Raw genomic sequence first — 288,358 nt, 5'->3', positions numbered from 1 at the left:
GCCGCTCCTTGGGCTGCACGGCCGGTCCTGAGCTCCTGGGGAACCGTCAGTGCTTCCCCGTTCCTCTATTCGGAGGTGCTGAACATCCCGCTGGTGCTTGCAATGATGTTTGCCCCCATTTCAGATTTGTAGACTCTTAGGCAGAATGATCTGAATATGGTGACAAGGCTCCCCACACATTATCTTTTTTTGGTGGATTTTAAGTGTCATCCGTCAATTTTTTTTGACCGATGTTTCCACTAACAAGAAATCCCTTATCACATTTTTGCCTCGTGGGGTAAGGGGTGTGTGTTTGTATCTTTGAAAGGAATAGTTGCCCTCTATGGTTCTCTCCCAAGTCTTCAAAGTGAAAGAACCTTTCCTACAAGAAACTGTAAACCAGGCAGAAATAGGTACCAAACTACCCAGTAGCACAATGGCACACACAAAATAGACTATAAAAGCCTTTTCACTGGCAGGCATTTGTTCCCAAGTCTTCCTCTGCAACAGAATACATTGCAAAGAACCGAAGACTCAAGGAAAGTAAGAAAATTAGAGGAGACAGAAAATATGAAATACTCTTCTCACAACCAGTAAATGTGGAGGAGTACTGCTTTGATATTAAAGACTAGTGCCATTCTTCAGGTTTGAGAGTTCAGATTTATGAAAGAAATTCATAGCAGTTCCCAGAGGAGGGGAGGAAAGCTAAACCACTCAAAATGTAACGAATCTGGACACAAAATTATATGTTCACATAAAAATGTTATGTGGAAAAAACAGAACAGTGGAGTGCTAAAAAGTATTGTCTGCACGTTCAGGAATTAAATTGTAAGCTAACATTTGAAAATCGAATCGCGGTTAAGCTTAAAAATCAGAGGGATTAAGGAATCTGCTGTATCTCACATTGTAATCTGTGCCAGAAGAAAGTACAGAATTTGGATGTCTTCTGGTTTTAATGACACACACAATTTCCTCTTCCCACAGATAACCCTACTGATGTGGTCGTCTTGCAAGGAGAGGGTGAATTAAAAAATAGCACCTATTCAAATATTTAGAACATGCCCACAGTGGAATTCGTGTTACCTAACTTCAGCAGTATGAAAGTTGGAAATGGGATTCATCTGCCCAAATTTAGATTCCTACAGCACACACGTCAACAGCTGAGCTAGTCACACTGACTCCTTTATAGGCAATGAAGAGAAACAGGCACTTGTGATGCGTAAGCACATCTCATCCTGAAAAATATGCCCAAAAGAGTTCCATCGAATCACATGTAGAAGCGGCTTTTTCTCCATCAACTGTGAAGAGAGTCCACACTCTTGTCATTATGACACAGGCTTTTAAAGTTCAGCAAGATGAATCTCTCTCTGGGTGTCTAAACTGGTCGTTCTCTTTCCCTTATTGTGTTAACAGAGAGAAACAGTCACTTCCAGAGGTCTTGGTCATCTTAGTCTTGTCCCTCAGCTACAAACACCCAAGACAGCTGGTGTGAGCTGCCCTCCAGAGGTATTTGCTGCTGGAGGGTGGAAGGAAGCCTCTGGGATTGCTGAGGAGTGTCAGCTGAGAGGAACCAAAATTATTTGAGCCATTCCTCATTCCCACACATCTATTTTTGTGGGTTTAAAATGTTGCGTCTGGAGATATGGAAGGCTCAGGAGGAGGGGGCCAGGAGAGAAGGAGAGGACGCCACAGGCGAGTGAAATCTGAATACATCATTCTTATTTACGTATTGTTTAAGCCGCTGCCTTCCCTGAAATTCTTCCTTTCCTCTGTCAGTAGCTACCACTGTTGTTGGTGGTGAGGAAGGGCTTTTTTTTCTTCAGAGATGCCATGCTGTGCACACAAGGTTTGGAGGCCTGTCCCAAAGCCAGCTGGCCTTCCTCCCCCGAAGTCAGAGCACTGCTTGCCCGCCAGCACACTCTGTTCTGGGGAGAAAAATACAAAAAAAAAAGGCAGGGAGGCATAGGAAGGCAGCAGTGAATGGGATATTAAGGATAATGAAACTGGAAATGGCTTCTCTTTTTTTCCTCCATTTGTCCTGTGTAGTGAGATAATCCCTCAATTCGCAGTTATTTCATCCCTCTCTGGTTCACGCAGCGATCCCTGGAGTATGCAAATGGTGGGCTGCAGGATTTTCTGGTCACTGCGCTGCCTTTCGCTGCTCCGTGCCAAGCGAGGCGTGAGGTGTCCTGCAGAGCCTGGGGCTGCACACACATGCACATACACACACAGCACCATCACGGGGAAGGTGTGGGTTGCAAAGGGGCTCATTTTTCATCCTTCCAGGTACTGACTGAAACACTTGACAAAACATATGCCTTTGTCTTTGTTTCACACTGTCCCTTCAGAAAGCTTTATTCAGAGCCTCACACCTCTTTTTTCCTGTTTAAGCGTCCTTTAATTACCTGCTACATGCAAAATGAATCCTCATTAAATAGAATTTATCCTAAAACAGTCCTGATTAAGCAGTAGTAATTATTGCTCTCTGCCATTAGGCTTAGTCAGTCCCCAGGGAAACTTCCTGAGAGCTGGAAGAAGATGGTGCAGGCACTCTGGTTTGGTTCTGTGTGCACGGCCCTGAGCCTGGGGACCAGGCAGCATTACACTTTGGGGTTACAGATGGGCAGGGTTTTCTTGCTTTTTCTGCGCTCCTGCAGCAGATTTTTTGGGGTACCTACTGTGATTTCAGCTTGAGGAGGTGGTGAGGCCAGACTCCCTGCCATGGACACCAGGCGGCCAGCAGCACCTTCAGGCTGGCAGGCGAGCTCGTAAGCCACAGGGGAGCCTCACACCTCTGCCTCCCTGCCCTGCTTCTGCATGCAAGCCACAGCGGCACTGCACATGGGACTCGGTGCTCCTGGGCCATGCTAGCCCTCCTTGGAGCCGGGGACAGGGAGATCTTCACCTCCCGCTCCCCAGCTCCCGCAGGCATGGCTGCCTGCTGTCTGGGCAGCAGCTGAGGAGGCAGCAGCAGCTGTAAGGCTTGCTGGGGGGGAGGGGATAGTTCTTTAATTTCTCCAGGTCCTTTTGGTTATCTCTGTTTGTGGCACACTTGCCAGGCTGTGCTCCTACGGGGCTAAATTGTACCTCTGGATTAAGCAGCAGCTGAGGCAAGAGCTATGTTCCCTGCCAGTCCGCTAAGGGGACAAGAGTGAGCGTCTAGAGGATATCTAGGGACCACTCAGGACCAAACTTATATCCGAACTCAGGACCACACTTAGAATCAAGCCTGCCAGTGCAGGGTAGAGGATTTCTGAATCCTTCACTTGGTCTTATGTTTTCCAAAGTTCTTTTCCAGGTAGGGAAGTAACCTTATTCAGCGTCACCCCAAATCGTCCTGCCGAAGGCCAGTTTCTCAGCAGTGGCACATGCAGACTGAAGATGGATGGGCAGCGTGCGAAGAGGTGGCCCTGGGTTAGGTCCAGCTCTGCCAGCCTGCGATGCGAGTCTAGAGCATCAGAGGAGCTGCTTCGAAGCATGTGGGAGCAGCGATCCACAAAGACCCAGCAGAATCACTCTCCCTGCCTCGCCATCCTTACCCATTCTCACTCTGACACACTACGGGGGTGAACGCCAGGGCTCATCCTGCAGAAGGTCTGTTATGAATTCAAAACAGGGAAGACACAGAGGGTTCCCTCCATGGACAAAGTTTTCCAGGCTCCAGGAAGCTGTGCTTTATCCACTTCCACAGCAGATTGTACCTGGATCATCTCGTATTAAATGTGACGGCTGGAAAAACACACTCGCACAGTGAGCGCTGGACCCACTGCCTGGGCGTTTCAGGGGAAACGTCAGTCCTGTGTTATAAGCAACAGTGAATAATGATTCTCTGTTCACTGCTGCCCATGCACCTATTCTGATTTCTTAGGTGTGACTCCCCAGGTGTAAAAAAAGCCAGCTCTGCGACACCCCAAGGCATTTCTGTTTTTGCAAGGCTGCTCTCTGCAGATCTAAAAGTCAAACCACTTAAGCTAAAGCTCAAACCTTGCTGTTACTCTGTGCCTCTGCCCAGTCGATATGTATCTCTTTGTCAGGGCAGCTTCTATGTGTGCAGAAAGAGCATCTCCTTTTCCCAGTCCCTCTCATTTCTGTCCTTCCTGACTTTTCAAATTCAGTATCCATAGGTTACAGAGCTGGCTGCTCACTTGTTCTGCTCCTCTGCTTGCAGGACACCTAATAATAGCACTTACCTGGAACATTTAGTTCTCCAGCAACTGCACAAACCTTGATCACCACACTGGGCTCATGAGGAGTTGAATATTCAGCATCAATTTATCGGAAGGACTGGGAAGGCTGACAGCTCCCCCTTCTGCTCTGCCCCCCAGCTCCTGCTTTACGTTCCCATGATTTTAGGACTGTGTGTGTTACCCAGGAGCAGGGACTTTTCTGGCTAAAAGTCTGATGCTGTGGTCCTGCATCCAGCCCTTAGCATGGTACACAGAGCCATGGCACACTTAGGAGTAGTTTTTGTCATATGGTCACAGCATATATTCCCAGTATCATCAAGCTTATCCCCACAGCACAGCCATGATGTTCTAAATGTTATTAAGAGTAGTTTTATGGAAAAGTGAAAGGAAAGCTAGGTGACTGGGTAATGGCCATGCAGGGTCAGAGGCAGCGGTAAAGCTGTCCTCAGGACCTTCAGAGGATTGCCAAGTGATGCATATCCTTCTGGGACAGAATGCAGATATATCAAACTGAGCAGCAGATGCTAGTCCCACCTGGGACAAAGACTCACACAGGACATCACAGTGAGGCACATCTTACACAGAATATCTGTACACAGGTAGATTCCTCCTTCTCCCCCTAGATCATCCTGCCTCCCATCTCAGCCTTAGCAAGTGGGATTCGTGCAATTTGGAAACAGATTGAGTAGTGAAAAATAAATAAAACTGTACTGCGTGTCAGCAACGTTTCCTGCTATTCCCAGAAGGTAGGTACCAAGCACTACATAATACTGCTGGCATTAATAATTGCTGCATTCTCCTCTATTCCGTCAGTGCCATGAGTCTTGCTAAGTCTCACATGAAAAGATCTGAATGTGATGGACTGTGCTGAGTTTGCCCAGAATTCTCGATATTCAGCTGAAAATAAACTAGAGACCTGATGCCAAATCTTCAGTGCTGATGACTTTGCTTCCATCTCAAGCAGAAAAAAAGACAGATTTCTCTTTTTCTGCTGGAAGTCAGTCATATAATCCTGTAATCACTAGAGTGCTGGCCTATCATTTGCAAATCAGAATAGATGTCAAGAGAGAAAATATAAAAACTGAACATTCATTGCTCATCCACCATAATCACCATAAATATATCCTTGCATCTGAGAGCAGAAGTGCCAGGTTAGTTTTGTTTGCAGAAGTCTCTTTGCGTTACTTCTTTTAAACCTGGTATAATGTCTCCCAGCCATTTCATCTGCTACCAGACTATTAGCCTGTGGGTAGATCTGACTCTTCCCTCCCCCATCACACATCCAACATATTTATTTTTCTGTGGTTGGTCAGATTTTCAATCTTTCTGTCCAAAGTCAGGTGACAGACACTTCCAGCCACTTCTGGCTCTATAGCATCTCCGACTATCCATCCCAGGTTCCATAACACCGTCTCTTATATTCTCCAGCCTCTCTGCCATATAACCTGTCATCCAAAATCCTTATGACAAAATGCGTTTCCTAGACCTTCACCTCGATCTGCACCCTTCTCTTATCCTGTTTCTGCTGGTTTCTCTCACTCTGTTTTAGTCTTCCTGCAGTTTCCCAGGCAAAAAAATCTTTCCAAATACAGCAGTAACCATATCTCTTTTTCCAACTTTTTCTCCAATTCCTACAGACTTCTCAAAGTGCCTCTTGCCCCTTTCATTTCCTTTCCTTGTACCTCTATTGGGGCAGTGTGTGGTACAGGGAAGGACTTGACCCCCACACACTTCATCTGTCACCAGTGACATCTTCCCCCAGATTTCATCTCCTGCCTTGATACCTGCCATAGTTGAAAGATGAATAAATGAAAGAAATGGCAACATAGAAGAGTCTTATCTGGGTTTCCATGTCTGCTCTGTCTGTACTTTTTCTATCTCCTGAAGTATCTAGAAAGGTCTGAGACTGCCTCCAGATCTTGGTCTGCATCCACAGAATCACAGAATCACAGAATGTCAGGGATTGGAAGGGACCTCGAAAGATCATCTAGTCCAATCCCCCTGCCAGGGCAGGAACACCTAGGTGAGGTTACACAGGAAGGCGTCCAGGCGGGTTTTGAATGTCTCCAGAGAAGGAGACTCCACAACCTCCCTGGGCAGCCTGTTCCAGTGTTCCGTCACCCTCACTGAGAAGAAGTTTCTTCTCAAATTTAAGTGGAACCTCTTGTGTTCCAGCTTGAACCCATTACCCCTTGTCCTATCATTGGTTGTCACCGAGAAGAGCCTGGCTCCATCCTCGTAGACACCCACCCTTTATATATTTATAAACATTGATGAGGTCACCCCTCAGTCTCCTCTTCTCCAAGCTAAAGAGACCCAGCTCCCTCAGCCTTTCCTTGTAAGGGAGATGCTCCACTCCCTTAATCATCTTTGTGGCCCTGCGCTGGACTCTCTCCAGCAGTTCCCTGTCCTTCTTGAACTGAGGGGCCCAGAACTGGACACAATATTCCAGATGAGGTCTCACCAGGGCAGAGTAGAGGGGAAGGAGAACCTTTCTCGACCTGCTAACCACCCCCCTTCTAATACACCCCAGGATGCCATTGGCCTTCTTGGCCACAAGGGCACAGTGCTGGCCCATGGTCATCCTGCTGTCCACCAGGACCCCCAGGTCCCTTTCCCCTACACTGCTCTCTAATAGGTCATTCCCCAACCTACACTGGAACCTGGGGTTGTTCCTGCCCAGATGTAAGACTCTACATTTTCCCTTGTTATATTTCATTAAATTTTTCCCTGCCCAACTCTCCAGCCTGTCTAGGTCTTGCTGTATGGCAGCACAGCCCTCTGGCGTGTCAGCCACTCCTCCCAGCTTGGTGAGGAGTCTATTGATCCTGGGTAACAATGAATGGGGAAGACTCTGAGCCACCAGGTGCACTTTCAGAAGGGTCTTTGGATCCCTGTCTGTGGGATATTCCACAAATATCGGTCTAGCCTTGGAGGTGCAACCATGTCCTGCCAGAGGAATGGGGAGCAGGGGCAAACCCCTCGACAGGCAAAGTAACAGGGCAGTCACATAATAACTGACCACTAGTACTAGATGACCTCCAGTGACCATGTGTTACCAGACAGGAGAGCCCCGCCAGACGGAAAGTCCCTGAGGGAGCTGGGGGAGAGAAGAGGTGGCAACACTGAGCCCTCAGCCACCCACCCCAGCTCTCTTTCTTGCCTTTGCCTTCCCTTCCCCGCGAGGGCTCCCTGTCCACCATACACCTCTGGCTCCTCTTTGACTCACATCCCTCCCAGTAACATGAAATTATAATGCTGTCAGGGTCGGGATTATCGCCGAGTGTTCGCGGTAGCACTGCCGGTGCGTTAGCAAGGGCAGCAGATTTCACACATCTTCCAGCCATTGTTTCAGGCTGCCAGGAGCGGCAGGAAGCCTGCACAGCATCAGTTACGCTCTGCTCACATCTGGGGGTTAATTTCTAATCAAAAAGGCTGGAAACTGTTTGGAGTTTTTTTCAAATTGTTTTTTAATGACAGTTCAGATTCTGCAGAAGCAGAGGATTTGCAAGGGAGAGAAAGGTATGCTGTTTGCTCACACCAGCCACTGTGTCTAGTACTGCTGAGGTAAAACCCTGGTGAAGCCAAGACAATCTGTAGCTTTCATGCCTGTTTACGTGTCAAAATTAACAGAATGGGGAAGGAGAAAATTATATCTTACCCTAGTGGCTTGTTTTAATTCTGCCAACTGTCTTGATAGCCTCAGCTACAGCTGATACATATCAGGAGTACAATCTTTTTCCTTCGTGAAGATAAGGCAAATTTATAAAGGCACATAAACCACTTTCACACAGTGAGCCAACAGGGCAGGTGTTTGGCACTTCTGTCCTGGAGAGACAGAGATTGTAGGGAATGAGGGTCTCTCGGCTTCGTTTATTCAGGGGCCCTTTGTCTGTCCCAGCTCCTGGCACATTGGACCGAGTTTCTCAGAAGCCCTACCCAGAGGCCTCCAGCTGAAACAGCTGCTGGGGTTCCCCCGTTTCCACAGCCAAGTCAGGAGTGGGAGCAGGGAAAATGAAATACAGCTGTCCCAGGTAGGAAAGCAACTTCTCCTCAGAGAGAGATGGAGGAACAGGGTTACATGAGCCCTAGCAAGCCTATGGGAATAGCACCTGGATGAAGAATGGCTTTGGTTTAAGATGCTAGGAGCAAAAGACAGTGTTGGTTGGAGAGGCGCGGCTGGATTTCCACTGCTGTGGGGTGGCCATGGCTCCTTCCAGGATGGCTGCAGGCTCCTGCACATCCAGTGTTACAGTCACTGGTACTAGACAGACACAACTGGGACCAGCAAATGAGAGCAAATTCCACAGCAGAGACCCCAAATGGATTTTAAAATAGGTTTTGCCTAAGGGTGAATAAAGAAGCAAGGTGATATTTTTAATTTGGGCATTGGCCCATCCTTGCCAGACTGTATCTCAGGCAAACAGCCACTGGAAGGACCTAGGCAGGGGCTGGGGTGGAAAGTGTCTGGAGACATGGCATGAGCTGATTTCTGTCAAACCTGACTTATCAGTAATTGTAACCACCTAGTGCTGTTGCAAAAAACACAGTCAAAGCAATTCAGAGGCCAGGTATTTTGCACAAGAGAAGGGGAAAGATCCATGCTGGTGTAGAAGGCAGCAGTAAGACTTCAATCTGTCCATGCCAACCTGGTATCCCACATCCACAAGAGACAAAATCAACTGGAATAGACCCAGGGATGTACCACAGGAAACAGGCAGCTTCACTTAGAAGAAGGAGGAGGAGCTCGCCTTGTTAAAGCAAGCAAAACAAAGGATCTGATTGCTGCCTATAAACATATTGGGGGTATACACCAGGGAAGAAAACAGCTGTTATGCTGAAGGACAGCACTTGCACAAGAACAAAAGGGTATGAACAGGCCACGAATACATTTGTGAATATGATTATGGGACATGGTGCCTACAATAGCAAAGGACTTGCCTTGGTGACCAGGATGCCCCGTTGGTTTTAAGTTGTGCAACGAAGTCCCTGGCTGTTGTTCCTGATTAATTTTTCTGCTATTAGCTTTATGCTCCTTGCCAGCTAGTCATTTTTAATTCCTCAGGGTGTAACATCCCAGTGTATTTGTCATAGGAAAGACATATGTAGAGCAAGAACAACTAACCCACCCCCCTGCCCGCATCCCAAGAGAAAGCCAGGGAGATAAAAGAGAAGGGAGTCCCTAAATCACACCTCACGGTAAAGGCTACATGAACATTAAAAACTGGGGCAGTTGTTGAAACTTACTTACCTGCAGGAGCAGAGGTCCAGATTAACAAGATCCCTAAAGATGAAAACCAGAAACTCTCAGATGAGGACAAATGTGGAAAGTTTTTGCGCTTGGGATAGCTGTGACCAAGGTTTCTGGTTTTTAATATTGCACTAGGCAGACTGGGGACTGTTTCTGGCTCCATCAGGTTAGGAGGTATTTTCCTGACTTGCTGCTTCCCGGAGACAGGGGTAGTGGGGGCAGGGGGACTCTGTTGCCCGCTTCATTGGAGATGATTCTACGATTCTCCCCACTGCTCATGTATGCAAGAGGGTCAATTTTTAAGCTCAGGGCTCTGGGAAGGCAATGTGTTACTTACTGTGGTTCTGGGCTCATTTTCTGGGCAAAGAATCCTCCATCAGTGACAGATCATTTTTAGCTATTTTGAGAAGAAAAGAATGTGCTTTTTATGTGGGTTTCTTTGGGCTCCAGAAACTATAAATGTCTTCATTTTTAAGTGTCAGCCTTGACACGCACAGCTGATTTAGACCTCGGTGATAAATATATCTGCTCTGCTATGTATCATTTTTTGGGAGTAATAATTGAATTAAAATTGTGTACTACGTGGGCAGGCTGTGATAGGTAATTAAGTTTATTGATTATGCCACAGCTCAGTTTGTCAGACGTACAGCGCACCCTGCACTATAATTGCTATTACATATACTGGACAGAGCTCATCTCAGATGGTACAAACTGGCATGAGGCCATTGCTTCAGCAACAGCTTTCACCAGTTCGGGACTTTGTGTTACTGCTGAAGCTGTGTAAGAGGTTCGTAGGCAAAACAGACTAATCTCGTTTTGCTTGGAAATGTAAAATTATACATGTAGCTATCTCAGCAGCCAAGTGGACTGAATGGTCTGTAAAGCTCCTCTCTAAGCCTCTGGTGGTTTATGGATTCACATGGATTCACTATACTGAATTTTCACTTTCCAGTAAGGAGCAGAAATTGCCTTTGACTGAGGACCACACTGAGCCCTGTCAGATTTTTATTACAAGCCCTAAACTCAACACAGAATTGGTTGGGTTGCCAATGAGGAAAAACAAAATATTTGCAGAGCATTTCTTTTCAGGCGGAGCAAACAACCGATTTTACCCAAACCAGTCATAACTTTTCACAGATCAAGAAAAATGTGGTTTGATGATAGCACTAAAATGGAACAGGGAAGACTAAGAATACTGTGAAAGGGGATGGAGAACCTGTAGGAGAGTCAGTGGGCTCTGGGTGTTGATGCCTGCAGCAAAGAGAGGGTCAGAGAGGTTGCAGGGAAGGGAAAAGCACATGTTTGCAAGGTCTTGCAAGGTATTTCAGGGGGACTGTTGTGGTGGAGAGATGCTGAAAGGAATTTGAGGTTGAGCTGGGAGTGGAGAAAGGCACTGCTTTTCCTATCTCCCCCAACCTTTGATGGCATCAGTGCCATTTCCTCCTAGGGACTGGCAGGCCAGGCTGTGTGGCAGAGGAAGGAGGAGAAGTCAGGCTGGGACAGGGGCTAGAGGGGAACCCCTACAGCAGGGCTCCCTGCTGCTGCTCCAGGGGATTGGGCTGGCGGTGGGTATTGCCCCACGGGCTGATGCCTCCTCCGCTCGCCCTGCCCAGCTCTGCCCGTGGTGGCAGGAGAAGTTTGCAGGGCAGGCGGCAAGTCAGGTGCACAGCCCAGGGCAGCCCCTTTCCGTGTTTCCAAGCAGAGACAGGTGAGGTTGTCACATTCTCCATGTCGCACTCTCCCTCCAGCACCTAGCCAGCTCTGGTCACACCACCTAGGAAATGTGCAGCATACAGGACAACACCACTGTCTTGTACCCCACCAGCCCTGCAGACTTGGACAAACGCCCGAAAATCCTAGAATCTCTTTTTTTTTTGGTAAGAACACTGTATTTTTGCAGCTAAAAGTTAGTTCATTATTGCACATGTGCAGAACAACCCACAGTCGGAAATGTCTGGTGAGTCCATGTAGTGCTGATGACTTTGAGAACATCATGTTCCTCCATTACAGGTCTGGCCAGGTACTGATTACCCATGTCTCCGCTTGAAAAGGGAGCAATTCACAATTTTCAGGAACATGTGGTGGCATCGAAGTCTGCAGCTCAGTAAACGTGTGAAGACCTTAATCCAGCAAATCACAGAAGTCACTGATGAAGCCTGTGGGAGTTCAGCTGACATCAATGGGACCGCTCATATTCTTAAAGCCAGGTTTTGCCAGAGGGGGTCTTTTGAGTTGAGACTTCGAGGGACTGAGAAGCTTTTGAAAATCAGATACTTGGCATCCAGTTTTAGTTAGGAATACTTCTTTCTCTCCCATTTAACACATCTGAGCTTCAGGACCCAGAGAAAAAGACAAATTAACTTATATCTCCTGTAGCATTGCTTCCAAGACTTTACCTTGAAGTTGAGGCATATTTCCTAGCCAGAAGACTGAAAAGTTCTATGAAAAATGGGTCTGAAAATGTTATTTCTGAAGTGTGATAATCCAGTTTCAAGGAGAAGAAAGCAGTAAGCCTATTTTCAATTATACTAAAAGATTATTTTTTTTTGTGATTGGTCTCTTTCTCTCTATCCAGATCCTTGAGCCTGTTTATTGCTTTCTCCTCATGACTGAAATGCTCCATTGCTGAACAGTTGCTTCTGCTTGGCTCTGACTGCTGCTCAGCACTTCAGTTTTAAAATGCTAACAAAGAGAATGTGCCATTAGGGAAGGAGGTGCTGTTGGAAGGAAAGTCAAGGTTGAGGCTATCTCCTCTGAATATAAGACATGATACTAAACATGCATTTTTATTTTCACGTATAACAAAACGCTTTTAAATCTCTTGTAAACTCCAAAGCTGTTTTCATAGACTATGTTCAAATAGTCTATGGAAAAATAAATGAAAATTCACAATTTCATGCTATTCCATATATTTCTGGACAAAGCTGTTAAAGTTTATCACTTTTTTAAAACAGAAACTGCATCTCTAACCTTTTACCCCCTTGTACGCTACACCACCTTGGTCCTGTGCAACACACGTGCCTATGGCTGGTCACATCCACAGAACTACTATGGCTTGATTTGCTGAAAAAAATTTAGTTGTCCTTATAGGCTTTTATGGAGTGATTTATGGTACTAAAGTAAGCCTACCCTTATAAATAGTGAGAAGTTTACATTAAAAAAAAAAAAGAGAGCCAGATCTGAGAAGCTTCACTGAGGTCAACGGATGCCATTGAGGATCTCTCCCACTGCATATGCTTTTCATTGTAGGGAATAGGTTATTTAGGTCTGCTTTGTTGTCTTCTCCAAATGCTGGGGTTGGGGGGGAGAGGGGGAGGTTGGTACCTCCTACCCCTGTGGGACTGTTTCCTGCCCATAGGGAGGGCAATTGCTGTGGGCTAACTCCTGCTTACCGTGCTGAGACTCCTCTGAGGGACCTCACAGGGTTACTGGAGGAGTCTCTCCTGGGGCAAGCACCAGGAAACCTGCAGTTTCTATCTCCCTGACAAGTGCTGATGTTGAGAAGAAACCGCTAAGCCGACACAGCTGAGCTTATGGGCTGGATCTGCCTGTAATGATAAGAGGATGGGAAAGTGATCTCAGGCAAGGAGGGGTGAATTTCTCATCAGTCTGTTTTAGCACTGACAGAGAGGATATTCCTGGAGTGTACTCTGCTTCTCCTTAGGGTGATGAGATTTTTAAAGTGAATAAACGCAGACGTGCCAGGCAGCGAGAGCCAGAGCACAGGCTGGAAGCAGTCCACTGGCAGGGACCAGGATGGTGGGATCTCTTCTCTGGTGCTGTATAAATGGGTTGTCAGGTGTCTTGGGAACAGACAGAACTGCTCCTCCGTCTTCTTTTCCTCAACCACACAACCCTCCTGCCTTTTTTGCTCCCTGTCAGGTTGTATGTCATGTTAATATATAGGAGCAAAGATGGAAAGAGAAAAAAAAATCAACCTATATCTGCATTGCTTTGACTTGTTGCCCTTCACCCCGCTTTTTAAAACTGCAAACCAGGTCTTTCTTTTCTTTGCATCTTGTTGCACTAATTGGTCTTGGAGGTGCAGTCATATTTGAGATGCTTGGCAGCCATGGGGCGGGAGAGAGGAAAGCTGACTGTACAAACCACCAAGAGCTGTCACTCTTCCAGGCTACACGCAGCATTGTGAAAACACATTTCAGGCATAAAAAGCAATTGTTGCTGTTTGAGACTGGACAGGCACAGGAAAATTGGAGCCTGATGAATATTCACCTGAGCAGACGTGACATCTCGGCAAAGCCACTGCAAAATGTATCTGTGTGGATGGCATTGAAAGATATATTAGTTGTTCAGGGAGAAAGAAATTCTGCTATGGAAATGCAGTCTTCAACCTGCTGATAAAGCTATGGCTGAATGCTTGGGGCAGTCATATTTTTCCCTTGCAATGTCAAGGATAGATTTAAAAGTTCTTGAAAGTCATCTGACAGCAAATGGCCTCCGAGATTGGGGCAGGACTCTCTGCAGGTTGGGAAAATGACTTTGCTTTCAACTGTTCTTCAGTCTGTTGGGTACATCACTGGCAATTCCATTGTGTTTAAAAATGAGCCCCTTACTACAGAAACTGGAGTTTTCAATTATTTTATAATAGACCATGTTTCCAGAACACAACTGCCACAAACTGATTTTTCTAGAAGAAGCATAGGCGCAGTTCCCCAATTCTTTCTGCAGGTTTTTATGCAATTCATTTAAATGAATTTCTTGGAGAAAAATAACATCTGCTACCATTTCATGCAATTCGATCTATTTCTCTCTTAAAGGGAGACTTCATGCCCTTTTTATTTACAGATAATAGTGTTAATATGGAAATTAAATTAAGCTTGGATATAAAGCATACATCAATTTCAGGAAGGTAAACGGGTCACTAAATGTATTTTAAAGGTTCATTGAGTCGGTAATCCCATTCAGCACACTTGCAATAAAGAGGTACAGGTTCTTTTATGTAAGTTTCTATTTTTTAATAGCACTTTAATAAAGGATTGAGAGAGAAATGCAAAAACAGAGCACTGAACGATGACTGCTTTTAAAAATTTTTCATAAAGTACAGTGAGCTTCATGCTGAACTATAGAAAATGTAAGCCTTAAACTAAAACAAACACCACAACTTGTTAACATAACAAACATAAGAGCTTTAATATCTTGTTATTGGAATATCAAAGCAAGTTGGAGTCAAACCTCCAGGTATACCATCTCCTGCAAATGAGAATAAAATATTGTTCCCACACATTGGCTAGCTGGCTGCACAGAAAACACAAACAAAAGCACCCGTTGGAGGGAAATAATAACTCCCAGGGCGAGATGCTTCAGAGCAGGTTGGAAACAGCCAGCCCCCCTGCAGCCTTGCCCCTGGCAAAGAGCAGAGATGCTCCTCTCCCCCAACCTGCCGCCTGAAAGTAGGGGAAGCCGTACCCCTGTGAGCCAGCACGCACAGTACGGGGCCCTCACGTGTTCCCCAGGATCTGGCCATTACCACCCCATCATCGCTCTTCAGCCACCGCTGTGCCACCTGTGCCACCCTGTGCCACCCTGTCTCTCCCACAGACTTCCTCGGGCAGGATCCGGGTGCTTTACTCGGGTTATTAACTGGAGAGAAATCGATTTGTATCTTCCAGCCCTTCAAACCATCCTCATCTCCTGTTAATCCTCCAGCCCACCCTTCGAGTAAACCATGGGTTGGTCTCTCTCAGCATGCTGCTGGGAATGTCCTTCAGGTCGAATTGTCTTCTCCTGAGACCAAATGAATCCCTGGCTGCTGCGAAAAACCCTCACATCAGCCTGCGCATGTCTCGCTCCTAACCTCTGCAGGCAACTCTGTACTAGGTTGGTTTTTAAAGTCTTTTCTGGCTACATCCTCCTGAAGGATAAAAAACAAACAAACAAAAGCATCATTTACATTTGCAAGATACCATTTTCCAGAAGTGGAAAGACATCCTTGGGGGACCTTCCTCGTTTTCCTCCAGGTGGGAAGGAGGAAACAAGTAATTGCCTATTCATGAGGCAGCATTGGTTTTCCACGGAATGCAACACTCTGAAGGAGGGTACACAGAGAATAGTGGTGATTAGGAAAATACTAGCTCTGATAATTCAGGCTCCTGGAATGAGCGCATGCATAAAAAGTTAAATCTCCATTTTTACAATCTACTGGTGAAATGCATCTCATTTTCTTTCTTGAATTCTCTCTCATCATGCTCGTAGCTGGCTTACAGATAAATCCAATCAGCTGAAATATATCTGGAAAATAAGACCCTCCCAGCCTTCATCTACTGAGGAAGGCACATTTCTCCTCCTGACGTGCAATAATGACTCCTAAGATCCTGTAACAAAGCAGGAGTAAAAGTGCTCTCTGCAATTTGGCTGTTAAGGAGTCCCAAGACCCAACCTAACCATGGCGTTTTATTAAAATGAACACAGCTGTCCCTGAGTACGCCAGGACTGCGTTTGGCCCTCTGTTTGGAGGCCAGGCACAACTTGGCATTTTAAACGCTAAAGCCAGGCTGCCAGCCCTCATAGGGCAGAGGAGACAGAAAGTGATCATACTTTGCAGAAAGGGCTGTTGAGCATCAGGGCTACTTTGAGCTGCTGTGAAGTGTCGTACCATGCACAGCACCTGGGGATGCAACGCTGCTGGAAGGCTTTGGGAAATGTGGGATTTAGGTGTTTGAGTCCTTCCTTGCACCTCTTTCTCTGCTCACAGAGATTTCCTGTCCCCATTGCCACCCTGGAGGACGGAAAACATCTCTCTCAAGCCTGGATGTAATTTTTAGTCATTACTTTGGTAATCTTTGCCCAGAATACATTTGTCTTGGGGCAGAAACATGTGAGATGTTCTAGGCTCCCTTCCCAGTTATACTTTCTCCAGCAATATGCATAGATTTTAATGTGTTCCTGCCAGTTTACAATGCCTGAAAATGAACTATTTGTGGATAGTCTTAAATCCTGCCTGTGCATTGCTATTTATGTTTGTTTATCCATTAAGAGCCTAAACTGCCTTTATGGCATATATTAGGCCACAGGGATATTTTAAGAACCAGACAATAAAGGCTATTGCACAGGTAGTAAAGCGGTCTATTTCTTTCTCATTCCTTCCCCAGTCGGTGTCTGCTCTGATGTGTCCACCAAATGGAAGGGGAGGTCAGTTGGAGACTGAACCTGGCCATGGCACTGCCAACAGCTGGCTTCTAGAGGTAACTGGAAGGGGATGGGAAAGGCAGGAATTGTGCCTTCTGACACTTTTTTCTTTTATGTATCTTGAGGACCTAAAAGCTTTATTTTGTCCCATTAGTTACTGTTCATTTTTAATGTGGAAATATCAGGAATGCTTAGCCTTACCTTCTTTGTTGTGCTGGAGGCTTTTCTTCCACAAGGCAGGAGCCATCCCAGGGACAAGAGCCCTTTAAACAGCAGAGACCACCAAGCAGCTGCATTGTCAGGCATTAACAAAACCACAAAGTACTCCTATGCACACAGCCGTGCCTCAAACCCAAATACTTTGGTCAGAATTACTTCCCACTGAATTTATTGCCTCATGTTTTGGTGTGTGTAGCACCATGAGCCTTGCAGACCTCCACATGGCTGGGAGGCAGGAGGATAGAGGCAGTACTCTCAGGTATGGGGATGGTGCACAGATTTTTTTTTTTCTGGAGGAACATTTCGTGTGTGTGGTCCTCACCTAGCCCGAAGGAAGTCCCAGCATGGGAAACCTGGTGCCAACAAAGACCAGTACCATGCAGCACAGGGTGCAACTGGAAAGCAGCCCTCTTGATAGCCCACGCCAACACAAGTGGCCCTTACATTTGCAGCTAAACCTTGCTAGGTTTGGATTCTGTTCCACAACTAGCACTATGGAAGAAAACTGGGAAATAAAGTATCTGAGGGACTTGCCAGATTTCATGTTCCCAGAGAAGCAGCATGTTGGCCTGAGAGTATTCTGGCCCTGCACTGCATCAGTTTTGAGGGGTATGTGGTGAAATGGGAGTGTTGAGAAGTAGCAGCGGCCAAAGCAAATCCTTCTCTCTGCTAGCAACTGTAGCAAAAAACCAAGAAGAAATATGACTAAAATATAGCAATGTGTCCTTATGTCCCAGGCAATCTCTGTTGGAAAACTTAAACTAGAAATTAGGCCATAAAATAAGTTCCATTGCACTGTTACACCTCCGGTTTGGCGGAGGACCTTGGTGCTAATAATCTGCTATGCTGTTTCCACCCATTTAGTTTTATGGATCTCTCAAAAACGCAGTTGCAGATCAGATCTGCTGTTATGCTCAGACACCAAAACAAACCCTTTCTTACCTCCTCATTTTAAATCCCACAGCTCAGATAACCTGCTTGGCAGCCTCTGACATGAGGAAGTCAACACTTGCAAATGTAGCAGAACAGCTCTTCCAGAATAATGACGTTGCTATCAAATGCTGTGTGGGCATTTTGATTCCAGAAGAAGAGCTGCTACCCCAAGTCTTCTTCCAGAATAACTGTTTTGGTAAATTTCCAACTGCAGGCAAGCCCTAAGCTTTTCAGTCACGACTGGAATGAATCATTCATTGCTTTAGGAGAATGCAACAATCCTGCATATAGAGCCTCTAAATCTTTTTGGCTCAAAAAGCTACACGGTCCAGAGTTGAAATTTGAGCAATTGCAGCAAATTATAAGTAAACTCTTCTTCACTTGGCTGGTTCTTACTTTTGCAAAAGGTTTCACTGAAGTTAAGGCAATTGCTCAAAGGCTTAAGTGCATCTGAAGCCTATGAAATGGACACCAGCAAATTAACTGCATCTGGGAGTGGCATCTCCATGACAGAGGAGACAGGCAGGGAGGTGAGTTATCTGCTTCTCAAGAGAGCAAAACTGTGGTTAGAAAACTACATGGTGGCAGATCTGCTAAGAAGCAGGTGGCAGAGATTTTGTCCTCCCTCTTCCTCCCACAGCATCACCTTGAGCCAGTATGGTACATGCTTTGAGACATGTGTCCAGGGTGACACTTGGCCTCTGCACGCTGCCCATCACTGTGGCACTTCTCTCTGGCCTTGGTCCTCACACAGGAGCTGTGTTTCAGCATCTGACATCTCACTGTGCAGTGATACAGCTCTGCCAGCTCCAGCATCATCTCCATGTTACGGATGGGACCCCAGAAGTGGAGATGATGCCCTCAGTGTGTGTGGCTGCTGCGGCACAGTACGCACTGCGTTGCCCAGCTGGTACCATGCAGGCTGGTTGGGTCACGTTGATGGGGTCTCAGGTGCTTTGAGGAAACGGAGTGAAACCACACTGAGCACCATCAGGCATGTGCCACATCACAAGACTTGTCCCATCACTTCTCAGACTTCAACAGAACAGATTGTGCTCCAGGTCCACGGGGGCATCCTTGGGGGACAAAGGTGGCTCCCACCTCTACTGTATTTGCAGAGGGAGAGTGGATCCCAACACAGATTATCCTGTCTTCCTTGTCTGGGTTTTCCTCCCCTTGGGCACTACTCCAGTGCAAAGCTGCTGTGCAAGCTGACAGTGTGGGCGACTGGGAGATCAGGAGTCCAGTGCAAAATAGAAAACACAGCTTGGTGACACTGACACACTGAAAGAGATTTAGGGTCACATCTTAAAATGCAGTTTTTGGTCTACAAGCAAATCCTGGTAGCAACTGGCATGCGTTTTAGTGATTGCTGGAAGTCTATAGCAGAGGAGGGAACACAATCTCCTTCTCCTAAGCCCCATGCTGATGCTGAAGCATCCCCTCTGTCCATTCCTTTTTTAGGCAGCAGGGTTTAGGACACTGACTTTTTTTTTTCTTTTTTTCACTTTTTAAGAAGTAAAAATCCCTTTGCTAATGTGGATGCACAACTTGAGAAAAAGAGGCACCAAACTCATTTGGGCACTAGGAAGAAACACCCAGTGCTGGCACTTCACCAAACACCAGAGAACTGGGTGTCTCCACCTTGTCACACTCCTGCAACCAGTCTGCTCTCAGGAAGTCACAGCCTGGATTGTCACTGCTGGCAGATCATGCCCTGGGCTTCTGTAGCTCATCAAAAAATAAGCTACAAAAATTACTACCCTTGTGATAGTAACTGGCAATTGCTGGAGAGGTAATCAGCTTGCAGCATTCATTCAGCAAGAAGACTTTCTGGCTGCCACGCAGCATGACATCAGCAGTGTCACCTGCACCTGAGCCACCTCAGAGGCGTTGGGAGAGCCAGGGCCCAGATTGGGAACTGTCCCCCAAAACACCCCCGTTGAAAGAGGACTAAGAGCACTCACAACCTGACTTTCCTTCAGGCTCGAAAAGCTTTGCAGTGCCTCACCCAAAGGGTTTGTGCCACAGTGTGCTTGCCCATCCTGGTTTGAACCTGCAGTGGGGCTGAGCTCTGGCAGGCAAAGCCTGCCCCCGGTGCAGCTCCTCCAGGAGAGGTCCAGCGCTATGCCCTGGAATGTTATGGGACAAATACTGCATCCTGGGCTGCAGTGACGCAGGACTGGGAAGGATGCCGCTGAACAGGTGAGGTGGTAACTGAGAACCCCTGCATAAGCGGCTTCCTCACTGAGCTTAGCACAGGGACCACATGGTCCCAGCAAGAAAACTCCAGGATGTCCACAAGGTAAATGAACTCCCAAAGGGAGCTGTGTGATGGGTCAGGGGTGTTTTTCAGCTTGGTTTTAACTTCTTTGAGTGCTCCCTCTTACTCTATTTAGGCTTGAGGACAGCTAAACAAGAGCTCTCCTGTGTCTCTTCACTCCTTTCTTTTCTCTCGTTGTTATGTCTGCTCTGCGCCAGACGGTTTTGATGTTTTCAGTCTCTTTGGAAATCTGCGCATGCCCCTTCTTTTCCACCAGCCTTCTTGAGCTCTCTTCTGTTTTCTGCTACATTTCCAAAGTATGATGAACACCTAGATATGCAGCACATAAAGGCTGATCGTACCACTTATTTACATCATTGTATCAGCATTACCCAATAAACCTTTCCCTCTACAGTTTAGCATGTCTCCAACGACTTTTCAGACCACCACTGACCATCCGCTTTCGATTCTCTTCTCTTGATGATACCATTATATTCTTTCCTCGGAGTGACTACAGTTGATTATTTGTTCCATTCTGCATTGCCTCCTGGAGTTTTCACACTCCATTTCATTTGCCATAATGTTGCCAGGTTATCTTGCTGTGTCAAGACCCTTCTGATACTCCTTGCAGTTCTCCCTAGTTTTGACATGCTGCAGTAATCGTATTTTAAAATATGGCATTTTCCACTATTCTCTTACACTTCATCTACACTATATCAGAACATGATCAGGCCTGGATGCAAGGGAGGACCTAAAAAGGGGAAGAAACGCCTACTGCACAGAGCTGTGAGCCCCTTTGATAGGAGCTCCCAGGCTTTTTATTTTTGGAAAAAACTAGGAAATTATATTCTGAGGTCCATGTGGTATTGCCTCTTGTTATCAGTGCCGAGTTTCTTCCCCAGTGGGTGTCCTTTCACATCACTTCTGATCTAATCGTCAGAGGTTTTGTCTGAGAGCCATTTCTGCTTTTATCTCGTTGCTATAATTAAATTGCTTATCTTTTACAGGGACTGCTGGTTTAGAACATCCTGGTTTAGGAAAAAAACATATATTGTAGTAAAGGATCCTGGACAGGAGCTTACTCAGAGTAGCTTGTGGGCATTTTTTCATCTGTACAGCTTTGGTCTGTCCCAGTAATGCAGGGCAAACACAGAGGAAACTGTGAGTAAGACTTGTGCGACTCATTTTCACACTTCTCTCAGTCATCCTCGAGAAGCAGCCTGGTCTTAGGGGATTTAAAAACAAAAACAAAAGGGGGATGAAAGAAATTTGGAGGAGAGACTGGGTAAAGGAAAAAGAAAAATTATAGGCAAAACGGCAAAGAGGATGGGGAAATGGTGTTCTGCAATAAATTGCTAAAAAAATTACAATCCCAACGTAATATTATTAGTATGTGGAAAATCTTCTGACACACTTTTCACTGAAAACAGCCAAAATATGTTTAGATGGATACCTAAATAAATAAAATCTTACCATTCTTCTTTAATCTCAGATTGTCTTATTAAGAGCTCAGATTCACAAAGAAGAAAATCCTATTAAGCTACATGTACATCCTAGCAGTAATGTTTGCTTTTAAAGATCTCTCTCTCCTACGCACTCCCAAATCACTTAAGAGGCTTTTATTAAATTTCAGAGTTAGATAGCTTTCCTTTGCAGGCAGCCCAGGAGTAGGAAATGCTGGCTAGTTAAGAGCAAGGGATGGCAGGCAGTATTGAATCAGGAAATAAAATGAAAAAAAAAAAAGGAAGAAAAGAAAAACATGGTAGAGTTCTCTCTTCTGAACCAGCTGACAATATATTTCAAAATGATTCAAGGTTCCTGTTTCATATGACCCTGTTACAAGACGGCAGTGCGTGAAAGAGTGGAAAGCAACACCACAAAACCAAACATCACTGTAGGAAATTAGCTGGCTTTAATCACCCAGCGATTTACAGTGGCACAGACAAGAGGACTGAGCCATGAGAATGGTCATGCCGTTCCAATGATGTGTATTTACTGAGCAGAGGTGGGCAGCTTTTGCTGCTCTAATACTGAGGATATAAGGACTAGTTCATGATCATCAGGGGTTTTTTTGTTTTCTGGGAGACAAATAGAAAAAGATACTGCTTTGTTATATTGGGGGAAATCCCCCGTAACTCCATCGACCTTATTAATTCCTGGGTGGGCTCAATTAATTTGTTATGTTATTTTCCTCATTAATGGCTTATTAAGGCAGGCTACAAGAGCAAATGGCAGCATATGGGTTTCTTGCAGGCGGGTATCATCTCCCAGACAGCAAGGTTGAAGCGGCGGCCGCCACGCTGCCCGGGCTGCGCTCCAGCCGCGCCAAGGGGCTCTGCACAGCATCCTCCTTTCCTTGTCGATTCAGACGGAGCAGGGCTGGAAAACAAGTCCCTGAGGAACCCGCTCCAACGTATCTCGTGGCGTATGAGGCGTTGCAGTGAGGCAGATGATGTAATATCGATTGTCTCTTAGTGAGAGAGGAGGGGAATGTCAGCCAAAGAAATTACGCCTGTGAATAGCAGATGAGGAGGAAATAATGAGAGAATTGGTGGAGTAAATGAAGACATAAAAGCATGTAATACAAAGAAAGAAGCATTTGCACTGACCCCCCTGACCTGCTGTGGTATTAGTGTACAGTTTTAGCGGTGTAATGATCATTAAGGCTCTGATCTCTATTATTAGGGAGCATGGAGATTCCTCTCCCTTGTACAAGACTGTGCGTTTCAGTCTGGTATTAATAAAAATTGGTTTCACATATCATTACATTTCCCTGGCTTAATCATCTTCGAGCGCATTGTGTGTTCAAATGTTGCCATTTCGGGCAGAGGAGTGAGCCAGTCATCTTAAGTTGTTTTTTCCAGCATCTCAGTACAATCCCGTTCACTGTAAATGAGTGTTGTCACCGTGGCCTGTCTCGGCAGACGAAGAGTGAGGCTCAGAGCTTTGACACAACCATGTGATGGTTTGCATTGATGGCGTTTTTTTTCCCTCCCTCCAGATAAGTCATACTCTTTTATTAAAGTAGCAAATTTGCGTAACACACAAATTTATCAAGAAAGGCTTGTGAGGAATTTTCCAGCAAAACAAACTTTTCTCAAAATGTGAGAGGGAGATAAAACTGAAGTTGGGCTGCAGAAGCAGGTTGTTTGTGGCAGGGTTGGCTCCCCGCCGGCTCGAGGAGATGCTTCCACGAGGATGGTGCCTCCCAGCCCCAGCTGGGGCTCAGCTCTGCTGCGGGAAGCACAAAGCCACGGGAGCCCCAGCGCAGGCAGCAGCTCACTGGGATTTGAGGCTGCTCAGCTTGTGGCTGGGGGGATCCTCAGGAGACAGAGACAGCTCTTCCTCTGTTCTGCACCGGAGTTAAAAATAAAGAATAGGAATGGTTTGATTTTTCCAAGCAATTCTTTTTCCCTTTTCCTCCCTCCCCCCAAGATTTTCCTTTTTTGGGGGGATATGACTCATTTTTCTGCTGAACCAAACTTTTGCAAATGTCAGGAATTCTTGTGGAATAGAAGTTCTGTGTTTCAGCTGGCTCTCAGCAGAGACATTTCAAATCAAGGCATCTGCAGCGTGTTTAGTTTCCCTAGTTACATGCCATATGCATCCAGGTAGAAAGGGCAAGGGTCTGACACAGATAATACAGCTTTTTAAGGTATCCGAGTCCTTCCTTGGCTTTTAGAGAAGTGAAGAGTGTATGTCTACAGCCAGGAAGACAGCAACAAGAGTACCTCCGACCTTGCTTCTCCTCCACCCCTCTGATCATATCAGCACGTTTCCAGTTTCTGCTTTCCATTGTTTGGAGAATAACAGTGCTGCAAGGAAGGGGATGATTTACAATGTACTTCAGTAATTCAGGCTGTACACACAAGGTTAAGAGCATATATCCCTTTCCCCAAATCTGAATAGGGGCTGCCTAACTTTGATTTCCTCACTCTGAACAGTCAGGCTGACCTTCTGGTTAAGCTAGAAAGTCCTTCCCTGCTTCCAGGTCAGCAAAGTCCTGGACAATAATCCAAATGCAATGAGGAGTCTCCTTCCTGGGATACCACATTTTCTTGAAGTTTTTCTCTGCCTTGTGATGTTTAGGACTAAGTCACTGAAGACTGAGTTTCCTTCTCTGGAGAGTGGCTACACGTTTCCCTCAAACCTGGTGGTATTAGTCATTTCTAAACCCATGGGATAAAACCACATCTGTTCTAGCTGGGCTCAGACGCAGCCAGTGATTTTGAACACCTCTGAAGATGCTACCTTGCTCCTAGAGGCTAATTTTTCAAAGATGCCTCCCATCTATATGAGATCAGGTCAAATCATGAAGCACAGACCTAGTGATACAAGGATGCTTGCCTGGAGCTGCAGTCTGAAGGTTTTCAGCAACTTTCTGTACTTCTGTGGCACACGGACAAAGTTTAATTTTGATGCTGTAAGTGAAGAGACACCAGCTGTGGCAGGTGATGCATCTGTTGCAATGCATATATCTGCACTTGACTGCGTGTGTTGCGTTCTATGCTGAAAGGGGTGGCTGGGTGGCAGAGCAGAAAGCTGCTTGTTTTGTTCTTCTGGTGGCTGTAGTTGGGATCAGGAGGTGGGAAATGGACTTTTCTGTGAGCAGGTCAACTGGGGGAACTCCTGGAGGGAAAGGTGAGGCAAGGAATGTGGCAGAGAGTTGGCAGCAGAGGCTGCCAGTGACACCAGGGACCAAGTCCTGAGAAGGGTGGAGAGCACAAGTGGGCTCCAGAGGGGGTGGAGATAAATAGACAAAGCCTTCACCTGTAGATGACAGATGCAGCAGGTCAGCCTAGAAGGGTCCTGGAAGTTGCCAGCCTCACAGCAGGCCTGCGGGGAAAGGCAGGTTGACCAGGAAGGTGGGTGATTCATTTCCACCACTTTTTATTTTGCCCTCTCCAGGGCTCTGAGCCTCCCTGGTTTGGGAGTTCCCATATTCTTATTTGGAGATCCATCCCCTCTGTTGGGGTGCTAGGTGCTCACTTCAGAGAAAGGGAAGCGGATAACCCCAAAGCTCATGTGCTTGTCACCCCAGTGGGATTGCTCTCCCTGGTGCCAGGTGGGATGCTGGGTGTCAGCAGGCAGGACCAGGCTGGCTGCCCAGCAGCTTGTCCCAGAGCTCAGCCCACCGAGCCACTCTTTCCCTGGCTCCTGGGAAAAAACATGTCCTCTCTATGAGGAGAAATCCCTGCACAAATCCCTGTTTGCAAAGGCATCCTGGCCCTTCCTTGCCCCCACAGGCTGCAGCCCCTTCTGTACAGAGGAGGAAGGGGGTCCACACATCCTCCCCTCCCTTCCTCCTTGGGCACAGCTTCATATCCCAAATGCTCAAAACCTGTTTGTATTTAGGAAAGAGAAACAGCAACAGGAGGGCTGATGCTGCGACACAGAGGGTGTCCTTAAAGGACTAACAGACTTTCTTTATATCTGCAGGTACAAATGATCAGTCACTGGAAAGAGGGAGACAACAGATGAAACAAATAGTGGAGAAAAACAAAGAGAAATAATTATATACACAGTATGCCTGTGGAGTGCATCTTAAAAAGAGTTATTTGGGACAGGCTGTACTGATGCTGGATTATAAAAAGGACTGGATAATTTTATAAGCAATATAATGCTTCTGTAGTGTGTGAATTTATCTCAGGCTTCAGAAAATAAGGTACTTGGCTTACAAAAATAAAATCTCCCACTTGTATCATATGCTTATACAACTTGCTGGATCAATTACAGTCCATATTTTTTTAATTTTGCATTTCCTCAGGCCTTGGGTACCACCCAGCACTGGCAGTTGAATGTGAACTATTAATGGAGCAGTGCTGAGCACCCTAATGGAAAAGATCACATTACCAAAAAAAAACCCCAAGCCTAACAGCATTGATTTGTTGTGTGTTCATCAATTTATCCCCTTCCCTGGCAGAAATGAGGCATGCTGTGATCCCACTGCTTATCTTTCGCCTGTCCATCAATCCTTCCCCCCTCACACACCTTGGGCTGCAGCAGCCCCGGGAGCTGCCGGGGGCCACCTCCTCCATGAGGTTTGCTGTTTGGACTGAGGGGAAGGGCCATCAGCCAGCCACACCAGCCTCTCTCTCTCTCCTGTTGATGATGAAATACCTCAGGGTCGCTGGTGGCATTCAGGGGGCTGCAAAGGAGTGAGGAGTCCTATGGCAGAGGCAAAGAAAAGATGGGGAAGGGCTGTGTGTACAGTGACAGGTTTAGGAGACATGAGTAGAAAGCGACATTTAGTTGGGGGAGGCTTGGAGGAGACTAAAATTGGGGTATAGAAGCACAAGGGATAATTGCAGGAAAGGAAGGACAAACATCTCAGGTATCCAACCATGCAAAAAACAAATGTATTGTTTCATGAATTTGCCTCTTTTTGCTTGGCTGCAATGTTTTCTGGGGTGTTCAGACAACCATACCCCATTTCTACAAATAGCCCTGTGGAAGGGTTATTGCTGCTGCTCCAGTGAAGCTGGCAGCCCCTCTTTTTAAGAGCAGAACTGCAACTACCTTCACTTCAAAGACTAAAAAATGGAAAGATGGGGAAAAATCCTTAGTGAGGAAGAGAAAGCTGGGGAGGAATGACAGACAGCCCAGAGGCAGTGTGATGACTTCCTTCAAGCTCCCTCCAAATGGGACTGTTTTGGGGCATGGCCAAGGAGAAGAAAGTGGGGCCAAAACTGCCTCTGAGCACCACAGCCCTCCCAGCTCCCTCTCCAGATCACCTCTCCCGGCACCTTTGTTAGTAGTCACAATCACCTCACGAGTGTTATCATTTGGGTGACTGCAAAGGGCTTTGGCATGAGTGGCAGGCACCGTTTGGGTATTTCTGCAAATAAACAGCGAGGATGCTTGCAAAGCTGCTGGAGAGGGATGGGACGGCAATTGGGGGTGAGAGAAACGCAGGGATTTTCATCTGCGAAGTGTGGCTTGTCCAGCCAGTCTCCCTCACACACCTAAAACCACTTTTTGACCAGCTCCGGACTGGCAAATACAGTTTTCCTTGGTTGTTTTAAATCTGTGGATATCTTACTGAAACATCAAAGTAGGACCTAGCCCCCCACAGCTGCTTATTTCCCAAGGCAGGTGGTATTAAAGGCTCCCCATGAACGGTGGGACTGGATAGCACAAACAGAAAAAGAAACACTGCCTGCACAAAAGGGTTTTAATCAAGGAAAGCAAAAAGTGCAGCAGCAAAATGTGTTCAGATTAGGATCAGTCTTAAACACACATCAGGAGTCTGGTCCAAAGCTCTGTGAAGTCAAAGAGTTTTTCTGTCAAATACAGTGAGTTTTTCGGATTAGGTTCCAAGCACAACTTGTCTCCTTTTTTTTCCTTGGTTGTCGTTGGTCTTTTTTCTTTCTCTTTTTTTTTTTTTTTCCTTTAAATAATGAGTAAAGCCACATCAGTTATAATGGATTGCTTCTCCTCTCTCTGCTTTCAGGAGCAAGGAAGAGAATCATTGAGCCATATTCTCCTGCTTCTCTGCAGAAAGCAAATGGCTATCCTTGGATATCAATCACTGGGGTAAAAGCTAAGAAATGTTACCAAGGAAACGTTGTCAGGCCCATTGGCAGTCTCCTTTGTTTAGGAAGTTTACCCATGAGCAGCATTGTATTGTTTTGAAATCAAGAAATGTTAAAATAAAATAAATACGACATCTTCAATGGACTGACCTGCTAGGCATCCTCCCTGGTGTAACCAACACTCAAAGTATATTGTTCTACTTTGATCCATCAAGTTGTTAATTTATTCACCAGCTTTGGATTCATAATATAAACTGGCCTTGTGAATAACTATGAAGTATATATACCACTAGGTAAAAAGTGTTATTTCTCCAAGCAGGTAAACCTTAAAAGTACTTGTAATCCAAAGCAAGAAAAGTGAAGGACTGCAATGTGTCACATGTTGATCCAGCTGTGGAGCATGAATAATAGTAAAGTGGATGCAAAAGAGATGGAGCTGACTTTGAACAGCAAGATGTTACTTTTACATTGTGTGGGTGTGTTTAGTATTCATGAAAGCAGGGGGACTAATAGCATCGATTTCAGCCAGACCTCGTGACACAGGTGCTATGCCACACTTCCATCATCCAGCACTTACGGTGTCCCCCAGCATCACCCGGCTCTGCCCCTGTTGCCCCAGCCCAGCTGTCCCAGTGCCATGCTACCCACCACTCAGCATCTCCCAGGAGCTGGCAAGTGCCCTCAACTGCGAGTCACTTCAGTGCAAGCTGAGGGCAGCCCGAGCCTCATAGGAGGCATTCATGCTTTGGCAAAAATTTGCTTTTTACATAGGAGGCTGTGCTGCGTGTTTCGTGATACACACAAATAGAAATTCTGGTGTCACCATCATCTCCTTCTGCAGTCCTAGAGCTGTAGATCTCAGTCTTCAAAGGTGGAGGGCTAGTGCTATGTAAATGGGGATGCTGCCCAGCTCAGATGAGCTGTTGAAGGTGCACACAAAGTCCCTCAGACTTCTTACCAGTTCACCTAAAATGATGCCCATTCCTGGGCCCCAGGACTTTTGGAGAGCACCTTTTCCTGAGGCCACATTCACCATCCCTGTGTTCCCCTTGAAAACGGGAGTGAGGAGACATTCAAACACGTAGGAAAAGCAAGGCCATGTGATCATGGTGCAAGTGAAGAGAGGACCCCATTTCATTTGAGCACCACAGCCAGGCCAGCCATCTTCTCCCACAAACCCAGCTGTGAGGTGCTGGCAGCCCGGGGCTGGCACTGGGTGGGAATGCGTCCTCTGGGAGCCCTAAGCAATGTTGTGCTAAAGCATACTCTGAAAAGTCATCAATAAAACCCATTTTTCTTATCCAGGTTCTTCCAAGCATTATAAACTTTCCCTCAGACAGAAAGGGCACAGTCAATGCCATAATTATTGCAAAATAAAAAGATTAAAATTGACTAATGTATTCAGGCACCAGCATCAAGTCACACATCTATCTAGTTTTATCGGCACTTTCTTGGGCAGTGCAGAGGAAGGCGAAGCGGGCAGTCCTGCTCATTAACTGCAATATTCTCTGACTTATTATTTCTGCTTATTTTTTTCATTTTGTCATTAAGGACAGAGTGTCCTGGACTGCACGATCTCGTGTGAATAACAAAATTGGGAAGGGGAGGACTCTATTATCCTGGAAGGAATAAAGAAAAAAAAAAAAAAGACGACAAGAAGTAATGATCTTTTCTTCTCCTGCTGACTCAAGATCAGCCAGCATGATCAACCCTGCAGCCACGGGCAGGCTGTGGGGAAGGAGTCAATTGGAGGGGATGCTCAGCTGAGCAGCGACATCCCAGCGCTGGAGCAACTCTCCGAAATCACGCTGCCCTCTGCTAGCCCAGGAGGAGTCAGCAGCTCACGATCCTACTTGAGACTGGAGCGACTGTCACTTCTGGGATGCTGTGCCTGGGATTTCATTAGGCTTCGCTCGTGTGCCTCCTGCAGTCTGCCGGAGCCAGCTGGCGTTTTGGGTGCTGTTCAGAGGAGAGAGTTTACAACCATGCTAGATGCTGAGGCAACCTTTACAGATAAGGACGTGTGTAAATGTCTGCCTGGTCAGGGCCCAGGCTTCACTTTCTCCTTCCTTGTTTTGCTGCCATTTGTTAGTTGAAATCTGTCTTGATGCTTCCTGATCTCGATCCAGTTGAAGTGACTTTTCTTCATAAGAAGTGAGGGCATTAACTTGAGACACAGTCCCCAGTGCCTGTTCCACCATGGGCTTCCTCAGCAACGGGTGACAGTCAATCTTTGCCTCATCTTCCCATCTGCAGGACAGGGAAGACAGCACCTCTGTGCCTCTGATGGATCTACAGAGCAGATGCCCTCCGAGCCGTTTTCCCAGGCATGAGAGATATTCCTCTCACAGCAGGAGTGCTGTTCTTCTATCAGGGCTCACATATTAGGCCATTGCTCTGGAAGGGCAGCCATCTCCCAGTAACCTGGACCCTTCCCAGGCATCCCTTTGAGAGGCAGCCACAGCATCAGCCTATTGCTCCATGTAGACTCCTGAAAGTTACAGAGCACCACCCCTTCATGGAGCTCAGACTGGTCACAGGCAGTGGGGGCTTCAGCTCCTTGGAGGAATGATCTCCCTTTTACAGAGGGACAACAAGTAGTGGAGGCAGGAAAGGAACATCCCACAGCTGGGCAGGACACCCTAGCCACGGTTTGCTGGGGGATGGAAAGCTACAGAGGACTGTCCACCTCCATTTTCCTCCTTTCCTCCAGGCTTGATGAAAAACAATTCCTTTAGCTGGCAGGTGAGAGCCAGCGTGCTTCCAGGTTGTCATCGCCCTGCTCTGCTTGCCCACTTCTCTTTTCCCCTGCACACCCAAGTCCACTTCTAGCCCCTGCAACCACTGTAGGCAGGGGACAGCTACTGCCTGCCAGTGACTTCATGGTCAGTGGTGAGTGATGAACAACTGGTACCTGAGAGCAAATATACCTAATGATCGCACCTCACGTGAAGGAGGGAGGGTGAGCGATTCAGCATGGCTAATACACAAGCAAACACAGCCCCAGCCTGGCTGATAACTCCATTTCTCTGCTTTTTGCCACTTGTGAGTTGCTTGTGCTGATGCCTGAACACCATGAAAGCATGTCAGTGGCTCCCATATTACAAATATGGGCGCTCTTAGAGATGCTAAAGAGCGTTCATAGTGATGATGCTGCACTTAGAACAAATGCTTATCTGAATTAGTTGAAAACAGTATCATTTTTCTTAGTGCTGTTCCCCCCATTTCGTTTCCCAACTCCAGTATCAGATAAATGAAACATACTTAAAGCGAGCTTCTTGTTCATTTGTATTGACAGTTGGTAAGAGGAGATAAAAATGTGCCTCAAGACACTCATCACAGCCAGGAGTCTCTCCTATTCTCTGTTTCTCTGAGGCCTTACCCTACCAGGGAATGAGAACCTCCTCCGAGCGGCTCTCCCTTGCAATATTCACAGGCCCAGCTGCACGAGGTTGTGAGAGCTTGCTTTCCTTCAGGGAGAATTGTGAGCAAGGAGCAAAACTGAGATAGAAACATTACAAATATTTTCTTAATCACATTAAACAATCAGAGCGAAAGGAGTCCATGAAATGCAGAAAGGGCTAAAGATGAAGCAGGGACAAACCAGACCAGGGGAGGAAATTGTGAGGGGTCTGGAGGGTGCTGAGATAAGGTCTTTCTGGCTCCTGACTCCTGCTGAAACCCCCCTCCTGGCTTTAGCAGGCTTGTGGGGTTAACTGCTGGCAAGCCAGCTGTCCTTGCTTAGCCCCCATGGGCGAACGTAACAGCCTGGGAGAGGCTGTCCCTACAGGGAACAAAAACACTGAGCAGCAGAGCTGAGCGGGGCTGCGCCCAGGGACCCACAACCCTCCTGCCACATCAGCACCCAGGGCTCTGCACAACCACAGTAACTGCAGCCACGACACGACCAGTGCCCAGCTGAGTCAGGTGCAAACAAGAGAAACTCCTGACAGGTGCCAGCATGGTATTTAAGCACCAGGAATGATTTTGGGAAGCTGTCTGCCAAGAGGCTTTGCAATCACTGTCACCCCTGTGGTCCCTTGTTCGTGCCCTGCATGGGGAAGGCAAGGCTGCGTCGTGATTTTTCATTAGCTGATTGCTTTTACAGCCCCTGAACTTTACTCCACGATACTTGATCATCTGGACTTTTATTTGTTAAAGGAGGCATGACATATAACCACTTTCCTAATCTATGCTGGGTTGGTTTCACCTGCTCTTGCGCTGGTCCAAAGAGAGGCCACGTAATTACCTATATATATTTCTGCCTTGTTTTTTTTCCACGGATCCTGCTCTTTTATGTATGTAAGTGTTCATACGCCACCCAGTGGCTCCCGAGGCGTTGGGTACTGGTCTTACCAGTGACAGTCCCTCTAGGTGCCCAAACCCACATCCCTGCTCGAGCATCTCCCCAGCAGCAAGGGCACGCCAGCCTGGAGCCCTGCTCCCCAGGGGCCCCGGGCAGCAACGTCCTCTGAAGCTCCTTCCAGACCTTGACACACGTAACCACATCACTTGCTTGCTCACGTAACCACATCGCTCACTCACCGTGTTCCGCAGCCTCAGGATGCAGCGTTGCTCTAAGTTAGCACAAGCTGGCAGAGGCCTGCATGTACACCATTTTCAGTTGCTCATGTCCTTAATGCACATGCGAATGCTTTCTGCCAGCTCACCTGGGCCATGTTCTTAGTTTTCAGCCAGCCTTTAATCAAATCAAAACAAATAGAGAAAAACCAGTCACCTCTAGCTGTGAGTCCTTTGGTCAGCATAAAAATACTCATAAAAATACCCCTGGCCCCTCAGCGGGTCTCCCTGTCCATGCTGCCCCATGCCACTGCTCCTGGGCTGAGTGGGCAGCTACAAGGGAAAGCCGAGTGAAAAAAGAGAAATACCAACATACAGCTGCAGCCAGCTTCATCACCACTCCCAGCCCCCTCTCTCCTTCTCCATGACAAACCTCCCCTTTCCTCATCCCCAGCCCCCAGAGCAGAGGCCCAGACACAAAGAGCCTTGGGTGGGACTTCAGCTTTGCCTGAGCTGCCATTCCTGTCTTTCTGTTGATTTTCCTCCTTCATTATTTGCCTATAAAGCAAAGTCTTAGACTCATTACCTACCCCTTCAAAAGCCAACAGCAACCACAAAGAGCTCTCCAGCAAGATTTACATACCATGCCATCCCGTGCAACAATAAATTTCCCAGCTGACTCTCTGCTTCTTGCATTCCCCAGCCCCTGCTAACTTCATGCTTTAAGAGTATGCTCTTTGATTCGACATGTGGTTATTGGACATTACAAATTCATCTCATTCACTTCGCCATTCCCTGCGGGCATGTTCCTCACCATTTATTGGCATAATGCTCGAGGGCAAGAAGTAATTTTTCTTATTTAGCCTCTGCTTTATTATTTTGCCCTGCTGCTTGCTGTCAGATGCCAGAGATGAGATGCCCCTTTGGGCAGAGCAGGCACACCCAACCGTATTTGCAAAGCAAACTGTTTCCTTAATCACCCTGAGCAAGACAGCGGCAGCGGCTGAATTGGGAGGGAAAACCTGACCTTTATAAAGCAATACCCTAATGATAGACCAGGGACTGATCCTTAGATGCACAGATCCCCTCCACCAAGGGACTGATCCTTACATGCACAGATCCCCTCCGCCAGAGAGGAGGATCCTGGAGGTCTCAGAAAGCCCAAAACATAGAGTTTCAATGGAGCTAGTTGCTTAAGCTGTGCCCCAGCTGTGTCCTACCCTATATGCAGGGCCAGGCAAGAGAGATCCTTATCTTTACAAGTGCCTGGAATCAGGGTTTTGTCCCAGGACACCTTTTTGCTGGTTAGCACAGCTGAGCAGGGGCTCAAACGAGTGCGGGGAGTTGGGCAGCACCCCTTCCCTGCAGCTGCCTGGGGTGCCTTGGCCCCGTTGGGATCCTTCAGGGGAGATGGGGAGATAATGAGATGGACAATAACTTTTCAGCTGCTGAAAGAGCGCATGTGAGTGCAGGCAGGTCCCTTCCAGGATGCCCTTTGTCAGAGACCGGACTAGCCAAGCATACCGTTTTGCTTTTTATTACCCAAAACCAGGCAACATCACTGCTCCATAGCACTTGACCAACACTGACCCCAAGCAGATTAGACACAGATGAGTGCCTTGTGCTCTGCTGGGGCTTGTGCCGGCTGTGACCGTTTGCACGCTTCCTGGTGCTGATGTCGTCGTGGGACCAAAACACCGATTCATGGATTTCAGCCTTGCAGCACCAGCTTCTATAACCCCTTGTGCCACACCTGAAGTGCAAGGATGGCTCTCATCTAGAGGGGAACACATGGCAGCGCTTCATGTGAAATCCAGGCCGATTTCAGACCACTCTTTTGCATAGGTACCACATTCCCTTCCCAAGTGTTTCTGAAACACTACGCCCATCTGCAAACATTAAACATAATAAAAGGCCATTGCAAGATCCATGCAAGCCTGGATATATTATAATTAAATATATTTACTGATCAGTTGAGTATAGTTATACCTCTCCATCTGGTCTCAGCAGAGGACCACTGACATTTAGTTCATATACCCTCATTTTTTCATCTCTTTCAGAACGAGATTTGCATCATAGCTTTTTAGTGAGCTAACAGTTAAAATAGCCCCCTATAATTACACTAGAATAATCCAGCATTATTTTGTCTTAATTATAGGGGGATATCTTAACTATACATCATTTGCAGTTCTCAGTCACTCTAATGCACAGATGTCTGAAGAAATGACATGAAACACTAGCAAGTTATAAAATATCTAGAGTGGTGCTCATTGCGTCTGTGGAAAATGATCACATCTATTTTCCGTACCTCTGCTATGCAGTCTCACTGCTCAGATTATTTCCTGCCAACCAAGAGATAATATTAAAGCAATGGAAATAAAATACTTCACTATCTCATGTCATGCTCCGATATTGTTGACTCTTTCATTTTCATATCTCCTTGCTCCTCTCATAAATCTTCACATCAACATACTACAGTTAATTTCTCCAAACCTTTAGCAGCTCTGGAAGCAAACCAACTCCTAAACCTACTGCCTTCAGAGCTGTGGCCACACTATGGGACTGCCTTTAACTTTGTTGCGCGTTTTGTTTATCTGCACCAAATGACCCAGAAGAATTGCCCCAGGAGCACATAGCGTTGCTATTCATGGTTAATCTCCTCTGCCTGCTCGATGACCACCACATCCCGACAGGACACAGCGGCATTGTTGGAAACACAGCAGCATTGTTGGAAACATCAGCTCGTGCTCTGGGTAATGTCTCTGCTGCACCACATGGCTCTTCCCTCTGGGGTACCTCCCACTGTGGGATGAGAGATGCCTGGTAGAAGACAGGCGAGGACTCCCTGGGAAGCAGCTGTTGTTTGGGGAGGTGTAGCTGTCACCTCTGTCCCCTCACACTCAGCACCCTGCCATGTATTGCCACCCTTGGGCTCACCTGATGCTGTTATCGGTAGCTTGGCTGCATCCCTTCTTTCCAAGCCCACCTGCAGGGATCTCAGCCCCCAGGGCTCCTTGCAGCTGTCACTCCTCTCGCCTGACTCAAATGTCATCTCTTCTCATCTTACAAGTCAATTCAAACTGTGAAAAACTCTTAGGGGGCACAAAAAAATACAGGCAGCTGCCCTGGTCTTCATGGTCAGTGCTACCAACAGGCAGAGTAAATATTTCCATTCACAGTTTGAGAGGATGTGGCAGGGGGTGAATGTGGCAGAGGGGTCTGAAAGCAGGCAGCCATGTGGGCAGGAGCTTGCCTCACAGTCCTTTCGCCGTCACTGCAGTGCTTGGCCAGCCAGCCCTGACCACAGGCACAGGAAAATGCAGCAGCTCCTGAGTGCCCAGCAGAGAAGGACCACTGCCTGAGAGGTCTGTGCAGCATTGGCCCCTGGGCTGTGGAGCTGTCTGGGTTGGAGGTACATCCCCATCCCCACCAGCAGCTCACTGCAGGCTGCCCGCCCCACTGAGCAAGCTCCTGTGGCAATGAGTGTTCTGCCTCGGGTCAGAAAGCGGGAGGATGATGAGGTGATGCCTGAGGAACCTGCGGGGTTGGGTGACAAGCCCAGGCACTGAGCCAGAAACACCAACGAGGAAAAATCTTTCTGGAGCCTGGAAAGTCAGGGTGGCTTTCTGCAATGGGAAGGGAATATTTTGGCCTACGACCACTATGGGCACTGGTAGCCTTTCTTCCACTCCTTCTGAGTAACCAGCTTACTCTCTGCTTCTTCCACTCCTAGGGCCTTGGACTGGACACTTACACAGAAGACAACACCTTTTCCACCATTCCCTGAGTAGGGGTAGAATAAAGACGGGGTGTTGAGATGCAGATAAGGATTCTATGGGCTTCCCAAGGGTCTTAAGACATTTTCAAACAACATGGCATATTCAATACACTTTCAATTTAAAAAGAAGGAATAAGTTAAAATTTTGGAATACTAAATATTTTTCTTGGAGAAAACACAGCATGCTCTACAATTAGAAACCTATGCAAGGAATGCAGGGGGAAACTGTATGTGTCCTCAAGTGTATACTTTCATATTCACAGGTTTGCATATTCCAGAGAAGGAAAGATTCATGGTAACATTCCCCAAAGTCTGAATACTTTATTAAGAGGAAAAATCCAGAGATATTCTCAGTCAACATCATTCCTCATGTTGCTTTGTAGAGCAGAATTAGAAGGAAAAGCCTCATTCCTTGGAATAGGTGAAGTAAAAGGAATAGTGGTAAAGCTCATGGCCGTAGCCCATGAAGACAGTAACAGCTACATGCACACATACATGCATACATACATGCACGTTTTTGACAGCACCTGTTGCTACAGGACAAGGGGTAATGGTTTTAAACTAATGGAGGGGAGATTCAGGCTAGACAGGAGGAAGAAAATTTTTACAAGGAGGGTGGTGAAACACTGGCACAAGTTGCCCAGAGAGGTGGTAGATGCCCCATCCCTGGAGACATTCAAGGTCAGGCTGGACGGGGCTCTGAGCAACCTGATCTAGTTGCAGATGTCCCTGCTCATTGCAGGGGGGTTGGACCAGATGACCTTTGAAGGTCCCTTCCAACCCAAACTGTTCTATGATTCTGTCATTCTGTGGTTCTATGATACTCAGGCAATGTCCAGTAGTGAAGAGATGATGGAAGGAGAGCTAACAAGGATGGGCTGTGGTTTACTTGTGTGTCTCTGGCGAGGCATGGAGAGGGCCATTAGAGACAGGCTGCAACCACATGCGAACCTCAGCAAGGCTGCTCTGACTTCAGAGGATGTTACTCTGAAATAGGCATAGCAGTAAGGGACAGTTCGTTTTATTGAGCAGGCTGGGGAGATGGGCAGCACTGCTGCTTCCCGGGAGGTGTTGAGCACCATGAGAGAGCACCAGAGAGGACTGCTGGCTCCAAGGGAGGTGCAGGCAGAGCTGCGTTTCTGTGCAGCATGTGAACTGTTTACTCTTTTTAGCTTCACTTCTCTCTTTTAACGCCTGCGGATCAGCCTACCAGGCAGAGAGATAGCATATAATAAATGTCATAACCTCCTTGGAAAATACCTCATGCCTTTTGAACTAATCCCTTCATACTATGAGAGGACTGCTGTGTGACATTGATTAAACCTTGGGGGTCGGTTGTGCTGAGGTAACACTAGTGCTTGTAGGATGCTGTTCCCTTTGCAGGCTGGTCTTTGCCTCTGCTCCTTGGTGCAATAGGGGCTCCAGAGCCCCTCCAGACCATGATCCTGATGTCGATTCTCTGAGCCTGCACCAGAGATGTCCTTCCTTGAGGCACTAACTCTTCTTGCCTTCAAAGTGGTAATGGATGTTACAGAAGCTTTGCCCTCACCCACCAGTCTTACAAGCCCACCAGCATGCCCTTTCCCCTGTGGAGATCCTAGCCTCCCCGGAGTGCCACCTCTCCTTAATTTGTTCTCCCTATTAATTTGATGGCAGACCTGCTCACCACTGTGTCTCTTTTTCAAATGCCCCTGGACACTTTGTTCTGCTTGGTAGCTGACAGAGTCAAGGACCCATGCAGAAATATGAGACAAGTTTGGTTTACATTTGATTTGGAGCTTTCTGATGATCTGTTTGGTATTTTTATTTTTGATTAAAAAGGTTTTTTTTAATTACTTTTCGATCTCACAAGGTGGAGAACTGCACTTGAGTGCATATAGATGCTTACCAAGAAGATGTTGGCTGGTCAAGATGAGCCCAAAGCAACAGAGGCTGTACAGGCAAATGAACACATTGACCCATGTAACAAGAAAAATACTGCGAGGCATCACAAAGAGGATCAACAATTAACGAGTAGTTTTAGGATAGGAAATGCACACACTCATCCCACATATTAGCGGGTTGTTTTCCAATGTATGGCAAGAGCCTGAAATAAAATACCAGAAGATTCACAGCTGGAATTTGTGTGTGCGTCTGCATGCCTGCAAAAAATCTCAGCTTGCCCTCACGGCAGGCATGAACGAGCCCTGGGTCCCTCCAGTCCTGTCTGTACCGTGAGATGGAGAGTGACCTTAACGGTGGTTTGAGCACACAGAGCATATGTAGTGGAGCTCAAAGAGACCTTATTACAGCCTTCCAGTACTTAAAAGGGGCCTATAAGAAAGATAAGGACAGACTGTTTAGCAGGGCCTGTTATGATAGGACAAGGGGTGATGGCTTTGAACTAAAGGAGGGCAGATTCAGGCTAGACAGGAGGAAGAAAATTTTACAAGGAGGGTGGTGAAACACTGGCACAGGTTGCCCAGCGAGGTGGTAGATGCCCCATCCCTGGAGACATTCAAGGCCAGGCTGGACGGGGTTCTGAGCAACCTGATCCAGTTGCAGATGTCCCTGCTCATTGCAGGGGGGTTGGACTAGATGACCTTTGAAGGTCCCTTCCAACACAAACTATTCTATTATTGTATCATTCTTTGATTCTGTGAAAGTCCATGTGTGCCCAGATGTGGGGTAAGTGCCTGTGGTCTGGCCCCCACACTCCGGGCGGTGACTCTAGGGTGAGGAGCAGCAAGTCCTCCTCCAGGGCTCTTTGAGATGACGCCACGAGCTTGGGGAAAACAAACAAACAAACAAACAAAACCAACCACAGACCTGGAAATGGGCGTGCTGAACCATTCTGTCTAGCTGGGAGTTGCTGTTGACAGCACTGCCTGGGGATGCAGGAGTTTGCTCATGTATCGCTTACCCCAGCTCAGTGTGTGAAGAGTGTTTTGGGGTCATCTCTGGCACATAGGCTTATGGTGATGAGCAGAAGGCTGTAAAAGTTTTAATTATTATATTTAATCCTTTAGGGTTCTGTGAGGAAAGAGCTAAAGGCCAAGTTGTGCTACGCGGTATGTCACACGGAGCAAAGAGAGAGAGATTTTGATTGTCTAATGAAGGCTCCCTGATGGACTTTCACTGGATCTTGTGTTTGTTCATTAATGCCACTTTGCTTCACATAACTGGTCCAAATACTAAGCCAATAAAACAAATTACCTCAGCCCTGTGACTTGCCTAGTAATGCATAATTGTGCTAATTAGGTCTTCACCTAATTTAAATCCTTAAGTAAATCCTTAATTTAAGGTGAGCCTTTGAAGGTGCACTGAACAAATAAAAGTGCCGAGTCTATTGAAGAAGAGTCAGGCTTCTCATGCTCAATCAATTGACCTCAGAAGCTCATCAAGCCCAAAGGCCACAAGCGAGCTCCAGGGCTCCTGCATGGTTCCTGAAGCACTGTGTGCTGTAGAACAAGATGCTGGCTGGGACGGACTGCTGCGACCCCCAGGCCCAGGTGGGACACACCAAATAGGGTCTGCTAGGGAAGAAGGACCAACCAGCCCTACCCAGGAGGGAAGAAAAGGATATTGGGTCTATTAATTTTCTCGGTGCCGACTGAGAAGTCAGACATAGTTAAAACGTGTGTTCAGTTTAAAACCCCACCAAGGCCAGATGCTCACTAAGCGGATACACTTCAGCAAGTGTCTGTGCATTAAAATACAAACTAAAAGGGGAAAAGCTAGTGTAACTGACAGGACATGCGTGAGCACACACAAATTAACACGTTTACAGCGCAGGATGTGCAGAGCTCTCATTTGCATTCAGTGACATCTAATTGTTCAGACATTGCAAACACACAGTCCCTTTCACCTGCCTAGCCATGGTGTGTGGCAAATAGCTCCATAAATAGGGGCAAATAGCTACATAAACAGCCAGCTCACCTGACAGCACATGCTCGCATCTGGGAGTGTAGCAGCTCCCGCTCTGCCACAGCTGCAGGACATCACCTCCTGGCAGCATCCAGCTGGTTGTCTGAGCCATCTGTCCATGCTGCATCCTGGCTGCAGCCCCTGGACATCCCCAGGAGCTACAGCATCCCCTGAACACTGCCTGTGAAACACTAGCACTGCCCTGGTGCTTGTGGATGCATTTCTCTGGCTGACATATCCTGCTCTCCTGCAAATGGGGAGGGTAAACCACACACAATTCTTTTAAACACAGTAATTCAGCATTTACATTGCAGCTGTCAGACCAGAAAGCTGCAGCAGATGTTACAGCAGGACTCCAAGTCTGCTGGTCCAAAAAGTGATGCAGTATCTGATCAGCTCTCACTCCAACCATGCACAAAAGCAGACGCTAACATCTACATCTCCCACTAGCTTATGAGGCAGAAACTCCATCATGATTCTAAGCAAGTCAGCAAGATGGTCCATGAGGTCCCATAATGGTTAATGCTCCCTTACCATGAAGAGTTTTTCAGTAGACTCAGTCCATACAATGTGTCATTACCCCCTCGGTTTTGATCATCGATCTGAAGAGCATATCGCCTTGGAGATTCGCAAAGAAATTCTGGCTGCAAAGCTGCTGAAAAGGCCACTTTAGTTGATTTTTTTTCATATTGCTTTGTGTTCCTGCTTCACAGAACAGAAGGGCAATAAAAATTAATTTCATGATGTAATAAAATGTTTGCCTCAGAGGTTTCTGGAAGCTGAAGCACTGGTATTTTATTTGCATGCAAAAATTCATTATGGATATAAAAGCGTGAAGACATGGTGTGTTGTTAAACCCTAGGATATTGCAGGCTTAGAACCAAATGAAACAGCATTTTAAAACAAACAAGGTTACGAACATTATCATTAAAAATGGTGATGAATAAGTGCACTGTTTCCAATCCATAATTGTTTTAGTCTTCATAGAGTAGGAGCACAAAAGCATCATTAACTGGCCTCAAATGCCTCAGGATTTGGTTCTTAACTTGGAAGGTCTGCCTTTCCTGACGATACCAAATGTTCAGAAAGAGTTTTGTGTCATTATAGGTTATCTTTGCTTCCCAAGGTTGTGTTTCCTTTTCTCCCAAATTACTCATGCTCAGTCAAAAAACTCATCTTGTTCCCTTTCTTGCTGCCCAGCTTTATAAAGAGATGGAACAGCAACTTCAGAAATGAGAAAAGTAGCACATCTGGATGACCCTCCTCTGAGGGTCAGAGGACTTAGCTGGGAGACGGAAAGGGAAAATAGAGTGATTATTTAGTGTTACTCATTTTTTCTTCATTTTCCCAGATGCCACGTTCCTGTGCTTAGGTCGGGTTTGGTGTGTGCAGGGCAAGGCTGTGACACAAGTCACTTTGTGTTCTTAGTGAGTTAGAAAGACTCAAACAAAGTGATTTTTCTGAAAGGTTGCTTTCACTGGCAAGGAAGGATGCTAGAGCACAAAGCATTACATTGATGGCAGACACTATGTGGTGTTTACTAAAGAAACTGCAGAAAATAAACAACCCACTGCAAATGCTCTGGTGTGTGAGCAGCCACCTCCTCATAGCCTTCCCTCCCAAATACACAGAACCAAGGTCTACATTTGTTATCAGAAAGGCAGTAAAAATGAAACATGAAGCAAAGATATTGCTTTGCTAGCGGCTGGGTACAGCCCTGTTAAGCAGATGGGTGCAAGAGCCACGCTTCATTTGGGTGTTTTGCAGAGGCTGAAATCTTCCTCTATGAGCTGAAATAGCTGAAACTGTGGAAGTCCTGTTTGAAACACCCAGCACAGCAAAGCTGGGGCCTGGCAGTGCAGGCAAAAGGGTCTCCGTATGGCCAAATGCAAACACCCAGCCACAGGGTCTTTGCTAGAGCAAAGGAGGAAGGTCCAGGAGTCTGTTTCTGCACCAAGGCACGGAAAGCAGATGGAGGAGGCAAGACAAAGCTGAGAAGATGCAGAGGATGGTTTGCAGTGTGGTCCCTGGGCGCCTTACCTAGGCAGAGGCCATTCTGCCCATCATCTTCAAGCAAACCCAGTCCCACCAGACCAGAAGAGGACAGACATACATAAGAAGGGCGGGAAATGTCACTGAAGCAGTCAGAGAAAGGCAAGAAACCACCACAGAAGAGTTTACAGAGTCACCATGACCAAGAAGTTTTGGGGATGAGGAGAGGATAAATGCCGGGAGCTGACAGCAAAGAAACACTCTTCCCACCTTCACCCCTCCCAGCAGCATTCAGAGTAACAGGGCTTTGTGCACATTTTGTAAATAATCAGCCTAGGTCCAAAGCAGCGACAACATTTTGTGTTTGACCTTCCCAGCAGCCAAGCTAAAAATTCGGGGAGCTCTCAGTGCAAAGTTAAGGTCTAATTGTACCTATATTAACCTTGTTCCTGCATCCTAGATCTGTCTGCACAGCGAAGGCTCATCAAGTCTGAAATGCATTAGTATTTTGTAATAAGCAGGCTTTTTATACCACATCTAGTTAAGGGCCTCTTTAAAGTGTGACTGTAAGTAGTGATTTTATAGCAATACCACTTGTTTTCCCAGTGCTGAAGACAGCAGCGAGGCCACAGCATGAGTTCCAGAAAAGCCATTTGCAAGCCATGGTGAGCCTATGGTTTGTTGATACCGCAAGATCTCGCGTCCCAGAGGACCTCCAGTGACTCACTGGCATCACCGCATATTTTGTGAAGGGTTAATCAAGTTGGGTTTTTTCTTCCTTTTCTAAATGCCCCTCATAATCAGGATGGAGGCACAGACTCCATGACCAGCAACCACCAAAAAACATCCCTGCTCTCCTGTTTCAGCCATGAGCACCCTGTGCAGCCCTTTGTTTTGAGCATTTGGTCCATGAACACCCATGAACTTTAAGGCTTAGTGTTTTGGAGGGCAGCATAGCTGTCCAGCACTGCCTTTGCCATAGTGCCTAACACTGCACTTTTATAGCCAGACCTTGGTCACACTAACAGTCGTGGGTCTTTAGGGTTAAACATTCCTTTTCCAGGGAGCTGGATGGTGTTTGGGAGGCACGTATGGAAAGGCAAAAGCTCCTGTTCTGGGACCATTCAGCACTCTAAGTCTACAGAACAATTGTCTGAAACTGTTAAGGATTGAACTCAGTGACCCACACGGTCCTTTCCAGTCCATGTTCTCCACTAATCAAGAGGAACAGGGTCACAGGCAGGATGCAATTACACAGGGAGGTTCCGTTATGCATAATAAAAACATCTCACCAGAAGGAGCAGTCCGTGAAGCGGTAGCAATACCAAGAGACCAAGCAGTGACAATGCTCAGGGGATGTTAACCTACAATGTAGTTTAGAGACAAATAAAGATTAATACCATTTGGGGCTTCTTCAGCAGGGACATTATGTAGGAAGACAGGGTATTTTCTCTCTTTCACAGTAATGGGCTCACTCTCATAACGACCTCTCCACGCAGAAAATTACCATGTGCAATTGCGCTGGCGGAGCAATGCTCTTAATGCAACCACTCTTTAGCTAAGATCACTCTTCAGAAAAATAAAAGATTTTGATAAATAGTCAGGAGTTCAAAGAAGAGCTATGAAATCAGTGAGAAATCCAACAAAACCAGGCCAATTTTGTTACTTGCCGAGCTTATGTATGGTTATGACAGCCAGTGCATAGCACATACTGACTCCTGTGAGAAGAGTAGTAAAGTTATAATATTTAGGCAGTTGCTAGATAACAAAGACTAAAGAGGAATAAAGTATGCAATAGATATTACCTAGGAAAGAGACATAACTGTCAAGTACTTTATGCAGAGAAAGAGTGGACCACCACAGCTTATGGAGTAATTTTTTCCCCCAGAGGAATATGTTGGAAACATCATCATGAAAAACTATGGAATTGACCCTGGAGAAAATACTAATAAATAGATAGTCCTGTAGCAGCAGAAAGATGGACAGAACTATATAAAGAGGTCTCTCTTTTTTATAAACCTGAGAAGCAGGAGTGATGCTAGCTATTTTTGCTTTCATTTGAAAGACTTGCCTAAGTAAGATTTTTTCAAAGGAATTTCTCCTGTCAGTGTGCTGAAAATGAAGACTCTTCTTTGATAGCAGCAAAGTGCATGAATGATTCACTGGAGAGAGAGGGGGAAAAAAATCAGAGCCAGGGTGACAAACAACTAAGCAAATGTCAAATTGAAGAGGCATTTTAGGGAGCTGGTAAACAAACCTCCACCCCTGGTACAAGCCAGCTTGCGGACTGGGACCTTGGGGCCTGACTTTCAAGTGAGGTTTAATCAGGTCTCCATTTCTGCAAGTGCTGATGAGAAACTGTGCCAGCATTATTGCATCACAAATAAGTTTTGAGTGGAAATGTCAGTAGCAAGATACCTGAACTTCAAGTCTATGGAGAGGTACTATGATTAAGTAAAGGTAAAAAGTGATCACTGAGTAGCTAGAGACTTTCTCTTCTAATTAAACTGGCTCTGGATTCTGAAACAGATGGCAAAGAAACCTGTCTGGTTTCAGGCTGGAGTCTGACATCACTTAAGGAATGTAGTTGCTTGTGATTGCAAATTACTGGATTTGATAGTCTATGAAGTCACTTTCTGTCCTATGATTGTATGTCCCTCATTCTATTCTGTTGGAAGACAGTCAAAATGGTTCATTGACTTCCAAGGGGGCATGACAGCATAAGGAGGTGAAGTCTCTAAGGACGATATGGCACCTGCCTCCATGTTCTGTACCTCTTAGGGCACAACAACAGCATGTGGGAAACATTAATATTGACAGAATGGGTTGGATGGAGCTTTGAGCAATGTGGTCTAGTGGAAGGTGTCCCTGCCTATGGCAGGGGGTGCAGAACTAGACAATACTTAAGGTCTCTTCCAATCCAAACTCTTCTATGATTCTGTGATACATCTCTGTGCCTGTTCCACACATGGTCCCACAGGCAGGCAAAGCAGCAGACCTCAGGAGGCAATGAGTTCTCATGAACCCCTGGCTAAGAGTGAAGGAGGCAGGAACTGCTAACATAAGCCCAGCCACTGGCCATCAGTTTGTAGCTGTCCCATTTCCCATTACATTCACACCAAAAGGCATTCCATTTACTTTTTGAATTTTCAGAGAGGGGAAGAAGAGGTAGAGCTCACAGTGGTTCTCCTTCCATGGGCAGGATACAATTGGCTGGGTTTGGAGGCAGTGAATGAAGATGATTAATTATCACTCACTTTTTCACTCTGACAGATTAACAAGGGACATGCCTGTCACGCCGACCGTCTCTCTGCTCAACCCCATGTGTACACAGCTTGAGTGGTGTGATTCATTCTCACACACCATCTTCTGAAGGGAAGAGACAGAGCCATGAGTCAGTAGGACATGGCTCCAAGTGTCCTTAATGCAGTAGTGTCAGCCTTATCAAGCAGCACTGAAATATTTATTAAACACAAACGCAGAAGCTATTGTGCCTTCCTAATTTGGCAGTGCTATCTGAAGAGTCAGAAGGCACAGCACAGACCAGCTTAATTAAAACGTTTCATTTCAGAAGCTAATGATCCTCATCTGGCTACAAGGAACTCAATGAAGAAAACAGAAAAAAAATGAATGAACTATGACATTATAATGAACTGTGGGACATAATAATAAGAGAGAATTTCCTCTTGTGATGCCCTGTTCCCCTTTGTGTACGTACCAGCCATGTGTCAGATAAAAGAGATGATAGCTACACCAAGGAAATCTGGGACCCTTAACTGTGCTAATGGCCCAGCAAATGTTAAAGCCCTATTAGTAACTACAATGGAGGTGAATAATGACTGTAATAAACAATGAACACTTGGCCCTTAGATAAGATGTATTATATTTCCCATTGTATATGCCAGTAGTTAAGAGTATTTATAAGCTACGGTCACAAATGACTGGCTTGTGCTAAATGTAGCTTGGAGTAGGCAGATAGAATTTTCTTGGAAGTCTCTGGGCCAAATTCAGCAGCGACGTCAGCGATACTTTCAGCAGTATCATTTGTCCCCCATTTTTTGGGAGCAATGTGCAATTTAGTGCTTAGGGTATTTGAAGGAAATGGCTACAAATGTGGTTATAAAGTTTTGCTCAGTGTCCCTGCTCTTTGGACAGTGGGATGCCTTGGGGCAGTCTGTAGGAAACCAGGAGGGGAACCAGGAGAGGTCTTGAGGAGGAAGTCTTTCCCGAAATCTGAACAGCCACAGCTTCCTTGGGTGAGGAAGAGTCAGGCACCCAGGGCAGGAATCAGAGGGCTGATGTTCTTTTTCCTTGGGCAGCCTAAATGTGAAGGTGTTTTCCCACTCTGCACGCAGTGGTCCTCCTGCCTGCCCACCCCAGGGAATGTGTGACCACTGCTGGCGTGTAGGAGAAGCCACCCTAGGGAGGACTGCTGTGGGCAGTGCTGGGCAGGAATCACTCGTATTTACTCCCCCAGGTGCTCAAGGGTTTGAGCTGACCAACTCTGTAGTCACACTTAAATCACTGGTCATTCAGTGGCACCTCAGGACTCATAAATTCAGAATAAACCAGACCAAGTGGTTCCTTAAACCAGCCAGTCAGTGACATCCCATCCAGCAAAGGGAGCGAGTCGGGCAGCGCTGCCGGCCCTTGGAAACTGCTTAGTTCTTCTGTTTCCCCTTGACAGAGTCCAAAATGACTTGGTGGATTTCGTTTTCCCTGCTCCCAGGGTTCATTTTTCACCCATGCACAAAGGATGAAATATGTTACTAATATAACAGAAAGCTGGAAACATTAAAAGATAAAAAGTGGCAGGGAGGAGGGTCTGTCAGCTAGCTGCAGGGGAGTGGATTTCAACCTGTGGTTTTATTCATCGCAGACCCCTATATCATTTTCAGGAAGGTGTAAAAGCCCAGAAGATCACAGAATCACAGAATGGTTGGGGTTGGAAGGAACCTCTGGAGATCATTTAGTCCAACCCACCTGCTAAAGCAGGGTCACCCTGAGCAAATCACACAGGGATGTGTCCAGGGGGGTTGTGAATGTCTCCAGAGAAGGAGACTCCACAACATCTCTGGGCAGCCTGTTTCAGTGCTCTGTCACCCTCAAAGTAAAGAAGTTTCTCCTCATATTCAGATGGAACCTTCTATGTTGCAGTCTATGCCCATTGCCCCTCACCCTATCGTTGGGCACCACTGAAAAGAATCTGGTCCAACCCTCTCGATGCCCATCCTTGAGATATTTATAAAAAACAGCCCCGCCAGGGATCTCTGACCATGGGCTAAAAAGTACTGCTCTAGCACCATAGCTATAAGAAGGGAGACAATCTCACTTGAGTGGCCCTTTCACAGCCACTGAAACCCTCATGCTTCAGAGGCACGGGAAGGGGTGACACAGCGATGATCTGGTTTTCATCGCTTAGGGACAGCGAGGCCGCCTGGTACCACCGCGCTACACTGCTGAAGAGCTGGATGCTCGACTAGTACAAATCAGTGCGTATTGACAAGAGAATTTGTACCTTACTGTGCATTTACTTAGCCATTAAAGGCACTGCTGGTGCTTTCCATAAGCAGAATCTTTTCACACATAATTGGAGGCTTTCAGCAGACAGCAGTGCAGTTCCTGTGAGGACAACACCTATGAAAAAATGCTCTTGGTAAATGGGAAAAAGGAGAAAACCTTGTTTGAGCAAGCTGCAACAACATCCATTTGTAGCAAAGCCTAGATGAGGTGCTCCTCCATCCCAGGCAACATTTGCTCTGTTGGCACAACCTATTGTAAACCTCGTACAGTGAAAAAAATGTGAACAGAGACCTATTAAAATGTCAAGCTGCAAAGCCCACAAAGCAACAGGGGAATGTAATTACCTGGAAGAAGTGCAGGGCTTTCTTGAAAGTCAGTTTCTTTTCTTTTTGCCCCTTTTTTCCTCACAGTTATGCATGCTCTATCTACCAAAAATACATGGCCATCACACTCAACAGGAGAGACAGAGAAGTGGATGAGTTATAAGCAGAGCTGGACAAAACATGAAGATAAACAGAAGTAAGAGGTTCTGAAAGCTCAATAATTTTTTTTAAATGCCAACCAAGTGTATGAAGGAAGGCAGGCATATTTCTTATGAACAACTGTTAGAGGGAGAAGAGCAACCTGAGATGTAATATGAAAGAGTCTGAAGATAACAACACCTAAAGGCATCATGACATTTCTTTAGGCTCCCAAAATCATTCAAAAGGTGAAACTGAATTTCTTTCGTTAGACATTATACTAAGTGGAATCTCTACAAGCAAAATCACATCACTGTATGACTGACCTTTCTTCTGATAAGGACTTAAAATATGTATTTTAAATCAGTCAGAAGGCATTATGTTTATGAAAGAAAAATCAGCTTTTGAGATAAAATGATTTACATGAGCAATATGGATGATGGCAGGCCAGAGCCATCAGAAAGTGTACTTTCCACTGCTTAAATTCAGCAAAATACACAGGCACGGCTTTTTTTAATATTTTTTCAGAACAATTCTTTTTTCTAAAGGAAAAGAAAAGCAGTTAAAATATAATCAATTTATCTTTGTATTCTCATTAATGTCTTTGGTTCTTTCCCTAATAAAAGAAGATACACATCAAGGATCCCTTTCTTCAAAAGAAGTAATTTTCTAAGACAAAAGAGTTGTGAGTGTATAAAAGCATCCCCAAGAAATCAAAACCTGCCAAACTCTGTTTTATTTTGTATTTCTAAGTCAAAAATGTCTGCAGTGAATATTATCAAATTCAGTCTCTGTGAGAGATCCTCTGAGACGGGTTTCAACTCAGAAGAAATTGTTTCTCCTGTGAGGACAGTGAGGGAGTCAGTAAAAACAGGGCATGATAATGGCCCAGTCTCCTAAACTTTAGATATAATATTTCCAGTAGGTACCACTGTAATGCACTTTATTGAGGGATTCAGTGGACACATTGGTAACCATGAGAACAAAGCTCAGGGGTTTTGTGTGGAAACTTGAGGTGTAGCAACCCTAACATGAAATATACATTAGCCATGAAACTCAGTCATTATACAGCATATCTCTGAAGGCTTTTCATGAAAATTCATGGCCATTTTGCAGAAGCCTGGATTTCAGAAGGGCAGAGCTGGGGTATGCCAGCAACCCCAGCTGGAAATTCAGTGGCAAAGTGCTGGGTGCCACGTTTCCTCACAGACTGGCCTGGCCCCAGGGAGGATGGGGATGCAGAGCAGTCCTACCCACCAGCACTGCAGACACTGGGGAGAAGCCCCGGACAGGTGAGCAATGGTTTTCCAGCCTCCAGCTGCTGCTCATCTGCCCTTGTCCCGCAGGGACATAGGACAGATGGCAGCACAAAAATATTGCTGCAATGGACTTCACAACAAGGGGCACCCTGGGGACTGACCAGATCTCCCTGGCACGCCAGTAAGCTTTTTATAACTGTACGAGATGCACAGGGCCTTACTTTTAAAAATGCAACTGCATTAGAGGTCATGCATCCTCTTGTTCTCCATCTCTTGACTGCAGGATTTCTCCACCAGACCAATTTTTCTCAAAATAAAGCATGGGTGAGACTCAGTTTCAAGCAAGCAAATGTTTTTTCTGTGAGTGCTCTGTACAAATTACTCTGTCAAGAAAATGTTCCAATTCAAGACTGAAACTCTCCATATCTGGTGTTGCCAAAATTGTAGCTAATACACACCAAAAAAAAAATCTAATGTTCTCCGAAATGCATCTGTTCCTAGCTCCGGAGTGGCACCATTCACTTGCAAGCTAAATGCAAGTGGACATAAAGTTTTGAAAAGTGAAAGGAAGAAAAAAGAACAGAATATTTACGTAGTGTGAAAACAGTCTGTAGCCTGAAGGTAAAACTTGGACAAATCCCCCTGCCTCTGTTTTAAGATTTGCTACAAGAGTGGTCATTTTCTAGCCTGTTTGCATGTTTTTTTGGCACAGGGATAAGCCCCAAGAACTCTGTGGGGTCAGGACAGATGGGATGGACCTTTTCTAGTTGATGGATGGCCTTGTAGGTCAGACAGCCCCCCTCGTCCCACAGTTTTCTTGTGCAGGGTATGACCCAGGTCATTTCATGACAGCACTGAAAAAGCAGTCCGGTTCCTAAAGCCTCCCTACAGCTCACATAATTTTTTGGATCCAGAACACCTCCCAAAGTCCAAACAGAGACTCATATACCTTGGAATGTATCAAGATACCTGTCTCAAGGAGCTGGTGGTTTTCAGAGGCTCATGGTTGTTAACTGCTTTGGCAATCGAATGGATTTAAGCACATAGCTGCCATTGGCAAAGATTTGCTCAACATATGAAAACTTTAGCCCTGGTCTTCTGAGCTGAGCTTACCCAGCAGTGAAAGGAGCCAATCGTCCATCCATCCCAGGGATGCTGGTAAATCTACCCACATTCAAAGAGTATATGGGGTGGGAGTTGAAGAGCAGTTGTCCTCCAGGGGAAGGTACAGCTAAAATCTTTCATCATGGAGTTACCAAACCATGCCTTGTGTGGATTAACCAAATCATGCCTTGCTTGCCACTTCTCAGGGCTGTCTCTGGACAATGCAGGTCTCAGGGCTGCTGTCTGGACACAGCAGAAGCTGGATCCAGACAGCAGCAGGAACTGAAACAGCATGAGGAGTGGTGCAAGCCCAGAGCTGTGCACGGGCAGGGAGGCAAGTGAGGCATGTTGTGCTGAGACCATGGCCAAGCAAAGCAGAAGCAGTGGGCTTCGAGGTAAACCACAGAGAGACAGAGAGGTGGTGGCGGGTATTTGGGCTCTTGTTTGGGGGTCTGCATGGAGGAGAGAGAGATTGAAGTGAAAAGATTAGCTTTGCCAGGGCTGCTGTGGTGGATGGACGGTGGTGAGCCCAGTCAGGGCTGTGAGGTGAGGCTGGTTAGGGCCAAGACACTTGGCCGTGCACAGCAGGCTCACAAACAGCAGGATGAGTGCATGTATGAGTCTGCATGTATGTCCCATGTGCATAGACATAGTGCTGTTGTCACTCAGCCCACGGCATGACTAGCAGAGCCTTTAAAAAGAAACCACACACGCACAAATATTTTATGTGCATGCCTTATACATAAGGCATGGGCCAAACGATTTGCCCACACAGTTCTGAAATGTACCCTTTTAATCCCTTTGGTGCCAAGGAAATGTTATTGACTACAAATGGTGACAGAGAGAATTGCACAATCCAGTCCATACGTACAAAAACCAGCAGGCTGAGCATAAACGTCTATTTGAAGGAATACAGATGAATCAGTAATGATATTAGAGTGATTTGCCAACTGCCTTAATTGATATGTACAAAACCATATGTGCTTATAAGCTTACAAATGCTAACTCACGCTTATCACCATCTGCACAGAAAAGCCACAGTAAATTTCCTTTTCCTAAATGCAGATTTGTCATTTTAAAAGAGATGGGCTGGGAAGGGTAGTGAAAGGCTGTGTCATGAAATGTCCATCACCACTAGCACGTGGGTCTCTTTCAGACCAGATTTGTTCAGTGACTATAATAGAGGTTGGTTGTTGTCCAGGTCTGTGCAAACACATGAGAGAAATGTAATAACCAGCTTTTCAAGCAGAAAAATAAAAGCAAGGCCCTAACACAGGGGTTTTTGTGACAAATTATGAGGAAGGCCAGTTGTATGTTGGCTCCCCTTCCTCTGCAGCTTTCTCCTGGCTCTTTCCTAGAGTTCTACATGAACCCACAGGAGAAGGCTAAAGAAGAGCAATCCAGAAGTACCTAAAAGACTTACAAGTCCACAGGCAGGTCACTGGTCACCAAAACTTCTGCTGGAAAAGCAAAGATCACAGAAAATTTTCAAGTGTATTTTTTGCTCATAGTTATCGTGAGAGCCTTTGGCTGTGGGTACAAGTCCTTACCACCACAGCCAAGGTGGTATGGGGTCCTGCTGTATTGCTGCAGAAAAGTTCATGACCGTGGTCCCTCATCAACTCCAGCCAAAATCAGCTGTATCTGTTTAAAACCAGGTGTGATGGTAGCTAAGCAAACTGAAAGAGGTAACCTAGAATAACAGTCGCATTGGGGTGCTCTTGTGTCTGTAAGCCAGTGCTGCCAGCTCTGCTGTGAGACCGTCATGCCAGGAGAAGAGCAGCAAACAAGTTTAAGAAATGACCTCTTCAGTCATCAGCAGTATTTGCTAGATGAGTTCAGGGCTAAGGATGCCTCTCACCTGCGTTTGCTAGCAGTGATGTAGATGTTACCCTGTGAGTTTGGTTCCTTCCTAGTTGCTGGAGAGCAGGCTCTTCTGAACTCTAAATCCACTTTAGTTTTTACTTTAGGGTGAGATGAGTCACAGTGGAGACTCCATCAGCTACACCAACCAGATCCCATCTAACTACAGAGGGATCCCAAAGGGGCCGATTCTGATGCACTTAGTGTGTCCCACATGGGACGTTTTCACTGCCAGAAGTTATTATGCTCTCTGAAGCAGTTTAAGCAACACTAGCAAAAGAAAATCTAGCTTATCTCCACTGGCCATAGGAGAAACTTAAACATATGTTTATAACGGTAAAGAGTTTTATGTGTTAGCAAGGTCTATGTCCTATTTAAAAAGTGGTGGGAGCTTAAAGTTGAGGTGCTATACTCATTCATGCCAAATGTGTGTGTGTTTTCCCATCCCTTGGCAGTACAAATATGCTCCAGATCACTCATGGTCAAGGGCAATCCATCATATTTCTGCTAATGTAGCCAGAGCACACAATTGCAGTGTTGACACCAGTTCCATGGCTGGCCCTGGGGAGACAGCTGACATCCAACCTGGCATAAAGCTCTCAACATCATTTGGTCCCTCTGATTCAGCAGACTGAGTTTTGCATCATGTATTGGTTTTGTCAAGTGTCAGGTGCCCTGTAAGGTTATGAGACAAATACATGAAGATATTTGGGAGCTAAAATTCTGCTTAAAATCAGGAGATAAAGGAAATAAGTGCTTATACATCCCCATGGCCTGTAGGCTAAGTCACTTGCTTGAGCACCACAGGTGAAAGTTTTATCGTGGCTGTCTCCACAGAAAGATCCATCAGGCTTTCCTGTCCTGGAGCCTGTCGTTTTTGGCTTGAGCTTCATGGCAGGAGACTATTAAGAGAGAAAAATTGATAAGGATTCTCCTGACACTTCTGAAACACGGAGGACATGCATGCGTGACACAGACAGGTGAGTTACTCTCATTTTAAAAATCCTGACAGCACTGTGCATTAATAGTGCCATAAATATTGTATCTGTGCTGCACAGGAAGCTGAGAAGTTGTTATAATTCAGTTGTCACCGTTGTGCTGGCACTGTGTTGTGTCTAGGTGACCTGCAGGCTCAGAATAATAATGAGGGCAATTCATCACACCCCACCAGTGACAAAGTGGGGAGGGAGTAGGCGATGGGTAAAGGCTTTGATCATATTAGACAACACCAGATGAAGGAAGGATTGGATGGAAAGGTGCATGAGAAAAGTACAATTTTTAGACAGGTCTCAGTAGCTCTCGAATGACAGGGAATCCCTGGGTGCCAGCAATAAGTGTCAGTCACTGCCAATTTAACAGGCACGCCTGAAACAACTCAACTGAGGAGCTGACAAAAATGGCAGGGGAACAAATAAGTAAGAAACTGATCCAGGGGCCTCCAAGATGCCCCCATCCCACCTGATGCTTCGTGTTATTGCACCTCAGAAGCAGCAATGGCTGGTCAGGCACAGCCAGTATAGGAGCAAACTCCAGGCCACCATCTTGTATGGGGCCAAACTACGATGTGGGACTCCAGGTCATGTTTGGTGGGCACCAGCACCTTGTTCACAGGTCCAGAGCAATGCAGCTTTAGTCCTTCCTGAGCCGGGCATTTGCAGAGCAAACAAGTCCCTTGAGAAACAGCTGCTCTAGAATGCCCAAGAAGCCATCTCAGGTCTGAAACTTTCTGTGTGTTCTTCAGCTGGGGTATCCCACTTTCCCCACCTCTCTGTGCCCTGCTGCCTCCAGTTATGGATATCTGTACTCAGGATTTCATCAGGCCGAGAATAAGGTAGCAGGAGCAAGTCAGATGCGATTGCCACTTTGAGAAAGAAGCACAATCACAGGTGTCAAAGAGAAGCAAACTTGACCTTTGTCCCATAAAATCCACATATCAGAGAGTTTGTCCTGGAAATATAACATAAATCAAGAAAAAAAAAAACAAACCCAAACCTAGAGGACCTAATCCAAAGTAGTTCAAGTACTGCTTCTACTCAAGGTGTTTAGAGGTACAGGCATACACTAGCATTTTCCTCAGTAGAAGCTTAGGATCAGTGCTAGAGCACGAAAAAAATGAAATGTATAAATCTAAAGTGTGCTGGCAGTGCTCCAAGACAGTGGTATCAAAACCAAAGGACTTACTGTATTTTCAGCCAACCATGGCATGCGGTGTAGAGTCAACACACATGTAAGTCAGTGTAGCACACATTAAATGTACTGATGGATTTGAAAATCATTAATAAATATAAAGCCAGAATCCAATGGCAATTTCAAAAGATAGTTAGCAGAGCTTGTCTGTGATTCCAAAACTCAGTTTTACGGCAATTACAGCAAAATAGATCAACAACAGTTGTGCTGTAGCCAAAGAGGACCAGAAGGAACTGGAAACTCACATTTTCTTTAAAGTGCAGCATCCAAAACCAAGCTTAGAGCAGCAGTGGCAGCCCTTCCAGTGCTGATTAGAGCAGGAGGAATTCATTATGTTGCAGGCTAAAGAGCTGCCTACATTCTCCACTGTAACATTTACCTCTTTTTTTTCATCATATAGACAAAGTTGACTCATGTAGAACCTGCAATCCATTGAAAACTCTAGACTTTTCTGCAGACTTGCCGAAAATCAAGTATTCACCATTAAATATTTCTGTAGATGGGTATTTCTACCTAAGTGTGGTACCTTGCACTTTTCCTTCTTGAAACTGACCCTCTTTATTTTCAGACCATGTCTCCCATTTGGGAAGACTGTTCTGAATTTCCAGTCCTTTCTTTCAGCATATTAGCAGCCCCTCATAGGTTCATATCAGCTACACAAGCATACATATTCTAGTTCATCATCCAAGTCATCAGTGGGAACACAGAACAGAGTTATGGCATCATTATAGCATCTCGTTATACCATAAAACAGTAGTCAGTATTTTCATCTAGAGCCATGACCAGTAACATTTACAAGTCGTAAAAAAAGTGATACACTAAATAATGACAAGTCGACTATACAAAGAGATCTAGATCATTCTGTAAAATGGATTCATCTGAGAAGCATTAATTTTAATATGCCAAAATGCAAATCACAAGCATCTTTGGAAATGAAGAATGCAGGTCACATCTGTGGGATGAGGAAGTGCGTTTTGGAAATTGTGACACTCGGACCTAACCCACTGAAAAGGGATCTTGAAGCAAAACAGCAGCAGGGCATAAAAACAACCCTTGTATAAGTAAGCAGCAAATCATGAAGCAGAAAAAAACAACCAAGGAAAAGATGTTTTAAAGAGTCAAAATGTCTCCTACATAGATATTTCCCAAGTTAAAATTAAATTGACAATTCACTTTTTTAAGAGGCCAACAATGCACTTCTTTCAGATACCTTTCCACCTGCAAGATATCATATGATATCACATGCACATCAGCACTTATGATCTGCAGTGTTTATGTGATTGCTTACTCAATGAAAGGAGTGGAGATGTTCACACTCTTGTGAAACGTGAGGGCAGAATTTACATTTGTGTATTCAAGGCACCAGGCAGATGTGTGGGACTAGGAACAAAATGCTGCAGTCCCCAGAGGAGTGTGTAATAATCCATTTCAAACTTTCAAAGTCCAAGCCTGTAAGTGCAGAAGCTGCACAAGCCAGTGGTTTCCACTTCTCAAAGTTCTAAACAAAGAAGTCTTCTTAGGTAGTTTGGCTTGCCTATCTGATTACAAATAATGCTTATGAATTAAGGACTAGTATGGCTTTACAGCTGCAGAGCTGAGGCTGGGAGCTCTGTTCTGCAATCATTAATATTGCACAGTAGAATAGAGAACACTGGGATGGAGTCATTTGCCCAGAGACAGGTGACAACTGAAGAACTGAGTGAATTTCTTCAGTGCCTGAACCCAGAAGATTTGGGCTGAATCTTTAACACAGGCTGCTGGAGCAGCAGGAAAAACCACCAACAGAACATATCTTCTAAGGGTTCGCCAAAGAGAAAAACTCTTTTATTAATTCCTTGCTAACAGCTTTCCATGAGCAGGAAGGAATATTGTAGGGAAGAGGTGCAATATCAGACCCCATATGGCAGCATTCTCAACCAAAAAAATGGAAGTGCAGCAGGAGTCTGGATTCTACTGTCACCTAGTAGACAGGCAATGTCAGACCCTCACTGGACCTGAGGTGCCACCCATCTCATCCAGCCCATTAGCTCCAAGAGTGGCTGTCTCAGATACTTCGGAAGCTGGTGTGAAACCCTTCCTACACCGATGGCCACAATTATACAGAGTTATGCAAAGTTGTGCTTGCGAACACCGCCTATTTTGAAGACAGCATCATAGAGAAGACCACATATCTAAAGCCCACAAGGAGCTTCATCCAAGCAGGCCTCAGGATCCAGTGCACTGGAGCACCTTGGAGAATTTCAGATAGCTGGGAGAAGACTTTTTTTTGCTGCTCTGCAGTACAGAGAAGGAACTACTGAGCTAGTTTTCCCTAGACAAAGTGCAGTTCTGAAATCTCCTTTATTTCCACCTTTGTAATGTTTAACTGCCTGAACTGGTCCCATATATTACAGTACAGCTCTAACTACTTTCTAATGCATTTAAATGTATGCAACAAAAGTGTGGCTACAGTGCAATTAAAGTGCCATTTCTGTTCATTTTAAATGTCAGTGTAATTAAAGTTCACGGATAATAATATTCATAAATCTGTAGAATTTCCTATGGATTTTTTCAGGCTCCTCATTTAATATTTCTGACGATTTCCATATGTGAAAACTTCGGCTTCTGTTATCGCTAGTGCTTGGTTAGTTCCGGTGCTTCTCTACTCACAGAAGTACTATCTTTGACTCAAGGCTTGCCTGCGCTGTATATATTTTGCAGGCTGATATGTGGTCTGTCATGTTAGACTTATTTGTTCATCATTTTTTATCAAAAATCACCTACCATTTTACAGTTCTTTAATCTGCAAACAACTTTATTGAGATACAGGGACAGTGGAAACAGATGAATATCCTTGAGAAACAGCTGCCACACCTGCAGCAGTCTCCTGCTTTCATGTGGGACTATGCCAATGACAGGCATCACACAGCCTGATTTTCAGTGTGCTATGTTGTTCTGGGGGGTTTCTGGTTGCGCTGTACCCTCCCTCCGCCATGGCTAGAGCAGAGCGAGCCCTTTGCCATGGCTGCTGCCTGAGAAGCCCCAGGAACTCCTGTCTTCTTGCTTGCTTCCCTGGTGAAAGCCAGAAGACTCTTCCCCTCTGGAGAGAGCAAAATTTTTTACATGTAGAAATTTTCAGGATTCCCTGGAATCCTAGCCACATTACAAGTGGGTGTCTTGGAAAAGGAAAGACAAAGTTCACATTTGCCGGGCCAACCCACTGAAGCAGTAAGATGTTCTGGTTGGGTTGTAAGGAGATTATCACAGCTTTCTCGTGACCATCCTATGACCTACAAGCAAACCTGCCTGCCTCTGCTACTGCTGCAAGCTTTGGACAAATTCTTCGTAAAGAAAATCAAAAGCCAGGCTTCTTATAGACTATGCATGCCATTGGGGAATAAATCTCCCCAAAAAAAGAGGAAATCACATTAACTCAGCTAACAGCATACATCAGGCAAGTGTAGAGCCAATTCCACCCCAGGATTGAGAGAGGTCTTGAAGAAGACAGGCACAGCAGGTTTCTGTGCAAGCACAAACTTCCCTACACTACCTTAAAGAGCTTTTTTAGCTTCGCCTAGTTTGGGCATTGTCAAATATTTTTACTTCTCACATATTTTAACTTTGTGTATTTAGTTCTACATTTCAAAAAATAACTGATGTTGACTTTGTAGTTCTGCTCATCAATTAAGGATGATTAATTAAACCTACCACAATCTCCCACAAAGTATGAAGTGAGCTTTATGCTACTGCAGTTATACCCTACTTTATGGGAAGTTATGATGATACTTGTCTAACATAAAACCAGCCGAGCACCAAGCTGACATATGGCTTCTGACTAGGGACACAGTGCTCTTTAGACCTGGAACTGTTTCCTAAAGACATTTTTTTCCACCATATGCCTTCTCTGTGCTTTGGCAAAGGACCCTCACTCCTTGCTTTTAGATTGTAAAACATGAAGGAAGCTGCTGTATTAGGCTGACGACTCTCATCAGCCTCCATTCACCTTTCCTTCTTCTGGTCATTTTCCAGATACTCAGTGTGGTGAAAGAGATCTGTATTCCCTCTCCAAATAGCCACTAGAAAGCTTCAATTAATTAGAAGAGTAACGAGGTTCTTCAAAATGAACAGAGCAATGGGAAAGCACCGAAGTAATAGAATCATAGAACGTCCTGAGTTGGAAGGGACCCACAAGGATCATTGAGTACAACTCCATGTCTGTGAATACAGAAGTCATATTGCCCATTTCAGAAAGCAGCTGATATCCCACTGCCTGTGATTTTTCAGTAACGTTCACATCAGTTAATTCACCCCAACAGTCATGCAGATCACCTTGCAGCACCATTGTTAAAGACTTTTTTTATTTGAGAAAGTTCAAAACCTCCCAGGGGACACAAAGAAGGGGCAGCCAGGTCTCTCCCAGTAAGAGGCTACAACCCAGCTGCTCAAACCTAAGCTTTCCACAACGGTGACTTCTGCATGATTTTTTTGTAGCTAGTCCCAGCTCTGCTGGGACACTGACAACACAGGCGGCAGTAAAGCTGCAGTATTGTGTCTCACACATCAGGACCCAAACCCGGTCCCTAGAAGGGATGCTGCAGAAACAAGGCTGGGAGAAGTATCTGCTTGTTTTAGTCTCACCCTCCTCAGGAGGGTGGCTCTGAGTCGCTGAGCGAATACCAATGTGCCTGCAGGGAGCTGATGAGGTTCAGCATCAGTGTATTTCCTCACTGAAAGCACCTGGGGAACGGCTGTCACTGACTTGCAAAATAAAAACAGGGGGAAATGGGATAAAACAAAGAGAATGATGCAGATTATTTAACCGGACCACAAATTCCTTAATCCTTTTGCTTCCTAGTGCATAAAAGTCCCAGAAATGTGAAGGTTTTATTACAAAATTGCAGGATGGTTGACATGAAAGTAGCTTCATCACCATGGCAGGATTCATTTCTCCTAAGTGTGGCTGTCTAAAACTCATGTGTCTCACTGTCTCTGGCCCCTGTGCAAACAGCAGACAGCTAGGTACTTCAGTGCGGTTGTGACGGGGTGAGGGGCTTGAGCCTGGTGGTTTGGATCCTCCTCTGCCTACCTCCACTGCCAACCCAATAGCTCATTTTGGGGCAGCAAAAGTGAGTTATGTGAGGTAAACCCCACCCAGCTTGAATGCACTGCCCCAGGTTTTTCACATTGCCCTGACATCACTTCTCAGGCAGGAACACGCCAGAGCCAAAAAACTTTGAGTGGAACCTTCTCCTGTCTGTGCACCAACATTCCCACCGCAACACCAGTGCGTCGTTGCTGTGTCAGGGTTATGCCAGCAGGCAGGTGGCTTCGCTGCTTGTTCCATCACCTGCCATCCCAACAGATGGATCATCCATCAGAGGGCTGGAACACCTCTCCTCTGAGGACAGGCTGAGACAGTCGGGGTTGTTCAGCCTGGAGAAGAGAAGGCTCCATGGAGACCTCATTGCAGCCTTTCAGTAATTAAAAGGGGCCTGTAAGAAAGACAAGGACAGACCTTTTAGCAGGTCCTGTTGCAACAGGACAAGGGGTAATGGTTTCAAATTAAAGGAGGGGAGATTCGGGCTAGACATGAGGAAGAAATATTTTTACAAGGAGGGTGGTGAAACACAGGAACGGGTTGCCCAGAGAGGTGGTAGATGCCCCATCCCTGGAGACATTCAAGGCCAGGCTGGACTGGGCTCTGAGCAACCTGATCTAGTGGCAGATGTCCCTGCTCATTGCAGGGGGGTTGGACTAGATGAGCTTTGAAGGTCCCTTCCAACCTAAACTATTCTATGATCCCCCTGAGATCCTGCTATCTATTGCAGATTGATCATGTCGCAATAGCATCTCTCTGAGCTCCAGTGTCTGGAAAACATTACAGAGATCAGAAAATAAATTTAGGAAGCTAGACCAACACCACAAGGAAGGAAATGTTAGATTTTATGGACTAGAGAGAAATCTTTCAGGGACATAACCCTTTGCATCACAAATAATGAATATACATCCTGCTACCAAAGCAGACACCTATGGAACAACTTATACAGCCTTATAAAATGAAATACTTTTGTTAGCCTGCTTTGCCTTATTTTAATGCCAAAGGAAAAGGAAACTTGTAGACAGACAAAATGACTTTAACACATTTTCCCTGAAGTCTGCTGGATCCCAAGAGAAATTTTCTTTCTAATTGAGTAAAGAAAGTCTGAATTAATAAACAGCTCCTTGAAATGAAATTTCTCCTTTGCTGAACTTGCATTCAGCCTTTCTACCTATGTCTCTGATCTTGGCTTAGGATGACAGTTAATTCAGATCTGTCCAAAAAGAGATATCTCTGTAATTGCTTATGCAAAGAAAACCTTATCTGTTTCAAGCATAAAGTCTGATGGAAGAGAAAACTTACAGTTACAGAGGGTACAATATATTTTGTCTTTATTTGGGCTGGTTTAAGCTTTAGGGAGTGAAACACAAAGAGGTTGGTTGTTTGTTTGTTTTGCTCTGGGAATGCAATGCTTAAAAAATTAGTCATCTTGGAGGAATTAAACAGAAGAAGCAAATACATCTGTGAAAAAGATATTATTCATGCCCACATTAAACAAAACATTATTTTTCTTAAAAAAAAAAAAAAAAAGAAGGAGCTGTTATTTGATTTGAAAGCTTATTTGGGCTATGAAATGCAAACAAGTCAGGGCTTTTCAGCGCTCATGTGCCCTTCATGACAGGGAAGGACAGTACACACGCCCGGTCAGAAAATCTGCCCGCTCCATGTGGAAGTAATGCAGCCAGAAAATGGAATATTTGCAGTAGAAAATGTCTCTGCCATGGCACTGAAACAGCGCTGCATTTCAGTGTATTCATCATGAATTACAAGCAGCATACTTGCACAGCTGGCAGTATTAATATTCTGACCTTAACACTCACATTAACATTCTAAAGCGACCCAGCCAAAGTGAGTTTATAGCTTAGGCTAACCTCCCCTCTAAGCCCTCCCCTGCTCTCTTTCAACACAAAATCAGAGTGCTGGCAACGCTGACCAAGGTGGGGATCCCTCAGTGACAACCAGGCCAGGTGGAAGAAGGACAGCCGTGCTGGGACAGCCCTGTGACATGCTGGGATCTGCCCCGGGACAGGCTGTGCCCCTTTCAGGTGCAGTTCTTGCCTTCCCTGGGACAGAGCCATGGGGGCACAGGCTGGCCCTGCAGCAGGACCAGGAGAAGCACGAACATGCAACGTGCGTGCAACATGCAGATCTTTGCTGACTCAGAGCTCCAAGTGCACCCTAAAAATGTATCTGTGCCTTGCACACAGCATTTGGTGTGTGTTAGTACCAGCTTGGGCTACCAGGAGGTTGGGTGGGCTACCAGGATCACTGAGGTTGCAAAATTCATCTCTGACATGGCACTGACCCAAGCACAAGCCTGGGGTCACTCCCCTGTACACCTCACAAGTCTGTTCTTCAGGTGATGAAGCAGAAAATCAGGTCTGGAGACGAGGGAGAGGGAGATGCCTTTGCTGTTTCCAACACGTTCAGGAGCACAAAGGAGGCACAAGAGCTGGGGGTGGCCAAGCGCCATCTCCTCTCCCTGTATACGTATGAGGCAAGTGGCAAGGCCAGGGCCTGCTGGAGTCTGCCAGGGAGTACAGGTCCCCCTGTTCATCAAATGGGGACCCCTCAGTTCCTGTCCAACACAGAAAGGATGGACTTTGGGCTGACCGAACAGCCTCCTCTTTACCGCTTGTGAAGCCATCAGGAAAACTCCCAGCAAACTCCACCCAAGGAGGACACCAGGCACTGCTGAAAGTCTCCATGCACAGATGGAAACCACAAGAAATGTCACTGTTTTCTTAGGTATTTACGTTTTCCAGAGTTATTTAGGAGTAGTATTGAAAAAGCACCAGTCAGGAACAAGGAAAAGTGTGACAGAGAGGAACAAGTCCCCGTTGTGTTAGAGGCTGTACAAACCCAAAGCAGACACAGCCACTATGCTAAAAGCAGGGGTTATAAAACATTAATGGCCTCTCTTTGGATTCCTTGCTAGTGATCTTTTGGTCCGTGGTGGCCCATGAATCCTCATTAAATGCTATGTGTGTCAAGCAGAGCTCATAATCAAAAGGATGCTACTAAATCACACACAGGCAGTAACCACTGCTGCAGAAAACACCAGTTGTTCCCCCTTCACATCATCTGACGCTGCAGGCATGCTTGGGGAAGCCCTGGCCTGCCTGGCAGGCAGCAGCTTCTCTCATTTTGTAAGTTGAATATTACAGAACTTTCCCCTGAAAAGAAATGCCCGGCTACTTTTGGTCATTTTTAACTTCAGCAATTCAGCTCTGTGTTTTTCTTAATGTTCTGTTAAAACCTTTACAATTCTTGCTTTGGATGGCAAAGAGAAAATGTCTGTCTCTGAGAAAAAGGCAACAAGCTCAACCTTTTCCTGCTGCATTTGAAGCTTCCAGGTGAAAAAAGGAAAACTCTTGCCCTGTGACAAGGGATTCTTCAGGAGATGGCAACTTGCCTCATCTGTGTTTTTGCTGCTCCTAGCAACCCTTTGACAAGACTATTTATGTCTGAGATGCACACTACAGAAATATCTGAGATGCTGTTAAATAAAGCAGCTGGGGACAGACAATGCAATGCAACTCATTTTTATAACAGCCCTTTTCACCTGCAGTGGTCCCTGGTGCCCAACAGCCAGGCATCACAAGCCAGTATGAGGCTCTTGGAGCACCAGCCTTGAAGATGTGGGGTTACATTTCCCTGCAAGCACACTACAGAGAATGCTGCCTCCTTCCCCCGCTGTACGGCTGCTGGGGGTCAGCAGCAGAGCACAAGATCGTGCCTTGGATCATGAGGGCAAATTAACACCAGTCATGATCTGCCATTTCTTAGAGACACGTTCAACAATGGCAGTGGACAATCTGCATGAGTAATGGTCAGTAAAAAATAACTGATAGCTGCAAAACCTGGCCTCTTCTAATGAACAGAAATAAATGTTGTAGAGTGTGATTCGGAGAGCTTAACAGGTCCTGTGGCTTCAGAAAAGGGGTGTCGGGGTCAAAAGAGCTACAAATTGAGATGCTCTGATCTCCAGGCACAGCTGGAGACCAGAGTCAATTAGAAGTTGGACCAATGTCTGGAGGTCCAAGGGAACAGCAGTGACTGGAGACACAGCAAGAGGATGGTGGGGCTATTGATGAAAAACAGTTCATTTCTCCAGAAACTAAACATATGGCATGTCCTGTGCTACCCGCTGCTGTTTATGACTGAGTGCCAGGTTGAAAAGAAGAGGACCAAGAGCCTGGAAAGCCTGAGCTGGCTCTGGGGTGCTGCTGGCAGCACGCAGGGCTCACAAGGGGACCCCAGGGACAAGCTTGAGAAGCTCTGAAAATCTAGCTCTGTTCTGCAAAAGAAGCAAACCTGCCTGAAAGCATGCTTCTTGCAAAACTCAGCCTAGTAACTCCAACGCATCGTGTCTGTCCCTGATGGTAGCCCATGTTTCACATGCAGATAAAAATAACCATGGCTGATCCTGGAGGGAAAAGTTTTTCTTGGCCCCCTGTGGTGATGATTTTAGAAGCAAAACCCTAAGATTTGAATGCCTTATTTTAGCAAGCGAGACGAGGAGTATGTGATGGCCCACTCCAGCAGCCTATTTTCCAGTCCAGCCTGATTTGGTGTCATTTCACTGGTTTGATGACAATCTGTGCCTCTGCTGCCTTGAGGAGGGTTGTCGTTTGCATTAGCGAGAGATTAGAGTCAGGTCTCCGGTAGTCACTGGCAAACATTGAGACTGGAGGGATAATTTTCATCTTTAATCAAGGCTACAGAATAGCAGGCAAGCAGTTACGAGGCAGTTTCATCTGGGGTCTAAAGGCACTTGAATTGCAAATGTTGTTTGTTCTGTTCTCCTTCAGCAGCCCCTCGGTGCACATGCACATCTGCGCCTGGGAGCAGAAGAAGGAACCACATGTTTTATCAAAGATGACTGACTTCAGTATTCATTTTAAAACATTAAAACTTCAGATGGCTTCCCAGGGGTGGCCTTTATATGGCACAATTACACTGTTACTGAATCTTCCTTTTTTACTCTTGCATGACTTTCAGTGGGGAAAATCACGCTGAAAGCAACAGCTATTTTACAAATATTATAGTCCTGGCTCTATTTCCCAAGACTTTCCATTGAGTGCAGGCTATATTGAGTAAAAATACTGTATCAAGGCCAATACACACCAGGTAGAGTTTCATTAAACATCTTGGCTTTTATTGCCCTGTTTGGCCAAAACCAAATAATATTACCTCTCCTTATCAGAAGATTTAACTTACATGCAAGGCTTTGATTTTTCTTGCTGTTCCTTTTAGGAATATCAGAGTAAATTATCAAGCTATTTGTAGGCATAAGCACCAGCAGAAGGACCAGCAAGGTGTGCAGGCTGCCTTGCACACTGACAGCCTGATGGGAGAAGCAGCAGATAAAAAGCAGCTCAGCTGTGGTTGAACCCAGGACACCCACAGGCATGGATGGAAAGGTGCTAAGCCTTTGGGACAGTTATAGAGGTCATTTCCCCACCCACCCGCCCCGCTACTTTCACTCCTAGTTCTCTATCTTTTGACTGTTTAATTTTTTCAGTGAAACTCTTCGATGATGATCCCCTCACCCTGTGCACATCATGTCTTACAGGGACAGAAGCGCCACCTCTATGTGACTTATTGTTAATACATGAGGTCCAGGTCACACAGTAAGGAAAGTGTGCCCTGCTAAGGTTGCCAGGACATTTTTAATGGTCACATTTGGATGTGAAAGCCCAGAAGCATGCTACCAAACCATTTTTCCCATTCCCACGCAGCTGAAAAATAGGCACAAGGCAACCATGAGGGTGAGGAAGGAGGAGAGGAGGAAGGCTTGGCTTGAGATGTCCTTGTGCCTGCTCTCCTGCTATCACAGCAATGGCACCCCCATGTCCCTTTCAGAAATGCCACCATCTCCTGACTGGTGCTCCACCTTACCTTACGCAGCTGCACCTAGAGGACCGGCACTATATGTTTAAGTTACGGGAAAGTTATGTCAGCTCGAACATGCAGGTCCCACTTCTGCAAACGTCAGCCAGTGAGCATTGTAGCCGCTTTTGGGCAGCCACAAGAGGGCAATAGGACCAAACCTAGCTTCTCCTGGCTGAGCTGTCCCTTTCAGCAGAAAGCAGGTCTGCCCAGAGCTCATCCCTGCAAGATGCTGGGCGCTCGGTGAAGGACACATGTGCAGAGCTGCCTGGTGTCAGGGAGATGCAGCCCTGGACCAGGAGCATCGATTTGGTCCTGCAGCCCCCAGCCAGGCTGGCCTCACTCAGGAGCCATGAGCAGGTCACAGGCAGAGAACCCACACTGATCTGCTCCCCTGGCCACGTATGGGGCCCGGCAAGGAGGGGACACCACCAGTTCTGGTGCAGGAAGCTCAGTGCTTGCCCACCTTGCTTAGAGTTTCGTCACTGCTTTCAGGAGATAACACCTTCCAGCTCTGCAACCTACAGCCAGCAGGCATGTGGAATGATAAATGCTGTCAACATAATAAAATGATTGTGTCCTGTGCCCATATTAAAAGCTGAAGTGGTGTACTCTCACCATAACAAACCACAGTGGGAACTGGTTAAGTGTTCCAGTTGTGAAAGTACACGTTGTAGCAGGGTTCAGCAATTAGCTGCATCAGAATAACGAAGGAACCTGCTATTTCCAAAGAACATCACTGTATTTTACTTCTGTGACCTCTATTTAGCAACCTTCAAACAATTTTTAAGGAGACAAGTAGAGGCAAGGACAAGAGGGAAATCTGTATGTTTACATGCTAAACACAGTGTGCCTTGAAGATAGCAAAAAAAAATCATATGACTGTTGAATCCAGGTCAGCTCTGTGTGAACGATCCTGCTAATAGGCCTCATTACCACAGGGAAAATTAGTTCTTGCTGTTGGAATTGTTACAAACGAGGGTTGTTAAAAGCCTAGTTTATTACTGTGAAGCTGGACTGTTTTAAAAATGTTATTGAAGATTTTCCAGTCGCCTAATAATTTTATTAGGAACCACTTAAAAGATCAGCTGAAAATGTGGTAATTTCGGCGTAATACAAGCAAGACTTATTCTTTAGCATGCAAAGCTACTGTGGTTTTATATTTTAGGTTTATGTAAAGCAGCCATGGAGGGTAAGGATGCTGGCGACCTGCACGTGAGAACTGACTTACTAACAGAGCTCAGCCCCACCCATCCACCAACAAGTTTTGAAAAGTCCCCCCCAAAAAGCCTGTGGTGTGAACGTCAACATCCAACAGATTAAAGGTCATGGCCACAAGCCCTCGCCCACAGCCTCAGCAGAAGCTGGAGGTGAAGCGTGCACCTCAGCTGACCAGGGTTGAGCTCCCCATGGAGCAGACACTGCTGATGGTCTCAGATGTTGCATCAACAGAGGAGAGGGTCCAGCTTTCCAGCTCAGAAGTCAATGACTTCTGGGCATATTTAATACAGGTTTTAAAGTCAAATCACAGGGTGAAAGGCATATCATCACTGCAGGGTTAACTGGATTTGCCCCAGCAAGCCATAGCCCCAGCTCAAAGACTGCAAACCTTGCAGAACCCTCTCCTCTGAGGTGGTCTGTGAAGACGCACAGGCTGGAGCTCGTGCTAGGACAGTATTTTGGCTGTGGTGACTCAGGTAAGGGAATGGAGATGATCACCACATCATGGCTGTTCATTTCCCCAGAAAGCCCTCCCCAGAGCCAGGAGGCATTCAACACAAGTTTCCCCACTCTTCATGATGTGGGAATTCAGGAAAACCTTCTCATTGCAAAAAGTAGGAGCCAGGGGATGTGCCTTGCACCACTGAGAGCCACGTTGGCATGGGCACAACAGAACCAGGGTCCGTGTGTAGGGTGGACACCAGTCCCACAGACACCAGTCCCATGGACACCAGTCAAGCAGCCGGGGAGTTGCTCAGCACCAACAGCTCAGGTAACTCCACAGCAGCAACGTACCCTGTTGTAAGGGATACGGCAGGGACAGCTGAGGAGGATTTTGTTCCTTCAGCTGCACAGAGGTCAAGGCAGGCCACCAACCTCATCAGCTGATCTCATGGAGGAGAGCCTCTGCGGTGCAGCCCGGCAGACACCAAACTCCCCCCTCCATCTGCCTCCATGATTTCCTGGAGCCTGGAATTATGCAAAAGGTTTTGCTCCATTTCCCTCCATGGCTATCATGTCAGCTCGTGGGTAAATTGCCGTGACAATTAGGGAGAATAATGAGACGATGTGACATATGTTTCTTTTACTTCAGCGCTGTCTGCTGAAAACTGGAGCTAAAAGGTACCAGGCAGCTTCTTCTTTGCCTCTGGAATTTCACAGAGGGTGACTCTGAAGCATTAAATAGGCAGAAATAATTACAATTGCACAGACTAAATTAAAAACAATGAAAGTGCATTATTTTCTTTGTAGCAACCCTTGCTTGCAGCAGTTCTGTATGTTTCAGATAAATAGAGTAGATGCTGCAAAACCTTTTGGAGGCTAATCAAAACCTCTAATATAACAATAAAATTTTCTCACAGCTGGAGCCAGAGAGGAGCATTAATATTTACTAGCCAATGAGTATACTTACATGAAAGAGAGTATTCTAAGAGTATCTTCAAAACACAATTAAGGCATACACATGGGCTGGCAGGAAAATAAAATAAATCTTTTTATTACGTCTATGCTAACATCTCCAGTAATGGGCTAATAATTACAAATGTACATGCAAGGTTCTTGCAATAGGCAAGGTTTTGCTGCCAACTTTAGTCTCATTTAAGCACATCTTGAAGTCAATTGTGGCTTCTAAATTGTAGGGAACAAAAACTAAAGGTTTCATTTGGGATCAACTGCTTTGCCACACAGCTTGTCAACTAAGATTTAGTCTGAGAACTATGGATATATTTCACAAGTGCCTGGGTAACAATAGCACTCGGTTGGTGTTCAAGGCTAGAGAAAAATGATTTGGAGAGCAAAATACATCCCTTCTAACTAGAAAATTCGAGCTTATATTCCTTTGGATCTACCCTTGTCTTTGGTGGGGTAGCCATGCCCAGGCTGGGATGACCAAGAGCTGTGAGCATGTACTTCTCACAGCCCATGATAACAACGGGGCTTGCGAGGTCCACCTGGGCTTGCAACACAGGGCACTGGGGCACACCAGTTACAGCCCTGCCCTTCACAGGTGGCTTATTTCCACTGTGCTGCCTTTTACTGGCACATAGTGACAACCCTGTGTCAAGCCAGAAGAATTAAAAGCCTTTAACATATTAAGCAGGGGGTTTAACAAGCAGGGACAAAAGCATTAACAGAGGAGGAAGAGAAGGGTGGCCCTGTGCTTCTCTCCGTCATAACTCTGTCCACATCATCTGGTCTTACACAAGTGAATGGGCTTGTTTGTACACACAGACTCTACTGATTTACCAGAAGGTCCAAAATTGCAACAAGCTGGGGATATTTTGCACAAGGATACTTCTCCATAAGCTTGAAAACCTAGCTTGCAGATCTTTTCACTCAACCAATGTCAGATCAATTAATGAACGTTTCCATACCAAATGGTTTAATTATAACAGTGCAGTAGTACATGTGGCTTAGGTACCGTAACTCACAGTGAAACGGTCCAGATATTCATGCCCATTTGTACCAAGAAGCACCCAGCTCTTAGGGCTGTTCTGCTGAGAGCTGAGTAAGGCTTTGCTGCATTAGGACCTCAGTTTAATCCTGTCATTCTAGGTATGTTGTTTTTCATTATTATGTATTCATTATTCATTTGAATTTCTGCTACAGAAATATCAATACAATATCCTGTATACCTCAGACCAAAACAGCCAAAAGACGGGAAAAGGAAATATTGTCGGTGCTTAAAGAATGAATGATTGCCTACATCATCTTGCCTTGAAGTGTTGGAACTATAAAAAATTTAAGCATCAATCTCAACAAAAAATATAGTATTGGTTCTATCAGTCATTAGTGATTCCTTCTGCATCTTTCAAGGTTCTGTTCTCAAAATGTTATCAAAAACATATTGCTAGTGAAGGTCTTGGGCTTCATCCCTCAGAAAGGGGCTATCAAAAGGGAAAAGGGAAAGAAATTTAAACATCCGATTTATTTACTTTTTTTGATTGTTTCTCTCAGCTTGGCTAATGGAAACTCACTCGCATCAGTTTCACATTACTGGAATGAGTTTCACTTTCAGGTTGTCAAAGCTGCCATATTGCAGCTGCCAGCACTGCAGGAGGATATTTATTGCTTGAAACACAACGGTTCCCACTGGATTTGGAAAACAATGTAATTGCTGTATTTTATAGGGCATAAGTTTCATAAATGCTGGAGGTGATTGGCCTCTCTCCCTGACCCTCTGGGTCCATTTCCTTCCCCCTCTACTCCCTCCAGGGTAGGTCTGGGACCACTCCAAGCCAGCGGTGTTCTCTGCGTGACAAGCATGCTGACACATTGAAAGGAGAACAGCATTAATTGCCAGCTTAAGCCTAAAACCACACAAGGGAATTGCTAAGCAAGGCTTGGGGTCAGATACAACCAGCCTTACCCTTCTGAAGCTGGGAATGACATCAAATGTCACCAGCCTACCCACACGCAGAGCATCCTGCTGCAGACCCCAGACTGATCTGAGCATGTCAGAAGGCAGTGTCGTGTTGGTTTTCACCTTCCCAAACCAGAGATGCTAATTTTCATTCAGAGGTAAGAAACAAAGGTAAGGCCTTGGAAGAGATTCACAGGTTTGGCAGAAGCACAAATAACTGAGCATTCCCATAACATACAGAGTAAAGAAAGCAAGACTGAGTCTGGTTTTTATTTGTCTCTCTCTTCCTTTCCAGAAAGCCTTTCCAAAGATTCACTGCAAGCCACATTTTCCAGAAAGAAATCAAAGAAGAGAAAAAAAAAAAAGGTAAGAAATTGAAAAGTATAGCACCACAGAGCTGGTTAGAGATAAGGAAATACCTAATTTTAGGCAGAGAGCCAAAGAGAAAAGTTAAGAAAATCAATACATTTCTTGAGTGAAAAGATGGAAGGTGAAAAGAGTTCTTTAGAGTGAACAGAAGCTGAGAGTGAAATCCTGGTCCCTGGCCACAATCCAGGGCTTGGCAGAATATTTTCCATAGGATTTAGGAAGGTATTTCCCTAAATTTTCCATGGGAAATTTTCCATAGGAAGTATTTCCAAACCTGAAAAGACAAGAGAAATACATAGAAGTGCTTTAGCTCTGTGCCTTGAGTACAGAAGCCACAGTTTAGAGTCACCCAGAGAGTCCACAGGAAGATGCATTCTCTGATCACAGTTTTAGCAGCGTGGTCCTTCCCCCACGGTGCCAGCCAAGCATCTCCTTCCCGTCCCCGCACACAGGTTCTCACAGGTGGGAGGCACAAAATGCGGGGGCCAGGGTGGTTCAGCACCAACACACACTGCAGGTATGGACCACGGCATGATAATAGCAATGAAGTCTGTCGCAAAGGGGATACAGAAAATACCAGCAGGTACTCAAAAACAGAGAGAATTTCTGGAAACAAACGCTTACGAAGGGCTTTAGAAAGGTTGTATGGGGAAAGTGGTCCTATCTGGAAGCTGCACAAAGCATATTTAAATGTACCCTAATGAAGCAGGTGATGATTGCTTGAATAGTCCCTATCCAGAAGCCTCTTCTACAGAAAGTTTGAGGTGCTGGTTTTGCTCCTGCTTGCGACCAGTGTTTACAGCCGAAGAGGAGAGACAGTTCTACTTAAGCTGATTACCAGCTTTTGCTTCTGACACAGTTTTAAAAGCTCGATGGCCAGGTAAGAGTGCATGAGAGGTTCGAACGTACTCAAGGCTGAATTTATGCTGACACTAGACTGTGCTGTCATGCACAGAGCAAAGACATGAGCTATGCAGCTGCTGCCAACAAGCCCTGGGAGCTCTTTATTTTGTCCAGTGGCTGTTTTTTATCCAAGCATGCACCAGCTAGGAGCTTCTCTGGTGAAGTGAGCTTGCCCAAAGCCACACTTTGCAAAGGGTTATTAGTTATTTTCAGAAGTAGAGGGTGAGAGGAGACGTCACACCCTCTCTGACCACTGCTCAGCCAGGTCAATATGCAACTCTTTGTGGTGCTCTGAATGCCTATTGGTGTTGAACACTCCAATTCAGTTTATGTCCTCACTTCTCAGGGTTTGTATCTCTGCAATCTCTGTGACCTTACAGTGAAGTCATACATTTCCAAGGCCCTAAAGGCATGGCTCCTTGAGGTCACATCTGTAGCTAAGTTGCATCAAAAAGGGGGATGGTGGAACCCCATTTTCTAAACTGACTCATAAACTCCCCAACACATTGATGTTCCCAAGATAGAAGAGAAAGGATTTTATTACTCGCTGCCTGCATTTGTACAGCACTTGCCCAAGCTATATTTGGTCTCAAGATCAGTGGCCTCACAGTAAGATATAAAATCTTACATTGCAACAGATTGACCTGGTGAGATTTGTCAACCGTGACTTTCATAGCTGCTCTGAGTCCAAAATCCTAAGGTCCCTCTTTGCTGGCAAAACATCTGGCTTGCAGAGTCTGTCACAGCATGCTGTACGGGTACAACTAATTCATTTCATAGCCACTACGTTGTGCCTAATGCAGCATAAAGATAATAAAGCAGTTTCACTATAAAACACTAGCTCCCACGTTGGTACAATGGATTAAACTGATTGAATCTGGGCCACATCACCTCATGGAGCAATTCATAATGTCAATGGGATGTTAAAGAGTAGGACTTTTCTTAGCAGTCAAATCACATACCACCCATCTGCCCATTGGAGTGCCCTTTGGTAAAGGTCCATGTCAGGCCATGGGCTCTAATATCATGCCTATGAGTCACCACAAAAGCCCACTTCATTGAACATTAGGCAACGTGTGTGTATCTACAGCTGGTCCCTTGGCCAGTTCACAAAGAAAGGCAGGGATATAACCCACTGTGTACACAGCACTGTCAACACTAAATATTTCACAAAACCTGCTTTCATTTTCCTGGGAAGAGCTGCTTTTGATCAGGTGCTGATGGGGGTTTCCAGATTTTGACCGAACCAGTATTTGCTTCACTTGTGCTCTGGGCCATTTGGATGTTGTCAGTTCCCTGCTGCTACAGTGCGAGCCCATACCTGGGACTTGTCTGCTGTTAAACCTCATATCTCTTAGGCTGTCCCCACCAGCTCTGAGCTGTCTCTGCCACCACTATCGTGTTAGGAAGCCTCTTTGGGCACCTCAGCACCTCTGCAGGGTTTATTGTGATTAGAATTGGCTCAAAGGGAGCTTGCAGGCAGCCATGACATGAGCCATCTTCTTGTCAAGGACATATAGTTGTAGCACAGCAGTTATAGGGCTCCGCAGAGTGTAGGCCGCAGTCCTTGTAGCCCAGAAGCACATTGTGTGGGCTTTTTCCTGAGGCAATGACATAAGTTAGTAAAATGGCATTGCCCTTTTATTATTGCTTTTAGATTCTTCAATATTATTCCTATCTGCACATGCAACCTTTGCTAACCAAAAGAACACATGAGATGAGCTCTTCTTCCCAACCCACCACATTGAACGGGATTCCTCCTCCCGCCTGTGACCCTGCTGCTCCAGCACAGTTGCATGGGGACATCAGAGCAGCGTACCTCTGATGTGTGAAAGACCAAAAGGCAAAGAAAAGTCCATAGGTGGAGGTTTCTCTCAGGAAAGATTTGACTTCTCCAACCTGTTTTCATCAAAATCTTAGGGGCATTTAAACCACATGGTCTAAGGAGCCCAGCTGCCACAGCGCTACTCCAGAAAAAAGCAGTAGCCCATATTAATGGGCATAATCCTCCCTGTTCGCAGATCTCCTCCTAACTCTTGCACAATTTCATGCACAGCACCGTAGTGCCTATTGCTGTCTCAAGGTCTCCTTTTGAGATGCTCCTCGCACAGCCTGCCAAATGTCAGCATGGACAATTACCTCTGGTGATTGACATGAAGGGAGCTTCAGCAGTCATTACCAGAGGCCTTCACTACAACAAAACACACTCCTCTATTCTTCTCTCTTCCTAAAACACAGCTTGTGAAGAGAGAAAAAGAAAGAGAGAGAGATAGAAAGAGAGAAAAAGAGAAAGAGAGAAAGAGAGAAAGAGAGAATGAGAGAATGAGAGAGAGGGTGAGAAATAAAAGAGATGAAGCAAGAAGTGAGAAAGCAGGAGAGAAGGCGAGAAATAAAGCAAAAAAGTGAGAAAGCGAGAAAGCAAGCAAGCAAGCAAGGAAGAAAGCTTCTTTTCCCTTCTGTAAACTAAAAGCTGTTTTCAATTTTTATGGTTTTTAGCCTGAAGAACTGTACAATTCTTTTTTAAAGAAATATATAAACTGCCATTTGATAAAAAGAAGAAGTTTGCTCTCTAGTGGCTGAATTTAAATAGCTCAAAAAACACAGGCTGCTGAAGACAGGGAGAGTTTCATCCAAAATGTGTCCAGTTCCTAATCTTTATGCCACTAAATATTTGCTCTTTGCCAATATTTGCTATTGAATAACTACTTATGACTGGTGTGACTGTACTAAGGAAAACCAAAGTGCATGGTGTTAAGATCTAATCCTGTGGTGCTTCTAGTTAGAAATTACTTGTCTCTACGTGCTTCCTGATGTAGGAAGGGTCTAGGATGGGGTCTGAAAGGTGAATGGGTATGGGAGAGCATGCTGCACAACCCAGTTGTCACTGGCCATAGAAAGCTTATAGGGAAACCACTGTGATTCCTGCTGGTGGCATGTGGCCTTTGCCCACATCAGAAGCCAACACTGCACTACAGCACTTCCATCCATCATGGTATTTTTGAGCTGGGGCTGGCTTTTGCCACCAGTCAGGATGCCATGGGATGGGAGAGCACAGGACTGGGGGTAGCCAAGGTCAGGAGTGGGCAGCAGCTTTCCCCAGGCCAGAAGCAGGACCACAGACGCTGCCCAGGCTCCTGCACCCATCCCTGACCCCAGGGCACTTTGCATAGCTGCACAGTCCATGTCAGGATACAGAAGAGACTTTCACATTTCTGCACATTTGCATCTCTATCCTTGGTCGTTAGCTTCAGGATTTCAGAGCAAGAAGATCCAGTCTGCTCCTTGCACCCAGGCCCTTGCTCCCCTGTTTCCCATTGCTGAGACCCCCATCGCAACCCCTCAGACCATTTGTAGACCCCAGTGTCTGGGATCAGGACTGTGTTTCTGAAAAGTGCTTTTCCTAGGGCAGTCCCACTGCCTTTAGGAGAAGAAGGTCAGCAGCAGGTTGTCTGTGTGCCACCACTATCTCATTTTTCTGCTGCAGTGCTATGAGATTAGCCTGGCAACAGTAATGAATTAGACATTTCCTATTGAGAACTAAGATGGAAAGGGAAAAAACAAAGAAACAGACTGAAACTACAGCCTCAGTGAAGGCCAACTCCATCTACTTCTTAATTTTTTAGTGCTATTATTTCACAGAAAAGCCTGTGAGACCTTATTTGTCGGCAACCAGATGGAGAAGGGGACGAGGCTGATAAAAGCGACAGCCAGGTCTCAAAGGCCCACCCCCTTGCGAGGCCCATTTTCAGGCAGAGTAATTGCCAATCAGAAGCAAACTACTTTATAATTAAAGCATTGTATGAGCAAGGGGATGTCTGGGGCTTTTGCTTAATTGCTAGATGTGGCAGGGAAGCACAGAAGCACAGTGAGAGGGGCTCAGGCAACACTTTCTGAGATGAGGAAGGGTTTTGCCAGAACTAATCCAGGGCAGGAGCAGAGTTAAGGCTGGCACAGAGGCATTAGCAATCCTCCAGCCAAACCCTGCTCTGTCTTAGCCCAGGAGAGCATCTGCACCACCACCTCCTTCCACACACCTGGGGCAGGCAGGGGCACAGCCAGGCCCTTAGGGATCTCATTCCCAAAAGAGGAGCCCCACGTGTTTTGTCACCGTGGATCGTGCAAGTTGGGGCCATGCCCCATCACTTCTCCTGCTCTTGCTCCTGGCCCGCTGCCCGAGTTGCACGCCGCATTGAGGAGCCCTTTGAGGAGCACAGGCCCTGCAAAGCCCTCCGTTGAGGCATCCTTCTCTTTTATTCCCATCATTCCTTCCCAGAAGACGGGTCTAGGAGTTTAGCCATGATGCTGGACTACCCCTCTTAGCTGCCCTGCTCAGGAAACGCTTTCTTGCAGCTTAAAACCAGAAAGAGAGTGCTGTGGTTATCTGATCTGGTTTCTATAACCTGGTTCATTTGGCCTCCCAGGACCGAGTCCTTCTTGAACAAAGGTATATCTTTAAGAAATGTTTTTTGTGTGAGAAGGAGAAAGAGCTGATAAGGAAAGCCCGTCCCTGAGACCGAGTACTGTGCGTGGGAGCATCTCAGCCCACAGAGCAGAAATTCTGTTATTGGATACGATTGTTGAATTTTGATCTTGAAACAAATAGTACATACTTATTTACAGAACAAAACCATCCACAGCCATATTTCACTATTACAGCACTGCAGTATTTGGGATTTTTTTTTTAATTTGAGGTTAGTAATGGATGGAAAATGCAGAACCAGCTTTAGAAACAATTTCTGAGCTTAATCTGACCCCTGGAGATGAGGAAGTGACTACGTTAGTTTCTAGGGCTGTCTTTGTCTACAGCATCATTTCCTATTATGAGCTAGTCCAGAGTGGCATAACATCAGTGGAAACCAGACCCAGGTTCTGGGGCTCTTTGCAAATCCTTAAGCTCCCCAATAACCACCATCCTCTTCCTCCAGCACCAGCTGTCACGGTGTGCTCTCTGCACACCATCAGCTGGACCACACAAAACTTCTTCAGAGAAAGATGCTATTAATTCATCCCAGAAGGGACCACAAACCGTTCCTCAGATACAAGGCAGCAATAATATTACAGGGCATGGAGTTAAGTTGATGTCGAGACCAAATAAACCAGAGTTATGCCAGTGGGACTAGTAAAACAAGATATTCTCTTGTTTGGGCGTCTTCACTTCAAACAGGCCTGAGGAAAAAGAAAATGCGTATCACCACTCTCCTGCAAATATCAGAGCCCCTTCTTCCCATCAGTCCTTCCAAGAGGCTAAACCTCCCAGCTTGGCCATGGTACTGGACTACCTTCTCCAGCTCCTCTGCTCCTCATGCGATAGAATCTAATACCAGAAAGGTACCACTGTGGCTCTCTTTTCTGATTTTCTGCATAACCTGGCTCTGTGGACTTCCTGTAAGTGATCAAAGGTCCACGTTTCAGAAAAACACCATGAATGTTAAGTTTCCTGTGAGGGAGAAACCACTTCAACCTTGGCTGAAGTCATTGCAGTCCAATGACTATTACGCTCACAATAAGAAAATGCATCTTATTTTCATCTGTTTGCTTACTTTCAGCTTCCACCCACTGTTTTTTCTGTTCATCTGCTAGAACGAAGAGCCTTCTGCCACCAAATATCTGTCCTCATCCAGGCAATGCTAAGAAGTGACTAGCCCTCTTCTCAGTCTTCTTTCCAATTAGCCAAATAGAGGGAGACTCTGGAGACTTTCTAATGTGCTGCCCCTTCTGTTACCAGATCTGTGACTTCACATCTGACACGTGCTGAAGCACATGCTGCTTGATTGCACCCAGCTGAACAACCAACCCTCCTATGACCCGGCCTTAAACATTCTCTCTTATCATCGGCAGATGTCATCAGCAACGGGTCCTCCTTCTGCAGTATCAATAACATGTCCAGTAGAAGCACAACTTTTGGATAATTATTTGTATCTGTGCATATGGATTGATCCCCAGCAGCCATTGAAGACAAATCTAATGCTGTTCAGGCAGATCAGAACCAAGAAAGTAGGTCTTACATACATGATGGAGGATCTTGTCTGGGAAGCAATGATCCCAGAAAGAACATGAGACCATGAAGCAGGTTGAATACCAGGTCTACGGGGTGCCATGGCCTTTGCTAGCCAATCTGATCCTTCTTTAAGGAGGAGAAAGGACAGATCTTGCCTGCCCTGGAGTTAGAAATCTGGCAGGGCTAAGCTGAAACCCTGCTTCCCAAAAAGCTTCCCCTCAGGAACAACCCCTCCTGCCTACAGACCAACCTGGGTGAGGGTGACATGCCCAGTGAGGTCTCCCCTGGCTTCTGAGGCTGGACCCATTGTTCCAGATGGAAGGTGAAGTCATCCAAGTTGCTGAAATGTCTCTCCTGTGTCTTACAGCACATGGGGAGGCTGACAGGAATGGCAAGCAGATCAGGAGGGAGTGGGGGATGTGTTAGTGCAAGGTGGCAGGAGCAGAAATTACACCACATCAAGCATTTATATCTCCCCTGATAACCTCTCAGAAACAGTTTTTCTGATTTCCTTTCCGGCACTGTCACACAACTAGATTAAATTTTGCTTATGGACAATCCAATCCAGGCTTCACCAAAACCTAAGGCTCTCTGAACAGGACACAGTGGAAGTTTGTTAGTGTAAGTTACACTTCAGCAAAGCTGAACGTTGCATAAAGCGGCTTTTTCTTGACCAGCGCTGAATCTGAATGAACTCCTCTTTTGACTCAGCTTTCATCCCTGGAATCTAAGACCTTACATCCCTGTTTTTTAAAGAGAGTTAGTTCCCGTCTCACTGAAAGTGAAATCAGGGCTGATTAATTCTGTTGACTTGGGTGCTGTGCTGTGAACAGAAGATGTCTTTTAACGTAGCTCAAACTTCTTTAAAAAGTGTATCTAAGGAATAAAAGTGAATGATGAGGTTGTTCTTATGTATTCTTAGTGTTGCCAGGGAAACCATTTCCTGCCTGTATTTATCCCAATTCATCTCTGTTTTTTGTCGGGGAGTGGAGGTAAACCTTCCAAAATAAACAGACACCGAAATAAAGGTACTTATTAATGAGAAGGAGTACCCCCCAGGTACGCAGCATGGGATCTGGTACTTTTCCAGTCGAGGTTACTAGTTGAAATACATCCCAAATTAACAGCTTCTGGAAAAGAAAAATAACGAATAGACAGTCTGTATTGCTGGTGGTCTGTGTCTAATCCGTCTTGGATCGGGTTGTATCTGGAGGAAAAAAGAAGAATTAGTCAGTATTGTTGTGTGCAGCTGGCCCTGGTAGTGTATTCCCACCTAGAGCTGGTTCTTCCAGACCAAACTTGACACACATCTGGAAAGCACTGCAGGGACTTGGCACTCCTGTGACTAAGGAGAGGCACTTGTGGTGGGCGCACCACACTTGTGGTGTTCCAGAGCACCTTGCAGAGGATCTGAACCCCATACAGGACCCACAATACAACTGCCTGCCACAGACTGACACAATGTGGCCAGGATCCTCGTCCCTCAGGAGTGAACTGAATATATCCTTAGAAAAATGACAAAGATGGAAAGAAATATGCAGCTGCCGTTGGCTTGGTGGGATTGACTGCACTTGAGTAAGGGTGCTCAATGCCTTCCCTCTTCCCGAGAAGGAGTCCAATGCTGAAAGGGGATGGTTAGACCCATGTTTGTGCCATTAACCTAGAGCTCAGCTTCTCACTTTCATGAGCTCTACAACCTCACCCCATGGGAAGTGTGTAATAGCACTTCTCTGTTTCACTGAGGGGTAAATACGTAAAAGACTGAGACATGGAAATACCATCTTCTTGAGGACTAAAAACATATTTTCAGTGACATATTGCCCCGTGCTATCAAAAATGACAGCACTGTAATTATCCTTCTGCCCTCTGTCCCCAACCGACAATACATCACTCCCATTGCACTTTTTAAGTCCCTAGCAGCAAGCAGCTCTCTCGAATGGGATCCCCCTTTCTGGAGATCCCCCTTATCCTGGAGAAAAAAAATAACCCTGGAGCTCTCAGCTGGCAATTTGCACACAAGCTCTGTTCAGACCCAAAGGGCTGGTGTCCAACACTCAGCATATCACAATGTACAACAAAAAAGCACAAGCATGAGGACTGGGATGCTGCCACACACTTGCCACAGGTATTCCCTTTGGGGCCACCACGGAAGAACTCCGGAAGCCAAAACCCATGGCGATGAGGACAGCAGGAGGGAAAGCAGGGTGAAGAAAAAGGTAACCATGCTTGCCCTCCTCGTTTCTGTTCAGGGGTTCATATCTCCCTGCCATGTTTTCCATTTTGCTGTCTTAAAACATTCCTTGTCATGTCAGAGCAAGAGTTCAGTGGGAAAACCCTCACTGAGAAGGTTATATGCAAATACATTTAAATTGGAGCATATTTCTAGAGATGTATGTTGTGGATCCCATGGGTGTGTTTGGCCTATAGCTTTTCAACTAGAGAGCACTGGTTAGGATGAAACTCTAACCTTGTGAAAACCAAGGGCATTCTTCCAGTGACTCCAGTGGGTTGGGGATGCGGCTCCTCATGTTCAGTGCCTGAGCGTCTCCACTGATGTCTGAAGGAGGTGGCAGGACCCCAGGACAGGAAACGATGAGGGGGATGATGAAATTTTGGGGAGGAACTTGGTGCTCACACAAGCACCCAGAACTTCCTGCCATTTCTTCTCCTTTCCTAAAAGCATGACCCAGTGTGCAACCAGATCCCTCCTGGGAAGACAACTGAAGTGGTGTTTTGAAAGATAGCATCTCAAAATGGTGCAAACTTCTGCAGGGGCCTTTTCTGTTTCTGAGAGGGTTTACTTCATTTACTTCAGCAAACTTAGACTATGTCCCATTAAGCCAAAAGAAGAGTGGCAGCAAAGGATTCAAATTATCAGCTTGTAAACCAACCTAAATGAAAAAGATAAAATGGCTTTATGGAGACAGGCCATCCGTTAGCAGATGTCACAGGCTGGGTTAAATTAGGCAGTCTCACCACACCCCTGCATTTGAGATAGCTCTGAGAGATAGCTAAGCACATATTTAAACCCAAAACAAAAGCAAACATACTAAACTGCTCTAAATCCTGGGCAGAGAAGATAGGCTGAGGGTGGAGTTGCCTACTCATTTTCTGGAGGGTGAGACTCCCTTCCCATGCCCTCGGCTAGTGATGGTCACTTCTGAGGCATCAGCCCTGGGGTTCAGTGTAGGGAATGAGTAGCCAAGGGCGGGGGTGGTGGGGGAATTTCTGGTCCTGGCTTCCTGCCAAAAAGAACACGCAGGGCACTGCACTCTACACATTTCCTTGAGCATGGGGTGTGCATAAGGGGAAAGAGCAGGGAGGCAACACATGGAAGCAGACCTGTTGGATTCAGATCAGAAAATGTAACAGCTGTATAGCTGTGCTGGCTCAGGATGAGAAAAAACATCCTGCTTCCCAGCCCACAGAGCCATCCTGGGCAAACTGGGGTGTGCACACAACAAGTCTATAAGCAGGGACCTTTCATCAGCTTATTTTCAAGGAGCTGCCTCAGCACCGCCTTGCTGGAGCCCAGAGGAGCACCTGCACAGATGCCCGTGGGCTTAGGGGCAGGCTGGGCTCCTGAGCCTGGCCCAGCATCAAGCCAGCATCAGGAGATACACAGGGAGAGAGCGGCAGGTCTCCTGGGGTTGAGTGAAGGGAAGCAAAAAGGAGGCAGGACAAGGGCTGGGGATGGGGCAAGGAGCTGGACCCAGGCATGTATCAAGCATTGCCAGACAGAAAAAAAGCTGAGAATCGTCACATGGGCAACTCCTGGAGAGGAAGTCTGACCCATCTTGAACCCTCGCTGTGTCTTAGGAAAAGCCAAGTATGTTCTTGTAAGTAAACATGATTGACCTAACTTTATCATACTTTGCACCCCTTACCTGCAACAACCTGCACAATGCTGAAGGCTCGTAGATATTTGGATACAAAAAAATTGTTTGGAAGGCTAAGTTTGACCCAGCTATGTCACTGATTTTGGTCCCAACTGTTTATACTAAGGAACTCTGATGCACACAGCTGACGTATTTTGAGTATATAATACTGAACTATTAAAAAGGTTTTTGCTTTGTGTTATTTAGAGTAGTTATTAAATCAAGACCTAGCCTGTCTCTTGACAGCATTATCTCTGCAACTTTCTGCTGTTTGGTCGATGGAAGGATGTAGTATCATTATGGCTTCTTGCCAACATGCTGTATGATGCAGTTAATTAAAGGAACATAAAGTTCATGTGTGATGCTAAAGATCACCTCTGCGCCTCTGAAAGCACACTGGCATTAAATTAGCTGGGTAATGATGGGATAATTTTGTTCACAATTTCAAGCTGAGGCTTATACAGTCCATTATAGGAAGGAAGTGTCATCTTATGATTTAGCTGAAGGTGATGTCAGACTGTACGGTCTAAAATTTAGGCCAAATTTCCAATAATATTTTGACTTGATGACTCTGAAGTATGAACTCGAATTGTCAGACTTATGAGCACCCTTAAGCATAGAGTGCTTAAGTAGCCAGAGATGCCAGGGGAGAAGCTTACATCCTTGCTGTCCCTCTGCTGCCCTGTGCACCTCCTCTGGCTGTCAGAACAGCTCTCCAGGGCGGCATTTGCTGTATTTGCATGGGCAACGCTGAGTGCACATGACGGCCTCACCTGGGCAAGAACTGAGCACCAGATGACAGGAAGCCTGAGAACAGGTGTGTCTGCTGCAAACTGTGGCTTTGAAATGAGCAAAGGTGGTATGGCAGAGTTACCCCTAGTAAACGTACACCTGCATAGAGACAGGTGACTATAGCCAGAGCATCAGAGGTTTTATATAAAATGTTTTAAAAACAAATAAATGTTTGCATTGGGTCAGCACTGCAAATTCAAAGTTCTCTTGGAATAAAAAAAAGACAACAAAACTCTTCAGATTTCACATTCCCCAGGTTGTGTGTAATATTAAAGCAGAGAGAGTAATTATTTTTTTAAAGAATAAAGATACATAAATCCTGCACCAGCCGCAAAGTCTCAAGGGACGGTATGTCACCTGGTCTTAGTCTCCACAGCCTCTGTGTGGAGGCCCATTTTATCAGTGTCCACAACACAACTGGTTTGTGCTGTGAGTCAGTCCATTTCTAGGCCATTAGTCCAGCCCCATCATCCCCAGGGAAACACAGGCCTTGAGACTTTGCCAGGTCAGCAGCCCAGCTCCCAGCAGGTTTAAGCATTTCAGGCTTCATTTCCCATTTACCACTTCTGTTTGCCTTCCGCACCAGCCTTGTATATCCCAACGCTCGAGTCCCTCGGACTGTGAACCCCAAAGTGTGACCAAAACTCTGCAGCAGCGACATGCTTGCACAAGGTTGAAGGAAAAAGAAAAATGAAAACCTGGGCAAGCCAGGCCATGACTGGCTGCTGGACACTGCATTGGAGCACATTGGAGCAAGAATCACCAAAAACAGGAGCGTTTCCATAAAGGGCATCAGCTGCATCATTCATTCCTGACAGAGTTATGCAGCTATTACTTAAGCCAGTCCTTGTCATGCCACAGTTCCCTGATAGTATCAGGAACTTACAGGGACATTTGTCAAAACAGGATGGCATCTAAAGATAGCATTGAACCTAAGGGAAAGGAATTTAAAAGAAAACAAATCACCATGGTTACAGTGTAGGGTGAGAAAAGTGTTCCCTGTGGGTGGAAACCTGACTTGGGTGACCTTTGCTGAGATGGACTCCTGTAGACGGCACTAAGCTGCGCAGAGCCAGCAAAATGAAAGCAGGGGAATCTGAGCAACAAGCAAAGATATTTTAATGTTCAAGGTTGCACAGTGCTGCTGCTGCTGCAAGTCAGTCACCCCTGCAGAGCTCAAGGGCTTGGCCCAGGAGGCTCAGTGACTTGCAGAAACATCAGCTAGAGCCCACATGCTGCTGCAGCGCTGGCAGCAAAGGTGAACATGACAACACTTCCACTGCACAGTCAAGCACCTCTACCAACCCATGCAAACATGCTGGCCAAGCCACAGCTCAGAGCCACAACCTGGCAATGCTCTGAAGCCAGCATTAGGGTGCCTAGTGACAAGCCAAATGCCACAAGGTGCAAAGCTTTGATAAATTAGCTCTGGCTACTCATGCTTGTTTAAAATTGCTGGCAGGTTAACCTTGTACGAGGATACTGGGTGAGACACCACTCGCTCGTGCCGCTCTGCCCCTCTGCTGCATCATGTCCTCCTACAAGCAGTGTAAAGGCAGCACAAAGTCAGCAGCTGATCTGGTAGCGGTGTGGTCATGCGTCTGCTCTTGTCCAACACCTACAGAATTGCAGTGTGGGTTTATAAAAGCACTACGGGCTTCCTGTGGCTTGGTGTGAGAAGCTGAGCAAAGCTGAGCTGAGCAAAGGCCAGAGCTTGCTTACCAGTGCACTTGGCACTCAGAGTAAGTCTGATGAGGAGCAGCTGAGGGAACTGGGGCTGTTTAGCCTGGAGAAAAGGAGGCTGAGGAGAGACCTTATCACTTCCTACAACTATCTGAGAGGAAGTTGTAGCATGGAGGGTGTTGGTCTCTTCTCCCAAGTAAGAAGCAATAGGACAAGAGGAAATGGCCTCAAGTTGCACCAGGGGAGGTTTAGATTGGATATTAGGAAAAATTTCTTCACAGAAAGAGTTGTCCGGCATTGGAACAGGCTGCCCAGGGAAGTGGTTGAGTCAACATCCCTGGGGGTATTTATAAGACGCCTCGATGAGGTTCTAAGGGACATGGTTTAGTGCCAGGGTTAGGTTAATGGTTGGATCCAATGATCTTGAGGGTCTCTGCCAACCAAAATGATTCTATGATTCTATGCCCCTTGAAGCTGCAGCTGGGGTACCATCTCAACTCTTGTCAAACCCCATGTGTTGGCCGGTCTCTATGCATGAGTGCTGAGCCTTTTGCTGCAGCTCCGCAGCAGCTTCTCACTCAGCCCCTGACTCTGGCCGGGAGAGGAGGGAACAGCAGGAGCGTATCACTCCCCTTGCAGTCACTCCATGCCTTCCTGCTGCCCCCAGCACCCCAGTGCTGCTCTGCTTCATGGCTTCTCCGGCCTTTCCATGATCCCAGGTCTGACCTGGAGGAGGGTTCCTGCTGTGTTGCTCAGCCTGAGATGAGACAATGCATCTCGCTACAACCCTTTGACCATGGCAGGTACCACTAGGCAAACAGCCCACATGTAAGGCTTCTGGCACAGACAAAAGCTGGCTGTGCTATTAGTGTAGTAAAAACATTACAGAAACATTTGTCTACCCAGGCAAATCCAACGGAAGTTCTTGGTCTTCCCTGTCTCCTGCATGCCTCTATTTGAAACCTCACAAGCACTCAGGCACCCAGCTATCCATCTTTCACAACCATGTGAAACAACGAGACCCAAATCAGAAGGACATTGATGTGGGAACTACTGGTTCTATATGTTCCTGAAATTCTCCTGAGCAACGTGGCCAAGAAAGTGCTGCTTTGGTGACTTCAAAGAGAAAGTCCACACAAATCCTCTAGCTCCTGAATTTTTCCTTTGATATTTTTGGGTGGTGTGGCCTTCTCTCCCAAGACACTTTGTGGCAAGTTCTGGCTGGATGTAGCTTCCAACACTATTTGCAATGATCTGGAGGGGAAAAATTTGCATAAAAGCGTCACTTTCACGTTGAGCTCAAAATAGTGTCACATAAGGAAACTGCAATGAACTGATGAAAGTTTGTTCTGGTGATGTAATCACAACCATGTTAGGTAACACTGAAGGGTGGCATTGCCATGGACACACAGATTTTGCAGTCCTCCTTTTTCTAGCTTACTCATGCACTTTCAGTTAAATGCAGCTAAATTCGTCCTTTTCTTTTCAGTGAAGTCCATCTTTGAGTTTCTGACTGGTCTCTATCCTCTTACTACTAAACAACAGTATGTCCTTGAAGTATTATTTTTACTGTATGCAGGGAACATACACAAACAACATACAGCAGCAGTCATAAAATTACTATACAGAACAGCAAATTTACAATTGCATGTTGCACTCCAGCCAGTAGTGGATTTCTCTGTGGCGTGAAGGAAGAAAGTAAAGGTGCTTTATCCCCCTAAAAAGTATCTCTGTTAACACCAGCCAGTGCTGTGGCTGCTCTGGTGTCCCACATCCTTTGTTCCAAATGCCAAATCAGCATTTCAGCTATGTAGATATTAATCATTTTTTTAAAAAAAATCAACAGTTCAAAGTATCTGACTAAAATTCTCTTCAACTTTCACTTCCCGCTCTGCTGACATCACCCTTTCAATATCTCTACAGACATCACAGGGTCCAGCCAGAGAGGAAGACTGAAGAAATGCAGAAGCAGACAATGAACTTTCCCAGAATTTCTTAATCTGTTGCAAATAAGTCAGCCAGTAAAATGCAATAGGAAAGGACAAACTCTTTGCTATATTTTAAATTTGCTACACACCTTCAACACAAGTTAAAACTACAAATGGTTATACTGTATAGCAGAACCAAGTGCATGACTGAGGTTACAAATAGATTTTATTGTTTATATGTGACCACCATGTAACCTAATGCACATGACCTTTTATTTCCTCAAACCAGTTACATCAGTACATCAGAACGCACTGGGTATTTTATAGTTGGTTATCATTTGTTTTTTTCAGAACTGTGTTGCAATACAGTTTTTAGCATGGAAATTTATCAAAAGTATTTACAGTTGGTTGAAAGCTCAAAGGGGCAAGATAGGAATTCAGATTAACTGGAAATCTAAGCAAATGTAAGGGAAAATGAGGATCAGATTCCAAAATCCTTCTAGGCTACATTGCAAGCCTAACAAATGTTCTTGATTTGTGTTGGTTGTTAAAGAAGTGTAAATTCCATGATAAATTGATGTAGCTCCTGGGATGAATAAAATCAATAATGTAATAACATTGAGTTAATACCAAGCTGACATTGATTGAGAATGAGTGCATAGAACTGGAGGTCTCCTTCCATGCATAAGGAGATATTAGTAAATCAGAGCCAGATTGCAAATTAAACCTTGTTATTTCAGGGCAGATGAGTTAAAATAATGTAATGTGATGAAGAGAGTAGGCTGAGAGTAAAGCTATTCAGATGGAAACTGAGTGTTCAGAGAGTCTATGATTCCTGAATAGGAGCATGTGAAAAAGTCAATAATGCCCTCAGAAGGCTTGCAGAACCTGATGGCTTGTGATGGCCTTTCCCATCATTATTTCTATACAGGCAAAGCCAGTGGGGATAGTTTCAAAGCAAAAGACCTTTACTCCAAGGAATGGTGCCCCAGTTCACAAATTCATCTTTGCAATTTGTCTCCAATTTAGGCATACATTATTGCATTTCCTTAGCATATGGCAAAGCTGGTTGATGAATGGGCCCAGTTCAGCTCCTAGTTGACCTGTTCCCTCGGCATGGTCAGTGTCCTTGATGCTTATATTTTATTACCCCTGTCAGGGGTGGAGAGTAAATACTGAGTGACCCCTAGCCCTCTCTGGATACCCTGCAGAGAACAGCTGAGGGCAAATGGGAGGAATTTTTGGTTACACAAACTTGTGCTTCAAATCCTGAGTAAGGTTTAGATAGCTAGGAGTTATAAGAAAATTACAAGAAAATGCAAAATAACATGAGCGTGTGCAACAGAATGAGAAAATGAAGCCTGGTTTCTTACGTCTTTGTCCCTTTTTCCCCTTCCCCACTGAGAACCTTTGATATCTGGTAAGACTTCTCTCTCAGCAGAGGTGATATTTGAATTATTTGCTCTCCCAGTCTCCTGGAAATTTAATGTAACGTTGATATCACTGAGGCCTCTACATTTCTGCTGTACTTAGCTGGAGTTGGGCATGAGAGTCAGAAGTCACTGGGAAGGATGAAGAGGCAGACACACATACACAGGGCATGAACCGTAAGCCAAGTTTAAAAAAATGTTCCCTTTATTATGATAAATGAAGTGCATTTGTTTTGAAGCAGGGAAGGGAGAATGATGGCGGAAGCTCAGGGTGCTGTCAGGTCTCAGCAATTGCCTTTTGGAGCAGACATGGGGAGACTGCAGGAGCAGCACGATGACAGGAGTGACTTGCCCGCAGGTATGCAAAGGGCCATCACAGAGCCAGACCTAGAGTTTCTCACTTCCAGCCCTTTGCCTCAAGAAAACACAAACAAAAGTCGCTCTTTCTCTATGGCTGTGAGACTTACACATCAGCTGGATGACTCCTCTGATAAAATAGACATCTGTTCAGACAGATCACAACCTCACCATCTAAAGAAAATCTCTCCCCGGCAAAGACCCCATTGCTGCCTTGATGAGCAATTCCTTGATGCCGGGGGCCTGAGGCAGCCCCAGACTCTCCGGGATGGCTGTGTTGGGATCTGCACTGCAAGTGCCTCTGATGGTGAGTAATTACTCAACCAGTTACCAAACTCTTCAGACTGACTCTTATGTGTATACACTCCAAGATGTATTGGAGAGGAGAATTTCACAGAAGGACCACCTGACCTTGCTTCCACTTGATACCGTGAAAGTTCGGTCACTGGCAATAGTGGAAAGGGGAGATGAACCCTACATGGTCCCCAGGGTTTCCTGTCAGATACTGGTGTCTTCTAATTGCAATTCACTGCTGTGTATAACTATAGAGGCTGATAAGTAATGGGGGAGGGAAGATGTCAGACACTAATGCCCTTGAAATAAGCTACTCTAACTATAGCATGTTGGGATCAGGAGAAGCACATTATCCTCATGTTTGTGTGAATGAACTGGGGCTATTTGGCAGGTCAGTAACTCATTCAGCTTTTTTTCCTCCAAGTAAAACACCAAACTCATACATTATAGTTGGCTTCAGGGCTCTTGGGAGCCACTCTGAAAGCTCTCCATCTTCAGCATGGACAGCTAATCTGGACAAATAATTTCAAACAGTTTAAGAAACAATTTGACCCTCTAGGTAAAATTTCTGAAGGTTAAAGGGACATCTTGGTGTGTATCTGTAGAAAATATAAATTGAGCTGTTTATTCCTTCTCTCTGGAGCCTGTGCAAGGTTCAAATTCAGTTTATAAGCTTATCACCAAAATTCATTTTATAGAGTACCTTAAACATAAACTCCCACTCAGCTCGATCAAAGCTTTTCCAGCATAAAGCAGCTGAGCTACAATCAGTTTCCTTGTTCAGCTAGCCAAGTCAATGTTCTTAATCAGTATAAAAACATTGGAAGTCAAATGGTGGTTTTTAATAAAACAGGTTTGATCAGCTTCCAAGGAGGTGGCAGAGGCCTGTGGAAAGAAACATTCCTGCCTGCTCCTAGAAAATGTGTGTGAGCCCTGTGAAGTGCCAGGCTCCAAGACGACCCAGTGGCTCACTGATGACTGACCTCATTATCCTGGGAGGGGAGGCGCACCCCCTCGCCCTTCACTCTAATCCACCTCCAGCCTGAAATCTTAGAGTTCCCTGCTCCTGAAAACTCATTTATCTCAGCTCCTTCCACTGGATAATAATCAAGCCCCTGGGCTTTGCCAGAGATCAAAGTGTGATTGCTCCAGTTGTCTCCATTTCAAAATCTATTGCTCCTTTAGATGCTCTTGTTGCTTATTCAGACAAAGGGACCTCGTGCTGAACGGAAAGCCCACAGCAGCTGTGGATTAGAGACAGGGTAATGTTTAAGAAGTGATGTACATAGCATCCGTCTGTCTTTCTGAGTGCTCGCTCAGTTGCTTAAGAGAGAGCAGATGCCCAGGAACGTGGCATAGACAGGGCTGCCCCCAGCCACTGCTTGTTGGTAGCTCTGCTACTACTGTCTTCCAAACACAGGCCAGTAGATGACAACCTCTGCTCAGTGGTCATGCCACATACACCCAGACGTGCCCCACAGATCAGCACATCTAGCTGAAAGCTAATGTTCCCTTTTGAACTTATTGAACATCCAGCCAATAGTTCCAGTGGGAGATGAGTTGCTCCCTGAAGCCCACACCCCCACAAAGCACAGACATGGAGAAAAGCCACGTCCAGGGCTGACTAGTCCAGGGCACTGATCACCCTGACCACACTAGGAAATCAGTTACGTTGATTTCTTATACCAAGTCTTCAAGCACTGACTGCCAGAAACCATTTTAGCACCCAAACAATAGCTCAGTTGTGTGCCTCTACATGGCTGAAATAGAGATGAGCATTCAGGGCACAGAGAGAAAGAACCAATGGGGAAAATGAGGCAGTGAGGAAATGAAATTATTCTCTGGACTAGCTCTGGACTTAAAACATTTTGGGACAGAAAGTGAATGTGAATTAAATTCTGATCCATGCAATTAAGCTACAGTAAGAAGGCAGCAGGGCTGTTTTAGATTCATATGCTGGGAAAAAGAAAAAAGAACTAACTCATGAAGAACTAACTTCTGCATTCATGACCTCCGTTCCTCCCTGCAAAAGGCTGTTAACATAAGTAGGCAATAAGACCAATGTAACTGAGATATTTTGAGGAAGATAACTTACTGACAAGACCTATTTCGCACAAGCAAGTCACCACCAAACATTTCAACTAGGAAAACTAAGCAGGAGGAGCCTTTTTTGTCCTTGGAATTATGCTTAAAATGAAGCATCATTGCAGTCATCAGCTTTATTGGATGCATAGCTATCCCAATGAGTTTAACCAGTGAAGCCATAATCTCTCTTTAGGATAATTTGGGCAGATCCTTCTCTGCCCAGGGAGCCATTATGAGGCAGGAGGGATGTGTCCACACACCAGTTGGTGCAGGGAGCTGACTGACAGGAAGGAACCTCCAACCAGGAGGCCAGATTGGGGAGGAAGGAGGCGCTTAACAGGAAATTTTAATTTCCATTTATTTATATTTTGATGGCTTATGCATCTGCAGAGACTGGGTCATTTAAAAAGACTTTAAATAAAAGACAGGAAAAGTACCTGACACATCCTACTACTTTGTTATGCATACTCCGACTCAGGCAAGGAAAACGACACCCACAAAGCCTGAAGCGACTGAGCCCTCCTTCATTCACGAAACAGGAGCAGGAAGAGGTGAGCAGCTGAAGTTGTCAGAGATTCCACACTTTTGAAAATAGGAGCAGTTCCTTTCGTTCCTAAAGACAGACCTGTGACGAAAATTTTTACACCCACTTTTTTGAAAACCTTATTTGATGCCCTTGCAATATGCTGTGAGTAATCCCTAGCTTCAGGAACTACACGGATCATGTATTTTTGTCCTGATGTCACTATTGCTTTCATAAATAGAGCACGGTCTTATTTTTTTCCAAATCTCCAGCAGAGCAGGTGGAGTTGAGGAGATGCACGTGGAAACACACAAATCTCAATAATCTCTCCCCAGGCTGCTGGCTACCTGCTGGCAATCAGTCCCCTCTCCAGCTGTGTCATACAATGTCTGTAAGTCTACAGAAGCTTACGCACAATGTCTACAACGTCGAAGTGCTGCAGCCAGTACTTTCTAATACAAAGTATTCAATCTAAAAGGAAAAGGTAAGTGAATTACTAGTTAAAGAAACGGAAATGAAAAACTGTTATTTCTAAGTGCCCATCAAGCTTACCATCCTCCTTGTGCATCCTCCTCTTATCACCACACAGTGACAGGCAACTCAGATTTTCCCTCTGCAAGCCTGACCACCTTAACCGTATCACTGATCTCACAGCCCTGACCAGGTGTGACCATCCACCTTGGCACCCACATGGCCCATTTCCATCTTGGTGCTTCTGCCCAGCTTCTTCCCGTTTGCTCACACAAGTATGTTTGTGCTCAGTTATAACTGCCATGCTATTGAATCACTGACAGATACAGGACAGGAGTTGAGTCAGGAGATTTCTAGGAACAGTACATCTTTCTTCTGCTGCTGAGCTGTCTCTCTGTGAAATGCTTGTGAATTAGGGTGTGCCTAGTGGCAGGTGTCCCTGCCCCTGGCAGAGGGTTGGAACTAGATGATCTTTAACGTCCCTTCCAATCCAAACCATTCTATGATTCTAGGATCCTATGATGTGAAGAACTCATTTGTTATTGTATTCACCAATCAAGATGCATCCTGATTCCAGGTAATGAGATCTCCTCCTTCAAATTCCTAAAAATGAAGAATAAACATCTTGTTCTTGCAATTATTTGTAATATAATCAGTTACGTACCTGTGCCTGTAAAATATTGCTCACCTATGTTTTCCACCTGTAGTATATGGAAAATCATTATACAGAGTAGTTGTTACGTTGTCATTGAAGAAGGCAGCTGACAACCTGGTTTGGTTCATGTAAAGCCTGCCAAAAAGTCTTAAAGGTTATAATTTTTTATGCACTCTTAACTCTTAGTCACGATATTTATTGCGCTCTGTATGAGATAATGACAGGTTTGATCCTGCACCTTTGAGAACAATACAGGGTTTGTCATATATTTTAGAAGAAACAGGATGGGGGTCATCATTCCATCTTCATTTTTGTTTCAGCTGAGTGAGAGGAATCATGTAGGACATCAGCTGGGATAGTTCAGCAAAAAGCCTTTATCCCTCCCATCTCATGATGGTCACTAGTCATTGACATAGTTAACTAGTAATATAGACATCAGTGGGACAGTCTACATTGAGTCTACACTCAATGTCTACATTGAGTGATTTTATCTTTGTTTTACTACAGCATTTTTTGTGTCTCCTCTAGCAGCCAGTGTTCATCATTGTCTGAAGCAGGATACCAAACTTAATCGGTTTGGCCTTGCACAGCAACCTCCAGCTTCCTATAAATAAGCAGGGTGCATTTCTTCTTCTATCTGCCAGCCTGGATGCAGTGTCTCTGCAAATACTCACCAGACTGCTCCCTCCTTGCCGCCTCCACAAAAGTAATTCCACTTTCCTCACACTTGCAGCACGATGCCACAGTCTGTCTCCTGCTCCGTGACCCCAGGCATCCCGCAGAGCCGACCAGACAGCCTTCAGCTGGCAAAGCCAGCAGATCTGGGAAGGCAAGAGTGGTGGAAAGCCAAAAAGGAGACAAAGAGGTGTCAGGGTTGTCTCACCTACCACAGGCACAGCTGCAGGATGGCTGCCTATCCATTCTCTGTCATCTGGGGGGCTGGGTCTGGTGTCCCTCCCATCCTGCGTGACGAATGAGTTGCCTAATGTGTCACAACCAAAGAAACTTTGGGTGCTTGCGTTTAAATGTGAACAAAGGAGTGTGGGTCACAAAACCTCTGATGAAAAAAACGAAAAGGAAGCAATAGTCTGAAAATATAAGGTTCAGATCCTAAGAAGAGGATCAGGTTGTGTTTACGTAGCTAGATAGGTAGCGCGAAATCTGATTCAGATGTTTTTATGAGTCAGGCCCATTTAACCACCAACTGGATAAAGCTGCCAGATTTCTGTGCAGTTCCATTGTGCTTTAGGGAATTGTCACACCCCTGATGCTGTTGCTGGAGAGGAGGAAGATGACTTCTCCCCTCAGGGGAAACCTAGCTTGTCATGCAACAGCACCCATATTTTCCCAACCAAAGGCTGTACCAGCCACTTTGCCAGGAATGGGAGAGACACACCCCATCTGCAGAAAATAAAGGGGATTGCAATAAACATCCCTTAAAAAAATTAGCAGCTCATAATGGCTGCAGGCCACAGCAGGCCATTTTCTATCCTTCAATTAGTGATCTTCCAGGTGACTCACCAGTGAGCATTGCATAAAGGGACATGCAATCTGCAAGGGTCATATCTAACTATTCATTGACAGGACTGGTAGCACCACTTTTTTGAAGATTGCCCAACTTCTCTTTATAAGGTCCCATTTTCAGTTTGCTTACAGCTCTGCCAACCTTTTATCAGTTCCAGCCCACGTGTTTCAAACTTAGTGCCTGCCTACAGCTCATTGCCTGTTTGTTGGGCTGGAGGGTTGGCTTGGTTGAGCTTGGGGCAGATATCTTACTTTCTGTTTAACCAGTTCAGCTGTTTCCAAGATTTGTCAAAAAAAAAAAAAAAAAAGTTGGTAGCTTTCTTCCTAAAATTGCTCCCTGTGGCAGAGAACTGAAATTTGTCAGGCTGATGGTCCTCAGGTCATGAATCTGCCATGAATGTCCATGCCAAATGGACTCCTGGTAGTAATCAGACTGCAAACAAGCAACTTGTGTTTCAGCCCGCACCATAGGCGAAGCTGGTCCTTCCTCACAGCAGTTACTCCCAGCTGCACCAACAGCATGGAAGTCCTGTCATCTGCCTGCAGCTCAGAAAGCCCAGCAACTAGGCTGGCCAAAAAGAGCCTAATGAGAGAAGGCTGAGGAATCTGAGCCAAGCACTGGAGCAGAAGAGAAGGGCTCGGTCACTCGAAGTTTCACACATAGACAGAGCAGGCTGGGGACCAACAGGGACTGGTCAGTCTCAGCCCCTCTAAACTGATCCCTGTTACCACAAGGCACCTACTGGTTCTTTCTGCAGCACTACAACAGCACCATCATGAACAGTGTTTGACCATCCCAGGAAGGGAGGGCCAAACTGAACGGGGCACAGGCATCAGGTATGGGGAACAGGCTTGCAGGCTGGAACCTACCATCAGTGTGCAGTTTGTGGTCACCGAATGATCCACTTATTCCCTGTAAGGGTGAAATCTAATTGAACCAAACCCAAGAGAATGACCTGTGAGCCTGTTGTTGCTATCTGCTTCTGTCATCAGTTTTCTTTTAATCCAGAGAAATGAACCCTGCCAATTGTTACAAACAATATAGAAGAGGCTCTAACTAATTTCTGGAGGTTAATATGTCCCATATGCTCCGTGCAGATACATGAGGATGATGGGCATGTGGCTACTTCTCGGACTTGGGAGATCGTTACGCCAGAGAGCCACCATCAATCAGTCAATTCGCATTGATTAATTAGAGGGGAGATGAAGGACAGTGAACACACTGTAAAATCTTGTTTTCTGAACAACAGATCTGAGGATGTGTAAGCTCCAAGTGTTCATGAGCCATGGGCCCTGCAATATGAAGTGTCTGGATGGCGATCAGGGACTGTGTGGTGGGAACAGCATCCTAGAGGAAGAGCAGCTGTATCCTGGAGGAGGAAGAAAGGCTTTCTGCAGTGAGACCAGGAAACTATGTGCAGAATAACGTAATAAAAGAGGATGGATAATAGAAGAGGTGAAAGAACTTAGAGGGGTAAAGCCGGAGAACGGGAGGGAGTAAAGCAAGGGAGAGATACTTGGAGGGGAGACTTCAATGTTAAGTGGAGGGAGGACCAGTGACAGCCTGTCCCCACTTCCCACTCTCCCCATTTAAGGACCGAAACAGGACTAGAGAAGCTAGGACTAGCTCTTCCTACCTCCCAGGCCAGTCCCACCTGTGCCATGGCATATTGGAGGGCCCTTGTCACAGCCAGGCTGCAGTGGGGAAAAAGCAGATGCCAGTTCAGGAGTCTCCCGTTGGGGTACAGGCTGGTTCCCACAGCTGCATAAGGGTGTGATGGGATGTATCCTGGACAGGTATTTGCAGCACCAGAGGGCACCAGACAGCAAGGAGCAGGTGTAAACTGGGTCATTGGGGCTACAGAGCTGAGGGAGTAGGAACAAGGGGCTGAGCTGGAAAAGCAGACAGGAAGGGTTATATATGCCATGAGGGTCAGAGTGGCAATGTCAAGAAGCATACCTATTTCTTCATTTGGTCTTTGTAACCGACTTTGAGCAAATCTCAAGATAGACAGCTTCAGGGATTTCTCTCTCTGCCCTGTCCAATCAAGGAAATGAGGCTACAATGTAAATTTAACCTACTTCCTGTACTACCTCTACCTCCTTTGAACTGGGCATGCCCATACCATGGATACCCCAAAAGTGGCTTTGAAGAAAAGGGAACCACCAGGGCTGCTTCACTTCACAAGTGTGGTGAAACTTGTGCTGTTGGTCTGTATGGTCATTTACAGCCCTAGAAGCAATGAGATGCCGGGTAAGCCTTTCAGCCCTTGCACTGTTTCTTGCAGCCCCCTCAGCCTAATGCCAAAGATACCATTTGTACTCCCATGGTGTCTGTCACTGAAGCCATTGGCCTCAGTGTCGTTTTCCTGCCCTCTGTTAACACCCCCCGTGGCAAGAAGGCCCAGAGGTGCTCCCCATGACACAAATCTCTGCACTTATACAATCATTTGAACACTGGAAAAATCAGGCTTCCTTTTTCCCTCTGTTCCCCTGTGCTCTGAAATTAGATTTCCTTAGATGTAGGGTAATTAATATGAGTCCTCCAAAAAAGGCACATTAGGCTACAGACGTAACTCTTCAGCTGCATAACAGAGAGAAGGATTACATCCTTCCCACACAGCCTGCTCAAAACCCAGTCTCAGGGCTCTAATGGACTGTTGAAGAGAAGCAGCTGTGGCCAAAGCAGACTCCCAGCCTGGGAAATATTTGGGGGAAGAGAAAATACCCTACCTGGCATCCTGATTTATGGATGTGTTCAGAGCAAGATTTTCAACCGCTCCCTAGCTCCACAGCCATCTTCCTCTTTCTCCCTTACAAGCTAGATCCTCTAAATCCCCCATTTACCCTCTTTTCCACTAAACATTTTAGTCAGGTCGCTTCATTTTTAGCCTTGGGTTTTGTCACAGTAAGTGCTCAGAGCAACAGAGGCCTCCTTTGCAGAGGTCAGTGCAGGGCCTTTCAGCTAAATTAGCTGCTTTGGCTCTGACAGCCCCTCATTTAAACTCACTTTCTTCCTGCTCTGCTTGAGTTTCACAGCAAGCTGGGCCACCAAGAGGGAAAGGATGTGGTCTCCTAATCACACTGGAGATTACAAACACCTTGTTTTGGAATGAAAACTGAGAAAAACATGAGGATGCAGCTGAATAGGAATAACTATTCATAAAACCTTGATGTGTCATCTTAATCATCTTCCTATTCAAGAACACACTTGAAACCTCTCACAAGGTTATGATAAGGAGTCTCTCACCAGTGTTATAAGAAGACAAAACGTTCTGTTTTTTTCCAAGCAGCATGTTACAACGCGCAAGTGAACGCTGTGTGCAGAACACTTTTCACCTCCATGTTCCCATCCAGAACTCTATTTACTCTTGATAAATGATGAACTATGTACTACAGCTGTGCTACATATTTCAGACTAACAAGGGCAGGAGTAAGGTCATACTGATTCTAGAGCACTGTCTATCAAGACAAAGGCACTCACACTCTGCATATGCTCTGTATTTCATGCAGGTTAGCCTTAGACTATTTCCCAAAGCCCTTGTTTTCCTGGGGACATGGCAATTGTTTATGTACACAGCTCTGGACCTGGCCAGCTTATGTTTTTCCCTTCCTCTACCAAACATTATCTTGTTCCTTTAAACTCTGCTTAACCTTACTTTGGTTCCTGTTTCTTTGCAGGGCCCATACACCAACGAGAGAAGCGAAAGCAGCTAATTCTGTTTCTTTCCACTGCTCTGAACAGCACCTGAATGCCTGAAAGTGAATAAGGGCCAGAGACATGTCCAAGAGGCCGAGCGAACCTCCAGTTCCAGCTCAAAATGAAAGAGATCCTTGAACTAACCTTTTGGTGCAAAATTTCTAGCTGTCATCTACTAATGGGAGTTTGCTGCCAGCAACGCATGGTGAGGCTGCACAGGACCTGAACACCAATGGTGGGATTCATCTTACTGAACGTTAGCTGCCTAAAAAATTCAAATGGTCATCTAGGCTTCCTCAGCACACAATGCAGACAGATTAAAAAAATGGTTCAGCACACCCATTTCATACCTATTTTGGGCTGGAACAAACTGACCCCAGAAGGTGTCTCTTTGTCTCCGTATGGAGTAAAGACTGGTGTGGGCTAGATGCTGAGCTATCAGATTGCTGGGGTTAGGTGAGAGGCATCAAAACCATCGCGAACAACTATGTTTGTCTGGGTCTTTTGCCAGTCTATGCATTTGTATCTAGGTTCTCCCAGCGCTGTTACTTCCAAGGCATCCAGAGGGCTGTTAGGTGGTAGCTCCAGTGACCCCATGTCTCTCTTGCTTTCTGGCTGTTTTTTGTTCTCAGAAAGTTACTTCCCTTCAACCAGGAACAAAATTCTAGAAGTCCAAAGATGACAGGCTACGTGGAAGAAAAAAAAAAAAGTGGAGGATACATCTCCCCAGCTCTTAATGGTGTCTGAAAAATGCCCAAAAGCTGCCCTTAAAAGAATAGTTCTGTGAGCAGTGTAACTGGTGACTCCTGATTTCCTATGACGGATTTCTGTTTATGTTTGAATTATCTGATGCTTAATAATGTACAAATGCCAATTACAGCTTTTCCTGCATGTGGGGAGGTCCTAATGATCCACTCCCACGTAAAGTGTCTGGTATCAGCCATGAGTTCTGCCTTGGCATTTCCTCCAGTGAAGGCATACACAGGGCATGTCTCTTCTAGAAAGCCAGCTACCTTCCTGATTGGAATTGGCCTAGTAGTTCAAAAATCTGTGTGGGATGGCAGAAATAAAGAGTTAGACTTCCAGCAAATACAGCAAGCCTCTTAAAAACAGAAAAATAATCCATTTACGCTGTAAAGAAGTAAACTAAGAGTGGAAATACTTTTTCCTCTGCACAACTTTCAATGAAAGGTTTTCTTCACCTCTGCCTTGTTTCCCCGTTACATCATACCTTTGAAAGCACAGGCCTGGCAGATGGTAAAAAGACAGCAGTTGTTTTTGTTATTATCTAGATATAGAGCACCTTAAAGTATGGCGGTAACTGCTGAGTCGAGTGGAGAAGGCTTCCTGATGGAAAAAGTGCCTCCCTTCCCAAAAAAAAAAAAAAAAAAGGAGGTACTTGGAAAGATAAAGGGCAATTCAGTCCTTTGAATGCTTATATCATAGAACCGAATAAGAAATAATTACCATAAATGAGGCAACAAGTTCCTACACCCTCCGCAACCTGGATGACATCCTTCTGCGTCATCAAAACAAAAGTTACTTGCAGAAAACACACCACCTACTACCTTATCTCAATCACCTGAGCACATACATACAAAAGGAGAGGACCAAAGTCTTCTAAATCATCTCCCTCTGCAAATAAATGAACTACAGAGATTTTAACTCTATTTCCTTCTCCAGAACTACTGGCACTAGGACAGGCATGTGATTTTATCCCTAAACAGGGTGTTCCTTAGGCTCTTTGCCAATTTAATTGGCTTATTCATATCCTTCCCTTCCAGATTACCTCAGGGTGACTTACGTGTTGGAGGCCTATAAACACTAGTGATTCAGTGCATGAAAACCAAAAACATTGTTCAGTGTCTGACAGGGTCCTCACTGGCTTTTGCCCCCAAATTAATTGTTCTTATTGGAACAACCTAACATATAATCAACCTCTGACATCATCTTAATGTTATACAGACAAAAGAACTTCAAAAATACAATGGGACTAATGTCATTTGTTTTTTAGTGGTGTTTCCAGGTGCTCTGTAGGAGCAAGCAACAGGCAAGGTTTTCAAATGGGAAGATACAGATGCTCCCAGACCAGCTTCTTCAGTTTTCTGGCCATTTTGAAAACTATCTCCTGATTTTCCATGAACAAACCACTCAGAATGAGCTCTAAAGAAACTCAAAACCAACTTCCATTTCCTCTCTCTGCAAAACTTTTCTTATAGCAGTTCAACAGCTATTTAATATGGTGTTATTTAGAATAAGTAGGTGGACCTTCAGTGAATTCAGAATAAATTTCTTTCACGTGTTGAACCTGAATTCTGTATCTAGGAAATATTCTGCAGGCCAATTCAGGCCAACTGTACCTCCACCCAATACAGAAATAAGCAAAGATTTGTATCGATGAATAAAGAAAAGGCTGAAAGAGGTTCATTTTGCCTTTTGGTTGACTAAAGTCTTGAACTTGCATGTAGCTCTTTCTTTTTGTAACATGAACAGTTTTGATAAAATGCACCAGAAAACTTTACAGGACATACTTCTCTGCATCTTCAGTAACAATTTGATATATTCTTGTCTCAGTACTCTCACAGAAAGCAGTCACTCAGTCTCCCTTCAGGGGAAGATTACTACACTTCACATTCAGATTATGTTTTCTCCTTGTGTTATATACCCCCGCAGTGTCTTTCCTAAGCAAGCTCCTCATTTCTAGACCAAACCTACTATCAGCTACATGGCCACTCACACAAATCCAGCACTCTTCCGGTAACTTCCCATTTTGCTTTCCAAAAAATTTCTCCATGCTTAACATCTATCTCTCTAGGACCATCAACCAGCACTTTTCAATCCATTTCACATAAAGATTTCCATGATGTCTTTAAAAGCCACAAATTGCTTTGTAAGGCAGTCCTCACCATTCTGGTACTTGTTTTCACAAGGACTTTGGCAAATCAGCTGCTAATAAAGTTTGTATTCTTTAATAACAGAGTTTATGCACTTAAATACCTGCCGGAGGATGAACACATCTCCACCATTACAGCTGAAGTATTTAAAAGTCTAGCATTTTAAATTAGCGCAAATGCCTTAAAACTAGTTTCCCTGTTTGCACTGACAGTTGTGGTTACAGGTGTTATGCACTTGTAAGCTCTGCTTAGATATTAAAACTTGCACACAAATTCACTCATATTTGCATTCACTGAGTGTGTTTATCTACAAAAAATCTGCAATACATTCGTCATGCCCACATCGACTCTATATAACATGTTCATACAGAAGTTCCAAGCAACATCACACAATTATTGCAATCCATATATGTAAATGCAAGTGAGCCACTGCATGAAGCTTTTAATATACAATACAGGAGACCAAACGTAATGAAATGGTGGGAAGAATGAGGAGTGAACTCCCTAGAATTAAAGCGTATACGTATATAATTTTTATAAACGGCAAGAATGTTTCACTCCTGCTGAATACTTTAAAAACACTTACACCACACACAAACCAGTAAATAAGATTCAGATCTCACAAGAATTCCATTATAGTACCTGATCCTTTAGAGTATTAGAGAGGCATTGCCTAACCGAGAGAAATAAACCCAGCCTGCACTGCAGACTCACTGCAGGAAAGTGGAGAGCTGGCAGCCCCAAGAATTCCGCCTCTTTGATCCACAATGAAAAAGGGTAATAAGGGTGTATGTACTCACCCTTGTCTAGTTTTCACGTTCTTCAAGGAAAGGAGTTATGCTGATTCAGGGCTCCGGGAGAATTTTGTTCTAATACTCCCCACACATCAAATCTCTACTTTTTAAAAAGTTCACAAGATTTTCTCTCCCTTTCCTTAATTGAATCCATTCTAGTAACAGACGCTTCTTTGTTGCTTGTCACCAAAGTATTTTAAGCATTTTGAATCATGTCTCTTTTTCTACTTGTTTCTAAAGGAGTCAGTTCTGGCCTTCAGCCCTTTGTTTTCTTTCAAAACCTTACTGAACGAGCGGTGCTCCTCTGCATCATTCATTTCAAGGACACCACGTTTTCTTTTGTCATGATAACTCTCACTCTGAAATTTCTCAAACTGATAATCAAATGCAAAAATAAAACTCTTCCATTTATGCTTCTTAACAGCATCCTGATGGCTGCACGTTTCATAAAACCACTCAAAAGGACACTCTGGGGGCAACAGTGCAGAAAATGATGCTGAATCCTTGCTTGTAGTAGATCACACAAGAAAAGTCATTAGTGCATTTTATTTGGGAACATATAGGTTATGTCTCTATATGCTCTATAATGATTCTATGATTTACAGTTTGTGTTACAACAGGGATTGACAGCTGCAGTAGGTCTGGTCCTCTCACCTGCACTGGGCCCACATTAGCAGTGCTTCTCCTAAAACATTAAAGGTAAGCGAGTGTTGAGCGAGCACAGGTATCATGTAGAAAACCTGCTCCTGCTTCCACCGGAGTCAACAGGGAAACAAAACAACCTAGGAGTCAGAGCTTTCCTTTCTTTACTCTTATTTAAATGTCAACCAGTGTTTTATGTGGTTGTTTATTAAATAATAATAATACAATAATGCCCCAGAGGCTCCAATTAGGACTGGGAAGTCACTGCAGAGGGGTTGCGCAAAGGCAGAGGACGGGAAGGCGGGCTGGAATTGGATGGCTCCCCAGCGGCGAGCAGGGAGCGTGGGCTGGAAGCCGGCTCCTCTGGGCGGGCAGAAAGGGCTGCTCCCCACGCTCCCCACCACCAGCTGAGCCTTTTGTTTGCCCGGGAGTTTGATTTGACTTGGGTTTTTGGTTTTTATTCGTTTGGGGTTTTTTAACATTAAGATATAGAATAAGCAGGAAGACATACAAAGAGTTTTTCTTCAAAGCAGCTGAACTCACAAAGGGGGGAAAGAAAAAAGAGTGCATATAGATGTATATGCTAATTCTTATTAATTAAAACCAGAGTGCTGTGCTGGATCTGTGCGTGGGCTTTATTAGCTAATATTAAAACAAAGGGCTGATTCGCGTTCCACAGAAATTTCACCTTGGCAAAGCTCTGTTGGCTGCAGCCGAGTTACTCCTTGGTTCACACCAATGTGAGCAAAGGATCAGGCCAGGAGCCCTCAGGAGAGACTCAAAAGCCGATAACAGAACAAAAGGACAAACAGGAGGCACATGGGGATGACAATCCCAAGGAGCGGGATAAGAACAAGCATGTTGCTCTTGGCAGAAAGCAACTGGCAAAAATTAATTGCATAGTCATTCTCTTGCTCAGTTCTTTTTGTTATGAAACAAGATTTGTTTTTGTTATACAGGAATGGGATATATTTCAGCAGAGGAATCAAAACTGGATAGGCTTTATGGCAGAAGTACGTTTTATGGGGAGATTTGAATGAAGACTGAGTGGGTTTGGTTCACAAGATGGACACAGTTGTTCCAGGCTTAAACAAAAAGGGCAGCAGGAATGAAAGCCCTGGGAGGAAAGTGGGAGGAGGAAAGGAAGGAAGCGATCAGAGGAAAGCTGGGCTGGATCAGAACGTGTGGGGGCAAAGACACTAATCCCGAATTAAGGTATCAGTAGAACAATGTCAGGCCCCAAAAGTGAGGCCTGAAACTGAAGAGATGGACAACCCAAGAAGGGGCACAGTGGTGGTGAGGAAAAAGGAGGAGGAGGGGAATGAAAACTTCATCTGCTGGAATGGGGAACAGAGAGACTCTGAACTGAGTGGAAAGGAGCAGTTAAAGATTCCCTGGGAGAAACTTCTAGAAAACTGGTAATTTACGACCATCTTCAGGCTAGAGGTGACCTAAGTCTGGGGAAGAATTTTGGGAACAAGGTCTGAAGTGGGGAAACAAGTCATACTTCACAGAAGAACAATGACCTAAAATCAGCATCCATATGAGAGAGAAAAGGGAACAAATGAGCTTGAAGGATTACAGAATGACCCGTGGTGGTGAAGAAAGGATGAGGAAGGGATTTGCCAGCAGAAGATGGTCATCTTCTGTTTTCTGAACAGAAAAGGTGTGCTAAGTGAGAGGTCCTGCATGGGATTGGCAGAGGGTTGCAGAGATGGGGAAGTGGAGGGATGGGTTGATCAGAGGTGGAGAAGAAGGTTAAGCAGTAGGTGTGTATAGATGGTACAGTGAACACACATACCACCTGTGCAACCAGGGAGCATCCCAGAGGTCAGATGCAGAGGGAGAGAGAGGGTTCTGAGAACAAAATGTAGCCAGATGCTATCCGAAAAAAAAGAGAAGGATGGAAAAGACAGGTAAGATGTGACAGAGAAGTTGAACCCTTAGTAAATGATCTGGGAAAATAAGAGTCTTCATTCAAGTCCTCAGTTCTTTGTAGAAAACTGAATTTAATAAAAGCAAAATTTTCAGCTGGCTTCCTCTGAGTTTCCATGCAAAATTTCCAAAGAAGCAACAGATCTGCAACAAAAAGTACGTGCGCCCATTTCTTCAATGTGCACACCAAATTACAGGGCTGTAAGTGAACAGAATGGACGGTGTCTCAAACCTTCTCCTCAACCCAAGGAAATTAGTAGGAAATAGTTAATATGTCTCAGTTGTCACTATGTCCTACACTGGTTTGTTCACTAACACACTGGCATGGAAGAAAAGCCCGACTTTCACCACATTTCAGCCTGACTCAGTTGTGTAAGCTCATGGAGGATCTGGGCCCTGGTCCACCCCAGCAGTTGAGACATTCACGACTCTGTTTGACTTCAATGGCTCTTCATTCACACATTCAGTATTACTCACCTGATTAGTATTTGCCCTGTAATTTTGTTCACCATTCCAGTTCAGTGAATTTTTGGTTGGCTTGATTCTACTCTCCAGTTAATATGTAATACCATACTGCTCTTTTACCCTTCTAATCACTAATGAAAAAATGTCTTACAGAGATGTAATAGAACTTTTTTGAAAAAAAAAATCTTTGTATAAGGAATGTAGTTTTCCTTTCTGCTAAAAAACTGTGGTAGTTTTTTAAGATCAAGAGCAAAGCAGAGTTTAGTTTGGTGCAGTGTTTCTCCAAAAATTCAGGCAGGGGATATTATATATTGTTTTAAAATGTGAATTATTTACTAAAGAAAAAGGAAAGAAGATAATAGATAGGCATTATGTAAATGTTTATGTATTAAAACACTGGACAGTGGAGGGTAAGGGTGTGCAGGACATGGGGAGTTAAGGCATTCTTCCCCTAGGTTTAGGTTTCAGCTACATTTCCAGTACTTCATGACACTGCCCTCCCTATACCCCATTACTTTGGTGAACCTACTCAAGGTTGTGATTGACAACGGATGGAAAAGTGCACTAACCCACACTTCGCTAGTGTTGATGCTTACCTGTAATTGTCGAGGTAATTGCAGTAGTCAGAGCTACAAAATTTTACTGACTGTTCCTAATTATTCTATATCCAGGTCTGTTAGCACAATTCATGCGTATACGCCAGTGATTTTAGTAATTTTCCTTTTATAGCCTTGATGTATTATCCTGAATATAGGTGAACTGACTCAAATGGGTTATAACTGCTTCACCTCTTTGCAAGTAAAAAGTTTAGTTCCACTGTGACTTCATTGTTGCCACCTTATGTTACAGAACAACTGCAGAGACTTCCTGGGCCATTCATGATAGTCTCCTGCCACTGAAAGCAACCACACCATACAATACCTGAGCCTCATCTAAAGATTTGGGGTTGATTCTATTTTCACCCATGCTACTGCTACTGGAAGAGTGCTCTGGAAACTCATTCTACTCACTGGCACTTCTAAATCTTCCTCTTATTTCCAGTTTGGGTGAGGTAACTGCCAGGTCCTGTATCCACACAGTCTGCATCACTAAAATAGATCTTAAATATCTCCTGAACTTATCTCCTTCTTGCGCTTTTAGATAAAAATCATAGACTTAAAGAGTTACTTAGTTGGGCCAAAAACCTTTAACTAACAAGCCTTTGACTTCTTGCAATATGTAAATTTTCCATTTCTGTTTTCCTCATCAGCACAGTCACCTTTTTCTGGACAAGTTCTGGTTTTAATTAATCTTTCCTGAATATGGACGAGCAGAAGTATATACAGCATTTTAGAGGAAATAGGTGTTTTGAATGTCATTTATATTGGCAAATATACTTTTGTACTTCTGCTGGCAATACCTTAGGTCTAAGAAACATGTTTGTCCTATTCAAGGTCACTGTATGTTGCAGGTTCAGATCATAGTTTTTGTTACAGTTTACAAGCATAAGTCAGCACCTAAAGAAGCAGAGCTGACCTTCACTGGTCTCTGGCTTCCACTCCTGTTCCTGTGTACCCTTTCCCTTTTGCCAGCACTGTGTGGCTGTAGAGCAAAGCAGACTAAGAAATCTATTCAATTTTAATTTTGGCTGGTTTTCCCACCTTACAATTCCTGCGCTAATCCCCATTTTTTCAACTAAACCAATCCATCTTTGCTCGGCACCACACTAACACTTCACTGAAGTCCTGACAGATAACCTCCACTGCATTTTTGTCTACAAAATCTGCAACCAAAATGTGTGCCTGATACATTGGTAAGAAACCTTCAGTATGCATGGCCAAATACAAGTGAAATGACACTGCATAAAGTGCCTTTTGCTCACTTGGGGCAAGATGGAAGAAGACCTAGACAACAGTTCAGCTGACCCATAGTCCTGTGTTGGTGAGCACGATCAGTTAATGAGAAATGAGCCACTGTGCGAAGTGGAAGGAATATGGCTAGACAGCATAAAGGATAAGGACTGTGATGTGGATCCTGCATCAAATAAATAGGATGTCTCAAGGAAAAGGAAGAGGAAGCAGAGTCAACATGGTATATAAAGAGAATGAGAGAAAGACAGGGAAAAAAAAAGGAAAAACAATGGGGGAGCAGAGCAATAGAAGGGGAAGAAAAGAGAATGCATAAAGACTAACATTTGGACAACTATGCCATTTCCATTGCAGTCCCAAAGCAATACACTGAAAGGGTTACTTTCCCAACCCATTCAGAGCTGTACAAAGGTCAAAACATTGTCCCCTGTCTGGACTTGTCTTTTTAACAGGTGTCATGCTTGAAGTGCAGATCAAATAAAATTTAGCACAACACCAGTTACAAATCAGGTCTCCCATTCCCAGTATTAATAAAATTTGTGAGTACTACTTATTTTAAAAAATGCTTATAATATATAATTTATAAAGGCACCCCATGTAGCACATAATGGGACACTGCAAATTGGTTATGTAATAAGTAAGTAGAAAAAGAACAATATAAACAGCGGTTTGCAGCCTTGACCCTATGGTGTTTCCTGCCACAATGAAAGTAAAAACACATGTTCCCCGACAACCATCAAGCACTTTGTCACTGCTGTTGGACACTTTGCTGCCTTAGGGCTCGTCTACATGCAAAGCTACATTGGTTTAGCTGGGTTTAATTTGCTGCAAAGGGCCGTGGGAATTCTTATTTTGACTTAAATCAGACTTATTTCAGTTTAGCTCAACAAATTAAAAGTCAGATAAAGCCTGAATAAGTCTGTTGATGAGGACAATCAAGGCTCTAATCAATTGCTTGCAATTACAATGCCGCCTGGGCTGGGAAAAGCTTGCTTTCTAATCGCTTATCTTGATGAAGTTTTGTCAGATTCCTCCGACTATTTTAATTGACTTAAATAGTGCCTGAATGGTCCTTAGGATGCGGTGTCACGTGAGTTAATGTAACCAAATGTTTTCTGCCGCTGAATGCACAGTGTATATCTATATAAAATACTAAGTTCAGTGGGACAAGTATTAAGTTCAGTGGAAAAGTGCTGGTTATTTTAATTTTTTTTTCAATATCGCACCCAAACACAGGCACTTCTCAGCACAGAGATGAAGGCAGAAGTGGCTGTCTCAGTCCTGTGTGGGCAAAGGACATTGCAAACTAAACAAGTGCACCACACATATGCTGAAAAACATGCAAGGTTTCCTTAATTCAAAGCCTGCAAGAACATGCCTCAGTCTTCCTGGGTGAAGTGCTTGGTAAGAATACTTAAGACTGTTGCACTAACACAGGGAAACCTATCTGCTTAGGGAAATGTAATGGAAATGAAGAATTAAATGAATGGAAAAACAGCCACCATTATTCCAAAGAAGAGTATCCACAGAAGGAGTTGTACCGGTATAGTAATAGTAGGAAATTATCACAGTGTAATAACACCAGTAATTTCCTGAACCTTGTTATGGAGAACCAGAATTTTGTCTCAGCCTTTAAAAGGCTTGTCAGCATCCTCCTTACCAAGGAAATCCTCCAAGTACTTCCTCTACAGATGAAAAGGTAACAGCAGAGGAGTCATTTTGCTATTTTCTGTAATTCGTTTTAGGCCAAGGCGAGTCAGGCAAACCTAAGGAGAATTTCACCTAATTGTTCCAACATTGTCATGAGCAATCTGTCACAGAAAGCAAATTATTAATTACTATTTCTATTTTTGTTGGGCAGAAAGCTTTGCTAGGTCACCTCACCACCTGAAACCTGAGTTGCACTAACTGCACAACCATATCACCAGCACAGACATCAGATCTGTGTTTAGACAGACTGGGTGCTGGGATGGTTTAATCAACAATACATGCCACACATGGTATACTTGAAGCAAAAACTTGCTTCTAAATGATAGTAAGGGTTTTGGGTTTGCATGTGGTTTTTTGGTTAGTTTTATATATGTATATAGTTAGAGAAAGGCTAGCTTACATTTCACCAGACAATTAAAAACACCAAAGCATTGAAGTTTTATGAGGGCATATTCCTCATTTTGTCTTCCAAAGACAACCTATCTTCATGTTCACAGTTAAATTAACAGGATTAGATACAGAAAAGCTAGAAGTTGCATATATTTCAGGGCCTGTTGACTCCTTTTGGCTTTTCCACCAGGACAAACTGTGACACAGTTTATTTCCATTAGGAAGCTGAACAGGAAAGAGCCCTCTGCTCTTCCCACAAGCAGCTTTATCTCTTTGAACCTCTTCCCTCACCACACTCCTTAAGCAAGAGAAGCCCTTTACGCAACTGCACAGAAATCAGTTGGTTACACCGAGATATGGCTCCTGGCATCGCGGGGCCTTTTTTGGCTTGTCCTAAGCTGTCACTTCCACCCGCTTCGTACGCCTGACTCCTGCATGCTGCCTGCTCTGCCCTCATCGTGGAGGCCGCTAAACGCGCTTATTTCACACACAGACAAGCGCCCTGCGGACACAAGTCCCTGGCGGACCCACTCGGCGCCTGCGGTAACATGCGGCCCCCGGCCGCAGCCGGCCAGGCCGCGGGGCTCTCGCCCCCTTTGTATCCCTTGGACATGACGAGAGCACCCCCCGCCAGGACAGGGTCGGGGCGCTGAAGGCGCCCGGCAGCCGCCCCCAAGGCCAAGGCTGAGCCCCGCTCTCCGCAAACACCACCACCCCATCCCCACAACTCCATCCCTTAACCCGCACCCCACACCGCAGCCTCTGAGGAGGGATTTAAATCAGAACCCGGAAACCGGGGCGGCCGGCGCGGGGCACGCCGGGATTTGTAGTCCTGCTGCCGCGGAGGCCTCCAGCCGCCAAGCCGCGGGGCCGGGGCCGGGAAACCACGAGTCCCATGAGGCTCTGCGGCCGCCACCGCCCCTGGAACGCAGGCGCAGTGCGGAGGGCTGGTTTTTGAATCCGCGGCGTTGTTATTGACGCCATATTGCTGGTGTGGGAGTCACAGAGGGGAGCGCCGCTGCCGCCGCCGCCCGGGCCCCGCCGCCATCGCTCGTCATCGGCCGCCCCAGACCGGGTAGCCGGGCCCGGCCCCGCGCCCCTCGGCCCAGCTCCTGCCCCGCCACCGGCCGCGGGCGGAATTGGCCCAGCCAGGGTAGGGCGGGCGGCGAGAGCGGGGATCCAGGCGGCCGAGCCGGAGCCGCTGGGGGGGCCGGGGCCGCTCCCCAGAGAGAGGCCGACAGGGAGGCGGCGGAGGCCCTGACGCAGCTGCCCCCTCCTTTCCCCGCCGCCCTCCCTTCCCTCCCCCCCAGCCCGCCCCAGACAGCGGGGAAGGCGCCTCTGGGCAGGGCCGGCTGCTGCCACCACCGCCGCCGTCTCCCCTGGCCTTCGCTCCGAGCCCCCTTCCTCCGCCCCGCCGCCGCCCCGCGCCATGGCTTGCGGCGCCACTTTGAAAAGGACTCTGGATTTCGACCCGCTGCTGAGCCCGGCGTCTCCGAAGCGGAGGCGATGTGCGCCATTGTCAGCCCCGGCCTCGGCTGCCGCCTCCTCCTCCTTCGCCGCCGCCTCCCCGCAGAAATACCTGCGCATGGAGCCCTCGCCCTTCGGAGAGGTGTCGTCCCGGCTCACCACAGGTGAGGGAGGCGGCGGCGGCCGGGGGGCTGGGGGTGGCGGGTGTGGGGGTGCGGGGCGGCGGCGGGGGGACCTCGGCAGGGAGGGGGGCGGCGGGTGCGCAGGGCAGGGGGTCGCCAAGGCGGCCGGGGAGGGGGCGAGGGGGAAGAAGAGAGGAGGGCTGGGTGCGTCTCGCGTCCCCCTCCAGCCATTTTCTGTCGGACTGTGTGGCTGGGCAGCGGCGGGGGCCGGGGCGATCCCTGCTCGGCTTGGCACCGCCGCGGCGGAGACACAATAGAAATGGCCGTTTGCAGCAGGAGAGGGGGAGGAGGGACGGGGAGGAAGGGGGGGGCGGGTTGAGCCGATGCGGGCGGGTGGCCACAGGAGAGGGGTCGGGAGGGGGAGGCTGGAGAATGGAACCCGAGCGGGGGGTGGGGGAGGCTTGATCTGGTGCTGAGGAAAGGGGAAGCCGGCGTTCCTCGCATCGGAGACGGGTATGGGCGATTTTTTTTTTTCCCCCTCTCCCACGGGTGTCTGGATGTGGCAAGGAGAGCCGCAGGGGCGAGCCGAGCTGCGGAAACGCTGGGGGCGGCGACCGCGGAGTCTGCGGGGGGGCTGGGGCTCGCTCCCAGCCTGCGCCCCGAGCCCTTCTCGGTGGGGCCCCCTTCGATCCCTTGCAGCCATTATCGGTGGGTCGAGCGCTGCCCGAGCCGAGGCGGCGGCACCTCCTCCCGTTGCTCAGACATCGGGGTCGGGGTTTGAGGGGCGGGGGGGGGGCGGGAGAAGGGGAGGGCGGGGAACGCGGCCTGTCATCAATCACCCGCAAAACGCCAGTAGGAAAAGGCAAAAGCAGATAAAACAAAGGGGCAATTCCGCTCCCAGTCCCTTAAAACGTGCCGCCGTCTCGGATGACCCATTCTGTGGCATCCTTAAAAGTTTCGTAGGAAAACCGAGCGATGAAAGCGATTGTGTGCAAGGGTGAGAGTTGCCTTTAGGGCAGATAAAATGGAATCGGGCAGTCTCCTCGTCTCGGAGATGTTGGGCGAGAACGAAACCCTTTTACATTCTTAACGTGTGAGAGATGAGTCAACCAGCGGCCCTGAGAGCTCCAGTTCTGCTTGTGTAATTGTCAATTAAAAATCAACCGAGTTCGTTTTACCAGCGAGTAGGGAGAGAAGAAAGGAATGAATCTTGGCCGGGCACGCAGGATTGATTGGCCCTGGCTTCGGTTAGTCTGGTGGGCAGCTTCCAGTAATGCACTTCAGAATGGCTAAGCCCACAGCCGTGAGTGGCTGTGGCGCTGAGGTATGGATCCGTGTCCTTTGTGTGCAGGAAAAAAAGCCCTCTGCATTTGTTGCAGCTGAATTCCTCCTGCTGTTGTGTTCGGTACTCCCCTTTATACAAAAGTTGGCCCCGGATTACTGCTAGTGTTACGGAGCAGTAAGTTTGAATGTATTTTCAAATTGCCATCTCCACGTAGGACAGGGCCATCTTTCAATATTCTTAGTCCCGAAAACTATAGCAGCGTATATTGTTTCACAGGTTTTAATAAAATAAAAAATTGCTAAGGAGGAAATATATAGAGGGCGTACAAAGTACTTAACGCTTGGCATCAGTGCCTCGATGTTTTTTTTGCACCTCTAGGAAAAGATCTTGAATGAGTCAGCGGTCTAGGATGAGGGTTGTGATGGATGGCACTCCCTGGTACAGCGAGGCATTACATATACTTTGAGATGTTTAAAATCACAAATCATTTGATTCTTTTTAGAATATAAGTGGAGCTTCATTGCAAGGTATTATTTTGGCTTGTTTCTTTGGGATTTGGAGATCTTAGGTTACGAATATTTAATACAAATACTGTCTGACCAGTAAATGTGTATTGCTGAAAGGATACAAATCAATAACATTTTCAGCAGAGATAACCTACAGCAGTATTTGAGGTAATACCTAAACTCCTACCTTGAGGATTCTGAAGCTCTTAAAAACTAAAGTGTTACTGAAGGTGAGCAAATACCGGCCTCATCTCTTGAGAAAATCAGAGGTGTAGATTGCAATTCATGTGAAAAGGTGATACTGCACTGACAAGGGTGTGTTTTATGTAAGCTTTTTGTATGATACGAAAAGTGAAGGACAGTAAATCAAAATGTCTCTTACAGCACTTGAATGCTTTTGAGCAAAACTTGAAGCATTTGTAAATTGTGCACATTTACATGGATTTTGCTTAAAAGCTCCCTCTATGGTTTCTGTTACAAGAAAAAAAAATCTTTATACAGTGCTAGTACAAATGTATTAAGCAGCTTTCTTAGTTTTTACTTTCAGTTGAATTTAGGGGTATTATGACATTGTGTATATTTCATTTTGACCATTAGTGAACAAAACAGAGCTTTTAGTTTTAAAGGTGCCACTTGAAAGATGGCATGGGATTCATCTCATCTGATTTTTGTAAATGTACTTCTGACCTAATAATTTGTGGTTTTCTTGATAGTTGGAAGAAACAGATGATTTATTCTAGAGCTCTGACTTAGGGTAAGGAAAAGTATGCTGTAGAAATATGTATCACTTTCCACTGACTGTAAAATGAATTTACATGACCATTACTGATGTAGATGTCTACATGTGGGTCAGTTAAATCTCACTCTCTGTGTGAAAAGAATTCCAGTCTGATTTTAAAAGTGTTCCCAACTGAGTCACCATTTTGTTCAGTTTTTGTATTGAGAAATTTAGTAACAATAGCCAGAATTCAGTTGACTGTGTTAATGTAATGCTTAGATTTCCAGCACTTAAAAAGTGTCTGCATGAATTTTGTTTAATGAAAATTAATGGTCATATGGAATCACAACTCTGGATATAAAACCTGATGCTGATACTTTAAGTTCCCGCTTAAGCATTTTTCTTCTGTCTGATTCTCTGTCCTGGTAGTGTTTAACTTCACCAAATGGATACCAGTACCAGAACTCTTATCACATGGTTAATAATTTCAAAAGTGAATTATCTGGAAGCAGAATACAGATTGATTGAGGGAGGTGCTGAGAGCTAAGAATACAGTGTGGTAGTCAGATGAGAAAGCAGCTGTCTTTATAGAGTGGTCATAGACAAATAAACGATGTCTGTTTGAGAGAGGGTAAGCTTATTCAAAATGAAATTTATCTCTCACAAGAGTGTTTTAATATTTTGTGGTTATTTGAACAGCTGTTAGGTCACTTCCAGTTTCTCAATGCATTTGGCAGCCAAACTGTAATTGTGTTGTGCTTACTGGCTTGAGCATACTCTGGGTATGTTTGCTAATTTTTGGATGCCATGGTTTGCATCTAGAATTATGTTTTTAAAACTATGTTCACTATAAGTGGTGCCGAACATATCTGCCTGGCACAAGACAGGTTCTGTTTTCAAAGAGTGGCTCCTCTAAGAAGTTTTCTACTGCTTGAATACTAGAGATGAGTTTTACTTTCGTAGAAGTTCTAGCTACAAATGAGACTGTTCTATATGATCAGAGTAACTAGACTCAGGTCTGGATGCCTGTGCATAGTGCATTGTACTTGTTTGGTTTCCTCTGAAGTCTGAAGGGTGCTGTCCTGTTTCAAAGCTGTTAAATGAATACAAGAGGGTGAAAGGAGGAAGCGGTGGCAGTATTTTTTTCCTGTTCTCTGCTGGATGTTTTAGAACCATTATTTGGCAGTTTTACCCTGATGAAAGATTATGTTTGCGTGAGGGAGGAAAAAAAACCCCACAACCTACACTCAAACTCTTTTTTAAATTCAAAGCCAGGTCAGTGTTATAAATTATAAAGCCTGCATATCTCAATATTTATAAGACTGAAGCTACAATGGGAAATACAGTCCAAAGAAGTGAAGGCAGGAGAGGAGAGATCGTGTTGACTTTAGGTATTTTATTTAATCTCCTAATTCTTGATAAATGGTGACCGAGAAGACAAACTGAGATCAGTAGCTTTCTTCTGTACTCCTCACCTAAAATCAGAGGTTAACTTGCAGCTAGAACTTTGTAGAATCAAAAATAGTGTATTTAAAAACTTTGTCAAATGGCTAAAAATCCACGAACTTTTCCATCTGCACATGCAGTTTGTCTTCCATCTGAAACACTCATCTGCTTCAAAACTTCCCCAGCAACTAACCCATGTTGCAAACCAAAAAATTGTAGTGGGTGGGGGTTATTGAGAACAGTCCTGCAACGCGGGTGGCTGGTTGAAATCCAAGCAGAGATAATGTCACATTTGACAGAATATAGAAACTATTGAATCAATGCACTGTTTAGTAATAAGTATGCATAATTGGTATTTGCAGCTCTAATGGCAGTTGTATGGCAAACATCTCTAGTTAAAGATGGCAAATTGAGTTGGTTCTAAAAGTCCCTCTCTCATGAAGGACTCTTTACAAACAGAAGGTAGATAAATTTGCCATTCTACCCTTTTCTTTCACAGAATAGTCTGGAAAAAAATGGATCTAATTAACACAAATTTTAGAAGTTAATGCAAGAAAATTACTTTGACCTTTTTGAAGAGCTGTTAAGTCTTCCCTGTAGGCTGTCCTCTTATGACCTTTCAGTTGGCCTCTTGAACAAACTGAACTACTTGTGTCTGAAAATTGGTCTGACAGTGGCCATGTCCAGGTTTGACTTTGAAATGAACAGAGCTGATGGCTTTAGAGTGTGGCATATTAGCGGTGCTGCATCTCTTTCTGCTTAATTTCTGCTTTGTTAACGTTTATCTGCATGTGTATTTATTGCTAAATTAACTTCGTGAGATGCCAAGTTTCTCATTGTGCTCCAGTATTGCAGAAATCATTAGGATTTTTAAAAAATAAAACATTCCCACCCTGAAAGAAAAAAAAAAAGGGCAGAAGAAAAAGCACATCATGGCTGCATCTGGACTTGGTAATTTAATTTATATGAGAAATTTCTATATAGATGCCTGTGGTGACTATAAATGTTAAATACCCTTGGTCGTAAATGTCATAAAATGTTGAAGCAGTTTTTTCTTTCAGTGGCAAGACTGATATATACAATGTGACATTTTTTATGTGAAGAGAAAGAGGTAATTGCTGTGTCTAATACATTTTGCATTGCTTGATTTATTTTTCATTCCTCAACCCCTTGATCAGGAGAACTGAGATTTCCTGAAATCACGTTTGCCGAATGAGCTAATGCTTATGTGAGCAACTGACTTGCTGTGGAAGAACCAGAACCTTCATCAGCCCGAGACCTTGAGTAATTTGATCTCAAGGTGGCCAGCTCTGTGCCACAGAGACCATTGCAAGCTGCTTCTGTCCATTTTGTAGCTACATATGCTGGCGGTCAAGTGTCAGTGTGTTCCTGTTATCAGTGTTCTCTCAGGTGCTTAGAACATGCTCCTCTGAGGTGAGCATGAGTTCCAGAAGTATACGTTCTATTATATTACTGAAGTCTCACAGGCCATGCCTAATTAAGAAACATAACTGGAGTGATTGATGTCTATGACCAAAGCAAGAGAGTAAGAGCAATATCTGGACTATTTTAATTTCCGTCTGTGCCTGTGGATTCCCTGGTTAAGTAAATATAAAAAGTGAATTACAGTGTTGCCCGTTGCTCTGCTGGAATGGCGCCTTTTGAGGAAGTTAGCTTCTTGATGTTGTGTAGTCAGCTAGGGAGACCCAAAACTAGGATGTGGTAGCATCAACTAAATGTTGAATAAGGGTGATAGCCTAATGGAAATGTTATAAATCTGAACGAGGACAGTGAAGCAGTTTTGCTTTAACAGGAGCTGAAAATCCCTGAAGATGTATGCTGTTGACATCAGGATAGTGTTTGATTGATTCACTTAGAAGAAATCTTGGGCATGGTTCAGGTTTGAATGCGTATGTTGAATGGTGACATTGCAAACTGAAACCTGAACTTTAGGTTCCATTTCAGGCCAAGAAAACTGCTACTCTGATTTCAGTCTGTTGAGTCACCTTCCTTCGTGTTTCGCCAGTTTCCTTCAGCTAAATGAGAGAAACCAGGAACTGAGATGAGAGATTGGTAGCTTAAAAATCAAGCCAAAATTAAAAAAAGAAAAAAAAAATCCTTCAGGGGAAACAATCAGCACCCTCATAGTTGATAAGCAGTTATTAAAATGGAGAAAATAATTGTTTGCCTTGTTACCTTTTCAAGTTGAACTGCTGTTTCCCTTCTACATAATTTCTAGGTAATTACAGGTCAGGATGAAGTAATTAGATGACAGAACTTTGAAAAAGAATAACTTTTTATCATGAATTAAAGGAAGTAAGAAGACGATGTCACTCCTTGGGAATGAATATTTGGCTTTGTAATCCATTAGTGTGACAAATCATATTTCAGATATCAAACTTGAATTCTGAATTGCCCCCTTCATGTTTCATCCGTTCTTCACTGGGTGTGAAAGCAGCTGAAATGTGAAAGTTTGGTTTCGCCATATCTGAAATTCTGAAAGACTGGCGTTAATGCTGTCCTTCATCTTAATGCAACGTTTCATTAACATATGTACTCAACTTTATGCTCTTAGTACACAGAGCTCTAGATTAAAAAAAAAAAGTATGCATTTAATTATATTCAGATGTATTTAACTGAATCTCATATACCTTCAGTAGTCATGTTGAAGATAGTAGCCATCTTAATTTGTCATTCTTTGTTTTAGCCTTGAACCTGAAGGAGTAGAAGGGGGCATGTAATACAGTCTCGCATACCTGACCAGGATTCATAGTCATCTTGAATTTGAAATGTCATTTATGAAGTACTAATTCCTTTCAGTGTGTTACTGCGTGGCTTTTTCTTGTAGTACCCCAAATTCATCAGGCCTGATTTTCACTTTCAGCACCTCTGCCTGGTGTTTCCTGTTAGCGAGCCCTTTGCCTTCAGAGGTATCTCTAACCAGTAGGAAACACTGAACACAGGGGATAAAGTGAAATTAAAAATAAACTGAGGATAGGCCACAGTGATGTATGTTCAATTATTGACATTAAAGATATTGTTTGTCATCTTAAAAATGTTATTGCCTGATGTACAATGTCTGATTTGAACTTCAGTACCTATAAGGTGGATGCAAGTCTTTATTTAAAATATCTAGTGAGTTCTAATATATATATGATTCAAGTTCTTCAGTTTATATTATAGTCTTCGAGAAGTTCACTTAGATTAGATTTTCTTTAATGAATGCACTTTCAGATTGTAAATTTTTATGTATAAAATAATTTGTTAGTTAAAACGCATGTCATTGTTGAAAAAGGCAATTTGGGCCTCCACATTGAGGAACACGTGAAAAACCCTGTCCTGTGTTTGACACCAGTTAAACGCGCATTTTAATTCAGTTGTCAACTGCAGAGAGAGCAGTCAGAGCTAATTGGAAGTAAAGGAGGTTAAGAAACTGAACTTGAAAAGACAGGAAGGTTTTCTGGGATCAAAATTAGGTTGGAGAGCAAGATTTACTAACTCAGCCTTGTTTAAGTGGGACAGAGTTTTAAAGAGCTTTACAGTTAGATGTTTACAGTATAGGTGGTGTTGAAAAGTTGTCTGGTTTGCATTGCCTTCATATTTCGTGGCTGCTGTCAAGTGCTGAGATGCTTTAAAAACTGTTTTGAACAGAATATGTTTGTTCATCAGATATTTTTATGGATTTATTAGGAAAAACTGTAAATGCCAGAAGTAACTTGGTGCATTTAGAAAACTTTTCTTACTCTCCTAGATTGTGGTGGGTTTTTGTGTGGGGTTTTTTTGCGGTTGGGTTGTTGTTGTTGGGTTTTTGTGTGTGTGTGTTGTTGCTTTGTGGTTTTGTTTTTTAAAAGACAAAATTATTCAATTTGGCATTCAAATTTTCATTTAAAGTCAGTCATAAATATTTGCAAGATTACATTTCATTTCACAGTGAAGTAGTTTTGTTTAAAGGCATGGATTTTATGCCACCGCATGCTAATAAAAAAAAAGTCTGAATAGTCTTTGCTGATGCAAAAATGTGCCTGCTTAATTTGAAGCATTACTCCCTGATCATTCATGTGAGAAGTCATTGAACAATTTGGTGCTATGTTAAACTTGCGTTTCTTGACTATTAATCTCCATTTTACAAGTGATGGAGATTGGGAAGTATGAGGTGAGTCATTCTCACATTCATCTTGCCTACTAGCAGCCTGGTACTGAGCAGAGCTTGTAGTCCAGTCCTCTGTGCTGTGCCGTAGTGCCTTAAATCTCTTTAGACTAAGTAGAGGAATACCATTTACCAAACCAGGTTATGTGCATGCTCAACAGGTGTTCAGTCAGGATGTCAGATTTCAGACTTCTTTTCTCCTGGTGACTGTTTGCGATGTAGACAGTGTATTGTCATGTTTAAATAGTCCCCTCCTCCACCTCACTTTGCTTAATTTTATACCTTTACCTGAAGTTACAGTAATGCAAACTGTCAAAGTGGTTTTGTCAGGATGCGGATCTCCCAGTGTATCTGTCAGTGGCATTTGAGATTTTTTTTTATTTTCAGAGCAAGATTTGAAGATGGCAAGTTAAAAAGTGTGGACAAATCAGAAGCAAATTAAGTTACTGTGATATCACTGAGATGTCTGTGTCTATTATTCAGTATAATTCGGAATAGAATCATGTATCCTTGGTGCACAGATCTTAATTTATATCCCAGTTGTTACTGTTTTCTCAAAGCCAAAGTTCAGTACCTGATTTCTCCACTTTCCCTCCCTGTCATGTTCTACTGCCCCCCTGTTGCTTTTGCTCCTTCTCTTCTGGCTGATGTTTTAACATTTCTTCTGAATTATTCCCTATTTAATTTGAAGGGGTTGTTAGGGCTGGAGGAAATCTGGCTGATTGTTGTTTTACCTCTTGGAGTTCTATCCATTGACCAGAGTCTGTTTATTTTTTTTTTCCTTAGTGATTTTGGTGGTTACTGTGGTTTGAGAATGTTTCTGCAAAAATATAATATAAAGGAGAACTGTAGAGAAGATTCTTGTCAAAGTTGTTACATCTGAAATTTGGCTGATGTTTTTGCAGCTCATACGGAATTTGGAAAGTATGTGCAAGACAAAGTAGTTGTAGTGAAGGATGCATGTGATCTGTTACATTCTTCGGTTAATGTAAATACAGTGTGAATATTTGCAGTCACGTTTCTCATAGTGTAGATGTGCTTTAGAACAGATGTTATGTTATGAGCTAATTTGGTTCCCACTCAAAATTACGCAGTGTTGCTTTAGCTAGAACAACACTTGATTCTTTGGAAAGGTATTGTTTTCCCACCATAATGCTGTTGAGTAAAAATGTTGTCGGGCCATTTTCTGACTGATGCAATATGTATGCACGTGACAAATTCTACATGGGATTCTATTTAATTTTGGAAGCCTGACTGCATCTTGGTTTAACCCAATTTATGTATTTCTGTACCATGCTGGAGTGTATGTATCTTGTCCTACAAAAAGCATGAATCCTCCAGCCACCCTTGAGTACTTTTTCCCCTAGTTTTCCTCCTAGTTGTCTTCTCTTAATTGCCATGCTGTGCTTCTTTATTATATCTTTGGCATTTGCTGCTTCTTTGAACCAAGTTATTGATCACCCTTCAGGGAGCTGAGAATTGTACAAGTACTGCAGGCATGGAACTGAAAAGGTATAAATTGCAAGCCCTTCATCAGTGGACAAAATCCAAAGCAAGCAGCTCCTTCGCTGAAAATGCTGGTGTTCCTGTTGACTGGAAACAGTTTCCTCTCTTCTTATGAGTTGGAAGCCCCCAGATTGACTTCTGGTACTGAAGAACCACTGCAATAGTTAAACCTGTGACCTAGGAATTGGCAAATGTTTGCTGCTGCTAGGTCTGGCATTGGCTTCAGCCACTGACTGAATAAGCTGGTAGCTGAAGTTACTTGCTGCACATGGTGGCTTACTAGGAAACGTTCAAATAAGGAACCTCAACAGTGTACTCTTTACAAACCTTAAAATTAGTTGAGAAATTTTCATGGTATTGTATTGCTAAAATGCTGAACAGAAGTAGGAAAGTACTGAGTGAGTGGAGTCCTTTGCAACTCTGCCATGATCACGTTGATTTGTATGTATCTGAGTTTTGGCAAGCTGTCAAAAGTCTATAAGTCCCAGTGGAAGCTGATACTGTAGGGACATTTTTAAAAATGCATTTGAAAGTAAGAATTATCATACAGAGGGATCCTTTGGAAGTCTCTGTGAAAATCCTCTGTAAAAAATAGAAACAGCTTTTTTTTTCTTTAGCATTTTATAATACATTGGCATTTTGGAGAGAAGGCATACAGGATTGATAGTTTTGTTGCAAGCATTACTTTTTTCCTTGTGATTATACAATGGAGATGAGATTATTAAAAGCATTTACTGTATTTTATTCAGTGCAATCAAATTCTGAACTACATATTCCCGTACTCCTTTAAAAGAGACCATTGACCTGTCCATTGTGTTTATTTGGCTAGATTCGAGGCTGTCAAAAATGGAAAGCTTTTGTATTTTGTCTGTCAGTTTCAAATTACTTGAGATTGAAGCAGTAGTTGCTTTATGCATATTCTGTCTAAATTGTGTTTTCCTTTCCGCTTTGCTGCCTAAATGTCAGTAACTATACAGAGAGAAATGGTATTTCATGTGCATGTTTTATTCTGGAGTCTTTTGTTACCCTTAACTGTATGAATTGTCTGGGGGAGAAAGATGGTTGCAAGTAAAATGTATGAAGGGAAGACGATGAATACCAGCAGAAGTTCTGTAGCCTTTTTTTTGTACAAATATATCCTATAGTTGATAGTTCCTGAATTTTAACTTTATGCTGTTTATTTTTGTTAGCAGTACTCTGACACCAATACCTGACCTTAACTAACAGCATTTTTAGTAGTGTGCTCCTGGCAAAAACAGCCTGGAATTACCTTTCTTTTAGTTAGCTACATTGTAGGCATCTTAGGTAAAGCCATTTTTAAGAGTCTAGCTTTTATCCTCTGCTAATTATCTGCAGCGTTTGGTGTTTGAGTGGAAATGACATTAAGTGAAATACTGAAATGTAATTATTTTAGGCTTAATTTTCTTACTGTTTTTCTTTTAGAACAAATTCTGTACAACATAAAACAGGAGTACAAACGCATGCAGAAGAGGAGACACTTAGAAAATAGCTTCCAGCAGACAGATCCTTGTTGTTCTACTGATGCACAGCCACATGCATTTCTCCTTACTGGACCAGCTTTGCCAGGTACCCATAAAATTCTGTGATTCTGCTATGTGTTCTTAGACTATTTGTGTAAATAATTTTCCCTAGTTATCTGGTGGTTTATGGCACCTTCTCACCAATTACTGTTGCTTTTTTGGCCATACTAGAATTGAGATGCAAGATTGTAGCTTTTCATTTTAAGAATCAGTAGGACAACAAAGCTTGCTTTGTTCTCAAGATACCATCCAGCATACCCTGCCACTGATATTGTAATAGGCTTCTGCAAGGCACCTATCTTTGCAAAACTGCACCGTACTGTAATTTTTACATAAAACAGAAGCTTATAAATTTGTACATGGCAACTGCCATGTAAATGATGTTCACAGTGCCAGTGTAACACTCTTGGTGTTTTGGTACCCATGCTTATTGTCCATTGCAGATGTTTTCCTTTTGTGTGTCCAATTTCACATTAATGGTAACTTAAGAGTGTTCCGACAGCAGAGCAAGACTTCTCCAAATGTCCTGTAAAGTTCCTTTAATATAAAAGATGTGAAGAAAACTGATTATAAAAATGGTTCTGAACTAGTCGTAAATGTAAATTGGTGTGCCCAAATATTTAATCTTAGGTACTTCATCTGCAGCATCATCACCATTGAAAAAAGAACAGCCCCTGTTTACTCTCAGACAAGTTGGAATGATCTGTGAACGTTTGCTGAAAGAACGTGAAGAGAAAATCCGTGAAGAGTATGAAGAAATTTTGACCACAAAACTTGCAGGTATATTATAGTTCAAAATACTGTGTTAGGATGAGTTTGAAAGCTTAAAACTTCTTCTCAATTTTTGTGTTATGCTACTTTTTCTGACCTAATCTGGTTAAGGAATGAGATTGCATACATACAGGACAGAAAAAATGATGTCTCTTTAATAGTTTTTTTTCTTCTGTGCTGCCTTGGGTAGAAACTATGACTCCTGGATATTACTAATCAAAGGAAACAGTGGTTTTATTTCAGATAGAACTTTCTCTTGCTGTCATGTTTGAGTTGATCGTTTCCTCCTCATTTTTTTGCCAGAAAGACTGTCTATTCTACTGGCTTAAGAGCTCTTTGTGAAGGATTTTTTTTTTCCCCTGCTTGGGAACTGACTTCGTTTTTCTGGAATTTGGCAAGAGGACAGTACCTTAAGATTTCCCTTTCTCTTCCCAGTACTTAGCATTATACTGCTGCCAGCGGTATTTGGTATCTGCCTGAGCGTCAGTAGTTTAGCTGCATTTCTGATGCTCTGTTGAATTGTATTTCACATAATTCGGCTGATCTTTTTGGTGCTTGATGCCAACTTACCTTTTCATAAGGATCACATCAATGTCAGCATTGTAAACATTACCTTCCTTTACTTCCAAGAATCTTGCTAGCATTTGAGCACCTAAATTCCGTTGCCTCCAGAGGTAGGTGACTTCACAGTATGATTCGGTGTCTAATTTAATATTTAATGTGATGGTAACATCTGAGTGCACTCCCTGGCAGCAAACCTGCTGTTGAATACCCATGGCTGTTCTGCTTCCCACCTGAAAGCACACCAGAATTAAAGCTTGTAAAGCTCTCCAGGTGTGAGAATAAACTCTTCTACAGGCATGTCCATGCCGAAAGTGACAGCTGTCAGGCTTGTGACAGTACTGTCTCTGGACCTGAGCCTCTTTTCCTGATCTGCCATTGCTATGTAAGAAATGACTATTCTTGGAAGTCTCTCTTAAATCTACATCTATTTACAACTATAACTAGAGCCCTAAATACTTCTGTTGTTTTGGGCCCGATGTTCCATTTCTGCATTTTTCTTTTTAACCTGCTTCAGACTAATGAATTTGGACACTGCAGAGCTTTTTTTTCTTCTAATATATATATATGTATGTAAGGAATCAGGTCGTTTTCTTGCATTCTTTTAAATGCATTTCACTCAGTAATGATCATAATAACCATTTGAAGACCAGGTATATTTACATTTGTTCCAGACACTTTCTGAGTACAAAGTTGTAGTTCTTTGCAGCAGGAGCCTCTCTGGGAAGTTCCTTGCATGTGTTCTGTCAGGCCCAAATGGGTCGTTTTTGGTTTTGGGAAGTGACGGGGATGTTTTCTGTTTGGAGGGTTGTGATTTACCGTGAGATGAGTTAGGTTTACTTGTTCTTAGGATGATGTTCATCGAAAGAGCTATTAGAATGATCATGTTACTGACTCCCATATATCAAGCAAATAATAAATTTTCAGCATTATATGGGAATTTAGAAAGAGAGACTGTCAAAAGAATTTAGAAATTCCTTACATAGGCAGCCAGTTCTCTTTTTCTGGTGACAGAATTATTATCTTTTTCTAAACTTTGTACAGTAAGGTGATCCTCATTCTTACAAACTAGTGAAGTCAATGGAAACGAACTGGAAATTCTGTAGTAAATATCAATTGAATAGCTTCTTTCACATCACTTAGCTGGATGTTTGAATCTCAGATACTTTCCTCATTTGTTTCTGGATCATTATTTTCTTGTAGGTTGTTAGCCAAATACAGCCCTTTTTTGCCTCTCCTGTGTTCTTCATGAGCAGGGTTGCCTTTCATGCAGAGTGAGTGTTTGATAAGTGGAAAATTCAGATCACTGTAATGCCCCGATTTCCCTTCCTGCTTCTGTTACCTGAAACCGCTGTGTTAGCATAAACTTCGATTTGCAAGATCCTTTGCAGATTTTAAAACCAGCAAAGGAGGGAAACTGTAGCTTTAAAGGTTTTCTAGAATCTGTTTGTGAAAAACAGCTTTTTATAGTAAAGGTCAAGTCATAGGGTATAGTAATCATATTTGTATTCATGGCATTTAGCCACCTTTTGACTTAAAATAGATACTTAGAACATATATGGTACAGGATGCCAATGGTGTAAGTATCTTTACAGGTGTTCATTTGAATTTTCAAACGGGTCCCTGTAGGTTGTTCTTACCTTTGGATTGCTTAACTTTCCCAATCTGAATGCTACAAGAAAGGGGATTTCTAGTAACCGTGGATTCTTTAAATTTCCAAAGCTGTAACTTTTTAACATAGATGATGCAACAAAGCAACTGTGTATGTTGACTTAAACCTTTAAAGAAGAAACTTTCAAGTTGGTTTCTGGCCTTCTAGAAACTTTTAGGAAAATTTCTAGTTGCTTGGTGTTACTTTTGGAAATGGTTTCTGGGCAACAGATCCTTCAGTCTGCTCTTTGTGTTATTTTGCTGTTTGGCTAAGATGCTCGCCTGGCTGCTGAAAAGCCGTCAGTCAGAACCGCAGGGAGGCAGAGGTCCTGCCTGCGGGCAGAGGGGAGCTGGCTGCTGTCACCCCAGGCCCCTCCAGTTAGGGATGAAACGTCCTTAGAGCGTTGGGTCAGGTCCGTGCTTGGGGCTGCTGCTGCACTACTTGCTGATTACTGATACCCTGTTTACTTCGAAGGTGAAGCTCCTCCCTGCAAGAGGATGGGGACTTTAATGGGGCAAACCTGTGGGACTAGGAACCACTACAAATCTAACTGCATTTTTGGTTGAAGATTGCCTTCTTTGACCTTGCCCTTTTCTCAGAACACCCCACATTGCTGCACATGTATTTTTCCACAAGGGAGGAAGGGGAATGGAGAGGAGCGGCATCTGGTAGATATTACTCTCCTTGTTCAATTTCCTAATTCTGAAAGGTGATATCCTGCTGATGAGTGCAATATTACAACTGAATAAAATATTGCGAATGTATTTGTATGTATGTGTGTATAGAAAGAATAATCTTTCTGGAAAATAACAATGCTTAGTTTAAAGCTAAATTAATACATTTGATATCTAAACTTCATTTCAGATTACACAGTAGCTGTTTCATGAAGTCCACAGTCAAGTAGATGTCTCCTGTTGTGACTGCTTTTGTGATTAGAATTAGTCAGGTGTTAGTCACTTAGCATTTCATCTTTTTAGTTTGTCATTTGCTTTTGATTTTCTGGTGGTCACCAAAAGATATTCTAACTCCGTAGCAAATCCCTTTCCTGTAATTCTGTGTTTCCATTTCATTGAATTAATTTTCTTACATCTGGTAGTGATAGGAGCAGAGGGAGGTTATGTTTCCAACCCTGGCACTGACCTTAATGCCATGTCTGCTTATCTGCTCTGCCTCCATTATGGATTTGTGAAATGGGCACACTTGTTTACATCAATATATAGGGTCCAATGCTTAGCCAGGTGTTAGGTATATTGAAGTCTTTGTTTATGTGCAGCATAATTCTCTTTGACGAGCATATTACTGACTTTCCCATTACAAAAGTTTGTAAGGGAAAGAATTAAGGGGACGTGCTGCATTGTTGTTCTTGAGGGTGAAAAGGAAATGGCAGCTATGAACTGTAAAGTCACTTGAAACTACTGTTAGTGGATGTGTGTTTATTTTATATGATCTATATGTATAAAGAAGTAGCCTTGAATATTTTTCAGCTTGAATTATACTTAATATACTCACACTTCTAATGCTTCATGCTTGCAGAACAATATGACGCATTTGTGAAGTTCACGCATGATCAAATCATGCGACGATATGGAGAACAGCCCGCCAGTTGTGAGTATCTCTTTCTTGTGGTTCCTGTAGCAGCATTCAGTTACTGAACATTCAGTAATTTAAACGGCCATCGTTTGTTGTTAAGCTTCTGCTAGGCCCCAAGATAAAATACTTAAAATTGGTAATACCGAAGACTGAGGCTGGAAGGAAGATGTGAGATAAAATGCAGCTTTTGTTTAAAACACCTAGACCTGTCTCCCATAACATGCTGGTTTTATTTTTGAAGCAGGTTTTGATATTGCCATAGCAGGTTTGTGATAGAGCTGGCATTTGTTAACTCCATCATTAACTTTTTTTTTTCTCTCTTTCCAGACGTTTCATGAATCACACTTCTGCATATGTGGGCTGCCCTATACACCGTGTTTTATTGTTGCAAGCTGTCCCAGTAAAGACTTGCAGCAATGCCATATTTTTTCCCCCTGTGAATACAGGTTATTTCAAGCTTTTGTCAGTGGCAACCACTCTTATGCAGCAACTGGTTTTGGAGTGCTCCCTGATGTCAGTACCACCTGGATGTGGACCTTTGCTACCTGTAATAATACCAGTGGCCTCATTTGCTGTATCATTACAATTTGGCTTCTTATGTTAATAAGTTGGAAAAAGTAAAGGATTAAAGCTGGTGTTCTAGAAGTTGCCCTTCACTGGTTGTGTAAATAAAAACGTAGAATGACACTTCTGACTGAAGTTAGTGTGGTTTTCATAACTGTGCACTACAACAAAGCTATAATCAGAGTTAAGTTAGAATGTAATCCCAGGACAATTTTAAGCAAATAGCCCACAGTACTGCCTGTGAAATAGTGAAGGAGGGCATTTCTGTATTCCATGACTTTTTTGGGGGTTAAGAATGGGTTTATATGATTTCTCATTTTTGTAGTTTTTATTTATTCTATCAGTCTTTAACAAATGTTTATTGCTGCAATTTTTCAGTGTATCATTGTTTTACTGCCCTTGTAGTACTGGAATTTAGTTGGAAGAATAAAACATTTACTTCTAATCTGTTTGTTTTTAATATGCAGGTGGAACTTTTGCTGTGTTTGAATAAACTTAAATCTGAGTGTTTAAATGAAAACTTTATTTACTAGCACTAGTGGGTGGATCAGAATTTTAGATCAGGAGAAGGGAGGTGGATGAAAAGTAATTCTCCAGAGGTGAAGAAATCCTCCTTAGATTGGCTGTATTGTTTCCTGTTGTGGGAGCATGTTTGTTCCATAACTGACAAACTGTTGATTTAACTTGCCGCAGCTGACTCACGCAGCTGCGCTCATTTTCCTGCAGATTTAAGTTGACACATCAAAGGAATTCTGTTCATAAGATAGAGCAGGCGCTTGCACCACAAGCAGTAACTCTGTGGGTATTGGAAGAACTAAAGGTGCGTTATCTTTGTGTTCAGGGCCGAACAGTTTGTTGTTGGATATATTCAGCTGTTCCCAGACTGTCGTATCAGTGCTGGCTGCTGCTGTCTGTGCAATTCTGAGTCTGCGTGAATTAACGAAAAGTCACTACCCAGCAAATCCAGATCTGTGTGCTGTGGTGGGGTAGGAGTGTTGTGTACCAAATGACTTGGGTTATCTGCTTTGAGGACTTGAAAGCAGTTTCAAAGTAATCCTTTGCCTATAAACTGTTGTCTTCTCTAACTTAGCTTCTGGTTAAGTGAAAGTCTGTTCTGTAATAGATCTTTGTAGCATTTCAAATTAATGAAAGAGTTTCAGTTGAAATGTAATTGAAACTTCAGCTGGTAGATACATTATTTGGCTCGTGCTGATGGTTATGATTCCAGAGAAGCCATGTGATGAACTCTAGTTCTTAGTGAACTTTTATTCAGTGAGATTACAGGTTCAGAATTAGGCACCATATCAGCGTATTTTCTGCTCACTTTCCTAAAACCTATCTTACTTAAATATTTGGATTCTGTTTAGTATTTTTTTCAGAATCTCAGAATTGGGAAATCTCTGCTAGACTCCCCTTTCAGATTTTCTGTAACTGGATATAACAAAGCTGTCAAGGGCTGTAATTTCTGTTGTCTGCCTCAGGGTTCCTCACCCCTCTTCTTGCTCATTTTTCCCCTCCTTTTATTGTTAACTTGCCCAGAGTAGGAAAGCCACTGCTTCTAGGTGGACCAGTACCTAAATTCCAGCATCTTGATACCTTTCCTGTATGTCCTGTGTCTTAGAAAATCCTTGTTCTGACTTGATAGAAATGTGTGCATGCCTAACTGATCATTTGAGATAGGAATAGAATTAAGATACCAGCCACTGTGATAGTCTCTGTGTCTCAGCTTATCTTTTCCTTTGGGATATTAAGTGTTATTATAAATAAGAAGTTATGTCATGTTAGTACCCAGCCACTCCTGTGCTGCTCCAAATTAATGCATAATAAGCAGTCTCCTGGCACATTAAATGTAATGCCACCATGGGTGGCTTATGCGTTACAGCTGTGGTATGCCTGATTTGTGACTTTTGAAAACAAGGTTGCATTCTTTGAAATCTTTCATTTTTTGACCTGCTGCTTGTTCTTTCTTGGACTTTAAACTAAACTTGCAATATCTGATGTGATGAATTTCACATGAAAGGCTTGTTCTGACAGGTGACTCAATCTTTAGCAGGAAAATGTTTAGCTGCTTGATGACTGTTGAAAAAGGAAAATTGGGTGCTGTGAGGAGCAGGCTGGTGCTTAAAAACAAACCTGCTTTGGAGAGCCTTTTCAAATGCTTTCCAGCCAAGTAGGAATAGGTAAGATTCAATAATTACTCTATTCTTGGCACTACATTTTGTGGTCACCACGTTTAGAATATTTCTGCAGTTTGTATATAACTGCAGTCTATCCAAAAGCAAAAGCAAGCTGAAGAGAGTTAATTGCAACTTAACAAAATGAAAACAAAAGATCTTGGTTAACCTGGTTTTATGGCAGTGATGTGTAAATTATTTTCAGGCAGATCTCAGTTACTGTATACTTTAAAAAGCACCATGTGCATTCTGACTCTGTTGGGTTTTGTATCTAAATATGAAAACATAACCATAAGATTATTCAGCATTTTTCAAGGTTGAAAAGGAAGGAGATTCACACAATCTTGTGTATGGATTGAGATCTGCCTGTGTACTCTTGAACAGCAAGACCAGATTCTGGTTACAAACTGTATTTTGTGAAAGTTCTCTCCACTGTACATTACTGAGGTGGGAACTGGGAAGGATTTAGTGCTCTGTGACTCCACAGTGGGAAGGAAAACACTGAGGCTGCTAAAGTAGTAGGAGTTCATGCTCTTGTGACCCAGTGCTCAAGACCTTTGTATTGGAAACCATCCTCTAAGATGTAAAATGTGAGGACAGATGTTTGGCTTTTACAGGCACCTGGCTTATTCTTTACTGTTGTAGGTCCCAAGAGAAAAGAAAAATGAGCAAGTTTGTGTTTGAAGTCAGTAGTGCAGTAGTGTAAACCAGTGTCAAAGAACAACATCTATAACAGTAGAGGAAAATGGTGAAATATTCAAACAAGATTTAACTTACTTTCAGGTCTGATTTCTGGCAGTAGTTCCACTGAAAGATGTGGCTGCTGAAGAATACAATACAGGTATCAGTTCAGAGATGTAGCTTTGCGTTGTCATAGTTTCAGAGCTAGTAGCACAATACAACCATTGGCTATTTTTTGGTCCTGTTTGTTTTCAATGAACATCACAGATGGAGGAGGTTTCCTGGAGTTTCTGCTGAACATGTTGTTACTATGCAGACAGTTGTAGAAACTAACATTTTAAATTATGTATATATTTGCAGTTGAAATCTTTTGTGTGTGTATTTCAGCTAAGGTATGTAAGGGTGAGTTTGGAATATTTACAACAAAAAGTAGTAAAATAAATTACATGAGAGGAGCCAAATGTAAAATGCATACTATATAGCCAGCTTATCTGCAAACAGAAAGCCTGGTGTTATTTGACCCCAAGCACCAGAATTTCATTAGAGGAGGAAAAGCATGAGGTGCTTTTTCATACCTGTAGTGTCTCTGCTTTTGCTGATGTTGGTTCAGAATTCGGCAGTTAAGCTCTTTCCAGGCAGCTAGGACTCCGGCTACAAAGTCCAGCCTCTGAAGAAAGGCAAACTGAATTAAATTTATGACAAGTTTTGTTTAGTTTGTGGTTTAACTGTCCAACCTTGCTACCCTACTTGCTGAAGAAAATGAAATTACATAGTACTTACTACATAATTTTAGTCAAGTATTTCCCCTTTATACATCTTGCAGTTCAAGTACTGAATTAAAAATTTGATCCTGAGAAACCTTATTTAACATAGCAAATGTGACTTGAAGCTTCAAAATTTATGCTAATAGTTAAAGGGAAGTTACAGCCATTGACTAATAATTTTTGTTTTAACATCATGTTGCCTGCACATCTAGGGGTTCAAAGCCACACACTGTTGAGGCTTGCTTCTCTTTACTTCCAGTTATTTTACCCTCCAAAGGTGAGGAAGTTGGATGGTGTGGGCTTTTCTTGCATTGGGGGAGAGCAGGCAGGTGGCACAGGACAGCTGTGCCGAGCACTTGGCTCCGTGTCCTCTTGATCAGCCAGAGATTTGGCTCTTTTGCTGCTCCCTTTCATTTGTCAAGTGTATTTGTAAGACAAATAGGTGAGGTTCAGGAGGGGAGGGCTATTCAGTGTTCCCCTCGTACTGAAATTTCTCACTTTCCCCTCTGCTGCTTGAAATCCTTACATAGAAAGACCACTATGCTACAGGTCCCCTAGCTTGGTCTCTGGAGGGAAGAACAGTTGGGTTTGTTTACCCCCATGTCTTGGAAGACAGGAACTTTTGCAACTGCTCCACTGAGATAATAAAAATTCTTGCTCTGAGTTTTCATCATTACATTTCCCAGGTTGTATGCTTAGGCTGTATAAAGGCCAATAAACTACTTGTCCTCCTCGGTCTCTTAATTCTCCTGGCAACATTTAAAACTGGGCCATCCCTTAAGTACAGCAGGAGGTGTTCCTGTGTAGCTGCAATTAGAGCAATTGGAAAATACGTGACTCCTACCCTCTCTGAGGGTATTTAAAACAAGCCTGACCTATATTATATACATTCCTGGTAAACAGCTTGGTATGTTATAGCTTCTCATAACAGAACTTCCCCCCCTCCTAGTACAGATCTGGATTATATAAGTGGTTCAATCAGCAGAGCTCCAGGCTATCATTTTCAGTTGTTCTGAGCAGGCTGAAGTCCCAGTGCAACCAACTGGGAGCATCTGGATTCTAGTGACAGCCAAGCACACGCAGCAAGAGCAACACTTAAATGCCTCAAATAGAAGGAAAGTGAAGTGTGTGTAATCCTCTCTCAGTCACCTTAGGAAGTCTGGGAGTTTTTTGAAAGTAAATAGAGTCTTTCACAATCAAGTCATCACCATTCAACTTCTAAGTTGGCTGGGAGGGACAAAGTCTAAACTTTTCTGTAACTGCAGCCCTTTCCTAGGTGATAAGACTGACTTGAAGTCCCCGCCCATACTGTTGAAATGCATGCCTTGCAGCCCGTGGGACAGTTTATCAATGTATGGCAGACATGCACGCTGTTCTGGAGGGAAAAACAGCTTTTCCTCTTTGGTTTCCAAGGCTTTTTCCATGGTTGGCAAACGTGGGGCACTGACATTGGCATAAACACATTTGCATGTCAGACTGAGGGGAGACCTGCAGTGTAGCTTTTGAGTGCCAAAGAAAAGAGATGGGGCTGGTTAGGACATACCTGTGTTACTCTGAAACCTGGGATAGGTTTTTCTTAACTTCAGCTTCCTTGGGGACCAGAACTCCAGTGACGATCACGGTTTTCCAGTGCTTTGGCACAGCACTTTGTGGCTGTTACTGTATCAGGCAGTGATCTGTGACTGATACTAGGTGAGAGTAGCAGGTCTTTGGTCTGTCCTGACCAAAGGGTCAGCAGCTGTGAGCCAGTCCAGTTCCTACCGACAGTCCAGAACTGGTAACCTGCACATAGGTGTAGGCCCTGCTCTGCGCTGGCAGAAGCTGAGAGCACACATCCTGGGCTTGCTCACTGCGCAGGGCCAAGCAGCTGAGAAGGTTCTTTGACTTATCTGTGAGATAAGCAGTGCTTTAACACTCTCAGCCAGTAGTTGTTATTTTCACACAGTTGTTTCCTTTGCTTGTGCACAGTACAAATCCTCAACATAAAGTTAGTGTGTACTTCAGGTGTGGATTTTATGCTCTTCCTCCAATGTGTGAGTGCCATGTTCTCATTTAGTCTATGCTGACACAAGGTCACCTGACAGCAAAAGTCAGCTAGTACTAGTCAACTTTGCTGGAAAAAGGGAATGATTTAAAATTTGCTTTTCCCAAAAAGGAAAAATTTTTTATCTTCAAAATTATTCTGTCTCTTTTTCCTCCTCATAAAGGAGTTTTTGGGGACTTGTGACCAGTTTTGGTTTGAAGAGTGTGCAGCAGAGGCTGATCGTGGAAGCTTGTCTTTTTTAGCATACTAGTTTTATTTATTTCTAAATCTGTATTTCAAGGAACTGGAAGGCACTTTATAGTGATAACTCAAATCCTATCAGCTTAGAAGCAAGCTAAGAGTACTGCTTCATCACATCTGTAGCTTACATAGCCAGTGTTTTCCTTTTGGCTTGCTAGACTGAATTATATCAGTACAGTGTTAAATATCACACAAAGATTAAAACTGGCACAACAATGCAGTATTTGGAACATGAGCATTAACAGAGCAGTACATTACACAAGGAGGCTGAGTATTAAAAACCAACATTGCTATTCATGTCTGCCCAGGCACTCAGAATTTATCTTGCAGCATTCAGTCAGCATTGACTTTGACTCAGTATGCAAAGTTAGTGAGGACTCGTTTAGTGGGAACACAGCCATTGCACAATGTTATAAAGAACAGGTTTATTGAGATCTCAGTGGCACATTAACAGCCTCCCCACGTCAACCTTGCCACATGGTCAGTTTTCTGCTTGCTGGGTTTTATGAAACCCAAGAGCTCCAGTTCAGAAACAGCTTGAATAAAACGAGCACTGGACATGTCAGTAAAGGAAACTGAGTGCGCTTTTATGACACACTGATGGCGACACTGTTCTCTAGGATGCAAAGATTAAGTTGTGGCAATGATTACACAAAACACTAAAATCATTGGAAATAAGGGCAGAGCACAATGTGCCTACAGAAGCACAAATCTTCTAATAATTATTTCTTTTGCTACGTGCATACAATGTGCCAATAAGGGAAGAGTTCCTTTCCCCACTGCTAAGAGACACTTAAAGCCTACAAAAGATACTGATTTTGCAGTCCCTCAGAAAAAGAATTTATACTTTTATGTCCCTTGACAAGAAAATAGGAAGGTAGACAGTTACAGATTTTTTTTGAAGTTTCATAAAACAGCACCGCCTTTTCTTTACTCGCTAGCCACTATACTTTTCTTGCTCCATTCCTGACACACAGCTCTCTGTCTTTGAGTTAAACAGAGAATTTAGTTTTGTGTTAATTACCAGTGGAGCTTGTAAAAAAGGAAAAGCCTTATACTCAAGGAAAGCTAGGTGTAGTGTTAGAGCACATAAATATTCTTCAACTCTTCTCTGTAGCAGCATTACTGTTGTAGCCATGAGTTCTAATGCTCATCCTTTAATATTTGGTAGACCTCAGTTAAGAATCAGGACAAAGTGAGAAGCAGAATGGATGTTTTGTGGGAACTACAATTCTCAGCTCTAAGGTACTAGAACTCATGGCTTCTACAGAGACACTACTTCTGTCAGCATTTCCTCTGCTAGTGCTTCCATCTTCGTCATAATAAACTACTGTCTCTATTTCTCCATTTGCTCTCTAGGTCACAGCTATCCTGTCATCTGTTCCCCAGTAATGCTTCCCCTGTACAGCAGCTGTACCAACTCTCAGATGATTTAACCAAGTAGAATAGCTTCAACTTGTTTTAAGGACTGTTGGTTCTATTTCAGACCCAAACAGGTGCTGTGGACAAAAGCTGCTCTCTTACCTCACCACCCCTAGCCCAACTATTTCAGCTGATCTATTTCTGTGACATTTTCATCACATTGAAGCTGTTTAAACTAGTCATCTTGTTTTTCTGGAATTAGTTATCAATGCACATGAAGCTGTATTTTAAAAGTCCTAGTTCATTAATTCTGTAAGCATTTGTAGGGCAAACTTGAGAGAAAGGAGAAAGGATACTGGATAATATCATCCACCTGGTCTGAGGAAGTTGCATCTGCATTTGGTCCCTCAACTGCTGTCACCACAGTGGAGAAAGCCTAGAAAGGGAAAAAGCAGCACAGATTTAACACACTTCATAGGTAGACAGAGCTGCATATAAAATAATGAGCTCTGAGCTGATGACTGTTACTCAGGAGAAATGAGATGAGTGGTAACTGCATGAGAATGTCAGTTCAGCAACAATCAAAAGAGCAAGCAAGGTTACATCTATTACCATGGCAGGAATACAGAATGAGAGACATCGCTATGAACTCGTCGTGCCTGCGTTTTACATACCAATAGAGTTCCGGTCCCAAACCCATTCTCAGAAAAAATACAGAACTAAAAAAATGTTCTCAAAGCGAGACTGCTTAAAGTTTCTGGAAAAATGAAGGAGTGAAGCTGGCTGCAAAGAAATCTATAAAATTGAGGGACAGCAAGAAGCTGACTAGGAATCTTCAGTTCCACTTTTATTTCCAGTACACAAAAAAAGCAGCAGCAAAGAAAACATAGAACAAGTAAAAGGACTGTCCTCTGCACTGCATGTAGTTAAGCTGCAGAATTTCTCACTGGAGGATGTTATTGCTAAAAAGTTATATTGGTAATGTTATCCAGGTAGGCTTATGAAATACTGAGAAACTATTCCAGTTTAGGAATCTTCAGAGCTAAAACATGATTGTTAGCTAGGGAGTATTCGGAGAACGTATCATATTAACGTATGAGACAGGATATCAGGCTACAAGGAGCTTTGCTCTTCCCTAGCACAAGCATTCTCTCCAAAAGCCCCTCACTTGCCAGGCAGCAGCACTTGCCTTCTTCCATTAAAGTGTCACAGAACACTTAAAAACAAAGGGGGGAAAAAAGGTAGCTTTGTGACACACAAAATCTGATTTGTGCTGAGCATAAAATAGAAGCAGAAGCAAAAGATTTTCATTACAGATTAATAATGCTGAAAATAAATGATGCACAGTAGTCAGAGGAAGACTCTGTGGGCTGGTGATTGGCATTCCTGTGTGTTCCTACACAGGAGGGACTGAGGTGTGCAATGATTTAAGCTGTCAAAAGGGGCACTAAAGAAAAGCAAACATACAGCATGAAGATAAATTATAATAGTGAAAGCAGGTAAAGGCACAGTTTGCATTGTCACATACCTCTAACCAATCAACGAGATTAATCAATCTGCCACACTCCAAATGAAGCTTATACACTATGCATATGTCGGGGGCTTTATTAGAAATGTTTCCTCCATCATTTTTCAAAGCCTGATTCTGATGACAAAAAAAAAAAAAAAAAAAGAATGCAGGAACTTTGATCAGTTTTTAATCTTGAACAATCTCTGGGGCTAGATAGAACATTATTTCAGGAAATTCACATGCTAAGTATTTTAACCAAACGTTTACTGGTTTTGTGTTTAATGGCAAGTTGATGGTATGAAGGAAAAAGAATCCACAAAAAAACCCCACAAACCCAGGAAAATAAGAAAACATACTATTAAAAAAACAAACAGCACCACCAAAAAAAACCCCACAAACCACAAAACACACACAAAAACCAAAACAAAAACCAACCAAACAAAAAACACCTCCGTGCTTCACTCCTGGTGTTCTTTCTACAGTTCTGTACGCTTAGGCAGTCTCTAATGAGTGATTATCTGATTAAGGCTTTTCCCCAATTCTTCTGCTAGTTCTATTTTAAGTATCAGAGAAATATTCTGTTCTGTGGATTCACGAAAAGAAACTACTCATGATGTGTCTCAGACTCTACTATGTAGAAAGCAGAAAAGTGTCCCTTCTTCCCCATCCCCCCTAGAAGGAAGGAAGAAGTCTTAGTATAGATCTATCATATGTACTAAAAAGCAAAATTGCTTCTCTCATCTCAGGGTTTTCTCTCTGAAATGCAACAATCATTTCTCTCTGGCTTGAATCTCAGCACCTATAAAGGCAAGAGTCTGGTTTCTCATGAATTATTCTATACGTCAGGAAATTCAGATCATCAGTACTGAACCATTCACTTGAGAAGTAAATAGGTCACTTGAGCCAGAAGCAAAAGTCTGTAGAGCAGCAGGGATTTACAACATTTCATATCAGTTCATAATTTTTTTTCAGTTTCATGCACTCTAAGAAACCAGCTCTCTTAACATGAAAACAACCACTGATCATTCCTTTCAGTTCATATTTTTCCTAAAATGCTTTTATATGCTAGTAAAATATGCCAGTTGTTTTTAAGAAGTCTATAAAGCCCTTGCAAGGATACCTTCATAAATAAATGCTTTTCAAGATAGGAAAGAAGATTGGGCAAAGAATATAACTTTGCTCAAGAATCCCTAGCTTACCTTTCACAGCTCCCAACCCCTGCCATTTGTGAGACTCGGATTCAGTTTGGACTCCAGCACTTAGGAGACATTTCACAATTTCCAGAAAGCCTAACAATTTTCAACTTTGTTTATTCTGTACAAGGAACACAAAAGCTGCAGACATTAGGTTAAGTTCTGTCACTTCAGGTGGTCTCCAGATAAATGCAGACTAACATGGCTAAACCCTCAAAATGTTAAAATCCAGACCTGAATTTACCAGACTATAATTCAGAAGCATACCATAATAGTTTCAAATACTACTGTGTTACTAACCAGCACAGGTGAAGTTATACCTGGCTGATCTAGTGGCTCGCCACTGCCCAGAGGGATATAACCCTACACCTTTCTCTTTTCTCCTCTGCTACTTCTCCTAACTCCACAGCCTCCTACCACACACCATGTGCCAACGCTCGCATTGCTGGACACTTCGCACTGATTTTCTTAAGGCCAGAACAGTTCTCACAACCAAGAGAGGATGCAACTCCTAGAGCAACTGCACTCTCCTGGAACAGGTTCATCTGTAGAAATTCGTATCTGGCTGGACCTCACACAAGTGCTGAGAATGATCCAGGAAAGATTTATTGACTGGCACCGCAGGGTCTCTGCCAACACCTGAAAGGGTTCAGCCTGACTTGTGATATTAATAACTAGGCCATTCCAGCACAGTGGGAGGGAGCTGCCGCTGTGTGCGTGCGGGAAACCTCAGCTTCCTGCGGCAGCAGCACTCGCGCTGTCCCCGAGAGGAAACAACCGACTGACAAGCAGGAAACTGCCCCAGAACGAGCAGCCAGTTGTGAAACCACCTGTGCAGCACAGAGATGCTCCTTCAGAAAGAAGAGGATGGGAGCGGGAAGAACCCAGAACACTGCTGATGAGGCATTTCTCTTGCTTGACACTGCCTGCAGAGACAGACCTTGCTCTGGCATCAATGGTACTATCTTTCTCAAGGACAAAATGCTAGTGTCCCCTTTACCCGATACGGGAGCTTAATTGCAACCCAAGGATTTTTGTTTCACAGAAATCAAAGTATCTTCATGGGTAATAGGGCTCATTCCTTAAGATCATTGTGAAAAATTGCCTTTCCTACGCAAAGTCAAGAACAAAACTTGGATGATATCTAAACCCCAGAAAGACCCAAGATCAGATTTCCTTCTGCTGACACAATACTAAGCAGTGCCTTGCTGGTATGCCAAGTTACAACTTGTTGAATTTTCAGGTGATCAGTGAAAACAGAATTACACTTTTTTGGTGGTTTGTTTGTTTGGGGTTTTTTTGTTTGGTTGGGTTTTGTTGTTTGGTTCCCCCCCCCCCCCAGGATAGGTATCATCCTTGGTTCACATTTTGCTAAACAAATAACTGGACTAGATTCTTGTAAGAAATGCATCACATATTAATCACGTGCTGGTACTCCACTGAAGCAGATCCTTTTCTGTCCTAGCCTTCTGGAAGGAATGGCTCTAGAGGACTTTGCTCTGGTCATGGACCAGAAAAGTACAAGCCATGCAGAAGTCATGGATACAATTAAGAAAAAAGTATTTCTTTGAGTCACACAGATTAAAATGGTAAGCAAGGTACTCAGCCAATACTGCTGCTGTTAGAAACTATGCCAAACCTTCACAATCGACTCAGAAAACATCAGAAATACGTTAAAGTATGTCAAAGAACAAAGTGCAGGATGACAGAGGGCTTTAAATCCTCTCAGCTCAAAGACAGTATGTACTAAACGCATCAGCAGCTAGATTTTTCTAGCTCTGCTAATCTATATTTTTACAGATTAAAAAAATATAAATTACTGAGGTTCATATTAGGTCTATATTAGGGCATACTAGCCCACTTGCTAACTACTGTTTTCAAAAATAAGCTCTTTAAGTGGTTTTAGAAATAACTCCTGCACACAGCAAAACTGACAACCGTCATTCAAATAGAGGCATGGTGCCAACAAACCCAATACAAATTGGGTTGTAGATTTCAAAGACCGATCTTTATCGATAAAGTATTGCTCCTGATAAATGTTGGCTTTGACTCAAGTAATGTATGATCACTCAGATACAGCTGCAAACACTCTTTTCTTCAAAACTTTAATCACACTTTTAAGGGAAATGTTAGGGCACAAGGACAACTGCAAGTATCATCAATAGTCAAGGACAAAAAGAATGTATATTCACTCTTTTTCCAAATCATAGAATCACTTAGGTCAGAAGACACCCTCAGGATCATTGAGTCCAGCCATAACCTAACTCTGGCACTAAACCATGTCCCTAAGAACCTCATCCACGTGTCTTTTAAACACCTCCAGGGATGGTGATTCAACCAGTTCCCTGAACAGCCTGTTCCAATGCCTGACAAAACCCTGCTCTATTCCTTTTTTTTAATCATCCTGTGAATTTGATATATGAAAGAAGTAGAAAAGGGGCTGCTTTTCTTCTCTAGAAGAGGGCAGGGTTAATTAGAAAAAAAAAAAAATCAATGAGAATCCTTTTCTTGGACTTGGAAAACATAGGATATCAACGCACAGCAGATATTAAAATAAATGTAAATAGAAAAACAAAAGACTCCTTTAAATATACTGTATTTAAGCTATTGTTAATATCATTACCCTGCCTGAATGGAACCTTCACCTTACAGCAAGTCTACACAGTGAGGAATAAGCACCAGCCCTATAAACAAAATCTCTGGGAAGAGCCACAGACACTGTATTTTTCCCCATGGACAGTGATGCCAGTTGTAATGGAGGACAAAATGACTTTTCTGCTACATCTCCAGGTGAAAGAAAAAGCTCATGACAAGAACATGCTCTGGAAAATGGATTCCCCATATAAAACTCTTTCCACAATTGGCTGCTTTATTTCAGCCACCCAGATTCCCTCGCTCTTTGCAAAGTCCCCAGTTCCTTATCAACACTAACTTGCTGGCTCTCTGCAAAGCAGCTGAACGTGTGCCAAGCTTCACGAAACAGCAAAACCTTTCACATCATCCTCATGTGCAGCCTTCAGAAACTACTCCAGCACCACAAACAACTCACTGGTTTCTTACCTTCAGGTAGCAGTACGGGTTATTTAAAGATGTATGAAGTGCAACCCTTGGGGCAGCATTCAAGTGCCCACGGAGAACACTGGCTGTGTTGAAATACACTATCTCATGCAGAGTCTTGTGGTCTGCAGGAACAAGGTGAGCTCTGAAAAAGCAACATGAAGTGTGGGGGAAGGAGGGGAGATACAAGCTTTACCTTAAGGGAAACAACCACCACAGTCAGAGACTACAAAAATGTGTATTTCCCAACCTGTATTGATAAATCTTTGAAGGAACAAGATGAACAGCGCTGAAATCAACTTTTAAGCAGAGAAATCAGTTGTTATCAACTCTAATGGATTCAGTGTAGAACTCTAGTTGGGCCACTGACAAATTCAAAAGTAAGGGCAGCGGCTGAACTGCTAACACCAGTCATGCGCTCTACTCCACAGATCTTGCTTATGCATCCCGAGGCCTCCTGCTAAGTCTCTGCTCATCTTTGTCTTCATACTTGAAGCATTTTTCTTGGCACGGTCATATTTCTGTTAGCTTCTACGCCCTCCCCCACAAGACTCTATAATTAACAAGTGCCTTCATCTCTTCCCCCACCCCAAGCTTTTCACATTTTCTGCTACAGAACTGCCTCCAAAACCCTACCTGCTATGCCTTGCTCATCGAAACAGTTCCCTAAACAGACACGGTATCACACTTCACATCTATACAGTTTCATAAGTAGAACAGATCAGCAAAGATGATTTTATTTTGCCACATACACCCAGCCCTCCCTCAACTTTTTTCTGTAGCCAAAATAAGTTGGTAAATTCACGTGCCAATTACTTCTACTAATCTTTGGAAAAGAGAATTTTTAAATATTATTATTTTTAGAGCCCTCATCAAAGAAAGAACAGGAAGGGAAAAAAAGTGTGCTTCATACCACAGGGACCCAGACACAATTTTGACAAGATTAACATATTAGCAAAATTTCTGTTACAACTTATGACGCAAACTAATGCAGGAATATAAAACAGGAAAGCTCACCTTACAAGACTGTCTATATACTCAACAACTTCAAAACGAAGCATTTCAAACTTTGTCAGTTTCCTAGAGCGCCTTGATTCCTTCAACTCCAACAAAGTCTTTAAAAAAAAAAACAAAAAACAGTGGGTGCATAAAACTACATGGGAGGCAGTTATGCTCTGGAGAACACAATCTATATGTTTAACATGTATAATTAATTTTTGCTGGCGTGTCTTCACTGATGATGTTCAAAAGTGTGACTGTGCAGTTATTTTTATTTAGCCCAGTGTATTCAGTTCTCAAACTCGTAGGAGTTTGGAAAATTCAAGGAAATATGTGTTAGGCAGAATGTGTAATTTAAAAGTTGAGTAAGAAGAAACCCCCTAATTTTCATTTTAAAATCCTAGTTTATGATAGATGTTTTCTATAATTTTCTATGCGTCAGGTGGTCCTGACATACATAGCCGGGACTTATTCATTTTTAAGAAGAGTTACGTATACACAACCTTTACTCAGAGCTCCAGCAAGCTGGGAAGAGCTAACCATGGCCAATTACATCTTAAAAGATTCAGTTAAGGAACTAGTCAGTAAAGCCTAGGCAGGCCTAACCTTCTGAAGATGATAAAGGTCTGTCTTCTTCTGGAGCTCCTTTTGTGCCGATACGGACCCATCTCGTTCTTGGAAAGCTTCTGCTACTAGAACAAAACTAATGTTTGATATGTGGGGTAAACTGTTCCTGACTACCTATAGAAACCCCCTAACCCAAGCAATTCGAGAAGTGTTCAGTTACTTGTTCTAACAGACCCAAACACCGACAGCTTTTCGGTCTTGCACCTTGTGAAAGATTGTTAAAAAAGGAGGCTGCAGTGCAGCTTAACCAACAGTAATTAAGTAACTGAGGCAACTCAGCCCTGAGCAAGGATCCAGCACAGGCCTTGCACATCATTTGAATTCCACTTATGCCATCCTAGGTCGTTCTCAACATTTTTCAGTTGGACGGATTAGTACTAGATACTACTGATGCTTTAAGAGTGTTCAAAAGCCACATGCTGCATATTTTTTCCTTCTTGCGTGCAAAAAAACACTAAGTAGGAAATAAGCTCTCCCCACTTAACCCGGAAACTGCAACTAGAGCAGCAAACCGAAAGCATACTAAGGTATTTTATTGTCCAGTTTTATTCTCATCTTAATTCATAACAAAATTTTGTTTTCATAGCCATGTAGTTTGTTGATCAATTGCACCAATAATTGTTAATTTTAAGGTAAAAACAAAGCAGCAAAAACTCTCAAAGCACAATCAATGCCAGGATGAATGATAATCAATATCAAAACAAAAGGTAACCACATTTCTTGCCTTACTGATGAAGATGGTAGTAAGATGGAGATTCTGCCTACAGGTCACAGGTGAAGCTCCAATCAGCAGTGACAATCATAACATATAAAAGCTTTTTGGTGACCTAGATAGAATGAGTTTTTTGGTATGGTATTTTCTTGTGCCCTGTGGTCATTTGTATTTGGGTTGAAGACTTCAAAACACGGAACTTCCTCTCTCCACTACTACATTGATATATTTTGAGATTTTTTTAATCAAATTCTTCAGCTCAAAATAGACTGAACAAGGGGATATGTTGTTTACTAAAGCATGATTTAATTTTTTTTCTAGTTCATTAGGCAGCCAGGAAGAAAGGCTTTGTTGTTAAAAAAAAAATTAAATAAATTGGACTATTCTAAGGGTTCTGTGGGAGATCCGAGTACATAACATTTTTGGCAGACTTCTGAAAACTCCTGCTGAAGATCAACACAATCACAGAAAGATACAGGAAGAGGTTACCTAACTCAGCAACCTATTAACGTAAAGTTTATCTTAACTTCCCCTTCTCACTTTTTCATTATAGCTTAAAACTGCTTTGAAAACAAACCAAGATCATTCAGACTCATTAGACCTTCTCCCATTTCAAAACATCTTCAAATCCTAAGTGAAAATAAATATTGCCTTTTTTGTTTTATAATTCTGCATGTCCCTGAATTCCCAGAGTTGTTTGTTTTTATTTATCCCCTCAAGGTAAAATCAAACTACTTAAAGGGCTTTTGCTTCAATTCCCTTTTTTCCAAAGTAGATGAACCTTTAGGTTTTCTTTCGTACTTCAGATTCTTCAGTGCTGGTATCTTCAGTGACATATGCAGCCTTTTAAAAGTAATCACCTGTTTCCTGTACCACAGCCCTGCTATTACTGCATCTGTTCAAAAATACAAGGTACGGCCAAGAGCCAATTCTTCTAAACACGCCTCAGTTAACCCTAGAGCATTACACGACTACTGTAATTAATATTAGATTGCATCTGGTGGCTTATTGCCTACTTGTCCAAATGCTGGGTAGCAATCACGCTGAGAATGAACTTACTTTAATATGCATAAAACAGACAAGATGAAAACCTCTTCATCTTCAAAAGGGAATCACAGGGGAGCGCTTCTCTGTGGTTCAGGGGAAGCAACAAAGTTCCTATTCCAGAAGGATGCTGGAATAAGTCATATTCCTATTTCAGAAGGAATATGGCAGTTTCTGTTAACCTGCCTCTGAAAGACAGAGCTACTCTTTTGCCTTACTAAACATTCAAAGATGTACTCTAACAGGAACAATCAAACACAGCATGTCAGCAAAGCCCTGACAATTGGTGCTTGGTGTCCTGGCTCTTATGTGAATTTAACTGAAGGTGCAGGTGAACGAACTCTGTATACATTTGGACTGAATACCAAATCTGCTCCTACTGATCTTTCAATATCTGTTTTTATTTGTTAAATGTTTTTAATGATTGCAACATCTGGTAAAATGCTCAAAATATACGTATGACAGATTTAGTGAGTAATGTTTGCTGATCTGTCTAGTTTCTTATCTTGCATCACAGTTCCGTATTACAAAAAGCACGAACCACATGCCGATAAAGAATATAAACATTTCCTAATTTTGTGCACGTATTAAAAAAACAAACCCTGAAAAAATCTGATGGTTTGATACAATGACAGGATATCGCCAGGGAAAATGATACTCATTAATCAGATTATAAAATACCTTTAATTTAATCTGCAATGGAATATATGACGGTACACACTCACCTTCTAGTTCCTGAAACTGGGTCAAGAACTCCTTCAACTTCTCTACTATCTTATCAAACTCCTTGCCAGAAGATGACACAAAAATTTCCACACATTGTTCAAGCATGGTTACCAAATCAGACTTATTCAACATCCTAAAAGAAACAATTGTTGGCTGAAGTTGAAACGCAGAATGATGAAACAGCTTTCAATATTCTCAGTTGAAAAAAAGTTGAAAAATAATTTGAAAAATTCCTTTTAAAAGAGAAAATCTCCAAGAGTTCAAGCATTCAATCTTGCAGTAAAGTCCTTTCCTTGCTGTCACTAACAAAAAGAAACAAATCAACTTGGATAGATGTCCTTCACATTCTCCTGCAGAGCTGACAACGAAAGCTTTTCTGATATCCTACCTAAAAACACGTGCTGGATACAGAGTTATAAATTTTTGAAACTGTGAGTCAGATTAAAAAAAAAGTATGGAAATATGGTAGGGTTTATAACTCCTTCCCAAGAATAGTAAAGGAAATGCTAAAAATCAAATTAATGTGTATCCACAGATCCACAAAACCCATCACTCTGTGATTCAGAATGATTCTCAAACAAAATCCAAATTGTTGTTTTCCGTATTTAATTACTATAAACATAACCACCACTAGAATCCCAAAATCATTTAGATTGGAAGGGACTTCTTCAGATCACCTAGCTCAACCTCCAGCCTAGCATTTACTTACTTTTAATTATGTATTAGGGCATTTTATAAATGTCACCAAGCACCACCCAGTCTCTGAATCTTCATTTAAAAGATATCAAAGCAAGTCCTTGCAAATATCCATAAATGAAATCCAGAATTACAGTCATTGCATCAAACCAGTACCATTACACATGCATGTGACTTAGATGCAGTGCAAGAGGTTCCCATTGCTAAACACTCTGGTTCTGAATAATCACACATTTGTAATTGCTGCTGTTATCAGAAGCCCTTCCCAGCCTATACTTCTGATTTTGCTTTGCCTTATACAAAACACAAAGGTGCCAATACAAAAATACAAAACAAAGGTGCTAATAATGTAAGGATTTTAGAAGACACAAAAAACCCCACAGCTACACAAAAAAGGGAGCACAACAAAACAACTAAATAATGGTGATCAGTGTGTCAGGCGGTGGGTCTTCATATCAGCTACCTCAACACTGACTATAAGAGATTTAAGGAAGAATTTAGAAGAGGCTGGTGAAGCTTTATGGATGTCCAGAGGGGCAATTGCAATTTGAGCTCTAGTTTTGAACCGTCGGTTGATGCAAAATGCTTGTAAAGGACAGAATTTGAAACTTCAGTTTATCGGACTCAGGATTATGGATTTTCACAAATGGTGAAATTGTCTTGCCTTCAGATACATTTGTTTTGTACAGAAAGCTATCAGGAGTTACCAGAAAAGGTAACCTTGACATACAAAAGACTAAAAAACATTTTGAAACTGTCTTGTGGGATATAATGGGTAAACAAGATGGCCTTCCAAGCCAGACAAAATGCCGCAATAATTATATACTTAAGATGGAGAGAGGATAACCAGATTTGGAGATCTGAGAGTGAGAAAGAACAAATTCACTTTAGTAATATTATTCAAAAAGAAGTTGCAAGTTCTAAAAAAAATCCAAACTGATTTACAACAATGGGATTACGGGGTCCAAAGAACAGGCAAGAGGATGGTTATCACCCAAGAGGAAACAGTAAAGAATCCTTTTTCAACCTTTTGGGTTTGAGATTACTGCAAATTATGCCAGGTATCAGAGAATGGGGTTAAGATTTTAGTTTGGTTAGGAGACAGGCTTAAAGCAGAAAGGAAGATGTCAGATCATCCAAAGACAGTAAATAAACTTGTCTCTGGTTATTCAGAGACAAATTATGAAAGAGAAGAAAGGAAGCTAAGATGAAATCCACAGAAACTCCTCCTGAATGCTGAAGTGGGGACTCATCTGAAGAAGTGATAAGAGATTGGTCAACAACAAAACAACAACAATCACAGAATGGCAGGACTGTGATAAGCAGTATGTGATGAATGGCAGCAATGATTAGCAGATAAAACCAGAGTACAGTGTGTAGACAGAAGACAATAGGTCAGACAGTCCTCAAAGTTTTGCCACTTAAAAGCTTGACCAGATGTCCCAGATCGTTAGCTCCCCATAGCCAATCCAGTGAGACACTCTCCAACATCTCTTCATTTCTCTTCTGACTGCATTATCCAATGGGAACTAAAGCTCACATACTCTCTCTGTCTCTCCACGGTACTTTTTAGACTCTAGACAACTAGACTAAATTTAACAACTACTGTCTAAATTGCTTAAGTTAGATCACCTGAAACACCACCTTTGGGGAGAGCATTTTTAGCTGCAAGGACAAAAGTCAGTCCAAGGAAGGGCTGAAGTAGAGAAGCAACCAACCAACCAACTGCAAAAGAAGTTCAATGCAACAACTGGAATCCCCACATTCAAAGGTAATTCACAAAGGGCAAAAGAGATACTTTGTTACAAAATGAGAAATAAGTTGATCAAAAGCCTCTCTATTTTTTACTTTGTAAATACAAGAAAAAGATGGACTCCAGAGAAACACTGAAAAGAATAATAAGGGATGGGAAAGGGTGAACACAAGGCTATCAACGGGTGATGTGGCCCCTGGGAAGGCAGAAACATTAAGAAAGAGTGAATAACTTCCATACCTGAGCAAAGTGCAAAAGGGAGTAGACTGTGAGTAGAAGGGAAAAGATCACATTTTATCATTTTCTTCTAAAAGATGGCAGCAAGATCCTATGCAGAAAAAGCAGAGACAAGAGCAAGTATGTGTAAAATGGAAAAGAGTACTAAAGTTAAAAGCCAAAAAAATAATAATGACAGCCAGAATCCCAAGTATTTGAAGGAACTGTGTTGAAGGAGTTTTGTTAGAAAACTGTCAGAATTCCTGGATTAAAAAAAAAAAAATAAAGGAATCTATTAAAGGAATGACTGTGACCACTGTATCACCAGAAGCTCCCACAGTGGGAACCAGGACCAGAGGAAAAGCAGGAGGGAGATGAACAGCTAAGAGTAAAGGGAGAGCAAACCGGAATCTGATGGTAGCATCGACTTTGAGATAGGAGAAGAGGCAGATGAATTCAGATTAGAAGAAAGCAAATTAGACATAGGAGAAGAAAAAGAAGAAGGAAAATGGTCAAGAGTTATTAGAGATTACAGAACAGACAGTCCAGGAAAGTAAAATGACACTTCTATGGGCAAGGGCTGATAGGTGATTGAATGCTGTCAAGATTGAGGAGAGTCAGAGAAGAATTAAGAAGGAAAGGATGTAGAAACTACAAATCAAGCATGTAATCCTTTCAAACGGATAAGGGTAAAGAACGCAGCACAGTGGCAATGTGTGAGAACCACTCAGTGTGGCAAAGGTACAGTTTGAAGAATAGGTTTCCTTGTATATATGAGCCCAGAAAGTTAACCTCCACCCACCACTGACATGTTTTTTCTATGCAATTTTACTGTCAGACACATCAAACCTCACAAGCCCAGAGGCTCTTGAACAGGCAGTTACGGTAACAGTGTTGCATCGGCTCCTTGTGCAACAGGACCAAGGTATTATTTGAATAAATGCAGCTATCAGGAAACAGCCACTTGCCATGATAAAACACGTTTAAAAGTCTTTAGCTGCAACACTGCAATTGCAGGGTTTTCTATTAAGAAAATGGGCTTAGATGACTTTTCCATTTTTAACATTGAGTGGCAACACAAGTGTAAGCTTTCCTGAAGTCCTGAGCTCACAGTAACACAAAAAAATAGCTCAGTCCATGTATAAACTGTTAGACAAAGGAGGCAGAGGGAAAAGCAGTAAAATAAAAAAAAATATGAAAGGGCTCAGCTGCTCATTTGGAACAGACTCTAATTTTCACAACAGATTAAAATGTAGGCCAACTAAAACTAATAATTTCGTTGATAACACCTAACACAATCATACTTTAAACGACAAAACCCAACTGATGTTCTCATTCACACACAGTAATCTCAGTGATTTCAGCATAATTACTCAGGACATGAGACACATTAGAACCTGGTTCAGTTTTGTGGAAAACAGTAGAAAGACAAAATGAAAACAGCAGTCAATTATACTTGCAAACAATCCTACAACTAGCTGCAAACAGGTAATAGCCTCAGCTTTAAGTTCCAGAATAACCAATGACTGATATTCTCCATGTGTACAGTGGTATTAAAACAAAATGGAAAATTTAAAAAAAAATAAAAAAATCACCTTGCTAGTTGAAGAAATGACTCATACTCCTCTGTCTGCCACACTTGGTTTTCCAAACATGCACAGTGCAGCTCCCTGATCTGTTATGCAGAAGGTGAAGAAACAATAAAGTGTTTTACAAACAAAATAATACAGAACTCTTACAACAAGCTTTTCAAAGTAATATGTAATTGCTTTGGAGCTTGTTTTCCAGAGATGCAGAACGACTGCAAAAGGAATGAGAGCATTTAGTATCTCACAGAACTAAGCTCCTAGTGTCGCTGGAATCTGTGTTAACTCTGCACCGGGTTTCAAACAACTAATATTCAGATGAGGATAACTGCAGAGAACAGAGAGGAACTCCAATCAAATGCCCCAGCTGAAACATCTTTTTATTCTCAAATACTGGGAGAGTTCACGTTGATTTTGTAGCTAGGGACAGATCCTAATTGTGGAATATATTGAGAACCGACAGACAAGTGCACATGCACAGAATATATTGCTCTTCTAGTGGAAGAAGAAATTGCTTAGCATGAGAAGGTGGATTTGATGACATTAGAGCAATAAGGCTATTAAGAGCCATTATCGCTGTCCCCTTACTATCAATTTATTCTGTATATAAGGTTGCTTAAACTCAGTCTCTTCATCTGAATTTGACTAGCAAGCTAATAGGTGGTAAAAAGAGTATACATTGTCTGCAATGCATACAGATAATCCCTGATGCAGGAAAGTCAATGTGTGGATTCGTTTGCTGATCTGTGCATCTGACTCCTCCTGGAAACTCCCTCTTGTTGACTGACAAGCTATCATCCATGCCACTAAAGAAACCACACGCTGTTGCCCTCCGCCCATAGCAAGAAAGCATCTGTCTCCATTTTAAGAAACAAAAGGCAAAGCAGCAAAATAGTAAAAAAAGGGAAAGAATAAATACTTATTCAGGTGCCACACTTTGAAATAAAAAAACCTTCTCTTTCACTCAAATGGAATAATGGTACATCACCTGCTTGCCCAAAGGATACTTCGGAAGAGAAGATGTGAAAACGTGAAGACATCTCAGAACTGAAACATAATTTTCATGGTAAACATGCAAGTCCTCCAGCAACTTCTGTGTTATTTCCTATAGTGACAGAATAATTGCTTTATAAGTCATTCTGACATCCATTTATTTAAAATTCTCATAAAGTATTTAAAATTACTCTTAAGTTTTGACATTTTGGTGTGCTATGATTTAAATCACCAGTGTTAAATTAAGACCATTACGCAAAAAAGCTGCATTTCAACAGTTCACTGCAATCACATTACATATTGTTAACTTTACTTTCTTCCTCCATCTCACTGGAGAATTGTTACTGATTAGCGTTATTATTTTACCATTTTCAAATATATTTAGCCTTTAGATTGGGTATCTCATCTCACAAAAACAAGACTATTCACTACACCTTTAACAGGCAATGAGAAATTATATAGCTACTTCTACTCAAATCATTATTTGCATTTTTATATTACAAATCCCTTTAAAAGTTTATTTCTTATATTTTGAGTGTCTGTTGTTTGTATTAGTTAGGTATTATATTTTGCCAAATAACAGAGAGAAAAGGCATATTTTGTTTTAGAAGAGTCTGAAAACATTTTTAGAAGACTACGCAATCTTATTTCCATAAATACGCATCACCAAAGTAGATAATTTCAAATGAAATTTGCCATGAAAACTTTCAGACAGAGTTGTAAGTAATTAGGGTGTAAAATTGCTTTTAAAACTTATTATTCTAAACAGGTGGAACTCTTCCCATTGTTATTAAAAGAAAGCCGTAGCAACATGGAATATAAATTGCAGCTGACAAAGGGTATTGCAGGTTTAGGTGCTAAGCTTGAACAGCAAGTTGACCTGGTCCTGAACATGAGCATTAAATTTAGATGAAGTAGTACCACAGTGACTTTGTCCAAAGTTCAGAATGATATTGTAGATTAGTATGACATACAGAATAAACAGCACCTCATTAATGCGGCAGGAGGGCCTTTCCTCCCCAAGCAGACTACACTGCCAGCTCGACAATGCAATAATAATTCTACCCCTGTTGTAGAGATTAAAATAAGTGTCTTTGATTAAAATTTGTCAGAGGCGTCATTTGCACATAAGCACAAGAATTCCAGCTTCATTCCCAAACTTACAGGGTGAGGCTTGTGAAATAAGGTGTACATTATATGTTTTAAACTTTATATGTTTAATAAAGTTTAGACTGATGAGTATTCAGCTTTCTAAGTAGCAGCCCATTACGTGGTCTTTAAATTTTAAACAAAGAAATAAAGTTTCAGCTGCTCTCTCTCCCCTCCCATTTTTTTTCAACAGAAGCATTTATGCACCTGTGGAATGAACTGCACCGGTGAAATCATTCTGCAGAAACAAGCCAGCAAGAGAATTCCCATGTCTTGTCTTTCTTTTGGTCAGGTTACTTTAATTGGACTGTTTCTCTGATTACATTCATTGCACAGCCACACAAGCAGTTGTGCTGGGAATAAAGCAAGGGAACACTGAAGACTAAGAGATCATAAGATCATGTATAAATCATGTTTCGCCTTAACTTCTATAATTGCACTGCACTTGCAAACTTGCCTGCTACCAAACTCTCTTCTACCCATTATCTTTGTTCTTCATGCTTGAAAAGTCTTTACACACCAGGAAGCTCTGCCAGGATAAATTAATTGCCTTATCTCTAGTAGTACCATTTGCCTGACAGGTTAGTTATACTTGAAATGAAGAGTTGGGAGAAACCCTTTACCCTGAGCGATGCTTCTACTGGGAGTGGCTCAGCCGGTGAAAATAACTTACAGCTCTTTGGTGGTGAATTCCTAAAGGGCTCACAATAGTAGTAGCCTGACTTTAATCACTTGACAAACCTTCAGATAAACATGAAACATAAATTAAAGTTTTAATCCTGTATGACATCTAGTGTGAATGTGTGCCTCGGAACCCAGACTGCCCTACTGAGTTCAATCAGAAACTACACCGAGGGTATGGAGGATTAAGAGTTTATGAAATAACCTCCAAGATTACTTACTTATTTTTCAAACACTTCACTGACTTTCCAAGGAAGTCAGTCTGAGTAAGCATTAAAGCACCAGGCCATAAATAAGCCTTGTAACCTTCTTTTTAAGCAGTTATATTTCAAGACATGGCTAAAAATTGATGTAAGAAAAGTTGTGCAGCTTTGTGTAAAGGTGCACCTGGCAACCCTAGAGATCTGGATTTTTGACCTGCCAATCCCAGTTCTCCATTACTGGACATGAAGCACAGTATGTACTATATTGAAGATGTTATACAGAACTATACATCTTAGTCTTGTACGTTATTACGCTCCATGAACTAATATATTGGGAAAGTTATTTTTGCTCTTCAAGGACATTCTTAAAAATTTACCTTTAAGAAGTTGTCTGCTGTCAGCAGTAAAATCTGCTTCTCTGATACTTGATTTTCCACATACCTGATGCCAAGGAAAAACAAGAATCTAAAAATTACGATGTAAAGTATGATTAAAGTTTATGCTGCTATAAGGATTTATTTGGAAAGACTCAAAAAGGAACAGTCAAATCCAGCAAATCCAAAGGCCACTCCAAAACCCTAGAGATTATGCTCCAAGTCAGCTTAACGAGTTCAAAAGTGATTTATGGTTGTCATAATAGCTTGGTTTTGTATTAAGAACAAGAGGAAAAAAAATTCAAGTACTTACACATCACAGAAGCTGTACTCTCTAGACCAGAAGATTAAGACTTCCTGAAATTATTTAGAACTTCCTTCCTTTTTATCAATTTACCTTTGCTATAGAAACATATTCACAAGTGATCCACAGTTTTCGTAGAGCTACACTTACAGATTCCCTGCATCTTTTTCGAAGCTCACTAAATACAAGATTGTCCAAAAATTTATTTCCCCCTTTACCTTCTAAAAGAGGGCAGCCTTCGAATGTTTTCACACTGATCACGTGATAAAGAATTCACTCTCTTCTTAGCGTCTACCAGTGGGCAACACAGAACACTAAGAGGCTGGGAATAGAAGTGCTCCACAATACAGAGCTGAAAAATGAAGCAAGAACCAGTGATGTTAATAAAACTCATCCACCCTGCTCTATCTGCCTTTTAATGCTTTTTTATTACTACAGTCCATTACACCAATGGTAGTAATGGTATTCCTTTAAAAAAAAATCATTACAGTTCATAAATATTCCATAAGTCACTACAGGACACTGATAATTCAGGGTTAAATACAGTCACATAATTACCTTTTTTGCTGTATGCACTGTTCATTTTCAGTACCTCATCCTTCCCCTCTTACATAAGGATAACTACAGCTTGTCAAATATTTTCTATTCACTTACGTGAATTACTGCATTCTTTAGGTTACATATTCAGCTCCAATGCTCACAAATAACAAAGAATATATTTAAAGATATGAAAAGCAACTACTGTGCACAAGCAAACCTATCATGTCCTAATTTCAATTTCTGATTCATGTACAGAAAAACACTGAAATTGTTTCATCCTTGAATACCTTCAACACAAAAGGACACAGCCATGTGCTGTCAGGGACAAGACTTGCATTTTCATATTGGGCCAATGGGGAATCATTAAATCCTGGTGACTCTTTCAAACAAGAGGAGTTGAAACCTATGAAAGCCCACACAGGTCTGTCTGTAGGAAGAGGTACTACAGGCAGAATATTTCTCCTGGCCACATGTAATCATTGAATCTTATACATCAAAGAATCTGGGACACTCTAAAGGTATACAATGCTAAAAGGGCGTGTTTTACTAATGGGTTCATGCATGGAACCAGGCAAGAAACAATTTCACAAACCTACATGAAAACAGATTACAAGGACTATAAATTCTTCAGAGAACTCTTGTCTACAATCCACAAAATCTACAAGGAGACTCAGACACAGAATACGTCTAGATATGAAGATCTATTTAAGCCAATAAAAATATAATATCACACTCTGTATAGACTACTTTTGGAAACCTTGAAGTCTTACACTTTGTCTCCTGAGAGGGTAAACGTAACTCCTGCATTGTTGCACAGTTGCTAGGAGCACGAGCACCGCTGATTCTGAGGCAAGTAAGTGACCCTATAGCTCCCACTTCCCTGAAGAGATAAGTCGTGTGCATCCAGGAAATTTGTCAGAAGATTTCAAGTGGAAAGAGCTGCTGCTGTAGCCTATTCACACCATGACAAACCAGAGGACAAGGACCTGGTACAGAGGATCAGAGCTGCAGAGTTCTGCCAGCAGTGGTAGAATCTACAACTAAATCAATAGTAAAACACAGGTCTTTATACCCACTGAAACAGGTTACCTTTTAAAATGTAACCTTTAAATACATTTTTGTGGCAGTGTAAGCTTTTACATGCTTCTTCATACCTGTCCTACAAGTTTTCCCTTAAAACCTTAGCAGTTAAGGTTTTAACTTTGAAACACCCATCTGTTCACAGATTCAAACTGTTTCCAAAGAACATTTTTTCATCCAATTCAGCGATGGAAAGATTAGGACCTAAGAAATCTTTCATTGCTTTGTAATTACCCTTTGTTTTCACAACCATAATTTGAGTTTGTGTTACCATTCCGTACCTGAAATCCTTTGATAAAATTCTGGACAGAAAAATCATGGTACAAGAATATGTTGATGAGAACCTGCAGAACTTTCTCACCCAGTTTAAAGGGAAACTGGGCTGTCAGAAGCAGCTAAGGGAGACAAAAAGGAAAAGTAACGATAGCAGAAATTCTTTCCTGAATTCAACTCAGCAAAATTAATATATACAATTTTATATAACTCTCAGCATGTGTTAGCATTCAACTGAGATACTAAATACACTAACAACGTCTAAACCCAATATTTCTGCTAAAATATCCATGAAAAGATTGATTTTCAGTTTGTTTCACCACATTTTCATAAGGAACTTTTACTAGTATGCAATGTTTGAAGTTAGCTTTGCTTAACACTTTCTTTTATCTTAAAATTACAAACAGAAGAGAGGTTGCTGTAACAACCAGGGATATCACTACTTTCAGCATGTGTAACTGCTATTTTGGAAATCCTGCACAAAGTGACATACCAAGAATTACAAAGGCACAGTGTCTGTATGGCTTGACCATCTGGATAACTCTGCTCATTTCTGACAGGAGGCAAAATTCAGGCTGAGCTGTATTTTTCTATGTTTAAAGCTATCTTTTTTCTGGAACAAAGTAAAACTCAAAGCTCCACTTTAATGAAGAGGTGGGAATGTCAAAGTGTAATTGCCCAAGTACGTATGCACAGATGTCAATGCAAATGGAAGATGAAAGCAGGCGTGCAAGTGTGCCTCAGTGGGAGAAGGAAGCTCTCAGTGTGAAGCCACTCTGCAGCTACGTGTAGAAGGATCAAAAATCCACAGCTCTCAGGAGCAGATTCCATTTCAAAAGCTTCAGACAAACCTACTTTTAAAGGCCACACATGTACAGTGTGCTTGAATACACACATGCTCCTATTTAGAAAGAGAATTACCTTGTCAATTATAGTAGACAGGTGCTCCTTACAGGAAAGGGACTGGAAAAGCTCTATGCACAGCAGAGAGGAAACAGAGTGAGGAAGTAAACTGTGGATAATCATTGGAGATGTAGCGATTCCAAAAATCAGCACTAGTGGTAATTCACGGATATGCTGACTACGTCATGCAGGAAGGGAAGGGGAAAAAAAAAAAAAAAAAGAGTAATTACATTACAGAAAATCATGAAACAAAATGCATTATGTTCCTACTACAGCACTGAGCTCAGATGCAGAAAGGGATAAATTAAAAGATTTGTTGCCAGTAAACCAAAAGAGTTTTGATGTGGAGTAAAATGAAAGGAAGCAATTTAAAGGCCTAGAGTAGAAAAGCAAATTAAATTACATTTTAAGATTCCAATTTCAGGAAGTGGCATAAAAAGCATTTTTTCAGTTGGAGTATTGTATTGGTCCTGTCTTCCCCAAAAGTGATATTCAAAGAGCTGAATCTTACTTTTTTTTCCCCAAAGAAATAGAGAAAAAATAAGAACAAACATTAAACATCTAACAACCTCAAGAAAGTTTAAAAGTTTTATACCATTTAATAAATTTGAAATAAATATGAAACCCCTCTAATGTTCTATGCTCCCATTACATTTAAAAACAAAGAATTCTAACTTCTTCAGATTCAACCTTCCTCCTCCAATAATTTTTTAGTATATGCTTTGAGAACTCATAACCAGGACTGCATGCTGTATTCCTTGTGAACAGCATACAAATTATACAAAATACACTGTTTTCTGTATTATTTCATCATTATTTTCCATTTTTTTTATTTGTTTCAAGGAGACACAAATTCTGCTATCTTAAATATCTTCTAGGCTAAGACAAACAATTTATTCCTTTACTCTGTTTTCACCACAGCAACTTCTTGAATTTGGTGTTTTAATTGTTATCCCACAATTATTTCATGGCTCTAATTCCTCAAAAGTCAGAGTCTTAAACATAAAAACGATAAACGTCATATATTACTGTCCACCATTGATAATAAAAAGAACAGAGAGAAAGTGAATCTTGTGATTAACAAATCAGAAGAATCTCTTGCATTTACCTACATCGCGTTTATTCCTAAATATGCTTAAAATTGAAATGGAAAGAATAAACCCAACCTCTACAATATCCCAAAGATTTTTTTCAAAATATTATGCAACTCCACCAAGTTTCTATTTTACCCATCTTCTACCTTACTTCAATCAAGACAATCTTTAGTTATAAGATCATTTGAGTCTCTAAACCTTTTTCCTGAAGAGACACAGTCTATTAAAAAAGGTGTATTTGCAAATAGCAGACTGACAGACTCAAACAGCACTTCATCTACATTCCATATGCTCATAATTAGGTGTTTACCCTTGCCATAAAAAGTAAAATAAAACACAACACTTAATAAACAATTAAAACCTCCTTTGCCCCTGCCTTACACCCTAATTATTTCCAGATAATTATGCATTTCTGATTTTACTTCTTGAAATGTTCCCTAGAGAACCCATCTGCCAGATCTGAAGTAGAAAAGTATTTTTATTGTGGGTCTCTCAGCAAGTGAAATTGCCTAGTTTAGAGGTAATGTGAGGTGTCCACGCTGCAGCTGAATTAATTGTACAACTGCAGCCCCAGTTCTGCTGCAACTGCAGCTTCAACCTGAGGACTAAGCATAAGATGCTCCTTTTGGAGAATAGCATGAGTTTTTCTTTGGAATGCATGAGATGATATTAAGGTAGACAGGTTAAGGAAAGACAGAAGCACAGGAGCACCTGAAGTAGTCAGCTACTCATTACAGATCCTGGCCAATACTGGGAAATTCTCTGGATAAGTCTTACATACTCCTATTAGGAAGCTACTGACCTTTAAGCAGAATTATGTCAGTAGTAATACAAAAAATATACTCTGAAAACAATTTTATAAGTCGACAGAAAAAAGATCTAGGCATCTTAAAAATGGATTTCACAATCACAAATTCTATAACGACTAGTACAAATAAATCCTCTTATGTTAAGAATTAAATCAGCCACCCAGTATTTCAACCCATCTCTTAGGCACTCTGGTTCAGAAACCCAAGGCAGCTTTAGCGTAACACTACAAAGCAGCAGCATCAATATTTGATTCCAACTTTCCACCGGCCTCATTTTTACACTTCAAAACAGCTTCAAATAGAAAATGGGTAAAAGAGTAGAATAACTAAACTTCAGGTCACATTACCTGCTGATGACTATGAAGTCTTGAAGTACTTTTGTGGTGAAACTTTCCATGTCTTTGAATATAACTACAACTGGAGGAGATTGCCAGTGTCTAGAAGAGGAAGTTCTTTTTTTGCTCCGAGTTTCAGAATCTGTTTTCTGTAAAGCCATTTGTTATGCATTAATGAACAGAAGACAGTAAAATAAAAAGATTGAATCACACCTATGATATTATAATGCTCCAAAGTGACATGACTAACTTTTTCCTACAGTTATATTTATATATAATTATATTATTATAATCATATATTACTGTATCTTTTTTTCCTGGCACAGCATGAAGTACAAAGAATAAACAAATTTTAAAAACCCACATTCCAACAAAGACAAGAACAGCTCTGTGGGACAAAACTTTTAAAATTCTGTTGCAATTGAAGGAGAAGATTTGAGTTGTGTACACAGATGTTGCCCATTTCCTATATCTTTATCCAGTAATACAAAGAGTATGTGCTCATTAAACTTTAGTTTAACACAATGCTCTGATGAAGTCATCATAAAATCACTTCTAACTTTTATTCATGACAAAAAAACCCTTGAAGTTTCATTAGCGTTATTAAATACAAAGATACAAAAACATTTTTAAAGTTATTTTCTTACTGCTTGTCAACGTAGCGTGGGCTGCCGATGACACATTAGCACTAATAGGGTGCCTTTCCCCTGGATGGCTGCTCTTTCGTAAAGTTTTGCTTTAATAAACAAAACATCTCAGCACTCCTGGGAGCACAGTATCTGGCATAAAGTTGATACTGCATTTTAAGCTCCTAGTTCCCAATTAAATATATGATAAAATAGTACTTTTTGCTTGGTTATCAGAGCTCTGACATTTATACGTCATCAAAAACTAACTCCACATTTGTTATCTATGTTACAGATTTATATTCAAATAGCCTTAATCTCAGTTATTTAGTAGGTATTAAATGAAAAGCTAACCTTTGGCATTTTTTAACTACAGCACAGAAATAGGAGTTATTAAATCTCTTTTTTAAAAGCATCTAAATGTCAGACATTTTGATAAACTAGTGATAAAAATAAAATCATACCTTTGTTACATTTTGATACCAGCTGATAATAGAAGTCATTGAACAACGTATTCTATTCTGGGAAACCTGCACATGGTCTTCATCTTCTAATGAGTCCACATCTATATAGCAGTTCATCAGCTGCCCCATCAGCTTCTGAATCAGATTTTTTATGCCTTTATGTAACATTTTTAGACACAAAGTAAAGAAATTTGGTTATTCAGTAACACCCCTCCAACTCATACTCTAAAAAATTACCCCAAGTTACCACTCATTTTTCACTTTCCTAATTATTCTCCTTTTCTCTCCAGAATGCATACCTCATGCTCCAGAAAGCTTGAAAGTATTCATGATATGCATGTTGTTAATGCAATAAAAATCATCCTATTAATTTGGCTAGATAGCAACAATTCAGGTTAAGATGTTGGCCCTGCACCTTCCCTGAACTCCAGCCACAAGCTATTAGAGTGACCTAAAAATAAATAAGGTAGCCAATCCATAGATCTGGGGATGCTGCCATAAGTGATTTTCATCTTTTTACTTAAAAAATTAAAAAGAAGCAAGGAGAGTGGGACAAAATTTTATTCTACCCACACCCTCGCTGTAATAATGTTACTGTAAGCTTTTAAATATTGGAATGCATCCATACACTGTCCAATTAAACAAGAGGAAAGCGCACCTACAATACCAACATGCAATACACTACGTAGCATGCTCTTGACATTTATGCTACAACTAAGTAGTATTTCAATCTTCATTGTTTTAAACAGAACTGGATACCTCTTGAAATACTGTAGGCATTACTGCTATGTTAACATAGGATTGAGCAAGTCTTTAGAAAGTCTTCAAGATGCTTCTATCCCATTATTCTTACATTTGGGGGCAAAAACTATAATTTCTAGTTAATGAATAGCTTATTCAGAAGAAGCAGCAAAGCTACTGCAGTATTTACCTGGGCAATCTTTGGCTTCCAGCAAGGCTATATAAGGCGTAATGTTATTCTGAAGGACTTCTGAGAGACTTCTAAAAGTCAAGTCATGATCTGTAACATTTACACCTAGAAAACAGACATATTTTAAGGGTATTTTTGCTGTGATTTGTGCCCACAACGACTGAATAATAAATGACTGAACAGCAGCCAAAACCCAGAAGATAACCTCAAATACTAAAAGAAGGAACACAAAGCATCGTATCAGATGAAAAAGCAACACAAGATTAGACATACATGTAAATGTATGAAACGGAAAAGGGAACCACTGCAAAGACCCCTTGTATAGTTTGGTTTCTGTTTTTAAAGAAAGATTTCTCAAGGGTGCAAACCTGCAAGAACTAGGAACTAGGATTGGTTTTCCAACTTCCCTGCTACTCATACCCTCAGAAACCATCCACAGTCATCTAAGGCCAGCAGACAAGAAGATGAAATTCACCTTCTCTAGAAGAAGAGCAGTACATACACCTGAGATCTGGATCCTCACATGGCTTATGTAAGGAACAAAAATTACTACAAGTTAGTATGAAATACAGTCTGAATTTACTATGAACTACTCAATATTTACTGCCTTTGTTAACATCTTTAGTCAATCAAAAAAAAAAAAAAAAAAAAAAAGAGAACAAGCCTCTCCAGAAGGCAATTCCCATCTTCTTCCACCAAAACGTACAGAGCAGGAGCTTCTCGCTTCCTATAGCTCCAAAAGTAGACTACCTTCCAGGCTCTGTTAGTGTTCACATGGGAAATTTGAAGGACAGGCCTGATTTTAGGTTCTCCAAAATGATCTGCTGAAAATGCAATCAGGTTGCCTTGAACCAGGTTTAGGATTACAGTTACAACCCTTTGAAAGAAAGGAGGGTAAAAAAAAAAAAAAAAGGACAGACTTCAGAATGTCACCAACTTCAGTAATAAGATCTTCAGCTATTTTCTTCACCCTCTGCTTTTTCCAAGATAATGACACTGCTTTCCTACACCTAAAGATGCACTGCAAGAACACGTATCAGAAATTCAGAAGCTGTGTAATTCCCTAGTTAGCCATAGAAACCACCAAGCATGTTGGTGGCAGAAACAATTCAGAATCAAAGCATTTCCAATGTACCAGGAAAAAAAACCCAAATCCCTACCAGCTGCATACAACTGACCTTGAGGGAAGGTGTTACCTTACGGCACTATTATGCACAAACGGGAAAGAGGTCTTATCCTGCTTCCTTCTTCCAGTCCAATTTCTTCTATTAACATTTCTGAAGCTGGCATTACTCACAGTAGTTGCTGGAAGTCAGCAACATATTTTTCTTTGATCTCTTTGATTGGTTTTAAGCAGATGTACATAACAAAATATATCGTGAAAAAATTACCTAAGACAAGAGCTGCTGTAGGGATTTCTCTGGACTTCATCCGACAAGTCCATTTTGTTGTCTTCTCTTGGAACTCAGAATGAGACCGCCTCAAAAAACTCACTAGGTTATCAAATAACTGCTTATTCAAGTCTTCTTGTATTTGCTGTAAACAAACAGAGATATTTTATTTATAAAACTGTGGACACATGATAATATCTTCCTTTTCCTACCCCTTTCCTGCGTAATTTTAAATACTTAAAATCCCAAGGTGATATTTTAAGTAACACTAAGTTTTCCTGTAAACTATAAACATGCTAATTTATTCACCATGTGGCAAACACAGACATTTCCCACCTTGGAACATCTGGTCAAATGCCTCAATTATAATTTGGAAAGCAAATGAGTTTAACTCTGTTGTCATACCACAGGCTTTAAAGGAGGAGGAAAACAAAAGAAAACATACTGAAAAAGTGTAAGTGACATAGGAGGAATAAAATAATATAATTAGCTTCTGGAAGAATGTTCATGAAAATTTCTATCATTTCCTCTTGACTTACGAAACACCTATAAACATTTTTCTGATGGATCTAAATGAGAGCAAACATTCAGCTCCTCCAAATCTAATTCAGGAAGAGTTTACACCATCAGCTTTATAACAGCATGGTAACGGTTGCTGTATTATCACGTCCCGTAACAATCCTCTGAGCTCCTGCTTTATAATCCATCAGACCTAGAGCTGCTTCTGGTCATTACTGTACCTATTTTCACTAAGCTGCCCTAACAAGAACCTGAACCCTTACTTTGCATGGTTACAGCATCTATTATTTATTCCAACGTGCACTTGTGAAGATGGAACTCAAGTCTGCCACAGCACTACACATTTACTTAGGTTTCCTAAAATCCATTAACTTTTTCTTGTCAAAACAATGTTGTTACTGGCACTATTTTTGTAGTGTTCCAAAAAGTACACTAGGCTGCTCTGCATCTAAAGTGACCAACTCATTTACTTGCATGACACTGCTTACTCTGGAAAAGTCATACGCACTGGAAATCTAGTCCCTGCTACAACACTAGCTTTGGTCATGAGTATTGGTTGCATGGTCTGAAAACCATTACCTGCACATTAGAGGTAAAATTACCACATTACAGCCCTGCACTTAGGCTTTTTGTTTCTCACCTGGTTTTCTCTGGACTATCGGAGTTCATGATCTTCCTGGTTTTGTAATACCAGTGGGAGATGTTGAATGTCTGTATTGAGATACTGTGTACCTAAGCAGGATGCAGTGTGAAAGTATTTTTACACTGTTATGGAATTTGAAAATGTAACTCTGCCTTCCACATATGTTGATATTGCATGAATTGCAAATCATATATTATATCACAGAGGTTAGTAAAATCCAGATCTGAATTTTAGTTGTGTTACTGCATCATGATGATTAAATATAATCCTTCAGAAGTGCCTTTCAAATTATTGATAGTCTACCTCCTGATAATTTTGAAACTCAGGTGTCAGCATGCCAGCAGAAAATCAAACAACAGGTAATAATCATGAGCTGTACTTGAATGAATGTAGCTAGAGGCAAATTTTAAAATAATCTAAGACAGCGAATGCTAAACTGTTTTGATGACGTATGCAAAGAAATCAGACTTCATCCTGGAAGCATCGAGTGACATTGAAAGAAGCATCAAGTCCAGCAGGAGAAAATTGTAAAATCACTCCTTTCAGCAGGTGTCATGAAGTCATTCCAAACATGTAGAAAAGATGTCTCGATGCTATTAACTGCATGAAAGCTGTATGTTTCTAAGTAAACTATAGCTGAGTGGCAACCACTTTTGAGTAACCTTTGATAATAACAGTAGTTTTGGAAACAACACACCAAGTTTTCAGGGTCACCTCTTGACCTGGTTTTCCAAGGCTTAGTGGGAAAGGTATTTATTTTATTTTTATTTTATTTTATTTTATTTTTTAGTATCATGAGACAACATTGTGAAGACCATTTCACCATCCAGTGCAACTGGAATTCCTTACCTTACAGGAAGGGAATGTTTCTGAAAGTCCTTGATAAGATATCATAATAAGAACATTTGCAAGGCCACCGCTGACAGCAGCGATCAAATCTGGGGTACCTTGCAATACCGAAACAAAAATGGTCCAAAATTCACCTTCCAAAAACAAAGGACAGTTGCTGCAGTACCTTTGCCAGCTTTTATGTTGTGAGAAGCCTGTAAGGGTGTCACAGAATCACAGAATGTTAAGGACTGGAAGGGACCTCGAAAGGTCATCACCAGACGACAAAAGGTGCTGCCACAATCGCGGCACAGTTTATGATAAACATAGAAAGGCCAAGAGTGCTCTGCGACAAAGTACTTAGAGGTCAAATCTTCTTCACTCTTCAATACCTCAAGCAGATACCAGAGAACTGGGAAAACACCAGCACAAGCACATGGCCTGCCAAGAAATTCTCAGGTAGCAGTACCCTGGCAAAAGCTTTGGAGAACATCCTGCTAGGCTGCCTTGGCACACTACCAGAACTCCTAGAATATAAGTCCAAACTAGCAAGCCACACACTTTCCAGGTATTCTCCCATGGATCAGGTTTACTACACCAGGGTCTGAAAGTATGTAAGAAATAAAATCCTGACTGGATAAAGCCTTCACCTGCCTGATCTGACCTCACAGACGATGCTGCTTTGAGCAGGAGTTCTGACTAGAGACTTTCTGAGGTCCCTTCCAACCTGAATTATTACACAATTTTATACATACAAACAATTATCAGCTCCAAGATTGCCAACAGTGGGATAAAAGGAGCAGCAAAAGTCTGCAGGTAGTCTGCCCTCGGGCAAATCAAACTCTAAGGCAAGGCTTCCATCAGGAGGAAGAAGAACAGAAGAAAGTATTGGGCAAACTCCTAGCAGTCTCAAAGAAAAAAAGGGCAGGAGAACAGGACAGAATGATGATTTTCCAGGTGGCAATGGCTCTCTGCTTCCGAGTGGCTATGGAAAGCTTTCACCATGACGGGTTGTGCCTGCTGCTCTGTCATAAATCCTCGCAGAGCACTAGGAAACAAAACAAAATAAACCAAAAACAAAACACTTCTTCAGTCTGAAAATCCTACAGCCACTGCTGGTGATGTAGAAGCATTGTCCCAACAGCCTTGACAACACTGTGCCAAAGCAAGAAGATCCAAGAAAAGGTTTTCCAGAAGTAGCTACAGAACGTCACCTTCCCTGTAGTCCACCGCGCAGCTGACAAGGCAGCTTCTGGTGCAGCTGACAACATTACTAGCAGTGCTGGTAGCCAACCCATCAAACTGAAGCAGTTGGCAGGAAGATACCAAATGTATCTCCACTAACTTCTGTGCATTCTCCATAACCAGCGCCATGATGTAGTGCACTGCTTTGTGCAGCCTGGCTAGTTATGGTTTGAAAAGGGTGCTGACTAGTCAAAGTGAGCTGCATCATGGAATGGTAGGAAAAGAATTAGAGGAATTTATGAGCTTAGCCCAGGGGTCCAGATTGTAAGCTACATCCAGCTGGCTTCTACTGTATGTCCCAAAACAAACTTTGGAAAAAAATTCTCATAATGTCTAGAGCTCAACAGCAGGCAGAGGAATATGGTATACTTGCCCAGAATCCTTGACACTGAATAGAGGAGGAAATCCCTGCTGTACGGAAGCAATTATTCATACTATAGTACAAGCCAGCTGGCTACAGGGACACCACAAGAGCCATCTAACACACAACAATCAGGCAGCCATAGTTCACTATGAAATTAACTCTGATCCTTACCATACAACCCCATTGACACTGTTTGTACTAATTCAATAGACTACACTTGCAGCTGTGTCATTCAGCATTTGACATCCATGCAGTTGTATTCACATAAATCTGCTGTGAATCCTGGGCTGCTATGAACTCTGTAATGCTGAGGTCAGGAGTAGCCTAAAATCCTCAGAGGGCTGGCAAGCACAGAACTGAATTGAAGGTAGAAAACAGCAGTATGCCAGCAGCTAATAAAAAGGACAATTAGTAAGAAGAGAAGCCTAGAAGCAGCACCTTGAAGAATCAAAAGCATGTAGTTCTGTGGTTAGAAGTAATGCGTAATTGCTGGACTTATTATTACTATTTTATATTCTGGACAGGGATTCCAGTCGCAGTTAATATTTCTGGCCCTTTTATTGCTTTAATTAATTGTCGCTTTAAGCCAGTAAAAAAGATATCCAGAAACAAAGAAGTAAGCAGCATTGTTATAAATGCAAAACACTGCTTTAGTATTAGGTGCAATACTCACCTCTGTTTCCGATTTGATCTGATTCCATAAAGACTGACAAGTAACAAACCGCAAATCAGTATCCTCTGAAGCATTGTTTCTTTCTCCGAAATAATTAGCTGGAAAGACAGAAAGCAAAGGTAAGCACGAATAAGAATATCAAAACATTTTTGTTGAGAAGAAAATGGAGCACCCAACTGAAACAAGAACATCTTAATATACGTGTATATCTGCGGGAGATGACTTTTCTCTTAACCAATTAATTAACTGCTGATATCTGGCAGAATAAATGAGGGAACAAGCAGAATCTATTTCCCAAGTATGCAGGCAAAAGGTAAAGAACTGGCTTCCATCTCAAGTCCCAGATAAGCTAAAGGCTAAATAAGAGCAAATAGTCTATATTATTAAAATTTAAAAAAAAAATCTTTCCCTTGCTTCAGAAAGTTTAGTGAGTCTCTTTGACCTATTAAATATTCAATCCTCTTTTGCTGTTACAGTCAGATACGAACCATAAAGGCTTGCAAGAATAGATACATGAAAATCCTTTCTGTTCCCTAGGGAGGATGCAGCTAACACCAATTTCCTGAAAATAATAAGGCATACTGGGAAAGGACTGTCAGGTTACATGAAATACAGATTTATTCCTTTAAAATACATTTAAGCAACACAACTACGCCAGCAAAACTTCTAAGTGTAAACCATGCCTACACTTCTGGCTCACCTCTCAATTACCTCTACTTCCGTACATGCTCTTTATGAAAAAGGAGAATAAAGAGTCCTTTTGGTAAAACAGTATCTTGGCACATTTTCTGAATATATCTGGTTTCCCAGGTGCTGCTCTGCCTCACACGTGTGAACACAGAAACTCCCCACCAGCTTCCAACTAAGAAGGAAAGACAGGGCTGGGAGTAAAACAGGAGATTGAATAGAAACTAGTATAACTGAGTGACATTTTTCTCTTTGTTTTTCCTCCCACATTCACACAGACAACATTTCCCTTCTGAGGGGAAAAAAAAAAAAAAAAAAAAAAAAAGAAAAGCCATAGGCTTGGAACCATCCTGCTCCCAGCATACACTTAGCAAGCCTGGTATAGCTTTAAGGCTTCACTGACACCATCTGGAAGAACACAGACTGAAGGTTAAGTAAACAGCCTCTTAACTGTTGCTGTAAAGTAACATTAAACATAACAACTGATTTTTTCTAAAAGTATGCATATAGGAAAACTAATTTGCTAGCCATTAATATCCATTTGGTAGTCACTGAACGTAGCATTAGCCGTGGTCTGATCCACTTGATGAGCACATTTAATATCCCAAAGCATTAAAAACACCCAAAACACCTCTGTAAATGATGAACAAAAGGCATCTCTCATCCACCATTTTCATCGTCTCCCCTACGCTAACACATCATTTGTATCCCTATGAAAAATCACTTAAAATACATAACCCACTCTGATTACACAGGTTTTAGGCTTTTAGTTAAAGAAAACCCAGCCACTACATTACTGGTCATATACCAAGGCATAATATTGTTTTTATACTACTAAAACTCAAACTAGAGGGTGCAAATGTGCACAGAAGGCCTTTTGTGAGATGCAACAGTATTATCAACTACTGATGCTGTGAAGTTTCACAGCTGAAACTTCACACTTGGCAGGCTTGGGCTTCTGAACTGGACGGATGCACAAAATACTGTTTATTGAGAACACCATTCTAACAACAGCTGTTAGCAGCCAAACTAGCTCACCTCTGCCTCCCTTTTAGGGGTAGATTTATTTTTCTGTCTCAAAGCATTTGCTAATTAGAACAACATGTTTAGTAGTACTTATCCAAACACTACTAATCTTGCAGAAACAAACACAAAATATCCAGTAAGGGGTAGATTAAAGTGTGGTTTAAGTGCATAGGTCTTGGTTGTTGGTTCATTTATCTTGCAATGACTTAGAATGACAGACTGGATTCTATTTCCCTGACTCTCATTCCCAGAGCTATGGATGTGGCATCTCTCACAGAAAAAAATATTTTGGGATTAATTTTAAAGCAGGTATTACAGTGAGTCTCTCTGGTAATGCATGAGACTGTGGTGATTTCCACAAAAATGTGGTCTTATTACTTTCACCCCCACTTTTTTTTTAATACAAATTGTCACACCTTTTGATAGCTCTGGTGATGCCAAAAAGTTTAACCTGGGCAGAGCAATAGTAAGTTTCCTAACCAAGTCTCAAACAGCAACTATATAAGCAGCATTATTTGTGGCTCCAAGAAGAGTCAGTCCTGTTCAGTCTTCCTCAAATGACAAGGGACCTGTATGCACAGCTTATAGGGTAGAGAAAATACATGTAACAAACACTAGTAGACAAAAGCCATGGGATCTTTGCAAATAGTTTTTACTTCTTCTTTTCCTCCAGAAAGTTAGGCAAACTACCCAGAATATGATTAGATTTACGAATGAGACATCATTTCTGACTCCCATAGCTAAAAGTGGCTCATTCAGACTCTTCACATAAATAGTTTGTCAGTCAGTAGCATGGAAAAGGAGTTATCTTGTGAAAAAAAAAAATTGCAAAGACAAAGATCAAAGACAGTCTTTATTGCTGGAGATGAAAAAAACATTTACACTACCCAACAATTCGCTGGGGTTTCTCCAAAGAAATGAGTTTTCAGCAATATCAACACCAAGGAGCAACAGAAATCCTCATGCAGCTATAACAGAACTCAGTCAGATGTGGTGAATCTTCCAGGATTAACCCTTCTGAAGCATAGAAATGTATCAAAATGCACTAACCTGTTTTCTGAGACAACTTTCTCTTCTTGGGACTTGGCTTAAAAACAAAGCAGCCCTAGAGAAAAACAAAAACCAGAAACTTAAACATGAGCATCAATCTGACTAGCTCCTGAGACTGCTTCATTCTCTTTTAATTTCAGTGCTCCATTAAATAATTTGAACTGAATTGCCAACTCCTTAAGGATATCGATTTGCATGTTGTCCCTTTATATTCCTGTTTCAAGCTGGAAAACTAGTGGAAGCAGTATCCCAGCACATTTGGGAGCAAAATTTTCATCTTTCCATTACGTTCTTCAATTCAGCCGCCAACTAGAACAGCAGCAGATTCTTTAAACATCTCATCATGGGTTTAGAATTAATAGGAAATGATTCCCTGGGGACAGATCAATAGTTTTCTCAGTACAGTTTCAGTTCAAAACAAAGCAAAAAGCAAGAGGCTTCAACACATAGAAAAGGTGATCCAAAATAATGCAAGAAGTATTATTAAGTCACTTACAAAAGGCAATGCATGCCCTAGCTACAGAGGACAAATGCATCCCAACTTGAAAAAGCAAAGATGGTTAGAAGCAGAATGACAAATGGTTTGGAAAAGGTTCAGATAAATAAAAACCCTGGCTCCAAGGAAGTCCTCCAGAAAGAAGTGATCTCCCAGTTAAATCAGCTTCATCGCAAAGGAAAAGGAAATAAACCACAAGTATTAGGCCTTAAGTTGTGGAAGATTTTTTTCATTTTCCTCTAGAAAATCTGACATTTCTTCCCTCATCCTCTCAAACAAAAACTCATCTCTTTTGAAGTGTTATAATAATTTCCTATATATCAGAAATCATATGTATTCCCCTGCTCTCACTGTGAGACTCTTGTGCTACAGCAAGAGAGAAGGAAACACACAAGTGTTCAAATAAACAAACAGAGTGATTCAATCCTGTGTTTCTCAATGGAAATGCTTACACAGCCAAAAAGTACTGAACTCAACCTAGGATAGTTCAGCTGCTAGCATAAGAATGATCTAGTGAAAATGAAACTCCAGAGGTATGTTCAATTTTGATCACAGGCACTAGTCTGTTTGTTGGGTGACTTTGGACATGTTATTTCCTTTCTTATACAATTAAGAAATTGCAGTAAAACACCAATAACAATATTGGCCTCCTCTGAAAAACAGCCTTATGAACTGGAGATGCCTTCAGGTATTTCCCATTTTACATGTATATTAACAACCATTTGAAACTGGCTGGACAAATGTCATAGTTATTGTACAGATCCTAAACACTCTGGAACAATTCCACTAGAAAAAGTTATGCTATGGCCTTATTTATGCTGCAGTACACGTGTCAGAAAAGTAATGCACGAGACCGCAAGTGGAATCAGCCAAAATAACTATCAATCATATATACATATATATATATATATAAAAGAAGAAACAATGTATGCTTAATATGAGAAAAAACGGAAATATTATTTAATACTTTACAAATATTGGACTTCCCTACACCACTGAATGTAGTAGAGACCAGAATATAAAATGACAAAAAGTATTGCACATAAGAGACGGGAGGCAAGGGGGGGAACGACATTTCACTACCTAACTACTTAATGACAACTGCCATTTTGAAAGGGACATCTACTTGTTTTGGATTAAGTTTTAACTTTGTTTGGAAGTAATTCCCTTTACTGCTGAAAGTAATAACCTGCACAGGAACTTCTACAGCGAAGGATCCAGCTTCACATGGCAATTCAGTGAAAAACAGTATGAGACAGTAGTCTTATGATGATAAAATGCATCCCCTCCTGCTGTGAACCACTGCTACTGTTCACTATATGATCAAGGAAGACAAGAAAGAAGTTAAATGTTCCAATCTTAAGTCAGCTACATATTAAGACTGATGAACACCCTGATCCTACGTCAGTCCTGACTACAGGCCTGGTAAAAGCTTTCAGCTCAGAAATACCAAGGTGATAATAGATATTTAACATTATGTATCAGTGACAGCACTTTTATTTCTCCATTAAAATAGTTTTGGGGGAAGACGCAATGAACGTTTCAAAGTGGCAGCAAGTGATGCCAACAGCCTTTAGCTGGGAGTGACAAAAACTGCAGCCACAAAACCACTGCTCGGTTCCAGGTGAGGTTTACTTCAAGTATGAGTGCTTTTCATGTCACAGAATCACAGAATGTCAGGGATTGGAAGGGACCTCAAAAGATCATCTAGTCCAATCCCCCTGCCAGAGCAGGAACACCCAGATGAGGTTACACAGGAAGGCGTCCAGGTGGGTTTTGAATGTCTCCAGAGAAGGAGACTCCACAATCCCCCTGGGCAGCCTGTTCCAGTGTTCCGTCACCCTCACTGAGAAGAAGTTTCTTCTCACATTTAAGTGGAACCTCCTGTGTTCCAATTTGTACCCACTGCCCCTTGTCCTGTCATTGGTTGTCACCAAGAAGAGCCTGGCTCCATCCTCATGACACTCACCCTTTATATATTTATAAACATTGATGAGGTCACCCCTCAGTCTCCTCTTCTCCAAGCTAAAGAGCCCCAGCTCCCTCAGCCTTTCCTCATAAGGGAGATGCTCCACTCCCTTCATCATCTTCGTGGCCCTGCGCTGGACTCTCTCCAGCAGTTCCCTGTCCTTCTTGAACTGAGGGGCCCAGAACTGGACACAATAGTCCAGATGTGGCCTCACCAGGGCAGAGCAGAGGGGGAGGAGAACCTCTCTCGACCCAGCAGGACAGAGGAGCAAGGCAGAAGGGCTGGCTGTTGTCAAAGCGGGGCCGAGCGGGCATCAGGGCACTGATGAAGAGACTTGACAGAGCAAGGGAAGGGCACAGACAGCCCGGGCACAGGGGTGAGGGAAACGGCAGCGGATGAAACAGGCGGGGGAGCAGACGCGGGACGCGACAGGGACACAGGGCGATTCCGCAACAGCTCCCCCAACGCCGCACAACCGCGCGGTTCTCCCCATACGGCGCGGCGGGGACCGCTGAGGTCGCACAAAGCCCCCATCGCGCCGAGGCCGGGGAGCAGCCAGCGCTTTAGGCACGCCGGCCCCGCACGCCCGGCCGCCCGCCGCGGGACGAGGCCCCGAGCCGCTTCAGCAGGGCGGGAGCCAAACGCGGCGGCCGTGGCCTCCGGAGCGGAGGCTGGAGAGCCGCCCCCGCCCCCCCCTCACCTTGGAGACGGAGCACGTGCTCATGTCGCCCCTCTGGCGGCCCAGGCCCGAGCGCTAACGGTCAACCCGCCGCCAACGGACCCGCAAGGGGAGGGGCCTGCGCCGAGCGGCGGCGCACGCGCGCTCCCGGGAACACCGCCCGGCTCCCGGGAACACCGCCCGGCTCCCGGGAACACCGCCCGGCTCCCGGCGCGCCCGCGAACCGCTCCCGCCTGACGCGCTTCCTCCGCCGCTCTCCCCCTCCCCTGCGCAGTGGGACGGCTCTCTGCCTCCGCGCACCTCCTCCGGCTAAAGGGGGACCAATGAGCTCTTACGCCCCCTCCCACCCCGGTCGTGAAAATGGTACGACTCAGCCCGCCCCTGGGCGGGCGGAAGGGCGAGGTGGGGGGAAAGGGGCGGCTGCGACCTTCCGCCTGGCGGCGCAGCCATGGCAGCCTGTTCCTTTCGGAGGAGCATCGCTTCGCAGGTACTCCGCTCCCTCTCCGCGGCTTGCCCGGAGGAGGGGTGCGCCGTAACCGAGACTTCCCATTTGAGCCGTCACCCCCGACCCCCCCCTTCTACTCCGGGCGTCTCACAGTGGGTCCGACCCGTTTGCGAGGGGCTCGGCGCGGGCTTCTCTGCCCCGCCCCCTCCCGGCGCGCGGGCGGCACGTGAGGGGTCCGCTCCGCCCGGCCGTTGGCGGGAGCTCTGACAGGACCTGGGTCCCCTCACAGCGCCCGCCCCGCCGCGGGCAGTGCAGCTGTGCCCAGAGCCTTGACTCGATTTCTCCTCCCCGTGGGCTTAAGCCCGTGAGCAATTAATTAGGAGACACTTAATTCTGGCGAGGATCCAGCCAGTGGTAGCTTAGTGGTGCGGCCCTGGCGTGGTATGGGCCTCCTGGTCCCCCGTTTGCTAGGTGCGGGGTGAGCTAAGCGGGGTGTAGCGACTGCATAAGACCATAAAGGTATCGAGGGTTTGATGGGACCCTTCATGAGAAACAAAAAAACAGCTATACATTGTGGCTTATCTTGGTTTTTCTAAGGCTCCTTTAACATTTATTTGGTTTACGTTGCCTTTTTTTTTTTTTTTTTTGCTTATGATAGTTAATAAGTATTTGCTTTTTTACCTGGGTTGAAAGTTGCTTTCAGATGTAAGTGATGTATCCCCCATGAGAGTTTAAACAGGGAGCAGTATTTTTCCTGTATCTCCTTTGCTTTATTGCTTTATTGCTTTATTTATACTTTGTTCTTTATTTCAAATCTAGCTTTCAAAGGTTTTGGGTCTGCCACCAGACAATTTAATAAAGTCTATATCTGCAGTGCCTGTCTCCAAGAAACGGTAGTGTTTACATTTTATCTTACAATGTTATGTCATCTTTTGTTATTTTCTGTTGTGCTTATTATTGAAAGAGCTTAACAGGACTTTAGAGAAAAAGAAATACAGAAAAAACAAACCTAAGCTAATATACCAATTATAAGAAGACATCTACATCTAATTAAATTGCTGTATTTTTTTCAAGTGAGCTCAAAACAAGTATAATTGCTTAAAAAGCTGTACAAATTATAGGCAGTGGTTGAATGGCAACTGTTTCAGCATGAATGATCTGAATGTGAAACTGCTTAGAACCAATGTGAAGTTATTGCCGATTTTTTTGCGGTGTCCTGATTGAAAGGTGTAATGATGTTATCAAGTAAATTGCATTTATTCATGAGCATAAATTTTGCTCATTCTGAAATGTTCTCACTGTATCTACTTTCTGTTTGTATTAGTTAGAGCAAAGGCAATATTTGGCCTCCTAGTGCAGCTTTTTTAACACAGTGAATTTTCAGGTACTTGTGACACGTTTATGCTTGCCAATTAGACTTGTCATATACAGAGTCAGTTCAGATCTGCTAGATCTCCCCATCATTTCAACAGGTTTTTTTTCCAATTTTCATATTTTCTTTTTCAGGCATGTTGCTGATTTCCAGCTTTCCATTGCTTCTGTAACAGAAGACAGTTCTAGTAATTGGTTAGCACAAGATCTTCAGCTTGAAGCTCAGAAGCTAGCTGAAAGGGTATGCTAATGCATTAATCATATATTTGATGAAATAACAAACTTACAGATTAGAGGTACAACAGGAAATTGTATTCTTTATCCATGCATCTGTTTGGTTGACAGTAGTTTAACAGCTGCACCTAGTGTAATTGTACACAGGGTCTTCACAAGGAATTGGGAGAAGCAGTTTTAGTTAAGGTTCTTGTGAAATTATTGTTTTCAAACAGTTTGAGAGTAAATAATATTTGTGAAGTTAGGAGGGTGTCTAAACGGTATGCCATGGTCTATACTGTTGACCAAAACTTGAGCAAAAAATTGACTATGCAGTGGCTTGAAAAATCAAACACAGCAAAATCCAGCACCAGGATGGCAATGGAGAAATTTAGCTTGTAGGTTAGACAGGCCAGATTTTCTTATCCTTAACTGCTTGAAATTGAGGTTTCTTAGAAAAGCAATTTTTTCAGGTGTGTTGATCTGGGAAATGGCAGTAGGTGAGATGTTAAGACTAACTACAGCATAAAAAAGAATCAACAAGCAAAACAAGATCTACAGAAGTGACTCAAACCTTGAAGGAAGGAAAGGAAATAAAAATTTGGAGAAGTTGGCATGCATGTAGTTGAATGAAAGTGGAACCAGAAAGGTGATGCTAAGGTTTGAGTGATTGTTTGAGTGGAAAAAAAACTCCTTTACAATCTAAAAATATGTTGCTGATGCCAACGAAAAGGAATATAAACTAAGAAGTTGTCGCATAATGAAAGTGCAAACAAGGTTGTTCATCTGCATCAGAAAGTGCAAGCTTGAAAAGGCATCAGTTGGGTTGCTTTATGATCAGGAATTAAAAAGGACAAATAAAAACAGTTGTAATACTACTGAGAAGCTAAACGATTTCTCCATTTCATTCTTCACTGCTGAGGTGTTGAAGAGATCCACGTCTTGGACACATTCTTGTAAGAGATGAATATTTTGATTCAGGTGATAGAAGAACTGATGGTACACAGATGGACAACCAAAACTTCTGAAGTTACTTAGAGATGATAGAATCATAGAATGGTTTGGGTTGGAAGAGATCTTCAAAGGTCATCTAGTCCAACCCGCATGCAGTGAGCAGGGACAACGATAACTAAATCAGGTTGCTCAGGTTGTATATGATCTAGAACCGTAAAATACTTCAGGCTGGAAAGGATCTCAGGAAGTTATCTGTTCCAGTCTCCTCCTCCTCAGTGCAGGTTGTTGAGGGTTTTTGGATGAGGTTGCTCAGGACTTTTGAAATCTTGTCAGGTTTTGAAAGCCTCTAAGGATTTGACAGCCTCCCTGGGTAGTCTGGTCTAATGATTGCAACATCACAGTAGCGTGGTTTGTTTTTTTGTTTTTTGTTTTTTTCCTCTCTTGTGTCTAGTCTGTCACTTTAAAAACAGATGCTGCTCCCAGTGGTTAGAAAGCTAGAGATTGTCTCTCTCCTTTATTTTTTGTGGTCTTATGGAAATTGTAAATGAAATTTTTAATAAATTTGCCTTTAACATCTCTTATTTTATATCACTGGATATTGCAGAACATTGTCATCAAAGTCAGAAACTTCAAGAAACAGCAGTCCAAAACTTCTGTCTCAAGTTTTATTTAAGGTCTTGATTTTTTTTTTTTTAAGTGCTGACAGGTGCTATGTAAGTTGTCAAATACATGTCAGCTTTTGTGTGTACAAAGAGATCAGCTCCTGCTTCCAGTCAAAATAAGACCCAGATTGTACACATGCAGGGACTGAAGTAAAACATATGTGTGACATTTCAGGCTGAGTTACATTCAGAGCTATTAAGCATGGATTGAAAATAATAAAATCTTCCTTTTTTCGGCAGGATTGATTCAATGATCCATTTGTGATTGCTTCAAACTGATAAATAGCATTTAATGTTTATAGTGGATTAAATTAATATTTACAATGGTTCGAATTACAATTTTCCAATTTAGCTGTTTTCATATAGATTTTCTGTTTTGTTCTTTTAGCTGAGATGTGATGCTGTAGTGAGTGAAATCAGTGCTGATCAAGGAACAGTGAACTTTACAATAAACAGGGAATTATTAGCAAAGGTGAGTACTATATTTCAGGTGCATTAAGGTAAAAATAAATTCCTCGATATAAAACTATAGAATACCTATTATTGTCTTAGAAAGTTATTTGCTGTGTGAAACTGTCTTTTGTAAGTTCTCGAGGATCCCTGTTGCTGATCTGTTGTGTAGACCTAGAATTTGGAATGAGGCTCACAAAAATTTGTTCTTATGATGAAACAATGTGTCTACCATGCACTGATAATCCTAACTCCTCTTTTTTCCCCTCTCTCTGCTTTAAAACGCAGACATGGCATCTGCTTTGAGTTTCTGCAGTATACAACTCCAAAGTCTTGATCTTGGATGTAAAGATTCTTGTTTAAAACAGAGAAAGATTATAAAAAGATACCTGAAATAAAAGTGTTTCACTACATACTTTGCCAAAATAAAGGGGGGCTGGGAAGATGTATTCCTCAATTTCCAATGCCTGACTGACATTGAAAGCTTCGTTTGTTAAACCGGTAACTTAATGAAAGGAAGATACCGCTCAGTCTACAAGAGTTTTGTCTCAGTTTTACTCTCTCTGGACTATTTGCAAGAGCTTCATAAAGATAAGTGGATGGCTGGTAGTGTTAGACTGGGGACTGAATGAAAGCTTTGCTAGGCCAGTTCAACTAACTTATGGAGCAAACTACATTGTGCTGCTGTTCGTGGCCTTAATCTATAGGGTTAGCAACTCATGTAGAAATGATATCGTGGTCTTAGAAAATTAACCACACGTGAATTGGGGGCAAGAAATCAGGTCTTACCTAATACTGGTGAAGCCCTTTTCCTGTCAGGACTTCTGAGTCACTTAGGCTTGTAATCCTCTTTTCCTGAATGGTAAGATCCTTTCTTCCTGCGCATTGTAAATATTTAGGCATGCCTATCAATCAGTTGCTTTATTTATTGCCTAAAAAAAAATCCCTTTAATTTTTCATTAACTATTTATAATCCATCTTGATAAGAACATAGCAGTGGACTGTTCACTGAAAGAGTAGTGTCAGTGGTAAATTTTATTCATGGACAGAATTTCAAAGTGCATTACCTGTAGGGATTCTAATTGGTTTAATGATTCAAGCAAAACTGTGTGTCTGGCCTAGTAGAGTTTTGCCAGGAAAAATGTGTAATTAGGACATGTAATTTTATATTATGTCACTGAGGAGATAAAACTTAGCGGTGACTTTCACTGATAAGGAGAATAGTTCTATGGGTAAATTTGTCAATTTTTGTATGTGTCTAGCTTACCTTCTTAGGTGCCATAATAAGAGAATTAACATTAACAGGCACCATTTTTTGTTTTTGTTTGTTTGTTTAATTTATTATCTGTTGCAGAAGAATTTTGAGGTGATTGTTGAAGGAGGGTGGGGAAAAACTTCTACTGAGTGGAATGAAATTTCCATTGCAGTTCACCTTGTTCAAGGCTTCTCATCAGGGAGTTTGTCCAATACACACAGCTTCACATATTAGGTTTTGTAGTATGTTGGCACCTGTGTGACAAACTGAAGTATGTAGGGTTTGTCCAGGTACTTATCTCGCTGTATGAATGCATTACTGATAATACAGTCAGCGTAGGATTCCTCTTCCCACAAACGGTGTTCAAGCTGTTGAGGAAATATTTTCTGGCATTTTACACAGTCTCCGTAGTTTCGGAGTAGACACACTTTTGTGGGGACCGTTCACCATGTCCTTACAGACTCACAGGTGGGGGAAGGGAAGAAGTGGTGTTTGGACACGTGGGGATTGAATAGTTGGATGTCTTTGGCACTAAAGGAGCAGAAAGCAGGCTGGCTTTTGGTGCCTAGAAAAACCTGGCAGTTTTAGCAGAATATGGATGTATTTTTTCCTCTTCCTGTTATTGACTTAAATGACTTGGTAGTTCTGAGGAGTCTTCAACTCTTGCAAAAGACTCTTGTTTTTCTGTTTCCCCATTATATATACGTTCTCTCTTCCAAAAGAAAAGAATATTGGGCAGATGCTATTCCAAAAAAGGATTGACGAAGCAATACAGTAGATACTGACATAAAATAACTGGAAAAAGGTAGAAATATTAATCTGCCTCATGTTCTCGGATGAACAACGAAAGCAGTTTAAATTTATACTACCAAAATTAAAAATAGCTAAGCCTCTTTTGCCTGTGTCACTTAAACCACTGGTTGATGTTTAAATATGCTGTTAGAGTTATGAATGATCAAACGTTTAATGAGCTGTTGTTGCAGGCTATCTGCAGTGAACTGGTGAAGAGGATTCTATAGTAGTTGTTTTGACTCTTAAATTTGCTTTAGTGGTAATCACGAAGACTAGAACTCCTGTACTTCTGTGTGAGATTTCCTGAAATGAAAGAAATTTGTTCTTGTGCTATTCAGGTGACCTGCACATGTATGGTATGGCTCATGCAGTCAGAGCTCATGGGATTTCTTGTAGGCCCTCAGTCACAAGGAGTGTGTGGGAGGTTGGATGTGTCCCAGAAGGTTGGACCTGCGTGATCTGGCTGTGCTGTGTGCAGCAGGTGCCCCTGTATTCACACCTTGACAAAAGACATTGGATATAGGAGAGGACTCGTAGGAATTTCAGGGAAATGGCCGAACACCTCAAAGTGTCCGTAGATAAGATGTATTCATGGGAAAAGGACACTTTCAAGGAAGCCCAGAGGTATATTATGTAGCACTTTTTTAGTTTAAAAAAAAGCCTGTTGAGAATGTTTGGCTGCACCAAGAGGCGAATTCTCTAGTCAAGTTTACTGCTCATAAACTCTCCTGCTTTTTCATCCAAATCTATGATCTACCTCTACAAGGTACTCTTTTTTATTTTAAGATGTGTTACCTGAATTAGGAGAGGTGAGGGTCCTGGCTAGAACCCTGTTTACCTGAGAACTCTCTTCTTTTACGTGAGGTCACTGTTCTACCCACATTCTTGGACTACATTTCCATTCCTGCCCAGCAATTACCCCCAGGTTACTCTCTTGCCCTTTCATATTATGCAACTAAAAATGATAAAAACTAGACTTTGCACTTCCCTTTAAATTTCTGCCAAAATCAGCCTTGATTTTCACCAAAATCTCTGCCTTTAATTTGTCTTTTTAGTTGATCAGATGCAGCTTTCAAAAATTAATGGCATTTTCATCTGCATATGAGATCGTTTGCTTGGCAGACCAGCCATCTAATTGCTAATGTGAATAAAGGCTGTGGGATCAGACTCTTATGTGATTGGCAAACAGTTTTCATTTTTTTTTCTTTCTTTCTTCTGTATTCCTTGTGGTTTAGACTGTGTTGCAGCAGGTTTTGAAAGATGGCTCAGAGTATGGAGTAAAAAGTGAACTTTTCTCTACAGTCCCTAGACAAAAGGCAGTGATTGAGTTCAGGTAAGTCTGTGTGATGAGTCCTTTGAGAAAATTTCCTTGTCTACTGGTTGATATTTGGCTGATTGATATTCATTGCTGTAATGTATGATGCCTGCAAAGTTAAAGTATATTTACAGTATCATATCCAGCGGTGTTCGATACTCTGATAAATTTACCAAGTAGAATATAAGTTATGTGTATGGAATTGAGGCTTTTTCCTGGAATATATTTTTGGTATTTAAAAGAGTTGACACCTCACACTGCCCTCCAGTAAGAATATTCTCATTTAGTGCATAATAGCATTCAGTTTTTAAATAGACTTATTTTATTTTGTTATCAAGAAACATAATATGAATTTTCAGCCACTGACCCATTTTTTTCATATTAATACTTTCCTCCCTAACTCGCTAAAGCATCTGGGTATTTGTCTCGTGAAATCTCCACAATTGCTGGCCCCAAAATTTCTGTCCAGTGTAATTCTGTTTACAGTCACCTGCTCATGAAATGGAAAGCGGCTGACTCAGATCTCTTTATGTATAAATATTTTTTCTTCACTTATACTCCCTCTGCAGGCTTCCATAGTCACAGTAAATAAGAACTTGGCTTTAATTTGGAGGGTGAATTTTCATAGCTGAACTTCCATTTTATTATTGGGGTAAACAGTTGTGAGTACAGGGCCTTTTGGGGAGGGCACTGTTGGTAGAAGATGTGATTTTTAGTTACTGATTCTTGTACACGAGGTACTCTGTTCTGGTATGAGATTTATCTCTAAGAAAGGTATGAGGAGAATGATCCATATGTCCAAAATACGTAAAAAGTGAGAAGGTAGTTGTCACTAGTATAGTTGGGTTTTGGGAGGTTCTTTGGTGTGTGGTGTTTGTGGGTTTGTTTGTTTGTTGTTTGTTTGTGGGTTTGTTTGGTTTTTTGTTTGTTTCTTTTGTTTGCTTTTTCCCTGTAACACTGCCTGTTAACTGATATTGGAGGAAAAGCTGGCAGGATAGGAAAACTTGCTGTCTGCAACAGAAGCTAATCAGGGAATTTTAAGGGAAAATTGAAAATTGTGGTTTTATTTCAGTTCTTCTGCTATATGCATGAGTTGAATTCTTTTGAGTTGGTGATGTGGCAGTCTTGTACATTGAACAAACATTGTTTGTAAAAATTTGTTACAGCTCTCCTAATATTGCCAAAAAGTTTCACATAGGACACTTGCGTTCCACGATAGTAGGTAAGTATGGATTTAACTGCCTCCTAAATGGGCTTGTCTTCCTGTTTCAGTTGACTGGAAAACACTGCTAACCTTTCACTTTTCTAGTGGAGTGGCTGTGTCAGGCTCAACTTGCTAATTAAAAACCTTTTGCTCATTATGCAGTGAAGAAAAACAGCATGGTGTGTTGCTGGCAGATTTATTAAGTCACACATAATATAGTTTTATGACTCTGAACATTAAATGAAGTAGTTTTAAATTGTTCAACAAAGACACCCAGGCAGTTTTCATGGAGGTGTTATGAGAGTTGTTTGAATTTTAAATTTCCGATTTGCACTGGACTGCAGAGCAGTCAGATAGTTCTGTCTTGGTGGCTGTCTTGCAAAAAGCTGGCTTTTATATGTTCATTACTTTACACCAGTATTACTAACACAGTTGCTGTCCTTTGTAATGGAATAATTAATAAGTTTATTGTGCAGTACTCTAATGGCATATGGAAAACATTATTTCTCCTTCCTTTCCTTTTCTCACGATAAAAACTAGTAGGTTATTAGAAGAAGGTCCTATGGCATCTGTGCAGCTAATAATGTATTAGTTTTTACTTTATATATAACGTATCATGTATAATTATCAAGTACATAAAGTTAATAATTCTGCCTCTTCATGGACTGATAGTTGAGTGAAATTACATATTTTGCCTCTGTATGTTCTATTTCTGGACTCCTGGCTATAGGAAAAAAACCACTTTCTAAAATAGTTCTGTAGACCAATGCTTGTCCAACAGTAAGAGAATGAATTGACTACAGAGAATGGAACTGAAAGTAACTTCAAGCTATGATATGGTGTTATAATAACAGAAGAAAGGAAAGCTTTCTGTATCCTTTTCCATCAGTATTGTAATTAAAAGGTGCCCTTGAAGGACAGGAAAATAGAGGAAGCGATGTGGGTATTTTCATCTTTGTAATTCTATGGTTGTAGCTAAGCTCAGGAGAAAGATGAAGGGGTTTTGTTGTAATAACAATTAGAACCAAGATGTACAGGAGTGATACGATAAGTTTGGAGCATATCAGCCACATAGCGTGTTAAGTGCAGAGCTCAGTACTGCTCTAGCAGTATATAGACATTCAGGACTTGATGTTCTCTATTTAACATCACAGTTAACAGCAGTTTGTGAATTCGAGTACTTGCTTAACCTCCTGGTATGAGGTTGCCTGCCTGTAATGGGAATTATGGATGCTGCCGCGTATTTGTGAGAACACAAGAAGACTTTAAAGAGCGTTTTTCATATTCGTATGCTTTGCAGTATGTACATGCACACACGTGTATGTTTTATCACTGTTGTATGAGGCACTTTATGGCACCTTTCAAATGCCTAGTCTTTTCCTGCTTAGAATACTAATGCTTTTAGTTCTGAAGTATTTTAGCAAATTCTGTGGAGTAGTTCATCTGATTGCTTTTCCTCTTCATTTTGAATACAGATCATACACAAGCCAGAAGCTTTTCTGTTGGGATGAGTGACTACCTACAACTAAATAATAATATGTATTTTGTTTCCTTACTAGGCAATTTTATAGCAAATCTCAAAGTTGCACTGGGACATGAAGTAACAAGAATAAATTACCTTGGTGACTGGGGCATGCAGTTTGGTATGTTGTTTATATTTGTTTCTCCTGTTCCCTTTTCTACTATATAATACAGTCTAGGTTTCCAGCTTCATTTTTTGCAGGCCCATTGGACTCACTCTGGGGTCATAAAGAGTAATATTGTGTTTCCATGCATGGAATGTGTAGTTAATATCCTTAAAATATGAACAAAACAATCCAGACTTATTCATCAGCAATATGACCTATAGTACTGTACAAGAAATAACAGGAGGAAATTTACCCAACAGTGCCTCCATCCCTTAGTAGCTCGTCTCTCAGATAACATATGTGTAATTTGGGGTTTATTTTTAAAGGGCAGTAAAATGTTTTCTGAGTGTGCTGGTTATACCTGTGGAGCTCTCATAGCAGAACAAACTTCTGTTGCTGCCTCCAGACAAAATACATATATATTTCCATAGGTGTTGCATGTCTACTGTGATACTGTCTTCCTTATTCAGATTTATATGTGTAACAGTTGTGGAAGGATAAGCTTGCTAATTTAACTCTGCCACAGCTGTACATAACAATACAATAATTGTAACAAAATGTATATTTTGTGTTTGGTTGTCTTTGTGTGTTACGGCATTTTATCAGCTTTTTTTTTTTATTCCCTCTGGAAACTAGTTCATTATTCACAGAGCACAATTAACTTATACAGCAACTGCCTTTTGGCAGGTTGAGGCCCAGAGAGTTTGTATCTTTTAAAGATATCCTAACACTTCCCCCAAAATGTTCGGTTTCCCAGTAAAAAGTAGCAAAAGAGAGGTGTGTAGGTGGAGAATGTGCAAGTGAATAGGCCTAGAAGACTATCAATCTTGCATGTTTGCATGCACAGAGATACATGCTTCTACCTCTTCTGAAGTGTCCATCAGATAAGTGAGGACTGAAAAATCCTCTCCTGTGCAGCCCAGCATGGGTTAATATTTATTCCCAGACCAGAAGTCATTTATGTCCAATTGCTGGATCTATGAACATCCCTCTTATATGGCAGTTGACCCATCCATAGGATTCACAACTTTCTGTTATTAATCTTGCATTTTAAATTGATCCATATTCTCCTCTCCTTTTCTAATTTCCCTCTAAAAGCTAACTTTGACATATTTTTGGCATTTAAAAAAAAATACAGTTATGCCCACTTCTTTGTCCTTGAAAGCTGGTACACCTGTGAAAGCTGTAAAACTCCCCCACATCTTTTGCAGTGGCTTTTGAAAACAGCATCCATGTATTTATTTTTAAATGGCAAACACAAGGCGTGATATCGACTAAGCAGTCACTTTTGCTCATTCCAGCCCTTATGCTGCCCCCTCCAGCTTCACTGGTACCACTGTTATGGGGACATTGATGAATCAACTTCATGAACAGAGCCGTGTTAAAAACTTAGCATAAATATCCTACTTCTACTCCATTTATGTATCCAGATTCAATAGTGTAGGCAACATAACTAAAATGTATTCAGTTCTGCCCATTCTCCTTCTAGAATAAATTATTGGGTTTTAGGCAATTGAGTAGAACATTCTTATGACCGCGAGAGCAGTAATAGAATATTTTTTTCCTTTGTTAAATTATTTCCTCCACAACTCATCTTTTCTGCTCCTGTTTCTGATCAATCAGCGGTTTATAGCAGAGCTTTGCTTCACTTAGGATTTATTTCATAGGAATTGAATAAAGAGTGAGGTCACCTAAAATTCAGTAAATTTCATCATTGTATTTTGTTCATTTTTGCCCCTTAGACATAATTTTATCACTATGTTATTGTATAATGAATGTGGCAATGACAATTAAGCAAATAAATGCCATGTGGTTAAAGGGCTTCTCAACTGACCTTATTCACTCTTTGAAGATACTAAATTGTACTCTGAAGTCTAAATATCAGGAATTTTGTGTATTTTAGTACAAAGTTTTCTGAAGGTATAAAGATCACAATGCCTGTTACAATATTTGCATGTGTACCTGTTATCCAACACACGACTGTTAGAATCATGCTTTTGACCTAGTAGTTCCAACTGTGTCTTTCAAAATGGGTGCTCCCCTTTTTATTTGGGCTGGCTCAGCTCAAATATATGACAAGTTTTATAACGAATAATCTAGTCATGCTTCATAAAATTATAGCATAGGAATATTACTGTAATGATCCTTTCTGAGAAGCGGTGATCTGTCAGCATTTCTATTACAACTGCTATTGTCAGAGGCTTTAAAAAGTGGTAACTGAGAACATACTTTGCTGAAACATGGCAGAGAAGTTCTCAACCTTTAGGCAGTTTGGGGGCAGGTTTCTTAAGGTAACAAGTTTATGTGGTCACACTGTCTGTCCGTCTGTCTTCCTGTCACTCTGCTCCTAACAAATTTTGAACCCATTGGCCAACCAGGCAGATCTGGCAAAGAAAAATATCTCCAAGAGAACAAATTTTTGGGGGTATTGGGACAGTTGGCAGCTGAGCAGGAGTAGAAATACAATGTAATGCCCTCTGGGAGGGAAAGTTAACTTGTGTGTTTAGCCTGCCGATTTACCATTCAGCTCATCTGGTCGGGAATCAGTCCCGACATGTGCTGCACCTTGCCAATAACTGGTGAGTATAACAATGGCTGGCGATAATAGAATCAGAATCACAGAATCATAGAATGGTTTGGGTTGGAAGGGACCTTAAAGATCGTCTAGTTCAAGTTTGTTTTCATACAGTAGAATAATAGGTTATTTGTTTTTGTAGCATACACCATTATATTGTTTAAAAATCTAAGGCTTTTTATTACATACAGTGTTAAGATTAGAACTGATTATGAAAACAACAGAACAGTATACTCTGGGCTATCATCTAACTTTGTATTTAATTGTTATTCAAGGCTTATTGGGTGTTGGTTTCCAACACTTCGGTGACAAAGAAAAGCTAAAATCCAGTCCTTTACAACACCTTTTTGAGGTAAGTTCAGAGAAGACCAACTAGGGACTTCAGAGGACAGTCCATTTGACTTGGTTGTCAGTTTTGTACAGAATGGTATGTCTGCAGGGTCATGATGAGACTCGTGTTGGATTTGTACAACCTTGCTTGAAGGACCAGTGCTAGCCTGGGCCATGGCAGCAGAAACAGTTTTCGCTAGGCTGTGGCAGCAGAGACAGGTTTCATTAGGCTGAAAAATGTCCCCCAAAAGGAAGGTAATCATAGAGATACTTAGGCTGCATTGGTTGCTGCCACCACGACAGCCAGCTTGACAGATACCAACTGTCTTAACTGGATATAGTTGACCACTGATGTCACTGTGTTAACTGGAGTGAAGTCTCGCATCTGATGCCGTTTTATGTTGGTTACCAAAGCTGTGAAAAGAAGTGGCATGTATGCTGTAAAAATCCTCTCATTGCTAGTAATGTTTTTTTTTAGAATAAGTAATATTTCCATTGCTCAATACACAATTCACTGTGGCTGGAGAAAGTGATCTTGAAAGTCTTTTGTATCTAATGTGGAGCCTTAGCATATATAGGTAAGAAGGAGTGACTATCACTTTCCAGAATCCTGTTCTGGGTCTTCTGTCTTCAGTGAGTGTGAAAGAGCCAGAAGCATTAGAAGATGCAGTTTCTGCTGACAGACTTTCAGGAAATTCCTTTCAGCAGTAGTTTTATTGCAGGAGGTTGCCCTCTTGGTTGCCCAGGCTGCTCACCAGCCTGGTTCAAGTGCTACAGATTGCATTTCTGTGTGTCAGGGACAAAACTGAGTCAGTGGACTGTCCAGGTTAGCAATAAAGATTGAGGTAGTTTAACGAGTCTCATTTTTTTCCAGGACTAATATGGTTTTGGTTGCTGGTTTGCTTCATTCAAATATGCCTAATATGATCTGAGTTAACATTTATTTCTTCCTCTTTACCAGTTCCTATGTCATTTCTTGTTTTGTACAGTTCAATGTGCAAAAAAGGATTTTGTCAATCTTTTGATACTTGTAAGTGATCTTTAGTTGACAACTGTGCTGGGTGTAACACATACATGACAGGTGAGAGAACATGATTTGTGTACTTACCTGCACAAATCCAACAACCACAAGGATAGGTGGACAACATTTTATGACTGGCTAATATTCAAGCCCTCATCCTTTAAAAGGAAGATCTCACATGTTAATGGGGTTTTGTCAGGGTTCTTGTGTGGCACTGTCCAGTGTTCTCTGACTGCAGAGCTGAGCTCTGCTTCACCTTCAGTATGTGAGCTGTTGCTGATGTCAATGTTCGGGCAGTCTGTCACATGATAACTGTTCCGCATAAATCTATTTACTGGCAAAGCAACGAATTGTGTTTGAATACTTGGAGACTCTACAGCTGAATACATATTAGGCAGATTGTTTATGTGGCAGAGTAGCTCCTTCTGAGTTTGCCAGCTTCTTTGACATAAATTTTGTTTGCTTGTTCCCTCATCCCTGAGGGCTGATCAATAAAATTGATAGAGTCTCAACACAGAGGTGTATTAGAGCTGTAGAGCTGATTTAAAGAGATGACGAGAAGTAGTCATATTCTTGTGGTTGTGTGTTGCTGCATATTATTTAGTTTTTATTTATAGTTTCAGTCACTTCGTAGGATTTAAATTTTGAGTACTTGAATTTTGCACTAAAACTTTAAAATACCATCTATTGCAGTAGCATGTAGGCTTTACGACCTTATAAAAATTACCTTCAAGGGTAGAGAACAGTATTCAGTCAAGCTGCAAAAGATTCTAAACCACTAGTTGTTTGAGACCGAATTAGTTTCTCAAATATTGGTATTTTTTAACTTTCTCAGCTGTATTCCTGGTTTATATCAAAAACTGAGATGCATTTCAAAGTGGTACTTTTTCTGCTGTTCTGTGAAACTCTTTCCTGTAGTTCATTTTAAAAGAATATTTCCATAGCACAATTTCTATATAAAAGTATAGACAAATGTACCTTTCCAAACCTCTTTGCACTTTCCATTTAATCAAGAATCAGATGCAAATATGCCTTTTGCATTATTTTTGCATTATAACATCAAAGATCGAGGGGGTGGGGGCATGTTAGAATATGTGAAGCTACTGTTGGGGGAGGGAGAGCATTGTTCTTGGAAAGAATTGCATTTTCCCTCAACTTTAAATTTCTTTTTTGTGGCAGAACTAAGCAAGCATTAATCTTTGAGGCTTGTCAGCAGTACTGTCTGTTAAAATCTCTAAAAGTCTTGGGACATAAAAGGAAGGGGAAAAGTTTAAGAGTTTTGCCTTGGGAGTTTTTTTTTTTAATAGGTGTAACCCATTCGAGCAAGGTATTGTTGGCACACTCATTGTCTAAACATTGTAGGAATTAAGTTTTTATATATATTTTTTTTAATATCAAGATTGCATTGATTTGGTGATCAAAACTGTCTTACAAAGGCTTCAACAGCATTGAACTAGTTGGGTCTAAATACAAAGTGTAACCACTAGTTAATTTAGTTATTTTTATGTAATACTTTTTGAAAACTCTTCCATGGGCTTTCGAAATGCTAGATGTGGAAGGCAAGGAATCATTATCTAGGCAAATATTTGGCCTTTAGATATAAAAGAACATTATAGAATAGAATCATGGAATATCTCAAGTTGGAAGGGGCCTATAAGGATCATTGAGTCCAGCTCCCTGCTCCTCACAAGACCACCTAAAACTAAACCATATGACTCAGAGTGTTGTCCAGATGCTCCTTGAACTGTGACAGGCTTGGTGCCATGACCTCTTCCCTGGGGAGCCTGTTCCAGTGACCAACCACCCTCAGTGGAAAACCTTTTCCTAATGTTCAGTCTGAACTTCCCCTGGTGCAGCTTCATCCCGCTTCCTCGTGACCTATTGCTGGTCACCAGAGAGAGGAGATTAGCATCCCCCTTGAGGAAGTTGTAGACTGCAATGAGGTCATCCCTCAGCCTTCTCTTCTCCAGACTGGAGAGCCAAATTTGTTGTACCTAGATACAGGTGGCTGATACAAGAGTTTGTAATGCTTTTAGCAAATACACAGCACCTACATGTGCATCCAGGCAGATGTTGACATTCATACACTTGACTTCAGCCACAGAGAGACAGCGTGTATTAGTATGGGTACATGGTGCTATAGGTAAGTGACTTTTGGATCATAACTGGTCAAGGGGTTTTTTTGAGCTTGTGAAACATTGAGTCTCATCAACTTTGTGGTCTTCTGAAGAAAAGTCTCTGGTTTAAAAGTCTGGTATAATTTCCTGTTCATGCATGAATTAGTTCTTCCATATTCTGCTGCTGCAGTTTTCCCAAGGTTATGAAGACAATGATAGTGACAGCAGGAAGGAATTACAGTCTTAGTCTTGTATCATTGTATCAAGATAAGCTGCACATTTTCCTATTGGAGTTTGGACTACTCATTCATCTTTTAAATATGAAATGTGTTCTTTGGACACGGCTTTAAAATTTTTATATTACAAATGTCATCTTTAAATGTATTTGTATTGTTCTTGTAGATCTTTGCTTATTTTTATTGGAGGAAAGGATTATACTTCTTCAACATTTTCAGTGTCATTGTATTTTAGGTGTATGTGCAGATTAACAAAGCAGCAGAAGATGAAAACACAAAAAAGCTGGCTAAGGATTTCTTCAGAAAAATGGAGGAACATGATGAGCAGACGTTGTCGCTTTGGAAACAATTTAGAGACTTCAGTATTGAGGAATACATCCGAATTTATAAGGTACAAATGATCCACTACTTTTTATTTGTTGTTGGTACAATGGCCTCTTTTTATCTGTTGCTCCATCAATCTAATCGACAGTGCATAGCACCTTTTCATCCAAGAGACTGCCAAGCAGTGAACTGATTTAGGAACCGAGGTTGCTGTAATGTTGTCAATTATTTGCCTTTCCACCAAACTTTACAGTGATTGGGGGAAGATGTTTCTAAATATGGCAGGTTATGCCCCATTCTGTCTGGAAAAAGCACGGTAGTTGATTTAGACAGACAGTCATTTTAGTTGCTAACAGCCTAGATACATTTTGTTTAATGGATTCCATGTAATTGACCCTCTGAGTTATTCTCCCTTCTCAGAAACTCTGAAGCTCAGAGTATGGTGCTAAGCAGCAAAGCAAATCAGTGTTAGATAAATACTGTTCACTTTTGCTTTATCTTTGAAGTCAGCAGCAACCCACTAAATTCAAGTTTCCATGTCATAAATTTTATTAGGAGATAACTCTGTTTTCAGACTTGTGATCTAATGTTATAATGCGGAGCTGTGTATGTTGCACATTAAATTGAGTGTAAGTAATTATAGCAGCAGGAGTTTACAATAGTAATCAGTGCATAAGTTACCTGCAGGTTGAGTTAAGTTAAATATACAGCCATCTGTTGCATACTGTAATCTCAAGAATGGACCCAGTGTCTGCAGTTTCATGAGAGATGTTTGTGCCGCTCACCACAAAATGAATCTTAGGAATTTGGGAAACAGGAATGAGATAAACCTTCTGTCACTGAATCCAGTCTTTTTGTATGAATACTATGTGATCTTACTCAAGAGTCTATCTGAAAACCAGCTAGTGTTCTTTCCCACATTCTTTCAATGAAATTCTGTCATGAGTGCCCAGTTTTAATGGGCTTAGACATTTTTTTCTAACTCACAGCTCCAAAGAATTTGTGACTTGTTTTATACCATTTCCTTCTCCTAGCATTTTTCTTTACTTAAAATTGCACTTTTCCATCTCCTTTCTCTTGATGTATTTGTAGAAATTGGTCATGTCGTCTTTTATCCTTGACTGCAAAGTTAAAAGAGAAGTGGCCTGCCCCTTCTTCAATAATCCAGATAACCCAGCTGTGCTTTAATTGCTTCCCTATAACATATCACTGGGTTCATGCCAAGTACTCTCAGTTAAGATCTCCTAAGTGAGACACAGCCTTGATAATCCTGGTGGGAAGCTGACCTGTTCAGGTAAGTTGATATTGGGCTGTGGATGCAGCTGCGTCATGATGGTCACTCACCATTGATCACACGAGGACTGGTGCTGTTAGATCTTTCTCTCTGAATTATTTTTCAGACTAATAAGTATTGAGCTGATGGACTTACTGCTTTGTTGCCCTCAGTTAAAAACCTGGTATTTTCATACTATTACATTTTACCCAGTTTTGACAGTTAGGGTCATTCCATCTCTCCTAGGTGTACCCTCCACCTTCCTAGTAATGGTGATTTCTGTGTGCTTAGCAGTGTTTGTGAGCAGCTCCTGCTTATTGATTTATTTATCTTAGGATCCTTTCAAAATAGGATTGATTTCAAGACCAAGTAACTTCTCTGCAGTCCAGTGGTTTCACCTCTAGCACAACAAGTTAGAGACCTACCTCAGAATTTTTGTACTAATTGCTCTCTCCAGTTTACTCCTAATTTCTCATTAACATTATATCCAACACTATGTTAAACTCAGGGAGACTAATTCTAACGTAGAAATCGATTAAATCAAAATCCAGACATCCTTTCCTTTTAACAATGAAGTCACATTTCCTGGAATAAAATTAGTCTTTGCATTCTATCTGACCTCTGACACAAACCTATAATCTAACTTAATTTGAAGAAATGATTAGCCTCAATCTAACAACATTTCCCTTCTTTGATGTTCTTGGAACTTTTCAGCGTCTGGGAGTGCACTTTGATGAATATTCTGGAGAATCATTTTACCAAGAGAAGTCCCAGGAAGTTCTAAAGATGTTGGAGGATAAAGGACTCCTTCAGAAAACAACGTATGACCTCATTATTCAATCTGTTGGTGTAGTTTACTTAACAACTCAGTTGCATTTCAAATGAAATATGATGACTGAGGTGTGTATGTCATCTATAGGGAAGAGTTTTCTTTAGATGGTTTTGGTAGCTGTCCTAGTAGAAGGCCAACAGGAGTTGTGCACCCACAGCTAAAAATTAAGTTTACCTTTCCTTGTGGCTAGCACAGAAGCCTGGCTGTGACAAATTAGGTGCAATGACAGTGTTCAACACCTGATGGCCCTTTAGGCTGTTAATTACTTTAGTAGCTGCGTGTGCCATTTAACGACCAGATTTAGATGAGATCCTTGCCTTGATGTGCTGCCTGGCTGAGCTGAGACAGAAGCTGTAGTCGTGGGATGCACCAGAATGTGGGAAGGCAGCTCTCTGGCATCAGCAATGATGACAATAAATACAGAGGAAACAGTCTTCTAAAAGACTTAAAGGATACAGTCATTCAGAGAAAATTATGAGATTGTCTAGAGTGAGGAGGTTCTATGGCAAGAGGCCTTCATTTTGGTTCTGACCTTTATCTTACCTGAACTTGACCTGTATTTTGGATCTGGCTTGCAGTTACCTCAGTATTTTCTCTTAACTTATAGAAAAGGGACAGGAATTGTGGATCTTTCAGAAAAGAAAGACCTATCATCGTTTTCCACCGTCATGCGTAGTGATGGGACATCGCTTTATATAACAAGGCAAGTAAGCCCATCTGTGTTTCTTACTGTTGTGGTTTAACCCCAGCCAGCAACTAAGCCGCTCACTTGTTCCCCACAATGGGATTGGGGAGAGACTCGGAAGAGTAAAAGTGAGAAAATTTGTGGGTTGACAAAGACAGTTTCATAGGTAAAGCAAAAGCTGCATATACAAGCCAAGCAAAACAAGGAATTCATTCACCACTTCCCATGGGCAGGTGGGTGTTCAGCTGTCGCCAGGGTAGCAGGGCTCCATAACACATAATGGTTACTTGGGAAGACAAACACCATCAATCCAAACATCCTCCCTTTCCTTCTTCTTCCCCAAAATATATACTGAGCGTGATGTCATATGGTGTGAAATATCCCTGTGGCCAGTTTGGGTCAGCTGTCCTGGCCATGTCCCCTCCCGGCTTCCTGTGCACCTGGTACCATGTGGGAAGCTGAAGAGTCTTTGACTACTTAGTCACAACTAAAACATCAGTGTATAATCAACATTATTCTCATTCTGAATCCAAACCATAGCACTGTACCAGCTACTAGGAAGAAAATTAACTCTATCTCAGCCAAAACCTGGACACTTGCCTCCTATTTTGCCAGTAAACTTTTGTGCATGATTACATTTGTAACTGATAGTGCAGATTTTGAAGCTTTTTATTTCTGGGCTGGAACACCTTTGTGAATGAGTAATTGTAACTGAAGCTAGCAATGTAACTATGGTGGGATGAAAATGGCTTAGGAAAAACAACTGCTTTTAAATACTTTTCCTCCCCTTAACCAGTCTCTTCCCATAAATCAGTTCTCCAGTTGCTGACTTTGAAAACAAAGCTGAGATCTCTTCATCTAATAAACACTTGCCAAATAATGAAGGTTTTAGAAAGACCTTTGCTTAAAATGTTTATTGGCAGTGCAATGCAGAAAAAAAAAAGGCTTGTTTAGCCATGTCTTCATTGACTCAGTGGACCACCAGCAGCGTACAATCAATTTTATCACTGTTTTCCTGCCTTCTCATCAGTATCCTAAAATTCCTCTTGGGTATTTTAATATGGAAGCCTTAACAGTTTTTGTCCTGGTAATGTAAATAAATCAGATGTCTAGCCCTCAGGGTAAACTGTATACAGCTTTTCAGGACAAGGGTATTAGAGAGATGCTGTAGTCAGTGCTGCACATTAGGCAGGGGCTGGGCTGAATTCTGTAGAGGGACATAAGCAAGGCTGCCACGGCTCCAACCAGCAGTAAGGCTGAGCAGCTGTTCCCAGTAGGCACAAACACACACATACACACGCATACACATACATACACACACAGAGCCAACCAAACAGGGCAACACAGACAAAACCACTCAGCATGAATGGCATAATTTTGTTCCCCTCTAGCTTATTAGGGTGAAGGTCTAATAGTGTGAAGCAATATATGTGTGTATATGTATATATATGCACATGTATATATGTGATAAATATTATATATGTAAGTAATATAGATCTGGATTGTGTGTGTAGAGTACGTATACACAGTGTGGATCTCTCCAGTAGCTGAACATCAACAGTGTGTGCCCCTTAGTTGCCCCTGGATCCCCAGGTCTCCCCACTCGCTGGGACCTGCCTGTGCGAGCCCCCAGGGCCCATTGCCCTGTTCCAGCTGCTAGTACAGACATAGCGGCTCCCTCCAGTAACCAGGCTTACATGTGTGGTCCATCCAGCAGCTGGCCCTGGATCCTTACTCTCCCCTGTTGCCTCCTCCACAGAGACACGTGTACACAGGTGGGTCTTTCTCCATTAACCCCCATGCCCCGTGGTCTCCTGGCAGTTGGCCTGGACCCCTGATGCCCACAGCACAGACTCCTCTGGGTGCTTCATCTTTGAAGACACATATGTACCTGGCTTCCAGGGTGCTTCACCTGCTTGCTGGCTAATTCAGCTTGATATTTGCTGTCAATTGTGGACATGTGTGCCTTCACTTCACTTGTTGGCAGCAGAGACATCTTGGCTTCTGTAACCCATGGTGAGACTCCAGTTGCTATCGCTTAATTTCACTTACCTCCAGTCCCTTCAGTTGCTGCCACCAGAGTCATGGCCTGTATGACCAGTGGTCCACAGCTCCAGCTGCTGATACTTAGACCTCCAAACATGCACACAGAAGAGGGACAGCCTCACCCAGGAAAAGTTTAAAGTGGAGTTTAATGAGAAATGACAGGACAGGCTGTGCTGATCAGGTGCAGGGCACAACTGGACAAACATACTAACCAGCAATCAGTTTACAATCCACCTGCCCCTTTTATCATGTTATCTGTCTTCTCCTATCTTTTATTCCTGCCCTAAACATCCCATAATAAGCCTTGTGCAATTGAAAAATGCTTTTCCCTTGCATCCCACATGTCCCATGTCCCGTAGGCAGTAACCTCCCTCAGTCAGAAGGTGGTCCACAGAGCTGCTCCTCGTGACCCCTGAGGTGGGTTTCAGACTGGGACATGGGGCTGGTGGCTTTGCTGTGACAGCCCTGGGAGGGACTCGAGCAAGTTGTTTCTCTGTCTACTTTGTGTGTGTGAAGATGAGGTTTTTATCATGTAACCTAACACTGAGCACTGGGTTAGTTTTCCAGGAGAGGATTGTTTCTCTCAAGTTTCCCAGTTGACTGATTGTCCCAGCAGGGAGACAGACCAGAACTGTTTCCTCAGTCATTTTCATAGCTGATGGTAAAAAAAAAAAAAAAAAAAAAATTTCAAACTCTTCATGAACAGAAGTATATGTGTCCTCTTTTTTGTGTCAGGCATACATGGATTCCTCTAATCTGGCAGTCCTCTTGCCTCCATAAAAGTAGATTATTTTCTCAAGGGGCAAATTAAGAGGTATGTTTGAGTGAGACTCCAAACAGTTTCTCATTATCTTTTTCAGAGATCTTGCTGCTGCTATAGACCGGATGAATAAGCATAGCTGGGATACTATGATTTATGTGGTAAGTAATTCTAGATTCACCAAACACTTTAGAGCTTGACTGTCACTGATAATCCAGGGAGCCTCTTACTCCCAATATGATTCTGGCACATGTTTTTTTGGGCAGTAAAATAGATGCCCTTACTGCCCAGCAACTGTCCCTCAGTGTGCCAGTGCTTCTTGGTTTTGTTTTGATTCATAACGCACAGAACAGTTGAAAAATCAGCTCTGGAGTTATTTGCTGTTTTAAAAATTAATTGCAATTCATTTTAAATGGACTATTACTCAATTGATATATTTTCTATATAAATGTTGTAATTAATATTTGAAGAAGTCAGAAAAAGCTGTTAGTGTTATAAGGGGTTGTAAAATGTTCATTTAGAAATTTAGAAATTAATGCTCTGAAATGAATATAGGTCTACTCTGAAGTCCTGATATCTCATCTGAAATGTAAATTTTTATGGCTTTGAACAGTGCCTTGGTTTCATTATGTAGAAGTTGCACATAAAGTACTGCTTAATCAATGTGGAGCAGTTGCAGACAGAAAATCTTTTTATGTTTCTTGATTTGATTAATTTGCTTTTTAACAATTTCAGCAGTATCTGTAATCAATAGCAGGATTATTTCCACACTTGTGTGAAACTTCTTTGCTTTAATATTACCAAGGATATATCACACAATGCTTTTACGTTTTCTTTTTCCCAGATTTAGAACAAAAAAAAGTTGAAAACTGTATTCTATTATGTGAAGTCAGTTAATGATCCGAGGAAAAAATCTGCAGGTTTCTGGCATATTCTTTGTGATGTGTTTGGTAAAGCCCATAAATCTTCTCTGGTGCAACTCTTTCAAAAGCCAATATAATATTAGAAATACCATGAATCAGGGGAGGGGGAGAGATCAGTAAGCATAAAATTGAATACCCAGAGAGTTTAAAGTGCGACTTTTAGTTAAGTCACATTCCTCCTTTTATTTTCAGTCTTCAGGAAGATTCTACCAACTTGTCATTCCCACAGGTGGTCACAGAACAGGGGTTTTTTGTTGTGTTTTTTGGGAGGAGGTTACCTCTACTGACCGGAACGCAGTAGATTCGCTGGCATTGAAGGGCAGTGTGGCTGGGAAAGTGCAATGCTTTAGGAGTTAAAGAAGCTCCCTGCTTAGTTCATGTGGGTACATAATTATTTGTATTTTTTATACCATGAGGTAGTAGGGACGAAGACAGAAGGAGTCATTAGGGAAAAAAAAAAAAATAGTTGAGTGAGTATTTTGCACAAATTAGGATGGGGGCTGAATGTTAAACTAATAGAGTGAGGAGGTACAAAAGCAACAGTCTTGAGTTGACTGGCTGCTCATAGCTGAACTCTGGTAATCATTCACTTCCTTGCCTGAGCATCTTTGATTGACTCCTGGTCCAAACAGATACGCAGCACAGCCAGCCTGTGGTGTGATCGATGTGGCCGTCATAATCTGTGTCTTATTCAAGTTGGAAATGACAGATCAGCCTGTCTAGTCCTGTTCTCTCGACCTTGCTAAGGCTGCATAGTTTTTGGATAACATGGTTAGTATTTCCATTGTTTCTGACTTTCTGGGGTCTTAGAAAGTGGGTCATAAAATGAGACGGTGATGATGTAAACTGTTAAGAGAGTTTGCGGGACAGATAGCCTGATGTGGGAGCTGCCAGCCTTGCTGAGTTTTGCTGCTGTTTTGTGGCAATGTTTTGTAGTGGGTTAGGATTTACTCAGTGTTACCAGAGGTGGGAAGACTTCATGGGTTTAGGCGAGAACACTGATATTTTTAGTCTTTAATTATTAAATACAAATGTATTTCAGAATCCTGATCTTGTTACAAGAAAATTATTTAGAGTCTTATTGCATAAGATCATCTTATTCTTGTCAGATCAGCTTGTTTAAAAGAACATTAAATTGGTTTATTAGTTGTAATACTACAACTCAGTGCATTCATCAATTTATATTTTTAAAAAATCCTACTTAATTCATAAAAATGCAGTGATATGAGCAAAATATTAAAAACATTTAAAAACATGTGACATGTATTATTAAAGAGGTGCGAAGATTCTGTTGAGTGTTGTATGCAAAACAGGAGATGAAAACACTTCTATATATGAAGAATTAAATATTCATATAATCCACACTGTCAGACTGCAAATCTCTCCCATAAAGCTAACCACTTAGACTGCATTTGGACACAGATAATTTTGGGGCCTGTAAAGAAAAAAAATGCCATTCTTCATAATGTGAATCTTCTTTTTGAGCATTTGTGTTATTTTTGCCATGCTATAAAGCTATGAAAAAAATCTGGTTTTCTGAAACGGTAGTGTCTGCGGGTTCTTCTTTTTTAACCTACTTACACATCCATGTTTTGAGTATTAATTTTAGGCAGAGATAAAGTTGTGTGGTACTCCTAGTATTTATTTCCATCCTTCTTAATAAATTTGTTTTTCATGCAATTTTAATTATGTGGATTGCTCAAGCATAATAAACACTCATTGTTATGCTTCTTGCTATATCACACAGCATCCCTGAAACACAGGCGTTGATACTTAATTTTCAGGTTGCCAGCTGAAACCTGGAATTCAGCTTGTACTGCCTGTTAGGTCTTCTTACCTTGGCTTCTCTTTTCGTATTCTTATTTCAATGGGAGTTTAAAGGATCATTTTAAAAAGCTATTAAATTATTATTAGATTATTTCTGTTAATGATTTTGAATATTCTTCTGTATGCTATTTCTGTATACATTGGTTGAGACAAATAATTACAAACTTAAGTTGGCTTTTAGTTTTATTTTAGCTGAAAACTCTGCTCTGTGAAACAGTCGCAAAGAAAAACTGAAGTTCAGAAGGACTGGAGTCTTTTGTCAGTGAGTATTACGATTTATCACAATGTCTACTCACAAAAGACTGCAGTCCTCCAAAAAGGCTTTTAGATGCTGTGATTGTGGTCCAGGTGGTGAGGGACATGCTGTTGTGTACACAAAACAAAACCATTTTCTGTCACAGAATATATAATCTCATGTAAAACAGGAGAATAGAGATGGATTCAGACATAGAGAAAAGTAGAGGAAACAGCGAGGCAGCATTGGCCAGTGAGCTGGCCTCAATCTAAGCTTGATAAAGTTCATTGTGAGATCATTCAGTGAGAGAGATCTGGCTTTATTACAGGTACAGCGAGCTTCTCTCTTATGTAAAGTGTGTGGAAAAGAGCTTGGAAGGCATTGTTTGACATGCTGAGCACCACCATCCATTTATCAGCCTTGCTTGTGAATCGGCACAGAGAGAGGTGATGGACAGGAGCGGAGCAGGTTATGAGGGACCATGAAAGAGGAGGCAGGTGCTTGAGGTTTGATACAACGATAAAGTTGAGAAAAAATGCAGATAAGCACTTCACTCACTGCTGACTCTGTCCTGCAACACCAAACGAATAAAGAAATAGTGATTATTTGTTTATCACTGCAGTGTTTTTTAAGGAGGGACAAAGGAGTCTTTAAATGATGAAGTCAAAGCAACTAGGTAAGAAAGTGAACTTCGTAGCAACAGCTGTAGCTAGAAACACAAAGATTGTTGTTAGACATAAAGAAACTTCCACCAGAAACCACCTTGAGTCATAGGAGAGAGTAACTGGAAGTGGAAGAGAACACAAGATGCACCATTAATATGAAAATGTGATCATTTAGACTTTTTTTTTAATTATGCACCAGACTTACGATGTAAAGCTCCTCAAATCATGCTGGAGACAAAAGAAACTAGTGGGTTCTGGAGAGAGAGAGCTTAAAGAGGTGTTCTGTTCCTAAGCCAGAGGAACCTTAAAGCTTGGTGATGTAAAATATGGGAATATAACAAGAGCAGCAAGGTTCTGAAGTGAAAATGGAGACATTTTGTTTGATGAGCAGCTTGCAGTTTATGTGAAACTGAACATCAAGGTTTCGTTTCTGTTCATGGCTTTGGCTTCATGACCTAGGAATAATGATTTTTTCAAAAGTAGGTTGCTTTTTCTGACAAGATGCAAAATCCCATTGCCATAGATTCCAGCTGTTACATTTTCAAGTCTTGCCTGTCCTCATAGGTCTTAATTCTGCTTGCGGTGGCTTACTGGCACAGTATCTGTGGTATTGTGTGTTTGGGTGTTAAAAGCTAATCCTTATCAAATTTGGAGTGTTTTCTAATATGCACCAATTCTATTCCTTAGACAGATAAAAGTCAAAGTAATCACTTCCAACATTTGTTCCAAATACTGAAGCTCATGGGTTATGACTGGGCAGAAAGGTATGTGTTTATGAATCTTAATTATATACTTTTTTTTTTTCTCTTTTTAAGAGTAGGTAATATGTACATTGGAATTTCAGTGGAGTGTTCTTTTGGAGAGAATCTCCTGATTGTATCTATCTACCACCACGCTGTAGCACATCATGTAGGCATTTTGGATGAAACTAGGCTACAAGATGTGCTGCTGGTGTGCAACCACGGAGCTCCAGAGTGCAAGCAGACATCTGGCCTGTAGGACCCAACTAATGCTAGTCCAGTAAGGAGGAAAACATAAGAAACCAAAACCTTCAGAACCGTGTGCCTTGTGGGCTTCAGGTCCTTGGCACCAACCTTTTCACTCTGTATGTCCGCTCCTGCTGGGCTGCTTTATTTTATGTGTTCAGGATGTGAAAACCAACCCTGTCCCTCATTGAATGGGTCTTTCGTAACTGCTTGATGTAAAAATGGGAAAAAGGGAAACAATCTTTCAGAGACTTCATGGCATAGCTTCTGGGGTATTGTGTGATCCCATATTAAACAATTACTTCTTGAAGTACAATATTTTAGCAGAGATCTGAATCTGAGTTTGAATCGTGCTTCAGGCTTGAAGTACCTATTGCAGGGAAACGTATCCCTGTTGTTATTCATTGTAATTACCAATCTTGTTAGCAATCTGAGAAAAGGTCAATAATGGATCTGCAGGCTAAATCATCTTCCTCTCCAACAGACTGCATGTCTTTTGTAGTTAAATACAGAATTTTAGCCTTCAGGAATCTGCCTCCTTTCATGGTGCTTAAAGTTGCACTGAAATTACCTTAGATTATGGATCCAGAATAATGCTTGGGATTATTGTGAGCAGACAAAATGAATGTTTTGTTATTAGCAATGATTAATTAGACTTTTAGTTTAACGTGGCCACAATTTAATTCTTATGACTCCCTTTCTAATGTTATTAGCAGATCTGTGCTGCCGCAGTAATTTGATCTGTCTACATCCTGCCTCTCCTCAATTTATTGCAATTTATTGCACTGAGTCCTCTGTACTAAGGCTACTAGCAAGAGAGGTTCCCAAGAGCACGCAAATGACCAGGTTATCATAATTCTTATCATAATTTTCCCATTATATAATAAGTATGGAGCTTTGGTTGCTGAATTGAAAGCTACTGATTATGTCACCAAGCTTCCCACGTTGGAGCACTATTTATTCAGCTGTCATTGCTGGTTCCTGGTAAGAATCCAGCACTGAACAAACACTGCAAACATTTCTCTTGATTAAAATTTAATTTTAGGTCCTGCTGCTTTTCAACACAGGTGCCAGCACGTGTCTTTTGGTCTAGTTCAAGGGATGAAGACTCGGAGAGGAGAAGTAATTTTCCTGGAAGATGTTTTGAATGAAGTTCGCTCACGGATGTTACAAAACATGGCTTCTGCAAAAAGTTAGCTATTTCAGGTCTTATTAATTTGTTTTGATGTTCTGTGTTGATCAAAAATGTGTCATTTTTTTCTACCCTTCACTTTTCCCTGCATCAGACTAATCACAGTGATATGCCTTGATTTGTGCATTTTTCCTATCTCCCATGATACAAACAATGTTAAAATAATCCTTTGTAACTCTCTGAACTTCCCTAAATCACAGATTTGCAAATTTTAACATTCAGTGAAATGATTTCATTGTGGTTTTGCACTGGGAAATACCTGCCTTTGAGGGGACAACAGCTGATTTTTTCTGGAGGGACAAACTAGTCAATAGTGGGGTTGAGGCTGTAGTTGAGGAAACAGGCAGGTTTCATCCAAAGGATTTGTAGCTCTGACAGTTTTCTCTGGCAAGATTGAGTGTAGCTTGTCTGCAACTGCTGCCATGTCACCCCCCCAGCCTCATGACTGTTTCTGGAGTCCCCAGGAGGTCACTGCTCTGCGACAGAACCTGCAGGAGGAGATGTTTGCCTGGACCTCAGGCTGCTGCTCTAGAGCGTTTCCTCTTGATGCAATAAAGATTCAAGCAGTTCCCGGGGAAATGCTGCCCTCTCTTGTGCTTTCGGGAGTTGGGTGCTGAATTCAATCAATGAACTGTTCAGCTTAAGTGATGTGCTTCTTCCTTGGTCTGCCTCCTCAGCTTTTTTAATCCAGACAATTTTGCTTGTAGAGTGAACAAGGAGAAGGGAGGGCAAGCAGAATGATAGAAGGGTGGACCTTGATTCAAACTAGTTCTACTGCAGAGAGGACTGGGGCTTAAAGCTTCAGTTTAAAGGTTAGATATCATAGCTGAGTGCAAAGCAAACTTATTTTTATGCTGGACTGAACTGACATGGCAGAGGTACAGACCCATGTTCCATTGCACAAGCAGTAGACAGAAGTACAGCTAAAAGAAGTAATGTGTTCAGATGGCACTGCAGCATTCCCCAGAGCTTATCCGCTAGATCCTAAATCCTACCTGTGCTTATAGAAATGTCAGCCCTTATGTTTGAATTCCTGCCTTACTTCCCCTTTCTTAAATTAGAAATCTTAAATCCCTGACTCATACCAATGTCTTCAATGTTTGAAAAGTGTTCAGATACACAGTGGAAGATATTACAAACTTGTGCATGGCATCAAAATGCCTCACTGTCATTGGAAAAATTTTGGGAGTGAGGCATTTAACAGCCAATGCTAGCTTTAAAAACCACGTGGAGCTGAAGCTGCTTACTTAAGTACCTTTATATAAACACTTTATTTGCTGTACACAGTTCTTCTGTTATTTAAATTTCCATTATTGGCAACCTGGTTTTTTTCTACTCATCTCAATGAATCCTGCAGTAGTTACTCTCTATAATGCCTATTATTTCCTTTGCTGCTTTACTTTCTCTTAGACAGCTTTGTCTGTGTCTCATGAAGCATCTAAACAAAAGCCTGAATTCTGAGACAGTCCTGTTTTGAAACAAATCTCAGTTATGAAATGTAGTAACTTGATCTAAATGTATGTCTTTGTGAATGAAAGGCTTGTCTGAGATTTCTCAGGGCTATGAACTGTCCCCACACTTTCCAAACTTAATGCTTTCCAAATTTTGTAAATAGGAAAGGTATGAGTCATGTGAATTACTCAAAATTGTCTCAATTGGTTTTGCTGACCTGGCACAAAGAAATAGCAAAGCGAAAGACAGAAATCTAAGGACTAAAACTGTACTGCAGAACTGTTTCAGCTTAAGTGGTGCCTTAAGAGAACAGCTGAATTCTCCATATTCTGCTGTTAGTGGGAAATCACCTGGGACAGGAAATCATAGGCTGAACTCTGCGAATTTAATAGATTATGTATACCACAATAAAAAAATGGACTTGGCCCTTGCTAAAGTGGAACAGATTTGCCGTGTAAAAGGCTATGATAAGAATCCTCCTTTCTCTCCAGTAGAGGCAAACAGGAAGAGGAGACTCTGGTAGAGCACAGTGTGACCTGAGTTTAATAACAGCATTACGTATGTCAAAAGCATCATCTTTTCACTAGGCAAGATCATGGGTCCAAACGGAAGTAATCGATTTCTCAGAAGGTGTGGCAACTGAAGTGCTCTTATATAGGCAAGTTTACTGTACTTCTCATGTACTGGAGCACCAGCTTGGCCCTGTGAACTTCCCTGTGAGACAGAGAATGAAACAAACCCTTTGATGAATTTCTATACACAAGAGCATGCTGCTTGTCTGCTGAAGAATATCACTTGAGTTGTGAAAAAGCTGGAAACAGTTTTGCAGGCATGTCTCTGCAGCTGCATTAAGGATATTCTTTCTTAGACTCTTCCAGATTAATTAGGTTTTGTAATGATAGACTTAAGTTCAGTCTGTTTGGAGAGGTTCTTGTCATGTCTACCCAGGGAGGAGAGCAAATTGTGCCTGACTAATCTAGTGGCCTTCTATGATGGAGTGACTGCACCAGTGGACAAGGGAAGAGCTACGTATGTCATCTGCCTGGACTTCTGTAAGGCCTTTGATATGGTCTCCCACAACATTCTTACCTCTAAATTGGAGAGATACTAATTTAATGAATGGACTGTTAGATGGATGGGATGAGGAATTGGCTGGATGGCCATGGCGATTGCTCAGTGTCCAAGGTAGAGACCAGTAAGAAGTGGAGTCCCTCAAGGGTCTGTACTGGGACCACCAATACTATCTAATATCTACATTGGTGACATAGACAGTGGGATTGAGTGCACTCTCAGCAAGTTTGCAGATGACACCAAGCTGAATGGTGCAGTTGACATGCCTGAGGAATGGGATGCCATCCAGAGGGACCTGGACGGGCTTGAGGAGTGGGCCTGTGCAAACCTCAGGAAGTTCAAGAAGGCCAAGTGCAAGGTCCTGCACACAGCTCAGAGCAATCACTGATATCAGTACAGCCTAGGGGATGAAGGGATAGAGAGTACCCCTCCAGGGAGAGACTTAGGGGTACTGGTGGGTGAAAAATTGGACATGAGCTGGCGATGTGTATGTGCAGCTCAGAAAGCCAACCATATCCTGGACTGCATCAAAAGAAGTGTGGCAGCAGGTCAAGGAGGGTGATTCTGCCCCTCTGCTTTGGTGAGGCCTCATCTGGAGTACTGCGTCCTGCTCTGGAGCCCTCAATATAGGAAGGACATGGACCTGTTGGACCAAGTCCAGAGGAGGCCACCAAGATGGTCAGAGGACTGGAGCCCCTTGTCTATGAAGACAGGCTGAGAGAGTCAGAGTTGTTCAGCCTGGAGAAGAGAAGGCTCTGGGGAGATCTTGTTACTGCAGGCTTTTATTGTATAAAGGGAGCTTATATGAAAGATGGAGAAATACTTTTTTTACCAGGGCCTGTAGTGACAGTACAAGGGACAATGGTTTTAAACTCAAAAAGAGTAGGTTTAGATTGGAAGAAATTTTTTATGATGAGAGTGGTGAGACACTTGGGTTGTCCAGAGAAGTTGTGGATGCCTCATCCCTGGAAATGTTCAAGGTCAGGTTGGATGAGGCTTTGAGTAAGCTGATCCAGTTGAATATGTCCCTGCCCAGGGCAGGGGCTTGGACTAGATGACCTCTAAAGGTCCCTTCCAACCCAAACCATTCTATGATTCTCTCAGTTCAGCTTCTCTCAGTATAGTCAGTTTAGACAGCTACAGTGGATGGTGTGAATACTCCCTAAATGTACATTCGACTGCTCCATTAGCCTTTGGAACAATTTTTCTTTGACTATTCCTCCTTTAGAGTTTTTAAACAAAATCTGAATTGCCCTGTCATTCCCTTCCTGAGACTGGCTGGCTGAATTTTGAAGAGAAACTCATTGTAGTCTATCTAGGCTGCTGTAATGAACCCTTCTGACCTTAAAATCTGCATTGCACGTACAAGTGGAAGTGGGCAAAAGCCCATCTGAAATAGTTGTATCTCAGCTTTTATGAAAGTTTTACATCCTGGCTTCTTGCTGTAAGCATCCTGACGATTTCCATATTGCTAGTTCACATTTCTACAAGATGCTGTTTTATTGGCATCTCCAAGTCTGAGCAAGGGAGTTGTTATGCAACTACAGACTTAGGATTTCTTTTTATGTTTCTTTTCAGCTACCAAAGAGATAGAAGACCCTATGGAGACAGCAGAGAAAGTTGGTCTTGCAGCACTAATTATTCAGGTGAGTCTGAGCTGCCTCTCAAGGTGTTTGCATCTTCTGTGAAAAGTTAAAAATTGAGATAGAGAGCCATATCTAGGTGACATGAATTTATTGTTCTAGGATTTCCGGGGTCTTCTGTCATCTGATTATCAGTTTAGCTGGGATAGAGCTCTTCAAAGTCGTGGAGATACAGGTGTGTTCTTGCAGTACACCCATGCCAGACTCCATAGGTAAGAGGAGCATTTGTAATGCAAAAGTACAGTTTGACGTGTATTTTAACTTATTAACTTACTGCTTTGTTAAGTAGTAGTGTTAACTCTTTCCCTGAACGTGACACATGTTCACTTTTTCAGCAGAGGTATGAGTTTATGATAGGAATGACTGAGGCTTCCTAGAAGAGCAAGCCAGTTAAAATTCAATTTCCACCTCATTTCCACAGGGCTGAGCCAGCTGCCCATGTGCTTTCTCAGTTCTAGAACAGTCTCCCTGTGTAGTTGGTGTCAGTGATGAAGAATGGTGGCCCTAGGATTAAGGAAACTGATGTAAAAACCAAAATGCCTGTACATTTAAAGTATACCAAATCATAGAACTTTAATGTTTTTGGCTACTGCTGTAGCTGGTGTCTTTTTAACATTCTGTTATTTCCTACTGTTGGTAACTAAGGTTAAAAGCACACCCCTTCCTGTCGACTCAGGTCAAACGCCAGACACATTTAATTATTTTATTTAAAAGCATTTCAGAATAGCCCAGTTTGAACAGTTTTATCAATTATAGTGATCTGTCAGAGCGTTTTTAATGCAGACACGGATGTGTGTTTTCATAAAGGCATGTAAGATGCATTCTTGGATGAGGCCAAAGGTCTGTACCAGCCTGGTGTTCTGTCTCAGGCAATGGCACTAGGAGATGGTGTTTGGGGAGAGCGTGCCAGCCTGATCCCTCTCTGTAGTCTGTTCTTCTTGTACCCCCTTATCATCTTGGTATTGATCACAGAATCACAGAATGTCAGGGATTGGAAGGGACCTCGGAGGATCATCTAGTCCAATCCCCCTGCCAGAGCAGGAACACCTAGATGAGGTTACGCAGGAAGGTGTCCAGGCGGGTTTTGAATGTCTCCAGAGGAGGAGACATTCTAGGGTACCATTACTGGGGTATTGACTAACTCCCCAATCCTTTTAGCATCAGCTTCTGGACCTGTTGGCCATGCATCTCTCTAATCCTGTTGATACTGAATGGCTGGCACAAATTTTAATTGTTTTTATCTTGGGTTGAAGTCAGCTCATCTGTCTCAGTGTTCCATTCAACTTGAGCAGTAGATGCCTACCCTTTTTTCTTAAAAACACAAATTACTGTTTTTCTTGCTCAGCTTTGCTAACAAGTGTTTTTCATCCAATATTTGCTTTTTGTTCTTACATTTTAGTTTAGAACAGATGCATGGGAATGAGCAGCTAACTGACGTTAATGTGGCGTGCTTGCAAGAGCCGGATGCCATCTCTGTTCTTCAGCATCTTCTCAGGTTTGTCTAGTTTTCTTTCCAAATACCAGTTCCCTTAAAATAAACTTATGGATTTGCTGCCAGCCTGTTGAGCAGATGCAGGCTGCATGATCATAAAAGAAAAATGGCTATTTCAGGCAATAGCTTGTCTGTTGGGTCATACTGATTGCAGCAGTAGCTTTCACTTGAAATCTTTGTGGACTTCAGGAGCCATATGAGGGGAAAAAGCAATATTTGGAACACAAGCGTACTCTGTGTGCATGAGCCTCTTAATTATTTCTCGTCCTCACAAAAATACGCTAAGCTCTATATAAGTATTGGCTGCAGATTTGCTTGGTCTTGTTTTTATCTTGTGGGAAAGGGGAGAGGAAGTGCTGCCGGGTGAGGTGAAATGGAGTGTGTAGGTGCACATTGAGTAGCTCAACATCCTTCAGAGCTACTGAATGTGCACATCTACTATCTGTTAATAGCAATAATATTCTTCATTAATTCAGTCTTAAAGTTCAATGGTTTCTGTTTTCATTATTTCATAGGCGTGTAATTAAAATACAGAGACAGGGGAGTTGTCCGTGATGGAGTGTCTGTGATGGAGTTGGAAGTAATTGTGTCTTTAAGAATTCCTAGTGAGAGGTCCTATATACTGCATTGCACATCGTACAGCACCAGAGAGTTAACTCCTTTGGCCACACTAAGGCCTTCTTGAGGGCATCTGCTTAAAATTCAGACTTCCAAAAGTCCTGTCAGAGTCCCAGGTGGCTCCTTCCAGCCTGCAACTGTAGGTTGCAGAGTTAAATTATAATTGTTAACTATAATTGCCACAAGAGGTCTGCCTGCATGTTATCGTATGCCTCATGCTCTCTTGAGGAACAGCAAGACCGGCCAGTCCTCTAAATAAGACCAGTAGTATCTTATTTATCCAGTGCAACTGTATTTCACAAAAAAAAAACTTGTGGGTTGTTTCTTGGGTTTTATCAGATTAGTGTATAGCTGCCAGTCTCATGTGTAAAAACTGACAGGGTTAATGTGTTTCAGGTTGATTTGCAAGGATCACTGCATCCCAGACATATGTCTGTTTCCAGAAGTTGTTGCTCCACTGCAGGACGCTTATTTTTATGGAGCTTCAGGTCTGCTTATTGCAAAGGCCTTTGACTCTGACCCAGCACCATATGTATGAAACATCTCCTGGGGCCTTTACCTCCAGTAAAGAGCAATATTTAGGTTATCCATTAGACCAGGCACTCTGTGGCTAACAAACTCATGTTTAAATATCCCATGATTCCAGGTGTAACAATTACCGTTCACTTCTCCTTGTGAGTGGCCGTGAGTAGATTCTTCATGAAAAGTGATAAACACTCCTGAGCTGTCAAAAGCCCACTTCCCACAGCTCTGCTTCTGCTGTTAAAAACCTACCAAACATTTGCCCTTAAAATTAGCTAACCAGTTCTGAACACCACTAAATTTGCAGACTAATGAACAGTAGATTGAAAGTAGCATGTAGTCCACTTCGAATTTGAAATCTATTCAGCCCCAGAGCTGTTGGTAACTTCTCGCAGGCTGTGAAAAGGATGATGTGCACAAGTGGACAGAAAAACACATGGAGAATAGACATGGATCTCCTTGATTCTGCCTATATTATCCAGTTTGATACTGTGTTATATAAGTTGATTTTATTCCAGGATTATGTAAATGCACTTTGTTTTTGTCTTTTCTAATGTTGCAAGATTCCCTTTAGCTCCTTAGCATTCTAAGCTGCATTTATAATACTAAAGGCAACATCCTCTAAGGGACTATTTTGACTGCCTTGGATATATAATACATGGGTTTTGCTCCTAGGAATGTACAGTTAGTGTTGAAATGTAAAACCAGGCATAATGTTCCAGGAGCAAATTTAGTTCTTGTTTTCTTTGCTATAGCCTTTCTCTCTGAGCTCTGCCATCTACAATGTTTCCATGATGAGGAGCAGAAGCAATCTCCTTTGATAATAAGTGAGCGAGGAAGAAATAATCGTGTGCTAATTACATGGCTTAGGTCTGGTTCAGAAGATCGTTTTTGTTAATTCTGCAGTTGCAGTTGTATGTTTGTTCTGACTTAAGCAAGTCTGATGAGCCTTAGATCTGAGTACACCTTCCTACCACTTTAACACCAAACAATCCTTTTCTTTCTTCACAGGTATGATGAGGTCCTATATAGATCTTCCCAGGATCTGCAACCCAAGCACATTGTCAGCTACCTCCTCACACTTAGGTAAGGTGATTGCTGATACTGGCATCCGTCTCTGTAAGGACAGTTCTTCCTGAGCTGGCTCTGCAGCCATCACATCTGCACTGCTTTGAAGAGTAAAAATAGCAGGAAGATGTAAATTTGTGGGACAGTTTCTCTGGAGCAGGAAAGGTATAAAGTCGGATAGCAAATAATATAATAAATAGTAGAGATCGAGGTGGGTACCAGGATCAAAGGAGTCAGGAAATTCCACAGAAAATTATTGCTTTCAAAAAAAAAATCAGCTGGCTGTAGCACCGTGTCAGAACCCAAAATCATGCAGGACTAATCATATCTCAAAGAGCAGATCTGAGCTGATAATATGCTCTCAAATCACAAAATTTCAGCTGGGAAATTCTGTCCAAACCCCTTTTAACCACTGATCTCAGACTAGGTGTTGAGATGGACAAAGCATATTATTACTTTAAGTCATACTGCGTATGTGACCTCCATAGGGAAGTTCCCCTTAGGGACCTGTCAGAATCAACCAGACAGTGAAATGCTGGAGTAGACTTGCAGGAGGATGCTGTAGAGCCTGTATGGGGAAGGCTGTAACAAGGAAAATGGTCTAAAGAACCATGCAACCTGGGAATGACAAGGCAGGCTCTCAAAGGTCTTTCCAGACCAGTTTTGGGGTTTTTTGGGGGGGAGGAGTGGAGAGATTGTTTTGAGGATTTTTTTTTTTTTTTTAAATGAGCATTAAGTTGTCAATGACATGCCCTGACAACATGCAGGCTGCAGAAAACCATGCCCTCCCTCAGCCAGGTGAAAGAGGTTGTTGGAAATAAGCTCTGGCATGCTGCAGTTGTGGCTCTTCCAGTTCTGCTGCTTTCTGTAGCCCACAGCACTGCTCTTGTCAAGAGACTTGCTCGTTCTCACCATTCTCATTGTGTTTTCCATTTCAGCCATCTTGCAGCCGTGGCACATAAAACTCTTCCTGTGAAAGGCAGCGCCCCTGAACTAGCCCAGGTATGGCATGGTGTTGTTACGGGGCTGGAGGCTGCACGGGGCATCCCAGAGGAACAACGCATTAGGGATTTGCCAACCCAGCGGTGTAACCACTTGGGTGAATGTGCACCTGCAGGCTAAGGAGCCATTTGGGATGGCAAGGGTTGCTCTGCCTAGTCTTTCCAAAACAGAATGCTCCATAAGGATGACTGCTCCAAACCAAATCAAACCCCTTTCCTTCTCATTGCCTTTCCTTCTGAACTTCTAAAAAGTAAACATTGGAGCATTTAACTTGCTGGTTAGTTTCTGATGGTTTCCTTTAGTGGTTATGTGGGAAGATGGAGATTTAGGAGATAACTGAGTTGCTCTCCTCCCTCTTGCCACCTCTCTAGCACAAGTTGTCTATACTGTCTCTCTCTAGCTAAAGCACTGAGGCTGACAACTGTTAATGTGGAGTTCCAAATAAATGCAAGTTATTTTCTACTGATCTCCCAGGCAGTATTTGACTCCTTAACTGCTCAGTTAATGATATACTAATTACAGTGCCTTTTTAATTTCCTCTTTTATCTATTTCAAAAGCAGTTACCCATCTGTTTTTGGTAGAAAATCACATTTAAGTGTGGAGCTGTGCTCTCAATAACTTTTTTTTTTTTTTGGAGTAAGGTTGATAGAACCCTTTTCACACAGCCAGCTGTGTAACAGCCAAGACATTGACAAGGAAGAGTGAAATTTTCAAAGCAGCCCATAGTTGCTTGACAGCCTCTAACTCAGGCACAGCAAGAGGAGGGATTCCAGCAGTATCCTCAGGCTGTAACAGCCTGTGGTGCATGGAAGATTTTCACTTCCTAGTCACTGCTAGTTCCTTTTGCAGGCATCTCCTCTGGTCACTCTGCCCTGAGGGTACCAGAAAGGGCTGGACACCCCTTTCCAGCTTCCTTTGGTTGATGGAAGTGTCCTCTGTTGACACTCCAGTGGGCTGTCAACAGCTGGTGTGAATGCTGCCAGCACTGGTATGTCACTCAGTACTCAGATTCTGAGTGTGTCCAAAATCCCTGTTTCCTGCATGGGGACAGGGGATGTGCACAGTGTGCACACAGCTGACAGGCTGCTCCTGAGAACTTCTCCTTGCTCTGCAGCAGTACTGGACACTGACGACTGTTCTTGTTTTCCAGGCACGGCTCCACCTCTTTCAAGCTGCACGCTTGGTTCTGGCCAATGGAATGAAACTTCTTGGCATTACACCTGTCACTCAAATGTAATGAGGCTGCATGCAGTGTAAAGTCACATCTCCTAGTAAAAGGAGGTTTTTTTTCAAGAGAAGATAAATACTCTCCTGTGTGTTATTGCTAGCACAGTCCAGAAACCAACTGTCTGCACCATTGTACCGAACAGAAGAGCTTGCACAGCCAGTTGGGGGAGGCCAGGGTTGCCACAGTTGCTTTCTCCCAGGCCCTTGGTAAGAGCAGTGTACTTAAGACACTACTCTTTTATGGGAAACACCAGCTAGACAACTGCTCTATATTTACCTTTGTAAATATAACATCCTTTTGGCAGAGGAAACGGCAATAACTGTGATGCCCTCAGTGACTAGAGTTCTCTTCTGCAGTTGCCATTGTGTACTAGGCCTAATGGTACAACAGCTACAGGTGCTCTGTGGATTTTAACTATCTTGAGTTAGACCATGCCAGAGATTTTTTTTTCCGTGTTTGTTGTACTGCACTCCCCCTTCAGTAAGGTCAGCTAAGACCAGCTGTCACATCCTGTTCCTCACCCATTCCTCTGTCATGCTGCAGTGATGACCAGGACAAGAGGGTTTTCTGCCCAGCTGGTGGAACAGGAACCACAGTGCTTCCTCAGCACAGTACACACGGTCAGACATGGCAGGTGCTGCTTGGCACCCCTGAGCCTTCACACCGCTGAAGAGAGGTGGAGCGTCACACGTAAGGGAGGGCAGGAGGCTGCTCCAGCCTTGGAAATGCCCGACAGCACCCCCCACTACCAAAGCCTGGACTCAAAGCAGCGCTGCGGTGACACGCTGTTTGCATGCACAGAACAGCTGGCAACAGGCAGAGCAGAGCATCCTCTCCCACTGGAACAGAATTCAACCATGTTTGTCACTGCTGTGCTGAACAGACCCCACTTGAACATAAAACCCAGCTTTTAGGTAAGTGATGCCTGAAGCATGGTTACTCCTGGTGGAGTTGTGTCAGGACACACTGACTGCATGGAGGGAAAAAAATACTATTCATTCAACATAAAAACACGGGAGAAGTACTCTGTTTGTCTGGTATGCATCACCTAGAAGAGAAACTTTTCCCATCTTTAATCAAACTGCACTTGCCTACTAGTTTAAGAGAAAATGCTGGCAGCAAGTGCTCTTTTTAATTTTTATGAAGCTTTGAAACATTTCTGTCCTCAAAGGGCAAGAGACAGTTTATCAAATACACAAAGAACCAGTTTCCCTTCATTATATACATTATATACAATTGAGTGTTCAGTTCCTTCATTCTGCTTTCCTTCTAAATGAGATTCTTCATTGTCTGACGTGAATGAAGAACACCTTCAGTAAAATACCCGTCCAGCTCCTCGGCCGTAACGCAGCCTCAGCCACTGGAAACTTCACGTGTAAAACAGAACTAACTTCTGCTTTTAGTCTATCCCACTTAAACTGTTTCATGACTAGCTTAAGGCTAATTTTTTAAAAACGCAAGTTCTTTTGAAGTCCATTTTTTCTCTTCTCTGTCCATTTTTATGGACGATGTCACACAGTAGCCAGTCTCTCTTTTGAGCTCTTAGTCTCTGACGGCTGGAGTTTTGTGGTGTCTTGTCGAGGTAATCCATAGAGGTAAATAGAAACACACACCAGGAGAGCACCCAGGGAGAAGGTAACAGCTGAAAGGAGACAAAAATAGCTTATTTAAATACCTCTGTGTAAGAAGAAACTTTCAGAAGACTAAGCTGTGTAAGTAATTATGATATCTGAATGACAGTATTAAATTACTCAAAACTAAACAGGACAACAAGCTGCTAATCATTCACAGAATGTAGAATTATCCTCTGACACTGAGAACTCTTGAGTGTTTACAAACCCCACACCATTTCAATTAGTCTCAGATCAGTGAGAATGTGGTGATGGTCAGAAGAGCAAGTGTGAGACATCTGTAGCTCCAGATGCCATCTGACAGGCTGACTTTACAATAAACTTAGTGATAAAGACACAGTGGACGGGATAAAGTAGCCTGTGGTAAGACACTTTGTTTGCCTTTCCTCCCCTAGACCGGGTTAAGAAACACTATTAATGAGGGTTTCACAGAAAGATAACCAGTGCAGATTCGATTTAAGTATCAAGAAAATGTTCCACCCAAGTGAGTTTTTAAAACTAGTGTTTTTCATCACTTCAGGTGTTGGGTTTTTTTTTTTTCAGCCAAACACTGATTATTTTTTCCTTAAGCAAACTTTGCAACGTGTTTCATCTCACTTATGCCACATCAGACAGGTAGCTTTTCCCCATCTTTGGATTACAGTAGGAGAGTAAAAAAATACCCAAAACTAACCAGTAAAGGACTGAGCAGGAGCTACTGGGTACAGTACCAGACACAGAACTGACCAGGGAGAAAATCCTTTGGAGCTGCAGAACAGCCCAAAGAAATCTGCTGTTTCCTCTCAAAAATATTCCCCACCTCAGTCATGACCCCAGCTGCTGTTTGACTCGCTCTTCAGTGGTGTTGGCCACAGCAAATAGGGAAGGTAAAGGTTAACGCAGTAGTGGGTGTAACTTCATGGGCATGTGGCAAAGCCCTTGCAGGAAGAGCTGAGGAATTAATTTGGCACTGGCTGTACTAAAACCAACAAGAAATAACTTATCAAGGTCTCAGGTAAACAGCTCTATCACACAGCAAACTGCATCAGAAGGTGATTCATGAATAAAGCCGTATAAACTCCAAAGCTGTTTAAATCAGGAAGAACCTTTCCATTTGAGGTTGTAGGATGACTGTGAAAAAGCAACCCGTGAACACCTCTGAAATCATCAGGCACCTTAGGTAACACAAATTACACATGAGCGCACAGGAGTCCTGTGGTTAAAACCAGAAAAATGCAAAGATGATGCACACATAGGAACGGCATACAGCCTGCTAGCCAGGATGGAAACATCCCCATACAGTCAAATCAAAGGGCAAAAAGGCACTTACTGATCTGGAGGCCAAAGAGGACAACTGATGCCACAGTAGAGAGAACAATGGCTGCCGCTGCAGAGAAACCTTTCATAATATTGTCTGTGTACTTCACGACAACCGAAGTGTAGAGGCCACCTACGCTCGCGAGAACTGGAAAGCAGGTAACATGTTTCTGTTAGTGAAGGCACAGCAGGTTACTCCTGAAATGATGCATTTTACTCCACTGGTGTACTCTTTGTTTGGGCTGTATTATCCTAATTGGCGATTTAATGTAACATTCAGCAAAATGGGATGGCTACATGGCATCTAATAGATCAGATACGACTCATTTAAAGGTGATCTACTCACTTCTCAGTCATTTAGACTGCTGTTTCAGCACAATTTTAAATTGAACAAGTGAGTAATTTCCAAGATAATGATACTTTAAAAAAAACCCTCAAAACACAGTAAAGAACAGTGGGTCAGATTGAATTTGTAGCTTCATGCAACCAGTTATATCATAGTTACAAAGGCAAAACAAAGTAATAAGACCCTTAAACCACAAGATACTTACAGATGACAAACCAGACGTAGTATGTATAGCCATAGAAAAACCCTTTCTCAAGAACTTGGGCTCCGTCTGACATGTACACACCAAATAAAGTCACCACAATCCCAGATAAGTACATCTGAATATTCCTCACCCACAAGGAAGTATCTGAACTCTTTAAGACCTTCTCAAAATAAACTCCTAAAAAAAAAAAAAACCAACAGGTTTTCAGTGAGATGAAGTATCATCCTTAATGATTCATGGTTCATCGTGTTTTAAAGCCAGACAAGAGTACTGGAATCATCTTGTCCTACAGACTGTTAAGTTTCATAGAAGCTCCCAGTGCAGAAGGGCTCAAAAATACATCCTGCTAACCTGCATCTCCCAGGACATGATCATTTTAATGGCTACATAACATCAAAAATTATTCTATTTCTCTTTGCAGTTATTTTAACAATTAATCTCATTGACAAGTGAAACTACTAATTTCTGTTTGATTTGCCAGGCTTCTGTCCAGCAGAGTTTCTTCTGTACAACTCTACACCAGAAAAAAAGCATTTCACATTGGCACCTGCTATTTTATCCCCAGGACAGTATTTATATATTTTAGTATGATGTAGAAGGGGTTTTTTTGTTGTTTTTTTTTTTTTCCTCCATTGGGATACTTAGCAGTAAAAAATTAAAAACAGGGGTGGGACTTTCAGTACTGAGACTGAAAATTCCTCGGAAGCCTCATGCTTGCAGAGTACTTGGCAGGGTGGTGATGTTCTGAAACCACAGCTTCAGGGGATTGCCAGAGCAAATCAAAACCAATGCCTTCTGCTGACTGAAACTACAGATTGGTTTTGAGGCAATGGAATTCACGTTAATCTAAAGCTCCTGTTCACAGTGCCACACTGGTGAGCATTACTTTTATGCTCTGCATTACTGAAATTCCCCAAATTTCATTATTCTACTTGGGAGGTGTATGTCAGACTAAAAGGCCAACATTTGACAAGGGCATCATAAGCTGCCTTTTTAACCATTGCTCCCATGCCAGGACTCTGCTAATCTCTGGAATTTCCCCCAGGTTTCAAAATACAGACCAGTTTGCAGGACTCAGACCTTCTCAGCCGCTTCTATGACCTTCTGGTGTGAGTCCTACTGACTAAATGCTTATTGTTGATTAATGTAATCCATGATATTCCATACAGACAAGAAAAGTAAATGGAACTGACAAAGACAGCACAAAGACCTGTGGCTTAGATGCCCCACGCACATATTCCACCTCCTACTCTACCTCCTGAAATCAGAGTTAGCTCCAAGGAAAGTCTTGCTACTTTTTTACTAATGAAAAATGCAATTTATAATTTCATTCAGTATATGGCACATTTACGGTGAATAAATTAGAGAGCATACTTATATTTCAGGGGTTCGAATAATAATACCATGTTTCCGTGTTTGTTTTTCTCTCATATGAATATACATTTTTAAAGTCTAAACAACAAGAAAAAACTACCCTTGTTGACGACTGCAGTGCTTAAGAAAACCCACAGTAATCAACCTCAAGTTTTCTGCCTGCTGAGAAGACCCACACAGCACAGCCACAGGTAATTAATGTACCAGAAATCTGCCCTGAGCATGAAGTATACTTGTAAACTTTATAACTTGTTATAAAACAAGTAAGCCAATGACATTATGCTTTCACATTCCTGAAAATGCATAAAAAAATCACTCCACTAGGCAGAATGAAAGGAAGAAAGGGTGCTACTTAGGAGAAATTACTCTTCAGTACTGTTTCAAGTCACAAAAAATATGCCATTGTATATCTGTCCAATGCTTTCATAAGCATTGTTGAGCCCCTTGATAATTGGAAATTGTCACATGATCACCAGTTTGAAGAAAAAACACCTTTTTTCTAAGTCCAAGGGACAAAACCACATAATTTTTTTATTTTGTTGGAATAAAATAAAACATTTAACAGTAAGTCCAGAAACTGAAGATTTAATGCCAAAATAACCCCTTGATGTGGGTGGGGAAAGGAAGACGAGGAAAGGAGTTTGAATGGGATTTATATTTTCAACATGTAAAAAGCCCCAAGGGCACAAGGAGCTCCACAGATTAAATGCTGTGTCCTCCCAGCTACCCCAAAGCTACAGCTGTCAGTGAGGAAACACCCAAGCTGCAATCCTTTTGCAGGAGAAGAAAGTCCTATGTGTTTAAATCCTCCAGAGCTGCCCGCATCAGCCCATTCAGTAGTCTGAATCTGCAGACCTTTGGAAGCACAGCCATCTCCCCACGTTACCAGAGAAAGCCAGAGAGCTTTAGGAGACTCTGAGGGCTTCTACTGCAAATGCTGTATTTGGTCTCATGGCTTGGGAGCGCCTACTGAAATGAGTAAATTTATAACCTTCCAGAAGAAGCTGATTGAGCTCTGCACAGTCTTATTTATAATAGTATTTCTGCTTCCAAGTGCCCACTTCACTGAAAAGACACTGAACAACAGTGACATCCTCCTCCTTCTCTCCCCTGCCAGCCAGAATATTTTCCAAGAGTAACAAGCATGTAAGCACAGCACAAGATTGTTCTTGCAGGATTGTATGGTTCTAGACGTGGGTGATAGTATAATACCTTGTTTCCTTACAGAGGGAGGGGGGAGAATCCAGTTTACAGCCAGGGAAACATGCCCCTATGAGCTAAATTTCAAATTACATAGTAATTTGCATTTCCTTATTTCTTAGCACCAGCTCACTTGTCCTCCAGTTCTGGTCTCCTTCTGCAGAAGCCAGGGAAAAACTGCTCTGAGGGAAAATGCTGCTTAAAAAACCAACCAAACAAACCCAAAACCCCACAAAAACCACAACAAACCACAAAACCAAACCTCAATAATGAAACACCAAATGACCACCACCTAAAAAAAAATCCCTTCCTGTAGGCTTCCTACTACTCATGTTCCTCTCTGCCTTACTTATGCTCCCTCTGCATCTCAGTTTTTCCACCTACAGGACTACATCAATGTGTATTTTGGGGCTTAGCTAGCACAAGAATTGAGCAAGGAGCTCAGTTCCCCTGATAAAAAAATGCAAGTATTTCATGTGACCACCATAAGGGAGCTATTTACTGTAAAGCCAACTTCATAAAAGTGATGTACATTAACTAATTGTACTCAGTGAGTTATTATGGATGTTCCCCACAGTATTATTCTATGCATCTGAAAGACGCTTCCACTTGCAAACCAGCCTTCTAAGCTGCCTCACATAAAACCAATAGCATGCGCTTGACATCTGGAGTAATCATGTCATGAATCTGTCATAATTACTGCAAGTAGAAGGTAATTATGGGCAGAGGGGCTAAAGTACTTTTTTACCTTCTAACCAATGAAGACAAGTAACATAGAAAGTTCTGTTTTAAACATCAGGAGTTCTCCAATTCTTTTCATGTGACCTGCGTAAAGAAATACTACTATACCTGCAAATCCTGAACATAATACAGCAACGGCAATCGCTCCAAACCCTAGCCATGGATTCTGCTCCACCTGCAACATCAACCGTTATTTTAAAAAGGATGCAACACTTCAGTAATTTACAGTAATCAATTTCACAGCTACTTCATTAAGTACAGCAAAATTACTAGCATTTGATTGCAGTGTAAGATGTACTTGCTTAGCTAGAGCTGCCCTTTGGATTAGTTCGGTGGAGCTGTGTGGGGGTTCACGGTCGGCGTGCGCTCTTACCAACCCCTGCAGTGCTCAGAGACACTGTCTGCTCAGCTGTGGCCAGTTGTCCCAGCTGCGTGACCTGCCTTTCCCACTAACGCTCCCGACCAGCAACTAAGACCTGAGCAACAGAAGACACTTGTTTCTTCCTGGAGCGGGATTAGGTCAGTGTCTCTGCAGGGTGTGTTTAAATGACATACCCACACCCACAAAGCACTGAGTTTCACTCCTGATTCCGCCAAGTGCTTCAATTCCAAGTTCTCTGCTCCAACTATTGCAATGATACCAGGGCCAACTGCCGGAAACACTATTGCTCAGATACTCCTATGATGGTGCATTACACCGATTATGATGACAGTGGTAATTTATACTAATTGTAGCAATCAGATGCCTTTCCAACAAGTGAGACTGGAGCAATACCGCAAGCCTGCCTGGACTGGTACACAAGAAATGTGAAAGTGAACGATCCAACAAGCATTTATGCTGTAGATGGAGCGGCTGGAAATAGGAAATGGGTACTGCTGTGTGGAATGTGAGAGACCTTGCCTTAACCCCAGCTGCTGTGGAGTGAAATACAAAATATAAGGCAGTTTATTCTTCATCACGAAGTGGCAAAAGGTAAACTCTCACCTGTACTTTCGTAGCCTGAGCAGGCTTCCACTGAACAAGGGTAACGCCACCGCACAGCATGAAGACAGAGAACCACTGCAGCTTACTGAGGGTACGGTTTAGCATTAGGACTGTACATAAAGCTGTACAAGGGATCTTCAGCTGGTATGTCACCTAAAGAAGACGGGAACACCACAGAGGATGTGGTTTTATAAACTCTTCCAAACCCAAGAAAATAAAATAGAAAACTCAACTATAGAGTGACAAATTAAATTCTATATTCATTGATTTCCTACAGATCCTTGGGGTTTCGTACCATTGCCAACTGCATCAACATGAATTTGAAGTGATGCCAGCAGTGAGTGGGTAGCTCAGAAAACCAGAGCTCTCCATCAGAGCACACGCTCTCAATAAAAGCCAAGCGATGCTTTGTTACAACACTAAATCTGAAGAGAGTACTGTGTGCTAGGCAGACAGACACCTGGCACACATGCCTCGTGGAACAGTACAGAGAAATGTATCCACAGATCAGTTACTGAACAAAAACACTGTTACCTGGTATACCGCTGCATCCAAGTTGCTAAGAGCCACAAATGCCATATTGTTTTGGAGAGCATACACCAAGGATGGAACACTTAATTTCAGCAATTCTGTAGGACTTCCAAATACATTTTCTTTTAAAGATGTTATTAACCTTGCCAGACTTCCAGTTTCTCTGCAAAATAAAATATTAATATAACTGAGCGCAGTCTTCAACTGGTATTTGAAAACAGAAATCAAATCAATGAATCCTTTGGGAAGGCTGAAAATTTGTTCTCAACAATCAGTTGTACCTTCTGCTGATTAAAGAAAAATTAACTGGGAAAAAACAGTGAGGTTTATCAAAAAGTTGAACCCCTGAAGGTGAAGACGACATTCTGGAATCAGAAGGTTAGATGCAGTAATGTGCAATAAATTAAACAAGAACCATGAACACTGTTAAGCAGTGGAATAAGTTGCTAAGTATACAGGCAATGGAACAGAAGGCTGTTGTCATGTTCCCCCGCCTTTTTTTTTTTTTCCTATTAATATTTGTGTGTGATGTCAAATGCCTGTGATTTTCCAGATCCCCTTTAAACTGAGCCTCACAGTACATTAAAAAAAAAATTACATCCTTGCGCACTACTGAGCTGTAAACACTTCTCATTCCTCCCTGGGCTCCTCTTCTCGCCTGTGCTGCAGGAGATGCTGGACCAGCACCAGCAGACATGCTAAGAAGTCTGACAGGACATGTGGTGGCTCCCTGTTGCCTCGCACCTTCACACTTCTCCTTTATGTAATTACAGTGTGTGCAACAGCAGGCAATGGGGAAGAACATGCTGCTTCTTGTTGCTGTCCCCATTTGCGGTTTGCTCCTCAGCTTATCACAGCTGACCTCTGCACTGCTAGCTCTCCCTTATCATTCGTACACCAACCCGACATTTCTCGCTTACTTGTCGCTGCTACTCAAGTCCTCCAGTTCCCTTCCCAGCTCTCCTCCAGTCCCATGTTCGCTCTTTTCCATTCTTCTCTTTCTTGGCCACTGACAAATACCAACATCCAAAAATCACTCCTGCCCGCTCCCACAGGCCTCTCTACTTGCACCCTGTATTGCTCTTGAATTGAACACTCTTTTTGCTTCCCTCACACACACATAAGAAGGAATGGCTCACATCCTCCTCAGTGCCCCAGGAGCCCAATTCCCCACATTTCACTCAGGTCCCAACTTCTTTTTTACAAATGTATCAATATGTATTAATAGGAAATCTACCTGCCTTGAACTCTTATTATGCAAAATGAGCAATTTCTCTATGCCCCAGGCTCCTTCATTAAACATCTTGTTCCTGTATATTCTCCATTTCAGATCAACTCCCAACTCCATGCTCCAGGTTCTTAGACTTTTCCTCTCCAAAATTTATGGACTCTACCATCTCATGATCCTTCTATCCAAGTTTCTCTCCTCCCTTGCCTTCCTCCTTGCTTGGCACCAAGATATATCTCCTTTTCTCCTTCTTTTGTAGTGAGAGCTGTCTTTACACAGGCAGCTGCAAGGGATTCTTCTTGTCATTTTCCCATAACAAAGAGCAAACACTAAAAACCAGTATTGGAGCAGTACAGTCACCAAACAGAGGTAAGCCTGGTTTCCCACACTCTTGCTGTACAAGTGAGGTCACATGTGAAGTTCTTTCCTAACTTCAGGGGATGCTTTGCTTGGGACAGACCCGGTGACACCGAGCACGTCACACAGGTGTCTTTTGCAAGACCTGTCTGGCCACAGGGAACAACCATTGACATGAAAATCTATAGACATGTAGCACTTACAGTGAAGTCTGCAATACAAGGAAGGGCAAGATTTCATGCTACAGCTCACTGTCATTAATGACACTAGACACAGAACTGCGTAAAATGTTATGAGTCATTGACATTACAGGAAAAATTGTTCGTTTACTTATTCCACAATGTATTAATTATATTGCCCAGCATTGGGAGATAAGATGTACAAGAAATCCTAGAGCTCCTGGTAATACCCAAGTAAAGCTGGACTAAGGCTGGACTAAAGACTATCTAACGTCTGCAAATAAAATGTAATACAGTTCTACTCTGTGAGAATAAGTAAAAATACACCACACAGTAATGGCTGCTTCTATTTGTCAATACTAAGGTGGGCTGTTGAACAAGAAAATAGTATTTAAACTATACCTGCTTCTGTTCCAGATCATGCTCATTGAATTATTAATAGCTGATCACACATTTAAAGTCATATCACAGCAGTAATAGTAGTTTCTGTCTACTTTGACTTCTAGCGTGGAATTTCAGCAATGAAGAATGACAGATGTCCAGTAAACACCATCTCCACTTTAGTTTTCAAGAATAAGAAGATGAAATATCTAACAGTTCATCTTTGCGGCGAGTGTGCTTTCTGAAACACGCACTTATCAAGAATCTCTAAGTTGGATACAGTACGAAGATCAGGTGGAGACAGATTTAAATCTACACAAAAAAGAATTTAAAACAAGCCTCTGGGTAAAGCTGATAATGCAAAATAAGGTGTCCAAAGATATACACTGCATAATCAAATAAGAAAATAAAAACTGATCTAGCCTGAATTCAGCATTCTTGATGTTGATCTAGATTTGACTTTAAAAACATATTCTGTTTTCTTCATAGGTCTGAATAGGTGACAGATGCTAATGACAATCAGTTCTGCAACAGAAACATTGCATTTGTTAGAAAAGCTGAAGTTAAAACCAGAGTTTTCAAATCAGCTCTACTTTTCTTCATCCATTGCTAGGAAATTATGTACCACCTAAGAATGTAGACAACGTAATTGCCAGATGGTCAAATAGACTTTAAATAAATATAAGAAGTTGGGAGTTCTGTTGAGTATATAATAAACACAGCTTAAACTAGCATAAACTTCCCTCTTGAAAGACAATCTTTTGGCATTCATCCATTCAATGTGCCTTCCAGGAGATAACTTAAAAGTAAACACAGCAAAGGCACAGAGTAATAATGTGTAAGAAAACAAATTCTGCAGCTAGAACAACGCAAGTCATACTCCGGTATCCTGTACATTGCAGTAATCAACGCTGGCTGTTTCAAAAAGGCACCCAAAAATATCTCGCTGTACAGAAAAAACAGACTGTATTCTATCTTTTAACTGGTTATTAAACTACCAAGTCACCTTGCCTTGGATGAGACAAATAGGACTTTAAAACCAGAGGAAGCTGTCAAGGAGATACTGCCAGAAACTATGCTGGAATTTATGTTGTTTGGCATACTTGTAAGTGATCTAAAACGGGAGATTACTAGAAAATTGGCAAATTTTACTGATTATACTCAATTATATGCTATATTGAAAACTTTCAATAGTTGCTGAAGAGTCTCTCACTACACTGAGTAGAATTCACCGGATCTTCTGCCATCTGAGAAATAGCTCAGTTATCTGGACAGCAAAAGAAGGCGTCCAGATCCACAAGCAAGACATCCTACCAAGAGGAGGTGAGCACGGCCTGATGAATCGTGTCTGTTGGTCCTCATCTCTCAACTAGGGAGGAAAAAATCCCACTAGCTGACCAGATCAGAATAGATATTGTAACTGTCAAAAACCTCAGCGAGTCAGATTCATCCCATTTTAATCGACAAATAAAACTCAGCTGTCAATAAATGAAGTAGAATCACGGGAAATGACAACACCAAAACACCACAACCATCTCTAAACCAGTTATGGACATTTTGGAAAAAGATGCAAGCAGGTGAAAGCCCCAGCTCGAGGCTCAGTTGTGTTCAGAGAAATGAGCAGAACATTAGGAATCCTTAGGAAAGGAACCGAGATCAAGACAGAAAGCACCTTTACCCCTCTGCCTAACGCCACGGCATGGTCACACCCTGAATGCTGCATGCGGCAGTGGATCCTGTTTCAAAAGGGATGTAACAATCCTGGAAATGCTGTGGAGATGGATATGAGGACGATCACAGAAAAATGAGTCAAGGACTCCCAGCTTAGGAGATAAATGAGTGATGAAAACACAATACAAATCTGTAGAGATATGAAAATAAAAATGAAGGGGAAAAGATTGTTCATGATGTCTGCCAACACAAGGAGAGAGAATCCAGTGAAACTGCTAGACGAAGTGTTTATTAAAAAGTACTTTTTCATAGACAATGTAATTATATTGCAGAAGTCATTTCACAGGTACAGTAGGGACTCACAGTTCAAAAAGAAACTGGACAATCTCGGCAAGGACAGGATCGTCAGGGGCTACAGCCACAGTGAGCACCAGTCTCCAGGCTGCGAAATCCACACGCTTCTGCCTGCGCTCACCCTCTTGCCCACACTTCTGCTCCAGGCATCCCCTGCTGACTACTGTCAAAGGGAAGACAATGGGCCACATGGGCTTTTGGCTGTGCAGGGCTGTTCTAAAAGCATAACAGACATCTCAGTTAAAAGTAATTGTCTTTTTAATTATTTCAAGCAAAAAAGACCATTTGTGCATTTGATGAACGCAATATTTCTGACCCTTAATGAAATGCAGATTGCTTGCCCTGCTGAACCAGGCCTCTCTGGTATGCTATAAATAGCCCGGGTCCCAGGTGCACAGGAACAGATTTGAGAAGTTCCACACCCAGGTGTGGCCACCCACAGGTCCCTCACTACGGAGAACCGTGGGCTGCTGCAGCCTCCAGAGAGCAGGTGGGTCAGGATCCCCGCTGGCCACAGCATGGTCACAACCACAGCACAGCCACTTGTCAGCAGAGATGCTCCTGCCAACATTTTGTGCTGGCAGAGCGAGAAGCTCAGGGTGCATAAAACCAGAAATTTGCCACCGGTCACACTTGCCTTTTCTAACGCATTACATTTTAATGAAAGGTTAAACAAAAGGCCGTTTGTCACAGCTGCCTTACCGAATTCAAATATTCTCATTTCTAAAGCAAGTAAAATACTGTTTTGATGTTAAGTAGAAAAGATCTGATAAAAATCTGAAGTACACCATGTGACTTCATGATGCTCTAGCACAAAACAGCCAGCCTTCTGATGTACCAAAAGCCACAGAGAGAAAAGCAGAGACCCTGAAAGAACAAATTCTACCACAACAGCAAAAACTGGGCTTTGGAAAAGTCTGGAGTATAAAGATTCTTCCAAGAAAGGATGCAGGACAGGGAAGCTGAGAGGAAAGATGGCCTTCCTACTTCAGATGCTCACGTGTGGACAAAAGATCTAGTTCTTAGCAACAGTCTGGGATTACAGAAACTCTTAATATTTTCTGACCAGACAGCCTTTCAGCTTTGATTCCCCAAGTTAAGAGAGGCACCAAAATGTCCGTTTGTAACACTGTTTGGGAAAATTCATGAGTAGGAACATTACAGTTTTATATAACCCAGCAGACAACAGCTTGCAGTCCAGCTTTAATCTACACCAACATTTTAAAGACCCAAAACATCGCAGATAATCCGTGCTGACATTTTGAACCTATGCCTAAGCATAGAAAGATAGAAAATATGCAGAAAGGACACACCTGAACATTGTGGTGTTCACAAAGCAGTTTCAGCTGAGGAGGACTCGCAAGTTCTAACCAGCTCTAAAATGACTCTTCCACAGCATGACCCTCCAGCCACCTGTATCTGTACTTCAGTGTCTGAGAATCTGAGGTTAGAAGTCAGGATTCGTTTTCAAAATACTCATTAGCATTCCCATACTTACTTAGCCAAGATGCCCACACTCAAGAACAGCTTGATAACTTCAGTGATGCACACAGCCGTCGTTGAGAAGTACAGTTCTGTCTCCACCGTCCTTGTGTACCGCAACGCGACTGTGTACGTGGCAGCAACCAGGGTCATCACTGTCAGGCAGTACAACTTGAAGAGTAAGCTGACATTTTCTGAAAGGAAACAAAAGCAACAACTCAACATGCCCTTCATTTTAATTTAAGAACTGAAACAGCGTGTCCTCCAGCTGGAGGACTCTCTCAAATACTACTGTGGCAGCATACAATTACAGTGTTGTGAAATACCTCCTATAAAACATGTAAGTTAAATTTTCAAGTCTCTTCTCAAATAAGCTTGTAGAGGAACTCCAAGTGTTTGCAAATAAGATGTCCTCTTTCCCTCATAATCATCCTTCATTCTAGAAAAACTAATCATAGACTAATATTTACTAACAGGAATCAAAAAGTCTTTCTGTGCTTTCCTGCTCTTCAGCTGACAGTAAGAGCTTGCTCTGAAACAGCAGCCCATCCCCTCCACGTGGTATAGTGAGGTCTGACACAGAGAGCATTGGCACACTAGTAAATGCAAAGAGAGAGGAAAAGTTCTCTATCAGTAAAGAAGGGAATCAATCTAGCAAATCTTAACAAATAAGACAATATTTCCTTCAGCCTTATATTCCACCTAAGTAAGAGAAGAGAGTTTTGCTCAGAACAGTGATGGGACTTCACACAAAGGGCTTTCTTGAAAAATTATTTATTTTAGAAAAACACTAAGGTTGCATTTATTCATGTAAATTAAACCATAGAAGGATTATGTATCATCTGTGTTACTTATCTTCCCTGCTCCTGTCCTCCTACATCGGCAGCAATTCTTGTAACAGTTTTGCCCTGGACCAAGCCCGATCCTGCCTGATTTGGGAGTCAGCCTGTTCCAGATCCTCTGGCGAAAGGCAGTTTTTCATACAGCCACCTTCCTCTTAAGGCCCCAGAGTTCCATCAGGTGGACGAAGGTCTCAGAGTTCCATCAGGTGGACGTGGCCAAGCCACACCAGTGCATTCCCACCTCAGAGAATGGCCAAGACCGCATCCGTACCAGTGAAGAGAACAGCGTGTGGCTCCAAGCGAGGCTTCTCTACACGAAGGCCTGACCTACAACATGTGACATCGGCAAACGTGTGGTGTCCACAAAACCACGTCTCAAACTGGTAAATTATTCTTTGTTATGTATGGCACCTGACGGGTGGATGTTGGTCATTCAGCAGCACCTTCTGGGACATTATCTGTTATGTTCTGAATATCCTAAATAAATGTATTTTAATTGGTAGAAGTTTATGTTCCTTTACTGATTAGGTTATGAGCTAACAGATAAGCTCCAGGCAGATTTGTAATAACTTTGTTTATTCAATATGGGAATGAATTGCTGAATCCAGTGCAATCGATGTTTTGGTTAATTTTTCTTTCAAGACAGTGATGTCTTCTATTGCATAACATTTCTGCAAGGTACAGTTAATACCTCCTGCTGCTGCAATCACTTAAATTAGCTACTTCCTTACAGATAAAAATCTTACTCACGTCAGTAACCACTTTTAAAAGGTAGAGCCAATTATTTTTTGGACTAACAATGCTTAAAAGATACTTACAAGCTGTAATCCATTTTTAAATTAAGTTTGGACTGAGGGCAGGGTGGGGGAGAGGGAGGCAGTGGGAATCCAAGGGCATAACCGCCAGGAAATAAAATTAACCCAGTCCAGTTTTACAAAAAATGTGTTTCCTACTATGGTTTCTGTCCGCAGTAATGTATCATAAACAATGTGTTTTTACACATTAAGATTTTAAGTCTATGTGCTACTGAAGACGAGACTGAGAGGAGACCTCATTGTGGTCTACAGCTTCCTCACAAGGGCAGGAGGAGGGGCAGGCACCGAACTCTTCTCTTTAGTGACCAATGACAGAACCCAAGAGAATGGCAGAAAGACGTGCCAGGGGAGGTTTAGGTTGGACATGAGGAAAAGGTTCTTCCCCCAGAGGGTGGTGGAGCACTGGAACAGGCTCCCCAGGGAGGTGTCACGGCCCCAAGCCTGACAGTGTTCAAGAAGAGACTGGACAACGCCCTCAGACACATGGTGTGAACTGTGGGGTTGTCATATGCAGGGACAGGAGTTGGACTTGATGATCCTTGTGGGTCCCTTCCAACTCAGGACATTCTATGATTCTATGAGCTAAAACTACATTTAACACTTGCCTATATTAACTAGTCTTAAAAAAAAAAAAAAATTTGGCAACAGTTTGCAAACTTGAGTAAATCAAATGCAGCAGAACATGATAATGAATCTAGTAATCGTACTAGATAGTCCTAGTGTTATGTTAAAAGCAATTTGCAGTTAAGTTTTCAGCCAGAATACTTCTCCAGTCTGGCTCACATGTCTGCCCCAGTACCAGTGCAGCACTGGGGGCAGAAGGGAAGCGTAGCTGGAGCACCCATATCTTCTGCTGATAAGCCTGAACTTATACCAGCTTTAAAACAAAATAAGCGAGCTGAAAGCAGCTGCTGTTTGCTTCTCTCACTGGCTTCAGCAAATCCTCTCAAACCAACCGATTTCCAGCAAAGGGAACCAGACAGGCCAAAAGCCTCGGGACATAAACGCAGCGCCTCCCACGCATCTCACCTGACCACCCCGCCGGGGCTGCTCTGTTCGGCGGCCCGCGGCCAAGCCCAGCACCCGCCAGCCCCGCGGGCACCTCGGCGCCGCCCCGCCCACCGCGGGCACCCCCGGCTCCGGGCCCTTCTCCTCCGGGGGCCTCGTCCCCCACAGCCTGGCTGCCCAGAGCCGAGGAGCCCTGTGCAAGGCGTCGCGTTCCCGAAGGCTTTCATCCCGCCCGGCTCGCCCGAGTGCCCGGCTCCGGCACGGCCGCGGCGCTGGCGCCTCTGCTCACCCTCCGGCTGAACCCCGGGGGCCGGCGGGATTTGAGGGACAGCCGCGGGGTGGGTGCCCGTGTGCGCTGACCACCTGGGCCTCGCGGCCTCGGGCTGAGCCCCCACAACGTTGCGCCACGTCCCAGCGCCCCCAGAGCACGAACCGGCGCCGCCGCTCCTCAGGCGGCCGCGGCTGGTCCTAAAGGCGGGGGAGCCAGCGGGGGCCCGGCGAGCCCCGGCCCGGGAGCACCCACCGCCCCAGCGGCCGCCCGCTGTCCCACACGCCGGAGAAGCGGCGGTGCCGCCGCCCGGCCTCACAGCCCCCGGCCCGGCCGGGCACACCGAGCGGGAGCCGAGCGGGTGGGCGGGAGGGCGGGGCGCAGAGCCCCTCCCCGGATCGGCCCCGCGCCCCCTCACAGCGCCCTCCCCCCGCGCCCGCGGTGGTGGCGCCCAGCGCCGCAGCCCCCGGCGGGGAGGACAGTTCCATTTCCTCCGGGGCGGGGGAAGCAAGGGGGAGCCGCGGGTCGCGCTTCGTCTTCGTAGGGGGCGGAACGGACCCCCTTCCCTGGCCACAGCCCCCTCCGGGAGCCGCGGTGCCTCTCACCGACCCGCGCCGCCGCCCTCACCTTTCGGAGGCGACATCGTGCCGGCTGAAGGCGCCAAGACCGCCGGGCCGGAGCCGCCCGCCGTGCCCCGCCGCTCCGCCCATCGCACCATAGAGAGCGGCGCGGCCGCCTAGAGCGCCCCGCCTCCCTTAGTTTCACCATAGAGTCGGAGGTCCGCCTTACCTAGACAGCCTCTCTCACCCCCTCCCGGGAGGCGCATCCTTACTGAATAAATACACTTGGACCTGAGTTTTTAACTCCCCTCGTAACCTTCATCCGGCCAATTGGTTCCTCAGAGCGGCCCTGGGGGATCCGTCACCCCCACCCGTGGCCCACTTGTGAGCAGCGCTTGGAGACTTTGGGAAGGGAGCGGTGGTTTAACCAGACATAAAACTCTAATTAGTGTATGGATGCCTGTGAATTATCGAGTGAAGCTTAAGGAATTCAAGTCAAACACGCTGCAGTCTGCCCATCTCCCGCTGGCTATGTGCCCGTCTTGTGCTCCCCCAACAGCAGAATTAAGGAAAAAGGCCCCAGCCCCGCTACAAATGTGAAGGGCGCCAGCGCGCTGTGATGGGCTGCCCTCTAAATAACCCTAAAACCTGGTAAATAAATAACCCTAAGGCCTGGTAACTGCCAGCCTTGTGTTTTGTCACCGAGCCCTGGCCCTGAGGAAAAAGGGGTCACCCACTTAAAAACACAGGTTCAAGTGGGCATCTGCTGAACGTTGTCTCTGCTTTCACAGAATCAGAGTGGCTGGGGTTGGAAGGGACCTCTGGAGATCACCCAGTCCAACCCCCCTGCTAAAGCAGGTTCACTCAGAGCAGATCACACAGGAATGTGTCCAGGCGGGTCCTGAGCGTCTAAAACCATTTTGAAAATTAGCCTTTTTTTTTTTTTTTTTCCTGAAAAAAAAGGGCTCTCACACACATATTTCTCGTTGCAGTAGTAAGCTCTTACGTACCTTCGTGTTTCTGCTGTGCCAAAACTGAGATGACTACAGTTGCATCCCCCAGTATTTTACAATACTGCAGTAGCTTCTCCAAATGGAAAGCGGTAAGTGCGACAAAAGGGATTTTCACTTATCAGTTTTCTTTTAAAGAAATGTATTTCTGTATTCTTAAAATACCACTTTGTTGGTCAAAGTAAGAACTTTAATATAAAAGGTTCAAAGCAAATGATGATAAAAATACCTGGAGATGACAGCAACAAAAAGTATTTCATTAGGCAGCAACAGGGTGTTTTCTCAGGAGAAAAAATTAAAAAAGCTGCACCTGGTAACAGCATTCATGGTTTTTTTAAGTAAATCTAAAAACTGGTGCCAGCTCATCATTGAAAAAACATGGAAGAGCAGCACACCCAGCTGTTACTGATCAGTTTTTTACAAAAGAGAACATCATTTAGTGGAAACTATGTAACTTTTTTTGTCCTTTTATTGAGTAATGCCTTGTGGATTTGTCCCACTTTAAAAAGTGAAGCCTTGGAGACAGCTAAATGAAAAGTGAATGCAACTCTGTACAATCCCACAGAAAAATCACCCAGCAGCTTGAATCTTCAAGCTTTATTATCACAAGTTTGTATAACGATGACCCAGGAAACCATGATGCACTATGCTGCACCTGACCAAAAAAGAGACTTAGAAACCTTAGTACGCCCTGTGCAATCACAGTTTCACACCTGGACGTTTTGCAGATAACAACTTGTGGAGCTTCTTGTCGTTGTGAAAAGTCTGTGTTTTAAAGCACTCCCTATTCCCATTTGAGAAGACATTTCATCTTAAAGCTCAACGACAGCACTAATGGACAGGCCTGAGGACCCCCACTGATGTAATTTTGCTGTTTTTACCTTCTTGATGATTCTGTTTTAAGAGTGGAGCTGTGAGATTCAGGTGACTCTGTTGAGATCAGTTTTATTTCACACCAATGGAAATTACGCCTCCACAGGAGCTGCAGCATCGGCCCATATCTCATAAAAGCTATTTCTCTTAAATGATACTTTTCATGTACCAAAGACATGGCTCTTAAGGATGGTGTTTCAACAAGCAATCATTGTATTAAAATGTCAAGAAATTCCCAGAATGCACACTACACATTTAAATGTTAGTTTAAATCAAAGTCTTTGGGAACATCTTGAATCTAAATTGCCGTTCAAAATCTAGGTGCTGCAGGTTTATCATTTCTATCATTTAATGCCAGTCAGCAGTCCCAACAGATAAGATAAATGAAATAAATCAACTGTTCCTAGAGTCAACAGACACAGTAAAATCTTTTGTATCTTAATCTAGATATATCCAGGGATCTTATATATACATTCAATATATATCTTTAGGTTTCTCATTTTCACTTAGGTTTCATCTACTGCCCGTGTTAAGTCTACTTTGACCATATGAGTAGTAGGAGATGATCCTCCTCGAAGACCTTCCAAGAAGATCTGTGGTCTGGGTATGTTGGTAGAACTGTCACGCTTAGTCTGGGTGCCGACATCTTTTGGCAAGTACACTTGGGTGGAGTTCTCTCTTCTCATATGGCTGAGTTCAGTCTGCATGGCATGAGTTAATTTGCAGCGCAAGTTGGCCTAAAGACACAAAAAGAGTTAGATTAAGCGAAATTATTTTAGACCGATGTGCTTCACAGACCTGGAACATGGCCCACGTCACCCTACTGCACACATCGCTGTTGCAACTGCGGTGTGATAACTCCTGAACTAACAGCCCCGTATGTAGCCAACACAATTTTAAGGCAGCCTTTTATCTGCTTTTGTGTTTTGCTTTGATCACTCTGTTTCAAGTTTTGTTAAATGCTGAAGCCTTTTTTTCATTAGAATAAAATGTTGTTTTCATGTTAAGCTCTTCCGACACTTCAAATTAATTTCGGTCAGTCTGAAACCAATCTGAGTGGCATGGCAGGTGGATAAATCTCTTTGGGCATCTGAAACCTAAAACAAGCTTGAGGATCCCACATATTGTGGATAACCAAACTACAGGATTAAGACTTTGTTTGGTTTCAAACCAAATGTGATGAGATTTAGGTGCTGATGTCACAAACTACCAGATAAAAGGGAAAAAATGCCCCTTTTCAAGACATTGCTTACTAACCCCTTGGCAAGGGGCAAAAGGTAATTTATGATTAAAGCTCTCTTCAATCACAGAAACTGCTGTAGATACAACAATAAAGCCACTTCTCACGAAGTGGTAATATTACAAAGTCAGAGCACTTGAAACAACAAAATTTTCCTTATTCCAGTGAGCCTTCTATGTCAGCAATAATGTAAAACACTGTAAACCATATGACATGTTGTGGTCATTGAAATATACAAAATCCAGCCTCATGTGGTGGGATCCACACCCCACATGTAAGTGAGAAAGTCCCTGGAGTCCAGTCCAGTCAGCGGAGACTGGAGTCGGTGGGAGCTGGAGGAGGATTAAGTTGGCCAAATTCAGTGTTTGCAGCAGTGTGAGTCAAAAGGTTCCCCAGATGCCACTAGTTGGGTCTCCATCAACTGGAATGGACACTGAAGCACCTATGTGGAGAGACACTTTGATATCTCAATCTACAACTGAATCTTACACACAGTGTCATCAAAGAAAATACAGAAAAAAACAATAAGGAATTTACAGAAGAGACAGCATGGAAAGAAAGACAATATTTTAGGGGTTGGGTTTTTTTTGGTGTTTTGTTTTGTCTTGTTTTAATCTGAGGGTTTTAATGACAATTAAAACAAGAGCAGGCATGAGATACTGTTTCTCTGTTAAGTTTATCCCTCTTAAAAACCGAATGTACCTGTTGCAAGGAGCTATGCTTGCACAGAGAAACAAATGTGAGCTGAAAATTTCACTTCTAACATCAAATAGGTGTTCTAACGAAGTCATATTTTAACACTTCACATCACTACAAGTTTTCTAGCCAAGTATGAACAACAGGAAGAAAAAACCAAGGCATCTGATCTCATCTTCTAACAAAACCTAAAATATGTCTGATGCTCCCCTAAAAGTATCAAATTCACAGATGCAGTGGTAAGCTATTTCTGTCATTTTAGCACTTTGATTCTAAATGTTGTATCACCTCCATATTACAAATTCAGCATAGTCGCTGGAGACGAAACACTTCTGCATGCATCTGGGATTTTTTGTTTCAACGCAGCATTAGCAGCCTCCCATATGGACAGTTGAGTACTTTAAAGTACTTTCTTTAAATATTTCAAACTAATGAGCTATAAATTTGTTTGTGAATGGTCTTCAGGCTCAGCTATTGGAAAACATCCACTTTTGCTTATGCTAAAGATAAACCACTGACCACATCTTACATTTATTTATGTGCATTTGTTCATTACAGAAGCAAAGGAGGCTTTTCGCTAGGCCTCTTGTAAACCTAACTGGCTTCTTTATATTCCTCAGTAACAACTATTACTTAGAATCCTTTAGAAGCCAGTTAACACTGGCAAGACTTCTCAGTCCAAAATTTTGGTTTCCTTTTTCCTTGGAGATTTCATGGCAAAAAGAACAACAGAAATGAAACCACAGGCCTCCATAGTGCACGTATTCACAGAAAAAAAAAAATAATCAACCCTGCAGTATTCTGTGTCCAGTTGATACCGGTAACTGCAATATTCCCTGTACTCACAAGTTCACTTTGACTCAGTTGTGGAAATCAGGTGCATATGCTGGCAAACCACAGAAAAAAGCTTTTAAAATATATACTGCTACTTTGAAAGCTTTTATGTGTGTGGCTAACCTGCTGTGGACAGGCTGTGATTTCCAGTCCAACAGAAAATCATCATGATAGTAAAACAAACATTTCATCTGGTTTATATATATAACAAAACCTACTTGTTTTGTTTCTTATCACTCCAGATTGGTCCTACATGAAAGAGGGATTTTTAATTTTTTTTTAAAGCAGAATTGGTTTTAGCAAACATGAAGAATGAGGATAAAATGAAAAATATTTCATTATATTAAAAAAAAAAAAAGGCCTCATGCTTTGATACCGTTCAAGGATGGATAAGTTAGCTCAAAGAAAGCTACTGCAGGGTCAAACACATCCAAAGGCATTCCTAACCATTCTGTCTGCCACTTACTACATTTTTCCTCTTCTTACTTGATGGTGATGAATATTAACTTGCAATAAAGTTTTGCCTGAACCAAACCTTTCTGCAACTTTTCTTTTTTTTTTTTTTTTTACAAAGAAAGTACACAGCAATATCTTCAAACTGTTAAATTTATTTGAGTGTAGAGGAACAACTTAAAAATTCAATGCTAATCAACAAACTCTTATTACTTTGAGGTGGCAAATGAAAAATCTGGAATGGACATGGCCGTGGAAGCACTGCTTGAAAAATTGGGAAAAATATGGAAAAAGTGGGAGAATGAGAAAGTCTAGAAATATGGAGAGAAAATAAATGGAAAAAAAATATCAATCCAGTTGTAAAGGAAGTGTGTATATTCGAATAAGGTTACATTTATATTGCAAGAAATGAAAGTTAACAATAATTTATTCCGTACTTTGTTATCCAAAAATGAAAATCCGGTAATAACAATACAAACCAATTTTATAGCTTTTCTTCTCAGTTCCCATTCATTCCATTCATAGGACGTCACAATAGTTGGAGGCAAGATATGAGTATCAGTTTGAGTACTACTGTCACATTTTATGGTTGTTTTCATCAAAAATTTGACTGCATTTCCAGCCTGGATGGAAAAAACAAACAAAAACACACACAAAAACATCATCAAAAACAACAAAAAAACAAATGACAAACAAACAAACAACCCCACCAAACCAAACCAACAAACAAAAAGGAACAAAACCAAAAACCAAAAAACCAAGCAAGGCTTTAATGATAAGAATACAGACATCTAAGAAAAATGGCATATGGATTTGCTACTTTTTAAAAGTAAATAACCTGCAAACCACAAGTGCATAATGATTTTTACATTAAAAATAATTTTGTTCCCCTGCTAAAAAAGGAGAAACCATAAAGTATTCCATGGATTTAATTTCTGACAGAAAGCCTTTCAGGCAGAGGCCACAGCTGAATTTCAGACTCACGCATCCCAGGTGTGAGCTTTAACCATTGGATTTTGATAAAAGGGGATCCCACCACCACTACACCAGTATTTTACGATGCCAGGACCTCAGTGTATCTTTATGAATGAATTAAAAATCATAATTAGGAGTTCTTACATCCCTGACAGAGCTGGGATATAAACCACATCTTGGCTGATCACGGGACAGTTCAAGACTACATACTTTGCTTTGCTAGGGACCTAGAGTTCACAGTGTAGCACACAGAATATCTATGAATCCAAATCAAGTCTTTGGATTTCACATGGTAGCACTGTCGCATTCACTATTACTAAGTTCCCTTTCATTTTGTAATATATTCCATAAGTCCTGTCCCCAGATACCACCAAATCCTCATCCAGCGCACACTGATGAACTGCTGAGCTAAAGCTCCAGTTAATATGGTATCTGGCTTATCTTCTGTTGCATTTATTTATTGTCCCTTTAAGCTACTTCTGCAAAGATGAGGAAAAGAAACATCAGACACAGGATCTTCCTAGGCTAAGGACTAACAGCTTTTATTGTTGCCACAATCCTTTGGCTCTACATATTCTCCTATGAAGAAATAAGGTGAAAACAACATTAAAGGAAAATGTTTCTTATCAACACCCTGAAGGCCTAGAAAAGATTCAGACATATTGTTTGGCCTGCAGACAATTATAATTCTTTCTTAAGGAAGGGTATAATCTGTTCTCTTTATGTTATAGAAAGGACAGGCCAAGCAGTGACCCAGCTGCTCTTCAGCAAGAGGCATGGGCAGTGCGTACCTGGGCGTAGGAAACAAGGTCTTCAAACTGATGGCGAAGCTCAAGCAGTTGAATTAGCTCTGAATATTCTTTTGCTTTTTCTACATTCAGTTGAATGAACTTATCTGGATCTTGAGCAAAGAGGTATGCAGCTTCTTTGGAACTGAAAACATAACATCTCTCCCTGTGCTTCAAAATTCCAATTGCAGGATTTCCTAAAAACACAACAAAACAAAACAAAACAAAACCAAACCCCACAAAATGAAATAGTGAATAGTGTGATATCCAGTACAAAAGGCATCTGTAATCTAGATTCTGCACTCCCTTCAAGTAAGTTTCCCTTCCTTTTTTTTTTTTTGTGAAATCAGAATAAATCCCTGAAAGTAAGTATTTAAATATAGAAATGTCTGTTTCGGTGAGTCAGTACAACTGCTTTCGATCAGTTCACATCCAGCATGCCTTAGTGCATGTCTGTTGGAAAAACAACAGATAAAACACCTATAGCAAAGGAATAAGAAAACATTGCTCATAACCCACAAATGTTTCCTCTATAATCTCCAACAAATATTTGATTGCAGATGAGCAGTCCATTTATACCAAAGGGCATAACATTGAAATTAACTGGAGAAGCAGAGGAAGCAGCCGACAAGCTTGACAACAAATTAACAGAGAAAATGTCAATAAAGGCCAAACAACTTATACACGAAAACACAAATAGAGCTCAAGGGCAGCGGCAGGCTCTGCTTCAGCTGTCATTGCCCAAGGAAGACCTACAATCACCATAGATAGTGCCTTGAAAATACTAAATGACACTACTCAGTGGCAATCAAAAAAGCAAAAAGAATGCCAGGAATTATTAGGATGCAAACAGAGGGGGAGAAAAAACCCAACATTGTAACAACCTATATGCTACATTTGTAAGACTACATTTTGTTCCAACACAACAGAGTAAGAAAAAGTAAAATGAAGGGATCTGGCAGTGATCAGAGGCTTGGAATACCTTTCACAGAAGGACGAGTTAGAGAAAAGAGGCCACTTCAGCATTAAAAAGAAGGAACTGAAGAGAAGTAATATGATATGGGGTTATAAAACCATGAGTTGCATGCAATATAAAATTACTGTTTGCTAATTTTCCTAATAGAAAGACTATCAGGTCTTTGATGAAATTATCAAGCCAGAGCTTAAAACCGTCTCAGAAAGAGGTACCTTTTCATAGTATGTATAATTATAACTGTGGGACTCTTTGACAATAAGAATATCCCATGGCAAATTCTAAATGGATTCAAAAAGCAATTAGATAAATGAAAAAGCTCTGTCAAGGGTTATTCAACAGAAAGGGACAGGCACAGCATTTATCTGAGGAAATCCCATAACCACTGACTGCTAGAACAGGGAGGGATATAATTAAGGAAGGATCATTCCTACTTGATTTCTCATAATCTTCAAGTGTGCAGGACTGACTACATCCAGAAATTGGATACAGGGCTAGGGAGACCTTCAGTCCAACCCAGGACAGCTGTTCTCATATACAATACTACATTAGTGTAAGTAATTTACATTGCCATAAAAATACCTATTTTTTAATACTGCCAAGAAATGGCAGTATTTTCCTCCCAATCTCTTGTAGGTTTAAAAAAGTTCTATATGTAAAAGTTCTATAAAGGATAGGGAGACAGAAAACATGAACTGATGGGGTGACTGAAATAAGGCTTGCTTTCAAGACAAACGACCCTAGAATATACAAAAAAATTCTTATGATCAGTTGACTTAATCGGGTGGACTTTTGCATTCTTTTCAGAGAAGATTTTTGGTACTTTATATCCACTATTTGAAAATGCATATGATGTAGGCATGAATGGGTCTGTTTACAACGGATAGATACACAAAATAGAAGGAATGACCATTTTCCTATGTCTGTACTGAAAAACATGAAAACCAATAAACAGACCTGCATTCGGCTGCAGTGTAAGCTACACAGATGCATACATAGAAGGGGGAAACATTTACCCATCCCATCTTGTTTCTGCCTCTGCTTGCTCAGGTCTATTATCTCTTGAAGCCCTCCTGTCTTCTATTTAGGACAGTTTATTTGTGTATTTTTAAAAGAAAATACTTTAACAGGGGAAATAAGCTGTCTGGGATGAAAATTACAAACCTGAAAATACAGAACTCCAGTTTTGACATAAGAAGATGCATTCAGAATATGTCTTTACATTTTCACTAGTACTCATGTGCATATACAGTATGGAACACAAAGCTTACCTGGGAGGGTGAGGCCTTTCACACCAATTGCGTGTGCACAGAAACTGTGGTACTGGATTAGCAACTGGTCAAAATTATCAATAGTCTCTGGAAAAAGCCATTCTTGGTTCTCAAAATCAGAAACATTCACTCTGGTTCCTAAGAAAAGGTTTAACAAAGGAAGGATTTCAGTAACAAAACATCAGATATTTAAAATATAATGATGTTACAGGATGACCGGATTCCTGTGGTCTTTACAGGATGACCTGCAGTGCCAAGATCCCCAAAGCCAAACTTTAGTCCTGCCTTAAGAGAGATCCTACTGAAAAATCAGTCCTGCAGGAGCTTTTAGCAGCATTAGTTTGCTTTGCAAACAGGGAATGACAACAGGAAGGCAATATCTTAGTCTTCTATTTTGTTTTCACCCACTCATGTATTACAAATGCCCCAGAGTACAACTTGATTACTAGGGATACCATCTTACAAACTAACACTTTTGGTAATCAAAGCCCTGTTAAATTAGTTTTTTATTCTCTCCCTCCATTTCAGAAGTTCTGAAAGGTATAAAAAGACAAACTTAAGATATGTCCAAAAAAAAGTAGAAATATTCTGCCATTTTTGTAAAGTATGCTTGTGTCTATTAGATATATTTTAATTTTATGTATAAAAATGAAAGCTCAAAGTACACTACATGAAAAATAAATCCACACACTGCAAGACTCGTTTTCATTTACTGTGTAAATTCCGATAATTAAAAAAATCAATGCATAGCACCTTCTGTAAATAAAATTAAAACCACAAAATCTTGGAAAATGAAGGAAATAAAAAAAGTAATAACTTTTAGTACCTTTGGTTTCTCTTATCCTTTCCTCATCACTTTTCACAGTCATTCCTTCCAGAAGAGATGATAGCACGTCCTCAGGAAAAAGCTGTGATTGGATTTCTGAGAACTGTTGGAGATTGTTAGTCATATTTGTAAGGAAGCGTAGCAGTAGTGTCTCATCCTGAAAGCCAGTCCAGAGGTTGGAAAGTGCAATGAAGAGAGGCTAGATAAAAAAGAAAATTATCTGAAATCCAACTTTGTTTTATGTCTGCAGTGTAACCCAAGTGCTGTGCAGAACAATCCCTGCTATGAACAAAGCGAGGCTGATATCCAAGGCCTTCAGCACCCAGGAATTCCAGGGGAACTCCTGAGATTTGTAAGAGGAGCTCCCATCACCTATGTCCAGCATGTATGCCTATAGGACAGAATGGTTCTTTTCTACATTTTACTCCAAAGCCTTTCCCAAATACGTTACTCTGAGGCCATGCTTGATATTAAGCGCTTCACTGACAACATGGTTTTATAACTGAAAATAAGGTGGACAGGAATAAGAAGGACCAGAAGGAACGCACCTGTTTAAATGCCAAATGAAGCAAAACACCATCTATATGTACAAACTATCAAGTTTTCTTATTTTGTCTGACATGTTCCAGAGTGACCTGGTACCACAGCTCCCAGGCACACACAAACTGAAGTGTCAGATCCCACCTGAGATGTACATCCGCCAAAGTGCCTGTCCCATGAGTTGCAACTACGATGCCTTTACAGGAAGTGTAAAAAATACTCCTGAGTAGGTGGGAGGTGGGCATGATCTTCCTCCCTCCTTCACATTAGACTTTATTTTGCTTTCTAATTATTTGTTTAGAACTCTGAAATATAACCTATGTGTGAACTGCATGCTAGTTCAGCAGCTAACTATAAGAAATTAAAATGAGACATATTACACAAAATAATGAGCTTTTCCATGAAAAGCAGATTAAATGAAGCTGGTTTTTGACATATTTCTCTCCCATTTCCTTTTCACCATGCCGTCATAATAATCCCAGGGTTTCACAGGGTCATCAAGCACCCTCCTTCACAATACAAGCAGGTAACTGGCATTCGCATTGCAGATTTGATCTTAGGAAGACTCCAATTGTGCCTCTCTAGGTGCTTGTTTTTCACAAATCATGCAGAAAATAACATGTTTTGAGATCTCCAGACTGACAAATTTATCTGAAACTGGCCAACAGGTTCAGAAGCTACTGGAAGAGGCAGAGGCGGAAAGCCCCCTCACAGAAACCTGATTTCTTTAGAAAAATTACATCAAGGAGTCATACTGTAATTACAGGAATTGCTATCTGAAGGTACTTTTAAAGAATCACACTCTGATGTGCTGTTATCTGTCATTATTATGTACCTACTATGTCTGCAAGGAACAGGAGAGAATTTTTGCACAAAACAGGAAAATATCACTGTAAATCTACAAATACTGACAAATTACTCAAGTCACAGTAAAATACCATTTATTTCCATCTCTCTCTTTTTGTACCTTGCTTTTTTTTTCTACCTTGAGATCAAGTCCTTTAGTTTTTTTGCCCCTTCAAAAATCACTCATGCTGTTGCAATAGAGAGAAAATAATGTAGCGCTTTTCTGAACACAAGCTATGCAAAAATACACCAGAAAAGTACTTTGGCAATTTTTTATAATTAAGAAGAAATAGGTTTTCCATTCAAAATACTTACAAAAACTTCATTGGTATCTACGGAAACCTTATTCTGCACTGTGTTTTTCAACTGCTCCATTGTTGCTGCAAACTGCACATTCATCTTTTCAACTTCTTGAGCACTTGTAATTGCATCAGACTGGAAAGAGAACTTACTTCAGGTAAGAAGTATGACAGTCAAAGAACCAAGTATTTAGTAATAAGTATTTACTTAGTCTCTTCATTCAACTATTTTCAGACAATGTTCTAAGGAACCAAATGCACCCTAACTTTCCACAAAATAAATTTTTCCTTAAGTGTTCAGGTATAAAACCAGGTGCTTCTCTTGAACATATGCTAGTAATTTTTTAATAGAAAATCTCTACACTTTTATAATAATTAAGAGAACTGAAAAGAATTGAAAAGAGAAATGTTTTTCTAAGCTTTATTTTAGACAGGAAAATCTAATAAACCCCTGCACTTTCTCAAAAGGCAAATTAAAAGGTCTTCATAAACAAAACAAATTTCAAGAATTTAAATTGTATTCTTCAAAGACTTCTGATGACTCCATATGTGTTGAGGATGTCTGCAGATTAAAATTAAGATGATTTATGGATTGAACAGAGAGATTTTTTTCTTTCATGCCTTTTGGGGCAGAGTATCAGTATGCAAACAAGAAAAAAGTCCTACTCTTTTAGTCCTCTGTTAATGAAGGGGAGAGGTGGCTGACATGCCAGAGGGCTGTGCTGCCATCCAGCGAGACCTGGACAGGCTGGAGAGTTGGGTGGGGAAAAATTTAATGAAATATAACAAGGGAAAGTGCAGAGTCTTGCATCTGGGCAGAACAACTCCAGGTTCCAGTATAAGTTGGGGAATGACCTATTAGAGAGCAGTGTAGGAGAAAGGGACCTGGGGGTCCTGGTGGACAGCAGGATGACCATGAGCCAGCACTGGGCCCTTGTGGCCAAGAAGGCCAATGGCATCCTGGGGTGGATTAGAAGGGGGGTGGTTAGTAGGTCGAGAGAGGTTCTCCTTCCCCTCTACTCTGCCCTGGTGAGACCTCATCTGGAATATTGTGTCCAGTTCTGGGCCCCTCAGTTCAAGAAGGACAGGGAACTGCTGGAGAGAGTCCAGCACAGGGCCACAAAGATGATGAAGGGAGTGGAGCATCTCCCTTATGAGGAAAGGCTGAGGGAGCTGGGTCTCTTTAGCTTGGAGAAGAGGAGACTGAGGGGTGACCTCATCAATGTTTATAAATATGTAAAGGGTGGGTGTCTACGAGGATGGAGCCAGGCTCTTCTCGGTGACAACCAATGATAGGACAAGGGGTAATGGGTTCAAACTGGAACACAAGAGGTTCCACTTAAATTTGAGGAGAAACTTCTTCTCAGTGAGGGTAACAGAACACTGGAACAGGCTGCCCAGGGAGGTTGTGGAGTCTCCTTCTCTGGAGACATTCAAAACCCGCCTGGACGCTTTCCTGTGTAACCTCATCTGGGTGTTCCTGCTCCGGCAGGGGGATTGGACTAGATGATCTTTCAAGGTCCCTTCCAATCCCTGACATTCTGTGATTCTGCGATTCTGTGAAATTAAACAAAAAAGGGAAACCTCCAAAAATTAAAGGGAAGCACAGTCACACTGCAGCAAACAATTAATCCATTTTGTCTTAACCAAAGCCAGCAAGTGAGGTACAAAGTTCATCATGACAGACGATGTAGGTTCTCATATATTGAGATAAATTTGATTTCAGAGATTTCTGAATTAATTTTTGTTATATTTCTATCCTGTACAAGTACGTAACTTGAATACATTCCATCTGCAATAAAAACCTACAGGATATAACATGATGGTGTCTCACCAGAAGGATGCAAAGGAAGGCCTCATATTGTCTCACATTGAATAGAGCTGCTTTCAGCTTAAAAGAACTAAGCTGTGTGCATCTGTCTTGGTCTTCCTGCATGGATTCCAATAGAGCTGTGTACTGGTGAGCTCGTGCTTGGCAAGTATTAAGACCTTCATCGAGAGTCTGTGTAGCTGACGGAATGGCTTCATTCAGAATGGCTGGCACTGTTTATATAGAATAAATATGAGATACATATAAAAAGAATTATTGAAATCATTAGCAAATGGTTAAAGTGCAGTATTTGAGCAATGCAGTTTTCCAATAAAATTTTGATTTCTAAATTTTGTCCTTATATTCATGCATTTCCAAATACTTGCATACTAGATTCGACCACCGTATCTGACTAGTCAAGTGGTTCCAAACAGTCAGAATCGCAGGTGTGGAAATACCAGAGGCAAGTCAAGGACTGTGAGAAAATTTGCTTTATAGTAGATGCAGTTCAGTTGCTACTGCTGACATGGGTTTCCTGAGAGACGAATTTCAGTTTCCTGCACAATTTTCAGTTCTCAGTTCCCTCATTTGTAAAATACTAATAACAATAGCAGGCTTCCCGTTTTCTGGGCACTTTGAGGTCTAACAGTGTTCTGAGTCAAGATTATTACTAAAAAGAGAAGATGGATACTACATGAAAAAACATGCCTATGCAGTTATTAAAATTCAGCATTAGTACTTAAAAATCGCACAAATTCCCCCCAAATGGCACAGGTCAATAGAAATCTATTTTTTCCTGATGCACAATATACTATAAATAATATTTTTTCTTTAAAATTTCATTATGGATAGCAGACAACCACACACCGAATATTTTACTAGGTTTTGTTAATTAAGCAGACATCTATGCAAGGAATAGGATAAGGCCTAGCCACTTTCTTTAAGTGCGTAATACAGCCTTGTGTTGTGTCTGTTGAACTTCGAATGCTTGCAGCATCACCAAGCAGCAGTACAGTAATGAGGCTTGTGTTATGTCCAGTCAAAACCCTGTGAGCACAGAAAAGCCAGATTTAACAAAGCTAGAATGGGAAGTAAATTTGCACAGGTCTAGCCACAGCTGGAGAAAGCTCAGCACTTGGCTGATTTACTTTTTTGGAAACAGGGTAAAAAGCCAAGGCAGAGCCCTGCCTCAGCAAGACTGCTGCTAACATGTAAATTAAAGCTTTAGCAGTTTAACTACTGGCCTTAAGCATTAAGGTATCCATTTGATCTTCTAAGAGTATTCATGCTGTGTTTTTTCCATCTGTTTAAAAGTGATACGTAAACAGGTCAGTGCAAAGAAGTCATATTATCTACTTTAAGCAGTTACAAAACCTGCAGATATTACAGTGACAAAGACCACGTGTTGTAAATCATGCCTTTTGTATAACCACAGTACTTGAATGTTCCCTTATGCTATAACCCAGGCCCAGTGAACCTAGAAGAGAGCCAGCTGCAACACGGAAAGGTGACATTCATGGGAAAGTGTGTATTATAAAAACAGAAAACCAACAACGCTTTGCTTGGCATCTGAGAAGAAAAATTATCACCAAAATCTAGAAAGTTGCTTACTTCTTTCTCTGATGTGGTAGGTATGGGGTTTTTTTCATACTTATAATGCTTTATTTATAATACTGTCTAGCTAAGCAAGTACTTTGCTTTCCAATAAAGCACGATTTTCTTATCAAGAGAGGTATATGCTATAGCCTTTATTCCTGAAACTTTGGTCTCTTAAAAGTTTTCCCATAAAACTGGCTGCAGACCTTTCTTACAAAGGGGTCTCCACACTAAGCTACAATACTACATGCATATTCACAAAAACATTTCTACTGATCAGTCATTTATTTGATTATTAGTTGTAAACTTACCAGAAATAATGTGGCTTTTGGGGAAAAGAGAAAATAAAAGAAATAGTAAATTTTTGCCCTAGCCTGGATACAGTTTTTGAAAAATTCCATGATAGCCACTGACATTTTTTGCTTGTTAAAGAAGCAGAAAGATTCAAAATGCAAAAGATTTTTGAGAACATGTTAAGAATCTGAAGGGGTTACTCTGAATTAAAAGGATACAGATAGTGCCTCAGCCTCTTTTATCACTTCTCGTCACACATAATCAACAGAAAATTGTAACTGAATTGACAGTGTCCTTTCGAGATTTTAATTAACTGCTTTTAAAGGCAAACGTTACATATTTAATTCGTGTAATGGCAAGGGATCAGGGAACAAATTATCATGAGGTAAATGAGTGCATTAAGTTAATACATATAATCCTTCCACATAAACCAATAGGGCTCCCTCTTAGCTAAAAATTAGTAGCCTACATGGAAACCTTCAATCAATAACAAATACGTACTTTTCCTTCAGATTTACAGAACCTGGGTTGAAGCTATTTATCTAGAGAGATGGGCTATTATTGGAGGTGCTCCAGTGAAGAAAGCCAGGAAGAATTTATTTGGAATACACAGCCCAAATGCAGTTGTCTACTTACAGTCATCAATGCTGCTGCCTCCCTTCCCACATTCCTTGTTGTACAACCGAATTCCTGTGACCAGCATGGCAAGATTTTTCAGCTGCTGCTCTTTGTTCTTCTTGCTGAGTGAGATGAAAGTATTCATCTCTGTCTGGGGGAATACACTCTGCAGGGCAGCTATAAGCATTACAAAGTGTGAGAAGACCCTCAATATGAGAGAACAGAAAACAAAATAATTAAACAAGCAAAAATACCCTTTCTTGAACAACTGCAAAAAATGGGAAACCCATGGCAAATTTAGACTTCAAGGCTGAGCAGTGACAGTTTGGGTAGTAAGCATTCATCAGAGTTTACCACATCTGTATTTAAAGATCAGCAAAGAGAAGGAGAAATTTTATTCTTCAATAAGAAAAGCCCAATTTCACAGCTGAGAGTTTACTGACCTGTTACCTCCCTGACAACCTGAATATCTGTTGGGGGTCCCAGGCCAGAGCTCAGCAGCACGTAGCTAACAATCTTTCGATACACATTCTCCATTTCTTCTTGCACACGAGGATGACTATCTGTGATTTCTCTGAGCACACGAGCCAGCCGTCCCTCCAGAACACGGTGCTGCTCACGGAGTAATTCAGCTAGGAAAAAAGGACATTTAGAAAGTGCTATCTAAATTCTTTGGAATTTGGGTTGTACAGATGGTGTAATTCATTTCCACAGTCAGAGCACCAACTTAAGGTTTCTGAAGCACAGGTGAGTGGCAGAGAGGTTCAAGGTACCATACCCTTATAACTAACAACAGTGGAGCTAAACTTTAACATAATTAGTATGATTAACATGAGTCAGTTGAGTCCAGAGAACTATTCAGGCCAAACTGAGCAGCAAGTCTCTGGCTCTCTGGACTCTTCTGGCTGCAGTAGGACATAACACACAACACATTTCATACACACCTGAAGTTACACGCCCAAATCTGAACACTACCCAGGATCTCAGAATCTTACTGAGCTTATTGAGTCCAGAAGACATTGGAGCAGCTTCCTAATGTTGCTAATTTTGGGGTTTAATCCATGCTAACAATAAAATATAATAGGTTAAAACTCAATTAGAGAGACTGATAAAACATCAAGTTCTCTTTCAGATACATGAGTGCAGTTCTGGATACTGGTTCTCTTTCAGATACACAGGTGCAGTCCAAGTTTTTTGTGCTGAAGGCAGCTAGCCATTGCAAACCTGAAAGCATAACTGTTCTCAAGTGATTTAATACATTACATTCAGTAAATCTCTCAGACTGGATGAAATGAGTTTACTCTCTAATGTATATTTTTTGCCTACTATATCCATATGGAAACACCATTCTCCTATGTAGTACATTTATCCAGGAAGATTTATTTTGCTTCACTGCCAGCAGTCATTTAACAGGAATTACTATTAGCTCTACAGAGAGAGATATTAAATCCTAAACTCAGCATCAACTTCTATGAAAACATATTTGAAATTACCTCGGTTTGTGTAGTTCATATCAAAGTAAACTTGCATCTTAATTGTGCTCAGAGATGGGTTTGTTGTATCAAGCAGTCTGGTAACACAGAGCTAAGAGAGACAAAGAAGTGAGTTCTTTCTTATTGCTGGGGAAACATCTGAACCAACAGTGACTATGCTACACATTTCATAACATCAGTAGAGCCCCCTCACTACTATTCTCTCTATATAAGGCATTTATAAGCATAAGGCATTTATTTACATGAAGAAACACGCAGTCCAGTCTTTAGCTACAGAACCATGAAAATAAACTAGCATTAACATTTTGAAAGTGTTCATATAAAAATAAAACGGCATTTTAGTAACAGGAACAGGTAGCAAATAATGCTATAGTCCTAACTAAGTATTGACTCTCAACATCATGTCAGAATTACCTGGATAAGATTTTGCACATCTTTTTCCATAAGGATTTGATCCACATTAAAGTCATTTCTTGGATCTAAAACAATAGCTTTGACCTAAAGATTGCCAAAAGAAAGATATTAATTTACATCTCAACATATACTCTTTGCAACTAACCTTTTATTTTCTGAAAAATCTCAGATGCAGTCAATATTTCTTTACTGTTCTTTTTTTTCCGTTTCAATCTTTGATAATGAGACAAAGTTACATCATTTCACATGTTGATAGTTTCAATGTCAGTTCACGGATATAAGTGAAAAAAATCTATTTGTGATGCAAAATTCGCAGAGAAATATTTAAATATATCTCCTTTAAACATTTCCTGGAAAAATTTTTCTATGTAAAATTTTATAAAAATCCATCATAGTTGTTTATAACCTTCTCAGTTGGTGTTATATGCATCAATATTAATGTTTACTATTTGGATAAAAAAAATCCATGGTGTTCTGCATACAGGGAAATATGTCCATGTTTGTGACTGGTGTGCATGCTGGATGTCTTGCCAGGCACTTTTACAAGTTTTTTACTCATTAAAATTTCCATGCTTAATTGATTAATACTGCTTTTGAGACCAATGTATTTTTTAAAGCCATGGTGTCACCTTTAGGAAAAATATGGCAGACTAGCAGTACTGCTGTGAACAATTTATATTCATGTAGACGTTTATCAAGAGCTGATTCTGTTCTTATACCATCAATAAAGAAATAAACTAGCTCCATCTTTCTTCAGACACAGCTTTGCAGGTGCATTCACACTATATTCTGCAGCAGTGCTTTGTCTCCTAAGAGTATAATGCCAAAATGTATAACGTTTATTAGGATATTTATAGTTGTCTACGAAGGGCAACACTGAGATTGATTCGATTTCATTTTTAGTATAAGTGGGATCCAAGCCCACTCCTTCAAATATTCAGCCCATTTATTCTGCCTGGCCCTGCCTAAATAGAGAAACAAACAAAAGAATCCATCACAATAGAGGGAAGATGTAAATGTCGAAGAATAAATATAGCTGCCGCAATAAACATTCACCGATGTATCATTCCTTTTTGGTCATTCATAAGAGTGGAAAGAAATGTTTTTAAAAGTTGGGAACACTTCTCTTTTACACTTTAAAAAGAAATAAATGATTTATCTGGCTGTAGGAGAAAACTGAGGGAGAACTCTGAGTTCAAAGACTTGCCAGCACTCAGAACCTGCAGCCTTTTCAGGGCCTTGTGTTTGGATAGGTAGCATTTCAGAGGAATGAAATACTTTTTCAGGTTTTTAGGACCCTATACTGAATATCACTGAACACCTCTTTACAACTTCTCAATGTGGTCAATCGGAAACCGAGATATGCGGAAGTTCAAGCCACCCCAGAAAGCCTGGGCCAGGCTGCCCTGGAGCTGCCATTGAAGTTTGTGGACTTCTAAGACCCAAGGAGTGAGTTCTGTCCCTGTTCCACGTCACTCGGTCTGAGCAGTGTCAGTCGGCAGCTTTGGGGGAACTATTCACCTCATGTAAAGTTGAGCCCCCACCTCACGGAAGCCTTAAAATATGGTGTGAGCTGCCAAGCTACGGGCACACACGTTTGAAACTTCTGATCTATATAGTAGCAATACATATTTATCTTAATATTTTATGGTCCATAGCAGAATTTGAACATGATTAGAAAAACACCCAGATGAAATAATTAAAAAAATCCAGTTCTAAACATTTAATTTGCTCTTACCATGAATGCCACCAATGTTTCAGAAACAGTTTGTCCCTGGGCGGCACATTCTTGTCCAATTTCACGAACGATTTTCTTGATGACGTTTTCGGTCTGGTTGCAAGCCATGCTGGACAAACACACACCTTAACGGGAATGACGTTTATTTCAGATTTCGGGTGCGTTATTTCAGCGTTTCTCCACGAGGGGCTGAAGGTCCCTCTCACCCCGGTACCGCCGCCCACAGCCCCGCCGCTCCCCGGGGCACCCCCGTCCCGACCCCGCAGCGCTCCCGCCGCCCCGGGCCCCAACAAAACGTCCCGCTCGCACCTGCCCCCCGGCCCGGCCCGGCCGGCGGCGAACGGGGAGCGAGGCCCGCAGGCGCGCCGGGCGTTGCCATGGGGACGCGGCCCGGCCTTGCCATGGGGACGCGGCGCGGCCTGGGCCGCTGGCGGGCCCGCCGGAGAGGGCGGTGTGGGTGCACGTATGGATGTGTGTGTATGGGTACACAGCTGCGTGTGCAAAACACGAGCTTACACACAGCGTGGGTATGCACGCAGAGAAATACGTGTTTATACAGTATATATACACGTATACATACATGCCCTGTGTATATGCAAAACACAGGTGTGCAGAGGCATAGGACTATGTGTGTATGTGTACATGAACATCCGTATGTGTATACAAACCATGTATGTGGATGCCTATGGCTATGTGTAGATACACATAAACATACATACCTGTGTACATATAAACATGTATGTGGTATACCTAAATATATACAATATATATGCTTATGAATAGGCAAAGCACGTATGTCAATATGTAGAACATACATACCGGGATATGTAAGTATGTATGTATAAACATAAACATGTACGCGTATATACAAACCAAAGGCAGCCAGTCCACCAGCGCCAGGGCACAGGCATCACCTAGCGTCACATCCCGCACCGGCTGCTGCCACACAGCCTGCGAGCACCAGACATCATCCGGGTCTTTGGAGACCCAGTCACTGTCCAGGTTGCTGCAGACAACATTCCTCCATCGTGGTCCCCTTTCTGCTGGTAGATCCTCCTTGAAGGGATACTTCTCCTTCACAGCCCAGAGGAGCCACCTCCAGAGGCTGCCGGCAGCCCCCCTCCTGATCTCCTGTCAATGTGATGGTTGCTCATGAGAGACCCCAGCTGTTGCATTTCCCAGCCCTCCAGAGCCAGACCGCTGGCCCCCATATCCCAGCACCAGAGCAGCCAAGCCACAAGCCGCTTGCCTGGCTGGCGAGTGAAGTCTTTCTGCGCCTCTCACACCTCCCTGGGGAAGAGGCGACAGATTTCTGCCTCTCCTCTGCCTCCTGTTGCCCTCCCGGAGCTGCCTTGCTCCCTCCTCCTCTTCCCTCACCAACGGGGTGGAGATCTGCTTCTGCTGCTTCTCCTTGGAGGCAGCCGACTGCCGGACTGCCGTGTCTCAGTGGCAGCTGACAGCAAGGTCTCTGCTCCAGTGGCCATGTCCAGTTGCATGCACTTGGTCGCCGAGGCTGGCTTGTCCCAGTGAGGCTTCTGGAGGGAGGCCCAGTAGGCATAGGCCAGGCCCCAGCACAGGTGGCACAGATGAGGCAACTTCCTTCTGCAACATAAGCAAGAGAGCCAACCTTGCTTTCAGGGCTCATCCTTGCTGCTGGAGGTGGCAGTTCCCCCAGGTGCAGCGGGGTTACAGCCCGCAAGCAGCAGCCCAGTGAGCCCCAAGTTCATCCTCAGCTCTTGCACACACCACTGAGCATGCTGTTGGATGAAAGCAATGCCTTGCTGTAACTAGTTCGGTTAGTCAATACTCAATTAATTCAAGCTTTTCCATGTCAGACAGAGGAAAGAGTAATAGCACGTTAATTAAATTTACAAGCCATGTCCCTAAAAGGCAATCAAGTAAGCTCAAAAGGTACAGGGAATGCAGGGATAAAAGCTGACAAGCTATACCAGTGTTCAACTGATTTTTTTTCCTTTGGTTCAAGGTGTCAGACACAGAGTACTCTACTGAGAATCCTGATGGGAGGAAAAGATGATGTTTTTCCTCTGTGACCTCAGACAAGTCATTCTTACCAGTAAAATTAAGATGCTACCTGGCCGTAGGATTACATCCACATGCTCGGTGTGCATAGAAAGGTACAGTGCAATAAGTCTCAGCATCACCCATGGGAAATGCTTTGGGAAGGTCTGTGCAGCAGGTATCAAAATAGGACTGCAAAGGACATTGTGAGGTCTTAGGTTTCACTCTAGTAGCACAGTTAATGGGGCTTCTTAATATGTCTTCTGCATTCTCATTTTAAAAAATCAATATCTGTAAGCTCAGTAATTACTGCAAGACATTTATCAAGAGAACAAAAATCTACGGGACCACTTTTTCCACAAATTGCATGAGGAGGAGCATTCACAGCCCTTCCCTTAGCAGAAGCGAGTTGCTGTTAGTGAGCTTAGGGTCACAGAGATTCCTCTCAGCACTTCCCAATAAATCACACAAGAACCAGCTCTCCTGCAGTTGCAGGTGGGGAGGAACAAGGGGAAAAGAAGAATATAGTTCTGGGGATTAAAAGAAAAAATAGAAGGTACCACTACCAGGTTTCTCTCTACAGGAGCAAATTTCAAAAGTCAGTGATAAATCCTGATGCTCAAAGCAGTGACAGTAATGCTTTCTTCTGAAAAGATTATCAGCTAAAAGTGAATAGTTTTACAGAGTTTAACCAGACACTATCTGCAGTAGAGGTAGTGGTGGAATTTGCAATTTTGCAGCCACAAAAAGCCAGTTCCCATCCTGTAACAGTCAGAGACTATGACTAACACATTCACAGGCTTACATAAATACTTACAGAGTAGGAAGCCACAGGTAGGATTTTTCCAGGTTTTCAGTATATACGCAGAAGCCTGCATAACTGTGCAGTTTTGGCTTGACAATTTAAAGACTTTTAAAAGACAATGTAAAACCATTTCAATATATTCACTTTTCTTCTAGTACCTGTGTCTACATCTGCAAGTAGTGCAACCTCTGCAGAGCAAAACAGTCGTTGCTCAGAACCAGAGAGGCACATCATACGTGCTTCAGCAGTTGTTACTTCAGACTATCTTTAGTCTGGTCCCAGTGACTGATGGTATGTTTGTGGCTGTAGTGCATTAGGGGCACTCTCAGACCACGCCTTCCAGTTTGATTTCACCTAAAAGGTTCACCTGCTCCACTGTGCAAACCAAAGCATAGCAAGTGAGTATTATCAAACGATTCTCTCCAAAAACACACTCTTGATCCTAACAAAAAAGCCCTACACCCTGACACACACTCTGACAACCCCCCATCTGAGCTACCAGTATTCACAGTCATATTAGTTTGACTATTTCCTGAAGGAATAAGAAGATGTAAGAACATCTTCAATTGAAATAACTGACATTCTTTGATGAACCCAATTTTGCTGTTGTCAGTAGGACACCTGCAAGCCAAAGAGCACTTAATTCAGGAGACAAAACATTGAGAATAAATATTATGAGTGACTATATCACAATGTCACTGCATTCGTGTCACAGAAGCTAACATTATATGGAACTTCTGAAAAGCCAGCACCAGATCACAACCATAAACCCTAGTAGGATACATCCAGCTGCCTTATACATTTTTAGGCTGCTGGCTGGAAGCCTAAGAACAATTTATCTGCAGCTTAGAATCATAGAATCATTTAGGGTGGAAAAGACCTTCAAGATCATCTAGCATATTGAGAATTTAAATTCTTTTATTGTTTTAAGCATTTCAGTAGTATTAACCTGTATTTCAGATAGTACTAGAACTGAAAAGTTACGAACTGCCAGCAGCGTTCTTACTACAGAAAGGAGGAAATAAAAGAAGAAGGACAGCAAATTATATGTTTTCCAAAGAAAACCGTGGTTTCAGGGGAGATTTGAAGCCTATGTTAGACCACAAAAAATTAATTTGTTGGTGGGCTACTGTTTCATGATGAAAGCAGTTGGATCTCTCCCCTAGAATTTGTATTAAGTTTTAAGCATAGTTCCTGGAAGCGGAGGCCTGGTTTATCCAGCTTTCTTGTAACTAGAATGAAAGACCCCTCTCATCCCCCCCTCAAATATTCTGACGATGCAGCAGCTCAGGGACTGCGTCACTGTCACCTGCTCTGGCAGGGGGATTGGACTAAGTGATCTTTCAAGGTCCCTTCCAATGCCTGACATGCTGTGATTCTGTGATTCTGTGACAGGTAAGGGCTGCCCCCTAGCGGCTTCTCTGAGGCACTGATTGACACTGACAGGGAGACAGTGGAAAGATTCTTGGGTTTGTGATGTAAGGATTTTAAAAGTTTGAAGAGCCATTGAAAACGACATAGTCGCTTTTAAATGACTATGAAGGTTGACCCCCAAGTGCTTTCTTCAAGGGAAAGCATGTCACCTATTTCATGAGCCTGCTATCACATCAGACTGACTATCACATTTAGAGAGTCACCTCTTTCTCCAGCTACATTCAGAAGGCAGGATTTAGTCAATGGGCTGTTTGAGCCTGAGCAAATCCCCTTATTTTGCCAGTGTGGGGACAAAGTTGCAGCTGGGTGCTCTTACACTGTGGAGATGAAGGGGAAACAACCCAGAATCAGCAACGTGACTCTATGGGAAAATCTAGGGCTCAGCCTGAGCTCTTGGCAGTCACATGAGGTGAATGGAGAGCTTGTACCCCAGAAGACACAACTGCCAGGAGGGCAAGGAGCATTGCCTTATGAAGCCTGACCCAGTGGATCAATACATTGCTTTGTGCCCAGTGAAGAGGCTTGGCTGAGGGAGAGTTGATCTGAGCTCTGCTTACACAGTCACGAGCACCAAGGGATTCTGCAATGACTAATCCTCCAGTCATTCTCACTCATCGCTCATCTGAAGAAGACACTAATCAAGTTGACCTTGCAGCTCAGTTAGTAGGCATCTTCTGACTGGGTGTCTTGCTAGTGAGAGAGCACCAGCCATCTGGCCTGAAGGTCTCCTGTCAGAAACAATGCAAGGCACCAATGAAAGCTCTTTGAAGATACAGCTACATGCAGAGATTTACAGCTGATAATCAGGATCCAAGAAGAAGTTGAGTTACTGTCCTTATCCTCACCTCTGAAGTTAAAACATAAGACATGCAATGCAGATTTTTGTTTGCTATGTTTCACGGTCCTGAAACTACCCTGCACCTTGATGCAGAAAGTAATGTTCATTGATTAACCCTGATTCTTCCCAAAGAACAGTGCAAGGAAAGCCTGTATTCACCCAAGAATGAAAACCCTGTCTCTTTCAAGAGGGAAATATACTTTGACTATCTGGCTTTTATTCTTTTCAAATAATCACACAGAATTCTCACAGTCAGAAATCTACATTGTGAGGGCAAACATGTCATGCCACCTTCTACAGTTTGTCTGTTAGTTCACAATAAAACTGATTTCTGGAGCTGAGAATGTTTTGGTGTCCTCCTGTGCAAGATTTTTATTTCCTCTTCCTCCCCAAACATGCACATCAGCAATCGGAGGCCTCTGTCCTTGTGTGCCACCACACTGTGCCAGCCAACAGCACAAACAGCTTAGCTTTAAGGACACATTCGCACAAGAATGTGCTGCACTATTTTAAGTTTCCAGGACTTTCCTGGAATGCTATATAGGTGGTGGATATACATCCATTTCAGGCTCATTGAGGCAGAGTGCAGACTAATGGGTTACATGTAAGGGAATCCCAGACGACATCTATAGCAATTATTTGGGAGTTGGACCCGATGATCCTTATGGATCCCTTCCAATTTGAGATATTCTATGATTCTGTGTTTTGAAATATCTTTAAGGGTTTGAGCCTCCCTTGTAGAATATGGTAAAGTTAGACTGCTCTTCTGTTTTCTTCTCCCAGCTCCATCATTTTGCTGCAGTAAAGAAGGGATGTCTGGGCATGTTAGCGCTGTGTCTCCCCCTAATTCCCACTATATCCAAATTTCACTACAATGTGAGGGTACCTAGCAGGGAGCTTAGACTTACTCATTGTACGTGGAACTCAGATCAGGGAAGCTGGCAGTTGTCTCCAGGATGAAAGTGTTGCCAAGGCATCAAGATTTTGCTGGACAAAGAGGTCCGATTTGGCTTTTAATTTAGAAATAAAAAAAAAAAAGTCACAGATAACACGGCACAAAAGGGTTACCCTTCATTTAAGCAAGCTTAGAAATCCAGTTAACAAATGCACTATTGTTAGCCTGGATCTCTTAGCAAGCACAATGGATGGACTGTATTTGCTAGGTTACAGAAAAGGGAGCGAAGCAAAATTATTTGTCCTTCAAACCTTGAGAGCTCTGGCATTCACTGGGCAGAGGGAGTGGAGAGATTCCAGACATGCCATCATCAAGTGCCTCAACTGGAAACTCCTGCAAAAGCTGCATTATTCAGCTGTATTCAGATGAATCACTACCCAAGGCTCCTAAACAATAATAACATTACATTAACATTTCAGTCAAAGGCATTAATAAAAATAACACAGATCAAGAGCTTTTTCCATTAATCATCCCTCTAAAAAAATCTGCTGAAACTAGACCCAGGACTTATCATATACTACTTGATATAGTTCAAGCAGTTCCTGCATATTCCTGCCAAGTTATGTTTCAAAAGAGCTGCAGTTTGGTCAGAAGTACACACTGCTATTTCACAGGTTAGCGAGATATTAACTAGCTCTTATGTCTGTACAGATGATAATAACACAAACATTAATACCCTTTTTACAGGAGACCACCTGCTTGTGCAATACTAAGTCATTGCAACAGCCCCAAATCCCATCAATGTTCAAAACAAAAAACAAACAAGCAAACAAAACAAAACCAAAGTGATGCAGTAATTTTCCCACGAGTGGAACAAGCGTAAGAAACAACTGGTGGACACAACCTCACACTAATGGGATCCATCAAAACTATCCAGTAAACAGATGAAGGAGAGAATCTCATAGGAAATATGCTGCTGTGGCTCTGATTCCATTAGTGAAGAAGAAAAAATGCACTAATAATGGGAATGTGATTATTCCACGGTCTGCAAATTAACTTCTCACTCAGCTCACATTTATCCAGCTACAGACTTCTCACTGCTGTGCAAAGACGCTTTTCATTCATCTGTCAGAAAGGAAAGGAATGATCAGTGAATCAGACAGGGAAGGCAGGAGGATTATTATCCACAGTACTCCAGAAATAGGGCTCGCCCTGCAGTGTTTTCCCCATGTCAATAAATGAGCTGGGAACCAAATGGATGCCTTTGCAGTTATGTACAAATTTGCAAATCCTTCTCCAAAATTTTGAATTTTGTTGTCCAAAAGCATTTCTATTTGCCGTGCAGCTTCTCTCCCCTAGAGCAGCTATTAAGGCTTAAGATCTGTCAATTTGTGCTGAGTACTCGGCAGAATAACTCTTTAGAGAGCTTTGCCTGTTTGTAGTGATCTTCAAAAGCAGCATTACGGACTGGAAAAAAGTGGTATTCTAATATCATAGGATACCTGGTAACCCTTAGAAAACCAGGATTGCTGAGTTAGCACTTCTGCTCACCTTTTAGTTTAGAAATGAATTCTAAGACTCTTCTACAGATAAGCAGCACTGGCCAGCTGTGACTGTTTTTTCAATCTGGCATGTCAGCTAATCTTGATAATAGAAATGAAAACAATATTTAGATAGAAAATATCCTGAGGAGAGAGAAAACCAGTTTATAGAATTAAAAGTACAGAAAATATGTGCTGTAAAAGTAACCATTTAATCATAAAAGGTGACTGAAAAGGACTCAGAGATGGTCATTAGGTCCATCTTGCTGCAACTACCTGAAGATAATTTAGGACTTAAACATAACTGTGAAATTTTAGGTTTCACGACCTCTTTTCAAAGTTCAATTAGAGAGAGAAGTAATTTAAAATGTAAGTGGTCCCTACATTGAGTTTTAAATACAACACACATTAAGCATTTACACAAGTGTATTTCACAAAGAATGCAGGTTTGAGCTTTGACATGCACTATCAAAGCAGTCACTCACAGATTTGTAAAAATGGACACTTTGAGCAAAGCCAGGATTTTTATGCCAGTTCCAAGCCTGGTGGCTGCAATTGATGCAATTCTTTACTTCAGAAGACCTTCAACCCCTTTGGCAAGCTCTACGGCTCTGCAAAAGGACATCCTCTTTTACTTCACATTGAAGAACATCCTCTTCCTCCTGGAGTAAGAGTTTTTGAAGGAAGCTCACACTGGTTTTAAAGCTTATTTCTAAGCCTTGTGGATGACACTGGATGCACAAATTGCTCTCAAAAGTATCTGCGAAACTCTGGAAAGATGTTTTGCTGAAAGACCACTGGTCATTTCTTTGACCTCTCGCTTACACTGAAGGTTTCCCAGCACTCTAGACAATGGACATCTAAAGGGGTAAATAAGTATAGAATATCAAAAGAAAGTATATACATTTACAGCCTGCTAAGAACTGTATCCTCTCTATATCAGACTTATTCTAAAAGTGCCTGAAAAACACCCACAATATAAGACTTCCCCAAAAGCTTGAGTTAATAACTATGTATCAATGGACATATCTGGCAGTAAACCTGTTTATGACCCAATCAAGTAGAACCTACGTAAGTCACACCTTATGAGCAGCAGATCAAACATTTACACGATACCAGACCGGAATGCTATTGTACTCAAGGTAGGCATAAAATAACCTCTTTGTTCCTGCATTGCATCCCCTACGTCTAGTGAACACAGAGATTCCTAGCACCCACATTTGTGGTTATGTGGAGGGTGGAGTAGCCATCGGACTACTCTACTTGTAAAAAATTCCCTACCCTGGTAACTCAGAGTAGCTTTGCAATGAGGTGCAGAAGGGGCTTCTGACCAGTAGGTGAAGGAAAAACCTTTTCCTGTGTTCTATGGAAGATTTGGGGCAAGCTAGAAGCCTGCAGACGGAGGAAAGATGTTTTGCTCTTATCTGTACTGATAGTAGCAGTGAATATTTACACCATTTGGAGCCAAGAAAAGAAGAAAATACAACAGGTAAGAAAAATAGTCTATGCATATGGCTTGGGGTGTGTGTGAGGGTGAAATAAAGCTAAGAGGTGTCTGTATATGCATATTGTAAATCCTCAAAGATGCTAATTCGACAGCCTTCACACATTTCTGTGCTGGTTCTGGTTTCCTTGACTCCGATTCCAGTATATTAGTCAAAACCATTGAAATACTTTAAAAAAAAAATGTCGTGTCTCCCATCTGCATACACGCTGTGTGTGCACATACAGAGACACCACAGGACGGTCACTTCCAAGGGGAGGGAGAAACTGCTGCCAAGTATTTTGACAGTCTCAGCAGACTCACTACTTCTCTGGTCCACACACATCAGGTTCATTAAGATAGCTTGCAAGGAAAGGGGGAAGGTGAAGAGTTTGGCCAGCCTCAGTAAAAAGTCACGCTGATACCAGCTGACATCCAGCTTTTCCAGCACATTATGGTTAGCATCATTCCTGCAAGAGTTTTTACTGAAAGGATGATCCCAGCTTTCAAAAAGATAGTTCACTAGAAGGTTCCGTAAGTGCATGAGTGCCAGGAGTTTTGGAAGGAGATCTGCAGTAATGCTGGAAGCCTTGTTCACTGTGGCAAATCCACACAGCATGTTTGAACTCAGACACTCCTTAGTGCAACACATTGGATTTATCAAAACCTTTGGTGTCCAAGAGGAAAGAGGCCTAACAAGAACATATTGAGAACCAAGAAAAAGCCATCACCTAACACCAGCTGCTATTTTCCCTGTGGGGTCGCAATGCTTCTTGCTGTTCCCCTGGGCTTTAAACAGTAACGTACCTCTCAGGTTTTCCAGTCTGCTTACTGTGCCAGCATTTGGGTGAGAACAGATCAGTAAACTGCAGAAGCACAGATCTTTTTGTCCTAAGTAAGGCTGCAAGGCAATTAAAATAAGTTGTATACAGATTCTATGTTCAGGATTACAGTATCCCAAAGCCCTTTTTTTTGCTAGAAGAAAAGAAAGATTTTAGTATTCTCAAAGGAAAAAGAATTTTCATTATTAAAATAAAAAAGAAGCAAGCAGCAGGGACTTTAGAAACTTACAGGGCTTATAGAGTTGAACCCATATTATTCACTTCCAAATGAGCTCAGTTCTTTCAATAAGTCTTTCAACACCATGAATGTCCTCTTCCACTGCCAGACTTTGAAGACCCACTCCAAGTCACTTGACATGTTGCTGCTTAGATAGAACCAAGCACAGGAACAGATGAAACTAAGGCTTTCAGGCTTTTACAGTATTAGAAGCTTTTTGTTCAGGAGGATCTTTGAACAATGTACATTCCAACATCTTAACCTTGGATTGAAAGCTAAAAAGATTGGGGGCATGTACTGAAAGAGCTCTGCTGGTATGGTGTGTGTAGAGAATCCCAGGTTATTTTCCTTCTGAATGGAATAAAAGAAAGTTTTGCTGTCTTGCTGGCAGCTTTCCAGGAATCCTCTGGTGAGATCATAGTGGTTCCGAATCACACTCTGAAAGGAATCCAGCTCCTCATTGTCCTTGGCGAAAGCCCTGCAGAGGATGGTCTCTACGGAGCTCAGTTCAGAACTGGCAAGCCTGCAAGAGCGTGTGCCAGCTTGCACAGCATAGACACAGATCAAGGTCTCAGTCACACAGGTGCATCCCTAATTGTCCAGTAATAATGTCAGTGAATTACAGTTCATGTCCCACATGCAGCAGACTGGGTGGCTGGTGGTTTCTGTAACACTGCTAGGTTTCCAGCAAAGTCAGCCAGGAACTCTCCACTACCTTGCCAACAACAGCCCCTTTTGGTAGTAGAGTTTAAAGGGATAAGAACTTTTCCCTGAAAGCAAAGTTAGTAATTCCAAGCTTTCACTTACATAACTCAGCTTATTCAACCAAACTGAGTACTACAGCCTTACCCAAGTCATGCTTTGAAAACACAGTTTCTCTCACATGGTTTGTGAGATGGCGTGGGAAGTTTCTGCTCTTGACTACAGCAATCAGTTTCATCTAACGTGGTTTGTAACAGAAGAAAGGCTCAGTCCAGTTTGTAATGAAGATCAAATTTTTCTCATTAACAAATGGAGTATTCCAAACCATTTAGGAGTCTTTATCCAGGAGAGGTCAGCAAGTCTTGTATAGAGCACTGTTTAATAACCAAGAGATGGATATTATTGAATGTATATATATTCTTGAATGTTACACAGTTTCCATTCTCAGTTCTCCATAAACAAAGTACTTTTTCAATATTTAATCAGTTCCTAAACAGAATGGGTAACTAATATAAGCTGGTTACAAGAATAATGGTTTACCAACTATTTTCTGCCATTGATTAAACACATTAAGAAATGGGAGATGCCGCTATTTTTTATTTCCTTGAACTGTCTCCTCTTCCTCATTACTGCGATGGCATCTATTGTCGTTGCTTTCTGGTTCTTCATTAGCACAAGGATGCAATGTTTGGGTTAAATATATTTACAGATGAAAGTCAGCAGTGAAACACATTACCAGTTTGTTTTATTTTCTGTTGTGAAATTCAAGAGTTGCCCTGTGAAGAAACACATCTCAGCCACTTAATTCCAAACCTAAACACCTCCAAGTTATTACTCACAGGTGCTCACTAATGTGACTTAGTTTCTAGTGGTAAAACAAGTTTTGTAAAAGCAAAACAAAACAAACAGCACAAACCAAAACAGAGTCAATCTCAGAGGTGAAAGAGTTTAGGAAAAGCTTAACACAAATATCACAGCAGCGGCCAGCTCCTCCTCTGCCTTCCCCACATGACTGATGATAATGCATTAAACATACCAGCAAGTATTTACCTCATTCTCTATTGAATCAAGAGCAAAGGTCCTGTTTTATAACAAAATATCTACATATATCTGTGTTGCTTAGACTCTCAACTCTACCCTTTACAGAGAAATCAGGTCCTTGATCCAGTTCACAGTATCACAACAAACAGTTGGGCCAGAATAAAAGAAGAGGGTAGGTAAGGCAATACTTTAATCCGATTTTACTATGGGACACTTCATTCTGTGAAAATGTGGCCTTACTTGAAGGTAATGCTAATGTTTGTTTAGAAAGGTGATTGTACTTTCATTACATGATTCAGAAAGTAGGGGGCACAACCTGTTTTCAACAAATAGCTCCAAGTCCAGAGTAACTCTACAGTTTTAACGAGGAAACCCTCCTTTTGTATAAATGGGAAGAGCTTGTACTAAGAGTTACTCTCAAAGCGGAGATGTCAAACTCATTTTCACCAGGGACCACATCAGCCTCACGTTTGCCTTCAAAGGGCCGAATGTAATTTTAGGACTGTATAAAAGTAGGAGTAGATATTTTCTGACAATTTCCTGTAGTGTTTGCCAGTAACTCTTCATAAAGGTCCCCTTCATAAGTGTCATAAGCTGCACTTTCCTTTTTCTAGGACTGCCCATCTTCAGATGACTTGCGTGCATGTTCAACCACGGCTGCTCCTACTATAACTTGGCAAGACTCTCCACAAATTTCTGCTATGGATTTTCCATACTTTTTCTGTTAAAGTACTAGGTGAGTTGTATAACTTATTCATTTCTATCTCATTGTCTTGCACCCATGTGTGTTACTATAAAGACTGTAAAGCAGCCTTAGCCATAAAGTGCCTTAAACACTGTGAGCTGGTGCCCAAAAGAAAAAATGCTCCTTTTTTCATCTAGCTAAATAAGAATTGAAAGAGCATTGGCTTTGAGAGTGCAATTACGCAAAATTTGTGTTGGTTCTACTTAACAACAAACTAATGAAAAGACTTGAAGCAGCATTACGATCTTCCTTTGCAGTAGCTTTTCAGTGTTATATCCTCCTCTTCCTCAAACAAGAAGGGCTCTTTTCTTATGTGTTACATATCATGGGAAAATTTGATTTAAAACAAAATTTACTTCACGCATATTCTCATAGCCATGCACTCATAAGCAAGAATATGTTTGTATCCAGGTGGTTTGACCAGGATTCACTGTGCTGACACAGAGGACAAAGGAACACCCTTATCATGTTGTCACCATAACTCTTGGTTTAGAAGTCAAGTTAAAGAGAATGAGGCACAAGCAGAGCAGTAGCGCATTTACTTGCACACCCATTACTTGTACCATCCAAGAACACTTCTGTTTGAATTCATCTTTTATGAAAACCTGTTGAACACCCCTGAATTAAGCTTTGAACCTACAAAATATGGTTAAGGAGATCTTCTAGCTAGTTTATTTCAGTTAACAAGTGTTGGTATCTTGATTCCTCCATGTTTGCAAGTACTTGGTGGTCAGAAGTAAGATACTAGACCTTAGAGGAAGAGGTTTGGGACCATCAAGAGACACTTTCCAAGGCTATTTAAAACTATGTCTGTAAACAACAACTTACGTAGATCATATATGAAGTCAGGCTGGGAATGTAAGAGAATGTGTACCCACTGAACAGTATTTTGAGAATCGACTCCTCAGTCTTTTTCTCATGACAGTCAGCTCTAAAGGTTTCATGCACTTAAATTTTCTATTCCAGGTAACCTTTTTAAGAATTCATCTCCTCTTATTACAATGACCTTTATTTCAAAAGTCTCCAAATTTAATTCCCATATACAAAGGTGTTTATACTACAACAGTATACAGAAAACCAGTTTCCTCAAAATAAAGAAAAGGATACATTCAAGTAGAGATTATTATTGCTATTAGAAATGTCCTTTGTAACTGAGAAATTAGATGCAACATCTGAAAAGTCATCAAATGTGAATGGTGAAATTGCTCAGCTAGAAGCAGGAGAGCAGAAAGCAGGTTTTATGGATGATATGGAACCATCTAGTCAGTTGACCCAGAAATAAACATTTATTGCAGACATACAGGTTTAGTATTTTAAAGGGAAAAGCTTCCGGTGCTCACTAGAATAGCTAAGTGTCTCAGCATCAGATTCATACTGCTATAATGAAATTATAAGATTCTTAAAGGTGAAGTTTAAGGCTGAAAGTCCAGGTCACTGATTTCTAAATCTACACTGAAAATCAGAACTGGGTATAAATCAGGATTATAAACTCATACTAAAGAGACACTATCAGAAACATATCAAAGATGGTTAACACCTGAAGTATAGAGACAAAGTAGCTCAGATGCTAGCCTCAGAGTTAAAACCTAACATTGCAGTACTTGGCAGGTAAGGAAAAAAACAAAACTAAAACCAAAACAAACAAGCCAACCAACCAAACCCCAACATACAACGATCAGGAATGACTGTGGAATGCCACAGGCAGCACACAAAAGGGACTGCAGTTTTTGTGGCTAGCAGCAGTAGTACCCGGAGCCCCGCAACTAATTTGGCATCAGCAGTATAAGTTCTTGAGAAGCTGCGAGAGAAGACAGAATGAAGTGGAGCTCAACTTTGGCCAGCAATATTCCATTTATAGTGTGGCTTAAGTTTTCAGATAAACGAACTGAAAGTATCTGTGCCTTTTAAAAAGTTTATTAGATGAAGGAAGAATGTAATCTTCTGAGAAAAAAATGGAAAAATATGGTGCTCAGACACCTTGATGGGTAGGATTTTTCTCTATTCACTCAAGTTTTAGGACAAGCATAACAGAGGACTGCAGCTGTATACTGGAAAAAGTCCAAATACACAAAAGAAAGGCAAGATCCAGTAAGAAGGATGAGACAGCCACACTCTTAGAAGAAGCCAAAACAAAGCACTAGAGACCATTTTAATAGGAACAAGACAAACTGTTCACGATCAGCTAGAAGGAAGGCCAATATTTGGGCAGGCCATGTCACAGTTGGGGTACAGCAGTTTTATTTATCCTTCTACTTGGAGTTAGTTTACTAGCTGTTGTTAGCCAAGCTTTTACCTAGCTTCTGGTTTGTTCACTGTCTCAAAGAAAGCTAAGATGATGTGTTAACTGCTAGTTCCAATAAACTGCAATGGAGGAGGCACAGGCTTCCTCAGCCCCTAGGATGTTTCCATCATTGCTGTTGGCCCAGTCTTTCTTCTGGGATTTGTCTTTCCCCCCCAGGCAGAACCATGCCTAGATATCCCCAGAACACCCATGTACTGTACCTACTAGCCAATATTAATGCCAGTTATTCCTGCATCTGCATTTCCCACCAGTCACTTGATGCATTTTGTGATTAGTCACTCATATTCCTTTACTCAATCTGTATTTTAACTAGCAGCTAATGTAATGCTGAACTGTTGTTAATTAAGCCCAGCAAAGGAAATCACATCAGCAACTGGAATCATAATTACTCAGTTTATATCTGTGTGGGTACACTACATCCATGCACAGACAGAATGTATTCCTTCTGTGATCTGTTGCCCGCGAGGTGCTGCAGCTCCTTAATTGCCTCACACACACAGACAGCGTGTGCTCACATTCCAAATGCTGCCAGCATCATTAGTTCCTTTCACACTTCGTTTCTCCAGGCCAGGCATGCAGAGATTTCACAATCTGCATCTCCTCATTTAAGACATCACAGATCCCTTCTGCAGACCTTTGAGGGACTAACAAGCAAGATGTCTCCAGTTTATTAATTAGCTGCTTATCAGCCATACTCCACAGCTCCCTACTAGTTCAGCTGCTCAGCTACAGTAATTAGACAACCCACTTTTCAGTCTTTTATAGCATTGCCTTAGACAGAAAGTTTCACTGTCCCTGAGACTATGGTACTTTCTGGCAATTTTAGACATCTCCTGAATGACTAATAGAGAAATCCTGCTTTCTGTATTATTCATTGCAGCATTACAGCTCCCCATGCTAGTTTTTGTCTTGTGCACTCCACTGTCAATATGTGCCATCACCGGCACCCTAGCGTCCAGATGTTATCTGAAAGCTTCTTTATTTGCATCATTCAGACAAACAGTCAAAAAGCATATATTCATGCTCTCTCTCATTCAGAGTGCAAGTAAAGTGGGTAGTGTTGCTTTTCATGCTGCAATCCTTCTCAAACAGGAACAAAATCAAGCCAACAAACATATGCTGTCTCTGCTTCATGCAACGAAAGGCTTGCTTGTATGTCTGATGTGTAATTTTTGTTAGCTACCAATAGTTCATGTACTCACAGATTTCATTAGTTAAGTACTCGACATGCAGAAACTTACAGAATATTAAAAACAGCCTTTTCTTTTTCAGCTTGCCAGTCAACCACAATTAATACTGTGCAGTGACTACAATTGGAAGGGAAAAAATCCCTTAAATTGGGTTTAGTTAGATATTTTACTTTCTAAAATATTTCCTTGAAATACCAAACAGTGTCCACGGCAAATGGCTCTCCAGGTCCATAGCGATTCTACTGCTCGCTATCTTGTCTATCCATTTATACTGCAGAGCTATTTACTTAGGCCAAGCTGTGGCTTCTTTTATCTCTACACAACCAATCACACAGACTTAAAAGGACATGATGTTTCTAAGCTGAGCCAACACAACTTCACCTTGACATTTGAAAGCAGTCAAATAAAATGCTTTTCCTCTCCTAAAAGGCCATGAGAAGCAGTGTCTGACAGACTGTTATATGCTGTATATGCTGTGCACACAGTGGTAAGTCCACGCCAGAGCGTGCCCACAGATCTTCAGCCCCTGCCGCCTGTCTTCAAACATGCCTGCAAAGCTGTAGCTCAGGAGGGGCCTGGGCTGTGCACTCACAGGAGCCCTTGGTGTCAACTGGATGACTGAGGTACTCAGGACTAAGGTCTACCGCAGGGAACACTTACCCCTGTAGAGAGCCACAGTCTGTATCAGTCACTGCCACTGTATGCCAGATAAAAAGTGGGCTAACCCTGTGAAACACAGTGACTTATTTTTTCTCAGAAACAAATGCTAACATTGCAGAAGGATATGATTATATTATATCCTTCCCAGTAGAGAAGAACAAAAAAAATCTACTTATCTGTCACTATAAGAGAACTTGAACTGTTTGTTAAAGGGGAGTTAAAGCACTTCATCATCATCTTGGTTTTCTGACATGCAAGGTGCAGAATCGCCCCTCATATTGCCTTGTGCATAGACAGTATCTTAGATTTACAGCCACTCCATCACTTGGCTACCACTCCTCTTACCCTATTTGTCAGCAAGCCTGTCTTGGTATTTGCTAGTGATTACACACTGACATATGTACCCACAAAATAATCACTCCAGTCTCTCCAGTTGCTGTCACTCTGAGCCCTGTGTCACTCTGAGCTCCTGTCATCAGCTGTCAGCAGGCAGACCTCCCATGCATACGCATTCACACAGAGAAAGCCCTGCATCCAAGTTAGAAATTGAGTTCAATGAGAAGACAGGACAGACTGCACCGATCAGGCAAGGGCATGGTCAGCTATGACCTGCCTCTGTTTACATGTAACCAACCTCTTTTATCCCCTTATCCCTCTCTTTTCCCACTCTGTTTCTTCCCCAAACCACATTGATCCCCCTTTCTCCACCTTTGGTTCTTTCCCTAAACATCCCATAATAAGCTTTCGTACAATCTCTGTACAATCCCCAGATGCACTGCCCCACATCCCATAGCTCCAGTCCCATACCTCCAGCCTGTACCCACTCTCAGTCTGCAAGGTGCTCCTGAAAATCTCTCTGGTTGACTCAGAGCAATGGGTCTCACTCCCACGCCATGGCACTGACGCCCCGCTGGGATTCCCCGGGAGGAGTTGAATTGGAGCTTCATTCCTCTGACTGGGTGTTGGTGTTCCCCCAGCTGCCGCTGTGCCTCTGGGCTCCACGGTGCGTGGGGAGTAAGCCTTTGAGCAGCTGATGCAACAGAGAGCATCTATCAGCTTTAGTTATTTCATGATGCAGCTGTTAGTACTTTAGTTCCCGTATTTTAGTGCTCTAGTTTCAAAAGACTTCTATACTTAATGCACATGTAAATGTTTTCTTTAAAAAATGGTTTATACAGCTTATGGACTATTTCAGACTGCTGAAGAATGTTTAAGATGTAAACACAAGTTTTATCTTGGGCTCTGTGCAGTTTATGCATTTGATTAGACAACTGTGAACATGAAGTTTGGATTCTTTCCACCGGGAGTATAAGAGAGGAAATGAACAGGGAGCACCAGCTCTCCACAGAAAGAGCTTCCACAGTTTAGTGAAGTAAGGTTTTACAGTCATTTAGGTCAGAAGTAGTGCCAAAGTGTTCCAAATATCTGCTCAAGTATTTTATATTCATTAAACTGTTCCACGAGAAACCAGTGACTTCACTTGTCTTCACTTCCTAGTTTGGTAGAACGATGGGTATCTGTGACACTAGTCTGCCTTTTTGTTTTCTGAGGTTGTTTTTGAGCATAAGGAAAAGAATGCTGTACAATTGCTCTCTTAAAAATTCCCTTAAAGAAGATGCCAACAGAGAGTTTCTTTTAGCATATTACACTTTCTATCACCTACAGTAAAGACCAGCTCCTTTACATTCCTCAGCTCACACTCCAGATGCTATACAGCATTTTCAGATTAACAGGTAACAAAGGAGGTAAACACAAAGCTTTAGTGAATATTAAGCGAATGCTTGCTGTGATGTCTTACGACACATTGAAGATAAATCTGACATTTAGGCAGGCTGAATCTCAGACTCAATCAATGTATTGAGGCTGGCCTAATGCAATGCAGGCTTCAAGCACATGTGAACAGATAAACTTGAGTCCCCTCACAGGAAAATTACTTTGCATACCTGCCAGCACACACTTTTTGCCCAAAAGCTGTTTCTTAAACCAGGTGAGTTTTCAGATCATGTAACCACTCACTTGCAAGTACTCTACATAGACATACACAGTCACACAGAATAACCACTCTGTATGTCTCAGAATCCAAGCTGCAGATGTTCAAAGCTTGTGTGTCTTACTCCACACTCAAGTATTCACGGGCAGAGCCAAGAGTCCTCACAGTCCAGGTGCTGATGCTTAACTAAGTGACAGATTTTCCAATCAGATATTTTCCTTCTCAATAAGGACTCAGTGGAAACATCCTCAAGTACTACACGTTCCAACCTCTGCCCTAGCATTTGGAAACCAAAATTAATGCATAATTTCTAAGTGTGGCTCATCACTTCATTATTTAACATAACAGTGGTTATTTTCTTCTGTATCATTCTAACCACACTCATGTAATTCAGTGAACAGAGATGAATTTATTTTTCAGCATCACTTTTTTGTCATTCTGTTTACCCATGTCTGTGGATCTCACACTTCCAATACTAGTTCTCTTATATTCCTTGTCACTAGCCTCTGCTTCTTTTGGAGTGTCCTGCTGAAATGCTTTTCTTAATGGCAGAATAAAATCTGCTTGTCCAGGGGACAGGTTAGGAAAAGTGGCATCAATATACTTTTGAAAAGCTTGTCTTGTTGCCTGTATTTCAGTTTCCAGGCTGTCCTTCCAATATGTCATCTTTTCCAGTTCTTGCATGAGAGTCTTTACCTGTTCTTCTGCTGCTTTCAGCTTAACCACCACGTTTTCCAGCTCATCAAGATGTAAGGCCTCTGCTTCTTTGAGCTGTTTTTCAATTTCAATCTGATTCTCTTTTTGTGCGATACTCAGGGCAATATTAATCTCATGACATTTTTCTTTGTTTAATTGCTCTATACTCTTACGATGTAGTTCTTCAGCTAACATACTTTCTTCTTTGAGTTGCTCTAAGTGCTTGCTATTTAAAAAAAGAAAAAGAAAGATTTGTAGGGAACGCCTGTTATTACAGCTTATTTAATAAAACAATTTGAGTCTATTCAGGTGGTTGTAAAAACTCTCTCATTCAACCATGAATGTATATGAAATCAGAACTTGATGTAGGACCTCTGAAACAAAACAGGGTAAAACAAGGCCACTGATGACACAGAGAAAGGCAGCTGCAGAAGATTCCGTTTCTGCATGGCACATCCAGTGATAATTTAATGATGCTTGCTTCCAAACGAAAAATAGAAAGGATTACTATTTCATCATTCATTCAGGTCTCTGTTTGAGCTAGCACTTAAGTACACACTGATTTTCAGTTAGACTTTGAACAACTCTGCCCCCAAGCAAAAATGCTGTCTTGAAGTGAAATCCAGGAACTGATTTCTAGAGTACAGCTTCATCTGTAATTTTGTTTAAGTGGTACTGAGAACATCTTTGTGCTATCACATCAGTAATAAAACATACAATTTATGTTGTGTAGTCAAAACATTATGGGTACTATTCACTAGAGCTGGCTCAGGTACACGTAAAAAATGGTGCATCAGGCATCCATTAAGGTTACTGAGCCAAATACTTCAATGTAGAGAAAACAATTTCTGCCCTCTGTTACTGCTCCCTCCACTTTGCTGGAGATATTTTTTCAGAACTCTGCTAACATGAGAAGTTAGAGACCAGCTAAGTTTATGTGGGACATGATTTATCTTTGTTAGAAAGGGCATGTTTTAATAGTGAAAATGAAGGTATTAAACAATGGATCAAAACTTACATGTGACTATTCAGGAAAAAAAAAAAAAGCATCTTACAAAGGAACACACCTGAACTGATCTTTTCATTGTAAGAGTACGGTGTTATTTTGTTGTTTGTGCTGTCAAAACTGGAAATGTATTCCACTCTTAAGGGAGAGAGGTGTGTTATTATTTTGACATTAAAGCTGTTCAAGTCACAATATGAACACGTCTTTTTCAGTTTTGCATAAAGGTCATAAATGGCAAATAGGCCCCTGAGATCTTTATTTCTGACGAATCTAAATCAATCATAAAAATAAAACTTTTGGATCCTTGGTTGGCTTCATGATCCTTCCTTTTAGCAACAAAATATGTTGTATTTCTACATGGGGTGTCAGCAAGAGAGAGTGAGCCTGCAGCTCTTGCCGGTCACATTTCCAAATACCTTTCTTTTCCTAAAGGGTTTACTAATCTTTTCCTAGAAGACCCGCATCTAATCAATGCTGGTGCAATTCCGATCATTTTCTTTAGCAGAGCATTTTTGTCAGCCAAGACAAGGGAAGCACTAAGATCACCTGTGCTGCCTGGCTGCTTCCTTCAGGGCTGCCTCCCTCTCCTGTTTCCTGGCTTCGGCCACCGCTTGCATCTTCTCCTGGGCACACTCCATGAGGGCACACTGAAGTCTATGAGCCATGCGCTGCTCTGCAGCTTCAACCTCTCTCTTCTGCTCATCCTCCATGTATTTCTTCATCTCTGCCTTTGCCTTCCTCACCTCTTCCTTAAGCGAAGTTAAAAGCAGATAAAAGTAGTGACAACAACTTATTGTTCAGTTGCCTTTAAACAATCCCCAGCAAAGTCCTGCAGAACAGACTTCAGGAAAATATTGCAGGGCAATTACAGTGATTTACTGTAGCATCATTCCACATCATCCATGTTTTCTACATAAGGCACAAAAAGTTCCCTGATATATTCTCTTCACAAGTTCACATGGCCAGTGGCACGGTTTTAGAGTGAGACAGAGAAGAAGCTTGGTCCTTGGAATACCTGACAGCAAGATATTGCTTGGGCTGATAAATAAAGGTATGACAATACTAATCTTAGGTGGTCTGGCTGGACATAGATCTATCTGGAACCTCAGACAATTCAATATATATCAATATACCTCTGTTGCCATTATAGGCAAAGCCTGACCACCCAGGAAAGCAATCCAACCCACTTGCTGCCCAGTGATCTGCACTGCTTTGCCACCATTCACAGTTCTTTCCAAAAGCCCTGAGAAGCACATCCTCTGTGGAAATGGCAGTACATTATTGGGAAAGCTGTGGCTGCTTAGATCTTGGTGGGTTTTCTAATACAGGATGACCAGTTACATGAGGTTTGCTATAAATCTTTTGCACACTCAACTATAAGCTCTGTATTCTGTGTATTTTTGTGGATACTGGTTGGTTGTCTACTGCTGACAAGCAGAGTGACAAATAATAGGACCTATCTACAAGAAGCCTAAGTAAAGCCATTTGACTATTAGTGGTGGTGGAACAGCCACATCAGCACTGCTGCAAAAAGCCGTTCCTGAAGCTACCAGCTGAAAGCAGTTCTCTTTGGCCTATCCTATACATAAAAACACTTCAAGCACTCATTCGCTGAGATGCCTTAACGGCTGCAACTATCTGTTTGCTTAGACAGACACTGAGTAAATTTTCAGCCACCACCTCTCCAAGCCAGCTGCTAGTAAGCAGTTAGCTCGCTGTTAGGACACCTCTTAATGTGAACTGCAAGAAGGACAAACCACCAAATCTAAAACATCTTGCAATCACTTTAGTTATATCTGCCTCTTCTTTTGTGTCAGCTGTAGGATTCTGGTCTGCTCCCTAGTCCCCAGTAACTGTAGCCAGTGTTATCAGGACAAATGGTACATGTTCAAATCCTGAGCACTCAGGTCTATGAAGATATATAATAGGCTTATGGCAAGTAATTGAATGATTGAACATGAGGAACTGAGCTTCTGCCAACTAGTGTCAGCAGATACTATAACAGCAGAAGACAGAGCTCTCTTGGAAAACAGCTCCATAAAACGGAATTAACTCTGCTGAAAACTTAAGACCACTGTAAACCTCCCTGTTTTTCCTCTTGAAATGCCAAGCATATTGCTTTGACTGCCTGCAGTATAAACAGATAGCTATTCAGAAACTTGTATAAAATCAAGTTCCAAAGCAAAACACTCCAGCAATTCTCTGTGTGCCCTTCATCTGCTGGTGGGAGGCTGCAAAGCTAAGGATGATAGGTGTTAGACAGACTGCGTAGTGCCTGACCAAGGAGTGCTTGGATGCTCTAGCAGTAAAAAGCCCTGTGAAGTGTTGCAGAAAGCAGGAAGGTTCAGATCCAGAAGGCAGTTGCCTTTCTTTCTCTTTGTATATCTTTCAGTCTATTCTTAGAGATACATCAGACATATAAAGCATGTGCTAAGCATTTATAGAAATATAAAGCTACAGTTGCTGTACTTCATTTAGAAATATACATATGCTGGCAGTCTTCCTTCTCTTCTACCCCACTTAGGGTCCAGGTTCAGCAAACAATTAACCACCTTTCTAGCTTCAATGGACATAAAACTTCAGGACAGATTTAAAGTTAAGCCCGTATTTTACTGCCCTTAAGAAATACACCCGATCAGGTTCAGTGGCTGGCTGAATCAAGGCCTGACAATGAAGTCCACAAACTTCAACCAAAAAAAAAAAAAAAGAAAAAAAAAGAAAAAAACCATGAAATGTGCTGAAGTTAATTAGAAATCCAGCCAACTCAAGCTCACATCTCATCTACCACAAAGACAAAGCCAGTCACCTTTCAGGCCAAGGACTTCTCCTGTCATTAGAGTTAAAATCTCAGATGAATTAAGGTCCTGGTTTGGGCAAGCATTTAAAAAAAAAAAAGAACTACATTCTGGGTTATCAAAGACATGGTTCTGCCATGCTGGCTATTTCCACAGTAATGAAAGCAAACCTGTTCATACCCTTAATTCCTCTCCAAGTTTTTGTTTAAGGTCTCGTACAAGTGCACTGTGGTTAGCGGCTGCCTCTTTGAGAGCTTTATCCACTGCATCTTCCTTGTACACTTCAGCCTTTAAAACAAGTTAAGTGTAGCTGCTCAGATTCTATTAACATCCTATTAAGATGAAGCAGAGGTTACATAATCAATAGCTCTGTATTTTCTATTTAAGAAATCAGAGCAAGTTACATTTAAAACCAAACGGCAAAATACATTTTGTACCGTTTGTCAATTTTATTGCAGTGATTCCTGTTAAAATGTGGCCACACAATAGCATTGAGCCACCACAGTTGTAACCTCTAGACATACATATAACATAAATGGCAGTTTTAGAATCTTCCATAGCACTATGGGGAACAGCTTTAACAACCAATAACTTCTGTGTGCTTTAGAGGCCACTTTCAGACCAGATGTAAAATCTGTTATTAATGCAAAGTATGCATTGTTGTGATCAGAAATATGTGCAGACAGAAATCTGTGAACAAAGGAGTTGAAATTAATGACGGCTCTATAGCAGTGGCCTCAAAGTTCTTTATTAACTGTCTTTACGCTATAGCAATTATTCCAAAGAACTACCATCATTTAAATGATAGGAGTCTAATTTAATTTACCTGAGACCAAAGCTCAGCTTTCATTTTTTCAATGCGCTCTTGTATCTCTGCCTCCTTCTTTTCATGTTGTTGTTGTTGAATGTCTGCTCCAATCTCTGCACAATCAATATAAGCAGATCATGCACAGCAAACAAGCGGAATGCAGAAACCTGTGCCTCTCTCCCAACCCCTTTGCTGGGCTCTGCTTCTGAATTAAAAATCAAAAGGCTAAAAATCACACACCCTCATTTCACATGTAGGAAAACACATTTATTATTGCTTGTGCAGTTCCATAAACGTAGTAGGAAGGTGCAGAACCCAACTCTCACCTTCTAGGCAAGGCTGCACAACAGGAGAGCATCACAGGTGTTCCTCCTGACTCCTTGTCCTGACAGTCATCCACATGGCACAAGCAAGAGGTCAGTCCTCAGCTTTCCTGTGAATGATTCACCCGTTTCTGTCTGTGACCAAGCCTTGCGGCACCTCAGGGGCTGCCTTTGCTCCCTTTAGATGCTATAGGTGAGACAGTGCCCTCTTTGTCTCCCTGTACCCTCAGGGTCCTCCAAGGCTTCCAGCACGGTTTATTGCGCCAAGACGCCCTCAGATTCCTTCATGCTACTCTTGGGGCACAAAATGAATATTCTCAGAGTGACATGGCATGACTCTTCAGCACCAATGTTTGCCCAGAAGAGAAGCAACTGCAGAGGGAGGTGGATAAAGATGCCTTTCCACAACTCAAAACTCTCCTCCAACGGCGGGATTTCAGATCCTCCCCCTACACCTTTCCTACTCAGTGCCAAGCCTGGGCATTGCTTTGGATCCCATTCTACGTGCTTGACAGGGCCAAAGAGTCACATTTTCCCAGGTTAGTATAAAGGAAAATGAAAAAGGAATAGAGCCACCAGAGATCTGGCTTTCACACAGCCACTGGAGGATTAAGTCTCCCTCGTTCACTCCAGTCCTCTTTGCCACTCCACATGGGTGAGCAGAGGCCTCTCAAGGAGCTAACATGAAGTACGTGGAAAACAGCAGCAGGATGGGACAAAGGGGTCAGCTGATTTAAATCAGCAAAATGGAAGTCCAATAGTGCATAAATATTAGCAACAAGCATGTTGTGCTCTGGCTGCACAGCTTTTCCCCAGTCCATTAATATTAAGCAGTAAAAAGAAAATAATTGAAAATAGACTGTGTCTGGCCTTCTGGTCGTGTTTTACACCCTGTGTATTAACACAGTGTTGAAGCCTCGTGTTCTGAGAGACACACAGCACTCACCCTGCTGCCAGGGCTCTCAGTAAACTGATAATCTCTTGGTATTGTTTAAAATAGAAAACAAGCACACTTCTCTTCACAGTGCACATCAATTAAAATGCACAACGTGACTTCTACAAAACTTTGCTTATCGGAAACCTCTATGACAATTAGGCGCAGCATATAAAGATACTCCAGATTCTTGCTAAATCCTCAACCATATGAATGCTACTGCATGTCTTCCTTCATTGTTGATGTTAAGATTGTGGTGTGCCACAAAAAAAATCAAACCTCAAGAGGCTCTGCAGAGCCTCAATCTAAGGTCAGCAGCCAGAACCAGAAGGTAGGATTCAGGATAAAACATCCCAGCTGTGTCCTGTTGAAGGATGACGGGATGATCTTGGCAAACTTTACATCAAGCATAGTTCTTCCCAAACTACTTGAGCCTTAGAAAACTTTTGTTAATGGTGTTACAGCTAATTCTCTTTTGCACTTCATTATCCCCAAATCTGAATGCCTTAATGCACCACATTCAGCTGACCCTGTCCCCTCTCTCAATGTGCTGGATGTATTAATGTTCAGAAGGTTTCCTTACCAAGATGTGCATGCTTTCGTGATTGTCAAGAACAGTGAGATACAACAGCTCTTGCAGTTTTCCTGAATCTCAGATTGCAAGGAAAGGATTTCAGAAGCAAACTTACCCAGTATATCACGATGAGTGTAATACCGTGTTCTGAAAGGCCTGTACTCCCGAATCCGATGAAAAGTAGTGTTGGAAGGTAGTGGTGGTATTATTTGTGAACATAAAGCACAACAAACAAAGGAGTCCAGATCAGGACTTGTAATCATTGTGGTATTCTAGTCTTATTTTGTAGTACAGTTACTAAAATGTCAGAACTCTATTCCTGATAGTTCTCTTGCTTGCAGGATAAACACTTATTGTTGCTGCAGAACACTTGCAAGTCAATGAAGAGAGAAAAATCGTTGACCGTTACTTTTTGCCAAGTTAGCTGAAACATTTGCCTTCAGATGAGGATTCACACATGCTGGCAAGATCGTAACATGCTGTAGGCAGTTGAAGAGGGAGGGTTACATGAAGCGATCCCTTCCTGCCTTAATACAGCTCCCTACGTAGCAACTGTTACCAGGCAGGGCTGGCTTTGCTCACAAAGAACTAACTTTCCCTGGTAATAGTTCAGCAGTGTCACAGCAGGCTTCGGCTTTTTAATGCATTTTTTTTTGGTTTTGAATGTCAACAATTCCTATTCAAACCATGTAGTCTAAGGAGGTTTTAGGAGCAGTACAATAGCTACTGTTTCAGGTATCTGAATCATAGCATTTTCTTGCTCTTCTTGGTAAAGATGTGAAAACCAGCACAGACAATAAGGAATTGGAAAAAACCTGAAAGAGCCTCTGCCCAGGAAATCATTGACTGTCAGGTTCTGTCAAGCCAGCTATCATCCATTGTATATAATTATTACTATATTGAAGATGAAATTGCGAGAAGTGGAACAAAAGAAATTGTATTGGTGCTGTTTGCTTATCCTCCAGATGCAAAAGGGGAGTTGTGCTTTCAGAGTCGAGCGAACAAATTTTGTTACCAACGTAGTTGTGTTTGGATTTTTTTTTCCCTCTTTAATCCCTATACACCCATATTTTTTATGTTATAAACCAGGCACTTAAAACAGCAAATGCCAGTAGTGATACTATGACACCCATTAATATACTACATTCTTCTTTATATTTTCACTGCTTTATCTCCTTTTTATATACAATTTTTGAGGCGTGAAGAGAGTTACCTGTACAGCAGCTACCACAAATAAATATGGAGAAGCTCCTTAATAATAAGGACAAGTCTAAATGCTCTTCCATCAATCTGGGCAGTTCAAAATTGACCTGGTTAACAGGACTTTACTCCATCCAGCAGATAAAAGGCTCCACCTCAGTAACTTCCAGATCCATATTCACTTCACAAAATATAATTCAGAATTTTGAGAACTCCAATCCTGCATTATTCTTAAATATGTGAAAATGAGAGACTGGGCTTTCTCACTTCAAATCATCTGCAGGTATGAGGATCTAAGTGTTTATTTTAAAAGCCTGCAGAAAAACAGGTTAAAATGCTTACTGTAGTACTGTTTTCGGAATGCTTCAGGTAAATTCATGCAAACATACAAGACTCAAACATTTTAATGAAGTAGAAGAAAGCTAAAATCCTGTGACCCTTTTTTAAAAGAACAGATTAATTCCACCACATCCTATCAAACAAAACATACTCTACAAGATATGCACAGTATGTGACAGTTCTGAATATTTGATCAATTCGCCTGGAAATTCCTTCACCCATCAAAAGGCAAGTTGTTTCCTCACCTGCAAGCATTCAGTTTTGCCCAAGACCTTGCTGTTGTGAGGCAGCTAGGCTCACAGAGGGGAATACGCTTTTAAAGGCTGTAAAAATGCTATTTCTTTATAGCTTTATCAAAGCTAGAGCTCACTTCTCTTCTGAGGAGGGGAGCAGCCAAACCAAGGCCCAGCTGAATTTAGGATACAGGTAATTATAACACACAAACAGGAGGAAAAACAGAGGTTCAAAGTGAAGGATTTAGAGGGAGACATAGAGAAAACCCACAGAGTAACTGCTGTCCCTCGAGGCAGTCAGTCGCCTTTTTTGTCTTCAATAACAAGATCTTTCAGTAACTAAACCCAAAGCAATTCCTGGAGTGGCAAAGCAGATGTCCCTGCACGTTTTTTCTTCTTTGGCCCGACAGAAGCCACCTTGGCCAAAAAGGGGTTAACAAACAGGTCTCTCCGCTTCTTGGGAGCCACTGATGGGGCTGTAAACATGAGGAGCTGAATGGAAAAGTGCAACCAGAACATTAATAAGAGCCCATACATTTTGCTCAAGGTGAAGCCTCACAAGGGATCACCTCACGTGCTAAGGAAGCCCCACAATGCCCACCCATCCTCCAGGCACACTCGCGGCAGCACCAACCAGCAAACTGCCAAGGGCTCACCTCCAACCCACATGCAGGGCTGCTCGGCAAGACAGGGCTTGTTCAGGTTGATATTGTCTTTTCTCTGTCTGTAAGAACCTGTTGATTTTAGACTGTCCATTCCTTATTTTGAGCTCAGTAACCTGTAATAAATTAATGTTATATAACGTACTTTATGCAACATAGAAAAATTTAGTTTATGAATGCAGCTTAAACTAGTCCTGCTGACTAGTCAAGAAAACCCTACAAGCTCTGGCTAACCTGGAGTTATACATAGTGATTGGCAAGCTGATACTGGTATGTTCACTGATCTGCTGTATGATGCCACACAGGAATGGTCATGGCTGAGTTCTTCCTGCTTTTCTCTTGGCAGAACCACTTGCTTCACTTTTTCTCCTCTATCTAGTTATTGATTTTTTTTTTTCATTGTAAGGAAGAGTGTATTAGCAACCAAGGATTATTTTGGCCAGTATTTTGTAAAGTCCTTTATTAAATAAAACCCTTCGATGACTGCTTTATCAGATTTTCTTTCTAACTATTTTACTTACACCACTGTTAATTATCAACTTTCAACAGATCAAGAGGTCAGCTTTTTCTTTTCACACACAATACCTGATGCCTTTTGTTTAAAAAAATAACACACAACCCCCTGTTTTCACCTAATCTAAGCAAAGAGAGAAGTGAGCTGAACCATAATCTAAATTTCTAAGGCATTTACCAGTCTGGACTGTATGTCTGAGTTAATTGCGTGTCTTCTGACATACCGTGGAGATGACAGACAACAATTCTTAAAATCACTTTTATGTTTGCGTGTATCTTAATTGCAATTTATTTGTACAGGCATGGCGTTTTATAAATGAACTTAATTTTGATTAAATAGCAAAAGAGACATCCGTTATTTCAATGGACAGAGAAAAAATAGTAGTTGCCTTGAAAAGTTCTGTGATTTGCTTCCTTACGTTCTCAGTCCCACTTGGAAGTTTTCCTCCTCATATACCTGGACCCTTCACTGTCGACTGCTTCATAAAGGTCATTTTTATTCTCTACTGTTGCATGCAAATAACCAAGGTAGGCCACACAGAGGGTAATTGCTACGAGTCCAAATGCCATCACAGGTTTGTTCTGACAAAAAAAAAAAATAGTACACATTTTTAGTCAAAACACTTTGTATTCACTGAAAACATTATATTCTTCAATCTTAGCTTAGAAAGTAAATAGTGAACTATTGTGACGTGCAAAAATCATCACTGCCTTCTTGTAGACTGATCCAAATAACTTTAATAAGCAGCAAGAAAGGAGACCTGATTTTCTGATAGCAAAAGGAATTCTCTATTAAAAAGACGACTCTTGCCACATTGCCCAGTGCTCTGGCTTTTGCTGGTCACAAATGCTGCTTGAGCATGAATGAACAGGCCAAAACCAATTACTAAAGGTAACTATTACAAACTTTTAACAGAATTCATCTGGATATACTACTGGGATGATGTACTCTGCTCCTGCCAAGCCACCTTGATTATACTCCTCTAAACCAGATCAAGTATTAGTACCACATCTACTTTTATTACATGCACAAAATTCCATCCAGACTTGCTGGCTTCTGCTAGTGTAAATAAAACCTGAGTATCATCATCTTAATTATAAAAGCAAGAAAAAAAGAAAAATCCAAAATATTGAAAAGCTATCAAAATATCCCCTCCTTTCAAACAAAATACCTTGCACTTCATGATTTGTTCCCTTTTAAATTTTAAAGAGGACTCTTATTACTTAATCTGTCAAATTACGTGGGTTATATGTGTGTAAATTGTCTTTTTGAAAGCAACTTGACTAGGTACAAAAAGAGGCAGACAATATAACTGTGAAATAAAAGCTGGGCTCTTAACCATCAGAGTGGAAAAAAAGTAAAAATATTTTTAGTTACATTACTGGGTAGTTTGCATAACAAGAGATGGTTATATAACACACACAGAATTGCGGTGATTATTTTAAAGCAACTGTCTCTCCAAGCATACTTAGTTTCTCTCAGAATGAGCTTCTTACAGGTTTAATGAAAAGCCCTGGGTTCACAGCTCGGAAGAGCATAGTTGTTTGAACATTCCTCAGTCCCGGTTTTCTCTCTTTGGGTGTTTCATTTTCATTTGGAGGTTTGGTGGAAGACATTTTAATTAATGTTGAATACTTCCTAGAAATAGAATGAAAAATAAATGTCATTTTTATAAAGAACTGGAAGAATAACATTCAGGGAATAGGAGTTCACAATCAACTTATCTTTTTGCAGCATGAATTTTAGTTTGTGAACGTATTAATGATTGCCTTTGATGTTACCTAACACTCCCAGCTTAAGCATACTGATTTTCAATCTTGTCAGTTTTGTGCATCCTAAAATTAACTTTTGGAGATGCACATCTTTATATCACAAATGTAAGCCTCATGATAATGGGCTTGGGGTTTTCTACTTGCCTTTGGCTAATGGTTTAGCTACCTGCAGAACAAGCAGCAGTCATCAGACCAATGGCTAAATACACAATGCCAGGGTACTTTTTTTTTTTTTTTAAAGCTTACATGTGACAGGACAACCCACACCCCACTGTAGTGCAGTCACTCTATCCACCCACCCCAGCAGCCCTAGGCCTCAGGTCTCACTTTTACACACAAGGGACAGGTCACCTTCAAGATGCCACCTGAGCAAAGGCGGCCAAAACACACCCATGGTTTACCCTGTTTACTGAGCGGCAGGGAAGACACGGTGCTAAGGTTTACACAAGGGGAGCACAACCGGCCCAGGGGCGGGACGCACAAACGCAACCCAGCAATCGCCCCGGGCCTTCTCCCGCCCTAAGCACAGCAGGGAAGTCAGGGCAGCGTAGAGGTCGGCTAAGGGCGACCGCACGGGCACAAGGCGCTGCCAGGCACAGGGTGGCACACCGCCAGTCCATACGTGAGGCGCAACCGCCCAGCAGCTCGGCGTGACTCCTCCGTACGTGCCACGGAGCACCACAAACCGGGAGGGCGGGGAGGGAAAGGGCAGAAACCGCCCCCCCACCTCGGGCGGTGCGGGGGCTCCTGCTGCCCGCTACCAGCTTTAGGCCGTGGACAGAGGGGCAGTTTCGCGGGCCACAGAGGAGCAAGGCCAGGCCGCCGCCGCTGTGCTCCAACGGCGCCTCACGAGGCGGGGAGTGACGGTTAACGCCTCGTGGGCAGCGCTCACCTCCCCGCGCGCCCTCCCACCCGCCTCGCGCGCCGCTACTCACCCCGCGCCGCCAACGGGGCCTCCCCGAGGCGGGAGGGGAGGGGAGGGGAGGGGAGGAGCGCCACCCAGAGCGGAGCTGCGCGCTTGCGCCCCCTCCTGGGTGGAGGCCGCCGGCGCCGGCGGGAGGGGCAGGAGAGCGGCCGGGCCCCGCCCCTCCCCGCAGCTCCCCTGCGGCGGCCGGCGGAGCGGAGCGGGGACGGGAGGAAGGTGTCCTCGTCGCCCGGTGCTGTGGGTGTTCCTCCCCAAACACAGCTCCAAATAATAAGCGGGAGGTGGAGGAAGAAGCCGGCTCGGTGGGAAGAGGAGCACTTCAGTGCACAGCCGCTCCTCAGCGCCGGGGCGGGCGCGATTGCCCTGCACCCCCGGCCCGGGAGCAGGCGGGGCTGGTAGGGGGTGGCTGTTGGCGGCTGTTGGCGGCTGTTGGCGGCTGTTGGCGGCTGTTGGCGGCTGTTGGCGGCTGTTGGCCTCCGGTGGTGCGAGACGTGAGGAAGAAATGTTTTACAAGGAGGGGCGCATCTGGAATATTGTGTCCAGTTCTGGGCCCCTCAGTTCAAGAAGGACAGGGAACTGCTGGAGAGAGTCCAGCGCAGGGCCACAAAGATGATGAAGGGAGTGGAGCATCTCCCTTATGAGGAAAGGCTGAGGGAGCTGGGTCTCTTTAGCTTGGAGAAGAGGAGACTGAGGGGTGACCTCATTAATGTTTATAAATATATAAAGGGTGGGTGTCACAAGGATGGAGCCAGGCTCTTCTCGGTGACAACCAATGACAGGACACGGGGCAATGGGTACAAACTGGAACACAGGAGGTTCCACTTAAATATGAGAAGAAACTTCTTCTCAGGGTGATGGAACACTGGAACAGGCTGCCCAGGGAGGTTGTGGAGTCTCCTTCTCTGGAGACATTCAAAACCCGCCTGGACGCCTTCCTGTGTAACCTCATCTGGGTGTTCCTGCTCCGGCAGGGGGATTGGACTAGATGATCTTTCGAGGTCCCTTCCAACCCCTGACTTTCTGTAATTCTATGAGGGTGGTGAAACACTGGCCCAGGTTGTCCAGAGAGGTGGTAGATGCCCCATCCCTGAAGACATTCAAGGCCAGGCTGGATGGGGCTCTGGACAACCTGATCTAGTTGAAGATGTCCGGGCTCATTGTAGGGGGTTTGGACTAGATGACATTTGAAGGTCCCTTCCAACCCAAACCATTCTATGATGGCCAGTCCTCAATAATCCCCTTGCAAACTCCCCAAGAGCTGTACAAGATTCGTCCAGTTGGTGCAAACCTTGGTGCTCAGGCCAGCAGCGATGAGGTTTTAAATGTGGGAAATGAAAAAAGAGAAGTGGTGAGATTCCCCCGTCTGCTGATCCCAAGTGCTGAGATTGGGAAAGGGTGTTCTGTGTAGAGATGCATCTCTGTAAGGGCAGTCTGAGCAGAAAAATATGCTGCGATTTAAGCATCCAGTCTGGTATTTAGATCTGAACTCAGACGTCTGGAAACTCCCGGTTATATAAATGCTGCTTTGTGGTGGTGTTTTGTTTTCCATTTTTTTTAACCAGTAAAATTAATGAAAGTACCCGGAGTCCAGAGGAAACATGGGCCATCGGATCACCTCTGCCTGCTTGTGCCTACTTTTCTGTCTCTACCGACTCCAATGCCATTGAGCAGTTTCAGCTGCATTAAAAGAAGGGTAGAAACTTCAAACTTTGGAAAAAAATGTATCTGCTGGGGTAGGGAGAGACCCTGATTAGTGCTGCCCTGGGTAAGAGGCAGGCAGAACTGAGAAGCGATGGATGATAATACTACAGAGATTTAGCTGCAGCCAGCAGGAGGATTAGTACAGATGTAGTGCTGGACTTGCCCACCTCGCCTCACGCTTTTCTGCATCTGGAGAACGTGTGAGAGGACTTTGGTGACCAGGGCGTCTCATTATTGCAGCCATGGAGGCAAAGGGGGACAAACATAAATATAGAGGTATCCACCTCTCAGAAACATTGGTTTGTCGTTTTCTTCTGCGGTAATCAAACTGCATTATTTTTTTTGAAAGATGGCAGAGTAATCGGATATTGCAGGTTAACTTTTCCCTTCTGAATCCAGATGGAGTGTCTAAAGAATTTTTTTTGCTGTGTGTAAATATCACGAGGTGAGAAAAATAGCAGGGAAATAAGTTTTGATGTCATGAGAGGATTGAGTGGTATGTCTGGGTTTTGTGTCAACATTTAATTCACAACATACCATCTGCTAATCTGGTAGCTATTGTTTTGGCAGCATATGCCACGCAGCTGATTTTGTTTGGAAACCATTGAGTAGAAAGGCACATCTGAGTGAAGGTTGCTGCTCCGGTTTGTTTTCGTGTTTGTGTAATTGAAAGAAGCCAATACAAGGTTTTTGCATGAGCCTTGTTCTTTTGAAAAGGCAGCTTGGTTTTCTTGAGGGAAGGGGGAGTTTTTACAGTACTGTAGGAGATGTTCTGCAGACAGCTCCCAAGTAATAGACACATTGTACATGGGAATGCAAAACATTTATACCGCCACACTGAGAAGTGCATTCGCTTATCAGCACGTGCAGCTCTTCCCAGCAGTTACTGTCATCAAGTGACCCCTCCCACGCAGATAAAACTTCTGACCTGAAGTCAGCCAGGGTCATGACGGTATTTTCCGGGTCGAGGTAGGATGGGTTTATGCCAGAACACATTTGCCTGATGATGGTGGCAAGGATTGTCGGACTGCTGCTAGTTCTCTAGCACTTCTCAGCTTTCCTATAAAGGATGGGTAACTCCCAGACATTGACGGGGGAAGAAATCAGACACAGTACAAAGAACACCGTCAGCTGGAGAGAAGATATTCTCCATATGAAGAGTTGTGGGTTAAGGCTTTACGTGTACAAAGAGGAGCAGAGAGGGACGTAGAAACAGGGCTGGGTTTTGACATGAATGCTGGTACTTGGCATATGTTGAGCAGGTGCTGACTAACCAGACTAACTCTGCGGCAAAGAAAAGCTTGGACTGCTTGCTGTTTCTGGTTTTGCTTTATGACTGTGGGAAAGTGTCTTATTTTATCTTTAATGTGACGATTATGTTGCTATCGTCTGACCCAATAGGATGTTGAAATGCTCAATCCATCAAATCTTATAAAGTTGTCTGGCATCTTTTTATAGAAGAGACTCTATAAAGGGTAGAATTGTAAACATCTGTGGTATTTCTGAGTCACCCATCCTCTTAATGTCTGAGTATCTCTCCTGAAAAATAACCATGCAAAAAAAATCCCTTTTCCAAACCTGAGGCTGTTACTGAGATTTATTTTCCTTTTAAGTAAATTCCTTTGGGATTCTGCATTCGTCTTTGTGCTGTGTACTGCGGCCATTCAGAACTTAATAGCAGCTTCTGCTTTTCTTGAGACTCGCATCCCCTTATCGTTTGAGCTGGAGAAGAGCCTCTGTGGGGAGCAGAGCAAATCTGATGCTGTGTCCCGCAGACGCTGTGACAGGCAGCCTGATGTGGTCCAGGCAGTGGCTGCTGCCTCTGCGTCTTTGCTGATTCGCCTCGCAGCTCCCATTTGTTTCAAGTACCGCACAAGAACAGAGCTTCACATTGTCTTCAAAATAAAGATAGGGTGCCTCAAGCTGCTGATAAGCTTATCCCTACTTAGGGACACAGTTACAGAGCTGTTGTGGACAAAAAAAAAATCTTTTTGCATCAACATTGGGACTTCAGCACTGATACGACTTGTAGTGAGAGGGGTAACTTCCATCATGTGTTTGTTAGGTTTTTTGTATGTGAATGTGTCCTGTGTATTTGCATTCCTGTTTTTGCCTGATTTTTGCAATGTTTTACACGTTGTGATTTTAATGATATTTAATTAGAGTTGACAACTGGGCCTCTTTTTGGTCCTGAACAAGTCTGGGGGAGAAGAGGAAGCAAAAATTTAGGATTACAAGTACCTCCTCCACCTTACTCATTGCTAATGGTGAGGGGAACCATGATTGGACCGAGGCATGTGAAACAGCATTGCCATTCTAAGGACCTGAATGCAGGAGAAGAAACAAACAGATCTCCAGCTGGACAGAGGTGGCATTGAGAGCTTTCTGTGTAGCTGTTGCTCAGCTTCTGTCAGTCTCAAGGGCCCTTATGCCGCTTTTCAGCTGCTATCGCTCATTTGTATTGTTCCTGTTGAAAGAAAGCAGAGTTTTCAGACAGCAGTGTGCAGTGGTTGAGACCCTACCACTGACAATCCAAAACGGTTTGAAGGCAATAAACGTTTTAAAAACACAAACATGTTAGAGTGGATCGTCTGTATTTTATAACAGTATGTGTATGTCTTCTGTAACACTCGTTAGCCAGCTGTGTCTCTGAGAGACAGAGACAAATCACCCAGCCGTGCTTTCCAGCAGAGATTAAAGCAATTGTTATTCTTCAAATACTGATCAAGCTTATAAATCTTTTTAACTGAATTCAATGTGGAAGGGAAAAGGCACTTTGATTCTACTTCCATTAAGGAGCAGGCAAATCATTTCCAACTGGGAACAGAATAATTTCAAAACCCAAAGCATCCCCTCTGGAAAGAAAAAGCTGGTTCATACTAAAAAGGAAGAGCAGAGAAACATGTGCGGCACTGAATTTGCTCACAGCAATACACAGCCAGATACCTTAGAGACAAACTTGAGCTAATCTAAGACTGCACCTCCAAAAAGGAGGGGCCAAGGGGAGACCTGTTTTTGCTTGTGTTTGCTGCTGTGGCCTTCCTTGCACCAGGACTCAGATTGCTCAGCCTTGGAGTACGCCAGTTTTGCTCCCTGCTCCAGCTGAAAACTAACATTGCCAGAAAAGAAAAAAGAACAAGGTTTATTTTTAAATTGGATGGGTCAGGCAGTCTGATGTGAGCAGGGCGATGCAGGTTGGAAGTGAAGGCACAGACCAGGACTAACCTCTGCCTGCAATAGCAAGGTTCCCAATAAGCTTAAGCTGTGTTAAGTTAAAGTCCTTCAGCCGATGACCTCTCTGGTCCCAGCACCCTTCAGTTCTCATAGCTCCCAGGGAGATGCTGGAGGGTAGAAGTTTCATGGATATAACAGAGTGAACTCTGTAGTAAGGGACTCGGATGCTCCGTAATCTGGAGCCCTTCAGATTTTCTGCACCTTACAGTTATCTTTTAATTTATAAATATTACCATGTAATGAAATACAGTAGAGCAGCAGTGTCTAATGTTTGTATACCAGATATAATGGGGATGGAACTGCGGGTGTCATAAAGATGCTTAAACAGCTTTGACATTGAAGCGATGGGATTGTAACCACGCAGTTCCAATTAATAATAATAAAAAATGGGCTGTTGGGGCTTTTTTATTTTCCATCTCTATAGGACAGTTACAATTGCTCAGATGCCTTTAATGCCATAATCAAGTTTAGATTTAGAGTTAAATTCTAGCTTTCTCAGTACTACAGGTAATCACAATATTCCTACGGTGATTTTGGCCTTCGAATGACTGGTATGAACCACTTTGCCAGGCGTTCAGCAGCAGTAACAAGGTCCTGATCCAGGCGCATGTGTTAGGCTACATGATACCCTCCTCTCCATTAAACTACTTAACATTCACATATAATTCCCAGACAAAAACCACAGTAAGTTTCAGCTAAATAAGTTATCCTGTGAATAAATTATACCATGAAGAATTCATTTAAGAGGCAAGGAGTTCAGTCTTTCTGGGTTTTTTGTAAGTATAGCCACATCCCAGGTAAAAATGACTGCCAAAGACATGTAAGTCAGGACATAAACACTTATTCCATTGCTTAGTTATTTAAAATAAAGTTATGGGGAGTGGCTTAGCTGCCTAGTCCAATGTAGGAATTGATTAGCATGTACAATAACAAAAATACATTTTAATAACAAAAAATAGGCTTCAGTTACTTGGGAAAAACACAGTAATTTAAAATTTTAATAGAAAAACATCTGAACATTGGTGTAATATATTGTTAGAATCAACGTGTACCTAAAGAAATATTTGTCTTTAACTATTTACTTGCCCAAGAGAACCCGAAATACAATTCTGGTGTAAAATATCAAAAAGCAAACAGGGTAGGAGTTAAGGCTCTTAGGTCAGTTATATGATTTCAGAAGGTTACCATAATTCCATACAGTGGTTTCAAGTTTTTCACATGGACGAAGTTCTTATGAAAAAAATGTAGAAACTATACTATGAAGTGGTGCTAAGAGTGAAGAAGGATTTCATGAAGACCTTTCTTGCTATTTCGATATTGTGGTAAAGTTGATATTGAAGGGAGACCACAAGTTGTATGAGACAAAAGCCAGTACTGAAGCAGCATCTGAAATGGGGAGCTGGCTGGATCCTCCAGGTCATTCCTGTTGGGATGCCATAGGAAAGGCAGCCTCTGCGTGGGGAGTCTTCTGGGCAAGATTGACTTGGCCAAGTGACTTCTTGGCTTGCGAGCACACAGGCCACACGCGTCTCATAGAGGGTCGCTGATGGTGGCCCACTGTTTTGGGTGCCCCAGCATGAGCGTTTTCAGGTTGTGCCGTCACTGATGGGAAAGCACGAAGGGTGTAAAGCTGATGCTGATGGGCACTCAAAAGATGCAGATAAAGCCTGCAACTTTAAACACAAGCTGTAGTTTCCTCGTAGCTTTCTGATGACACAAGGCGCATTATGGTTCTGGTTTGAACAATGTGCCAGGAGAGATGATCAGGTTTCACTCGTTTAGTTTATATTACCTAGGAGACGAGCAGTTTCCATTTTCAAGGCCTGAAGCAGTAACTCCCTTTCTCAGAAATGTACTGTGGATTGTTAATGCCACTAGAACACCGCTGTCCAGCTGTAGTCATTCACTGAGACCCAGGTAAGCTAGAGTTTCTTGTTATAAAATACAGTTTTACTGAATGAGTTGTTTTCCTAATGTCAAACAGGCTTGATAATAGCCTTGGGAAAGTATCCCATCAGCCAGCATAAACCACAGACATAACCCTTTTTACATTACACTATTGCAATACTTTATAACTACTAAGGAATGACAAACTGTAATGTGGCCATTGACGATTATTCATTCAAGTGGAAATCTTTTGACTTTGTAAATTCATTTTTTTTAAGAGTTGAATAAAGTGTTACAACAGTAGCCTGAACGGAGCAGTAATACTAATGTTGAAGATCATTTGCTGCAGAAGGAGTTCTTCTTTACATCGGGAGAGCGTGGGAGAGGTGGGTTATCTGGTTGGTACAAAGGTGCTGAGAAATGCAGTAGTAGTTGTGTAGGCAAAATATAGACATCACAACTTCAGAAAAAAATTAAGTCATTTTGGCTACTTGTGAGTTTAATTTTTTGCAATTACACAGTTTACCCAACTAACAAAGAAAACACTGAACTCTCGAAACCCATTTATTTCTGTGGAGGAGAGACCACAGCAATTAGCAGCTGGCAAAGCATCACACTTGGCAGCTGCTGCGTTATTAAGTGGTGTTTGCGGTTTCCCTAAATACGAAACAAGATGGAATTTTGCTACTACTGGCTGTAAAAAACGAACGCCAAGCGTGCTTAACCTTACGAAGCCTACTGAAGATGTAGTTTAGAAGTTCTCTTTTCAGAGAAGTGAATGTGTGGCAGCGAAGGTCCTGAAGCCCAGAAAGGAAGATTTGGCCCAAGCCGCTGCAGAAGCCTGTGCACAAGTCAGGTTTAAAAGCCAAACCAGCCAGCTCCAACCTAGTGCTAAATGACCAGATGAGCGCTCTTCCATCCAATCTTTCTTTTATTTTCCTTCCTATAGCTGGTTGCCAAATACATGCCTAGGCTGGTGTTTTTACACACCACATGTGTATTTCAAGCACTATTTAGTTGTTTGTGGAATACTACTTTTAACATCACAGTACCCAGAGGTTTATCTCCCAGTGTGCTAAAGGGCTTATTTTTTTTGCTCTGAGAAGTTATTAATAGATGTTAATAATAGGCATGAAACAGTGAGAGATTAGAATCAGTAAGCTAAGGAAGATGAAAGCAAGGGACGGGGCTACGAGACACCACGGCTCTTTTCTTCGCTCTGCCCCTGATGTGCTGAGTGACGCTGGATAAACCACATCACCTCTCTGGTGGACATCTCCTCCACAGCATCTGTTTTCTCTGTCCAGACTGTTGATATTTTGAGGAGAGGTCTCTATTTCTTATTACACCTTAATGAAGGATTTACTCCAATGAAGTTCAGTCTGAAATGTCTGTAAATTACTTTTCGTTGATGTGCGAGAGAAGAGCAAGCTGCTGCCAGTACATTAACGTCTGCCGTTCAGAGGCCTCCGCTTCCACTGGAAGTGTCTGAAGGATGAAATAGATGGGAAACCTGTGGAGGGCTGTGTTTGCTCCTGGGCTGTCAAAACATATCTGGCTTGTTTCTGAAGAGCCTTAAACAGCAATGAGTATCAACACTATGTTAATGTTACAGCTTTACTGATTTTCTGATAAGAGATGAGTTGTCTGAACAGGGGAAAGTTAATTTTTATGACCTCTCAGTATTCTCATGTTGGCTCTTTCATAAGGACCTGGAAATCACCTTATTTTGGCACTCTTGCCATTGAACAAGAAACAAAGGCCTTGCAAGGTTAGTGACTTGTCGCAATAGTTTTTCAGCTCCTACTGCAGATGTGCAACAGTTTGAATGTCTGGTGCACATGCAGCTTGGTAGGGTGACTTTCAATGGCATTTTACTCTACCTTGGTGTTCACAGGAGGTTTCCTGCTCCCTTTTCTTCTGTGGTGGAGCACTGGAATTGATGCACCCCAATGGAGTGGGGTGGGGGTGGCTAGTGGATCTTCCAATCAATTTAAGAGCCAACTGAACTTTCAGGAACAGTATAGGCACAACGAAGCCTTCTTAGGGCCAGAGAATGAAGCAAATCAGTGTTTCTCAGCCTGTGAAACTTACACCTCTGGTAGTCAGTAAAGGAGCCGTGGGTAGTCCATGAAACAAGAACAAAGACTCAGGAAGCATCAAATGGATATGAACTTCCTTCTATCAGCAAACAAGAGAAAATAAGTGGAAAGTGCAATTACTAAATGAACATCTGAAGTTAAGATTTACTATTTGTACAGTTATTTATGGAAACCATTGTGCCAATGCTTTTTTTTTTTTCTTTTCATCATAACACTGAGATGATCCTTGGTGTTTTTTTAAAAAAGTGCTGTGATGATGTTTTGATTAAATTGTAAAAAAAACCAGAGAGGATGAACTATCAAGATTGTTACCAGTTCTGATTTTTTATGATCCTATATCCTCCTCTGTGATTTTCTACTTCTGCGCTCTGCTTTATCATTTTTGCTGCTATTTATGGTTCTCTTTCTTCCTATTAAAAAAAAAAAAGGAAGTTTTAGGTGCCACAAAATACTCCCATTAGCAATGTTTATATCAGAAGGCTAAAGTGGTTTTCCATCTCTCAGCCCGTGAAGATAATTCAGCTTGCTTGTACAGAATTCATAGATCCACTGTTCCCAGGCTCACGTCCTTTCTGTTATTTCTCGCCATTCTCTCTTTCCCATAATACTGCATCTTCTTCCTGTAATTTGCCTGCTCTTCAAGCTGCGTGCCCGCTTTGTGCCCATAACATTTTGGATGCTTTCCTCAATTCCTCTCTGCTTAGTCAGTTTGTTCTTGCATTTTCTTACCTTCCTCCCTCCCCCCATTTTCCTCTGCACAAAGATACCTTTTCTGCTTTTGAAGTAATTAAATTAGCAGAGCTGATTGAAATCTAGGTGAAATTCTCTGAGCACTATGCTTTTCAACGGACACATCACTCAATGCACATTAACCAACCTTCTGTAAACGTCACTGAACAACAGAAATGATTATTTGATGAATATATTTAACAACAATAGCGTTATTCAAACACTTACTCAATAAATTACATTCAGCACACTCAGAAGTTAATGGCGCGTTCAGGTTGCTGTTTGTTCAGCAGAGCACGTGTGCAGCCTGGAGGGGAGAAACCAAATCACTGATCCATCTGAGGGAAATGTGGGGTTGGAGGCTCTTCCGGTCACTTGTGTCTCTAGTGAGCAGGACAAAGTGTGCGCGTGTTGGTGGGGGGGGATGTTTAAGTCACATCTAGGGAATAAACAACGTATGCAATGAGGAAGAGAGATGACCTGCTCCCTTTCCTGGCTGGTAGTAGAAGAAGCCCAGACACTTATTTTGGTGCTCATACCTACTACTTCAGCTGGAAATGAGTACAACAAATCAATGTATCTCTAATTATCAGCTTTTGTCCAAGTTGGGGGGTGTGTGTGTTTATGTGTGTTGAGCAGGGGCGTGAAGTAAATTTAACCTCAAATCCATGCTCTTCACTTCTTGCTCCATTCAACTTTTTCTTGAGCATTTGGAGCAAATAATCTTTCTTTTACTGTTTAAGACTCCCTAATGCCTCCTTTGTAATTTCCAGGAGACGCTAAGTCTTTTTGTGGTCTTTATGTCCATGGTGCCAAATAGATCCCCCTTTGACCCTTTTGTTGCTTTTTTAAACCTTTGAGTCATTCATTGTCAGCCTCTACACTGGATGTTACCTTGATGCAAATTGATGTCATCCACATTTTCCACAAGCTACTCAATTTTTTTAGCCAGCTTCCCTTCCTGACTCCCTTTGATTCATTCTGCACAAAATGAACCTCCTCCAAATGCTAAGGTTGGATTCTTTCTTTGGCTATAAGGATTTGCATCGCATTTCTTCCTCTCTTGTCCTTATGTCAGTCCAAATATAATTTTGCTAAAGCATCATGCCCTGACACTGCTCTTGGCATCTGCTTCCACATGTACTGCCACTTCTAGAAGTGTTACAAAACCTTATACACTGTCTTCTTTTTCCTACTGCTCTTACTTGAAAATTTATCTTTTTTTGTGTGTGGTCTGAATCCTCACCTTTCTCTGAATTTCATACAGCCCATATAACGTCTTTGCCTTCTGTAGCCTCGGCTAAGTTACCCTCTCATCAGTCTGTGCCTGTGCTGTCCCATGAAGTCAATTTTCTCCTGTTCACCTGTTGAGTAACTCCTTATCTTTGAAGTCCATTTATTTTTTCCATTCCATATGTTCTTTGCAATGCTTCAGTGAATTAATTATATTTTCAAAGCATACAAAAGCATCAGTTAACATCCACAATCTTCTATGGCAACAGTGGTGCCTAAAGCAAACATAACCTTTTAAAGGCACATTTGCAGCTCCTTTGAACAGAGGAGCTGTGCTGGTTACAACCCAAACAACACCACAAAACGGGCTCTGCGGCTCTCTGGCCTTGCAGCAGAAGGTTGTCCTGTACAACCATTTCTCAACATCAAGTGAAGGCTGCAAGTGGGAAAATAAAACCACAGCTCTGCAGACTTCTGGCTGCAGAAGCACCGCTGGCCACAAGACCCGCCCTGCAGTCCCTGTGATGAATTTCAGTTTCTCATCACCAGAGCACTTAGACCAGAAACCATCTTTCGTTCTGTGAAATCTCTGCTGCCTCGCCATCAGACATCTAGGTACCAGAATGCGTTGCTGTCCATCAAAATAGCTTTGCAGGAATTTCATCCATCCAACCTGCTGGCTGGCTAGAATTTGCCCATTGCTTGGGCTCTGCTGAAGATTTTAGTCAAATCCTCGATCCCTATTTTCTTTGTGCAGGACTTTCTTTTCCCCTTCACATACTTCTCCTCAATGTGGGATTGGCAAATGGAGGTATAAAGTTGTTCTTTTCTAAACCCTCTTGCTGCTCAGGTAAGGATGTAGGGGCTCAGCTTTGGGAAAAGAGACCTGAAGGTAAATTTCTCCATCTGTATTTAGGTATCTCCATGGCCTGATTTCTACCAGTGTTGGTTCCTACTGATTTTTGTGCCTTGCTAGTTACCCAGCATACCTTCCATTTCTGTCCTGACTTGTTCAGCTGAAGGCTCAGAACTGGTGACTGGTTTAACTCCAGTCATGAACAGACAGGTGACACAAGGCTTTTTACATTAGAAAGGGATGGTGCAGTTCTTATGACCATTAGCAAAAGCCCACCATAACCATACTCATTTTACATGGAATAACAAAATTCAGTCTTCCCTTCTAGAGTACCTGTTCACATCTTAAAATCCCAGAAAAGGCCTTTTGAAGTTTTCCTTCAAATCTCCCCCAGAGGAGAACTCATCCACAAGACGTGTTCATATATGTTAATATTCATGCTTGCTCATGTGAAGGTTTTGTTTCCTTGCCTGTGCTTTATTACATAGCAGTATCTTCATGCTTTGCTATTCAGCTTTTTTGAGACTGATATAGTGTGTATTACTTAACTAAAAAGCATTAAAGCCCTCGTGCTGACATCTTAAAAATCTTGATTTAAACTTCTGCTTGAGCTCTAGTTGCAGACATGGAGAACAGAACTCTTTAATTACAAAGTCGCCGCCCTGCCAAACATACTTAAAAGCATATAAGTATATGTCTAATAGGATATAAGCCAACTGATATCCCCATTATTCTTTTTTACCTGCAGAATAAAGGAGTAGCTTGGTAACCATTCTTTGCGAGAACGTATTTTTTTTTCAACTTCCTTCCCAGTATAAATCAGCCACATATTAATTTCTACAGCTGTCCCTCAGCTCCTCAAGTAAGTCACCATCTCACCGGCTGTTACAGTCACAATGGAGGGATACCCAAATAGGGAAATAACCTTGTTTTCCAGCAGAAATCTTGCTGTAGGCGGAGGTCACGATGGGCTGCAGAGCAATGGACAGCAAAAGAACTACTGAGTTTTCCACCTGTGTTGAGCTTTGTGATGCTGTGGTCTGATGACTACTTGTACTCAAACTTGCCAGTTGATGAACCTGCTCACACATCAGTTCCAACTGCAGCTATGGCCGTGGCAGCGGGATTTGCACGTGCCCCTGCAGCCACAGAGGGCTACGT

At 42.4% G+C, this 288,358-nt stretch overlaps 8 protein-coding genes across 16 annotated transcripts; 2 read left to right on the top strand and 6 right to left on the bottom strand.

The window, feature by feature from the left end:
* Positions 1-107,702: 107,702 nt before the first annotated feature.
* LOC135986920 (spidroin-2) lies at positions 107,703-108,359 on the bottom strand. The gene has a single exon (XM_065631475.1). It carries the CDS (start codon positions 108,357-108,359, stop codon positions 107,703-107,705), a length of 657 nt encoding a protein of 218 aa, XP_065487547.1.
* On the top strand, positions 107,918-124,926 carry AKIRIN2 (akirin 2). Of its 4 annotated transcripts, none has more exons than XM_065632118.1 (5): positions 107,918-108,559; positions 119,569-119,712; positions 120,312-120,446; positions 124,183-124,254; positions 124,567-124,926. In XM_065632118.1, exons 1-5 carry the CDS (start codon positions 108,358-108,360, stop codon positions 124,575-124,577), a joined length of 564 nt encoding a protein of 187 aa, XP_065488190.1. In that variant the 5' UTR covers positions 107,918-108,357; the 3' UTR covers positions 124,578-124,926. The 4 variants fall into 4 exon arrangements, with proteins under 4 accessions (XP_065488190.1, XP_065488188.1, XP_065488189.1 ...); XM_065632116.1 differs by having other exon boundaries at positions 120,297-120,446; XM_065632117.1 differs by lacking the exons at positions 124,183-124,254; positions 124,567-124,926 and adding an exon at positions 123,124-123,301.
* A 2,742-nt stretch (positions 124,927-127,668) lies between these two features.
* On the bottom strand, positions 127,669-168,754 carry ORC3 (origin recognition complex subunit 3). Of its 5 annotated transcripts, none has more exons than XM_065630747.1 (21): positions 168,538-168,754; positions 165,373-165,427; positions 162,610-162,707; positions 158,338-158,482; positions 156,947-157,051; positions 156,016-156,170; positions 154,938-155,074; positions 152,706-152,865; positions 151,793-151,906; positions 150,110-150,243; positions 149,591-149,654; positions 147,176-147,292; positions 146,197-146,276; positions 141,936-142,069; positions 139,434-139,519; positions 138,846-138,943; positions 137,832-137,973; positions 133,597-133,713; positions 132,442-132,504; positions 128,234-128,325; positions 127,669-127,800 (listed from the first exon to the last, which is right to left on the bottom strand). In XM_065630747.1, exons 1-21 carry the CDS (start codon positions 168,559-168,561, stop codon positions 127,746-127,748), a joined length of 2,175 nt encoding a protein of 724 aa, XP_065486819.1. In that variant the 5' UTR covers positions 168,562-168,754; the 3' UTR covers positions 127,669-127,745. The 5 variants fall into 5 exon arrangements, with proteins under 5 accessions (XP_065486819.1, XP_065486820.1, XP_065486821.1 ...); XM_065630748.1 differs by having other exon boundaries at positions 139,434-139,516; XM_065630749.1 differs by lacking the exons at positions 127,669-127,800; positions 128,234-128,325 and adding an exon at positions 130,643-131,259 and having other exon boundaries at positions 132,425-132,504.
* A 195-nt stretch (positions 168,755-168,949) lies between these two features.
* RARS2 (arginyl-tRNA synthetase 2, mitochondrial) lies at positions 168,950-206,945 on the top strand. Its single transcript, XM_065631830.1, has 20 exons — positions 168,950-169,003; positions 169,781-169,854; positions 170,468-170,573; positions 172,550-172,633; positions 175,894-175,991; positions 177,140-177,195; positions 178,737-178,820; positions 181,656-181,732; positions 185,320-185,475; positions 187,396-187,502; positions 188,121-188,216; positions 191,105-191,165; positions 195,342-195,418; positions 196,708-196,832; positions 200,934-201,001; positions 201,101-201,210; positions 202,398-202,493; positions 204,642-204,716; positions 205,637-205,700; positions 206,852-206,945. Exons 1-20 carry the CDS (start codon positions 168,965-168,967, stop codon positions 206,936-206,938), a joined length of 1,740 nt encoding a protein of 579 aa, XP_065487902.1. The 5' UTR covers positions 168,950-168,964; the 3' UTR covers positions 206,939-206,945.
* Positions 206,946-207,975: 1,030 nt separating this feature from the next.
* On the bottom strand, positions 207,976-224,529 carry SLC35A1 (solute carrier family 35 member A1). The gene is made up of 8 exons (XM_065632017.1): positions 224,451-224,529; positions 220,907-221,084; positions 215,242-215,401; positions 214,708-214,860; positions 213,831-213,897; positions 210,408-210,584; positions 209,870-210,004; positions 207,976-208,571 (listed from the first exon to the last, which is right to left on the bottom strand). Exons 1-8 carry the CDS (start codon positions 224,464-224,466, stop codon positions 208,441-208,443), a joined length of 1,017 nt encoding a protein of 338 aa, XP_065488089.1. The 5' UTR covers positions 224,467-224,529; the 3' UTR covers positions 207,976-208,440.
* A 2,243-nt stretch (positions 224,530-226,772) lies between these two features.
* Positions 226,773-244,552, bottom strand: CFAP206 (cilia and flagella associated protein 206). Its single transcript, XM_065632551.1, has 13 exons — positions 244,240-244,552; positions 243,971-244,095; positions 242,233-242,316; positions 241,819-241,909; positions 240,769-240,957; positions 240,344-240,502; positions 237,842-238,050; positions 236,024-236,143; positions 234,323-234,521; positions 233,497-233,634; positions 231,256-231,449; positions 229,969-230,112; positions 226,773-227,003 (listed from the first exon to the last, which is right to left on the bottom strand). Exons 1-13 carry the CDS (start codon positions 244,550-244,552, stop codon positions 226,773-226,775), a joined length of 2,196 nt encoding a protein of 731 aa, XP_065488623.1.
* An 18,512-nt stretch (positions 244,553-263,064) lies between these two features.
* Positions 263,065-270,078, bottom strand: C3H6orf163 (chromosome 3 C6orf163 homolog). Its single transcript, XM_065631474.1, has 5 exons — positions 269,926-270,078; positions 267,998-268,092; positions 267,352-267,459; positions 264,923-265,125; positions 263,065-263,596 (listed from the first exon to the last, which is right to left on the bottom strand). Exons 1-5 carry the CDS (start codon positions 270,071-270,073, stop codon positions 263,065-263,067), a joined length of 1,086 nt encoding a protein of 361 aa, XP_065487546.1. The 5' UTR covers positions 270,074-270,078.
* Positions 270,079-272,271: 2,193 nt separating this feature from the next.
* On the bottom strand, positions 272,272-275,521 carry SMIM8 (small integral membrane protein 8). 2 transcript variants are annotated; one of them, XM_065631398.1, is made up of 4 exons: positions 275,466-275,521; positions 274,255-274,396; positions 273,147-273,339; positions 272,272-272,360 (listed from the first exon to the last, which is right to left on the bottom strand). In XM_065631398.1, the coding sequence occupies exons 2-3, from the start codon at positions 274,372-274,374 to the stop codon at positions 273,181-273,183; spliced, it is 279 nt and encodes a 92-aa protein (XP_065487470.1). In that variant the 5' UTR covers positions 274,375-274,396; positions 275,466-275,521; the 3' UTR covers positions 272,272-272,360; positions 273,147-273,180. The 2 variants fall into 2 exon arrangements, with proteins under 2 accessions (XP_065487470.1, XP_065487469.1); XM_065631397.1 differs by lacking the exon at positions 272,272-272,360 and having other exon boundaries at positions 273,016-273,339.
* Positions 275,522-288,358: the final 12,837 nt, after the last annotated feature.

This window comes from Caloenas nicobarica, chromosome 3 (assembly GCF_036013445.1).
Source record: "Caloenas nicobarica isolate bCalNic1 chromosome 3, bCalNic1.hap1, whole genome shotgun sequence".
NCBI lineage: Eukaryota > Metazoa > Chordata > Aves > Columbiformes > Columbidae > Caloenas > Caloenas nicobarica.
This window is presented reverse-complemented; position numbering and strand designations above follow the sequence as displayed.

Coding starts and splice junctions, on each gene's coding strand:
- AKIRIN2 (XM_065632115.1), top strand. CDS start 108,358: ATGGCTTGCGGCGCCACTTTGAAAAGGACTCTGGATTTCGACCCGCTG. Junction 108,560..119,568: donor GTCGTCCCGGCTCACCACAG/GTGAGGGAGGCG, acceptor TTTTTCTTTTAG/AACAAATTCTGTACAACATA. Junction 119,713..120,296: donor TACTGGACCAGCTTTGCCAG/GTACCCATAAAA, acceptor ATTTAATCTTAG/GTACTTCATCTGCAGCATCA.
- LOC135986920 (XM_065631475.1), bottom strand. CDS start 108,359: ATGGCGCGGGGCGGCGGCGGGGCGGAGGAAGGGGGCTCGGAGCGAAGG.
- ORC3 (XM_065630747.1), bottom strand. CDS start 168,561: ATGAGCACGTGCTCCGTCTCCAAG. Junction 165,428..168,537: donor GCACGTGCTCCGTCTCCAAG/GTGAGGGGGGGG, acceptor GTTTTTCTCTAG/GGCTGCTTTGTTTTTAAGCC. Junction 132,505..133,596: donor ATCTCGTTGATTGGTTAGAG/GTATGTGACAAT, acceptor TTCCCTTTCTAG/GCTTTCTCCACTGTGGTGAC.
- RARS2 (XM_065631830.1), top strand. CDS start 168,965: ATGGCAGCCTGTTCCTTTCGGAGGAGCATCGCTTCGCAG. Junction 181,733..185,319: donor CTTTACAACACCTTTTTGAG/GTAAGTTCAGAG, acceptor ATTGTATTTTAG/GTGTATGTGCAGATTAACAA. Junction 188,217..191,104: donor ACATCGCTTTATATAACAAG/GCAAGTAAGCCC, acceptor TATCTTTTTCAG/AGATCTTGCTGCTGCTATAG.
- SLC35A1 (XM_065632017.1), bottom strand. Junction 215,402..220,906: donor AGTGTGGGCATCTTGGCTAA/GTAAGTATGGGA, acceptor TTTATTTTGCAG/AGAAACTGGAAGTCTGGCAA. Junction 208,572..209,869: donor CCTCTTTGGCCTCCAGATCA/GTAAGTGCCTTT, acceptor GTCTCCTTTCAG/CTGTTACCTTCTCCCTGGGT.
- CFAP206 (XM_065632551.1), bottom strand. CDS start 244,552: ATGTATGTATACGTGTATATATACTGTATAAACACGTATTTCTCTGCG. Junction 244,096..244,239: donor TGGGGCCCGGGGCGGCGGGA/GCGCTGCGGGGT, acceptor ATTCCCGTTAAG/GTGTGTGTTTGTCCAGCATG. Junction 236,144..237,841: donor CCTTCCTTTGCATCCTTCTG/GTGAGACACCAT, acceptor TTCTCTTTCCAG/TCTGATGCAATTACAAGTGC.
- C3H6orf163 (XM_065631474.1), bottom strand. CDS start 270,073: ATGATTACAAGTCCTGATCTGGACTCCTTTGTTTGTTGTGCTTTATGT. Junction 268,093..269,925: donor CACTCATCGTGATATACTGG/GTAAGTTTGCTT, acceptor TTGATTGTGCAG/AGATTGGAGCAGACATTCAA. Junction 267,460..267,997: donor AAGCTGAGCTTTGGTCTCAG/GTAAATTAAATT, acceptor CTTGTTTTAAAG/GCTGAAGTGTACAAGGAAGA.
- SMIM8 (XM_065631398.1), bottom strand. CDS start 274,374: ATGTCTTCCACCAAACCTCCAAATGAAAATGAAACACCCAAAGAGAGA. Junction 273,340..274,254: donor CAGGGCTTTTCATTAAACCT/GTAAGAAGCTCA, acceptor TTTTTTTGTCAG/AACAAACCTGTGATGGCATT.